The sequence below is a fragment of the Meleagris gallopavo genome, chromosome 5, assembly GCF_905368555.1.
Source record: "Meleagris gallopavo chromosome 5, MGAL_WU_HG_1.1, whole genome shotgun sequence".
NCBI classification, from domain to species: domain Eukaryota; kingdom Metazoa; phylum Chordata; class Aves; order Galliformes; family Phasianidae; genus Meleagris; species Meleagris gallopavo.
Genome location: NC_139408.1, coordinates 43,705,396 through 43,993,753, shown reverse-complemented (window position 1 = coordinate 43,993,753; position 288,358 = coordinate 43,705,396). Strand labels below are relative to the sequence as shown.

Sequence of the window (288,358 nt, the reverse complement as noted above, 5' to 3'; positions counted from 1 at the left end):
CCACTGAAACAAACACTTAGAGGAATAGTTATTGTTGTAGGAAGACATTCCTGTTGGAAAGGCTGGCCCTTCACACGTTAACAAGTACAAATAGGTTGTGCAAAGACCTAAGTGAAGTTTAGAAAGGAATTTAATGTGAGAAGAAATTGTGGGAAATTTATGTGAGATGGTTTCATGGGCTTAAAAGGATTCAGTCCTTCATGCACTGTATGCCCTGGCATGACTTTTTTGCAAATAGAGGGACATGCAGAGTTTGTACTTCTATTGCAGAAAACAAAACAAAACAAAACAACAAAAAAAACAGACTGGAAAAAAAAAAAAAAAGGAATGAAAGTATAGCAAAGATTGCCCGATTGCTTTACAAACAACAAAACCAGCAGAAAGCAGAAACAAAACCCCTTGCAGCCAACTGCTCTTCCCATAAATATTTGACAAAATTTCTGTGCGCTTTCTGTTGCAGTGTGTTTCACACTCTTAGGGGCCGTGAGCTCTTGTCTTAATTTTGCTTCTGAAGATTGAAATAAGAAATAACAACAAATATTTCAGTTGTTCAGTTATTTAGATCCATAATTTCTGCTTCTGCCTAATGTGCTTGGATTTCTTCTCCCTTCTTTTTTTTGTGGAAGAAAGAATTTGAATATTCCAGTATGAACTGGATTTTCTATCCAATAAAGAACAGAAACATCCTTTACTGCCTTTCATGGCTCTTTCCACTTGTGACCCTTTTACATAATTCCTCTGGTTTAATGTTGTGCCACTTCCTTATAGTCATCCTTAGTCATGCCCCCAATTTCCACTTTGTTCTACAATTTTAGGGGGATTTTCTCTAAGTGTATTAGCTATCTCAAGTAGTGAGATACAATGATAGACTTCAGAAAGAAAACGGATATGAAGGAATGGTTGGTCCTTCTTTCCCCTCTCTCTACCAGATCATCACTCCATCACAATGTGAGCTCTTCTTTGTATGTGGAGGATGTGGGAAGGGGCAGAAAGCTTCTCTTAAAATAGCCCTAAAAGCATGGTTATGTTCTGTGGAAGGAACATTTAGTAAGCTTTGCCATTTTCCTGCTCTACAGCAGCTTTGCTACTGCAGCTCTTACACTCACCCCACCTCATGCCACAGGCCCTCAGGTGTGGGCCAGCCGATTTCTGCCCAATTGATGTGGGAGTCTAAAGGCTAGTGTTTATCCAGGTAATGATCTGAACCAGATTTCAGATTTTGTGCAGTGTGGTCCAAGCGCTGCTATGAAGGTCAAGTGACTCAGGTCTGTTTGTGATGTGTGACAGGTGGAGGGACAGCAAGAGATCTACTATGAAGGTGTGCAACCACATTATCCACCCCATTCATGGTAACAAGTGCTTTTGCAGATGAGACAAGTTGTGTGCTCATCTATTGCAAACATGTACAAAGAAGTCCTTTGATGTATAGTCCCATTTGTCACCACTAAAATGTTTAGGTCTAATTGTATCAGATTTCTTATGAGAAAATTGTAGAAATGTTCACTGGAACTGAGTAAAAACACCCAGGCTCCACAGTATTGCTCGGACAGAGCTGACAGGCTTTTGGTGCCAGTGGCCTTGGGCTCATTCCTTGGCTATTGCCAAATGTGAGCTGTTCTATGAGCTCATAGTGTGGGGTGGGAATCATGGCTTTGTCAACAGGATACAAAAAGACTTGGGGAAAAAAAAAGAACCTTTGAATTGTCCAATGAGTAATGAAAGTTGTCTTACTTTGAGAAAAAGTTAAGCTGTCTAAAACTCTGAGATTGTTGTCTTAATTCTTTACCCAGAAACAAGAGAAATGTTTGGAGCTCATCTAGATGTTTCTTTCCAAGAGTTGGGCTTAGATGGGTAGCACTGAAAAAAGGTGGGCATAGGAGAGAGAGATAAGTCTTGCCAGGAAATGTCTGTAGGCTTGTGATACTGAATGTGTTATATAAACTAAGTTCTTAAAACACCACACAGCTGCACTATTTCCATATTGAAGTTGTCTGAATGGAATGCCTGTGTGTTCCCAGCTATAGCTGCTCTCATCTTAACGATTATCTGCACCCCAGATGTTTTTCTTAGAGCAACTTTTCTATTTTTCTCCTCCTACTACCCAAGCTAGCTTAGTAATGCAGGAGCTATTTGTCTCCTCTTTCCTATACCCGGCATCACCTTTCCTTGAGTTTCCCCAGCATTTAAGGTATTTAAGGTAAGCATTAAGGGAGCTTGTAAGGTATTGTGTATTATATTCTTAGTAACAAGGTGGTCTTTAAAGATCACTCTTCTGAACCATCTGATGACTGTCATAATCACAGTGTTTTGGTATCAGTCTTGAGAAAACTTGCAGTTCCATTCCCTGGCCAGTGCAGAGCTGTGTTAACATACTTGGACTAAGGGGAAAAAATGGGGAAAGGGGAATACAGTTTCCCATTTTGTCACTGGTCAGAAGGCACAGCAGTGTCCCAGAGCCTGCATGCTGTGGAGGCTGAAACAAGGGAGGAATTTTCCAAGCTTTCTTCTTCCACAGAGCAGTATAAAACAGCTATTGTGCAAACAACAATCTGGACTTCTGTTTACGTAACAGGCAGCTTTCTCTTCCTGGCTCTGAAACAGCATACTGCAGCACTTCCTCCAGGAGCAGGAAACATCACTGTAATCAGAAGTGTGTATTATATTAGGACAATATCGTATCAATGAGACTTTTTCTGTGTTTTTCACTTTCTGCAATTCTGGCAAGACTTCTAAGCTGAACAGATATGAATTTTACAATCACATTCTTTGTGACATAAACATTTTAGTTCTTCTCCCCCTCCCCCCCCCCAAAAAAAAAAGAAAGAAACAACAACAAACAACAGTGCAACTGTGGAGTACATCTGCTTTTTCTCATCCTGTGGCCCATATTGGCCTACTGGGTAACACAGAACAAAACCGAGCTCAAGAATTATGAATGTATAAAGACAGTTTTGCCTTTTGAAAATTATTGACAGCTTTCAAGTTATTGTAAGTTGGCTTTATCAGCAGGAGCTGGGCACTGACTGGATGCTTCTAGTTGTTAGATTGGATGAGGGACCCACAGACATTTAGGCACTTTTCACTGTGCATTTGTATGTCTGCCATTCTGCTCAGACAAACTCTTACATGTCAAAGTCACCGAATTATCGTACAGAAATTGTATCAAATACTGTCTCAAATACAACTGCACTTGTCCTGGAGCCCTGGATTGGAAAAGGTGAGGGGGAAAGTAAGGTTGTCAAACCTGTTTCGGGTTCTGTGCGTTGTGCTTGCAGGCATGAAGCCAGACCTCCTGTAGGTGGAGAAGCCACACAGCAGTCATGCAGCCATTGAGACAAGCACAGTGCATGGGATGGTGTCAGAGAAGAGAGGATGCTCCCTAAGTAACAGTGCTTTGGGAAATCTGCACGTAACTTATTGCTTTCTGCTGCATGTGTGTGATAATGGTCACATTATCATTGTTATTCTGCAGGGAGGGTTATGGCAGTCTCTTGGAGCAAACATCAAGCTAAACCAGGACGATCTGTGGCTGGCTCACATTTCTGCTGCTGTGCCTGGTAGAGCTGCAGTAACACTTGTGCCATCTGTGGAGGAGGGGGTGTGATTCTGAGGTAGGTGCATCCCTGAGGTGGCTGTATGAGAACGAGGGAAGCAGAGCTCACACTGTGCTGAGCTAAGGCAGATAGTGACAAACAATGAAGTTAGAAGTTTAAGGGAGAGGAACTTAACCTGGCCTTCACATTGTGGTTGAAGCTACCTGAACCTCAAGGAATCCAGGGCTGATATTCTTTTTGTTAGCAAGAAAAAGAGGAAAAAGAAAAGAACAAAGGAGAGTTTTAATGATAAAGTATGTACTTCTGTCCTTAAGTTTGCTGTTATTTCATTGGGACTATGGTACAGTGACTGAGGCTGAACACTGTACATCTTTTCAGGTTTGGTCAGTCCTTTCAGCCTTAAGGAAGTGATTTTCTTTTCAATTTCTATGAGACTGAAGCCCACCATTATTTTAAAAAACAAAACCTAATACACACAATCAAAACCAAAATTACATCACTCACAGATGAATTTATTCTACAGTAACATTCTCAAATGCTGCCAATCACAGTAATTTTATAATACTATGGTCATGTTTCCATAAGGATTGCCTTGGAAAAAATTGGTTGTTCCCACAGAGGACAGATGATGATTACAAAAATGCAGATATGTATTGTAAATGAGAAACAAACAGCAAGGACTTTTCTCTGTTCCTGACTATGCAGTCTGCTTTTCAATCCGTTTCAATTAACTGAAGTTTTGTAAAGAGTATACAAGTTGCTAACCTCACCCAAGTGTACTCTACAGCTGTGTATTTTCTGGCAGTGGTTAAAAGAATGAATCCCACTGGTTTGTATCATCACACCAAACACACATCCCCCTAAACCTGAGGCACAGTCTTGAGCACTCGTGCCAAAGTGACTGAACATATCACGTGAGGTGATAGAAGGATGAAAATGATACTTCCTTTAGTCTGGGGTTTAATCACAGTGGGCAGGCTGAAGGCTGAACACTTATCCTGACCAAACCGAGTGCTAACCTGTTGTCAGCAGCTGGGTTTTAAAAATGCCTTAAACAGTAATGGTATAATGTGGAAAGGATCTGCATGGTTCTGTGTGTAGATCACAAAAGATTCTTCAGGTGAAAATAATTGCGATCGTTTTCAGCGCTGGTGAAATGAAAAGATCAAACATGCAGATAATGATTGGTTTTCAGAGCCGATGGCAAATAAGGAATCAGTAATGGCATATTCTGTAAGGGGCTGACACCATGGATACATTAAGGCAGATTTTTATGGTGTCTTTCCTACAGACAGCTCGCTTTCAGGACCGTGTTTACACTTAACTGTAAAAGCAGCTGCTAAAAATTCCACTTTCATCATCCTGATGGTTGAGCTGCATGTACCATGATATTTTGTACCTAAAGGGAAATTCCAGAAATGGAAATTAAGAAAGCAACGGTTTTGCTCACACTGCATCCTCTAAGGAAGTCTGAGTGAACTGCTGCTCTGCCAGAGGAATTTTTCCATTTTGATCAGATCAGATTACTGCTTTTCTGCCTCATCTGTGAAACAGAGATGACATTTCTTCACCGTTTAGATACTTGTAAAGCTAATGTGACAAATGTTTGTAAATCACTTTGTAATTCTTTGACAGTACACACTCCTAGGGCTTACTGATACAAATAATTATTTCCCAGGCAGGTTTTATCTTCTGTTAAAGAAAATTTAGAAAAGGCATCTCACTGAAAACTGATTGTTTGATAATGATATTCCTCCTCAAGGTTTTCATATGTTTTACCACCAGGTTATTAACATCCTGCAGCAAGGCATCTCTTCAGCCTGAGGTCTTTGTGGATGAAAAGTGATACTTCAAACTGGATGAATTTAAGTTCTACATCTATTCATTTGGGACACTGATTAATGGTGTACACTGAGAGGCAGAAGATGTTGAATTTCACAGAGAATGCAACTGAAAAGTGCATTATTGATCATAATATTCACCAGACGTTATCCCCTGTGGTGTACATATTTGTATTTATCATAGGATTCCCAGCTAACTGCCTGTCACTATACTATGGGTACTTACAGATCAAGGCTAAAAACGAGTTGGGTATCTACCTTTGCAATTTGACCATAGCAGACCTGTTTTACATATTTTCTTTGCCTTTTTGGATCCAGTATGTTTTGCAGCATGACAATTGGACCTATGATGAACTGCTGTGCAAAATCTGTGGCATTCTCTTGTACGAGAATATCTATATCAGTGTGGGCTTCCTCTGCTGCATCTCCATTGACCGCTATCTGGCAGTGGTGCACCCTTTTCGGTTTCATCAGTTTCGGACAATGAAGGCTGCTATGATTGTGAGTGCCATTATTTGGACCAAAGAAATAGTGACATGCTCGTTTGTCTTTGTGCATGGGGAGATCAGTATGGATGCCGAGAGCCATGTGGTGTGTTTCGAGCATTACCCCATCAAAGAATGGGAGCACAGTATCAATTATTACCGCTTCTCTGCTGGCTTCCTTTTCCCTCTCTTTCTGCTGGCCTTCTCTTACTGTGGCATTTTACGAGTTGTCCACAGAAGTCACGGCACTCAAAAGAAAAAGAAACTCCAAATTAAACGTTTGGTTTCGAGCACTGTCTTCATTTTTTTAGTTTGCTTTGGACCATACCACATCCTACTTGTAATTCGCAGTGTGTTTGAGAGCAACTGCTCATTTGCTGGCAAAATATTTAACATTTACCATACTTCTCTCCTGCTGACTACATTTAACTGCATTGCTGACCCAGTACTGTACTGTTTTTCCAGCGAAAGCACTTACCTGAACTTTGTCAAGATGCGAGACTCTTGCTTAAGGCATTTAGGATGTCTGAGGACTGAGACAAAGGAATCCTACCAGCTGAATGCTCCAGAAACTCCCAACAAGCCACAGCATGAGCATCAGCCAAGGTTATTACAAGAATCACAGGGTGATTTTGGAACAAAGGACTCTTCCTCAACTAGGGCAGGCCATCTATAGCATTCATCAAAACGGGCACTCGTGTAAAATCTTCCTTATATAACTGTGTGTATCCACTGGATTTTTCTGTGTATTACAACTGTTTTACATCCCAAAGGTCTTTTAGCAGAGCAGTACAGTGAGGTAGTCTCCGGAGGTGCCTGGACCTTAGGCAAAATCACATCTGCTGTCTGACTGTCCAAACCAGTCAACTGGCATGGCTGAAAAACCACACTCATGATGTGGTTCTGTTGAATCACCTTTTCTTGCTGTTTGCCTCTGTAGCAGCTGGTGAAAAAGATCTCCATAAGCTGTTCAACAGGTTGGAGGCAGAACAAATTAAATGTCACCAAAATTAATTTTAAAAGGAAAAAAATGCACTTCTGCAGATTACTGTAACTCTCTCTCTCTGAAATAACTCCTCCAGCAAGTTTCAAAGTGAGCCAACCTGCTAAAACAGCTGATGATGAAGTAATGTGGAATCTTCAGGGACAACAGGCACAGAAACTCAGAATCAGATGAGAACTTCGATTTGTGCATTGACTGTTGAGTCTCCTCATAAGGCTTCTATTGACTTTCAGAGGTATGGGATCTCTTGGCTCAGATGAGGATAAATAATTCAAGCTGTTGATTTGGAAAAGAACAGGAGGTTCATAGTACACGAGGCACTTTTATCTGTGTTTTTTTTGAGTCACTGTGTTTAAAGGTGAATTTAGTTGCACCTAAATTCTACCAGACCTTGCTAAGATTTTGATTGCATCCTTACAAATTTGTGTGTCTTGTGCAGCACAGACTTTGTGGGCACTTAAAAACCAATATGTTTGTCAATGGAACTCTTAAGTAGATTCTGCTTAAAGTCTGTTTTCACCAGTAGTTACGATAGCTAAGATGTGCTCACTATTGAGTAAATGTAATATCAGAAATGTGATGTACGAGTGATCTCTGTGGCTTTTTGGGTTAGATGGAAACAAGATACAGGAATAACCAGAGATAATGGTAGTTACAGATGGGGTTGTTGTGCTCTGTATTAGTTGTTTCTAGAATCAACTTCTCTATTTTTTATTGTTTTGGTTTTTTTAATATTCATTATTAAAGAATGTGAGTCTTGTTTCTTCTTTGTGAACTCACCGTACTTTCTGGTATCTGCAGCTGTTACACCACGAATATTGCCTTATCCTTTCACTTCTCCTCTGGTTTCAAGCTTTTCTTTGAGCACCTCTCTGTTTATGCAGTCTGGAGTTGACAGTGTATGAGTGTATATATATAGGTATGCATATATTTAATTTCAAAATTATTTTTTGAGAAAGGCCAAGACAGGCCTTCTACGTTGGGTTTCTCAGGTATGTCGCTGTGCATGGTTTTGTTATTGTTTTTTAAAAGGTAATATGTTCTAAGAATTTTCTAGAAACCACATTGGAAGTGCAATATTAAAAATAATTAGGAGATATGTTTAATAAACAATGTTTTTATTATTCTCTCCCTGTATTTGTTCACAGATTGTATTAATGAGACTACAGCTCCTCTCCTCCCTGCTGTTGCAGAAGGGATTCATGTCCCTACTCCCAGGAGGGGATTAGGTTTGCTTAGATTAATATTTGGTTTGTTTAATTCTTTTACATTTCTTTATACTTAGACCACTCTCCATGCTGGATTAATTACCTTATTACATGCACTTTTCTTCTTACTATCAGTGCTGTTTAGCTTTGCTTTCTGTGAATGTTTCCTCTAGTCTCTGCTGTCTGTGCCAGCTGGTTGGAAGCAGGGGCTCCTGGCTGCCGCAGTCCGTGCTTGTGCGTTGCTAAGAGGAGCTCCAACACTCAGACTCCCATGACCTGACATGCTGCAAGCCACACACACGGTTTGTTCTAAGATAAAATATTTCTTCTGCTGTTTGTGCTTTTATGGCTGCCCATGTTGTTTAAACTAGCTGGAATGCAGAGTGTGTCCTATTACATGCAATTATCATCAAACAGATTAAGTCTTGCTTGAGTCAGTACTTTGTGTTGGTCCACTTCTGGTCAACTGCTGTGGTTTAAAATCAGATGGAAACTCGTGCAACGGCCAGGCATTCTGCTGCAGTTGTAGCATCTAACCTGCTGACCAGGCCAAGAGGGCAGGGCTGTTGGTATGGTTTTGTTTTCCCTGGTCATGATGTCAGTACTGATTCTACTTTCTAATTCTTTCTACGTTGTAACAGCTCAGTTTAGGCTGTGGGACTGTAACCACCATAGGAGGAACATAACCCTCAGAGCCTTTCTATTTTATCCTGAACAAGGATGAGAGCAAGGGTTGCTGAAGATAAGCTGCACATACCATTGGATTGAATACGGAGCTTGGGATGGCAGAGAATGGATTTCAAAAACACACACACATCGTCTATTTCTTAGCAAAGTCTGTTAAAGCTTATCTTTTAGAAAGAAAAGATTGAAAGCTCATTAAATCAAGTTTCTTGGACAAAGTTAATGTAATGTGCCATAAAGTAACCACTGGGAGCAAGTCTGAATGCGTATCAGTATTCTGGCATTAAGGTTTCTTTCTTTTGTACATGTTCAACAGCTGTAAGCCTTGAAGGGCTGTGTATCTTTGGGGAGCTCAGAAAATGAATGCTGGTGTTTGTGGTGCAAACTGATTTTGCTCATTCTCAAAGAGTTATGTGCTTGTCTTACGTAAGAGGAGGAACATAAAAGTAGGTAGAGGATGTTGCTACCTGAAGTACTCCTGTCCTTTGGAAATAGCAGTGGCTAAACAGAACCACCATCCTGATCCTGCTGAAGTACAATAGCTCAATACTCTTATTTTGTACCACTATCGTCTTTTTATGACAGGTAAAGCATCGGTGTCTGAGTGTGCAATGTAAGGCACAGCCTGTGCTCTCTGCTGGGGGGGCTGATGTCTGTCAGGTCTTCAGCAGAGGCACTTACCTAGAGTTGAAGTAACGGCACAACTTTAAATGACGTAAGCCAGGCATAAGACACAACTGTTTGTCATGTTCTGCTTCAGTGTTTGTAGGCCTTTGAGATGCAGGTTAGTTGTTCTCCAAACAGTCTTGTTGAGAGCTGTATTTTTATAACTGGAATTGATCTAAATGCTCAATCACACAATTCTGTTTTAAACTGAATGTAAAAGTTCTTTAATTTCGGAATGTATTTTAATTTCTAAGCATGAATATTTTATACTATGTATTTAACTCCTTTATGGTATCCTGCTGTTAAGAGTAAAATATTTCTGTATTACGCAGAAAGGGACAAAATTTACAAATGGTAAACTCGTAACATAAAGGAGGCGATCAGTACAGCCTCCTCCTTACAAAGAAAGTCTGCAAGGCTGCCCTTACTCTCATTAAAGCCCTCTCCTCACCTCATCACATTTCCACCACTGACCCACCAGCATGAGAAGATGGTGCTAGAGGGACTATAGGAAGAAGTGTACAAAAGAGCTGTATTTAACAATTTTTACTGCTGTAACACTTTAACACTTGCAGGTTTTTGTTTTGTTTTGAACACTCCACCGCAGCTGTTCTCCCCACCATAGGGTATTTTTAAATCCAAGTTGCTACAAGACTTACTTCCTGTTGCAGTTATGAGGTTAGTAAAACAGGAACAGCAATGCAATCGTATTTCATTTTAATGAGAAGATTTCTTTGTAAAAGCCAGATCACCACTTAGTATGTAATATCTTTTAATATCCATTATAAAATCACATGAAAGAAAGGTAGACTGAATCATCATGATAGCTCCTTCCCATTTCACAGAAATTTTGTAAAGGCAATAATACAAAGTTGTGCACTGACAAGACACCAGAGATGAAAGAGAGTTAAGAGACACAGACTCATCTTTTTCTGATCCTTTTTTACCTTGCAAGAGCTTGGGACATAAAGAAATGACATAGTATCATCTCCTGATGTAGAAATCAGTAGGAAGCAGTCAGTGCTGCACCTCCCGCAGCAGATTTTCAATCATGGTTGAATGGGTGTTGTAGAAGGGCAGTGCGTCCACCTCCATTTCCAGGCTGGCAGATACTCCACTGCGGACCTCAAGCTGTATAAGTGCTTTCAGAAGCTTTTCTTCCTTAAAAGAGAAATGAGTGAGATACAATTAAAATCCCGTGTCAGGCAAAAACATTGAGGACTTTATTTTAAACCCAGGGAAGACTCCGACCTCACCTGCTGGATTTATTTTGCGGACACCATTTTTCTTTTCTACACTCCTTCAAGGAGCATGATAGTGTCAATTCAGAAACGTGAATCCTTTCCACCTACTCTGAAATTCCTATATTGCACAAATAAGAATGAGAGAAACCTCCACCCGAATTACCTGCTGTAGTTTTCACTGAGCAGCAAGCTGCAGGGGCATCTTCAAACCAAAAGTACTGAGAAGGAAACAGGTATGTCAGGGAAAAAGCTTACAGGCAGAACCTGAGCAGGCTGCGTGATCACTCTCCTTTCCTGCATATTGGGTGGTGCCAATGTGCCTTTTGCATCCTGACCTCCTTTTCTATTGATTTTGAGAATTCTGGGCCCTTAAGAAAGGGCTGGGGAGAAGAAATACCCTGAAGTTGCTCTTTCCTGGAATTCTTTGAAATAGTGTTTAACTTGCTATGTTTAGAACTGTGTCTCTGTTTTGTGTTTGTAACTGTTATTTTCTTGCTTAACCGTAATGTAAGCAGATATGAAGCATGTTCCAAACTGAGCTGTTAAAAGTACACAGAGGAAACAAAATCCTTGATAGTGACCTATGAGTAAGTTAGCATCACAGGATGAAAAGAAGGGATGAAAGCAGCCTTAAAAAAAGCGCTACTTCTATCAGCAGTGCCACTGGGACAATTGCAAGTGGCCTCACATCTTGTAGTTCTGCCCACTCCCAAAACTTCTGAAAAGCCACAACTTCATTAGCAGCAGTAGCGAAGAGATCGACCCCTCCCCTTCTCTCTAGATTATCATTTCTGTGAAATTTCCCAGAATCTTAAAACTGTGAGACTTCCCCATTAGCAAGTTTTGAACTTCCTGTTGAATTTCAGTGAAGAGGATTCAACTGCAATCCCAGAGAACACTGACAAAAAAGCAGGTAATGTGACTGCGGATGCCTTCCTTCCTGGGGGACTATACAGGTTACCTGTGCATACATGTTCAGTTTAGCATGATGCTATAATAAGAAGCCCTTTAAGACAACGGTGCATAAATTGTCTGTTGTTTCAGTAATCTTTGAGAATTTTGGAGACATTAAAAAATAGTTATTCCTGCTACTCTGCTTTTCATCTGACATGAGATGTGCCCATTAAAACCTTATATAGCATCTTGGCATCTCCTGTAAAGATAAACTATTCCTCTAATTTTAAATAAAAAAAAAAAACAATGAAATCCAAACCCACCAAATTCATAGAAGAAGAACTTGATAACTTGTATTTAATTCATGGAAAAGCTCACTTGTGAATGAAAAAACTGATAAAGAACACTAAAACAAATGACACCTCTATATATTGCTCATGATCATGCGGATCACAACTCTGAAAGAAGCACTACAGAGTTCTTGTCTTGCACTAATAAAGAGTTCAATAGCAGAACGGCTGCTTAATATATTGGTTGTGAGTTGCAAGAAAACGCAGAGTTGGCTGAGGATATTCAGCATTAGATTTACTTGTATCCGTAAATTTTAACATCTTTCCCTACATTCATCTCAGAAAAGCCCTAAGAATATAAAAAAATCAAACCAGCATCATGAACTGACTCAGCTGTGACTCAACTCCACAGTTGTGGAAGGTAAGTAAAACTGCATCAGTCGAGATATTTCCAGCTGATAAAGTTCTCAGCAATCAACAAATGCTTCTCTGTATCTCTTAGTAAAATATATGTAAAAAGTAATTTAGAATAATCTTCTTATTCAATTGAGCGGGAATAGAGAGCACTGCAGTCCTGAGTTCTGTTGCAGTGCACTTGTGATGGACATGAAGGACATGATTTAGCAGAGGGTTGTTAGAGTTAGGGTAGTATGGTTAAGTTGCAGTTGGACTTGATGATCTTTAAAGTCTTTTCCAACCTGAACAATTCTATGAGGCTGCAGAGAAATAACACACACTCTGAGGAAGTCATCTTCATTTAGTTGTTACAGTCTCTGTGTTTCATAGAAGAAATGCTATTTTTGAATAAAAATGAAATATTATAAGAAGGCAGCTTGGTGCTTAGGCAAGTACACGAATATTAATGTTGAGGTGGTACAGTGGTGCTTTTTATCCTACTAGGGGAATTATTGCAGCATTAAAAGAAACTATTGGGAAGAAAGCAACTGTAAATGGTCTGATTTTTTTATTTTTATTTGTTTATTTATTTATTTATTTATTTATTTGTACTAGTGGAGTAGGTGAACAAAAATGTGTTCAGGCTCAGGAAGATTTTTCTGCACTGTTTACTATTGCATGATTTATAATTAAAGATACAATCTCCTCTTGTCAGAAAAATTTGTAATTTTCTTTCTTCCCACAAAACTGCTTCCATTAATTTTATCTCAATAGATTTTGTGCTGAACTTTCAACAGCTCATTATTGGATTATTATCAATATTGCCAGCTGCACAGCATTGCAAAATAAAAGCAAGAAGGATTTCCTGTATGCAATATCCCATTTAATTGCAATATCTATTACCAGGAAATTTGATCACAGCAGATTTGGGATATGTTAACTTCAGGGGAAAATGAGGAGATGTAAATGGAAAAAACATACCATGAAAAATACTTAATCTAATGTTAGAGCTGCCTTATGCTTTGTTAAAAGTCAAAGGATAGCAAATACAGCTAAGCTGAAAGTTGGAATCAGTTTCAATTTTATATCCTTTAAATGAACAATCAGAACAGCAACAAACAGAAGTACTACCTTCTCTAAAAAACCTTGTTGGAATTTCAGGCGAAACGTACTGTCATCTTAGTGAAAATACTTCAGTGCTGCAGACAGTATCTATGCTGGATATTGCAGAATGGTGCTCGAAGTTACAATACAGAAATTAATTCATTCATGAGCCTTTTGATGTTCACACTGCCTTGAATTCTTTACTGAATATTCTAACCATGGTGTGGAAGCAAGTTAGCCAGGAATTGTGGAAAGACAAGAAAAGAAAAGGAATGACTGGGCAGGATTTTAGTGGCTGATAGGTGATTCCATCTGCTTACAAATGAGTCCCAGCTCCCTGGCCCTCTGGAATTTACCTTTGTAACTGATGGAAGTGCCGACAGCCAGGCTGTCTTCTTTGGTGACTGTGAAAACCCAACAGCTCTCCTCAGATAGCGATTATGTATTTCACAGGTGCTGAGAATATACAGAGCACAAGCAATGGCATAGCCTCCCCAGTTAGAGACGCCTGCAAATCGAAGGAAACACCATGGAACCAAACTGTAAAAAGTAACAGCACATTAAACAACAGTGATTGTAAACCTACCTAACCCCCAGTAGTCATTAGGCACTTCAACTGAGTCACACAGCAATGCTGTAACAGAACTGGGATGTGAATTAACTATTGACAGTAATTTGGAAAATATATTTTAGAAACATACAATTAGATAAGATGTTAAAATGTTTTCATTAGTATTTCAGACTGAATTTCTGCAAGTTTTCCCCTAGCTTTCTCTCACGTTTGTCTTCCAACAAAACAAAAACTCACTTGGGCCTGGTCTATAAAACAATTCTGTTTAGTTTATGTGAAATCCATGAAGTTTTGAGGAACAGTGTACAGCTTGTTGTCTTTTAACAGTTGGCTTTTAACAATACAGGAACAGATGATTTTTTATGAAGTAAAACCATGCAGATTTTCACTAAAGTCAGATTTCTTAGTGAAATGCTGCACCATTCTAGAGAGTCCCATTTTGTCACAGATAACATCTGATTAAAGAATTCAGCATTTTTATGACATAAAAAGGTCTGGTGGAACTGATAGTTGTCTGTGTCTTGATATGTCTTTTGTTTAAATGTTCTGTGCATTCAAATCTAGTTAATATCCACAACTGTCTGCATGCTGTGATTAAATCACTCCACACAGCCCTGTTTGACAGCTCCTTTGTTGGGGCTGCATTGGAGAATGTTAGATTTGAAACTTGCTGTGAGAAGTTCTTTCTGACACCTCCACCCCAGACATAGAACAATTAGATTTTTAAAAACTGTGGAGGTTGTTTCAGTGATGCATGTAGTGATGCACTGAGGATGCAGTGCATGTTTCAGTGCATCCTCCCAAATGTCTGAACATTCCCCTTACTCACTTTTAGGATCTGGGTGTGACAATTGCTTTCAAGGTAAAAATCACAAGGATTTCCCCAACAGCCATGCACTTTTGACACGTACATTAAACAGTAAGAAGTAGATAAAATTATCACCACAATCCCGTTTCTCCCCTCTGAAATTGCTGTTCCAGTCTCTGCAATGTTGGAAACACAGGTGTTCGAACTCACATTAGAAACCTGTGCTCAAGTACAACACGGACCATTCAGTTCATACACTGTCCTTGTTGAACACGTCTCTTCACAAAGGAATTTATTTAATACCGGTTCAGACATTACGTTAGAAGAGAATTTTAAGCTGTAACGTTCAACTTCAGTTGTACATTAAGATGTGCATAAGTATGGCTGCTGAAACAATTTATCTCCTCGTGTAAGAGCAATACAGCTGATTTGGGCCTGTCACTGATTTGGTCACACCCACAGAGGTTCATCAGTTATACCAAAAATTCATATACGCACAGATATGTTTTAAAAAATTCTCAGATCACTCTTCCCTGTTATTTCGTTTAAGGTGTGATTTCTCAAGGATATTGAGGGCTTGCCCAGTTTTTCCAATTAAATGCACTTTTGACTGAGCATCCTCAATTTTCAGTCATTCCTACATGTGCAGTTGTTGCTTAACTGTTCAGAAGATGGACACAATACAGAGACTGCTTATGATCATACAAAGAAAGGGCTGATACAAATCATTTGTAAAGACAGGCGCTTTCTTTTCAGTTCTCTTCACAACACCAACAACTCTCCCACACTCAACAAATCCCTTACCAGCTACAACAGCAAAGTCAGCTGCAACATCACAAGCTATAACATCTCCATTTTTTATGTGCTTCTTCACAGCATCTTTTACCTTACCCATTCCTAATTCATTTCCTCCATCTCCAACACCTTTAATAAAAAGAGAAAAAGATCAAATGAGTATGAAACCAGCATATAACACTTCATTTACGAAGGAGCCAGAATTCTTCCTGAGAGTTTCTGTGAGTGTTCAAAGCTGCATCCAAGACAATTTATCCCTTTTCACTGAAAGTGCCTATAAGCAGAAGGTCATGAAATAAGGAGCTGAAGGCATCACTTTACCATATGCTAACATGTAAGTGTGTGTACACGGTGCTCGTGCAGGCAAAAGAAATCAGAATTTTCAAGCAATTTTTGGTAAGTTATGAAAAAATAGCAATTTTTCTGAAGTGTGTATTTAAAGAACAGTGCCTCTCTTTTTGTTGGTCAAGCAGAAATACTGCGTATTTGTCTTCCAAAAATCCTGCGTATCAGTGATTTTACGTAATGTCAGAACCCTACATTTGTCACTCGGAGACCTGGAGATGAGGATAACACAAATTATCAGCCTCAAATCTGCCTTTATTTTCTTTCCGGCATAAAAAAAACGAAGAATTAAATTAATTACATAGAAATAAATATTTTACCTGTTCATTTAAATGGAATATCCTCAAATTTATGCTAGTTAATGTCTGTGAAAAAGAATATCCATTTCCAGAACTGTGAAGAGCTCCAAATCTTCACTGCAATGTATGACATTTGAATTTCAAATGTAACTTATGCATAATACGTGTTACAGAAAGTACAGTATTTATAATTTACACTTGAAGTGCTGAAAATCAATAAATTTAGCTACATGAATATCTCACATATCTCTATACTAAACTTCTGTAAGTGAAATTCTAAGTTTTCTCTCAACACCACTGAGGACAACACACTCCTTTCAAGATGATTATATCACACTCATGTTTTCTAAGAGAAAAGGACCTATTACACCAGATGAGACTATGCAGTCTCTGCTCAGGAAAATGTACTGTTAATTGCAATTTAAATGAAGATTGCATCTAGACTGCTGTTTTAACACAGGTATAGCAACCATAAAATGGTTACAATTGTTCAAAATTCAGTAGTCATCTGCTTTCTCTGCTGCCTTTCACCTATAAAATACATAACAAAGTCAATGTCAGAAACTAGACTTAGGGAACCATAGGTAGACCCACTCATGTGTATATAATGCTCACATAATGATAATACACACACCTGGGATCACTTATTTGTCCTTAAAGAATTCTGAATTCAACTCCTCTATCAGCACCTTTCCAGGGGAACTTGTAATTTTTCCTCTAACACTGCCTCTTTAAATTCAACCCAGACAAACTGCCATAGCCCTCATGCAGCTGGCTATTCAGCACCTGCCTCCTGCTTCACCTCGTTTCCACTAAGTACAAGTTGCTGTTTCATGTTTCTTTTGCTTCTGAGACTGTAATGCAGGCACATACGTACCTGTTGTTGTTATTCCTGGAATGGTTTGTGCAGCTAAAAATAGTTCATCTATGGGATCCACAAGATGTTTAATATTAACTTTCCTGGCGTTGTAGTAATTGCCATCAGCAGCTATCCCAGCACGCTCTATTGCTATCAGGTGATCAAATCTGGTTAGAAAGAGGAAGAAAGCAGTCAAAGCTATGATTCTCTCCTAAAAATTTTTCTGTTCGCTGCTTCTCCTGTTGTAGTTAGTTCTAATTTTTGATCATTTGAGATGCGAGGTAAAACTTGGATACTGTTTTGTTATTTTTTTGTGTAGTGTTCTACAGTTTGTTTTCAGAGCTTAATCTAGTTTATCTGCAGATTTAATGCAACTTCCTCAAACTATGTTTGTTGCCAATAAACAGAGACTTTTGTGGACTCTTCCAAATGAATTTTTCTTTGGGCTAGTCATCTGGGCTTGCACTGTTTCATGTTAAAATGTGCAGTGTCTTACAAGATGAAGATGCCTGTATTTATGTTTCAAACTGAACAAAAAAGAGTTCATTTGATGATTATTTAAGTCCATCTTAGTAAAAATGTAGTCTCTGCTTAAAGAATGTTACTTGGAAATTTGGTTTGGGTCTTCACATCTTGGGGCTTTGGATTTGAGGTTTTTTTTTTATATATAATTTTAAGTCTATGTCAGTTTTTGGCTTGTGAAAGTACACAGATGTACTACAGATGTCCAATGCTTTAAGCAGAATTTTAGTAGCTAATTCTGCCTCTTAATATTATAATTAAATTATTTTGTTTCCATTTCTGCAGCTTCAACTGTCAAGAGGTTACTGTTTCTGTTGAATTTCTTAATTATTTATGTGTGGGTATCTACTGTGATAGAGGAGATGTTAAACAGTTTAGTTCTCAACTTTTAAGAAATGCTTACTTCAGGGTTCTGGAGAATTTGTGATCCATTGAAGTAGAAGCTGGTTATAATTAAATTATGCTTGGAAAAAAAATGCTTTTAAAACAGTACATAATAATGGAAGACTGTATCACGCTGAAATTACAGTGCGCACTAACATTGCACCTCACTACAAGAAAGATACTGAGGCCCTGGAGTGTGTTCAGAGAAGCTCAACAGAGCTGCGAGGGGTCTGGAGCTAAGGGAACCAGGATTGTTCAGTTTGGAGAAGAGAGGGCTCAGGGGAAGCCCTACCACTCTGTACAGATCCCTGAAGGGAACTCGTGATGAGGTGGGTGTTGGCATCTTCTCCTATGAAACTAGTGATAGGACTAAAGGGAATTGCCTCAAGTTGGAACAGGAGAGATCCAGGTTGGACATTAAGAACAACAGCTACTCCAAAAGAGTGTTGAGGTGCTGGAACAGGCTGCCTAGGGAGGTGGTGGAGTCACAGGTGTTCAAGAAACATTTAGATGTTGTACTAAGGGATATGATCTAGTGCAGAAATATTGGTAGTAGGTGGACAGTTGAACTAGACGATCTTGGAGGTCTTTTCCTACCTTGGTGAGTCTATGATTCTATTTAGGAGGAAATGGGATATGAATAAACTGAATAAATTGATGAACCAAACACCAGGGTGAAAAATGTTTGTATTAAGAAGAAAAAACTGCAGGTGACAGGATTAAAATGCTGCAAACGGAAAGATCAATTAAAAAATGAACTGCGTATGCCTATTTAAAGGAAATATAAATTGCTTACTGAGTAGTGAAATGTGTATGGAATTACTTCGCAGAATTTCCCAGTGTATTAACATTAATCACACACTTGTATACATCTGAATTTCTGCCCAATGTTGTACACTGAACACTATGTATACAAACAGTTCAAATTGATGTTCAGAAGTTGGTGCATAACTTTGGTGTGGGCTGCCTAAAGGCAATAGGACAATCACTTTCACAGTATTAAAAATGCTTGGGATTTACTAAATCAGATTTGATTCCCCAGTTGTTAGACTTGAACCAAGGCTCTAGAAAGCAGAAATATTCTTTTCCCTGGTCCTTCTCTGACTCTACCTCTCAGCATCCTAATTTTTCCACTTATCTAGAAATTATATATATGCTATAGAAATGCCTATGTATGTTGCTGTGGAATAACAGCTAAAAAGCTTTTATTTTCTTTTTCCAGAAAAAAAGAGCTATTGATACATAAAGTATTGTTTCCTTTTGTTTTCCAGAAATGCATAATCTCAGAATAACATGCAATTCACATGTTCTCCACATGTGCTTCTGTACAAATGCTCTGATTCAAAGTTTGCTCTACTCGCTCCAGTTCTTAAAGGCTTGCAAACATTACACCTTCTTAGATCATGGCTATTATTTTTATTATCACTCCATGCAGTAGAAGTGTGACCCATTCTCAAAAACCGAATGAACGTACCTAGGTCTTCTGGGATTCCCATTCTCACACAGAAATGTTAAAGCTGAATCAGCACTTTCCCTCTGATAACTCAGTAGGGGCACAGGTTCCTTCAGGACTCCTGAAGGAAAACAAAATACAATTCAGATGCTTTTTTCTTTTCTTTTTTTTTTCTTCTAATGTGTGTTTCAATAACTATTTTTTTTTTTTTTTAAAGGAGAATGGAATACTTAGGACTCAACAGGTTTATGTAGTTCCTGATAAGCTTTCTACATCCTTGCTTTCTACATCCTTGCTTTAAATGAAAATAATATACATGTTAGGACTGTTAAATGGGACCTTGGGATAGAAAGCTACTAGAACAAGAAGAGACATCCAGAATTCTTCCCATACAGCTTCCCCCAGGCTCACCATCCAGGTATGTAAGCATTAATTTGCTGCCAGCTATCTTTAACTGAACATCATAGCACTGCTGATCTGAGCTCACAGGATGAATGCTTGCTTGTTCTCTGGAAAAAATAAAATCCTGTAGTAATGATTACAATGAGATTAACTGATGTGAACCTTGGCTCAAATTAGCAAGACGGAACTGGAAAAATGTCTCTTACCTATTTGCACAGCCTCTTTAATAATCTTTTCATTCAGATCCATGGCTCTCCGATCTGTTACTATGGCTACATCTTTCTCCAAGGCCTGCAACATGGCTGCAATAGCAAGGGCTCCTGGGGGCCCGTCGTTCTCTTCTGGCGGCTCGTAACTGAAGTGGGTGGGAAACCCAGTGGTTACCAACACGTGCTGAGCATGGGACAGGGACAGGCAGGCCTTCAGCAGCTCACCAGGGCGGAGTAAATGAAGGATGCCACGATTGCCTAGGAAAGTATTTTTAGAGACTCATTTATTCATTTAAGAGAGCAGTACGCTTCTATACATTGCTCTCTTTTTGAGGTTTCTGTCTGGATGAATCCATGGGCTTTAATTACATAATATGGGGAAAAAGGGAAGGAAAAAAAAAAAAAAAGAAAGAAAGAAAGAAAAAGAAAGAAAGGAAGAAGAAAAAGAAAAACCTCTGGCCAAGGCAGGAATTGGGCTGATTTCCTGATTTCCTCAGAAACCTAAGAAGGTGTAGGATATGAGTAATGAGGGGAGCGAGCTGTGCTTCCAGGTTAAGAATTTCAGTTAACTGGGTTTTGGAAATCACTATACTAGCATTTCTATGTACTAATGCAAATAACTTTTCTTTCTTTTTCTTTTTTTTTTTTCCTTCCCTAAGAATAGTTTATTGAATATGCTTTTCTTTCTTTTTACCCTCTGCTTCCCTCTGGTCTGTGGTTATAGTCATGCCAGACCACATCTAACTACTGAAACTAGATTAATACTTATCTTCCCACGTTTTACAGAAGGTTCAATGCAGACCTCGGATGAGTAAGCTGGTTCTTTATCTCCACTTAACTCTATTCCCTCAGGAAAGAGTTAATTCCCAAATCTATTCAACTTAATGAAATCATTAACCACAGTAGTGAAGGTTCAGAAATGCTGTAAGTTATTGGGAGACTTGATAAACTGAATCCGTACAGAATTATCTAGGTGACTACTAAAAGATCTTGTTGTTACCTGCTATCTAACCCTGACAAATAGGTGCATAGTAGCAGATCTCTCTTCTCTTTTGTCAGGCCTTGAAAAAGCAACACTGCATCTGTGTAAATCTTATATTTGTTCAGTATTTCTTATTCCATTTCCTGGGATTCAGAAACGCAAGTATGCAATGCAGTCCTTTAGATTTTCTTGCATTGCAAAACTATGAATACTATCATGATGTGCTGATATTCATGAGCTGATAATGAGAGGCAAGTCCTCACTATTGTTTTCTAGTCTCCTCATATCTTAATCTTTCTCGTGCTTTTTTCCTACTTTCCTATTGTTGAACCCGGTTTCTTCTGTCATTTTCTCTTAATTCCTCCTATATAATATAGAGCCAGTGCACAGATAAAATGTAAACACTGGACACAGAAGAAAGTTCTCAACAGAACTCAGAAGAAGGAGGGATATATTAGTCTCTCAGAAGTGTGGTGTTTCAAGTGAGATAAAGTACCATAGCAATGCAGGCACTCTTTTAGCAACAAAATGAGCTAGCTCTGAAGTTAGGTCTCATGTTTCTCCAGAGCGTGGCATTGTGCCATGCTGAACTCTAGAGTGGATAAAAGGAAAGGCTTTGTGAGTAAAAATAAACAGACCCAAATATATGCACGCAGCCAAACCCTGAGCTGGAGAGAGCAGTCTGTTAATTGCTTTCCACTGCTGCCTGTAGAGGATTTCAGAAAATTCATGGTGAACTGAAGTCAGAATTTACAGCAGATAGAAGGGTCTAATTGAATAGATATTTTAGGAATGGCTACGCTATTCTGTTTGGGTTTTAATCCTTTATTCTCCTCTCTTCTTTTGTACACACACACAGCCCTATCTTTCAACATTCTCTTGAGATCAAGTTACTTTGGTCCATCACACAAAGAGCTCAGTGACAAATACTCAGCAGAACTTGGTGTAGTTCCACCCATCAGAGAGGGATGCTTGAAAAACACATGCAACTACTAGAATATCCCTGTAAGAAAACGTTAGTCATGAATATATTAAAGAAACATGTTGTTTACTCAACAGTGAATACAAACATAGATGCTACGAGCTTGCTGAGATGCCCTGTACTTTACATATCAATTTCAGATTTATTCAGTAAACATTTCTTATTCCCTGTGGACACTCCTGTCTGCTGTAAACAGAAAAGCTTCTCTGTACTTAGAGAGAATACAGTAATCAAATTTGCATGTTCCTTTACTGATGAAGTTGAGTGGTTTAGGTCAAAGTCTGGTATTAAATATCACCATGAAATTAAAACATCAAGTTATATTAAAAATATATAAATATTTTTAAGATTAAAGTTGTCTTTATGTTCTTATTGCATTCTTTAATTTTGTGGATAGCTGTACAAAATTCATTCATATCTACCTCATGACTGAACTGTTAAAGGAAGAGATTTTGTTTTTACCTGGATCTATTCCAATTAGGCTCTCTAGAGTCCTTATCTTTTTTGCTGCTTCTGCAGATACCATACTATAATGCAAAGGATCCTGTGAAATGCAGTGGACTTGTGGGACTTCTCTTGAGGATCCGAGTGTAACACTGTCATTCTTCAGGTCAGTAATGAACATGCAGCCAGAAGAATTAGTAAAAGCCAATGGAGATCCTAAAACAGATAAAACAAAGAACAACCCCACAAACTTCAATTAAACGCTTTGTTATTGCAATGTATCAAAATATCAGAGAGATCAAATCACAAGAAGCTATTTAGCAACACAGAATCCCTGATGATACTTATAAAACAGGTAATATTTTAAGATACATTGCAGCAATAAAAACACTTTGAGGAAAGAAATGTGTGCATATATATATATATATATATACAGACACACACATATATATATATATATATATACACATATACAAAAATGTTTTCACTTCTGAAAAGCTCATGTGGGTAGTTGAGATCAGTTTTTTCTACACTACCATCTCTGATATCACCCTGAGGCAACTCAGGAACTGACAACTGGTACCCTTCAAGGAAGCCAGTCAGGAATTGGCAAGTCTGAAAACTAGGTTTGACATTCATGAGCTAAGAACAAGTTAACACTGAAGTTTTCACAGTGTGTTGGTGATTTTGTTTCTGTAAAATTAATTAATCTTGGTTCTAGACTGTTGCTCTGTCTCTCTATACCTCTGAATATAATTTTAATAGTGATAAAACAAAATTTTGTTCATTACTACCTGCTGGCAAGTAGTTGTTGACTAAGAAAATGGAAATTGCATCTTTGCACAGCATCCTGTCTCCCTAGGTAGGATAGCTATAAACAGGCAAGGAGTATTGATGGAAGTTGCCTTTGCTAGGGAACTAGAAGAGAGAATTTGAGAAATGCTAAAACCCTGGTGAGCAATAAGCTTGTTCAGATCTGACAGTATGTTACCTCCCTAATCTGAAAATATTTTTTCTATATATTAATTCTGGAAATCTCAATACTTGACCTATATAATGCTTGATTTGCTAAAATGGGCATGTTTTTGGATAAATCACATCAGGCATATTTAAACAAGAAAAATATTACTTTGTTAGGATGGTGGAAAGGGAGAAGATATGTGCTTGCTCTGTGCTGGATCTGTGGGGAATATACAGGCAGCAATTTAAAGGAAAATAGGGAATGTGGTCATTGAGGTTTTATATTCCTCACCAAACCACGTGAATAGACATATTCATGAAGCTAGCAATGACTTAGATTTTGATAGATCAATGACTTGGAGTACTATAATGCAGTAGTTATGGTTTAGTTGAATTTTCTTGCCCTTTGAACTCATGTCTGCTATAAATGACTGGGTAAAGCACAGGATAATAACTTTTTACAGAGGGTAATGTTCTCATTATATGAAGTGTGTCACATAAACTTCACTTTGAGACAAAAACTGAAACTTAAAAATTCTTCACAAAACAGTAACAAAATCTTTTTTCAGGTCAGTCTCTCTCTCTCTCTCTCACACACACACACACACACACACACACACACACACACACACACACAAAGGCTGAAGGATGATTTTAAGAGTTTCCAAAGACAGTACATACTGCAGTTGATGACTGCTTCTATTCCTGTTACACTGCAGGCCCAAAACACAGGGATATCACCAGGGTGAAGGTGAACTGGATCTCCGTAGTCTGGCTTGGAAAGATCTCGTATTCCCAGCAGACCTGTCATTGACCAATATAACCTAATCATAGATTTCAGACAAGCAGTAATATTACAGAAGGTGAGAGGAGGACCCCAAATCCTACCTGGTGATACCGAGCGAATAACGGCAGTGGCAAATCCCACTGACGTGGCATATTTAGTTTGCTCTGAGTGCACCTTCTCAAAACCTGAGCTGCCTTGTTCCTCCATTTTGTAAGTGACATCAGTAAAAATGTGTTCACTTCATTTTTGCAGCAAAACACAGATAAGATGTGCATGCTGACTTCCCAAGATATTGTGCATCTTTTCTCTCAACATAGGAATTGCAATGGTGGCAAGCAGGAATAAATTAGTGCAATGCAAAACGGGCTGTTTTAGAACACGTGTCCTGATTCCTTAGCTTCCTGCATTATTTAGCTAAAGAAATGAGAAATCTTTTACCTCTCTGGGTTGGATTAGTACATCTCACTCTTAGCCAGCTTTCACTAAGTTGTCTTTTCCTTTAACACCTACCTGCAGTATTCTAGGTCATTTATTTACCTTTTTTCTGTTAAAATTAAATACACAGTTGAGATCCTCACCCAATCTCTACTCAAAGCAATGAATTATCACTAGTTTCTCAGATTTAAGCACTGAGACCAAATACATTATTGCAGTGTACTGTTACCAATGGCATCACTTTCCACGCTGTGCAATGTGATCTGGCTGCATATGCAGCTCATGAGCCCACTGACTGACAAATTTCTGTCATTCACACACATCCACCCATACTTCTCCCCGTGGCACCAATCTCTTTTCTACCCTGTCTCTGGAATCCCTAGCAACAAGAAATCATTCAAATATAAATGAAACTGCATACATTTTTGAAACATGCAACTATACTTTTTACCAAAAGCACTCTGGACATATAAATGTCATTATTCAAGAATTCTATCTGTTCCACTCAGTCAAAAACTACCTTTTCTCTTTTTTTTTCTCCTCTAGTTGAGGTTTGTATCCATTAAAATAATTAAAACATAAAAATATTATGGGGCAGGTATTTTAGTCTTAGCACTTCCCATGACTTCCCCTCCACCATTTTTATTCTTATTTCTTTAATTGATAATAAACCCCACATGGAATGAAATATGGAAAGTACTGACCTGGGTTACCAATGTGAATTGGTGCTCCATTATTTTCTTCTTTTAATTCAGATGTTGCTAGCACAGCTGCTTCCAATTTGCTTTCAGGAATTGGTCTCATTGTGACAACTAAGTTGCAGCAAAAAGTAGAAATAGTGTAGCATGGCACAGCTGTCTGGCAGTTAAAAAGAACCAAAAGTGTTAGAAGAAATAAGACAGATAATAATAGTTATTTCAAATCCTTTGGAAAAAAAAAAATATTTTTTAAGATTCAGAGGTGAAATCTACCGTTCTTAAGCTTCTTCATATAGACCACTAAGTGCTCCATACCATGTGTTTTTTGCTTCAGTACATGTAACGTAGACCATGAGCTCAGTATATTCAGAATATTGCCAGAAAACAATTCTGTACATCCCATATGGAAAGTGAAAAACTAACAAAGTATCGTAGTGACAAATCAATTTGGTTTGAATCTATTCTCTCTGCTGGAATTCAGGGAAACTACATTCAATAACACGTGAGGGTCAGGGCTGCTAACTGGCAGTCCTCTACTGCAGAAGCAGCGTGCCAATTCTTTGCGTAAAAAGTCTTTTGTGCCTCTAAGAAAGATCTATGGAATTCAACATCCTTTTTCACTGGGATGCTGAAACACCTTTTCTATTCAGAAATAAAGCAGCCAAGGTTGCTAGGTGTAAATATCTGATATATAAAATTGCATTTGAATATAAGTGAGAGATGTGGACAGCAACAGCTGCATATAAAAATGTTTGTTAATTTTTTATAACAATTACACCTGTCACTGAATAAATGCACTCTGTAGTTCTTCACAGTATTTTTGTGCTATAAGCAATGATATTCTCCTAATTCTAAAATGTTAAAAGCAGATATGTAGCTGTATTCTTTTTTCTTTAAGCTTGGTTAAAGGTCTCACATGAAGCACATTTGCTCCTTCAGTTTGACAGGCAGAACAGTAAAAGACTGCCAAATGATAACATTCATTTACTAGAACAGTGTACTGAAAAAGCTATTCAGTTGTGTTTGAAAGTGTTCTTAATATTAAAGAGTCTACCTACTAGAGTCAGATTTATACTAGGAATTCTGCCAAGATGAAAATCTGCACTATACAGTTTCTTACAGTTTTCATGCTATGGTAGACGTTTTTCAGCAACCCAGAGGCCTGGATTCCTAGCACGTGTGCACTATAAAGGTTCTACAGCCATAGGAAAAATCCAAAATGTGACCACTGTACTTGCAGAACGAACTGTTGCTATGATGGTTCATAATAAATAATATTGCTGCTAACTAGGAATGGTATAGAGAGTGGGACACGTATTAAAGTTGAGCGACAGAACAATACATGGTCATCAGTTGAAACTGAGAAGGAAACTAGGTCTAAATTCAAATGAAATGGCTGCCATTTCATGAAAAGCAATAAAATACCAATTCAGCTTTGCAAGAAGTTGAGAAAAGCACTGATCTGATGCTGGGCATATTTTATCTCATATTTCCATGCACTAGTATCTGACTAAAGCTATTGTGCAGAGTTGAAAAATTTCTGATTCTGAGTGATCAGTGTAGGCACATAAAATAAATATGGACAAATAATGAAAAGGTTATAGCAAAGATTATGCCTGTCTGTGTATCCTTACCTTATACATGCTTACACTACATTTTTGTTCAACATTTCTTACAGGAATGCCAGCAGCTTGAAGTACATTTTCAAAATTAGAGCTGCAGCCTATATAGAAAGCCACCATGTCCTTCAGTTGTTCAGAATAATCCTTTAGACTTTTTAGACATCCAGTAAAATCTCCGTACTCATACTTTCTGTACTGCAGGCAGTCAGTTCTAGTGAAATAAGAAGTTATCACAGCTTTATCATACTTTTTGAAAATATGTATGACAAAAATTATCAAAAATTATTATTAAATTACTTAAGACACTATCAAGCCACAAGATACAGCTTACTTTATCCATTTCATTTCTTTCTGAGAAACAGTGGGGAAAAATAATTTGTATTTGCAACAGGAGACCCTCAGAAATATCATATAGCCACAGTGCCTGTGTTAATATAAACAAAGGAGAGGTAAAACATTACAACTTAAATCTTCTCAGACTGCAGAATTGTAAGAAATTTTATAGAAGTTTCCTTTTGCTTTAGAGAAATGCTTGCAGTACTGATAATTACGATAATACATTTCTCAAGAACAAAACAATCAGGCTGATTTTATCCTGTTATATTCATGTGTAGTTTTCACTTAAAGGTGTAACTCCAAGAAAACAAATTCGTTTAAAATGTATATAAGCACAAGCAGATTATTCCCTGAAACACTGATTTTTCCTAAGCACCATCAGCACTTGCTGCAGAACTTTGAGAAAGAGAGTCAGTCTGTATTTACCTGATATCAGAATCGCTATTCAGAGGACACTTCCATTCCCCTGGTTTACTTCTGTATAGCAGTGGCAGCACTCCACTGTTTGCATGGCAGAACTTCTCGAAGTCATCAGCAAGGGACTTGTGCAAAATCGCGACACTGGCCTGTTTATAGCCTGGAATTGCGGAATTCTTCAGTTTAAAATGTAATGCTGAGCTGCAAATTGTAGCCCCTAAAACAGTAAACTTCTGGTACAGTGTCCATATGCAGCCCATTTCTTACAGCATGGACGTCAGACCTTTTGACTTGCCTCGGTTTAGTGAAGAGAAATTGTCTTGGGCCGCATAGAAAATATGTAATAGAGTTATATATATATATATATATATAAGTAACAAAACCTATTTTTTATTAAAATGTAAAAAACAGCAACAAAAAACAAAACTAGTGGGATATTTGACCTTCCTTTCATGAATCTAATCCTTCAATGTCTTGTTCAGTGAAAGAGATTGTAACTCTCAGTGAGCTCTCAAGGCGCTCCTCAGAGATTCTTGTTGAAGTATTACTCCTGTGCTTCATCCTTAAGATCAGTGGTTCACAAATGTACTTGCTGCCAAAAGGCAATGACATGAATAAGGCATGACTGTAAAGCACGGAGTATTTTTTCTCTGTTAAGGCAGGTCATATTTTGTCTCTTTACTAGACTTTCATCAAATTCTTCTTTGAGTTCAATGTCTGACTGCAACTTTATACAAGTTTGAAAATGTGCAGGTAATGCATTTATTTCAGCTGAAAATGGAACCACAGATATAAAAGAAAAAAAATGATGCTTTTTCTGGAAATCTTGAAATCTGTTATCAAATTCATTTATTGAAACTGAAAGCGAGGGTGCATATTTTTTCTTTTCACAGGCCTGTGTTAATCCAACACATCAAAATGCATGAAATCACTTTCTGTAACTTGAGCTCACCATAATTCAAGTTTCATTTTGAACTCTGTTATGGTTTGAAACAGATAAGTTGATAACTGCACAGATAAGTAGATTTTTCACCTTGAGAAGATTCATGTTTAACTCATTTAAATCTAGCAATAATGATAAATCTGTAAGCCATTTTTCATCTTCAATTTCTGGCACAAATTTTCCTTTTGATTCCATAAATGACTTGATTTCATTTCACAAATCATGAAATCTTTTTGGCATTTTATCCTGACCTTCTTTCAGAAAAGTGAATGATGACCTCATAATCTGTATATGTACATTCAAGGAACTCCTGGAACTGGTGATGATTCAGTCCATTGCACTTCATGATATTTACAGCTTTGATGATTATTTGCATGACATTATCCATTTTTAAAGCTTTCACACATTAATTTTCTTGATGTACAATGCAGTGATAGTTCATCAAACATGATCTGCCAGTGGCAATTGTATCATGTTCTATTAACTTTTGAATTCCCTCTTTTTAAGCAACCATCACTGGGGCACCATCATAGCGATGCCAGATATGTTGGCAAGGGTTAAAGAAAATCACTTTAGTGTAATTTTTCCTACTTCATAAAAATCAAGGGATTTAGCTGTGTCTTTTAATGGCAGCAAAGAAGCCATTTCTTCAGTGACATTATATTCATCATCAATACCTCTAAAGAAAATGGCAGGTTGAGCCATATATGTAGCATCAGTACTTTCATCAGTTGTCAAAGCGCAGCATTCAAAATTAGCAGCTTTACCCTCCAAAGTTCTTTTGATAGATTTTCCTATTTCTTCAGTTTCCCTGGCTGCAGTCTGGAGACACAAACTGATTCAAGAAAAATCTGTTTTTTATCAGGACACATTGTATCTGCCATACTTTCCATAGGTTGCTGAACAAACTCAACATCAGTAAATGTTTTTTTTTTTTAGTTTTAACTTTTTAAAAAAGATTTTTTTGAGATGACAGGCTTGCTTTCAGTTCTGTTATTATGTCTTTATGAAGCATTCCTTGATATGCATTGAACTTGGCAGCATGTTTTTGCAGATAATGTCTTTTCAAATTGTAATATTTGAAAACTGATACTATTTTCTTACAAATTAAATATAGTGCCATACTATTCATCTTGGAAAAAAAAAGCATCTATCTGTCCTATGGGTGTGAACCTGGGACAGAGCTGCTGCCATGATGGCACAGGCTAGGGGGAGGCCGTAGTGCAAGCTGTGCCAAGCCAGCGGTGGGCTGTGGGTTGGACGTGCCTGACTTAGAATTTGTTTGCTATGGAATGTTACCTTGAGCTGCAGTTAAACAGACAGGATTACAGCTCATGAATAATCCGTTGCCTCTCACACTGAATCTTAGGCATTGCTACTACTTCTAATTAAAAAACACACACACATAAATAGAAAAAAAATCAAAATTCACAAGAGGAACAGAACTGCTACACTTTCTTCACTTAGAATCAACTTTGACTTAAATTGCTGACTACTTTCATGCAACTGGTTCTAAAGACATTCATATTTTTTGCAATGTGTATCAGTGTGTCTTGGGAAGCTATTACTGTGTCAGACAGCAGACAGACAAGAGGCTGTGCAGAAGCTCCCATTCCCCAATTTCCTATGGTAGTCTGTCATCCAAGAAGCAGCTGAAATCAATGATCTTCTTTAAAACCTGTAGAAAACAGCCAAATCCTACTTTTGACCAAAGCTAACCAAGAAACCAAAAGATAAAACGCTGTTCCTGGTGGAAAAAATGTAAAAGTAAGGTTTAAATTGAGGCAAGCATGTATTTGCATACTGAATGTGACCACAAACTGCTCCTTTAGGACTATTCAGCACAAAAATTCCTTTTATTACTAACAAAAGTTACTAAATACAGAAATAGCTTCTTGCTAAATACAGAAAATAATTTTTATTAAATAAACATACTAAATATAACCACAGAATAAAAGACTACACTGAGCTACCCTACAGCCTCATTTTCTTCTGCCCATGTGAAATCTACAGGCACTTTCTACTGTGCTGATTATATTCACAGATTCTTAAAATTGTGGCTTTAGTCAGTGAATTGAACTTGGAGAGCACTGTATTAGAAATGCTGTTCACTTCTGTCAGACTAACATCTAAAGTCTCTACTCTAAAGTCAGGAAGCTTTTTTTATTGACTCTTAGATAACTTTATTCTTCCTCCTGATAATTATGCTTACTTTTTTATGATGAAAAGGTATTTTTCACTTCTTATATCAGCTGAAATATATACTTGCATTATGTATTCATCACTATGAATATATTCCTGAACAGTTTTAGTTAAGCTGGACATGCTGATCAATTAAGGCATGAGTTCAACGTGCTGTTGTTCCAGTTCAGAGAAATCTTGAAAGAGTTTTTTGATTTATTTTGTGGATGATAGTGAAGGCAACAAGAAATACTTATTTTAGAAGTATAGTGCAACAAATGAAGCAGAAAATCACTTCCATGACCATACATCTCTATACACTAAGTAAAGCAAGGTCTGTGACGAACACATTATGTGACATAATAAATGCGATGGTAATGTCTGTAAGGAAAGCCAAATTTACCTTTTTTCAGATACTTTCTGCATCCATAAGTTCTCACTGACATAACAGAGAGCTGAAGAATATACTATAGCTTTGAAAACAAAGTCGAAATACTTTACATGTGTAGGATGATACATTTTCTCTAATAAAGCTCTGTGATTTAAGAACACAGTGTCATGTGATTTTAAAAACACCCAAACAAGTTAAGAATGTAAGTCAACTTGACATTTCTTCTCATTTACTTCATTGCTTTTCAGAGTCCTACATTCCTTTGTAAACATCATGAATAGGAAAAGAAAAAATATATGTAAAAACATTGCTATGAATCCAAAACAGAGTCTTTCTCCATGTAGAGCTGTTAAGTCGCCTTACCTTCTGCCATTCCAGAAATGTTACTGTTATGAACTCTGCTGCAATGAATTATTCTTCTTCGCAAATGAGGAAGCAGAGATTTCAAACCTCCAGTCAAAAGCATCTGTTTGGCCTTAACAGAAAGATGTTAGTTACAAATTTAAATACTTTTTAAAAACATTTTAAATTGCTGGAGAATATGATTTAAATTTCCTTCTCATTCCCCAAACGAAGTTTGTTATCACTCAGAAATTTTTAGTTAGAACCCAACAGGCAAACCAAAGTTAAAAGGTTACTTAATTGACATTTTCTGATTAAATGCAAACTGTATCTCTCACTAAATTTGCCAGAGATGTGCACATCATTAACATTCAGGATAAAAAGCCAAGTTTTGCAAGCCTGTAACGTAAGAAACATTTCTTTTTTTGTAGTTAAATTTTTGTTTTCTGGACTATTCACTCTTCCAAAATTTGCTATGTTCTTAGAATTGCCAAAATATAAATGGATTAACTTACCAAGATACAATCTATAATATTACTTTTTTGTTGAAAATGCTTTCAGACGATTAGCAATGCAATCTTGTGGTAAAAAAAAAAACTATGTTCAGAAAATGTCATTTTAATATATTTCACATCTATTATACTTTTCAAATATTCACTATGTAGAAGTAATGCTATGGCTATTCTTCCACTGGGAAAACAAACATGTAGAAGTTTAAGTCACACTTCATTCAATCTGGAGAAGGAATAGAGATAAGTACCCAAATTACAGCCAGTATCTTACTCTTTCGATGTATATTGGAGATTAAAACTGTCTATTTTTACAGTATTGTTAAAGTTAAAATATTTTTCCCTTAACCTAAACTATCCAGAATTAAAAAGTGTTTATCATACCACTGTAAAAAAGAAGTAAAATGCATTTTAGAGTAAAATAATAATTTGGCTCCTTATGTTTTTAACCTCGGCTGCTTTTCATGACCTAATTCAGAGATAATGTGTTTGTTTATCTAATCATATTCTCACTCTGAATAAAGAAACTGAACTATCCTCCAAGCAACTGAATTACCATCCTCCAAGTTTTTCTTTAATTCAGGAGAAGCCATTCTTGGTGTCAGTCACGAGAAGCAACAACGATGATTCCCTTTTTCTCAGGGACATATTTAGAGGAGGGTTGTTACAGTTAGGGTAGTAAGATTACTTTGCAGTTGGACTTAATGGTTTTTAAGGTTTTTTCTGACTTGAGCAATTCTATGATTCTATGATGATTTTGTGACAGAATATGTGTTGTTCTTTTTTTTAAAGGTGCCAGTAAATTAATGTGCAATGAAAAGTTACAACCTTCCAGCAAAAGTTAACTTTGCTGTTAAAGATCTACATTTTGTACTTGTAACTATGATTGCAGAAGGTTTCACTCCATAGTGGGGTTGAATGCATTTGAGCCACTTCATTATGAAAATGTGTATCTCTGCGTAACTCATACCTTAATTAACTTGAAGAAAGAGCAATTATGTATTTTGACTGAAATTAAACTCTTATCATATGTTCTGTCCAAAATATTTCCCAAAGCTTGCAGAATTCTGAGAGGTTAAGTTGGGTTAAGTGAGCTTTGTACCTGGACTTCAAAAATCTTTAATTCTTAATTTTGATATATTTATATAACATTGTCAGCCAAAAGAAATAAGCTTGCACATTTTTCTTGAACTCCAACTTACTGTCTCTAACTCATCCCATCTTCTCTGCTTTTACATATCAATGTATATGCCAATTAACAATAGTCTTCATTGCAAAATTATGAACAACTCCAAATGCATATTTCTAGGATAACAAGAATGTGAATAGAGAAATGTGGCTGAGTTCTGATCCAGGCCTATTAATGCCTGTAATATTTTTACTGCAAAGAGAATTTCTAACACCAATATGGAATTATGCATTCAGACAGACGTATTCAAGAGATCCTTTATTTCTAAGAATCTTTGCAAACCTTTTAAGAACTTAAGAACTACTAGTTTACTTGATTTGAAAGACAGTGTGAAGTTCAGGAAACTAGTTTGGGACAAAAGCTGTCTTCAGCTCAGTATTTTGCCACAAATTCCCTAGTGTGATGTTGGGCAAGTCTGATCCCCAGTGCACAGAATTTATGTCCAGTGGGATTTTATTAGCAAACATTTAGGCACCTAAATTTTTTAGATTCATAAAGGTATAAGTAGATAGCAAGCTATTTGACTATGACTATCAGTAGTGTCAAAATGCTGGCTCTAATATAGAAACTCTTGACCTTGTAGTTTCAATCTGTGTACACTGCCCCTAGCTACATAGCAAGATATGTTGTTGATGAACTAGTTAGGAAGTGAGTAATTTAAACATTACCTTTGTATAAAAGTAAGATGACTCACCTATTTCAGATGAGACAGAAAACACACCTTACAACCATTTGTGATCACTGAAGTCCCTGTGCTGATTTTATAAAACTATGGGGAAAGTCTCCTATAAGATAAAATTTTGACCTGTAACTTCAGATCATTGTATTTGCTCTATAATGTCAGTAATGGATTATGTTTCTGTTAATTTATTTGTCACTGAACTTGAAGAGACAATAAAAACCATCAGATGCTTACAGTAAAACTGTAGCTTTTGCTATCTGACTTCCTCAAGAATGGCTAATTTCTGCATAGTATGTTGCTTCCCCATGCTAGGGGGCATGCTTAAGTTTAGATTCCCCAGCCATCTCCAAGACCACCTGAAAAAGAGCTTGAGGACAAAATGACCATGGCCTGTTTGGGATGACTGTTTGGGTGTCATGATCACTTTTAAATAACCAGGTTTTTTAAAATATGGTTTCACATTAGAAGCACAACTTATTATTTCATGTGTATTTTTAGTGTTATATACTGAAACTAAATGAATGACTGTTAAAATGCTTTGCTGTCTTTAGCCATTAAAATGGCACCCACTATCAATGTGGGGATGCTGCCACATTCTGAGCTGTGCTCCTGTGTCTCGACAAGGAAGTTGGAAAGAGCATTGTATTTAAATGACGTTGATTTTTAAAAATATACATGGATTCAGGAAAATAACTTTTCTTTCCATCACAGTGATGATCAGAAATGTTTGGTAAAAGTTCTAAATAGGTCTTGGATGTGGTTTTACTAAGTTTAATGTAAAATATCATTTTGCAAGGTTTAGTGGGGAAACATTGGTGGTAGGTGAATGGCTGGATGGGATGACCTTGGATGTCTTTTCCAACCTTGGTGATTCTATGATTAAGTATACATCTGTATAGTACCACTCACTTCAGAGGAGTTGGGCGGACAAATACAACCTGATTTATCTTGTCCCCATGGATTTACAGACTGCACCATTATCTAGGCAAAAATGATTTTCAGAAAAGCTAGATTAAAAAAAATATTTTTTAATACAGAAACTGTGATCAATTCTTGCCAAGAGAAACACCAAGCCATTAACCATTTTTGCGTGTAGTTTTTAGGACCGTTGTTGGGTACTGTGACTGTGAGCAATGAGGTGCTCATCTTTGATGACATGATTAGAATGGGTTCTAAGTGGAGTAGAACTGGTTCTAAGAGTCATCTTTATCACTCATTGTAAGGAATGTGCTCTTCTTCCGTTGAATCTCACAATTCGTGGTAAGCAAAAGGCATTTTGAGAGGAGTGTTACTTTATTCTGCTAAAAAACTTGATGTTCTCCAGGGGGATACCCTTCCCTGACAGATTACTATTTTTTAACTTTAATCCTTATCTACTAATAAAGTTAGTTACTGCTTACCAAGGCAAGAGTTAAATATTCTACACCTATACTTGAAAAAATTTACCAGCATCCACATATCTTTGCCAAATTATCTCCAATATACCCAACATGAAGCAAGAAAAATGCAGTTATGGACTGAATTTAATAATGAGGTAGTCCTGTATATCACATGGCCTGTTTGGTGGATGGAGTAATCTCCTTGTACACCCCACTATATGCACATCCTGGGCTTTTTTTTTTCACCTTCCTCTTGTCTACAGTGTGCCTCTTTCTGCCTTTGTCCTCCCTGAGCTCAGTCCTCATCTCACAAATCTAAGCTGGGCTGACTCCTGGAGGTTGCTACCTTGCTCTAACTGACTGCACCTTCTGGCAACTTCAGAACTTCAGTGCTTCCTCTTCTTTCACTAGCTCTTTTCAATTTACATCCATGCTGTTTTTCTTGGCTGCTCCTCAAACTCTCTCTCAGTTTTCATCCTTAAAACTCACTTTTCCTATTCTTGTTCTGAAATAATGTAATCTAACTTTGTAAATTACAAAAAAAAAAAAAAAAACACAATACATACAATAATACTTTTGTACACTTTTAAGATGTAGACTTCACTGAATCTCAGTATCAGCATCTATATATATGTATAACACACACACATATATATATACATATACATATATATGTTTACTCTCTTAATATTACAGATGATGGGCTTGGATTAAGCATAGCTTTATTTCTATTTCCTCCATTGCATCTCACTAATTTTTGTCAGCAGAACAATTAAATATCCTTGCAAGATTATGTACCTTCACATTAAATTCTTGACTGAACTATAGGTTTATAAAGCATTTTTATAATCTGTCAAGTATAATCACTTTTGATATCCTGAAAAAGGAAGCATGTTAAGTGAAGGATTTTATATGACCTTAGAATTTTCAAAATAAGAAAGTGAATCTGTAAATTTTGCAGATATTTAAAGATGAGTATAGATTCAAGATCCACACTGTAAATTACTCAGTTTATTACTCTGGTTAAGTGCCAGAAAGATTCAATTTTGTGATGCATGGGTGTGTCCATACAACTGTGCTGAACTACTCCAGATAAAAATTAATCCTTAACTGTTATTATATTTATATTCATATTCATATACTCTTCAGAAGCATCAGTGCGACTGTTTCGCCTTCACAAATGTCAAGAAAATTTATGAAATAAAAGATACATATAGTATTTCTGTAATTTTCAAAATGAATCACCTGAGAAACAACAGCCTGTGCTGCTGATAGCAGTAACATATGAGTCAATTTGAAGACTGGAAAGTAGTTTTTAACAGTTTCTGATGTTACAGGTCTGCTTTTTCAGTGGTACTGGTATACATAAAAATATGGTTTAACACAGTAATTTTTCCAAGCAAGGAGACTTGTTTGCAAATAGCCAAACTCTCTTATGGAATATAATCTTGCATTTTTCCTGTAGCTTTTATCCTCTTTTCAATTTAAAATTTGATAACAAGACAGGGTGATGACATGTACTGGCTCAGTGACCAAAGAAATGCAGAGATCATTACTTAAAACTGTTGGGTAGGTTTTTTAGACATTGTCATGCAGGTAATGTACCCAAAGCTACTGCTGCAAGAACAGCAACAGCAGGGTCACTTGAAACATGAGCCAGCACACGGGCTGCCTTTGCTAATACATAATGGAAAGTAACCTAAACTAATTATAACCTATGAAAACCCTTTGTGTACTGCGCCTTGCCCTAGTATGAATATGGTTACAGAGGTTTCTTAATGTAAACATGGTTTTAAAAAACTTGTTGCTTAATTACGAAGCTCATCTGAAATTCTGCCAAAAGACTTCTGTGAAAAGCACACAAACTTCTCTGAAAATTTATTTAATCTCATTTTCCAAACAGGTCTCACAGCCATATTTGTAATGTTTTATTTGAAGAACCCGTTAATGATCCTTTTGCTCCTCATCTGCTTTGAATCATTTCAAAGCACAGAAGTGCTCTGTGTGTAATTTCAAAGAGGAAATGCTTTGTGTATTTTCAGACAGTGGTTCATCTAGCAAATTAAGATTTAACTTTACATTTGAAACACAGAGTATTTGGCTTTGAAGTTCGGGAACCTTAAATAAGCATCACAAATAGAATTTTAAATGAGTTTCCGTTAGTATTTTAGCTTTAGGCAGCAGAGATCCTGCAGATTGTGTCAAGATGAGCAACTGGTAAGAGAATCAATGCATCCTTGATGCAATATTGTTTACTTGCTAAAAAAAGACACACAGTGTTTAGTTTCTCCCAGTATATTAAGAACAAGCAACAGAAAGCAATCACCAGATCCAAAGTCAGACAGCACTGTATGTTAGCAAGGCACATCTTGTATAGCACTCATCCCTTGAATTTCTACTATGCTTATATTATTTTACAGTTAGTTTCCACTCAGGAACAAAATAAATTGTTACTGATGTGGAGAAATCTGGGTAGAGACTAGAGAAAAGCCCAGGCTGTGAACTGTTCCCTAGAAACCAGTTCTCCAGAGACTAGAGTTCAGGCCCTACCCCTGCATGGACATAATCTACACAAGATTGGAGTTGTTTAGGCTTTTATATCCTTCTCAGGTGTTTTATACCCTCCTCATGTCTTCATGCACCCTTCCAACTCCTTCGATCATATCTAGTTCCTTCATGCCTCCTGCATCATCCTACATAACCCCGAGACCAACAAGCACTGGAACATTTATCTGCAGCTTTAGCAGGATAAAACATGCACATACGAGAAGGCAAGAACCTTTACCAAGATTTAAAAGCACCACTTTCATGCCTTTGACTTTGCTCACAGGAATACTTACCAGCTGCAGTAAGAAGAGAGAGCAAATGATCTACCAGAGGTTGCTTTCATTTAAGATGACATGAAGTGCTTATTCAACTTCAACAAATGGAAAAACAAACAACAACTGCAACAACAACAAAACAAAAAAAATGAACACATGAGGGTGGAATTTAAATACAGTTGCCTAATTTACACTGAGCTACAGAAGAGATTCAAAATTGCTCCACAATTCTCCAGGCTATGTCCAGTCATGTGTACTTCATCCAGGCCTCGTCTGGTGCTGAGGCAGCCTGAGGACACAGGAGGGCTGTCCTCACTGACCATAAATACCAGCTTTTCACCCCAGCTCCTACCCTAACCAGCAGAATTTTGCATTTTGGAACCGAGGCGATGAGCACTAGCTGGATAAAAATTCCTGAGGTGAGGAAAATTCTTCTTCTAGTCTTACTCACGTGGAATGAAAATGGAAGTCCATAGGGCAAAGTACAGTGACTTGTACTGCTTTATTTGTAAAGCAGCAGTCATAGGTGCTTATCTTGATAAGAAATTATGCCACCGCCTAGGTTACACCCAGTCGTGTCATGCGTGATCACAGCACTGTCAGGGTGCCTGTTCCTTCCTAGGAATTCCAGGTGTAAGTAGGTGAGTGATGTTCTGCTCTCTACACACCCTAGAAATAGTATTATGCTTCCCAAAAAAACAACGCTATGCTCCTGCTGTACGGATCGTTCATGTTACCCCAAGGATTATGCCATTTCACACGTGTCTACTGACAGCTGTGAAGTCACCTCTAGCTTCTCACCAAGCACTCCTCAGGTATGGTGACTAAAGGAATCATTGTAGCCTAGGTATTCACACAAAGAGAGCCTTTTTGAAATGCAAGTGTCTCAGTAGGCTAGACCCGGGGAAACTCTGGTTAATTTTACCTCTACCAAGCTACCAAGCATAAACATTTTTGCCTCTACAAATATTTCTGATGGAGAGATACAGACATTGGTTGTTTGTTCCACTTGATTCCTTAAACTCTTAGACCAAGAAGTATTGCAAAGAACCCAGAAGGACCAAGCATAACTTCACATGTGGAACTCTTGGCTTAAACAGTATCATTTGGATAACCAGGTCAGTCAGTGGCTGGCTGTGCAAGAATACAGCTTCATTGCCGCTTCCAGAAGGAACTGTTGGTGAAGTGCTGTCAGCAGCTGTTCCATGTGATGGCAAATGGTATGCACTTGGAGTGCATACCATTTTATCTTGGAGGATCCACACTGCCCACATATTTAATAGTAGTTTGCATTATCAAGGATGCCTGGACAGCTTTGTTCTGCAGCATCCATTCTGTCTGAAAAGGCTTTGTCATGTTTCAGACAAGTTATGGCTGCATTTCTATGTTTTCATTACTGCATACCTGACATACTATTTCATAACTATGTCCCCACGGTTATCTGAAACCTGCCCTTGATGGTCTGTTTGGTGCAGCCAGAAACCTGCAGACACATTTACATTCTACCTGTGCATAGCCTGACTGACAAACACTGATTGAGTAGGGCAGCTGATGAAAAGTAATAGTGATAAGCAGCAGAATCAACAATTAAGCATATTCTCTAAGGCTGGCAATGACCAATTTATTTGCCATAAAAAAGAAGTGTGCTAGTTTGTTCCCTGTGATGATGCCCAAGTTCTGAAAACACAGATGTTGCATACTCATACATCCTGATAGACGGCCAAGCAGAGCCCATAAATCTTTGAACTTGTGAATAAAAACTTGCAGGATTAATTATAATCCTGAATAACACAATTAAAGTCCCTTGTGATGGGACCCAAATGAAGACCTGTACCTCATCCACAGCTCTTCTTCCCATGCTTACATACGGTATGAAACTATGGCAAGCGAACATGTGAGGACCTCTGCTTTTCTGTATCATGCTGGATAGAAAATCTGGAGGATGTGGCAGTTAAATCAAGCAAATGGGTTTTGCTACACTGGCCTGATTCATCTGTAGGAGCCAGGAATTAGCTAGTTTTATCAGTTAATGGTAACCACATTGATTATAGGAAAAGAGGTTTGTAGCTTGTTGGTACCGCAGAGGAGGCATCAGAAATTTCCCCTGTGCTTCCAGTTGTTCTCTCCATAACTTGGAGCAGTCATTCAAGATTTGCATACAATGTAATTTTCCCACTGGGCAGCTGTGCTTGTCCACCACAATTGTCCTTGATGAATTAGAGAATGACATCCTCTATGGCTGCAGTGGTTAGTACTGTCTAGGAGAAAGATGTTTTGAAGTGAAGCTTTCCCTATGATCTGTGGGTAAGTAGAATAAGATCTGCAGGCTTGTCACCTTCAAACCTTTTATCATCACAAAACTGTGCTTTTAAAAAGCAGCTCAGTGTTAGAGATGATTCATAATGCTGCAGTATCACTTAGCTGACTTGAAAGAGATGTTAATGTCATCATTTTGATGTTCATTACTAAAGAGTAAGAAACTAAGGGCTGAAAATGCCTTATGTATCTATAGCCTCGTTTTACATTTTTAAAAAGACCTGAACTACAGAGTGTTTCTCTTACTATGTTCTGGTTCCAAAATTCAATTTTTTAATGGAGACTTGATTTTGTATTTCGTATAGAAGGAGGATAGAACAAAATTAAAGCTATTACTATTTTTATTTATTTATTTTGAGTAAGGTTATATGCAAAAAACCTTGTATCTGAGTTTACAGCGTAAGCATTCAAACCTACACTACTTCTGTGAATATAAGTAATAGAGATAAGTAGTCCTATTCAGTTCAAGGGCAGACAAAGTTCTTAAGCGTCTGCTGTACTGTATTTCATCTATGTAAGATTTTGAGAACAAGCTATGTACTACACACAAATTTGAGTCAAAAAATGATATGCCACGGGGGAAAAGTTAATTTAAAGACAAGACAGAAGAAGGCATATGCAATATATCACATGGTTTTTATAAATACATGTGTATGGGACAAGATTAAACCCTTGATAAAAATTATAATTATATTGCAGAGCCATACATTATATACATTTATATTTTACATACAAAATGTAGCTTACCAAAAGGTATAAAAGAGTATGAATCCATATATAAAAGTTAACAAGTTTGTGGTGTCCTAATCACATAATAAATATGCTTTTTCTTTTCAATTACTGGAAAGTAAAATCACTAAGCATTCTGAGCAGGTGCAACCTTGGTCTGGAAAATATTACAGAATATTTTCCACTCCTTTTGAAGGAGGAAACTGCTACTATCAGTACTTGGTTTCCAACTCTCAACTGAAAAATGTCTGAATGCATATATATATATATATACACACATATATGTACATAGGTATGCACACTTATATATGTATATGAGTATTTAAACATACGTATGTGTGTATTCATTTCATGGCTGATCACATAAAAACAAACTGCTCTCAGTTAAAGAGAGTTATTTCAAGACTGCTATTTTAATACACTTTAAAATGAATATCTTAACGTTCGAGAAATAGGATGACTTTTCTATAGTTACTAAATATACAAAAGAAAGTGTGCAAAGCAAAGTATATTAAGCAGGTACAGTTTAGGAGATGAGCTACATATATTAAAAAATCTAAGAGTATTAACAAATATGCATCTAAATTCAGTCACCTTGAATTCAGAGCTCACAGATCTCAATTGTCCATCTTATAAATAAACTGTAATATAGACTTATCCCATGAAAGAGTGGTCAGGCACTGGAATGGGCTGCCCAGGGAGGTGGTGGAGTCACTGACCCTGGAGGTGTTCAAGAAATGCTTAGTTGTTGCACTGAGGGACATGGTTTAGTGGGAAATATCTGTAATGGGTAGATGGTTGGACTGGATGATCTTGGAGGTCTTTTCCAATCCTGGTGATTCTATGACTCTATGCTTATATAGATGAACCATTTAGTTCCTAAAAGACATGCACTTCTGACGGAGAATCAATATTTGGCCTTATATGGTAACTATCAGATGAAAAATTTTCAGTGAAAAAATGAATTTTTCCAGTTTACGGTTGTGCTTTAAGGACTTCCATCACATTACATGAATGGGAAATTTGGGGGGACATCTTTTTTACTTAGCACAAAGGAGTGCCAGTCTACAGGTAGAGCTCTTTAGCTAGAGCTCTTCAGCATTACTGCAGTGTGATGCAATCTTATCTGCACTGAACCTTTGTCCTGTGACTATAACCATAAGCTTACATTTTCAATTCTAGATTGAAAATTTTGTTGAAAAGAGTCTTTGACATACAATACCATAAAAAAATAAGATTTAGAATTATTTATTTAGATTTTTAAAGTAAATTTGAATAGATGTGTGGCTTTTTTGTTTATGAATATTGTTTATGAATGCTGTAGGTAACTTGAATGCTGAGATATTTATTGCATGAATATATGAACTTAATAGCTAGATGCAAGACAAAGAATCAAACTGGAAAGACAAGAGGAAAGCTGCTCTCAAGCAAACAGCCAACAATAAGCAACTGATGTTCTGTTAACAGGTGGTAGTAGAATTTTAAGTAAGATGGATTGCCAGACTTTCTTTAAATGTTTTGGGTTTATTGTTATTCGTGAGAGAGCTCTGTTTTAATAACACTGTATGATTTCTCTATCTGTCACTTTAAATAATCTCAACAGGAATGAAGTTTACAAAACCACAGGCCAATGAAATCACCAGGACTGAAACAGATTGTTGTAACCCAAAGCTTCATGTACAGTAAGAGGACAGATGCAATGTGAAGCTTCAACTCAGGCAGGTAGTAGCATTAATAGGAAGAAAACAGTGCTAATGTTCAGAATCATCTGGAACCATGACAATAACATCCTTAGATCTGCAATTGAAGACGAATGTCGCTGCTATGATAGCAGATGCAAGTAGTCTTTGGGGGTGGGAGGAGAATAAGTCCATTTCCCTGGGATTGTGCGGGAGGGGTGAGAATGCAGAGGGGTGAGAATGCAGTGAAAAAGAGGCAGAGGAAAGATTAGGCAACTGTTGCCTTCGAGAGGGAATGATGACTTTTTCATGGGCTCTCTGAAGTCAGAAAGGGTACATAAAAGGCTGCAGAAAGAACCACACTGGTTTGTCCTGAAATACAAGTTTAAATAAGGGATTAACACTCTGTTTGTCAAAAGGGAGGGATTCTGTGAATCCATCAGTGAATCATGATTTTTGCAGAGATATCCTTCATCTACTCCCTCTAATCAAAGGATAACACTCCAGAACTGCAGTGAACACTGTCGGCTCACGTCCAATTCAATTCATGATTCTGTCCTGTTAACACTTGCTATCAGAAAGCATTTTTGTCTATCATATGAAGCAAATGAATATCTTATACTTGTGCACTGTCTTCAATCACATAGTTTTTTAAAGAGAAATACTGTCACAGAGGGGAACAGTTTTGACTAATTAATTATCCAAAAAACTAAGAAAAACTGCATCTCACTACCTACTCAAAATAATGTTTTGATGGGAACATAAGGGCACACTGCATATCCATGTTGCTCAGAGAACAAGTGGTTAAGTCCAAGTTATACTGCACATGGATTACAAAGAGCTACTAGTGTGTGGTTCGCGTCCCCCACCCATAGCAAGTATTTCACTGAACAATATGAGGTGAGGAGACTCGTGCTTCACATTCTGGGTTTGAATATGAAATAGTGGCAGATACAACAGAAAAGACAACATTCCATGCAGGAGATAATAGGTAAAAAATCTTCCCTCTCTCTCCTTTTAAAGATTATTTAGATTTTTTTTTTAAGAGCTATTGAAAAATTCTGATTTATTATTACAGATATTTGTTTTATCAGCTGATTTTTCACCATAATATTTTGTTGCTGCTTTGTATCATTAGAATCATGTCTAAAAGCTATGTATTATTTTTGTAATGAAGTTTAGTTTTATCATAATTGTTTAAAATTAATGATAGTCACTCAAATCTCTCATCAAAATAATTTCCTGGGCCTTTTGAAGAGATTTTTTTTTTTTTAGCTGTAATGCTGCTTATCTAAAATCATATTATATTATATTATATTATACTGTAATATATTACACTATGCTGAGAGTTGCTCTCCAGTCATCTAGTACAATACCTGAAACTAGTAGAGGTTTTTGATATTTTTCTGAAGAGCTCAGTAGTTTTACTACAGGTTCTTTCCCAATTCCTAGAGATATATCACCAGACTCTGAAATACAGTTCTCTTATTTAGCCGTCTCTGCTATCTCAATTAAAAGGTGCATCTTATCTCTTCAAAAGAGTAGTTTCAGAATCAATAACCACGTAACTTTTGTCAAGGTAAAGGAAAAAGTAACTAAGAATCTCTGCAGTGTTGGTCACTTCATTAATCGCTTTTTTGTTCTATGGCAATTTAACAGATGTAATATGCTTAAATATGTAAGTAGAAAAAAAAAGTGGAAATTATATTATTAGTTTTCATTTATGCTTTTCATAAACCACCTTTCCCTCTTCATTAAGCAGTACTTTCTCTCACTATCTCCTTTTTGGTAGGATCTCTTTAAGAACTACAGCTCATACCTTCAATCTTTGCCTGTTATTCTTTTATTTTCCCCCCTCATGTTTTTTGCTTCCTTTTTTGGGGGTGGAGAGAGCAGATGCGTGGCTTCTGCAACTATCAAGATGTACTTGTGGTCTCTGTGCTGAGTTAAAAGTTTTAATTTCCTCATCTGGAGCTTTCAGATCATGTTGATTAGCTTCTCCTTTTTAAAGTCCCCATCTCCAAGATTTACAGTCAGTTTTCAAATTATAAGAATTCACATATGAGTCTTCTGAAAAGGATTTGGGGTTTAATTACACTGCAGTATTACTCAGAGGTTTAATGGTTTTAATGACAAGTTTGAAAATAATTTAAATTATGATTGAGGATTATGACCCAAAAACCAATTTTCTGTATTAACCAGAAATTCTACCCCTATCTAGCTTAAGCATTTATGCAGATCAGAAATTGAAACAACCTTCTACTTCTGTTTTAACAGGTAGTTTTACATTTTTAAATAGTGTTCATTATTTTTTCTTTTCCACGTCAGAAAGCAAATAATGTAACATTTTTAATTATTTCTCTTTTACAAGCATTCTTAACAATTAAAATTTTTAAACTGTTGCTAGGAAAAGTAGATGTGTTGTAATTGAAGAAAAAAAAACAAATGAATTCTCAGTGAAGAAATGAATGCTAACTGAAGAAGGACTTAAGTTTAAACATAGAAATACATTTTGATGCTGAGATATAACCCTAGAATCAGTGACATATCTTCATCACTTATCATTCACTCTTTAAAGAAAGAATCCATTTCCTGACAAAGCTGTACCACTTCCGTTAAAAGAAAGATTGGGCTTGGATGCTTAGCATAACTTCTCCTTTCATGGTATGACATTAAGTGGTTTTACATAAAACTCCTGGCCTGAGCAGTTTCATACAAAAATGCTTTAAGCAGCAAATTTACCTACTCTATCTACTTTTTGACAGTTATCAAGCACAAAAGTTCAATTTAAAACAACAACAACTACAACAACAGAGCATTTTTAAATACAGATAAAACTACAAATTAGTACCTTACTAGAATTTCACCCAAAGTCTGTTTTATTTTATGGCTGTCTTTCATGAGGAGTCCTTCCTTAAGTTCATATTTTGCTTTTCCAAACTTTCCTCTTTTTCCCTTGCTCTGCAAATATTCTCAGTGGGCTGATTGAAGGAAACACTTCATATCCAGCTTTCCAACACTTGTACTTTGAAAATAGCACCTACAGTTGTAACAATTCAGTGACCACAAGAAAGTCCTAGATGCCTTCTTAGAATCATATAAGCTACTGTTTCTGTATGCAGCTCCACTTCAGAAAATAAGTAAGTCACGTACCTTGATACCATAAAGCAGTGACACCCTGGAAGTAGGCAGATATAAGCACTCATTTTCTTCTCTCTTTCTCTCTCATTTCCTCTCAGAAGACTGTATACTGAGCACTTCAATTTCACCTCAGCTCTCAAAGTTGCTTGGCATACAACCTCTTTCAGAACCAAAGAGGAAATGTTGTGACGCTTTTAAAAAACAGTTCAATTATCTCTTTGTGTGATGTGGGTATTTCCCACAACATTTTTTTCCTCTCTCCTTTTGCAATTAGGAATGGCAAGTGAATATACATATTTTTTGAACAGTTGTGTTGTGGGGTAGGGAAGGGACATCTATCTTTAGAATTCTATTACTCTATGTTCCCAAACTCACAGCACATGCTCAGCCCAAACACTGAACTGCTGGTTGATTGATCTGTCAGGTTGCTCTTATTGTACACAAGAATATCAACTTGGCTTGAAAATACTGTGTATTTTCAAAAAAATGCATCTACACTACACTTCTAATTACATTGTAGTCTTTAATTGTCTTTACATCAAATATTTATTTGCCTCTTAACACTGGAGAGATAATGTATTGAACACACAGTTACGCCAAGTAGTATTTTTTGTTCCACACACCTGAATGGTTATTTAAAACGCAAATAACATTTTCAATCAGTTTAATTGCACTCAGAGCAGAATTTCTAAAAGCACAGTTTACATAGCAAGGGTGGTTTTACTTCTTCAGACTATAAAGAAATCCCTGTGGGTCTATAGCCCATCATTGTTTCTGTACTTTCACATGCCTGCTTCAGCTGCAGGCTCAGGCCAATATCCTCCCTCATCTGACTCTGACTCTCTATGCTGGTGATTTTAATGGAACAAAGGCAGAATCTGAGGGTTGACACACAACTGCCCACACTTCTGACTGCTGGCATGGCACAGTTGGGCCCCTGACTAGTACTCCCTGAGTCAACATCCTCATACAAGCTGGGGGCCAGCATGGCTCAGTAACTTTACAATCTGTCTAAATCCAGCAGGCAGTATGGAAAAGGCCACCCTGTTTTGGCAGGTAAATAATTTAGGTGTATACATGCAAACTATGCCATGCTATGTCATGCCACTTGCACTTGGCACTTGGATAACAAATCCTGCTCCGCTTCATTTACTGGTACGAATAGAGTCTGTGTTTCCTGTAAATCCTATCTAACCTTAAAGGTAAAAAAACTGCATCCTTTTACAAATAGCCACAAAATCATGAGATGCTGCTTTGAAGACAAAAGGGATGGTGTTAATTAAACTAGGCTGCTATGCCTGGACCATTTGACTGAAAGTATGTCTACCCTTAAATTGAGCACTGACCAAGTTTTATTATCTTTTACTCCCAAAAGTTCAGTTAAAATGAAATCTTAACATACTCTTCTACTTCTAGAATAGACAAGAGGTTTTGTATTTCAGTGTAACATAGTCCTTCTGTAATAACGTATGCCAAGAGGTGGGTTTGTTTCCAGGCACTCCCTAGGGCAGTTTTGCTCTTTTTGTGAAAATGGGAGAATCCTTTTGCAAAAAATATATTTTAACATTGGAGATACTGTTACATAAAAATCTCCACGTGTTAATTTTGGCTTTGCTATAGCCAAAGTGCAGGCAAATCAGAGAGTGTCTCAGTGACAACAACAACCTTTCAGCTCATGCAATACTCTTTTCCAAGCCCAGATAGAACTGAACATAAATATAGAGCAAGCTCTGTGTTTTGCTATAAGCACAGTCGGCAGCTACCATAATGGATCACTAACCTTGGTTAGATTTGTTAGGGTTATCATCTCACTATTTAAAGTTGCTAAATCATTTAACCTGAAATTTAAAAGGAAAAAAGGGAATATCTCAGCGTGAGGAAAGAAAGCAGATAAAGTCTGTAAAGCTATGAACATCTGAAACTATTTGCAACTACTGAATTCGTTGCCAGCTCTGCTGGTGCTTCGTGCAAAGAACAGAGGAAAGTCAGGTTTCAGTCTCTCTGCCGAGGTTTCCAGGGGCCCTCCGAAGCACAGAGCTGCCGGAGGACACTGTGCCAGTCCCTAAGATGTGACAGCTGGGACAAAGAATAATCAGCAGTTGTTAATCCTCCTTGAGAAGTAGGCATTCCACTACAAGGAGCCACTAGTTACAAAGATGCAAAAATGTAACAATTAACTTTTTCCATTTATTTTGCATCTTCATTATTTTCTCTGCTGCAGGGGAAATGATGATGAAACGTTTGCTACCTCTGCAATAGAGATACGGCAATGTCACTTTTGACATCAAGTGACAGAACTGTGACAGAAGTTAGCAAACTGATGTATTTTTGGTCTGAACACACACACACACAACAAGAAGAAAAAAAAGTCCACCTAAACAAAATTAAATCCAAGACTTGGTGTTTAAAGAATGCTGAAGTAGAAAGATAGTGGAAATCTCTTATCGACTTCAAATAGCTCAACTCAGTGTCCCCTCAGGAAGTGTGTAGCTATGCACAAACACACAAATGTTAGGTATCCGTGCATACAAACACACACCAAGAAATATGTGACACTGGAACGTGAACGAAGGGTCAGCAGAAGACATTTTATTTCACCGATGACCGCTGTACCGGAATTAAGACTTCACGTGTGAATGCTGCTGTTTTAAGTAACACGGCGTTACAAACTTGTACCCTTATCTAAGGCCGAGAAAAGCACTGATACCAAATAAGCGGGCCCAGACCCACGGCCCCGCTCGGTGTACCGGTGCCACTCCCGCCCCCCTCCTTCCCGCCTCTTCCCACCCCCTCAGCGCCGCACGCGTTCCCACGCCGTGAGGCCGCGGCATCCCGCGCCATGCGCGCGCGCACCGTGCGCTGCCGTGCCGGGACGTACCGGCGTGCCGCGCGGGCAGCTGCTCTCCCGCTGCCTCGGCTCAAGGAGGTGGGCAGCGCGACCTGACTCCATCCGTGCCGCGTGGGCTCGCACACGCCTTCTCTGAGGGGAGGCCCGCAGCCTATCGCCCTCCGGGAACCCCCCCTTCGCTGCTCCTCCCTGCCCCTGCCTTCGCTGTCCTGACGTTGCTGCTGGGAGGCCGCCTCCCTTCCCCCCACGCACGGCGGGGCGCCGCTGAGATCCCCCCGCCGCCATTACGAGTTAGGAGGAGCACAACCTGCCCCCCTTTCCCAATACGATGGAATCGGCCCGCAGTACAGAGGGATGGCAGATGATTGGCAGCCCCAGGCACCAATCAGCGCGCTCCTTTTTTTCTCTAGGCGACGCAACGCTCGCCCTCAGGCGGGTTGGGGGGTGTAGGAGAGGCGGGAGGGAATGTTTACAAACAAGATTAGGGAGTAGAGCGATGGCGGGGGGGGGGGGGGGAACGAGGAGGCGGGGCCGGCGATTGGCGCAGCCGTTGGGCCAATCAGAGAAGGCGCCGCTCGGCGGAAGGGCGGGGGGCGGTGCGCAGAACGTTCTCTGCCCAACAGCCGCCAGCGCTCTCGAGCGCTCGCGCCAATGAGCGCTGGGCGGGCAGGGAGGGGGCGCCGAGAGGAGCGGCCACGGCGCTCGCTTAGCCCTCTACCCCGTACGGCTCAGCCTATCCCGGGAGGGCTCGGCTCGGCTCCCTGCCGCTGGGCGGCTGGAGCAGGGGGGAGGGGAGCCGCAAGGACATGGGCCGACTCTGAGGGCCGGGGGAGGGCAGCCTACGTGTGTGCCACCCCGTATTTTACTAACTGTTTGCTGTCGGGTTTATTTATTTATTTTTCTTCGCCCTCCCCCTCTCCCCCCCCCCTTCCCCTCCTCGAGGCGGAGGGAGAACAGTCCCCTCCCTTCCCTCCCTCGCCGTGCGCCTATGGCTCCCGCTCCTCGGAGCGTCCCCGGGAAATAAAATCCGCCCGGGGCCGGGTGCCGCCCCCCGCCTCCACGCACACACCCGCGGGGAGCGGCCGAGGCGGGGGAGCGCCCTCCCGGGAGAACATGGAGGGCCCCTCGGGCTCGGCGCAGGGCAGCGAGCGGCCGCTGCTCACCGTCACGCACGAGCTGAGGAACGGTGAGCGGCGGGGGTATGGCGGCGGGACCGGGCCGGGGGGGAAGGTCGGGGGAGGGGGTGTGTATGGTGGGGGGGGATGGCAGCGGGGTATTTCTGAAGAAGTGTTTGGGCCACACTTCTGCGCCTCGGGCTCTCCTGTCCCGCTTCCCTGCGGGTCCTGCGCGCTTTTGAAGGAGATAAAGGTTCGCAGATAAGGGTCGCGATTTCCCTTTGACTTTTATGGCAATGTCAGCGTGGAGGGGAGGCTGCCCACTGCAGCCCTTAGCGAGGTAGTTTCGGTGACAGCTCGGTGGGAGGCCGGGATGCGGCGAGCGGGACGCGCAGCCCTCGGCCCGGCCCGGCCCCGCGCGGCCCTTCGTGCGGCCCCGAGCTACAGCCCCGCACGTGGCATGGCCGTGGCCGACCCCGCGGGGACCCGGTGCTGCGGGAGATCTCGGGAAATGTATTTTTAATTGCGGCTCTGTGCTCCTCTGAAGTTTCCAGGCAACTTGAACGTTACAGTAAATCCAGGTCTTGCTGTTAATTCGGAAGTGTGTGTAGCACATAGTCGGGATACATATTCTCTGTGTTTATTAACAGTGTTTAACGCAGCTATTAACCCACGACCTTCATTCCTTTCCTTTCCTTTTTTTTTTTTCTTTTTTCTTTTTTTCTGTAAATAAAAGCAAAAACTGGATGCTGTTCACCCTAAAAGTTTGAGCAAAGTATCCCCGCGGCTCAGGTAGCTGGCATCTTGTGCTGCACCGCTTGGGAACGGCAGGTGGTATTGCTGAAGTCCCCTCGGTACTGCTCAGCTTCCCATCCCGGTGTCACACTGGTCCAGGGGCTCTGTAGATGTACCCCAGTGGAGCATAGCTATCACTGCAGCTTAAAAAAAAAAAAAAAAAAAAAAAGCTCTTCCTGCAGAAACCAAAGAAGCTGTGGTTTCCTTCTTTGAAGAACAACAACAAAAAAAGAAATGGTGGAATACATATTTGTCTTATTAGGTATTGCTAGATTTCAGTATGCGGGAGAGAAAGAAGTAGGGGAAAAGGACATGGATTGCGGTTATTTCATGTTGGACTCCAGCTGTATGAGGATTTCTTTTATAGACATTGAGACAGCACATATCCCTGCAAGACAGTCATTTAGAGGTACTTTGAAGAATAAATGCGTTCACTGACACTCGACAAAATGTTGTCTAACAGCATAATACACAGTTGGTTTGATCTTGATTTTTAAGCTTTATGGATTCAGGAAGCACTGGTACTTTTAATTAAGAGAAGACCAGGCTTGTTTGTCTTTTTGTATGCTTTTGAAATGTAGTTTAATGGGAGTCAGTTGCTTTCCCTCTCCATATTAAGTATCTAGAAAACTCTGCTTTTTGAAAAATGCTTTCTAGCAATGGCTCGTCTATTTCAGGAACATTAGGGTGGAGGAGGGAGCTGCTCTGTCATGTACTCCTGGGAGACTCCTACTCCTGAAGATGTCAATAGTGTCATTGCTATGCATGGCATAGCAAGAGATTGTCTCAGAACTTGTATCTGTGCAATGCATGAAGATGTGATAATTTGAGGAGAAAAATTGCCCTCAACTCTTTCGCGTAGAAAGGTATAATTTATACATATAAGGATACTTTGGATGCTTTTCTTAGTTTTTTTTTGCCCTCGATCTGGCTGTGTGGGTGCTTAGCTGCTGCCTGGGGTCAACCCACCACAGTTATAAAACACACAGCATGATTATTTATTTTCACTTCAATTTGGGAAAGAGGGTAAGGGCATTCCTAAAAGCAGGAATTGTAGCTGTAAGAATCTTTGCTGCTTTAAAACACTGAGGTTGTGTACCGTGAATATCCTCTTAACGTGTGATTTGTTTAGATTCTGGATTCCCTTCCTTTTTGTGTTTCCTTTGATGTTTCTAGCTCCGTGACTAATTGAATGATTTAGAGAGTATCAAAAGTAGTTGGCAGATGAAAAAGAGGTCAGTCTCCACCGTGCTTCAAAAGAGTATATATTGGGGTAGAAATTAGTGGCTTCTTTGAGAAGGGAGTGCCTTCTTTTCATGTTGTGGAAGTTATTGCTTGAACCTCTTGATAACAGTAGCTCATTCAAAGTAGACAGAATTGTGTATTCAAATCAGCATACTGCAGGTGAACCTCTAGTTGTGCTTTGCAATTACTTGGGTCATGTAATTACTCAGAAAACATGAAGTTGGTTACAGACTGGCATTGACTGCAGTCAGGTGAGTAAGTGAACGTACTATAGAACTTTGGTGTAAGGTGAAACAAATGTCTTTGAGAATAAAACAGGTGATTGCTTTTTACCTTCAAGCCACTATTGTGGTATATGAAAATGCACAACTAGAGGACATGTAGTGTTATCTCTACACTGTAGAGGTTCTATTTAGTACCAAGCAACACTCTTGTGGCTTGTTAGTCTTATCACGGCTTGACTTCTTTTAAACTTTCAGTTTGAAATTATAATCCTGTCGTCTGGCATTTAGGGTCAATCTTAATTTTAATTCTATATCCTGTGTTCTTAGGGCATTGAAACTCATTCTCCATTGCTTCAGCAAAAAGCAGTTGCAGAAAATAACATCACTTCGTGGATGGGCTCTGTGATAGGGAAGAAACTGTGGCACTCGATTGCCTGTGAGATGCTGTGATCTTTGTTAGATTGCAATGTTTGGGCACTACTCTGTGCATGTGTGTTTAATTCTAATGATGCACAGAACCAGATTTTCCCCCTACTACTAGACAAACTGTATGTGTGCGTGTATACTCAGTGACTGTTACTTTTGGTTGGATGTTTTGTAGGCTTAGCAGTGAACACATTTGAATTAATGCTGATTTATTTTTTTTTCCTTTTGTATTTGGCAACCAAATCTTTTTTTTTTTTTTTTTCTTTTGAAGAGATTGTTACACAAACCAACAGAAAATCACAGCTCAGAAATCTGAGAATAGTTGCCATCTCTTTTCCCTTACATTGGGAAGGAAGTGACCTTGTGGGGAAAGTGGAATCCCCTTCTCTTGACAGGAAGTAGGAAGGGAAAAAAACATACCAAAGATCAACTGATCGCAAGTGGTGACTGTCTTTGACTCTCTCTGCAGCTCTCCAGTGGAAATACTAAGAAAATGAATTTTTCAGGATGATCCGTTTCTTGTACCTTGTGAAGGGAAAGGCTATATTCTTAAAGGCTAACCTTAGAATTGTCAGAATTTTGCATCTCTTCTGGAGACCTAAGAAGCTTTGTATTATTTACAGTGGAGAAAGTATTATAATTGCCTCTTAGCATTTTTTTGTTCCCTGGTAGTGCCAGGAATCTGCACAATGACAAATGTAAAGCCTATTAGAGAACAATTTATGTGGGGAAGGATATGGGCAGAGGAAAGAGCTGTGACATAGAAAGGCAAGAAAGAGATAAACTGCCAACAGATATTTTCTTTTCCTCTTCTTGTTTTCTTCTTTCATAAGTTGATTTTTTTTTTTTTTTTTTGGTGGAACAAAAATAAAGGTTAAAGGATTCTGAACCTCCATTGCATGTGTCTAGCTGGGAGGTTGCCCATCTCACTGTACTGTACTGCCTGGTGTGAGGCAAAAATGAGCAAAGCTGGGATCTTAAGGCAAACTTGTGAGAGATAGGCAATAGACGTGTTTGGTTTGCTTTAAGCCATTGTTCTTTTCCTTTTGGCAAATCTGTTTTGAAGGAGATACTGGATTCATTGTATTGTTGTCACAAACTTTGGACTGAGGAACTTGAATTAGTTTGTACTTGCAAGGGAAGAGGAGAGTGAAGCCTACAAGTAACTTAGCAAAGGGCTGCAGGGTTCTAGAGGCAGAACAATTTGGAATTTTGAATCTAATTTTGAATCTAATAGTTTCACACCAAATTGTAAGTTATGAAAGGCTTAAAACAATTTGAAGGATTTAATATGATAAATTCTTACTCCTCTTGAATGAGAACTTGAAGAAGAATGAATTTACACGTAGCTGTAAGGTAGCTTATTGTTTGTTTGTATTGCATTGCAAGGGGAGATTCCTGTGCCTAAAAAAGGAGATGAAATCATGAGTTAAATAGAGAATTCCGCCTTTACTATGGTGCTACACCTGGCACCTCTGCAACACTATTTCTTAATTATTTTTAGAAGAAAACATTCTTATGGAAGCTTACAGATACTTTTTAAATGATACAAAAGCTGTTTCTTACACAAAGTATGATTATTAATTCTGTATAATGTTTAGATATGAAGAGATATTAATAACTGAATATTTCAAAATTCTACTGTTTTTACTTTAGTCCAACTTTCCTAGAGAACTAAAATATATCTGCACTGGTCTTACTGTGCAGATATAGTGCACAGATACAAGGGAGATACAAGGGCAGTTTTTAATACCTCAATACCACTTAGATCTGTGAATTTTACTCTGTGGAATCTGCGTTTTAGGATCTTATTTAAGAAGCAGTTCAGAAAGCATTTGACAGAGTTGATTAAACTTCAGTGAGAGCCTGTATATCTTCGGGTGTGATTTGCAGCTCTTGATGTAAATATTCCTGTTGGATCACCTTCATTGCTTGGTGTCTTTTGTTTTCTAGTAAACTTTATTTGTATCTTTATGCAGTCCTAATGATGAGGTACAAACTCTAAGATTGCTTTGCTTCTGACACCTTCTGTACGTAGGCAGATGGCCTGCTTCATGGAGGTTTTACACTACAGTCGTTTTTCTTTTGGTTTGGGATCTGTTGGGACTATTGACATTCATAAATATTTTATGCTGATTTGAACATTTGGTCACGAAAGTTTCACCTGAAAGAGGATTGTTCTGAAGATCATTCTTGAGCTTGCCTACCTTTTGTCTGCATAAGCCAGTATGTAAACACCTTTTGCCAAAACTTCAGTTACTCTTTTGTTAACACTTAACCTGTGTTATTACTTTAACACTGTATCAAGAGTTCTCACTTCAGTCATGGGCTGTGCTGAGTGTTTTTGTTTGTTTTGATCAAGTGGTATGCTGATCTCTGTTGATAGAGAAGGCCAAATTTCATTCATACCTTGTTCTTGGTTATCATCTTTGGTTTAAAAAGGCGTGCGCCGTGTTTCATCTTACTCGGATCTGGCTGTTTCAACTCTGGTATTTGTTAATGAATAAAGTTCTTATAATTGTGTTACCTAACTATTTTTTTCTTAGTTGTTATGTGGTGTATACTGTTATTGCACGTTGAGCTTGCTAACCATGAGATGCCTCTGGGCTGAATCTTGGTGACCTCATAGTGATTCATCCTACAGTAATGACAGACCTCATAGCAAAATCACTTCTGTAATAGCTTCTGCTGATGAATGCAAATGGATTTTAACATGGAACATTTTCCAGCTCAGACTACTGTGAGTTTGTGATTAATCTCAGTTATCAATGCGTTTTTTTTTTTGTTTTTTTTGTTTTTTTTTTTTTCAGCTTCTGATATACAGATGACAACTTCGGAGTATTGTTCTACAGCTTCAATCTATGCTAATAATGGCAGTGATTGTTTTCTGTTGCCTTTCCCACAGTATTTCATACTTCTGAATTTCCACATGCTGTATTATACTTAGCTAATACTTCAGAAGATTTTTGTCATCTTTGGCTGTGCAAAGCTTTGGTTTCCAGGCCTACTGGACTACGATCAACAACTTTCAAAACCTGAATATTTTTCAGCTCAGATGGTCTCTTTCTTAAACACCTAATGTTACAGAGGATGAATGGTTGTCACTACAGTTACCTCAGTTGTGATTCTAAAGTTCAGAGTAGCATGGATTGCAGTTTTCCTTCTTCACTGTGAGTCCAAACTGTGGCTGTGTTTTATTTTTGCTTTTTTTAATCACCTCAAGAACTACCTATATTTTTCATAGCTATTCTTTGAGAATTTGATTTTAAGTTTTGTAAGATGGTTCCTTGTACTGATTAGATGGAACTTTTGTTCAGTGGCCTGACAATTATTAGCTGGTGATAGTCTTTCAGATTGAAAGGATTGTGGGATGTTTTTTACTTGCCTTCACAATAGATCTCAGTTGCTGAAACGAGTTACAATCCAAGGTGTAATTTCAAACATGTATATTACAGAAAACTAATACAGCATCCTAGATGTGTTTTCATCAGTGTCTAATGAATAGCAGCTGTGAAGCTTTGGTTATGGGCTGTGTTGTTGGTTGGTTTTCTTTTTTTCTTTTTTTTTGTTTTTTTTTTTTTTTGTTTTCCCCTCCTGCCTCTATAAATAGCTTGCAAGTTTTGCTTAATCTCGAGGAAAAACAATCTGAGTTCACTGAGTAAGGAAGTAGTCATTCTGCTCTACTATCTTGCGCAGTTCTCAGTTTGTGCTGAGCCATCTCAAAGTTCAAATGTAACGCAGGTGACAGAGTCAATTTCTTTGTCATCTGGAGATATTCCATCAAGTAGAAGCGTTTTGTCCCGATTCCCAGAATCAAATAGGCTGCTCTGCTTCTTGGGAGCTGAGAATAGCAATACATGCTGCTTCGTGATTTGGTGTCTCTGCATATGGAGGTTTGTTTTCACAGTGCAAGTCTTTCTAGACATTTGATAATTGAGACCAATACCATTGTTTCCTCTTTGTTTTCATGGATGGCCCTTGCCTGGCCTTTCCTTTTAGTCAGTTTCCTTTTTTCTGGATTGATCTGTTGTATTTTGCCATCACCTCAGCTCTGTGTTCTCCTTGCTGTGTTGGCCCAATGCTAGATACCGTGGATTATGTACTGTAGGAAATGTGTAAATAAGGACTTTTTCTAATTGGGTACCTATACAGTTTGCTTGTTTCCTTGAATGTATTGTGAACTTACTGCGTGTGTGTTTTCTGTTGATGTGTTCGTGTCATTTGTACTGCTGTGCTATGTGTAGCTTCATGTAGTTTGTTGAGAAACAATTGTCCTACTCCAACTTTGATTCCCTTCTTTTGTGCTGTTCTGCTAGTGAAGAAAAAGGGCATGGAGAAATAATTCTGTTTTCAAAGCTGCTTTCCTTGTACTTGCCTCTTAAATTGAGCTGTGTTTGCAGCTACTACGTCTGAATGGCATCATTGCATATGCTGAGATGCTGCGATACTGCGGCTGGAAGGAGTCTCACTGATGACTGTACATCCTGTTGCACCCCTGTCCTTGTATGGGTTCCACAGGTAGTTGTTGGGTCATGTTCTCTTAGTAATGCTAGCGTGGCAATGAGTTGGGGATGGGAGAGGTTTGTTACTGTGCTGTCATTGTTTTGAAGGCCTTCTTGTCATTACCCTTTAAGGACTCTTGGACTCTTTGGAACAGTTATCTTTGAATTACTGAAAGCAGTTCTGGAAAGTTTTCAGCAGTGGACACTTGGGTTCTTTAGGAGTGGCTGGTGAATGTAAGAACTGATCTTTGGGAGTAGTGCTCTTCAAAGTAATTCAAGGAGATGTCATATAGCCACACCATATCTCAGGGTCAAAAAGTGCTGCTTCTTCTACTTTCAGGAAATGGTGATAAAGAGCTGTTCTAGTGGTGTCACTGGAAAGAATGGCACGGGCACTGCAGCTCTTCAGCTTGCATTTCTTGGGTAATGACTTTAGAGGCGGACTGAGGCTGTTGCCAGACATGACAGAGTTGGGAGGAGCGCTCTCTAGGAATTGTTGATCTTTCTCTGTAGCTTTGAAGATGTATTATTAGTGTTTTGATTTATTTTAGATTGAGGATAATATTGCTGCCTTCTTTATGGGGAGTCATTCTCAGAATTTGTATGACACTAGCGCCTCTTGTGCCTCCATGTGTTATGCAGCATCTGTAGCTGCCTGGTCTTGAGGAATGTTGTTTTTTCCTCAGTATAATGCCAGAAGAATGAGAGGGGGCTTCTTATCACAAATAAGCATATTTTTCACCGTATTCTTTTCCACTTCTGTTGTTAAAAATAAGATTACAATAACTTTCAAGACATTTCATCATTTTTCTAAAGCAATTAAATATCCAAAATGGAAGTAAAATGGGATTAAGTGGGTAATGCAAAACCGTGGTCCACAGTGCAAAACAATGGTTCACATTGTAAGAAGTACATAAATGAGCTATCATTCATCTACTTACTGTCTAATCTCATGACAGTGGATAACATTTCACTACGGTTATTTAATATGGAATACAAATTAAAATGAGTTTAAGGTATAGCTCAGATTAATGGACAGAGTTCAGGACTTGATCCCTTTCTAGGACTATAGCCAGCATTACGAATCATCAGCGTGTTATTGGAGATGCAGTGTTTCACTGTGTTCCGTTCTCTGTCTTATGCAGTTCCAAGAACATAGCATTGTTAAACGATGGTTGTGCATTCTAGAAGAGTGTTTAATTGAAAGGCCTTCTGCTGACAGCTCTTCAGGTGTATGAGATGGTAAAAAACCTTCGTAGAATACTGTATAATAGAAGTTTGGAATCAGGATTTTGAAGTGAAAAATCTCTAACTGTTCTGAGTTCACCATTTATTGAGCCAGAGTCTAGAGAAGTTTTATTTGAATTTCTTCGGTGACTTTCAGAGCGAAGTATGTAGATATTCACTCAGTCTGGGTCTACCTCACTCTTGGTAGATGGGTACATTATCTGTACTACTGACTTCAGCCATTACTGTAATGCTGCACTTGCTGCTAATAGTACTGCAAGCTTCTGTTTAATTCATGTGATGCATATTAATTCACTGATTTGTAAATGGTTCTGGCACTAAATCTTGCCTACCAAATGTATTTCTGTATTTTAATAACTACTCTTGTGATCAGTTCAAGAATAATTTCTCTATGATCTGTTTTTTATTACATGTAATATTAGGATAGCTTCTAGGTGTGCACACATCTGCCATCTGCAATTGTCATGTACTTCTACTCATACAAGGGAGAAGACTCTGAAAGTTTTTAGGCTTTATCTCCTGGTAATTTTAAGTGTTCTTTGTGCTTATTCCAAGCTTGATTAATCCCCTATACAAATGGATGTTAGGAATTGAAAATGATATTTCAGATGAGATTTCATCAGTGCTTTGCATGAGAGCACTGTTAGCTTATCCCCAGTGGATGCATTTATGTGTGTTTACAGATTCCTAGGATTGTTGGAATAAGTCATGAGTTTTCTTTTTCATTTATTTAGTGTGGTTTTTTATGCTTGCTCGTTCTTTGCACAGAGATGTCTTTCTGGAGTTTAGTTTTCTATTGCTTTGAGCTGCTGGAATTACTACAGTTCAACAAATAATATGAATTTTGATAGTGAATTCAGAAAGCACGTGGTCTTCATGAAGTTTCTCAGACATATCACATTCTGGTTTGGTTTGAAAGGAGGAAGCTGATTTTTGTCATCTTCTGTTGGTTCTCCTTTTTATTATTATTATTTTTTTTTCCTCTAAAACCAGCCTTTAGTTACTATGAGTCTTTCTTTTAGTAATTGTGACAGCGTATGCAGCTTCTGGTGCTTGATACTGCATCCCTAATTGTGCTAGTAAGACAGTTTATGCAGCTGCTTGTTAAAGTGGATCACGAACTGAACTTGGTTTGGAAAATCAAACTTTTTACTTTTTTGGCTTCCTACTTTTAATCTGTGTAATTTCACTGAGCAGCTTTATTACATGTGCTGCAATCATGTTAATAGAAATGGATGGCTAATATTATGATAAGAATGAGAGATGGAAAAAACTGGAGCTACTTCAAACTTTCTTTCATCAGCTTATTGAAAAAAATAAAAATAGGGCTCTTTGCTTCCCTGCTTAGAAAAACGTTAGACAAAATATACTCATTGTATAGAATACAAACATGGAGTTCTCTTCCCAGACCCCTCTGCCAATGAAAAAACTTGGTTTCAGCTTAAGGTTTTTCCAGATCTGTTGGCCTTGTAGATTCAAGGTCTTTCCCTTTCCATCATAGCAAAATGTCTTTGTATGTTTAATAATTCTGTATTAAATGAATGGTCATTGGAGCTCTATTTACATCGACTTAAATGCCATGTAATCCAAGAACACAGTAATATTTAGGATGTTAGGATTAAGGAAAGATACGATTGCTTTCGAGAAGTATACGGTTGAAGATTACATAGCAAGCAGTTCTAGACTTTTCTCAGTGGTGCATGGTGGTAGGATGAAAGATAATGGGTGCCATCTGAAACATGAGTAATGCCTATTATGTATTAGTGAAAGAATACATTATTGTTGGTGTGGATGAATGCCTGGAACAGTTTGCCCAGGGAACGTTGTGGCTATTAGCCCCTGGAGCTGTTAGTGGCATGAGCACCTGAGCAGAAGTTTGGCCTAGGTGGGTTTCAGTGAGAATTCTATGAAGACGTTTCTGTTCTTTCTTGCTTTTCAAGCTATAGTACAATATGCTGCTGGAATGTCCTTTTAATGCTTCTTATTTCATTCAATTGCTAACTTATTTTTACTGAAGCTTGTAGGAATATGATGTTTTGATGTATTGCATATCTGATGTGATTCTTTTTTTCTTTTCCTTCCTTCAGCAAATTTGACAGGCCATGCAGAGAAAGTTGGCATTGAGAACTTTGAACTTTTGAAAGTCCTTGGAACTGGGGGTAAGATGCATTGTTTTTATAAATTGAATGTTGGAAGCATTACTCTTTATGTATAGTTTTGTTTTCTCACTGAATTTTTGGTAATTGGAACATTCTTTATGAAGATGCATTGATTTCCAGCAAACATAGAGCAAAGTTAGAGGTCAGATATTAAAGCTTGAAGTATCTGCTGATGATATACTTTCAAAAAAGAAATAATGGAGATTTGTAAAGGTATAATACAGTTTGTGAAAAATCTGATCTAAGTTAAGACATGAACTTGATAATTTCATTAAATTTTCAAACTGTGTTTTGATGCATTTCTGAAAAAGCTGCAGCTTCAGTATACTATTCAGTAGCATTTCCCAGTCTAACTGTATGTTTTGACATAGATTCTACTAGTCTTTTTCCTGTTGTAGTCAACCCCAGTAGTGTTTAAGATTGAAAATGTTCACTGTTGTACTGTAGATTTTCATGTGATGTTGAAGATTGATAGGATGCTGTAGGATTACTTTCTGTAGTCAGCAACATGTCGTATGTTGACAGCCCTAAAACTTTGTTTCCCCTTTGTTGAAAGGATGTTCACAGGCATGCATGCAGACTAAAAGTTATGGCTTTTATTATTCCTAGCATATTTACATATTAGTAGCTAGCAGTGAGACCATAATTGCATAAATTACCCCTATAAAAGGAGCAAAGATTTTTGGTGATCACACTTAAGTCATGTGGAGTCTTTATAAATATAAATTATGCTATTAGATCACTGACATTGTATTTTTCTATTTCTGAAGTAATTTTTTTTTTTAATTTAAACTTAAAAAGCTTCACAACTGAACTCTTGCTGTTTAATTTCAGTAATTGGTGATAGGGGGCAAGAAGACTTGAATATTTGTGTATGTGAAGAACATAAAGGGAGCACATCTGTCTATCTTTGTCATAGTCTAGTAGTTAGGTTGCTCCAGGAATATTCTCTTGGGCTTTAAACTGTGTCAAGAACTGACTGAAAGATCCATGCAAACGGCAGAAAGGCAGAAAGCCAAGGACACCCTGGGTACCATGAAGGGATGTTTTGGAGGAAGTATTGTGTCGTATTTAGGAAATCCATATTGCTTTGTTTTAATACGTAATTCCGATAGTAGCTTGAAATACATCCTTAAGAAATTTTAAGACCGTTGGGGTCTTAAGGGAGAGCAAGTTCTCTTTGCTTGTCCAGGAAATGACCATCTGAAATTTCAGTGTTTGCAGTAATATGGAATCCCTGGGAACAGGACTGTAGTGGCCTTGAAGAGGTCCTTTCTTTGTTTGTCCCAACACACAATCAGTCACAAGTTGTTCTTGACAGATTCTGCATCCTAGGTATTCTTGCTGAGGATGTTTCAATTCCTATTGAGAAGCATTCTGGGAATTGCAATAAGAAAATATTGCTCTCATTGCAGGAGGTTGCTGAACGAATGGTGCGTTATTTAACAATAGGGTATACCAGTGCTAGGCATTTCTTCTTTAAATATTGTCAACAAAACTTTGCAGCTCTGAACGTTATCTTAATTTTCAACATAATTTTCAACATAAATTTCAACATAATTGCAGAGTATCTGCTGCATGTGAAGTGTCTGGGGATATGCAGTCAGTCAGTATATATTCACTATTTTACTTAACGTATTTTTTTCCTGTGCAGCATGCATTGCTTTTTTTTTTTTTTTTTTCCCTTGCAGCATCTGTAACAGAGAGATTATTATCAAAGCTGTTATTAATAAGAGTCTAACCAAGTGTTTACATGAAAACTTTGCTACAAGATCTTCACTGTGTGGTATCAGGAGTTGTGAGGGTCCTGTTCAGGCCTGTAATTTCTTGTTCTCATACTTGAATTGAGATTGGAGAAATGACTATGACTGCTCTTCAGTTCTTTGTACCAGAGTATATGTTTGCTTGAGGGAATGATGAAGAGCATGAAGAAAACTATCTATAATCACAACATTTCAGAAGTATTCGGAATGGCAGGCTGTCTTTGGAGACTAGCATTAAATTATACCCTAAAAGCCTCAATTAATATGTGGTCTCTGTTGTCCAAAACTACTTGTCTGCATTTCTGCTGTCATCCTTAGGATTGCTCTCTCTCTCTCAAAAAAAAAAAAAAAAAAAAAGGAGGAAAATGATCAGAGGGTGTTTGCATGCTTTTGTATTGATTACTTTGTTCTGTGTTTTTTATTCCATGAGAATAAAAATGGAGGTGTTCTCTTCAATGTATATTCAAGTTTCATCTGTGTGTTGGCAACCTAATTCTGATGAAGCTAAAATGCCCTTCTGCTAAGATTAACTGCCTGTTGGCTGTGGTGCAAGCTATAGGTGTTTATTAGGTGGCTTTACCTAAATTTTTCATTGGGGAAAAAATGATGAGAAATGATATTTTTCATTGTTTCAGAAATTTGAAGTATTTCAAATGTTTTTCAAGTGGTGTGGGGTGTTTGTGGTGGCAGGGGGACTCTTGGAACCTAAACAGTTGTTCAAGCAGCCCTTGTCTTTCCATTAGTGACTTGTCACTATGAAAATATGGATGGGAGAGCTCTTTTGTGTGTGTTTTTTGTTTCATTTTAGGGGGAAAGGGGAGAAGTTTTGGGAACTGCTCGATTCTTTTACTTGTATGTTCTATGAAGTTGGAGATGTGCATGGTTGTTGATGTCATTTCAGACAAATTGATTCATGGTGACAAAAGGGCTACTATTCTGTGTTTGGGAACAAATCAGAAAAAAGAAAAAGAGGGCATCTCATGGCTTCTATTTACGTGTTGCTCTATTTTTAGGCAAGAGTTATCTTTATTCTGGCAGTTGAAAAGCTTTATCCTCATGTGAGCTTTGAGGTATTGCTGCAATACAGTTAATACTAAATGAGAGCTGAGTTTCTGTTTTTAAAATTCTTTGTGGAGTTAAGCAGAGTGCACTGTTTTCAACGTACTCTGCATTATAGATGCATTATATAGTCAATATATGTTATGTATTGATGCCTCTCAGGCATATTAAGTGTTGTCAGTAGATATTATTTTTAACTAATTACAATATTTTAAAATACAGTTTGGTGTGAGGCAACCGTAGTAAGTAAAGATGATACTGAAAATATGTTAAATTACACTATGCTTAAGCATGTGTGATTATGGTAGCTTATATAGGTTTGGTGTAGTGTGTTTTTTATATGATGGCAGTAATTTATCTTGATTTTTAAGGTTTATTTTTTTATAAGGTTTATTTGTTAAAATCACAATAAATTAAGCTAAGCTATTTTTAAAATAGTGTTTCTTCATGCTATGGCTTAGTATAATTCACACTTTCTCTTTAATTTGCGTTTCTTTCTTTTTGTATTCCTGTATGCCTCCTTTGTTCTACACACAGGATTAGCAGTGTGCTGGTTATAGTTTACTTTTTGGTGTTACAACAAAATCATAATCATTCATCTCTTTTCACCTCAGTCTCACAAGAAAATTCAAGGAAACCTGAGTTAGTAGCCCTTTAATCAAAGTTGGAGCCCTTTATATTGTGTTAAATAGCTATCATTATGATAAAGTTGTAATAGAAATCAGTATCCTTTTACATCAGTAGAACAAAATACACAGAAATATGCCTGTTAATAAAACTATTAATAATATGCTTACTACTCTGGGAGCGAATTACTGTTTACTTGACTTCTTAGTCTTTGTTCTATGTAGCATATCCTTTTGATATTCCAGCTTCTTTTTGTTCTCATTTAAATCCTTTTCTTCAGCTGTTTCTTTACAACCTTGCTGATGTGGAAATTTCGTGTTTCCTGTCCATGGAATTCATGTTTCCAGCTGTTCTTCCTATCTATTTTTTTCCTGTGACAAACTATCCTTTGTATAGAACCTAACAGTCAGGTTAATGTAAACCCTTCAAAAAGCCCTGAAGGGGACAATAGGAGGAGGTGGCTGTAGTGGTTTATGCATTTCTGCTTGGCTTATTTACTTCGTTCTAAAATGTTTCTTAGCAATACTAATAATAAGAAATGCATTTTTCCGAATGATACATTTTGCTACACATAATTATTCCTTCTTTTTCTGCTCAACTGTTTCTGCTTCTGATTTCAATAAGTGCCACTTTCAGTAGGCCATCAGTTGCGCTTAAGGGAGAATGCACTTGGCTGCTGAGCGTGAGCCCTACTAATCTGGTGTGCCAGATGAACTACAGTCCCCCAATGAAGATAAATGAGAATAAAATTGTCATACATAAGAGAAAATTTTTTTTGTGTGTAATCATCAGGAATTAAATGCTTAAATAGAAATTGCTAACATATGAGGATTTAAGTGTATTAATTTTATGTGGCTAGACAGTAAAATTAAAAAATTATCTAATCATTAATACTTATCCAAATTCATTTCAAGAACTCAAGGAAATTAACTATTGTAAAGTGACTAAGCTGGTTAAAAAGATGCAATGAAAATACAAAGGTTTTCATTTATAAGCCATGATTGATATTATAAAATGCTTAAGTAAATGAATAAATAAGCAAAAAATCAAGATACAAAGCCTCTCCAAGAAAACAAAAGAACTAAATTATGAATTCCATCTCAGACTTACATGTGGAGGATATTTAGGATCTGATATATAAATTCAAAGTAAATTGGTAGGAACAATGTTAGATTTTGATAATTGGTTCACAATCTTGTTAGAGGGTAAGGAATATTGTAGTTCCATCTGAGAGGTCCAAGTGTTCAGACGAAGACTGTGAAATTAAGTTAGATCTTTCAAGGAGAATTAAAGAAAATGTAACAAATTCTTCTCCCATAATATGAAGAAGAAGAGAAAGAAAGGAAGGGTTTACTGTGCGCAGAAGAATGAACCCAAATCAGAGTGTCTGTAAATAATTCCAAACTAAAATTATTTTTTTCCTTGGGACAACTGTAAGTTATATTGAATGGAAAGTGGGTTGGCTGACTGGAGATGAGGTTTAGGAATAGGAAATAATTTTTCTGTATCGAAAGAGCAGACTGAAAAGAAGGAACTGTGTTCACTTGAAGAACCTGAAATGTGGACAACTTAATCCCATTCACCCATCAGAGAATTCTGAAAGAATTGGAACGTGAAATTGGAGATGAATAGCAAAGATTCTTACTGGAACTAATGAGTCAGAAGTCATTCAGCCTAATTGGAAAAGAATAATAAATACAATCCCGCGTTTAAGAAGGAAGTATAAAAATGATCCTGGCAGATATCAGTTAATAATCAGACTCCAGGAGCATGCAGTGTCTTCAAAGAAATTTTGGTAACAGTGCAAGATGAGGGATGTTTCTCCACTAGTAGATTATCTGACTAATGAGAGATTTCATTTAAGAACTTTCTGGGAGGGAATGAGGGAATTAAAAATTAAAACTAAAAAACTTAGACATTGCTTGCAATACTTGTTTGCCAGAACAGCTTTTTTTTTTTCTTTTTTTTAAGGCAAGCAAAGTAAAAAGAACAAGTCCAAAGAGAACCTGCCTTAGAAGCAACGTGTTGGTAGAAAGTACTTTTTTAAGATGCAGCTTGCCCTCTTTACCACTTTCTGCCTTTTGTATTTATCATTGTTGGCTTGGCTGCTTAATGGAATAAGGAAATTGTTTTTAATAGTGTTGAGACACACTCTTGTGTGTCTGATATTTAAGGGAAGATAGCAGAGAATGAGTTGTCGTTGGTTATTTAGTGCTGAACAATGAGAATGGAAGATGCTTCTTCAAAATGCTGTTGCTCAATCTTTGAGGTTTTTGCTTGGATCTTTTTTCTTTGTTTTTACCGTTTGGCTTTTTTTTAGCTGCTAGAGCAGAATGCCTTTCTGTCTTTGCTGCATCCTGATTTTTAATGTATGTGGACAAGTTTCTGCACAGTAGGAGCTCTGCCTCAGAATTCTTTAATTATATTAAATTATGCGCTGTCAACAACAAGAAGTTCAGAGGAAATTGGTCATAAGGCACGCGTTCATACAAGAACAGTGAAATGCATTCATATATTAGATATCTTGTTCCTCTGAGCCTTTTACTACTGCTGTATCATGATTATTCTTACACTGACAGTAAAAATGTAATTTAAATGTAATTTACCTTGAATTAGCACTTAAAAATACTACTTCAAACTTTTCCATATATAAATGTCAAGTTTTAATGGGTTTAAAAAAGCACAAAAACAATTGTGTGCTATCAACAGTAGGAATTGCTTTTCTTTTTCTTGTTAGAATTAGCTGGCAAGATGCAATGGCTTTATGTCTTAGGCAAAATTTTTTTAGTTCATTGGCTTTCAATAAGTGAATATTCTAATTGCTTGCTGAATTGTTACATACAGTAGTGTGTATTACTAAGTACTTACTCATGAAAAAGGTATTTGTGAAAAGAAGTCTTAATTCCTGTTTTATAAGGACTGATATCCGTATCAATCTGCAATCACCTTCGTTATTATTTAATAAACCATAAGAATCAATCCTATATAGTTTGTTTGTGCATACTTAATGTAGTATTTTTAGTTTAGTAATTTTAGTTCTTCCACAATTTAATACATTTTAAATTAATTTTGGGATCAAATATTTGGTGACTGCATGTGTGTGATTCTCTGTTGGGGATTGTATTGCTGGCTAAACATTTCTGCCTTAGCTTGGTATACATATTGAGTATTTTTATGAGGATGAACATCAAAATGTGGTCCTTTGAGAGAGAGAAAAAGCTTTTCTGAAATAAGTTTATCAGGTAAGAGCATTCTTGCCATAAGCTCGTGTGCCCTCTTCTTGCTGCCACTCGCATGGCTGCATCACTGCTGGCTTTGTAAGTAGATTTCTCATAGGGTACTGGAGATTGTGGTGTTGACTGTGTCATGAGTCATTTGATTAAAATAGTGCTACTTAAGGTTTATTCTCATGAAAACTATTGAGAACCCTCGTGCTGTCAGTCATTTTCAGATTTCTGAAGAAACAATTTATAGCATGGTAAAGCTCTGTATTGTGAATTCTTTTAAGTTAACACTGGTATAGTTTCTAGAGACTTCTGTGTAGCTCATACATTTACTTGATAATTTTCTTATGCGCTTTATTTGAAACTGTAGAAGCACACTGTTAATACAATACCTGAATGCTGCTGCTTGAGATGCATTAATGTATAACCAAAGGTAAAAGTAGCTAACTGTTAAAATGAAGAGGCTTTCAATGAATTTAGTGTAACCTAACATTCTCCATCATTTCTGATAGACCTGTTGCCTCCTGGGAACCTATGCAAGCTTCTGTGTTATGCTGTAGCCTGTGCTTTTTAAAGAAGAAAGTTAAAGATCAAGCTCCAGCTGTAAATCAGTGAAAATTAGGTCTGTTCCCTTAAGCAGTTGAGAAACAAGCTAAAACCATTCTTCACACTGGATTTAGTATTTTGAGAAAACATTTTTTTTTTTTTTAGCAGTAATTCAGACAGATGTAAATAGTTATTATGGAAGCAGTTGTGGTGGTTTGGGGTTTGGTTTGTTTTTTTTTTTTTTTTTTTAAAAGCAATCCTATCAATTGTAGTACCTGTTTTTCAGATGTTGAAAATAATTCAACATTCAGTATTGGAAAGTAGGTGAATAACATGAAAAGTGATGCATACAACTTTTATTCAGATCATTTGTCCCTGTCCGTCATGAGAGGCTTTATGGCCCATGCCCTTTTTCCTGTGGTGATCTTGTAGGTCTGTGTTTACCTGTTTCTTGATGGCCAGCTTAGATGCTGAGTCCAACTTACTGGCATGCTACAGAAGAACTGCAACAGAAGTTGGGGAGTGCTGTGTAATACTGAAATTCTGGGGAGGGGGTGGGAAGTCCTGCCATCTCATATCTGTCACCTACATCAGATGAGGCTTGAAACTAACCTATTTTTATTTTTATTTTTCTGCCATTCTTAACGTGTAGAGATATAAATAAAGTACTTGGTAACTCAAAACTTTTCCCTATCTAGGAAAAAGCTGGATTTGCACACAGTTGTGATTTGGGAGCTGTATATGCTATGTAGTGTGTTTAAAGATCAGTGTCTCCCATCAGGACAGTGTATTCTACGTAGCGCATTTATAGCTTTGAGATGCTTGAGGGCTCTCATTGGGAATGTGATGTGATGATAATGGCCCCTCAGGGGTTGTGCCAAACACTCTGCTGGCTCAGGGTTCTGTCTCTCGTGACTCTGGATGAACATGGAGAGGCATGCAGTGATGGTTTTTTCATACGCCTGTAGCAGGCTGCAGCTTGGGGCCTGCCTGAGCGGGAGACTCTGTGTGTGTTCTGCAGTACTTTCTGTAAATTCCTTGCCATTGAGGATTTATATAACCTTTTTGAAGTCATCTACACTTTTGACATCTGCAACATAATGTTACGGATTCCAAAGCTTATTTGAATATTTATGTTGTGCATGTCTTAGTTTTGATACCTGATGATTTTTTTAGTTGTTTTACTTGCAGGGACAATGAAAACTATCTCTTTGCTTACCATCTTGCAGGTTTTTGGATTAACTTTTTAGCATCTTCGGTATTCTACTTTTGTCAGGCTGAATAAAAAGACTTTGTGTTCAGTTCCCTTTGTATTTAGAATAATCAGTGTAATTCATCTCTGCAACTTGAGGTTCTGTACTTTTTGTTTCTGGGGGCAGAAGAAAGGAGGACTGAAATAGTGTGCATTACTCAAGATGAGAATGCACGAAGATTTCATACCACAGCAGTAGATATTTCTGGTTTTGTGTTGTGGTGTATCTGTGCCATTTTTTTCCCCCTTTATTACTGTACGTACTATACTGAATGTCTCCCATGCTATTTGCCCTTAGGAGTATCACTAGCCGCTGGGGTCTATAGTAATGGCAGTTTTTATTTTTAACAGTTAGAAAAGTAGGTCCAATTGATGATTATCTTACTTCACATGGATTACTAATTTACTGGTTTGGAATTTTATCTGCCATGTTGTTATTCAGCTACTTATTACTGATTTTAGTTTTTGCCATTTTAGCAGTCAGCTTTGATATCTGTTGTAGTACTTAGCTCTAACTTCCTCACTCTAGTTCACATATGTCTGAATCATGCAGGACAAATTCTTGTGGTGCTCTCTTTTCGTCTTAAAAGCTGAATATTTGCTTTTAACCTTTTGATTTTTTTTTTGTCTGCTAATGTGTTTTTAATTGATGGGAAGCCCCCCTCTTTGAACTGCAATTGCTTAATATTTTTGAGATTCTTTTGTAAGAAAAGATATGTACTTTAGAAACCTAGATAAGTCAGCTATGTTATGCTTCTTTCCTCGTGATTTCTTTAAAGAATTTATTAATAGAAGTAATAATTACATCTTCAAATGTAACCCTCATTCTTTCTCATGTTATTTTGTTCACATATGCACTAAATTGAATTGCTGCTCTTTCTACATCTTTATCTTGTAGAGATGTCAAATTTGTTGGTCTGTAAGAACCTTTTGATTAAAAAATAAGTCCATATTTACTTCTTTTTAATTACTTTGATGTGGAGTGTCTTTTTAACCAATATGTAAATAGAACACTTAGTCATTCCAGACTTCCAAAGCACTGAATCTATCTTTTGATCCTGATGACTTTTTTTTCCTGCTTGTGTTCAGAAAACTTATGTTGAGCATTCCCCTAGCTTGCTCTCTTTTAGGTCCAGAACAGACTTAAATTTCCAATGTTCTAAATACTAACAGGAAGAATTCATTGGCTTTTTGAAAAAGCTTCCAAAAGCTTTTTGGAACTTTGGTGCTGGCATAACAAAGAATAATTGAAATAAGGACCAAATGAGAAATATTGTGTAACATTAATAATCAGCAGTAATATCAAGGTATCTACCAGATTTGTAGTCTAACTGTTTTTCTTCCCACTTTCTTTTTTAAGCATATGGAAAAGTGTTCCTAGTAAGGAAAGTAAGTGGCCACGATGCTGGAAAGTTGTATGCCATGAAAGTACTGAAGAAAGCAACAATAGTTCAAAAAGCCAAAACAACTGAGCACACAAGGACAGAACGACAAGTATTGGAACACATTAGGCAATCACCATTTTTGGTCACGTTGCATTATGCCTTCCAGACAGATACAAAGCTTCATCTCATTTTAGGTAAGTAGTTTTCAGGATTCAACTATTTTATTAATGAAAAATAAAATACGATAATCAAATATATAATCTATCCTTATATCTCCTTAATGTTTTTAGGGTTTTTTCATGTGGACTTAAGTACTGTGTGTTTGGAGGTTGTATGGGAGGGCATAGGAAGTAAAATACTGTTTGCCTTCAACAGTGCCTTTATTTGTGGTTTTCCTGTTTGAACTTCAGTCCTCTACTGTGACTTAAAGGGGGAAAAATAAAAGTATTAGACTTGTTTAGTTGTAAGTTACTGGTGTGGTCACTGCCTAAAACAGAGATGGAAAATTACTAAAAATATCATTTTCTTGCACTTAGATGCAGACAAAATTGGCATCTTCTAGGTTGTTTTTTTTTTTACTATTATAACACTTCATTAGTTGTCTGCAAAATCTCCAATTGCTACTACAAATGAAAATGTTTTCATGAACATTAAAATGATTGTTTATTTTCTCTGTATCATGCCATTGTGTGTATGGCACAGAGGTTATTGGCAAGGTGCAGCAACTGAATGTGACTCTATTTCTGGGGTCCTCCTACTTCAAATATACTGCATGTTTCACTTTTTACAGTTTTTAATTCTAATCTGTTACTTGCTTTTGTACACTGTTATACTTCATTTTGGTAAATTCTTCTTGTAACTTTCTTAAATGTCCATTTACAAGAGATGCTGGATAATGAATGCTGTATAACGATTTTTATTAGATTATTAGAACAATCTTCTGTCCTTGCCACTTTGCTTTCCACATCTATTTGTCTAGCATTTGCAAGCTGGTTGTATGAACCTCTCCCACTAGCTGTCAGTTCTTAGGAAGGTGTTCTATATGCTTACCATAGTTTCGTATATTATAGTGGGATAAAACCATTGCCTGAGGAACTTGAGCTTAAATGAAGTATTCACTAGATTCATGAAAATTCGTGAAAAGTGTAAGAATGGTTTTCACAGGTTCCTTTGATAAGGACACTAAGGCATATATGAAGTACTGTCAGAGGCTGAAGGATGCTAGAGAGGAAGCAAAAACTGGAAATGCACCAATAGCTTTGTGATTCTTCATCACAAAGAGTATCGTCTTCAGTTATTCTGGTATTCATAGATTATTATTTGAAAAACAAATCATAAAGGTAAGAGTTGAGATATGAGAATGTATTAAAGGAAAATTAGAAAGTTGGGATTTCATGCTCATTACAGGCAAATTGGTTGGAGTGTGATAGTTTTGAAGAACATCATGCAGTGGATAGCACTGACTGGGCGTGTGCATTTACTTCCCACCATAACAGAACGTTAAGTTTAAAGCAAAAAATTCAAAGCTGATGTATAATTAAAGGCTTTGTTCCTTGTGTTTTTCTATTCTACAAAGTCTTTATGAATCCATTCTTAAAGTAACGGTTGCTCTAGAAATGTCCTTTTCTTTATTGTGTGTCTCTTTTTTTAGCAGGAAATGGGAAAAGTTGTGTAGTGTGTTGTTCTGGCTGTCTTTTTTTTTTCCTTATCTACTGTTCATAACAGTGAAAACAAACAAACAAAAAAAAACAACCAAGAAACCTATTTTGTGTGGCCTAAAGCTACTTTCAAAGTCATCTGAGCTTCATGATTTCCTTGACAAAATAATATAATGGTTTCTTGAAAATCATACATAAATGTTTATAAACTACTTCTTTGTAGTATTAGAATTCTATGATTCAGTGGCTTATGAATTTTCAGGGAAAACAGTTTCTGTCTCCCTTCTACTCAGCTGGCCTTAGTGAATGAGCAACATTTTAATTTCAGATTTTAGAGGTTTTAGAATTGGACTCTACTGTCATACTTACCACAAGCCTGCGTGCTGCTGGATTGTATAGCAGTAGTAATTTAATCTGAATCAATTGCAGACATACAGTTGCATTTCTAACAGTTTTCCAGAACACAGGATTTGGAGCTGATTCAAGTTTTTAGATCAACTTTAAGCTTGTGTGATCACAGAATGGCTTTGGTTGAAAGGGACCTTAAAGCCCGTGTAGCACCAATCCACTGCTGTGGTCAGGGTTGCCCCCCACCAGATCGGGCTGCCCAGGGCCCCATCCAACCTGGCCTTGAATGCCTCTAGGGATGGGGCATCCATAGCTTCTCGGGGCAGGTTGTTCCAGTGCCTCAGAACCTTCTAAGTGAAAATTGTCCTAATGTCTAATCTAAATCTTCCCTTCCTGTAGTTTAAAATATTTCTCCCTTTCCTATCACTGTCGGGCCATGTCAGAAGTCTCCCTCATGTTTGTAAGTACCAGAAGGCTACAATGAGATCTCGCTAGTCTTCTGTTCTCCAAACTAAACAAACCCAGCTCCCTCAGCTTATTCTTTGCAGGAGAGGTGCTCCAGCCTTCTGCTCATCTTCATGGCCCTCTTCTGGACCTGTTGTAACAGCTCTACATTGATAAATGATGAAAGACTTCAATGTATTCTGCTAGAATTAGTGAGTTTATATCTAAAATGGGTTTGTGTTACAGTGAAGCATTGTTTTTTCCACTCCCTGAGTGGGAAAAACCACCCTACCGTGTCCTGTAGATAATGAAAGTGTGGTTTCCAGATAAGAATGTATGTGGGAATCTCCTTGAATAAGTTTTGCTATTCACATTCCACTTATGAAGGTTGAAATCTGTAATTGCATATAGCTGATTATTTTACCCAATAACTGTTCTTTTGAATTGCCTTTTATAATGTCAGTGTGTCTTGTTGGACTTAAATATTTCATAACACAGGTGTCACTGATATTCTGTTTTTTGTTTCTCTGAAAAACTAAAGCGGATTTTTTGCAAAAGAAATCTTCATAACTAATGGATAGTTGATGTTCACTTTATGGCTTTGCTGCTTATTCAATTTGGCACTATTCTGTCACCCCTCTAAGAAGGAAATTATGTATTGTACAGCACAATGAAATACTGCAGTTCAAATGATACAATAAAAGCATCTGATCCCAGCACATCTTCTTGCAATATTAATTGGTGCTTTAAGTTATTAAATAAGAAAATTAAGTTGTCAGAAAGTGAATTTACATGTTCTTTGCTCTACTTTTTAGACTATATAAATGGAGGAGAACTTTTCACTCATCTTTCACAAAGAGAGAGATTCTCAGAAAATGAGGTGCAAATTTACATTGGGGAAATCGTTTTGGCACTTGAACATCTACACAAGGTAAAGTGAGTTTATTCTTTTAGTGGCTACTGCAAGCTGATTTTGTGCTACAGCTATATTCTTTTTGTGCTGTATAAAGTTAAGATAATTTCTTTAGTCTTAAATGCAAAGACATTTTACAAATGGGGCAAATTAGTTGAATCATTAAAAATACTTTCCAATAGAATGTGTATTCATGTGCACCAGCTGAAGGCTACACATTCTTGCTTATGTGAAAAGAATCGTTATTGACAAATCATGGTTAACTTTTAATTATCAAATGGTTGAATATGTCAGCAAACCTAATTTATAGTAAACATGATCAGTGTTTGGGTTGTGCTGTTGTTCAATTCTCCTTGTTTTGATACAGTGAAACAGCTCTTTGAAAGAGTTCTGAAGCTAAAAGATGTTCTCAGAATTACTTCAGTAGTAGTCGGTAGTCAGTTATTTCTGGATGCGAAGGATATATTATGTGCTTCAATCTTCAAAACCTAGTGCATTAATTTCTGAGAATTGACAAGTGTCTCAAAGGTTTTTCTTCAAAGACACTTTAAAATTCTCCCTTTTGAGTGTAAGCATTGAGGTGTCAGATTAAATAACGGGAATTTCATTTACTTAACCTTTAAATGCATTCAGTGTTTCTTTGATGTGGTTGCAATTATTCGGAAATATTTAAATTCTCTCTGCAGTTGGGAATTATATATCGCGATATAAAACTTGAGAATATTCTCCTGGATTCTGATGGCCACGTGGTGCTGACAGACTTTGGTCTGAGTAAGGAGTTTCTTACTGATGAGGTGAGTATTTGAATTTCCAGTAGGTGAAGGCAGAATCCAGCATGACCACTAAATCACAATGTCTTCTCTACATTGTCGTTAAAGAACATTATCTAGTAGTCTTTGTTTACAGGGTTTTAAGCTTTCAGTTCGTTGATCTTTGGCTTGCCAGGGTTTTTTAGACACTTTTATCTGTTCTAGTTTTCCCTGAAATGTCTTCACCTCCCTTGTGCTGTCCTTTATGTACAAAAAGAGATCCATGGAAGTCAGAAAAGTCACTTAGGTTGTCATTCTTAGATGCCTTTTTAAAATGTTTGTCTGTGCTAGTACTTTGCAGTTATTAGGCAAATGGTATGCTATGACTCTTACTTAGGCTAATGATAATTATTGTATTATTATCTTGTATTTTTCTCACATATGTGTCACTTTTTATAAGCTTAATTGCAAGCTTTTAAGTTAAAAGCTTATCTCTTACTAAATACATGCATAGTACCTAACACAGTGATCACTGTTGACATTAATTATTTGTAGGGTACAGTTTTATCTCCAGATATGCTTTTTAGATTTCAGAGAGTCAAACTTGCATAGGATTTTGCTGTTGAGAGAATTTAAAAATAGATATTTTCTGATTTTCACTTTAGGTATCAGAGATGTTGAAATACAGGACTGCAAATTTGAAAGTCTTTGTTAGATACCACAAAGGGATTTTCTAAAGATAGGTAGCTGGTAGTTTCCTCTAGAATATTTTGATTCCTAATTGAGCCTGGTGGGCTTTGGAGGGCAACATTTTAGGACTTGAAATGTTAGTTTCTGAAGCAGAGCAGTAGTACAAATGCTATCAGTATATTCCCCTTAAATTATAGAGTGAAGCCAAGAGGAGGATCAAGTAGCACAACAAAGTTAGCAGCAGTTTGTCAGACCAGCGTGCTTCCAGCAAGGAAATATGAAGAGATACAGTTTTCAGCAGAGAAGAGTGACAGTAAAGTAGAAGGTGTGGCTGAAGAGAGTAGTGCCTGCTCAGAATTGAGAAAAAGTACTGTGCAATAGATATAGGAGATGGAATACACTGAGTGGTCCTCTAGGCCTTGAATGAGGTGGGAATGTTTCTTATGATAAAACGTATCACAATGTATCAGAACCTTCTTTAGAAGTCTCAGAACAGATGGCTTTAAGAAGTTTTCTTGTTTCTCATCTGTGCTCACCTTTAGGATGTTCTTTATAAACAGTACAAGAAAAAGTGAAGTGGTTGGCATGGGGATTGAAACTAGGTTATCTTTAAGGTCCTTTTCAACCCAGGCCATTCTGTAATTCTATGATGTGAAGACTTGGAGAAGCATCAGGGATACCTGGCAGCTTTTCCTCACACTGAATCTGATTCCTCTTTCTCCATAATTGAAATTAATACAGTCTTGCTGCTTGGTCATTTAATGTTCTCTGACTTAATCCATTCTATTTTCAGCTTGTACTGAAGTGTATTCATTTACCCTTATTTTTTTCTCATTCTGCTCTATGAATTTTCATCTTCCTTGTCGAAAAACTGAAACACTTCTACTGTTAAAAGAAAGGAGAAAAGTAACTGCAGTTTCATTGTTAGCTTTCAAAACCTAACAAGTTGCCTGCACTTGACTACAGTTTTCATGTTTGCTATTGTAATTGAGATACCAAGCTCAAACATGATTAAAATGTCCCATTTACACATAGCAATTGATATTTCATTTTGTGCTCTGTATGTGATCATTCCTTGAATATGGTTCACATTACGTAAGTTACCTGTTAATTTATACTTCTGACTTGATGTACTTATAAGAGATGATTTTTGCCTGTGTAATTGCATAGCTTTATACCTGTTTCCATGCTAATTGGGTAGCGCTCTTACTTAAAAGTCCACACCTGCAGAAGTCAGATGAGACAAGAGTATGCTCTTGCAAATGCATTGCAGTGCTAGTATGATTTCCTTTCTGTTTTTTCTTCACGCTTCTTCCCCTGTCCACCCTGCTTCTTGCAAGTTCTCCAAGTCTACAGAAGCATGCTTACGCAAGTGGAATTCATTCTAGTAACTTCTCCCACTTTGGAGTATCTAGGTTACTAAGAATGTACACAAGTTATCAGCAGTCACATACTAAATTTGGAGTTATCAAAGAGAATTGTACTAACATACATTTATGGATTTCAGATGGTTTTATAATTGGAGGTACTGGCTAGGAAGCATCGTATTTCAGCGTTTGCTTGATCCCTCTTTCCATGTGATTATTGTTATATATTTCCAGTTATCTAGGCCAGTTTAGAATCTAAAAGAAGCTTTATAATAAAAAATGTACTAATTCTTGATTAAAATAACCATAGCAGATTAAACAAAGAGAAAAACAAACAAACAAAAAACAAAACACTTTTCCTAAGCAGTGTTTGAGTGAAAAGAAGTAAATGCATGTGACTTCTAGGAAAACCAGAAGCCTGTTGATTTCTGCCATACAGATACTGACATCTGAATATGAAGAGTACCACACTGCATTGTCAAATGTTCTCTGTTTCTCATTTACTATGAAAGAGTACTTAAACATGTAGGAACTACGAATTCAGTCTCAAAGCAATATTCTTAAACTTTAAACTCTTTATGCTACTGTTTCTCTTTAGAAATAATAATAGAAACATCTAGTATAATGTCATTAACATTGTATAAAACAGTCTGGTTTTGCCTTTGCTTTATCTTAAAAAGTTCATATGCTGGTATTTGCATGCAAGAAGAAACAACTTGGCCTGAATAAAGTAGTTGAATAAAAATTAATTTTCATGCAGGATAGCTCAGTATGACAAGTTATTTAAGTGTGAAATAATTTCTGATATCTAAACAATACTTAATATTTCATGAGCACCAACAACTTGGTTAGTCTAATCACAAAATGGGCTTAGGTAAGAGCTATTGGAGAAATTGGTATGGATAATAACTTTGTATTGTGTACAGTCTTAGCTGCAGTGATGAATTAAGGTTCGGGAAGGGGTGAGGACACTTTAGCCTTCTGCTTCAATACATCTCAGTTTAAGTCCATGTTTAAGTGAGATATAGAATTTATTTGCAGATTGTGTATTATAAATGATTCATCTTGAGGAAAAAATAGATAAGAGTAACAGATCTTGTATCTAAATGTCTTCAACACTGTTTTTTCTTACTGCATAGATGCAATCATGTTGGTGTTATGTATTGCTTTTAAATCTTAAAAAATACTTAAAAGAACTCTTAGATTTCTATTATGACATCCTATTTCTTGTGCAGTATATTAATCTTTAGGATTCCTGACTTAATCATTTTAATATACGTTTGTCTTATTTAACAGTTCTACTTGTATCCTACATTATTTTGATTTGGTTAATATCACTTTAGCCTACTCATTAACTTTGATCTTCATTTTAATACTTATTGTTGAAGTGCTAATTTATTTTTAATATTTTTTCTGACAATTCCAGTCCTCTAACTATCCTAAATATTATAGAATGGTATATATGTAGATGTTTAATCTGAATGTGTTCACTGAATTATTGTGGAAGCAATCTATTGGATCATGCATCGCAATTAGCATTTTTTCTTGTTAATTGAGTCCTGTATGTTTTTTGTCTGAAGTGCAGTGGAATGCGTAAGTCTGCTGTGTTGATACATGTCTTCTGCATTATCTTAGGCTTGTTTTGAGTTTTTTGTGTTTACTTAAAGATGAAAGAAACTGTGTAGTAAATATTGAAGGTTGTCAATCTTCAAACAATGTGTCTGAGAGTACAGAGAACACAAATGCCTTAGTAACCATTCTGCTAGGAATGACTGAATTGTCTGTTTTTTGTCAATTGGATATCTGTGTAGTTATGTTTATAATTCTTAGCGTGAATAGTTTAGATATACAGTTGCTTTCTCATCTGAAAATCTTTTGATCAGAGTTGCATTCGCTGTTTGAGTGAACACTTTGTTCTGGAAGAAAAATTAGTAGGTGGTCTTAAAAGGCTTCATTAAAAGAAAAAGAATGAAAAGGTTGCTAGCTCCCTATGGATTTTGGTAGATGAGGTAGAAAGATTCATATGTGTTGTTAGAGCATTGCAGATGTAGTCAAGAAAGATAGGGAAACTGACTACAACTTGATTTTCTTTTAGTGCTATATGAACTTACTTGAATGACTTAGTAAATAAACTGTATACTTCATTTAAATAGTCTTTGTAATTCTCCAACTGAAGTGATGTCTGATCACTGAAAGAGTGAATACTCTGAACCTTGAGTATTCCCTTGCAAAAATGAGTTAAAATCTGTACTGCTGATGAATTACTGTATCTGCTTGTGTTTTGGTTAAGGAGTTATTCACTGATTCTCAAAAAAGGAAAAGGTATGAAAGAGTGAATGCTGAAGTTAATGTAGGTCATAGATCCTGTCAGGACAGTCAGTCATTACTACCTTGTTTTGGAAAAAGATATGAGACAGTGCTAGGTAAAATTTTTGGTTTTACTTGGTGTACTTCTATTGTGGGGTCGTCTTTTTCTTTTTTTTTTTTTTTCCCAGGTATCATGAAATTGTTTATTGAGAACTGTAGAATTGTAGAATAATATATCAAACATTCTAAAATTATGAACTGCAGGGTAAGACTCACTTCAGAACCAGTCATCAGTGATTGGATGACTTTTGGTCCCTTATCACATAGATATAAATGCTTTTCTAGCGTGAAACAGTAAAGCAGAACACTGGAGTGCAAAATATATTGTCTAAGTTTTTATGCCAAAATCTCAAAGTGCCATTAACAGTTTTTTGCAGTCATAATTTATAATATACTGTTTTATTATTGTAATATGTCACTTAAAAATGGTGTTGGGGGGAGGGAGGACCCTGTGTAGAACTGTCTGCTGTCATCTATCACATATTAGAATAACATGTTGGTAGTCAACTTTGGAAAATATTCTGTTTATGCTTTGCAGGGGGAATAAAGGTGTGTGCATTGGACATTTTCTGTGCTTTTTTATTTACATTCTCTTTTTAAAAAATTTTCAAAGGCTTTACAGAGAGCTAGTAGAGCTCTTTGCAGAATGAATTCTCTTTTATATCTTATAATTGTACCTGTGTTTGAAGCAAGAGGGATTTCTTTTCAGATTTTGTTTTCAATTCTCTTATTCCCTCTTGTGGTACTCTTACTCTCTTATTAAAATATGATGTTTTAGAAAACAAGTTATCCAAAACCAGGAATTTTGAGCAAAACCCAGTACAAAATGTTCATCAGGACTGAAAGTGGTGCATACTTGCATTCCTCCCATTCAGTAAGGTGCTGTTTCTGAATATCTTCTTGCCTGCTGGAATGGGATTCTTGCTTTCTTTTCTCTTGGTTATTTGCTTTACAAATCAGTCATTAGTAACTGGCTTAAAGATTTCTTTGCAGAACTGCAATTGCATTGCAATTTAGAAGCAGATAAAGCTGTGGTCTAAACCTCTGAAAACACTTCCTCAAATCTTCATTCCATATTAGGTGAGAGCTTAGTTGTGCACTAGGAAATGTGGTGGGACCACAGCTTTACATGAGACACATTTCTTACTTGGCCTATGGACCCTGGTAGGTTTAGCTGTTCTTGCTCTGCTTCTTATAAGTGCCTGTTCTGATGGCAGCTGCTGGCAAACAAATCTCATTCTTGCTTGAAACATTCATTAGCCTAGCTCCATGTCTCTTTTGAAAGCAGAACTTTTTAGTTAGTTTAGCTCATTTTAAAATGTTTTTTTTCTGGTTAACTGAGAAACTGGTGAAACCTTAAAATGCAAGAAAGAGTCATTGGCTGTACTGCTGTAGTTTGTACTATTTTAAAAATGATACTGACAAATACACACAAAGATTGTAGAAACATCACAGAAATCCATTACCATTGTTCTTCAAGAGGGTTCACTGCCTGCTTAACATGTTTCCAGTACAACTACCTCTTCTTGCCATTTCTGGTTTGGAATTGGTGTCTCACTGTCTTATCCTCTTCAGTGTGATGTTTCATTGGAAATGTAAGATGCAAGCTTAATATGGGTTTAATTGTCCACCACTAGGTGAGGTGCAGATGCTGAACCCAGTCCTAGCCATGTATCAGTTACAGGTATTTGCCCAAAGACTCCTGGAACTGTTGTTGGTTCAGTTTTAATTAGTGCTGTTAAAGGCTCTAAAATAGAGTACTTAGTATTTTTTGGGACAGAGTTCCTCTTTGAAGTAAATTTTTTTTTCACTAAAGCTTTCATGAAAACATCTGAAAGATGTGTTGCCACCATTCCACCTTCAAAACAGAACGATACAATCTAGTGTATAAATCTTGGTTTAGCTAACTGTACTTACTTTAACTAGCTTGTCTTGTAGTAGATTATGCAAAAGAAAGAGCAAACTTCAAAACATGAAATTGGCACCTAGTGATCATTGAGTAAAAAAAAAACAAAAAAAAAAAACTACTCCATGGGTGTCCTGTTCAGAATTTGTATGAGGCACTTCTTAGTAAGTAGGGGCAGGTAGCATAGCGATAATCCTACCACAAAAGGTAGTAGTTCTTTCAGGAGCTATGAGAAGCAATTCTGGATTTGTCCAATATAAACTTGTGCTCTGACAGTATTCAGTGTGATTCACAGCAGCCTTTCTGCTGACATCAAAAATACCAAGAAAAGCTTGTTCTTTTGTGAAGAATTTGCTGCGTTGCCTTCTATTGTATTATAAAAAACAGATGAAACCTTCCGTGTACCTTGAATTTTGTACCTTTTTGTGCATCAAGGAAACATTTCCTTGCATAGAAAATGTAATATGCTAAGCTCCAGTCTCACTGCAGGAGGGAAAAATGGCCTCTCAATTTCTTCACTAGAGACTGGTGAATTTTCCTAGGAAACTTAAAAGACTGCAAAAATGAAAAACCTTTATCCTATCCATAGAAATTAGTCACCAGGACTAGAACCCTTGACTTGGAAATAATACAATTTGTAACTATCAAGATTACAAGTTTGCATTTCCTAGAATACTTTTTCACTAAATAAAACAAGGTCTTTGTTTTGATTATAAATTAAGCAATTCCAAAAGATTGGTCTGAAACTTTAAATTGTGTCATTGTGTGTATTACGTGCAGACTGCTACCACTTTCCTGTAGGTGAGAGACATTCATGGAAGAGTGTTGGATTTTACTTATCTACCTCTGAGTATTTTACAAAATTTGAAGCTTGCATGAGTAGTTACTCATACAACTTACATTTGTGTGCATGCATTCAGTTGAGGTGCAGTCTGCTAGGTGACTGCTTAAAGAGAATATTGAAGACATGAAGACCTTTAGCTAAACTGTGGTTTTCATCTCCTTGGTTTTTCATCTATATACCTGCTTGGTATGAGAAATCTTGTTGCTCCCGTGATAGAGATTGATTTTCACTTTTAGTAGGAAGACTATTTTAGACTTAAACTTTGTTTAAACTTGCTATGCAATTTCAGAGCACTTCAAACAGCAGTAACAATACATCTTGTCTTGCTGGGTCGTAGCATTTTGAAATCTTTATAATGGTGAAGTCAGACTAAATGAACAAAGTGTTTTAGTTTGCCAGCTAACGAGTTTGGACAAGACAAGGAATTCTATTGGAATGTTACTGAAATCTGTGGAAGAACACATCCAAAACATACACAATAATTCTATTATTTTTCCAGTAAACAAATGTGGCAACTCAACAAGTACTTTTTGTCTGGATTGGAGAATTAAAAACAAACAAACTTGTAAAGAGTCAATCTTGAGAGCAGCCTGCAATACCTTCAGTTAGCTTCTTTCTAGATTACCTGGTTCCCTTCTGTTCTACCTTCCTGCCCTGGGCAACTCAGTGTTATTCAGATACAGATTTTACTCTCAGAACTGGTACATAAAACACTACATTGCACAGCACTTCTTTTCTTTCTCTACAAACAGCTCATTTTGTGAAATTTCATTTAGTCTCTATGCTTTTTCATAAATGTATTCTTTTTATCAGCTGTAAAAATTAGCATGTCCCTTCCTTTCAAGTATTTTTAATAGAGTTGGATTTTTTTCTCCAAATTCCGTATTCTGTTTATATCATGGACAGTCACATGAAATTTATCAGAGACTTGGCTTTAAGTTGTTATCCTGTAGTAGCTAAGCTGTTTTGCCTAATCTTGAGGCTACTGGCATCACTTTCACAATCAAGCTATAACCTATGTTCTGTACTTTAGATACAGATCTACTAGTGAGGGCCAAGTGCACAGAACTCTTTCATCTCTATCCTTGCTTATTTTTTTATTAGCAAGGCATTCCTGATTTTTTTTTTTTAAAGTATACAGTATTAAAGAATATTTGGAGAAGACTCCTTCCTTTTTTTTTTTTTTTAAAAAAAAAACAACAAACACTTGGAAAATTCATTTAAGGTCTCAATTGTCATATCTCATAGGAATGTGATGTGTCTTCAGAATGTGTCACGGCTGATGGTTGGGGTAGAAGTCCATCTTGGTTGTAAGCAAAGCACATGAAATAGCTGGAGAACAGAAAGAATCTGTTTTTCTGGCTTTTTTTGTTGTTGTGTTTTTCTCTCAAAGGTGACCTTTCATGCAGCTGGAGAAGTGGGTCTTTATTGCTGAAAAGAATGGCTTTACTGAATACTTGGCCAATCCACTGGCTAAAATATGTTTGCACAAAGGCTCTTGTGAATAAAGTAAGCTACAGGGCTGTAGGAGCCAAGTGTCTGCTGGAGCAGTGGTGCGTGTTGTAAAGCATATCTGCAACCGAGAATGACTATTTTAAGACACCTGAGTTGTTTCTATGCCCTCATCCACCCTTCAGAAGCACTCAAGCTCTGGAGTATGTTTTGTCGGAAGTGGTGAGTTTGCTTATTCTCTGCAGGGAAATGGAGTTTCTTCCTCCTGCTCTTTTGCCAGATTTAATATGTGCCATTTCTCTTGATTGGAGAGCTTACCGCAGATCTCTGAAGGCCGCAGGCCCTCCTCCTTTTGTAATGAGGAAGGATTGTGCTTGTCTCTTCTGGATCATTATGTAGTTTTAATACCTGCCTAGCATTCCTTCATTTTAAAGCAGGGCCGAATGATGGTACCATAAGGTCAGCAAGACCATGATGTTGCAAGATCTCTGTTCTTCTGGTGACACTCGAGGTTTTTTGCTTTGTCATAGTGACTTTTCCAGGTCAAATGATAACCCATATTCCACCTCCATCTTGACCAATCACCAGCTTCTAATTCTCTATCCTTTTTCATAGCAGCTTTAGCTACTCTGTGGCAAGGTAATATCAATGTTTCCTAGTTGGAAGACAAATTTGCTATTTGTTCTTTTGATCAAGGAAAACGGTAACAGGATGCAGAAATGCATATTCTGGTAGAAAGTGCAGTGCAAGCGTTGCAAAAGTCAAGCAGATATGGTGCTAAAAGTATTTATTTTATTGCTTCTCTAGGACACTCAGATTAGGCAGAACGATTGCAAGGAAATTAGGGGACCGTGCTCTATGCTGCTGAACTTAATAAACAAACAAACAAACAAATTATATAATGGTTTGGATTTGAAGGGGCCTTTGAGATCATGTAGTTCCAGCCCCCTTGCTATGGGCAGAAATGGCTCCCACTAAGTCAGATTGCTCAAAACCCTGTCCAGCTTGGCCTTGATTGCTTCCAGTGAGGGGTGCTTCCAGTGAGACCCTCTGGGCAACCATTTCCAGTGTCTCACCATCCTCACCTTGTTTTGGTTTGGTTTCATTGTGTGTGTGTGTGTGTGTGTGTGTGTGTGTGGTTAATTGAGAAATGATGAATAGTTGATATAAATTTCTTTTTCTTCATTGTCTCCTTTTAACAATCAACAAGTGTTACCAACAAGGGTTCTGACATATGAAAGTTAGTGCATTTAATGACAAATCAGTATTCAGTATGAAGAAAACACTTGGTGGGTCTCTTTTTTTTATTTTTTTCCTTGTCTAACTTTGGCAGTTTTCTATCTAGTTTCTTGCTTAGAACTCTGCTTGTAATAAACATTTGCTTTCCTTTTCTTGGCTCTGTTCAGCCTTGGAACTTTAGCAGTAGACTGCTGTTGCTTGGAAAGAAAGCAAGATTAAAGGATAACAGTACTTACCTACATGGAATAAGAAGTTGGAATTTTTATGAACCTCATTACAGATTTATTCCAGAGTGTTTTTGATTCATAAAGAACTCTTTGTCGCTTACATTATGATTTTTCTTTATATTGGAATTTAACTATAAGAAAAGACTTAAAAGGATACAGATATTTAAGCGTTCAAAATTATTTCAGGAGATTGAATTTTGCAAAGGACAGCAAAAACTGCTTGAGACAAGAATTTAAGAAAGAAATAAATAATTTTCAAATATTGTTCTAGAAATTCAGTATTTCATATTTAAATATAAACTTCATTAAATAATAACTATTTAACAATGCATCTTTTATCATTTTTGATCTTCTAGACAAAAAGCTACGAAGTAAATATAATTGAAAATCCTGCTTATATTTTTTTATTTGATGGGTTGTAATTGTTCTTCAAAAAGTACTGATAATAATTTTGTATGTTTTGAAATGTTTTCAGTGAGCCTTCTTACCATCACAAGGTATATTCCAGTGCTAGATACTGGAGATCATAAGTATTCTGCTGTACCACTGTATGCATTCATATATGCATCTACATCCCCAGTCTTGTCATTGTAGGGGTTCAAAGCCTAGCTTTACTTTGCATGATGGAGACAAAACCATAATTTTGAAGAACAAACTACTGATTTTGAAGCTAACTAAATGATATAGCAATCATCAATTTATTTGAAATATAAACATTACAAATTGTTTTCACTAAGCTCAGCTTGGCTGTATTGTTGTTACTCTTTGGACAAGTAGCATGTGGAGAAACGTCTCGTTTTGTCTTTTTTAGTCTCCTTCCTTTTTCTTCCTTCCCTTCCTCCCTCCTTCCCTCCTCCCACAGTTTAAAGAAGAGCGAACAGAGCTATACATTAATAGCTTCATGTTGGCTGCTGCTGGGATGAGGGGCTTGGAATTCCTAACTTTTTGGTTTGTTTTCGCTTCTGGATGTTTCTTCTACAGGTACTGAGAAAGATATTAGAAGAGGAAATAATGTTTGTGTCAAAAGAAAGTAGTATCGTGAAAAGTTTATTATTTTTATGACTTTGTCTCAGTATATCAAGTTAACAGTTGAACCAAATGAGGCCCAGAACTACTTTCAGATCAGAATTTTACCAAAATGCCCCCCCTATCAGTCACAGTATATGTATTTTAATAACACAGTTTAAAAATATGCTGTTTGACTGTTTGATTTTTTTTTTAAATGCCTCACAATAGCACTGAGCACTATTTCTAATTTTAGAAGCTTGTTCTCATTAGTGCAGTACATTGATAGCACCTGTTTTAAACTCCAAATCTGAGTCTACGAATGTAAAACCTGACTTTTGAAATATTTGCTTTTTTGAACACTCTTCTTTAAAGGACCTGTCAGGATCTCTCCCCAAAATGCTAGAAGCATGAAGGATAAGGGAGGAACAAAGTTGCATGGCCCAAACACATGTGCTTTCGTCATTAGCAAGGTACAGCATGACCTCATGTTGACCTCAAAGGTAAATCACTAACAGGGAACAATTATACATGCCTGTGCAAGCACCTTAGTTTTGAACATAATCAGAACAATAATTTCAGTGTATAGAATAAAATTAAATTCGCAGCTCTTTCTGTCTTTCACTTCTTCTCTCTTGTCTCTCTCCAAGTCTCTTCTTGAGAGAATGTTGTGGGTTTTTGTGTGTGTTGCGAAAGGGAATTATTTTTCTAGAGGTCATAATAAATTCCTAAATATGAGAAACACGAAGGATCTTTTATATAATCTAGTCACATTGTGCAGCTTACAGTGAATTGCTCTTCTTTACCTAAAGGTTTTGTTTGTTGTTAGAGTATTGATGTTGCAGCCTTCAGAATAAATGTCTATGTTGTGTAGCTTTCAAATGGAGGGACCATTTAGACTAAGAGGAATATTTTTAAGATATTGACATCTTGCTTCTTTGTGTGCTTATGTTAGACTACCACACAAACTTACAACTTTTTTTTTTTATAGAAGACTAAATATTCTGTAGTGTTGTGTGATATAGCTCTACATATTGTTGAGCTAGCAGTTCTGAGCTATGTGGAGAAGAAGTGCTGCCAACATCTTGGAAGATTAGCCATATTTGTCCCATATTACTTGTACAATATAATTATTTGATACAAATTTTACTTTCTTTTTATTTTTAATAGAATGAGAGAGCATATTCTTTCTGTGGAACAATAGAATACATGGCTCCAGATATTGTAAGAGGAGGAGATACAGGACATGATAAGGTATGTTCTATCTAAGTTTATTACCACAAAAAAGTTAATTATTTGGGCTGTTGTTCATTTTGAGGTTATTTTTGATATAGAATAAGGTGGTGCCTTACTTAAAAGCATGCATTATTTCAGGTTGTCCTAAGATTAATTATTTATTGCCTTTATTTAAAAACATCGTTATAATTTATTTTTATTCTAAAGTTAGTTTTTAATCTAAGTAAAAGGTGTATTTCTAAAGCTATGAAGGCTCTTTCTTCTATTCATATCTCATTCTAAACATACAATGGGACAAAAAAAAATTAACTCATACTTCCTTTTACTTAAACTGTTTAGTTTAAAGTGGAAAAAATAACTGCTTTGTGACTAATTCGATACATTTTTTAAATTGTACATCAGGTAAGTCTGTTATCTTTCTAGACGTCTCAAGGGAGTTATTAACATGTGATCAGGAAGTGATTTCAGATTATCCAAAAAAATGCAGTTTAACTTGAGGCACAAGTTGTAATATGAATTACAGTGGCAGTAATTAATGGCAAAGCTTAAGATGACCATTATTCACAGATGATATCTGAAACAAGAAGGCCTCCACCAGCCCTACTTCATAGACAGAATTTCTACAGTATTTCTAGATAAATTATTCTGATTAGTTGGTGCACTGAAATTTTTTGAGAATATCTAATATTTGATGTTTTGTTGTGGATGGAATTGATTTGTTTTTCTCTTGGGCGTTCTTGAATATAGTTAATCACAATTCTTATAGTAGACTTTTTAAGCTCTGGAAAATTTTACATCACCCTCTATTTCCTTTTCTTAAATTACTGGGACTCAGTTTGACTTTGCCTTAGAAGGTACTTTCTTCTCTCTCTGTTCATTCTGCATCTTTATCTAAATTTGCATTACAGTGAGCGCAGTACTTCAGCAAAGTGTTGGTAGTTTGAAGTATAGCAGATTGATTGCCTCCCTGATTCTTTTATTAAACATGAAATAAAAAATGACTTGTCTTTTCATTTAGTCTCTGTCTCACACCTACTTTTGTCCCACTGTAGCCTCTGCATCTTTTTCTGCAGTACTGCTTGCTTGATCATTATTGAAAATAAAATTTTTCAGATTTATGACTCTAAGGTCTATTTCCTGTACTCTGTATTTCCCCTTACTTTGATCATGCCTATTTCAGAGTCTCTGCAGTGCATTAGTCACTTTTGGGTTGTGATTTTTTTTTTTTCCTCAAGTGCTTACAAATTCAGTTCTGTTGCTGATTTTAAAAGCCATCTATATTCTGTTATCTTTGATTAGTTCTACTTGATGCTACTTTCATGAGATATAGAGCAGAGCTTATAATATGCTATAGGAAATAGCTCAGCAGTTTGGCAAATTATTGCCAGCTGTTAAATAAGGGTGATTTTTTTCAGTTCTGTATGTGCTGGTAATTGTTTACATCATAAATTCTTAGTTCATCCTTGGTAGTTTTATGTGGCACAGTGTTAGAACATTATTTTGTATTGACTGCTTAATTAAAACCCAGTTTACAAAGAGAAAATGAGATTGCATTGGTATGCTCTGCTTTTGATAAACCAGTGATTTTGCTTGTTATCTCTTCTAGATAGCTATCTTGTTTGTACTAAAAACTTGCTCTGGTATTTTTAAGTTTGATTGGATTCTGCAGATCTTCCTTTTCTTACAAAAGAGGGAAAAAAAAGTTTATGGAAAACAAAAAATTACTTTTAAAATATCTTTTAAAAGTTTCAGAAGCAGCGGTGGATATGAGAGTGCAGAGGTAATTTGAGCATTTTACCTGGAAAAAATTCTTTCCTTTTAGAAAGCCTCTGCTTTCTACCTTGAGTTAACTATCCTTGAAACAATGTAGGCTGCTCCAAATATTGGAAGAGACAAAATCAGATACAGTATAGCTATGAATGTCATTATCCGGATCCAAAAGCATTTTTTAACATACAGCTGCTTTAAAAAAAAACGAGAAGCTCAGTGGTGTCAAAGATACCGATAATGTGATTACATTTGAAGCCAAGAGATCGCCTTACTGTGGAAAAGTAAGGTAAAATTCTATAGCATTTTCAGGTGTCCTGATTAACTGTTAACTGAGACCTGTTGCTCTTTGAAAAGAGTGCTTTTCAAAAGTTCCTAAAAGCTCAGGTTCCACTAATTCTTAGTAAGCCTTTGGTTCCTCTGTTACTTTCACTTCTTTTATTTCACAATTGTAAAAACTAATTCTGGTGAAAAACAGAATGAATCGTTATTAGCTAATGGAAGGACTTAACTTGAGAAATTAGTTGAATGTGAAACTCTCTCCTCAGCTTCAAGTTATGTTAGCATAGAAAACACATCCAGTCATTACTGCTTTCGTTTAAGCCTTATTGTGCCCAGGTTTGTCTTTGGAGAGATAGGTGGGCTGTTCTTTTTGCTAGCTGCTTTGCTTATTGGCTACTTTGCTTTGTTCTTCCTTTTCTTAATGATTTTACTTTGCTGCATCTTAACTTAGTTCTTGTTGTTCTATAGGCTGTCGATTGGTGGAGTGTTGGTGTTCTTATGTATGAATTGCTAACTGGAGCATCACCGTTTACGGTTGATGGAGAGAAGAATTCTCAAGCTGAGATTTCTAGGTAAGATTCAAAACAGCAAGTTCTGCATGTTTCCTCACAAAGTGATGCTTGTGCTGTAATACATATTTAGTGAGAATTTTAATCTAAAATTTAGGAATAAAGAGTTACCAGGTTAATAATTCATGCATTCTGGTTCTGTTTAACAGAAAGGCATCTGAAAGCAGATCGATTAGTTCAGTGGTCTGGTGAGGTTAAAAAACTAAAATTGACTTTTATGAAAGCTTTGTTTAAGCTACAGTGCAACCCACAGTTTTATGGCTGTCTGGCCCTGTTGCATATTTACAGTTAAAAGGGAAATAAAATGAAACATTATATGTGAATAGAATTATCACATTCAACATTTTGATACATAATGAAAAATATTTAGCTAGGGAGATTTTTATCATGTCTTGCTAGACTCCTCCATCGCATTTATAACTTTAAATTATCAGTATGAGCCCTACTCTCACCTTTTTCTCATGGGTAGTATTTATTTTGCTAGTGTAGATCACGAAATAAAGAATGTGACCCTTTCTAGCCATACTTAGATTTCTGAGAAGAAATGAGAATGACACATGGAAATGAAATAACCTATAGCATTATTATATTTTGTGTGTCAAGTTTTCCTGACTGTCAGCTTCCTTATGTTTGGTAATCTGTACTCTTTAAGGTTTGGTTTCAATACTGAAGTATTTAAAAAAGACAAATAGATAAGGTAGCCCCAGATACCTTACTGAGTTTTCTTCTTCATTTCCTACGATTAGCTTAGGAGCAGAAGGAGGTGAGGGCTAAAATTGCACAAATTAATAACTGCCGTTAAGGTCAATTTGGAAGTCCTGACTAACAGAGGTCTTGCTCTTATTTGAATATGACTGCTGTGATTGTGACTCTGCTGAGAAAGTCTGAAGTTGTAATTGGTAAGAGAAGTTACATCAGTCATGCAGATGATTTATTAACTTCTGTTATAAGCTCAGAAAATTTATTGGAATGTTGAGATATGCATTTTGTTTTCGGAGTGTCTATCAGAATAGAAAACTCATAGAACTACCTCCAGAAGTTGTTCTTGGTGGGAAAGAAGAATCCATTAACAAAACAAATTTCCAGGCTTCACTCTCAATCATTATGGAATTAAACTCAAATTAACTCTGGCTTATTTGAATTTAGGAGTTTTGTTGATTTCTCACTTCGGCTATGTCTAAGTGAGACTCTGAAGAAGTTTGTATTTCTTAAATTCTTTTTTAAAGAAAGCCTTGACTAGAAATTTATAGATATAGTTTGTCCACAAAACAAGAAAACTTCTTAGTACTTGTTCTACAGGGTTCTTGGTACCAACTGTCTTGGTAGGTCCTTATGAGTTCTTGAGTATCTTATTTTTCTGATAGTTTATGATTAAAGTCAAAGTTGCAAGGCTGCTGGATCCATAGCTAATAAACTGATCTCTGACCAAACATTAGTTGTGGAAAGTTAACTGCCTTCTTCTGCCCACATATTAATGTTCATATGCGTTTTTTTCTGGTTGATGTATATACTACACATTTGTTTATACTACACAACATCTCTCCGTGGATATCATTTGATCTTTCTAGTTTCATTTCCTCTCTAAAATTATGAAAAACTGAACTGCAGATAATCTCATCAAATATCTGTAGTTCCCAATAGTGATGAAGTGCACTGACACAGAGATAAAAGCTGTTAGAAGTTTCTTTATTGATGGCAGTTTTCTAAGCAGAAATTGTATTCCCTAAGAGTAGACTTAGAGAATACAGTTTCCTCTGCTTCTTTTATTTCTCCTTATAGCCTTTGATTTTTCTGGGTTTAGGGGAAAAAGTCTTCTTCTAAATCAATCCAGATCTTTCTCTTATTTTACCAAGATGGGAAATAATCTTAAATATTCTATACTGAAATTTTATTCTTGTGTGTGGCACAAAAGATATCTGGTCTTAAATATGAGCTTTGACTTCTGTTATTAAATATCTGTTATGAGCAGTTCAGTTGTTCTGTCAGAAATAGTCTGTGTTTTATTTTTTTTTACTTTTCTGATGAGAGATTGTGTTCAGTTCTTTTATCATAGCACTGTGGACTTTTCATGGCAAGTGCAATGTAAGCTCATACCTAATTTCCCTTGTATTAAAGCCTCTATCTGTGAATTTGTTCATGCTTCAGAGAGGATGGCTGAGATTTGTCCATCTCTCATAAGTATATTTTGTCCACAGTTCTGCAAAGAACCTGTTTGTTGTGAAACTGTTTGGAAAAGGTAAATCAGGTGTATACTGGGATGACGTTCTGTGTTCTCTACCTGTAAAAGACTCCAGTAAATACTAGATATTTTCAAGGACAGAGCAGTTACTAAATTGAATTTCTGATTTGCATAGTATTTTCTGTAATTTTGTTCTTGTTTATAAGCAGGTAGAGCTTATAGCTATTTACCTGCAATGCACAGCATTGCTAAACTTCGTAGGGAGCTCTGAGTCCAAGAAATGATAGGAGAAAATGTAATGATGCTTTTCTAACAGATAGTAATGTGTTAGATTTCTTCCATGAGAAGGAAAGCATTTAATGCTAAATTTAGTGTGAATCGCGTCAGTGACGTTGCCTACACATCAGTTCAGCCTTTTAATAAAGCAGACTGTTTCAAGACAGTTATAACTATCATATCAAGGCCTCTGACTTGCTTAACTTTTATTAGAACTAGAGATGTTCTGTTCTGTCATCTATGAGTTGGTACAAAAGAATCTGGTATTAATAGTTCTGAGAGGACAGGACAGTCGGTAGAGTTGTTTTTAAAAGTGAAGATGAAAACTCTTCTTCGGAAGCTTGTCCTCATGCCCTTTAGTAAGTTTCTAGCTTGGGGTTACTTTCTGTTATCCTCTGAGAATGAGGATGGGATATGTATCTTCTTGGTGATGCGTATGATACAGTTATACCAGCATTGATGATAGGCTGTGGTAGCAGTTCTGGCATGAACCTAATGTTCTTTTGGTCAGCTATGCTTTCAGTTGATGATGAAGAGTTGTACAAGGTACTTATGAAGCATGACAATGAAAAGGACAACAAATTTGTCCTATCAGTTTTCCATAACCTGATTATATCTTTTACCTGGTGGAGATATATAAAAAAAAAAAATAAACAAACAAAAAAACACCTTAGGTTCTGAGCTTGGAATCTTTTATTATCATGACTTCCATAATCAGGTTCAGGCATCTTCTTTCAGGCTAATCCCAGAGGAAGGTGAAAGATAACTTTCATCTCATAATGAAAACTGGATGATTTCTGAAGAGGTTGAATCTTTCCTTCTTCTCTGGGCTTAGTGTAAGATTCTTTTTGTTTAAAGATAGAAGCAAGCTACAGCGGTCAATTTAAGTTGACATCAGTTCAAAATGTGAGATTTTTAGTGCTGCTACAACCTTACATTGTTTCAATCTCAGTCTGTGTTCAAAATCTTTCAGTATGTGCTTGCTGGAGTCCTCTGTGTATTTTAAGTTCTCTATGTATTGTACTGCCTGAAGTTACCACAGTGACCGTGCATATAGACAATGTGTGTGCCTGCCTTTTGAGAACTTTTTAAGTTCCTTTTTAAGTATCCTTGGGGTATGCTATTTGCGTTCTCAATTTTCCTTCAGTGTCCTTACCTTTTAATATTACATTTGGAGTAATTGAAGAATTTGCCTTCTTTCTGTAAAACATGGGAACTTCACATAGAAAGCTAGTTGTTGAAGTGTGATTCTGCTTAGGTTTCCAAGATGTTGAACTTCCATTAATTTCATTTGATGACTTCTAGTTCTTAAGTTAAAAGAAATAGTGAGGTCCCTACCTACTTTCTTTTTGCCATTCATCATTTTCAGGGGAGCACTATGCTTGTTAACTTAAAGTCATCTTTTCACGAAGTTGAAAAGTCAAAGCCTCTGTTGTTGTTCTTCACTGGAAACATATTCTGTATCTTTGATTAATTATGTTATTCTTCTCTGAAACTTTTTGAATCATAGTGCTTCCTTTCGAGAGGAGGGCACAGGCACTGTACGCAATGTTAAGTGTGCAAGCAAACCTCTTGTGGTGTGTGTTTTCTCTTTGTTTTCTTCACATTGGATTTGTGTTTTCTGACTTGTTAAGCATGATGTTGATGTTTTTATTAGGGTACAGTGTTAGCTATGTGATTTATTTTGGGCAGTAGCAATAAGCTCATTATGTACGAAGCTAGGATTGTTTTTTCTCTCTTGGATTAAGCTTCTTACTTAAACTGAAAATTTGTTGTCCTTTTTATTGCCACGCTTCATGAGAAGCTTGTACAACTCTTCATCACCTGTCCTTGCCCTTAAGCAACTTATAAAACAAATTACTCATTGCTCAGCTTTTGTCTTCGGTTAGCTATGAGCCTGTTCAACAGCACAGGTCCCAGCACAACACCCCTAAAATAACATCAACTCATAATTCTACCTGTTGTAAGAATTGACCATTTACTCTAACCCTCTGTTTTGTCTTAACTGAATGTTATCTATGCCAGGACTGTTACCTTATCATGTAGCAAATTAATTTCCTTAAACATCTGAGCTTTTTTTTTTTTAAACTAAAAGCCCTTCATAAATCCCAATGGTGATTGGAATCATCAGTCAAATCACTCTGACTTGCTTCTTGTCTCATAAGAACTCCTAAGGGACAGTTCTTCCACAGACTCCTTACAAAAGCTGTGCTGACTTTCTGCTGGTGCTTGTCCATGTGTCAGTGAATTTGACCTAATTTTTTGCTTAATTTACTCCCAAAAGATGTCCTGTTTCCATATTTCCTCAAGTATTCTTAAAAAACAACAACAAAAAAAGTTCAGATTTACCATTCTTCTGTCTTTAGGTACATAGTACTACTATAAGTATGGTAACTCATTGATTTAACACTTAACACATTAAGTAATTATCAGATGTGATTTTGTTTGTTTTGTAGGAGAATATTAAAAAGTGAGCCACCTTACCCACAAGAAATGAGTGCACTGTCAAAGGATATAATTCAGCGCCTTTTGATGAAAGACCCCAAGAAGAGACTTGGTTGTGGTCCAGCTGATGCTGATGAAATCAAACAGCATCCCTTTTTCCAGGTGAAGAAATAAAGAATTTTCCCCACATTGCTCTATGTTAATGCCTTTGAAATCTAAGTCAAAAGAAATTGCATTGTTTTGGTAACAAGTAGCTTGCAAGTGTGTTAATTGCATTGGAGTTAATAAGAATATCTACGTGCTTATACATATGATTTTTGTAAACACTACAGCAAAGGCACAGTAACCTTTTCTAATTTCTTCCAAGTTTGTTTCTAACGGCTCTTTGAAGCAGCCAAAAGCCACATTACACAAACTAGAAGATTTAATGAAAAGCTCTTAAATTATACATTTTGTGTTTTGTTAAAAAAAAAAAAACACAACTTTGCACCAATGCCACAGGAGAATTTGAATATTGGTGGAATTCACCATTAATGATGAACTCCTCTTCTGTGTTCTCCTTTGCCCAATTAAACCTTCAGTCATGTTTAGTAGATTTTAATTCAGTTCAGGTTTTAGTGTATTGACATTTGATATCAAGTAATGATGTAGGAATGTACTTGTGTACAAGAGTTGTACTGTTCCATACATTGCTGCTAAAATTGTGTGTTTTCTTTGAAAAATACATATTTTTCTGGTACTTATGAAGTTAAATATATTTCTAGCTAGTAGAAATTTTGTAGTATTTAAAGTTGATAGTATAAATCAGACATTTCAAATAAATCTATTCAACGTAGTTGTAGCACTCAGTCTGAGCATGTTGGCTTTTTAACTTCTGAATTTCTTCTCATGTCTTCTGTATTTCCTTCCCTTCATGAAAAATCTGACAAATATCTGCATAGCATTAAATTCCTTTATTCAGCATTCATTTAAATTCATTTAAAATTCATTTTTTTTTTTTCATACAGTACTTCCTGATTTTGGTTTCATTTCAGTTCCATTGATTTACAGCAATAGGATCATTTTTTCATAAGTACCGTATCCATACTCCCCACTTCTAGCCATTTATTCAACTAAGCCCTTCGTCTTAGGGTTATGGAAGCTGAGATTTGTAAACAAGTATAGGAATTGTCAATGAAAAGTTCAAGATACCATATACTTGGAGTATGGCTTACAAAAATAAGTTATGTTTCCTGTGAAATAGAGGAAGAAATTCAGAAGTTGTCACACTAGTTGTTTGGCTCATCTCCGCTGTTAAATATATTTATACTCTTTCTATGAGACTTAAACATGCATTTGATCAGGCCTTTTCTTAATAAACTCTGCCAGGAGAGATTTGCCAAAATATACAGATAAATGTTGAAACTTTGCCTCTGACATCTTATGCTAAGATTTGCTTGTGATATAAACAGTATATCCTAGGAATTTAGCCAAATATAATTTGAATGCTTTTTCTTATGGAAAGTAGCAAGTAGAAGTAAAACTGTATGGTTCTGGATATTTCTTTCCTTAATATTGTCTTCTGTTAAATTTTGATTTCATTCAAGCTTATTCTTTTCTTTTTTTTTGTTTAGAATATAAATTGGGATGATTTAGCTGCCAAAAAAGTGCCAGCTCCATTTAAACCAGTAATTAGAGATGAGTTGGATGTCAGTAACTTTGCAGAAGAGTTTACAGAAATGGACCCAACATATTCTCCTGCAGCAACCCCTCAGACTTCAGAAAAAATATTTCAGGTATTTTAAGGACTCGCGTTCATTTAAAAAAAATAAAAATAAAAAAATAATGCCTTGAGCAATTCCAAGTTTATAGCTGGATTTGCTCTTCCCACATTCTCAGTTACTGGGAATTATCTGTGTAATTTCCAATGCCAGTTCGCAGGTCTGTCTGTTCAGTGACTGCAAAATTAGTGGGAGCTAACTGCAGAATTGAAAGTAGGTCTTTCAATTACTTTGAGCGCTCTAATTACTAGACTGCCACATGCGGATCAATAACACAGGTTTCTTTGCCATCCCCTCCATGCTACTAAAGAATGATTTTTACTTAGACTACAGAGTCTGAATGTCAAACAGGCAAACAGCTCAAGTGCAGCCTCAAATTTGGGATGAAAACTGCAGAGCAGTTCACTGTTTTCTCTGCTCCCTATTTTGAGCAACTTAACGCTTAGTGTAAAGGAATACAGGATTGTATTTTGGAAGTTGTGTGATTTGTACTGACTATTGAAAAGCCTTTATGTATGTCCTAGTAATATCTGACTCATCCTGCATGGAAGTCACAGCTGTTCTTGTTATGCCTAAACGGGGCACATCAATAACATGAAGCTTATTTTGTCTTGCCATTTAAGACTGCCTGTTGCTTATATCACAACATAAAAACTGTTTCATTGTTTCATACCTTAACTTTTATGGGTGTTCTGGGAAGCCAGCTAGTTTGAATTATGAACCTTTATCACTACTGCACTAATTTAAGCAGTCTGATTTTTAGCACTGTTTCCCTGAACTTTCGTATTGTTGCTATTTTACCTACAACTTTGGAGAATCACGTAACTACTTTCAGAAGGACATCAGATCATGTTGAACATAGTAACAACACCTCATCAATAGCCAATCAACTGTTTCTGTATCATGTTATGAATATTTTAATATTTTTTAAATTCTGTAGAAACTTCTGATATTTTATACGCAGTATTATAGTTTGTGTGCAACACTTTCAAGATCTGTCCTTTTCTGATGTCTCTAATTTAATAGGGATATTCTTTCGTTGCACCTTCTATTTTGTTTAAACGCAATGCAGCTACAGTAGATCCTGTTCAGTTTTATGTGGGGGATGAGCGACCCGGAACTACAACTATTGCCAGAAGTGCTATGATGAAGGTAATAATAATATCAAGACTAAGTTAATTTGGTTGACTTGGAACAGCATATAACTTTCAAAGCAGCAATCACAAGCTGTGTTATGGATTACAAAATAGTTGTTATGCGTGCATCTTTTCTCTGTAATGGCTCCTCAGATGATCCAAGCATATAATTTGCATGTGGTATTATAAAGAAATTATAAAGAATGAAAAATGAGATTGTCTAGTTTTCTAGAAGACCAAGTATAATAACATTAGATGATGAACACATGCTATTGTGTCTTCAAACTAACACATAGTTTTGTGAATAAATGTATGTACGAGCTTCTTTGATCCTGTTTGTCTGAACCTTTTGTACCTTAAGCTGTTGTTGTAATAGTGATGCTTTATTTAGAGACTGTTTTTTTTAATAACGTAGGATTTACTCTTTGATTGTTAAAATAAAGTTTATGCATTTTATTAAATAGAAATTAAGATTTATATTTTATCAAAAAGAGAGCTCTTTTCATCTACATTTAAAATTGTAAAAAATTCTCACAAAACTTTACTCTTTGTCTTTGACTGTGTATACTAAAAGTATTCTGCAGAACTAAATACAGACAGTTTCCTAACAGGACTCTCCATTTTTTCAACATTATGAACTGGATCTGAAAGAGAAACCATTGGGAGAAGGAAGTTTTTCCATTTGTCGAAAGTGCTTACACAAGAAAACTAGCCAGGAGTATGCAGTAAAAATAATTAGCAAAAGGTATAAATATTCTATAAGACAATAAAAATATTTTCTTTGCTTACTGTCACCCATGGATTAGAATAATGCTCGCTACGTTTTTGAAGGTGGAAAATTAACTTTAAAATAATTTCCTCTTTGGCATACCTCTGCAGTATCTACAGAAACATGTAGTAAATTTATGACCTTTGAAAGATTCTGAGACTTTTTTTGAAACAAAACGTTGTTGTTGTTGGGAGGACACAAGAAGAAGGGCTTTTTCCTGGTTCATGCTTATATTCTATCCCTGATTTTGTTCCAAACCAAAGTAAGGGTAAAAGGTCCTCCAATCTTTAGAACTAAGTAAACTAAATGTAGGTTTATGGTAGCTCCCTTTTTTTTTTTTTTTTTTTTTGACAACTCAAGTGGTTTGCGTAGGACATTGTTTTTGGAAAAGCATGTGTAGTATATGTAGTTTGCTTTGCCTCAGGTCTAATTAATTTGAATATGAATCTGTGTGTAAAATATAATTGGATTGTGGAGTTTTGCTTTACATTTGTTTCCTGGATGTTCTGAAGGCAGCACTTCAGTGGAGACAGCTGATTCACTTTGCTCATGGGTACCATCTGATCTTCTTCCAGAATAGATGCCTCTGGCATTTTCTGCCCAGAGGGAAATAAGGGATTATTTGGGGGTTGACTATAGGTTAATTTTGCTCAGTATTCGTTATTAAATATGTCCCCAGCATGGTGTACAGTGCTGGCAGAAGAGGGAAGGGAAATGTGCAGATATTCCACTCTCAGCATGACAGTGGTCACTGTGGTCTCTTCCTCCAGCACATTTGACTATACCTCTGAATTAAATGTCCACTAGACATAAGTGTTTGATCACATGCTTTTTGAATGGGATAAGCGTAAGAAGGCCAGTTTTAAGGTCGGTATGATTAGTGGTGACATCATCAAAACTATTAATGGAGCTTCTACAGAGAGATTCAAATGACCAGGCAGCAGCGGTGGAATTCAGTTACCTAAACACAGGCATCGATGTAATGCTATTTTAGAATCTATTGATGTCCTGTGAGTCCTCCAATTCACAAATCAGTCTTGTGACTGCTACCTTTATATAGATGTCTTCCAGGCTCTCCTATGCTTTGGCAACTGAATGCTGTTTGAAGTACATATTTTGGAGTGGGATAGTTCACCTTGTAAGCTTCATTAACCAGAATTTTTGTTGTTACATTGACTCTTCATAAGTACAGTAGACACCTAGATTGGATATTTTAATCTGAATTTCTGTCATACATCCACGCTTAGACTTTTTTTCTGTAGTGCGTGCAGAGCTGCTGATCAGTATTTGCATTTCATCTTAAGGAAAAATCCACCTTAAATAACAGAATTATTGTTTTTGGATAACAGTGATCAAATTAGTACTGAGTTTTCACATAGGCCTAGTCTTTTAGGAATGGCATCCTTAAATGATGTTACTCACAGGTTCTTTTGCTCTTTTTCATTCATCTTGGTGGACCAGGCTAAATGAAGGTAAGAAGTGGTCTGTGTACAAACATTTTTCAGGGTTGCAGTATGTGAGCAGACACGGAGCATGTTTGTGTAGATCTTAGAGGTAGCACTAAATCTATTCTCTGAATGACAAAAACTAGCCTTGAAGAAGAAACTGTTAAAATGTAAATAATATTGCTCTTAAAAACACACTAGCTCTTGCTGATAGGAGAAGTGTACTAGGTTTCTAGTAACTTCTTTGCCTCAAAGTCAGACAGCCTTTTACTCCTATCCATCAAAAATACACAACCTGAATCCTACACGTAGGCAAACCTTTTCAAGGTTCTTGGGATGAAAGCTAAAATGAGAAATTCCTCAGTGGTCATGCTTTGTTAGTACAGCTGGATCCATCCAACAATTTAATTTTTTTTCTGTTTGTCTTGAAACCCAGAGAAACAATGGAATCCTGTAAACTTCCCTGAGTTACTATTTCAGAGCTTCCATTTGCTTTTCATAATACTGTCCGTCTACAAAACTGAGATGCAAACCATTAATAGAAGGGAAATACTCAGAAAAGTCCAGGCACATATTTCAAAGGTTTGTTTACATTATTGAGCCCTTTTAGCCTGTTTCCTAGGTCCACCTTCTCCTAGTAGTTCCTAGGAGGAAACAGTTATCTAAGATGACTTTTGAATTTGCTAAGGACCTGAAATCACTTCCAATTTAAACAAGAAAATCAACAGAGGTACAGCTTAGTTCACTTTTTGGTTATATGAAGCCTGCAGAAAGACAGAATTCTTCTGCACAAAATTCTTATTGTGGTTCTGGTCCTAATTAAGGACAACAACAACACAAAACCATTTCTGCAACCAGAAATGCAGAACATGTGGTGAGAGATATTCTACCTGCGTTATCCATAAGGCCATTCCCTAAGTTAGTATAGGACTAGCCTTTCTTACTCAAAAGGAGAGAGTTTTGACAAAAATATTCGTATTTTTTGCCCCAAATATGTCAATATATGTATTTAAAGGAAAACAAAGTGGTGTTCTTCTCAGTCACTATTCACATATGTTTTGGTAATGATCAACTTGTTGAAATTTTTTTGCTATAGATATTTAAGTACTTGAAAGAGAATTGTGAAATCATTTTTTACTTTGGAGCAAGACTCTTCTTATTTTTTCCATTTCATATTTTTACAGTCATCTGTTCAGGGTTTCCTATGTATCACATAGTTCCTATATAGATTGTTACAGGTTTTATTTTTTTTCTAGTGGGAGCTCATTATTTCTACACAGGAGTAGCAGTATTTATCTCCTATAAGAATGGAGAGAGTTGGGGCAATAATTTGAGTCTTCAGGATAAAACTGAGCTAAAAGATATTTGTAGGAGCAGAGATGAAATCGAATTGCCTTGGTCTAAGGGAAAGGTTCGTTTTAGATAGAAACTTTTGTAAAACCTTTTCAGCTTTTGCTGTAGTAATTTACAGTTGCATCAAAAAGTCATTTGATTTGGGTGTGGTATTTCTTAAATGTCCTAACTTGCAGGGTTACATGGATAATTTTGCTCAGGTTCTTTGGAATATGGTTTTAATTATGCTCAAGGGGTTGTAATGTTCAAAAACCTGGATAGCAAACAATTAAAAAAAAAAAAAAAAAAAAAAAAAGGTGTTACACTCTGAATGTGCAGTTTGCTTGGTAAAACTGACACAAAATGTTTTCTCAATTTTTTCAGGATGGAAGCGAACACCCAGAGAGAAATAACAGCTCTGAAACTCTGCGAAGGACACCCCAACGTAGTGAAGTTGCATGAAGTTTATCATGACCAGGTATTTTGAGGCTATAATCAGCATTTGTCAAACACATTACTTTGTGTTTTCCAAGTGTGTCTAGAACTTAAGCTTACTATTATTGCATAGACAACTTTTTTCCTAGGGCTTTTGTCCAATTTTAAAGCAGAAGTTCTGTATTCAAGGGAACTAGCATTTACTTTTTGCAAATTAAAAATGTATTTGAAAGGTATGTGGTAATGTGGTTTTTTTTTTTCTTGCATGTAAGTAACTTTTAATGGAGGTAACCAAATACTTGCTAAATTACTGAAAGTGAAAATAGAGATTCTATTTGAATATTTGAGATCAGTTTAAGTTCTATTTAGTTTCAGATACCTTTGTTGCTATTTTCCTTACTATAATAATATGCTGAGGAGCTTGTTATGTACTAGAGATTGGCCCCTGGTTTGAGCTGGTGGTTTGAGATAGATATTCTGCAGAGGTCCCTTCCAACCCAAACTATTCCATGATTTTAGTATACGGTCTTGTAACCTACTATGGGTTCTCTTAACTCTTCACAAATCCCAGTCTATCCCCATCATGCTGTTTAAACAAGGACCAGCAAAATGTTGAAGTGAAGCACTTCTGAAATGAGCTGAGCATGTGAAAAATGACCAAAAAAAAAAAAAAAAAAAAAAAAAAAAAAAAAACCTTCAGACAGGAGGTTCAGTACGGCTTCACCAAGAGAAAGTCATGCCTGACCAGTCTGGTGGCCTTCTATGTTGGAGTGGCAACATCAGTAGACAAAGAACTCTGCCTTGATGGTAACCCTGTGGAGAAGGACCTGGGGTCCTGGTGGATGAAAAACTGTATATAAGCCAGCACTGCATACTTGCAGTTAAGAAGTCCAATGGTATCCTGAGCTCCATCAGAAGAGGGGTGGCCAGCAGGGATGGGGAGGTGATTGTCCCTCTCTACTCTGCCCTTGTAAAGCCCCATCTGGAGTACTGCATCCAGGTGTGGGGCCCCCGGTACAGGAAAGATGTGGTGCTGTTGGAGAGGGTCCAGAGGAACACCACGAAGATGATCCAAGATCTGGAGCACCTCTCTTATGAAGATAGGCTGAAGGAACTGGGCTTGTTCTGCCTGGAAAAGAACCTCATTGTGGCCTTCCAATATTTAAAGGCAGTTTACAAACATGAGGGAAATCAACTTTTTACACAGGTAGATAGTGATAGGACAATGGGGAATGGTTTTAAACTGAAGGAAGGGAGATTTAGATTAGATGTCAGAGAGAAGTTCTTTACTGAGAGAGTGATGAGGTGCTGGAACAGGTTGCCCAGAGAAGTTGTAGATGCCCAGTCCCAGGAGGTGTTTATAGCCAGGTTGGATGGGAAGCCCTGGGCAATCTGATCTAGTACTTAATCTAGTGGCTGGTAGCCCTGCCTTTTCCAGAGGGTTTGGAATTTGATGGTCCTTGAGGTCCCTTCTAACCCAATCCATTCTATGATATGATTCAGATTGGATATCAAGAAAAGATTTTTCACCAAGAGGGTGGTCAGCACCCCTGCAACAGGCTCCCCAGGGAAGTGGTCATAGCACTGAGCTTGCCAGAATTCAAAGTATCTGGACTGTGGTCTCTGACATATGGTCTGAATCTCGGGTGGTCCAGTGTGGTGGCAGGAGCTGGACTCTCTGATTCCTATCTGTCCTTTTCCACTTGGGAACATAATATTCTGAAGTCCAGAACTGATTGAAATTTTCTGGTCTTGACATTTCTGCAATTTGTCTAAAGAAACTCCAGTTTTTAACTTAATCTAATGTCAGTTTGATTAAATTAGTAATCCAACCTTAGAGTATCACTTAATTATGTTTAGCAAACCACAGAAAGTTTGCTAGAGAAAATATCTTTATTCTTTCCAACTTTCATCTGTTCTCAAGATATAAAGAAAAATTCCAAGAAAGGATGTCTGAGAAGCACTACTAGCAATAGGACTAGTAGAGACACTGTGCTTCTGAGAAGTCTTGCTTCTTTCTGTACACACAGCTATCCTTCTGTTCCTTAATATGTAAATGTTGTGCACTTCTTTTTTCCTGTATATTTCTGTGAAATTGTGGTGTTTTTTTTTTTTTTTTACCTCTTCCCTTGAACATGCTTTTCTTGGCTTTCAAATGTTACATTGTTACTGTATTTCAGGGGAAGGAAGTGCTAGTAGCCATCACAAGCTTACACCCATTGACTTTTGAGATTGCTGATTTCACTTTCTGGTCCTGATAAAGCTTTCAGAGAAGCATACTATTCATTCAGTGGCGAGAAATTTGACGTGCAGCCAATGTGTGCTAATGTGTACATTTCTAATATCCCGTCTTTTTCCTTATGGTTTTAGCTTCACACTTTTCTAGTAATGGAATTACTGAAAGGAGGAGAATTGCTTGAACGTATTCAGAAGAAGCAGCATTTCAGTGAGACAGAAGCCAGTCATATTATGCGCAGACTTGTTTCAGCAGTGAGCCACATGCATGATGTAGGAGTAGTCCATAGAGATCTGAAACCTGAGGTATAGTGACTTCCTTGTACATGTTTCAGTATTAAGTTATTAAATTTTTCTGCTGTTGTTTCTTATTTTTTATGAAATGGTATCTCTTCCACAGGCATTTTTACCTAAGAACAGAAAAATAACTGTTGGGAAGCATTTTGAGTTTTGTTAGAAAGAAATTACACTATAACATGTTTGAAAACATTCTTTACCTATTTGGGGAACAGTTTTTACTAGTAGTAAGTACACTTACTATATGAAGCAGTTCATAAGCAGAGCTAGGCTGCTTGGTTACCTTGTGCATCTTCACCTTTTTTTAATCTTAATTCGCTCGGTGAGGCTTCTTTTGGAAGCAACTGCAACACCCTTGTACCATCTTATTCTCCCAGTTAAGCACGGAGTAAACTAATGGAGATGTGTGATTAAGTTAAGTGGTTAAGTAGTTTCTCAAGATGGAAAAAACAATATTATTTCATATGTACTTTTAAGGAATTATTGTTCTGAGTATTAACAGTATTGCGCAGCAGCATCTTGTCTTCAAGACATTTTTGTTTACTGTAATACAGCTGATCACTGGTTTTGTTCTGCTTCCTGGAGCCAATGTTTGGTCCTTCTAGTGTTTTTTTCTTTTTGCCAGCAATGGGCTTAGATAGCTGTTACATTTGTTTAGCCTAGGAATGGTGTAGTTTCGTGTTAGTTTGTCCAGTAAGGATGTTATATTGTATTGGTGATTACAGTCAGCATATGTCATTAAATTGTTATGCTCTTTGTATCTGAAGTTTAAAATGGTCTATAGTCCTTACAGTTTCATCCTTTTGTAACATACATTCTGGTATTTTACAGATACATCTCTTTTATAGTAGTTAGAATTCTACGTGTGAAGAAGACTTCTAGATGTTAGTATTTAAGTGCTAAACCTATATTTGAAAGCATCTCTACTAAATAACTGGTGAAATAAAGAAGAGCTATTATGAAATTCTAATGTGTCAGTTGCAAATACAACTCTCTGAAAAACTTTTTGCTTACACCATCAAGGAAACAAAATATCTTTTGAAACAAGTCCTTGTTGAAAGAACGAAAAATAGAAATCCATTCTCTTCCTTTTCTCCCAATTTTACTCTCATTGCTAACTTGAATATAAAGGCCATATTCTGTAAAGCAGGGCTTCTTTCAGCCGTGTCATAAGTTAAGCAGTCTTTGGTTCTATATCATCTTCAAGAAGAGAAGCTTGGAAAGTCCAAGTAATGAAGCAAACAATTTACAGAATGCATTTCCTCTACAGAGTTGGACTTAACCAATCCTTCCTGCTTTTTGTTTTGAAAGTTACTATTTTAGGTTCAAGCATGAACTTAGTATGGGATATGCAGGTTTCCCAATATAGATGTGGTTAGTGCACCTTTCTGTAAAAATATATATAGAAAACTCTGTTCTTCTAACAAGTCCAGTCAGATTTGTTTGATGTTCAGCTTTGGCATCTGAACTGTTACTGGTAAATCTACTTTTAAAAATGGAACTGATTATGTGTCACTAAAGATGGGGCTTCTTTTTACTAGTATGGACTGGAAGACTCGTCTGTTTAAGCAGTAGCAATTAGACCGCATATATTGCTTTGCAAAATGGAGAAGTACTGGGTAGGAAAAAAAAAATCAGAAATTACAGAAGAAAGGAATTAATGGAGCATATGTGACCATTTAGAACCACTCAGTAGAGGATTTGAGGATTTTTTTTTTTCCGTGAAGTAATCATTAATCTGTGATTTGTGCTCTAAGGATATTAGGAAAAAATATACCAAGACATAACTAATCACAGATTTGTAGGAATTGGAAGAGGCCTCTGGAGTTCATTGAGTGCAACCCCCTGCCTAAAGCAGGCTCCTTACAGTAGGTTGCAAGCGATGTGGACTGTAGCTTTGGGTTCTTGGTGAAGTACAATTTATTTACCTAATCAATAAAGGAATCTCAACCCAACTTAGAACTATATCTTTCTTTCCGTATGTAACCAATTTCATTTTCAGCTCAGGACAGATTGTTTTAACCAATATCGTTAAAATTGAAACTGCCATGTTGTATGTAGCCTATGTCATCTTTCATCCATGGTGAATGCTCTCAAGTTCTCCTTGTTGATCTTCTTGCAGTCTAGGAATTGTTTTTTTTTCCCTTCTTAATGAGTTTGAAAATAATTATTTCATGTTCAGTCATTAACCTTTTGTATTAGAAAAATACATAGGGCTGTAGGCTTTCCTAGAATTGAAGAGATCAAACAGTGAAGATAACAGCAGATTTTTGCTCTCCTCCGCTCTCTCAAAAGTTCAAGGAGAAGTAGAAATCAGTAATAATAAATCTTTGCCTCAGCTATTTTTCCTAAGCTTGTGTATCCCTTGAGAAATACACACAGAGAAAAGAATAGATTATCTTAAATCTTCTCCTGAACTGACAACAACTTGTCTTTCTTCAAGGCTGAAATGCTATATTCCGTATGTAAAGCTGAAATTCTTGGCAACAGCTAAAATCAAGTTTTATTACTCTTGTTTGATGTTCTGGTCTGTGACTTTCTATGCCTAAACATCAGAAATATCTCTGTTGCTTTTGAGACCCATGCCACTTTCTAGTACTCAGTCTTTTACTTTCAGATTATTATTTTGTGTTATTGTGCTGTCATGGCAATATGGCTTCAGTGTGTTACCACATGAGGACCAAAGTCTATTCAGTTGCAAGACAAGGCATGCAAGAGTAGTTCCACACACCAGAAAGTGATCATTCCCAGTGTGCCAGAAGAAAGTGGAAGCCTAAAGATCTACTTTTTTTCTGTGGAAAAGGCAATTCTTCTTTATGACTTATGTTGTTGCCTTTACATTTTTTTCTTGTCTATGTTTGCCTGATTATTTTTCTTACTAGTCTTTGCTGAATACATTTTCATTAATACTCCCAGATGGCTGGCCAATCCACGCCTAGCATTTTCTTGCATCTCAAAGTATTTGTATTTCTCAATTTTTTCCATTGTCTCCCAATGTCCATTTATATAATTTTTTTCTTCAGTAATAAGTGTAGAAGAATATCTAGCAGAGTCTTCTGAAAAATTTTCTAATTAATGCTAATAATGGTATTGTTTCCTTCTCAGAATTTGTTGTTTACAGATGAAACTGATAATTCAGAAATAAAAATAATTGATTTTGGCTTTGCTCGTTTAAAACCACCTGACAATCAGCCTCTTAAGACTCCATGTTTTACTCTGCATTATGCTGCCCCAGAGCTCTTTAATCACAATGGTTATGATGAATCTTGTGATCTCTGGAGTTTGGGAGTCATTCTGGTAAGTGAATGGGTTTTTAAATTATAACTTTATTATGCATGCTTACTTCTTACTAAAATGCAAAGGATTTAACATTGTTTCAGATTTGTATTGGGTAGATGGTACATTCAAGTGAGAAGATACTGCTGCTCATATAATAGATTCCAAAGACAGATATTTTCTAGGAGTAAAGATATTTTTTTTTTCATAAGCAGTAAATTTAATTCAGTATTTCTGGGAGTTGAAAAATACTTTAATAATATAGTCTGGTTCTTAAAAAGAAATATTCTTGTTAGGAGACTTTACAAGCATCCATAGTCTTCTGAGAGTTTCAGTTCAGAGAAGGAATCAGCCTGTATTCTGAAATATAGAAAAGTGTTTTCTAGAAAAGTAAGCTTGGTCTAAATACCATCATGTTTTTACTGTGGTTTCCTGTAACTTGCAAATACTTTTTCTAATAAGGGCTCCATTGAATGTCTTGTGTGTGTAGCATTTTCTATAGCTTTGAAAATGTGTCAGTCAGTGTTCTATTATATAGTGCTGGTGATGCTGTATATATGACAGTAACTGCCTATGTAGAGTCTTCAATAAATATATGTTGTTTGTTAATATTATTTTGTTCTCGTGACAGTATACGATGTTATCAGGACAGGTACCATTTCAGTCTCAAGACAAAAGTTTAACATGTACTAGTGCATTGGAAATAATGAAAAAAATAAAAAAGGGAGAATTTTCCTTTGAAGGGGAAGCTTGGAAAAATGTTTCTGAAGAGGCCAAAGAGTTAATTCAAGGTAAGTATCCACCAATACTTTGTCTTTTTATTTCCAAAGGTAACATTTATAGCGCTATCTAGTACCTGAATGCTGTGTCTAACCTGACAGAGCAGTATGCAGAGCTTGAGCTACAAGTTTTGGTCACAGTTGGTACATACCAAAGTGGGATTCAGAATTGTACACATACTGGGCAGAGAGCTTTCAAATGTAGTAAGATGTTGATAGAAGGTAAATGCTTGAATTTCCTGGGGTAAGAAATAACTGAAGAGGCTTAGAAAAGGTGAAGTCATTTTGAAGTATGTTTAAAAGCAGAAAAATTGTTATATTTTAGTTTTGTGAAAATGCCAGGTTTGTTGGTGAGACACGTTTTGAAAGTAGAGCTTTTTCAGAAAATAAATGTATAACTGTCTTTTCCCTTGAACGGTGTCTTTTAACAAGTGTGTCAAGACTACTGTATTTCTGAGCTGTTTTGTTTGCATTTGCTATGCTTTGTGTTCCCTTTAGCCATTTTATGCATCTAATTAAGGCATTCTAAGGTGAAGTTCCGGGTTTGTGTAGAAGCAGGCTTAGAAGGAGTCTTTATACCAAAAATGTAGGCATATTCAGATTCAGACCTCAGTGGACTGTGCTGAGAATCTGGATTGCTTTTTTGGATTTCACTCTAGACAGGCTTTAAGTGAGTAAATCCTCTTGTAGTTTAGAGTTCACATGAAAAGAGATGAGTTATCAAACATGTAATGATTTCTTGGTTTTAATGATTCTGCTACAGGGAGTGATGGTACAACATTGTGTGAATTTTATCTAGAATAAGCATTGGCCTATGTGGGATAAATATTATCATGACTTAGTTATAAAAGCAATGCATTGACTCTTAAAAGAGGACAAACAGTTCACAAATGAAGAGAATTTAATATATTTCTATTAGGACTTCTGACAGTGGATCCGAACAAAAGAATTAAGATGTCCAGTCTGAGATACAACGAATGGCTTCAGGATGGCAGCCAGCTGTCATCTAACCCTCTAATGACTCCTGATAACTTGGGTTCTTCAGGCGCTGCAGTGCATACATATGTCAAAGCCACTTTTCATGTAAGTTCTGAAAAATCTTTTGTTATGTAACAAATCTTGTAATTTGCTAACCTAGATTTTTGTATGTTTTCCTCTTAAATGAAAGTATTTGTCCTTGGAATTCAGTGATTCCTTATAACTGTTTTTTTCCCTCTGCACTTAACGTTTGACTAAGTACAGTGAAAATATGAATGATGAGACAAAAATGAATTTCCTGAAGACATTTATATTAATGAGGTTTTTGGGGTTGAGAAACAACTGTTCATGAAATATCTAGAAAAATATTCTGTTTCTAAGAAAAATATTTTGAAAGACCATCTAGCTTTTGTAGAAGGAAGAAGAAAGTTTCTGCTTCAGTCACTAGAATTCTTATCCTTCTAATGGTTACAAAATCAAGATTATATTTTTTGTACGTATGTATTTATATTTTAAGTATAATGGATACTTTTTAAGTAGAACTGCTCATCTACCAATATGTTTGCTAAATTTGAATTTCAGCTGTGTTGTACAAGCAGGGTGTTGATTCTCATTACTCCTTCTGCAGAAAACGAACTGAAATTGAGCATTTTTGTGCTGAAGTACCTGTATACACTTATTATCAAGCAGAAAAAAGAAAAGTTTCTTTGAGAGGTCTCAATAATGCAAAATAATTTGAGCTGAGGGAAAAGTTTTATTTAACCAAGTGTACTTCCTGAAAATATACTCTTAGTGTAGTTTAAGTCTCAAAAAAAAAATAAACAACCTTCTTAAACTTAGAAGAACAGGGAAGGAAAAATGCCAGTTGATGTTATGTATTACTCAAATACTGATAATGAAAAATTCTCTTAAGTATACATGAAGGCTACTAAAATTACTGATGTAACTAAAATAATAATTAGTAATAATCTGTCAAGAAATTACAGTTTATCTTATAATTTACCATTGAGCATTCATTAAAATCTATTAGTTGTAAATGTCTTAAACGTCTTAAAAACATTAGAATTACCTTTTATTTTTAAACAGGCCTTTAACAAGTACAAAAGAGAAGGATTTTGTCTCCAGAATGTTGACAAGGCACCTCTTGCAAAGAGAAGGAAAATGAAAAAAACGAGTACAAGCACAGAGACACGTAGCAGCTCCAGTGAAAGTTCACATTCTTCTTCCTCTCATTCTCATGGTAAAACTACACCTACAAAGACACTGCAGCCAACAAACCCTACAGACAGCAATAACCCAGAAACTATCTTCCAGTTCTCTGACTGAAAAGCAGAGAATATTTTGTCTTGAAGATTTGCGTGGTTATAAACTGGGCACCTTTGTCTTCTCCCACCCCTCCTCCCTGTGGCTTACAGACTACAGAAATATGTCCGCCGCTTTAATAATGTATTTCAGTCATACCTTTTTAGCTTCATATTTCAATACATTTCTTTTTAGCATTAAGTTTCGTATCACTGGATATGGTATAATACTGTATTACAACCAATGTTATATTCACTTGGGATAAATTACTAGTCTGCAGTCAAGCTCCTCATAGTAAGGAGCTATTCTGCCCTTGGTACAGCTTGGAGGAAAGTTGTTTCTCAGTGTCAGAATCTTCCTCCCAGTTTCTTCTCCACTATTAAAAGAAAAGAAAGCTCTGTAAAACATAGAACTCTTGAATCTTCTGCTTATGTCCAGCTATGTGAAGAATCTCATAGCATTTGATTCTTCCTGTACATAAGGAATGATTGGTACAATCCATCAAAAAAGTGAAGTACTCAAAGGCCTCTTAAATTTGGGATCGCATTCTATGCCATTTATTTGAATTTTAAGAACAAAATGAAGTGTTATGCAACTCTTAGGTTGCTTTAAAAAGTTGCTCCATATATCTTGTTTTAAACAATTGAGAATGTCTTAGATTTTTTATTTATTTAATTTTTTAGAACACATCTAGAGTAAAAGATGTCTAAGGTGACGTGTCTAGTACTGTGATACAGTAATTTTTATTTCTACTTTTTGAAGTTAATAACTTTTAAAATGTTATACAGATTCTAAAACAATGATATTACAGAAAGTGAAATTTCATATTGAATGTTTGAAAAATGGTCACGCGTTAAAATATCTATTTCAAGAATTAACTATAATTTATATTTTCTTTTTATATTTACACAAGAACTTTAAAATACTGAGATTTTTTTAAAAATGCAAAAACTCCAGTTTCAGCATTTGTTATTATAGGGTCCATACAAATATATACCAAGTTATTTGAATTTTGCATTGTGCAAATACATCAGTATAATAGTGACTGTAAAATATTAGAATATGTTTTCTTCTTTGCACTTTATAACATCAAAATGAGATGTTTTGTAATAAAGTGCACTCAGATTTCTCTTCCTACAAGGTGCTGAGCACTGTTTTATTGGATTGAGTGACCTGAAATCCACAGTATGTGGTGGTTGTGGTCATTGTGAAGGAGAATTCTGTACTTTGCAGGAGTGAATCCCTGTATATTATCCACTGTTTCCATTCCTTACTTAAAACTGCAAAACTCTTTCTATCCTGCTTTTACATTGTATATAACAAATACTAGACCTGGGCACCTTGTGTGTAGTGTAGATGTTAACAACTTATGCACTGGGAATACTAAAGGGAAATTATATTGAACACTGTGCTTCACAACTTGTTCACTGTGGTGTTCTACAGTGAAGTATTTCCTACTGTGATAGTATAGTATGTACATAACTGTTTGGAATCATAAATGTGACTTACAGAAACATCAGCATAAACTTTTGAATCAGCATATTTTATAAATTTATGGAGAGCTCTTTTATTGCTCGTATTCTCCATGTCTAGAGACAACTCCAGTTTTGCAACTGCTTAGGTGTGTAAGTTTCCACTAAAGTCAGAGCGAGTCATTGTGTAAAGTAAATTAAATGCCTAAATGTCTGTGATGGTAGAATAATTGACATGAGGAATTTGTTAAAAGCTTGTTCTACTATAAAGTAAACTTAATCCAAACCCTATGCAAAAAAAAAAAAGATATAGAAATTGTTTATATCAGTGGTTTTATTTATAGAATTACATCAGATATCAGTATTGACAGATACAATACATCCATGTTTACAGGGATTGTGTGTATCAAAACAAGGCTTTGAAGCCCAACATGTTTGTTCTGTGTTTCTTTAATATTAATAATGGCATTCTGAGGTTTTGGAATTGCTCATGTGAAATAGTTTACTACTTTCTTGATGTGAATGTCAACAGTAATTGCAGCATTAATTTCAGGTTGATGTGAATATTGAGATTTGCACTGTTTATGTAGAGGTAGTATATTTAAAGATCAGTATATGTGCTAATAACACAACCGATTTTAAGTGGCTGATGTTAAAATATTGAAAAATAATTGTCAATGTAATATATTCCGGTTTGCTTTCTGAATGCTCTCTTTGGAAGTGATCTCAATAGTGAAAATGGCTCATTTGTAAAAGAATACTTTCCCTCTCCCCAATAAACTTGCTGTAAATACAAAAACAACAATCCACAATTAATACTTATTGTGTAGACAGTACAAGTAAATTGAGGGAGGGAGAGAAGGTTGTTCTTAAATTTTATACCTTAAGGAGTTCTTGGAATTTATTGTTGTCTTAGTGGAGAGAAAAAAAAAAAAAAAAAAAGCAATTTTGGGTTTGATTTCTTTCAAGAGTAGCAAAAAATCTTTTGGATACCAAATAGTTCTGGAATATTGTGACCCTTGTGAAATAACTTTTTTTAAAGTGAGAAGGATCATGCATTTGTTTCTCTCTTGGGAAATTTAAGCTGATGCCTGACAAACTGATGAAACAAGAAAAAGAAGATTCATACGAGAAACTGTATGCTGCAGATGATGGCTGTGTTGTCTGGTGTTGGCTTTTTTTTTTTCCCCACACAGGTCTTGAGAGATTGTTGTGAATCTAAAATTATTAGATCACTTGCATCAAATACAACTTTTACTCAATAATACTTCTTCTTTGTGCTCTACCAGTAGTTTTTAATAAAAAAAAAAATTAAAAACAGGATGTTTTTTTTGGTCTGGGTAAGTATTCTTAGCTGTTGACTTGCATTTGCTTTGAACCAGTTACCTGGAACAGCTGAAATATTATCACCTCTGGCTTTCTACTGCCTCCGGGTAACAGATCTCTTGTATTGGACACTAACTGCTTGGGTTTATAGATAGGCGTCTTTACATAAACAACTTCTGTTTACACTGATAAAACTGGATTTGCAATCTAGGCAGCTCAAGAGTAGGTTCTTTTGAACTTTTGAACTTTTTGTTCAAATGCAGGAGACTATTTACTCATGGCAGGAAGATGTTCTGTCTCAGCTTAATCTGTTGCCCAGCTCGGCACTCAAAGAATATCATAAGCATGGATCAAATTTTTAATATTCATACCACTATTTCAAATCTGCAATATACAAGCTAATCTTGATTATTACTTAAAATACTTTTTATTGCCATCTTAAAGAGGTGTTAGACTGTAAATTGTTTATACTCAAATTTCATTTACAGTGCTGCTATGAGTCAAACCACCTTAATGTCTAGTAATGATCTTTCTTTACTATTATCACATGTGACACAGTCGGCAATGTTGTGGGCAGATTTCTTTGAAAGATTCTTTGAAAATTTCTTATAAACATCTTTAGTGATATTAGCCTTAAATGTACTAGCTACTATGTTGCTAAAGCTATTTCTTTGTAATATTTCTTGAAATGCAGATATTAATAATGTTAAAGGTTTTAGAGGAATACAAAGAAGGTTCTATTTTTATTGTTCCTCTGACTTAGTGATGTTTCTACCCTTTTTATAAGGAAAAGCAAGTGAAATGTTTGTTTCTTGGTAGGATGATCTGGGCATTTGGCATTTGTATTGTTTACTGCTACAGAAAATATCTTGATTAAAATACTATATTAACAGTTTTGAGAGAGAGCATAAAGGTAGAGTATTGCATCAGAATGATTTGAAACTTGTGAGTTGGCATTGCTGATGTAGGTATTTTCTCTGCCCTTTTCCATGGCTACTTTTTGGAACAAAATAACGGTACCTGCACAGCCATGTTCTCTTGTGCTCATCCAGGAGCAGAATGCTGTCTTGGTTAAGAAAAAAATTAAAAATCAGATGATTCTCATATATTTTATTAGTTCTGATGAAGTGTTGTAGAAGTCTTACGTTTTCAGTATGTGCATGTATTATGTGCATGCATGTGGATTCATGCTCTATTGCAGAAGTCGAGGCCTCAATTGAAAGTAATAGACCTTTTTTAAGAGAACCTTTACTGAGCTCTACTTACTGTGTGAATTCTTGACTTGTACAGATTCAGAGGAGCAGACAAGGGGACTGCTGCAGAAGAGGAAGAAGGTTAAGGGAAGTCAATAATGAGAGGCTTCAGGTGACTTTTTTGTTATTCATTAGGTATAATTCCAGGTATTTTTATAACAAATCTTGCTGTTTTCATTCTTTTTCCCCATATACAATAGTCTTTCACTGCACTGAATTTTGCATTGCAGAACGTTGCATTCCCTTCCTCCAGGAGATAGCATGCTTCTGCTGTAGAAGTGTCTTGATCTTTGTTTACCTGTCAGAAATGCTTCTGAGTCAGCTCCTTTGACCTGCAGGACTCTGGAGTCTGTGAAAAATAATAATGCAGGACTGTTGGCTAGCTCTTTCCCACTCTCTGTCACTCTTATGTATCACTTTTTCCATACGTATTGGGAGCTCAGAGCACCTACATAGGAAAGAAGATCTAGGAATCAGGATTATTCCAGTACTGTGTGCTAGGACAGAAAGTAGTGATGCTCGTAATTACTTAAACCAGCGGGATTAGTCTTGTCTGTTGTGCCTGGATGCAGCAAGAGCAGAGCAGTGTAAGACACCTGGAATTATGTAAATTTGAATAAAAGACACTTTTTTATAGGTCTTCATGTTCTTTTTGGTGGAAAGGAAAATTCCAGATTTCTTGGGAGTCAATGGTAAGTGAAATGAGATGGTACAGACTGGTTTGGCAGCCTCCTGTCACCCTCAGGCTGTTTCTGATCCTTCTGGCCCCCAGCTCTGGTCTCTTTTTGGTTCAGGTGTTATCACCTCTCAGCCAGCCTGCATTCTGTCAACTTCACTGAGACATCTTGGTGAACACTGATAATAAAAGGGATTAATTGTTTTTGAAGTAGCAGTGAAACACTGCAAAACTTAATGCATTACTACAATTTTTGAAAGCTAATATTCTGTTCGAATGTAGAAAGGAGTCCCTACTATTCACACATGTTGGCAACTAATCTGGCTGTATCAAAAAAATAAAAATAAAAAATCCTGTGGAGGTATGCTAACTTCTTTTGAAATGCTAACAATAAAGCCAAGAAAAGCAGAGCTCTTTAATTGCAAAGGAATTGTCCAAAAACCTGTCATGGATGAAACTACAAGTTGATTGCAAGCTTGCTGCATGTTTCTCAATACAAATGTAATTTTACTCTTGTCAACAAATCAAAACTTCATCAAATTTTAAAATTGGGATCTCATTTATGTTTGTTTGATTTTCTTTGTAGTTGTTCTTTTAAAATGCATTATTCTCTTGGTATGATTGTGACAGAAGGCTTATTTTCATAAGGAAGAGGAAAATCTAAGGTTTTGGGATAAGGCCTTGTGAACCACCAAAAGAATTCTACTGGGAAAGGTAATCACTGTTTTTTGCTAGTTTAGTTTTTCATAGATCTACATTACTAATATTTGCTGACCATAACAAAATCTACCTTAGCACATTTTATATCAGTTATGAGTAGAATCTTGTTTGAAGCTTTCAGATCTGCTGAAATATCTTTCATGTATAAACCAGTTTTTGTAATTACGGCCAAGTGAGAAGAAAGGAGAAAAAAAGTTTGCAGTTTGTGATGTAAAGAAGGGACAGTGCTGAAGATTTGCTCCAAGTTATGTTTACAAGTGGCAGGGGAATCAGAGTACCATTGTATGGTCTGAGGGAATGTACTCGTACTTAAGTCTTTATCCTATTTCCTTTTAAAATAAATGTATTGTGAGGAAGAGAAACTAAATTAATGCACAGAAGTAGTGAATACTCAAATCTTTTCTGATGTCTGATGTCTCCTTAGTGATTTCTCCTTCTTTGAATATGTAGCTCAGCTGTACATAATAGTTACTTCTTAAAGCTATACATACTCAAGGAAACAGGATTCCACTGTAAGTTCATTGTACAGTGATTTGTAAATCAGAACTCAAGGTGCTATATCCCTGCTGCTGTAAAGGTCAAGTGTTAATACTATTCTGTATAATACATATTGCCACATCAGGCCACTTGGTTTGATTTAAAGACTGTCAGACTAGAAGGAAAACTTGAGATCTCTTTCAAGGGAACACAAAGTGAGACAGAACAAGCCTTTAATCTTAACTCTCATCTGTACTGCAAATGTGAATAAAAGTTTGGCATTGGCTTTCAACCTTGGCAGTCTAATCATCGAGGTGCTAGGGCAGCAAATATTGTTGCTTCCAAATGTCATAGGATTGCCAAAGTTGGAAAAGACCTGAGATTATCCAGTCCTTATTGCACTTCTCTTTTGCTTATAGAGAAGAAAATCTGCAATATTGTTTTTTATTAGTCTTTTACCAGAATCCCAGTAGAATAGATCCTCTATAATTTCTACCTTTACCTTCTGAAGTTGTAAGTGCAGGAATACATTAGTGAGGAATTCTGACAGGTAGTTATAAAGGAGCAGGCTGTGTTAATTTGCACTAAATTGAACAGGACGTGCTATTTCTTGTTTCAGTGTGGGCAGGAAGGGAGAAGAGGCAAAGAACTGCAAGAAAGGAGCATTGAGCTCATAATTTACAAGACATTCTGATTTCAAAGAATTGTTTTTAAAGAATGTACCGAAGATCCTTCCAAACTTCTTGAGGAAAAAAATACTTACGTTTTTCTTGGAGGGGAATGGTGCCATTTTCTAACTTCTAAGGCATCAGTAGATACACGTTCAGTCTTGATTTCCTTAACTCATTTTATGCCTTTTTTCAACAGATTATAGTGAAGTATGCTTATCTCTAAAATTCTTAGTCATGTCAACAAAATGCAAAATTTTGCAGCAGAATTTTACCAAAAAGGAAGCTGAAGAATTTTAATAATTTATTTTACCCAGCTTTGGGATATTCAGGGAAATGAAATGAGGATATATTTTTTTGAATGTGGAAAAAGTAGAACATTTTGTAAATGTAGTAATGGAAGAAAAACAAGCTGTTTGCTGGAAGACTTCTCCAAAAGTCGTCAGATTTTTGCAGATCAAGATGCCAGTTGAATGTTCTTGTCTCTAGAGCTGCTAAAGCTTAACCAGGCTGATCCAGAGGATGGTAAGCTCAGCCTGTTGTCCAGCCTGTCAGAATTATTGGCTTATGAAAATCTATTGGTGGAGCTTCTCCCTTAAGAGGTACTTCCCTTTATGTGCCAGTCTTACTAACCACGAAGGAATGAACAGCAGCTTTTTAGTGGATCGGGTCCTTTGTCTGTGTTGGGATGATAACTCATAATATACATTCTGATCTTCAGTCACTTCACTTTCTTTTCCAGGTCATGGTGTTCAGACATAGAAAAACAGTTTTTTGTTGCCTTAAATTGTGTGGGTAACCACTGTGGTGGCTTCAAAGTTAGTGCAAAGCAATCTAAAGAAGTACATCATGTCATTATGAACAATTCAGGCCCCATCTGGAGTACTGCGTCCTCGCCTGGGGCCCCCCGTACAGGAAGGACGTGGAGCTCTTGGAGCAGGTCCAGAGGAGGACCACTAAGATGATCAGAGGGTTGGAGCACCTCTGCTATGAGGAAAGGTTGAGGGAACTGGGATTGTTTAGCTTGGAGAAGAGAAGGCTACGGGTAGACCTCATTGTGGCCTTCCAGTACTTGAAGGGAGCATATAAACAGGAGGGGGAACTTTAGTTTCCCTTAGGAGAGGTTCTTTGAACTGTGCACAGCATAAAGCAGCGGTATAGGTATTCTCCTGGATAGCTGGTGGTCTTACATGCCTGTTGTTCCACTGACACTTAAAGTCATGCTGGTAACTTTCTGTGAAAAGGAGTTAAAAATAAAACTGAGCATATGAATTTTATGTACATGGTACTTGGATGAATCCAGCTTTGTAGGCAGTAACCCAAAATGTCTATTGTTAGTTACATTATGCACTACTTCTGTGGCAGGAGGGAGAAGTATCCAAACTACTTTCTAGAGTAGACTGATAGCATTTGTAATAGCTTAGACCAATCCAATCTCCAGCACTGTCAGGAGCTTGACAAAAAAAAAAAAGTGTGAATATGCCTGTGGAGTTATATTATCAGTATACTTAAAAACAAACAACAAAAACCAAAACACACACTCTTTCAGGATACATGTGGGCTAAGTTATGCAGTTTTGAGGTTTTTTACGAGAGCAAAAAATACTCATTACCCTGTTCTTTTCATGAACTTCCTGTTTATGTTAACCCTTTTAATTCAATTTCTTCTAGTCCTAACTTAAGATGCACTGGTCAATGAATATTTTTCTTCAAGCAACTGTTACATTTGCTAAATGGAATGAAGAATTTTAGAAGTCCAAAAAGAAAAACTACAAAAAAATCATTTACCTTATAATGAGTAACAACCTAAAAGGATAGACTCAAATAACACCTTCATACTTGAATAGAAATGTATGCTGGAGTCAGATTTGGCTGGCTGATTTGGCTTTTATATACTTTGAAGTAGGGTTGAGTAGGAAGCAGAAGATATTTGCTTTGTCCTACAGATGTGAAACTTAAGGTGTTTTTTTTTTTTTTAAGAACCTGTATTTTGACCCAACTGGAGTGCTGCAAGGTTGAAAACTGACAGTTGTTCCCTAGAAACTTCATTCATTAATTGTCTTTGTGATCTGAAGATAAAAAATTAAAGCCCACAGAATGCATAGTTCGTATCTTTCACTAATGAACTGTGGTCACACTAGCGCTCTTGCTATTTATGCTTGCTTTTATCAATCTAATGTATTCTGATCCCATGTGCACTGATATGTAGAATGATGTCCAGGGCAATGAAGCAGACTCAAAATTACCCATTCTCCGGCCTCAGACAAATGCTAGACCTTTCAGAGACTTCTTTGATCATGTTAACATCTATTAGAGTATACTAAATAAGCTATGCATCAGTCCTGATCATTCCCTGACAAGATTCAGTGCAACTTGTAGAAAGGAGCTGCTACGTAATGCAGTACACAAAGAGGGAAAATTGTGATATCTGGGGGATCTCAGAAGGTGCAGGCAAAATTTGGCTTTCTGCTAAAATTACAAGTGTTACGCAATAGAAATGTGAAAGGTTGAATAGGCTGAGATAAAAGTTGCTGTGTGTGAAGCCAACTGAATATAGCAAGAACATAGGAAATGCCCTGCTGAGTCAAACTACTGAGACCAGAAATGCACGCAGCACCCAAGCTATGGACGTGCCATGGTTTGCAGAACTGTGGCAGAATGATGTCCACTGCTTTGCTCTCAGTAGCCTTTCTGGCGATGACAGGCATTTTGAAGGCTGCCAGTGCACAATGCACCAGTGATTTTGGGGAACTGCTTATGATCTCTTTTGTGATACCCTGCGTATAAAAGGTTTTCAAATGTAAATTGTCTTCTGTTGAGCAAATAACTTGTATTTCACCGATTCGTGTTACTTTAAAAGCATACAGTCTTGTTTTGGAGACACGAAGTTGAAGAATCCACCACCTCTTTGATATTAAACCAAACAGCTAAATCTCCTGATAGCTTTAAAAACAGATCTATATTTTTACATACATTTCTTTGTCACAAGTCTCCAAATTTGAGTTCTCATTCTCTCTATTAATCTATTTGTAAATGCTATATAATTTACATGAAGTTTTATTTCCAAAACCTAATACCAGTATTTTGGTGGATCTGCCAGTTGTTATAGCCAGAGGTAGACTGACTGGCCAGGTCTCCTAACTGCATGCAGAAATGGCAGCCAGCACTTATGGAGTCCACATGTTGCCAGCTCCTAGTGTTCCTACATATCTGAAGTATAGGTCTCTTGGAATTTGCCCAGCTGATTCTAGGAAGTCTCCTCTTCTCTCTGAAAAGAGCCTTGCCTTTGGAAAATTGTGATGTAAGTAAGTGTGGATGTAGTTATCCAGGCTTTTCCCCTCGGGTCGTGTCAGGCTATGTCCTATTGCTCTTCTGTCTTCCTTTTGTGCGACTCCAGCCTTCTCATGGGGTGTCACAGGCACTCCCCAAGCTAATCAGAGGGATATGATGAGACTGAAGGTGACAATCCTTTGTTTTAGGACTACTGTGTACAAAACTTTAAGACTTCTCTCCAATTATTAACATTATTTTGGGGAAAAAAAAAGCCGAAGCAATTTGCTCCAATTTTATTATTTTCAAACACAGAAAAACAGTATTTGCTGAGAACACACCACATTTTTCCTTCCTGTAACAATGAACATGTGAGGTTGCTGACATTTTGCCATTGATTCATCCCCAGCAGCTGCTAATCCCCGTGAATTCCTCTGATTTATTTAGTTTTCCTTACCCATTTGTTGTAAAACAACACAGAGCATTCTCTGTGAACGTTTTAAACTAAGTTACTGCTTTAGAAGCTCATAAATTATAAGTAGTTTTTTACTCCCTCTGGTGGTCTAACACTGCAGTTTGCAAGTTGTTTAACTGCTAATACAGTAGCAAGGACCAAGTTTGAATGCAGTATGACATTAGATTCTTAAAATTCAACTGCCATTGTATTTAAATAGCAATGTGGAAAATATTGATGCTTATTAATAATATACATTTTTATTACTAGTGAGTAGCAAGGACACATTGCAAAACAAATTACCGGAAATTCAAAGCTTTTCTTCTGTGTAGCAATAGCATATATTTAAAAGGGTTGAACTTAGGAACTGCAGAAAGGCTGTAAGCCAACTGCTGCACTATACTTGCTACATCAGTAATGCTATAGCCAAAAGCACATGATCTTTGTCTTCCCTTGAAGTGGTGCAGAAGTGCCATTTGAAACACCAATTATATGAAGGCAGTCGTTCCTGTAGAGATGGAAATTGATCTTGGAACAAAACCTAAGTATGATTTGAGCCAGTAATGTAATGAAATCAAGCAACTTCACAATACAAAAGAGTTGCTTCTGTTGCTTTCCTAGCTGAAGAGATTTTATTCAGATTCACAAAGAGCTTCATATTTACTGAAATACAGTCTCCTAGTTTCTTAAAATGTAATATGTATCTTGTTTTACTTTAATAAATAGCTTAAAATAGTACGAGGTGTATGTTCTGTGCTGGATAGAACAAAATTAACTGAAAAGCAATGAGATAACCAGAGTTTAACAAGGTTAGCTTTTTTTCTAAAACCACATTTATTTAATTCAATGTACTTTTATTCTGGCCACTTTTTGCATAAATGAGTCAAAAGAATAGGAAAACATTTTTAGGTTTAAAGCTATGTTTAGTCCTTACCTTGCCTTTCCCTGAACTTGAAAGTAGCTAAAGCCTTTTAAATCCTTAGACCTGTCGAGAAGGCTGGAAAGTTTCATATTGGCACAATAAATGTGAGAAAAAGCTAACTTTGTTCCCATTCTGCTTCATGTTAGTCCCTAAGTGTTTGGAATAGCAACTTTCCTGGCAGCGTAATGGTGTAACTCTAATAATACGTTTGTGGAACAAGTAATTAAACTTGGATAAAAATACATTTATTAAGCCTATCAATAGTGAAGTAGTTTTTTCTTTTTTTTTCTTAAAGCCATATTTCTCATGTTTCCTTGTGTGTGTAAATACGTGTTTGTGATGCAAAGGATATTTTATAACAAATGTTATGACAGGTTTAAAATACAGTATGAAACATTTGTGTAAAGAGTGCGATTTTTAAAATACATTGCTTATTAAATTATACTGTCGCCCTTTCATTGCAAGTGCTGACTTCCATTTAGTATAAATGGCTGTGGAAAGGAGATGATCTGGAATCTGACTTCTTATCTTTTGTAGCACAGTTAGTCATTAAGCTTCAGATTCAGCCTGTCAGTGCTGATAACTGCTGCACTGTTTTTCATTAAATACTAAAAATAAAAATCAACTGATTTCATAAAATTGTGAAAAATAAATATATCTGATTGTTAAGGCATGCTTTCCTTTTCAGGTATTAATTATATACAATATATCAAACATATAATTGAAAAATGCATTATGCATCAAATCTGAAAGCGGTGAGCTATGAAATCAAAAGTTATTGTGGAGTGGGAAAAAAACATGTTCTAGATTTCTGGGTTTTCCTGAATCTGTATGAATTTAACTTTCAAACAGCATTAAGGGCTTTGTGGTTTACAAAATTATGTACACTTGCAGATGTAATTATTTTACGTTTAAGAAAATAAACTCTCACGAAAATCCTTGAAATGTTGGAGTGTTTTGTTGCAGCATATTTCACTTTGTATGTGTGACTGCATTCCTTGCTATGAGGTGTAGTGGAAGGCAAGTTGCATGTGGTCATGGATGTAGTCGTACTGTTGGTTTTGAGGATGTTGTTAATTCTTACTTTAGTTACTTTGAAATTGCAGTTTGATGCTCCCAGAAAGGAACCAGGTGTCACTATGAAATGTTTTCTGACAGTTTTCATATGGACTTTACTAAATTTCGTGGAAATGACTGGCTGCAGTAGGCATGGAGAACTGCAGTTAGCATAATGCTATTAGTGAAACTAGGTAGCTGGGAAAAAAAATGGCATTTTACACTTGAGAAAACGGTATCTAAATAGCAGTTGAATAAGTTGTTTTTTTTTTAAATACGAGTAGTATTTGAATTGTACTCCAGTAACTTGCAATAGAATATGTTCATTATCTTAACAAATTAAAATGTTAATCTGGAGTGAAAAATAAGATGTTGGTGAAATAAAGATTTGTGTTGAGGAAAAGCTTCTCTTTTTGACGTTGACTTTTTAATTTCATTTATGCTTTGGAGATAAGAGGATCGGTGCTGAGTCTGGTCTTGTTCAACATCTTCATCAACAACCTGAGATGAAAGGATAGAGTCCACCCTCAGCAAGTTTGTTAATATTACAAAGCTGGGAGGAGAGGCTGATACACCAGAAGGCTGTGCTGCCATTCAACAAGACCTGGACAGACTGAAGAGTTGGGCTGAGAGGAACATGATGAGGTTCAATAAGAGCAAGTGTAGAGTCTTGCACCTGGGGAGGAATAACCACATGCATCAATACAGGTTAGGCAATGACCTGCTGGAGAGGAGCTCTGTTGAGAAGGACCTGGGTGTTCTGGTGGACAACAAGTTGGCAATGAGCCAGTAGTGTGCCCTGGTGGCCAAGAAGGCCAAAGAATCTTGGGATGCAGTAAAAAGAGCGTGGCAAGCAGATAGAGGGAGGTGATCCTCCTCCTTTACTCTGCCTGGTGAAGCTACATTTGCAGTAGTGTGTCCAGTCCTGGGCTCCCCAGTCCAAAAACCAGGGATCTCCTAGAGTAAAGTGGTGGACTGCAAAGATATTTAAGGGCCTGGAGCATCTCCTCTAGGAAAGACTAAATAACCTGGGTCTGTTCAGCTTGGGGAAAAGATGACTGAAGGGTAGGGGGGATTTGATTAATGTTTATAAACATCTGAAGAGAGGTGGGAGGCAAATGGATGAGGCCAGGCTTTTCTCGGTGCTGCATAGCAATAGGACAAGGAGTAATGGCCTCAAACTTGAACGTAGGAAGTTCCATACAAAGGTGTGGAAGAGCTTCTATATGGTAAGGGTGATGGAGCACTGGAGCAGCTTGCCCAGAGAGGTTGTGGAGTCTCCTTCTATGGAGATATTCAAGACCCATCTGGATGCCTACCTGTGTCACCTATTGCGTAGGGAACCTGCTTTAGCAGGGGGGTTGGACTGGATGATCTCTAGAGGCCCTTTCCAACCCTGGCAATTCTGTGATTCTGTTTGCTTGAAAATATCATTTCTGTGATGTATGCTATAAGACCTCAGATATGAAGAAAATTGTTTTAATAAGCAGCACTTTGATTAGCAGCTTCAAACACACTCCTTAGAAGAAAAACTCTGATCAGAAGTGAAAGACTGAAGCTTGAATAATAGGTAACCTTGTGTATTAAATGTTTCTGGTAATAGCAAAGCAACACTTGACGTTACGCACTGATAGCCTTTGACACAAAATGGATTTTAAGTTTCAGCTAGCCTGTTCTCTCAAGGGCCTGCATACCAGTGAGCTGAATTCAGCACAGCTGTCATGAAAGTGTTATGATTTTTTTAATTATTTAAAATGTTTTTTAATTAGAACAAAGGTGAGATTTGGTTCCTCCTCTGCTATTTCAGCAGTGAATAATATTTGCATAAGAAGCCAAAAGGTCAATCTTGAATAAACCCAGTAATCTTCTAAGTTTGCTTGTGATTTCTTTTTCTTTTTTTTTTTTTTGATAGTGTAATTTGCTAGCATTCTGTTTGAATATATTACCTTTAGAAATACAGATAGTGCTTTCTGATCCCTTATTGTAGATTAATATAGCAGTAGAGATTGAAATGTTTTATGTAAGTCATTATTCTCTGTAACTGTTAGATTTTTTTTTACCAGTTCTAACACCCAGCACTTTTGTCTTATGTGGAATGAAAGTGCAGAAAACTTCTTTATTAGGTTTATTTTCAGATTACCTGAGTATCAGAGTGTATATTAAGGTATTCTGTAGACTGAAAGTTACTGTTCCTCCCTACCTAGCTAATGTAATTGCACTGAACACAATCAAGCATTATTTCTCCTATTGCCCTGTATTGGAGGTGATTTGGGGCTGAGTGAGAAGGGGGCAGCATGAGGCTAGGAGGTTGACTGGTATAACCTCATTTATTGCCATGCATTATGATTTGCATAATTTTCAGAAATGAGATCTCTATGCATCTTTTCCAACTAGCCAGCTAACTCACTGTACCTGTGGTCTTTCTATTTCTAGTAACATGTGCAAATGCATCAGTCCATACTGGAAGCTTAATTAATAGGCCATTTTGAGAAATCAACACTTTGTTTTGGTTGGAAAAAGAAATGATAACATAGAGGATCAGACTTTTTTTTTTTTTGTATCACTGTTACACTATTAATTCCACATTCACTATTGCATGTGGTTATGGGTCATCTACAATAGAATCTTAGAGCATCATAGGTATGTGAAAGTTTCACTAATGTTACAGCAGATTTCCTAATTTTTCCAATGCATTTCAAGACATTCTAATCCTTTTGCATAGATGTCTCACTTCATGAACAGTTACCACTGAGATAATAAGTCTGAACTGTTATGTAAATATTTTAATACTATTCCTTCACTGGTAGCTTTTACTGAAATGATGTGATCAGTGCAAACAAAATGTGTTAAAATTGTTATGAATAAATATGAATAATCTTCATAAGAAAATTAGCTATTTGGGAAAATTAAAACGTTGGTTTTTCTCCTCTTATGCCTAAAAGAACCAATAGGTACAGTGTCAGGGATTTCTAGCTGTCATTCATTTGCTGCCTCATTTTTCATTTAATCCTTTTGTTTGACCATTAAAACTCAATTCTCTGATCAGTTTAATGTCCTCCAGATCTTCTGAAGCCTCACTTACAAGAAATGTTCTATCACATCCTTCTCCTTTTGCTTCTGTTGCAGTACTAAATCTTCTTTCTGCTCCTGTAGTACTCCCTTGTATTTCTTAAACACTGTTGTGTTTTGCTATTCTTTGTTTCTGTTTCACTTCTTTAAATTTGAAGTCTATGCTGTTTGAATTTGAACTGAAGCCTGCAAGTACTGTAACAGCAACTTGGGGAAAAGCCAGATAATATCTGAATTCTTTATTATTACATTTTCAATAGCACTAGGAGTTAAAAGTAAATTAGCTGAAACATTGAGAAGGGCATTTGTTGCTACCTGGCATAGAGTTTCGAGAGCTGTGGTCTTTCAGCTGATGATCAAAAGAAAAACAAAAAACAAACAAACAAAAAAAACAGCAAACACCTGTTCCTAGTATTTGTGACACACACATTAATTTGGGAATATTACAGAAATTTTGCTTTGTGGATAGCAGCTCTACCAATGCCCACAAGTGTGTTGTGTTTACATTTAGCTGAAGTATTTATGTAAAGGTGGCTGGTGATGGTACTATTCCCTGAGAATTTGAAGATTATAATTCCTGGGGTTTGGGAAACAGTATTAAGGACAGGGGTTGACCTGTTCTCACAATAGTAATGTGAAGTTTGCTCAACTCTGAATTTCAACATATGATCTTGTTTCTGAAGTCTAAAATGCATTAGATCCAGAGTGATGCAGTGTGTATAGCAGCGCTGCACCCAGCCCGTGCTATGAATGTCTGAGCCAGTAAGCGGTCCTCACAGACTGAGTTGAATGCATATTGGTCTCACTGCCTTTTTTCCGTGGATAAAGAGAATAAACTGTATGAGTCTGCACTTGGATGTGGAGACATCTAAATCATTTAAATTTGTTGTGCCTAGTGCCTTAGATTGTCCTGCATCCTGTGTAACTGGTTCTTAAAGTGCGGTCTCTATCCTTATTTTGGGAAATGTAAATGGCAATTGGCAAGAATAACCTTCAGCGCAGTCTTTGTGGTTTTGCTGCATGTTTCAGTACAAATCAGTTGAGACTGTTCTTCTGAGGTCTGTCTAAGTCTATGGAACTGCTGTGTCCTGTAGGTGAGGTAACATTTGATGCAGATGCATGGTATTTATTCAACTTGGTTTTCGGCTGGTGTTTTGGTTCCACTCAGATGCTGCAATGCATTCCTTCTGTTAGTAAGTAGGGAACAGCATGCACATGGCCCGGGCTTTTGTTATGCACGTGCTGCTGTACCCCCTGCTTTTCGGGCTTGAAGAGGTGAGGAGCCAGCATAGGGAGGCTGGGCTGAGGTCCGCCTCTGTGTAACTGGGTGCGAAGGCGTGGATCAAGCACCTGAGACAGCCAGAGAGTGGAGTGAGCAGTGTCTGCGTGGAAGTGACCAACATACCTTCCAAAGCCCTGAGGTAGACAGATGAGAAATTGCGAGTAGGGGAGGACCATTCAAGACAAAAATTGATGTACGTACCGTGGAACAGCCTAGGAAACGGGAGTGGTGTGTGTTCGTGTACGTTAGTAGGAGGACGGATGAGACCGCCGGGTCTCCTCTTTTTCCCCGCGCGTGCCTGGGCCCCGTTTCCCGAGCTGTCATGGCGCTCGGTCCGCGTCCGCCCGCAGCACGTCCCACCGGCCCCGGCCGCCTCCTGAGGCCGCAGCCCCGCGCGGGGGCTGCGAGGCGGGGCCCGCCCGTCTTCCCGCCGCCGCCGGCAGGGGGCGCCGCCGGCGGGGAGCGCGGCGCCGGCCGCGGCCCTCGAGTTCCGCCGCTCCCGGCGCACAGGCGCCCGGTGCCGCCGCCGTCCTTTCCCCGCCTCCGCCGCCTTCTCCTTCCCGCCCGCTCCCTCCGCCGCGGCCCCTTCCCCCGCCGGGGCCCATCGGTCCGGCCATGGCCACCAAGAAGGCGGGCTCGCGGTTGGAGACGGAGATCGAGCGGTGCCGCTCGGAGTGCCAGTGGGAGCGGATCCCCGAGCTTGTCAAGCAGCTCTCGGCCAAGCTCATCGCTAACGGTGCGGGGCCGGGCGGCGGCGGGCGGGCAGGGCCGGGCGGAGCGGGGCGGCGGGGCGGCAGGCCGCGGCGGAGGGCCCGCGGCGGGGACGCCGGCGCCGGGTTCGGCAGGTGCAGCCGGCGTGGGGCCTGCGGGTACAGGGGAGCGGCGGGGCGGCTGGGGCTCGGGTCCGGCGGCGAGAGCCGACCTCCGCCGTCGGTCGTGCTGGCGGTGTGGCCCTTCGCTTCCCAGCGGCGGGATCCGCGCTCGACGTGCGGGCTGCAGGCGCACATGCTGCCGGTGTGCGTAACGCCCCGCGTGCCCTTCTACCTGTGATTCCTGCGCTGCTGTGCGTGGCTGTAAGTAGCACGTCTTACGGAGGTTTCCGCTCCCGCGCTAAAAAGCGAGCCTCGGCAATGCGGTGCCGCTTCGTTTTGTTTCTCGTTAAAAGCTATGAATGACTTGCTTGGTCCTTTGTTTTGTACGTACATCGCTTTTAAATGCTCGCATAAAGCAGATGAAAAGCTGCTTTTCCCTCTGAGGTGTGGGAATGGATAGCGAACTGAGAGATGTTCTTCTTTTTGACTGCAGTTTCTGAGCTTGTTTCGTTCTGTGCTTGGGAAAAGGTGTGGGGATAATGGCATCAGAGCTCACTCGTCTGAGGGTGTTGGGCCTGAGGGTGTTTTAGGGAGAAGTCAGGTCTGGGGAGACGAAACCTGGGGCGTTTGCAGGGCTGCTAACAGGAGAGAAGGTGGGCTGAGAGCTGGTGGCACCGGGAGCGGCTGCAGGGGCTTCATTCATGTGTGCCGGCAGAGGGAAAGCGGTGTGGTTCGGGTCTGTGGAAATGCAGATTGAAAAGTAAAAGCCTGAATCAAAATAAAAGAGAGGAGAGAGAATTTAAGGCTGATGGATTGCAAGAAGACGGATTTACGTACGTTGGCCTTAGAAACAACTGAGTGATGATCCTGAAACTCCCTGGTATTATACACGCTAGTTAAAAATAGGCATGAAGTGAAAGGTGAAAGGTATTACGTTTAGTTTAAGGACATATGTTGTTCAGCTGTATGGACTACTTACAGATTGGTTCAAGTGAAGATGTGCTTTTTGGCTGTCTGGCTGAGAAGAGCATCTCTGGTTTGAGACACATGAAGGTATCTAAGACAGGTAGGGACAGCTGGGCAGAGGATCTCACTGGCAGTTTTCAGTTTATCTGACCTGAGTGCTTCTTACTCAGCAGAAGCACATCAAAGAAGATGAAATTACTGTACACTTCAGTGAGTATCTTGTTATGGTACCTTCCAGATTCTGTACCAGTTAAAGTATGTAGGATTAGAGCATTTTCTGGTGTATAAAACATGCAAAAGTATCATCTGTGTATTTCCTCTTTCTGGTAGCGTAGAAATGGTTATATCAATATCCAAGGCTTCCAAGTTCTAGCTAAGTGAGAGGAACATCCATGGTAAGTTAAGTGATAACAACACTCCTCTTTTAATGGAGGAAGGCAGAAAGAGCATTTAATGATAAGAATGTAATGAAGTATGTGCCTTTGCTGTTGAGGATATCTAAATCTGCAGGTTTGTGGGCTAGGTCTGGGTGTACCTAATAGGCTGAAGGCCAAGGTTATCAGCTGGAGACACTACGGAGAGGCAGGGCCTCTGTTCCACCTGTGGAGATGCACAAACTGAAAGATGTTTTGATGCACATCCTGAGAACTTCACTTACTCCTTCTGCAGCAATGCTCAGTTTTGCAAATTGGCTGGGGCCTAATAGCAAAAGATGCTTTTGGCTAAATGTAGAGCAGTTTGCTGTAAGAAGCATGTGAACGAGAAAGAAAGCAGCAGAGGGGAAAGAGTTTTCATTCTGTCGTTATATTATTTATTGTGTGAGATTGGCTCTCGCTTTGGGATGTTGGAGCATTTGAATGGGCTGTGAGTATTCCTGGGAACAGTGCTGGCTGCTGTTGGACACAGAGGGGAGGGATCTTTTGGGAAGCCTCCTTATAATCCCTTTGTTCCTGTGCTATTTCAATAGAGTAGTCTGTTACTTCTTTAATTCTCCTGTTTGGAAACTGACCATTTGTGGGTGAGAGAACTGGACAGAAATGTGACGAGACCACATTATTATTTGGACTGTTTCATATGGGCTCAGTGTTTTTCCCATATCAAGCCCTCTTGAAGCCTGCAACCTATTAAGGAAGAAATAACCGTGGCAGCTCCCAGGGTGAAGCTTGTGTGTATGCATTAGGCATTGTTGTGGAGAAGTGTGGTGCAGGATTTTGAGTGGGCTTAATTATTGCCTTGGTGGTTCTGCTATGTGCTACCAATAGCTCTTATCTCCTCTTAAAACTGGGCGTCTGTTTGAAATCAGTGGTTCAAATGTAAATGACAGCTTATGTAGGAATTCAGTTGCACAAAAATGGCACTTACTGGAACTAATTTTTGTACTTGAATTATTTCTGAAAGGCTTTATAAACTTTCAGATAAATAAGGAAGAGAAATGTTAATGGAGTCATCACTGCCTTTGGTATTCTGTAAGTAACAGTCACAGCTTGGATCGTAGAAAGTGCTCTGTGACTAGCATTGGTTTTACACAAGGATAAATAGATGAAAGAAAAGTCTTTAACCTCACTCAGAATTGTTGGGCACGGAGCCAGTTTGTACTACATTTCTCCCCATCAGGTCGGGGACTCAGCAGCAGTAATAACGCTCATGCTGTGTAACACAAATCTGTCTGAGCTCTTGCTTCATCAGCACACTCGGGAAAGGTCAGGCAGAACTGCGAGTTGAGGTGGGTTCTCCCTGGCTGACAGCAGGCACCCACCCAGCATCTCTGCAGCTCCTTTCCTTAGGGGAGCTGGGACAGACCATAGGATAAATGGAAAAAGATGAGGATGTTGCTTACGAATTTCGACTGTGGGCAAAACAGTCTTCATTTGGGGAAAATTAATTTGTTGGTTAAAATAGATTTGTCAGTGAGAAACAAAAACTCAGACTCTGTAAGAAAACTTTTCGTCCCGCCTTTTCCCAGGCTCAGCACAGTTGGTGGGGGCAGTTCCTCTCTGCTCTTCCTTCCCCTGTTTCTCCTTTGCCCTGGTGCAGGCAGAGCCCTTCAGGGAAAGCATCTGCTTCAGCTGGGGCTTCCCACAGGCTGCAGCCCTTCGGGGCACATCTTCCTGCTCCATGTTCTGCCTGGGCTGCAGTGACATCTGCTCTGGCACCTGGAACACCTCCTCCTACTGTGACCTTGGTGTTCCCTCCGCTGATTCTTGCTCTTTCTGTTCCCTTGTCTTTGTTGGTTTATTTGTTTTTATTTGTTGGTTTTTGTTTTTTTTTTTCCTCTCTTCCTGAGTACATTTTCCCAGAGATGCTGCCAGCTCATCCTGCAGCGGGTCCACTGGGCCCAGCTGTGTCTGGCCTCCTCCCAAAGGGCCACCCCTGCAATCCCTGTACTGCCAGCACCTTGCCACCCACACTCCATGTAGAGGGATTTATAAAGCTTGCAGAAGCTGCCATAGAAATCACCGTGCTGCTCTCAAGCTGACGGAGGTGAGGCAGTGGGCTGGCTGTGGGCTGCTTGGTTGTATAAAGGTGCCCGTCTTCGAAGTCCACATCCTGAATGTGACTTACTGAATGGAATGGAAGCAAACCCCAAGTTGCTAGAAATAAAATTGAAAGTAGTTTTCACTAAGGAGGCTTTGTGTGTGTTCCCCAGTAGTTTAACTAAGTGGAAAAGAGAAAAAGGTCTTTCTAGGAAAGTGACCTAAACTTTGTTGAGTTTTGCCTGCCATAGCAAATAAACAGGATGGTAGTGAAGTGCTATGCTGAGAGTTAGCAAAAGCTCCAAGTATGCAATTGCTTGTTCTCAGGTTATTGGAGTAAGTGAAATAGTACATGTTGAACACCTCATATTATTCAGAATGTATTTTAAAATGTGCCCACAATTGGAAGGCATCAGCTATGCAAACCTTTTCTATTTGAGACTGATCTGAATGGGCAACTTATTAATAGAGGCCTTAGTGTATAGGAGAAACATGTACAACTTTGTTGTACAAATTGCTGAATTTGATTCGCATCAAAACCTCAATTGTATGCATGAAGTGCAGTATGCTGTAAGGGACTTTTTTTTAATTGAAAAACTTATTTTTTTAAGAGATCTTTAAACTTGCTGTTCTCAAAATTGAGAACTAAGATTTATGAAATACCAGTGATGATTCTTTTTCAGTAAATTCAGTGCCACATGTTGATCTTACAGGCATCTTGTGCATTTTATTGCAGAATTCATGTTGATGAGGACTTTTTTTTTGTGCGGTGGAGTTCAAATGTTAATTTTGGAAATTGATGGTCACGTTTCAAAGCTGCTTTAAGTCACAAATATGTGATGAAACGGTCGCATCTGAAGGGAAGTGGCTGCGATGGGCGTCTGCATGAAGGCTGCAGCTGCTCAGCGTGTTCTCAGAACATCAGTGCTCAAATATTTGCTTTCCTTCCTTTGAAAACGCAGTGAGGAAACCTTGGGTCGGTTCAGAGGCAAGCTGAATGGATGAAATAAATAATCTGTGAATGAGCAGCAGTGCTTCCGGCCGTGTACTGTTGCTGCAGTCGGAACGTGACCTTGCTCAAGTTCAGTGAGATCTGTATCTAATAAGGCACTGAGGAGGTGAATTTATGAAGTTCAAGTGAGGGAGAGTGATGTAGATCTGCAGAAACCTTTGGTGATGTGAAATGCTGCGTTTCTGTAGAGAGACAGAGCACGCCCCAGGAGTTTGTTGATCTATGTGCTACCGAGAGCACTGTGACATTGCCATGAAAATAGAACATTACCCATAGCTACCAAGCTTGCTGATGGAAATACACCATCCTTTTAACGTGCTGCTTGCTTGCTTGCCATTGAATTTCTTACTATCTTACTCCCCCATTTTCTTTGGTTTCTTTGGTTATCTTTTCTCTACCTTTTGTTTTTGGCAGCTTGCTTCTGTCATTTGTCTGTCTTCCCCTTTAGCCTTGCAGAATAAGGGAGCAGAGAGGAGTTAGGAGCAGAGTGACTGAAAGCAAAGGTCAAGAAGTATTTTTCTTATTTATTCTTTGCTTGTCACTTTCTGTGCTTTTTATTTCTAGATCTAAGTAGGAAAAGTAGAAACATCTTATCAGTTTTCATTTGTTTTGCTCTCTTTAAAATGTAAGACCTCAGATATATGTTTAAAGCTTATCCTCACAATAACCCGGAGTTTTCTAAACCTCTTAGGACTCTTGCCCTACTTAGGTGTTTATCAAATTTGTTTGTGTGTTTTGTACATACAGTTTGAAAGCATTTTATGCATGCAAAGCTTTCTGAAGAGGTCTGCATCTCTCGTGGAGAAGCTTGCAGAGCACGGTGTGACATGCCTTCTGCTTTCCCACACAGTGCACTCCTCTCTCTTTCTTTGTGCTCTTTCTTGTATTCTCTGCTGTATTTACAGAACAAACGTTCTAAGGACACACATTTTTCTGAATGAGGAGTAAATGTGGTGGCGGTACTTAGATGTGTTGCCTTATTTTTGACAGACAGCTTTGTTTCTTCGGATAGCCAGAGGTGTTACAACAGCACGAGTGATGATGTAGACCTGCTGCTTGTATTCCAAATGGCTTATCATCTGGAAGAGAAAGTGCTGGCCTAGGCAGCCCGATTTCACAAGTAGCCAAGCTGGTCTAACACCTTACTGTGCTGCTGGAGGAGTTCTTCCTGCTTTGCACCTTCCCGGTGCAGCTTCTCCTCTTACGTGTTTGTGCCTCTCCCTTGGGTTGGAGAACAGCAGAGGCGGCACTTACTGTGCTGGGCCAGCAGAAAGCTATCTGCCCTGGTCTGGTTTAGCTCCTGGCTGCTGAGCTGAGCCACCTCCTGGGGCCCTGCCGAGGGTAGCAGCAGGGGGAAAAGAATGGCAGCCACAGCCAGCAATGGGCAGAGCAGTGGGAGAGGTTTTCCTCTTGGCCACTGCACTGTCAGTGGTCTTTCCATTGTGTGGAAGTGTAAAATTGGTCTGAACGGAGTCAACTTGATGCTGCTGGGTGTTCAGAGCTACTTGCCCTTTGTGTTGATCTACAAGAAATTACATGTATTATACATGTAACTGTTTGAGAACCATCCCTCACAACTACTAGCCTTGGGTTAGCTACACTGTTTCTTTAAAAGTTATAAGAAAGCTTGACTCCTCCATGTGTTAAAGCTGCCACAGATGCCTTTCAGTTAACCACAAGGGTTAAAGTTTAGCTTAACTTTTCAATAGAAAAATAAGTATATTAGCAGAAACTCTTGGTCATCAACACCACTTTTGTTTGAAATTTATGTGTATGGTGGTAGATAGTGAGTCAGAAGATCCATAACTGTGCCAAATCTGGGCTGTTCCTCCATCCCCCGTATCTGTCTTGTATGTAAGCAGATTTAAAAATTTGATGGTTACATTCTCTGCAGTTTTGTCTACACTGAACACTATTTAATTGGTGATATAATCAGGAGCAACTGGAGACAACAACCAGATAAAAAGCAGTGTAGTAGGATGTCTGTAAATTGGAGGATGTCTGTCTGGTGGCGCAACATTTGTTGGTGGCAAAACCTTTAATCGTTAGTTTCTGCTGTTGACTCTTTGTCTTTTTTTCTGTCAGCACATCTGTGACAGTAAGCTGCTCTGATTAGAGATGTTATCTGTTACTATCTTGCTTCAGGACGTGCTGCAAGAGTTTCTGCAGGTTCCCAGCCTGCTAATGATATATGAATTATAAAATCCATAAAATCTATGATACTGCAGTGGGAAGAAAGCTTTTACTTTAAGTACTCGGTTGTTACTAAGTTTGTCACCCATTATAGTATTCTGAAGATATGGCATGTTAACAGAGATTAAACAAAAATTCTAGTTTTGATGCAGCTGCTCTTCCACAGCTGATGTTTCTGCTGCATAGCATGTAAAAGGTGATGAAGCAAAGGAAGAGTTTTGAACAGTGTGCTTGTATGTCTGCAAAAGAGAGGATCAGGACTTGATTATAGCATATATTTGAGGGTTGTTTTTCTTAATGAGGGTAGGTCTTCATCTGCACTGAAAGAAAAGAGGACATAAGAGAGGACTTTCATGGGACAGTATTTGCAAGATTGTTTAAGTAACTAAAGAGTTGTCTTTTTACCTATAATCTGAAATTGAACTTTGTTCTGTTTTTCTACCTGCCTCAGCTATCTGGGTTAGAGCTTCCACTTGATCAGAGGGAACTCTCTTTACCAGAATGGAGAGAAATATTTTGCATTAATCAAAACTTGAAGGGGTTTGTTTTAGAGCCAGATTGAGGGAGAGGTAAAAACAAGAGACAAAAAACCTTAAAACAACGGACAGAATTTTAAAAAGTTGCTAAAAGATGCTTTTTTCTTAAAAATTGTGATTATTTATCTGAGACAAGCATCTCTGACAAGCACAAGTTATAAACTTCCAAATATTGAATCTTCCCTGGTGGACCATGTGGGGTGGAAGGAGGACAAGATGAGGCTGCTTTCTGTGGCTGTCTGGCACTGGTAGGTGGTAAAAAAAACTGTCGCATCTCCTGTAGTGGGTAGCAGAGACTCATCTGCATGCTTTTGTCTGAGCTTTGGGCATTGGATCATCCCCTGGAAGAAAAGCACCCTGCGTCTGGCCTGGCAACTGTTCCATGACTAACATGGAGAGATGGCCGGGCACTGAAGAAACAAAATCCCTAACTGGTGAGGTTTAGGAGTAAGGAAGTGAGCTTGATGGACGCAAAGCTGGGTAGAGTCAGCATCTGCTCTATCTTTTCATTCTTCTTTTTTATCAGCTACTTTTTTTCCTTGACTTGAGAGAAGTTGAAATATGTTGTTGTCATCTCAGATTTGCTGCCATGTAGCTATTTTGTAGAGTGTGGATAAAGGGACTCTGCCACTGTGACATGGTCTGGTTTTGCCGTCCATTTAAGTACTCCCTAGGGTCTTCTCTTGCTTAGGAGCAACAGGAAAAGTGGCTTCTCCTTTAAGACAAAATATGACAAGAAGCAAGATAAAAAGGAATTTCTATCTGCCACGGCATGTGCTTTTCCTGTTTTCCAAGTCCTCCTTTGATTGCCTTTCTAAGCTAAACTAAACGTAAGTAAGAAAAGGCTATTTTTAAGATCATTTTCCCTTAGTATGATTCCTAGAAGAAAATCTGCATTCAAATACAGACACATACTTTCTTTTCCCAGTTAAATACACAAAGATTATAATCAAGATGGTGAAAGTCCTGCTTGCCATACTTGTTGCTCTCTCATCTTGGATACAACCTATGTTATCTTTTCTTTTTCTCTGGAGTGTGTTTACAGAAGGGCAGTGAAGCTGGTGCTGGGTCTGGAACACAAGTTTTATGAGGAGCGGCTGAGGGAACTGGAATTGTTCAGTCTGCAGAAGATGAGGCTCGGGGGAGGCCTTATCACTCTACAACTCCCTGTAAGGAGATTGTGGCGAGGTGGGGGTTGGCCTCATCTCCCAGGTAACAGTGATAGGAACAGCAACAGCTGCGCAGGGAGGTGGTGGAGTCACTGAACCTGGGGGTGTTTAAGGAAAGAGTAGCTGTTGTACTGAGGAATGTGTTTTAGTTGAGAAATATTGGTGGTAGGTGGACAGTTGGACTAGATGATCTTAGAGGTCTTCTCCAAACTTTATGATCTCTGATTCTGTGAGTCTTGGCTTTGTTTTGCGCTTGACTGAGTGGGCCAAGTTTAAGTATTCCACGCATATCAATAATCTAGATGATGAATTGTGGTTGTCCTGGTTTGATATTTACTGTTCTGATAATCTTAATACTTCAAACAAAGTCTGAGACCCAGAATTCTTTTTTAAATGGCAGAAAAATAATGTAGTTTGAAATTGTTGAAGTTTTTCTAATATGCTCTCGTGTTTGTGGTAGTATTGCTACAGGAAAAAACTTGCTTAATTTGTAAGCATATGTATAAATACTCTGGGATTCCATAATATTTTTCTTCAAGTTTGGGATGCCAAGAGGATAATTGCACAATGCTACAGAACAGCACAGTAGAAGGGTTCCATTCTCTCTGTGCTTTAGAGTCAGAGGAATGAGTTACTGTGTATAATTAAAGATGCTAATGCGTAGAATTAAATTTCTTTGAACAGCTGACGGTGTATATTGTGCTTCTGGTTTCCATGTGTGTAAGGCTGATCAGATGAGATCCCACTGGATTCTGCTTTGGATCAGCTGCAGTTAGACAGTATGACCTCCAGAGGCCCCTTCCCACCTCAATCATCTGATGGTTCTGTGAATCCTTACTACTTAAGTGAAAAAAGTAGCATATTTATATCTACATATTATTTTTACATACATTTTCTTTAATGTAAACCTTCATATAAATGCAACATTTAGCATTCAGTTTAATGTATGTAACTTCTGATTAGAGTTACCTGTATGGGTACTTGAGACTTGCTAACATTCCTTGTCAGGTACAGCCATTACTCTTTATGGACTGCATAGGTCACAAACAAAACAAATGTCTTTAAGTGTATGGCCAACTATATTCAGAAACATGAGTTTTATGCCACTTCTGCTAGGTGAATATGAGATCAGCTCTGGATTCAAGATTTCCAGATCCTCCTCTTTGGAAGAAAGCTTCATTTCAGAGTGGTCTTCTTAATAAACATTCTCTGAGATGTCATGAGATTTTTTTTCAGCTGTTCTTACAGAAACTTTGCTCAGAGAACTTTTGTCCAGTTAAAATTTGGAGCAGTTGACCTCTTTGGGAGCAGTGCCTTTAGAGAGAACAAGAAGAGTTTCCCTTCTCACTGTCCATGCTAGTTTCCCTCTTGGAAGACTTCAAGTACCACAACAGATATTACAAGGCAGGAATGCTGGAATCTCACGCATCAATTTATGGTCCCATTTGGGGTACTGAAAACTGGAAATCTCACACATGTTCTCATTACCCCTCTGGTGCCTTATTCACCTACTTTTTTTTTTTTTTTTTTTTCCTTTTTCCCTTTTTTGGCATTCTGGAGTTAAGAGCTGAGGCAGTGTTCTTCCCCTCTTCTTTCTTGCTCTGTTCTAACAACTCCCCACTTCATCTAGTTGATCTCCACTATTTCGGTGTCTTCATTTTCAACTAATGATAACGGTCATCTTTCAATTTCAGCACATTCAGATAATTACGCTTAAGACGTTTAAGAGTCTGAAATATGCTACCTGAAACACTGGAGATTTTGTTGGGAAGAAGGTGAAATGATGCAATGTGCTTTAGTTTTGTTATCTGCTCACAAGGAAAGATTAATTCCTGCTTGGCTGGTCACCTCAGATTCTGTAGCTAGTTTGCTCTGTTTTCTATTCCTAAATACTTTCTATTCAAATTCATATCCTCAGGCTTTGAGTTTGAGCCTCTTTGCTTAAATCTTTGTGGTAAGAGATTTTATCCTAATTCTGCACGTTTTTCTTGCAGCTGCATAGTTTAGAAGAGGGTGAAACGGTACTAAAAATACTTCTTTTAATCTATGATCATTTGGCATCTAAAAAAGAAAACACTAATTCTTGGTTGTTTCCTGCCCCATACTCTTTCTGGCTTTAGATGTTGAGCTTTGTAAGGTGTAACTATTTTTGTTAGCACAGGATTGTGGATCTTCTTGCTGGGGTTCCACAGCAGTACACTGCAGATGTTGAGGTGTGGAGGAATGTTGTGTGCAAACAGCCTCGATACCAGGAGCTGGGCTACTGATGACTGCTGCCAGAGAGGGGTTGGCAATTGCAAGACGCACTTCCTTGTGCTATTAAAAATACAACTGAAGAAAAATAATTATTGTGTCCTTCTAAATTTTATGTTTTCTGCATGAATATTAGGAACAGTTTAGAAGACACAAAAGTAGTAATTGTGTGGCCTAGATAAAGGTTTTTTTTTTTTTTTTTTTAATCCAAGACTACTGAACTACCACAGGAGAAGTAATACTTTAACAAAGCAGTTATTTACTACTCAGTAGAACAACAGGTAGCAGATTGATTCATTATATTGGAAGCACTTAATCATTCACTATTTTTATCTTGGCGTACTGTGGAATTAAGTAAAATGTTTAAGTCACCTGTTGGAAAAGGATTCTGCAGGCAAGAGAAACAGCTCCTGTTCTGTATTCAGTTTTTGTTCCAACTGTTACTGTTTGAGCTGTGTTCAGTGCAGCCATTCTTAACCTTTTCTCCTAAATGTACTTGTAGAAAGGAATTTAGCGAGAAGTGTTCTTGCCACATAGCCTGCTAACAAGCCCCCCTGTTCTTTAGCAAACACCTTGAGGTTATGGTAGCATTCTTCAGAAGACTGATTGTTTTATATTTTATCATGTAATTCAGTGGAATACTGAAGAATAGACCATAGCAAGTCTTAAACTAACTGCAGTAAGTATTCTTCATCATCCATGATCCAGGATAAATGAAGAACACCCCTTATAATTCTATTTGTTTTGTTTGTTTGTTTGTTTGTTTCCTGTAAATGCTTTGGATCTTGTTATTATGATAAGAATTCTGCTTTAAAAAGTAAATGTTAAAACTCAAATTACAGAGCAGCTGCCATGATATTTTTAGCTACTGCCTTACAAAGATATGTTAGCGTTGTTTTGTCCTCCTGTCTTTATGCCAGCCTTTATTCTTGTTTTTGAGGTGGTCAAGGTTAATGTGTACTGCAGAAAGAGATAACTATGCTCACGCAAGGTTCTTCTCAAGATGCTTTGTATGAGCATATCTAAGCTGAAAGAAAACAGCTGGCCTGTCTAGAAGCAGTCAGACTTTTTGCTTTTCCTTTCTGTGTTAACAAACATGGATTATTTTACCTAAAGCATCCTTCAGTTTGACTTGGATTTCTGAAGTGTTCAGACTTGTTTCTCATTATAACAGACTTATTTTTGGACAGGTTCCCTAGGGCAGTGGGCACAGCCCCAAGCTGCCAGAGTTCAAGCAGAGTCTCGACAATGCTCTCAGACATAGGGTTTGAATTTTGGGTGATGCTGTGTGGAGACGAGGTTGGACTCAGTGATCCTCGTTGGTCCCATCCATTCCAACTCAGGACATTCTATGATTCTATAGTTATAGCAGAGGATTTCATATTAGAGAAGTGGATAGTATCAGTGATTGTGTGGGGGGCAATCTGGGCCATCCTTCCTCACTGTGGAAATGTTCTGCTTTGCAATTGTGATGCATAGGTGATTATTGTTGATGGACTCAGAAAATTTTCAGAAAAATGTATGAATATCCTCCTTTGATTTTATATTGATCTGTAAGTATCTCAGTTTTCTGAAAGTGACAAACCAGTTTCAATATATGAAAACCCTTTAAAAACAGGTTTTCCTTCTGAGACAAACCTATTTATATGAAACAAAGCTACACTTCAAGGTGTGTAATATCTTTTTGCAGTTTAATTGTTAATGATGTGTTTCATAGAAGAATGTAATCTAGATAATTCATTGTGCTGAAAGATAAAGCAAGCTTTTCCTCAAACTTTACTTACATTATTTCAGGATTATTTAAGGAATATTCAAAACTGATTGAAATCACTCTGCTAGGGCTATGGTATGCAATAAATGGTTTGTTTTACAAATGTCCATCTAATTGGAACTTTGAACCTTCATGTGCTTTTAACAATCTCACTTGCACAAAACAGTTGACAGGTCTCAAGCTAATGCTTTGTCAATAGAGCCTTTTTTCAGGCCTACTTTAGTTTAAAAATTTACTGCCAATTTATCGCCCTGAGTCACTGACTTAACAAATGAGTGTCTCAATTAAAACGAAATCCTGCTTTGCAGTATTTTTTATGATTTGCATTCTGTGATGTGTGGTCTTCTCATGTTAGTCATCAGCAACTGTGCACGTGGAACAGTTCTGTGATGAAAGCCAGTCTGACAGTTGCTGCTCCTCTCACAGCACTGTCTCGTGTTCTATAGCAATGGTACAGGGAAAGGGGGTGTTGTACCATATGTGGATGACCTGGAATAACAGTTTCTGTTTTGATGCTTAATCAGATCTATGTATAAGTTGCAGCTGTTGTTTTCTCCTCTCCCATCTTTCCTCTGAAAGAAAGCATGTGTAATTCGTGTTGCTGCAGTGTGACTATTCTCTACCTAGCATATGGGTTATTAGCTTCCTTAACTTGCACCAGTGATGGGAACAAAATATCTGGGTGTTGTAGACTACTTTGATTCCCATGTTCAGGTGTCTGGATGGTTTCTCAGTATACACCAGCATGAATTTAAGGCTTTGATCTTGCTTGTCTCTTGTTAGAGACGGCACTTTTTTAAAAGACATTTTCTGAGAGAAGAAACTGAGGGTAGAGGGGCTAGAGTAGCAAAAGGAGAAGGGATAGAGAGGGGTGCTAAATTAAATTTTCCAGAGGCAACACAGAATCACAGAATGATCTGGGTTGGAAGGAATCTTCAAGATTATCTAGTTCCAACCTGCCTGTCACGGTCAGAGATTAGACCAGATTGTCCAAGGCCTCATCCAGCCAGGCCTTAAACACCTCCAGGAGTGGGGCATCCACAGCTACTTTGGGCAGCCTGTGTCAGCACCTCACCGCCCTCTGAGTGAAGAATTTTTTTTCTTCTGGAGTCTTTTCTTCTCCAGACTCAACACTCCCATTTTCCTCAGCCCATCTTTGTAGGAAAGGTGCTTCAAGCCTCTGATCGTCTTTGTGGCCTTCTCTGAACCCTGACGAGTCCATGTCCTTTGTATGCTGGGAGCCCCACAGCTGCATGCAGTACTGGAGGTTGGATCTCACAGAGGTGGAGTGGAGCAGTACAGTGTCCTGCCTTCCCCTGCTGATCACACCGCCTTTGTTGCTGCCCAGGATACATTTGGCTTTCTGGTCTGCAAGTGCACATTGCCAGCTAATGTTGAGCCTCTCATCAACCAACGTCTCCAAGTCCTTTAGTGCCATAAGAACCCTCATGCCTCAAGGAATGCATTTTCTCATGTAAAAGGTTTCTCAGTAAAAGGTTTATTTTCTTTTCTTTAATGTCTAACTCTTCTTCAGGCTGTCTACTAATCTAATGTAACCTTCCAGAACTAGTTGTTTCACAAGCTTCCGTGACAATTTCACAATTTGTATGAACAAAATATATCTTCCAGCTCTTCTATGGTTTTCCCATGTGGGGTTATCTTATTTTTTTAATTATTATTATTATTTTTAATAACCTGTCCCTCCACAATGACACTGTTGTATTTGACCTAAAGAAATGCATGTTATGGGAGAGTAGGCCAGGACTATTGAGACCTGGTAAAAAGGAATGCATACAGGAGGGAAGTCCAAGTTTCTTCCTTGGCATTTTTGTAATTCTTGTACTTGAAGTGTTGAAGAATGTCAGTGGTTGACTTTATTGTTTTGATAGATATAAATCAGGGAGAAATTATCTACTTAAGTATCAACCTTTTATAGCTTGAACATTTTGACAAGTTTTTTATCCACTTTTTAGCCACTACTTTGCTTTAAAAATGTAATTAAGCACAATTCATCTCAGTTGTTCCTCTCCAAAATAGGATGTTATTGTGCTGACATCTAGTATTATTTTCAAGTCCCACTCTTACTTTTTCTTCCCTTTCTAAAGCGTCGAGAGGCTCATAAACAGAAATTGTGTACTGAGTGAGAACACTCGGGAGTATTCCAAATATTATTAGTAAAATGCCTTTGCTGAAAGGACCTTTCAGTGCCTATTCTTTGCAAGGCAAATAGTTGCATCCTGCTCTGAGGAATGGTTTTGTGGGTTTGGAGTGATCTCTGTGCCCCTTTCACACAGCTGATTAAATTCTTTACACCAAATTCTAACCTGAACTGCATTATTATGTAAAAGCAGCTAACTTTTCTGTGCAAGCAGTTAACATGCTTTGATTTCCAGAGAGGTGAAGCAGCTGGAGAAGGTTCAGTCCTACAGAATGGGATGTGAAATCTATCTGAGCAGGGTAATGCTAGGCATAATACCTGATTTATTTTTAATTTGTTTATAGTAATTGCAGTGGCAGTGCTAATGAAATATGGAATTTGGTATGAGACTGTAACAAAGGGGGTTTGGTATGAGATGTCAGATCTAGATTGGGTGCATTTCATATCTTGTTTAGTTTGCAACTTGAAAATGAAGCTATGCAACCCAAGCTTTTGATATTTATCAGCTGCACTAAGATTTATGTCTGAAGGAAAAGCAAGAACATGCAGAAAACAAACTATAACAAAGTAGAGGCTGAGTGTCTTTAAAGCAAGTAAAGCAATCTTATTTAGGAGTTAGTCAATACTTCTGTATACATAATGAAGGAACTAGAAACCTGTGTGCAGTTGCAGAGCAACGTTCTTACTGGAATTAGAGGCATGATGGGTTAGCACGTGTGATTTCCTGGACTGGTAGAAGCTCAGAGACGTTGCCTGTGTATTAATGAGTTTGTTAGGGAAATGCGATGCTTAGCTGAGGTTGAAACTGGTAAGAGATATAAAGAGCAACAAGGTGGTCTTTGTTTGAATATGGTGACAGTAAAAGGAAAATCGATGTTTTGGTGTTCTGTGGGGTTTGGAAACCAAATGACAAATGACAAAATGGATGCCCATGGTACCCTTATGCTGCTATCTGTACTGATGGGGCTGGTTCCTCAGCAGTGGTAGAGGTTCAGATGCAGCTTGAGGGAAATTAATGTTTCCCTGTTAGTCACTTGTGACACCACGTCTGGAATTCTGCATCTAGCTTTGGGCTTCCCAGAACAAAAAGAATGTTGGTATAGTGGAGTGAGTACACCAATATGACAGGATGGAATGCATGACCTTTGAGAATGACTGAGAGCCGATTTTACTAAATCTTAGAAAGCTAGAAGGGGACCCTTCTGCTGTCATCTCTCCTTCACCCCTTGACTATGAGGGGTAGCTTATTCTTAGAATTGCACAGCAAAATGTAAATTGCTTCAAAAATTCCTGGACATACACTGGTAACACTGAATTTATGGGAACAATCTGTATCCTTCTTTACTCTTATTTCTTACTTATTTCAAACTTAAGGTATAGTTTATCAGAAGAAACTTCAAATCATAGCAGCTTTGATTGCTTTCATATTAAAAATAGCAACTGTGCAAAATGCAGGTAAGAGTAGTGTAGTCCAGAACTATGATCTGAATAAGGTAAAGTTAGTTTGTTATGTGCTCTAGGCTGTATGTATAATACTGTAGTGTACAAGCAGTCTTTATATTTCTCAGAACTTACATTTGACAAATTGACATTTTTTGTTTTGCTTTCTTAAACTGTCCTTAAGTGTATCAGGTGTTTAAAATGAAAACCTTTTCAGTCAGGATTTTGAAGTGGTGAACTTCTTTGTTATGTCACAGAAATTCAGATGCATGTGAAACTTCTATTTGCTCGTTAGTATAGTTAAACGGCTATAAATTTTGCCATAAGATACATGAGAAGGTATAAAGTTGTTCTTAAAAGAAGTATAGATTAAAGCATGACACTTTAAATTACTTGGTGTAGTCTGGTCTAAAGATGAGACGACCACCAAAAGTATCAGGAGAAACTCTTTGTGGTGGGTAGAGGAAGGGAATTGTTACTGCAAACCTGAGTCATGAGTTTGGCAGCTGTGTCCTGAAAACCTGAAAACTAAGCAGGCTGATAATCAGGCTGCATACGTGGCTTGTCTTATCTTCATTTGGAAGCTGAGATCTTTCCGTTCTGAAGTACTGTTTAAACAATTAAAAGTGAGTGGGTATAGTTTAGAACACATAAATGTCCAGATCACCATGGATATAATTCCCAGAACATCAGATTAAAATTGTAAGTGGAAAAATAACAAATCCCTTGACATCTCTGCTATTTGTCAGATCTCTTAAGCTCTCTTGGAGAAATTTAGAAATTTTAGATTTAAAAATCAGCATGGAGTTTTCATGGAATTTTTTTTCTAGATTTTTGTCTTTTTAGTTGATAGACCATTACAGGACAGAACTGATCTTTGTAGCTTACTGCATAATGGCATTGTACATAGGTCACATATAGCAGTCCAACAGACACAGTACTGAGACTTGCTGTACTTAAATACAAGCTAATGTTGATGCATTTATACTTGCTGAAGGAAGGTTTTTTAATGCCGAGTTGTGCTTATCTCGGCCTTTCCATGCCTTCCCACAGCCTCTAAGGATAGTGCTAAAGGGCATGGGGCTGTCAGCAGTTTCCTGATTGCCAGCATTTTACCTTCTCCCTTTTTAAAAATCTATTTTATTTATTTATTTTCAGTGTATATTTGAGTGTACAAACATTGTTTGCAAGACATGATGTGATATTTTCAAGTCCCGAATTTTATTTATTTATTTTCAGTGTATATTTGAGTATACAAACATTGTTTGCAAGACATGATGTGATATTTTCAAGTCCCGAATAGTAAGGTGATGATGTTTATAGCTCTCTTTTCACTAAAAGAACTATTGAATGTGTTTCAGTAAAATAAGTTTGATCATCCTGGATAGGCACAAGGTACAGGATGACAACTTTCTTGAATTTCGGTATTACAAACTATCTCCAGAAGTGGTGGTATGCCTCTTAAGAAACTGGGAGAAAGATGAGAAATAGAATGCCATACTGAAGATGTGAGATGGCTGGAGCCTTAACAAGATCTGAGTGATAGCCATATTCTTACAGCCCAGATGTGAATAATGATCAGAGACATCCTGGGTGACACCTCCTTTATGCTGGTGATGCCTCACCTGGAGTACTGCATCCAGTTGTGGAGTCCTCAGTACAGGAGAGAAATGGACCTGTAGGAGTGCGTCCAGAGGAGGGCCACAAAAATGATCCAAGTGATGGAACACCTCTCCTATAAGGACGGGCTGAAAAAGCTGGGGCTGTTCAGCTTAGAGAAGGATATAAGGTGACCTGATATTGGGCTTTCAATATCTAAAGGAAGCTGTAAAAAGGAAGGAGACAGACTCCTCAGCAAGGTCTGTTGTGATAGGACAAGGAGAAATGGTTTCAAACTAAAAGAGTTTGATTTTAAGAGATTTAGATTAGATTGGAGATTAGATTGAATATAAGAAAAATGGTTTTTACAATAAGGGTAGTGAAGTACTGGCACAGATTGCACAGAGAAGTAGTGGATGCCCTGTCCCTCAAGACATTCAAGGTCAGGCTGGATGTGGCTCTGAGCAATTTGCTCTAGCTATAGGTGTTGCTGTTCATTGCAGAGGAGTTGGACTAAATGACCTGTAAGGGTTCCTTCCAAATCAGATGATTATTGGATTCTATGACACGCAATATACAACTTATGGCAAAAAATAATCCTTTATCTGTGTTCATACTTGAAACCACTACAGGCATTTTATGAAACAGGATTTTTCATTAAAATGAGTATTGGAAATGAATTTTTATAAATTCAGAATGCTGCAGTATCCACAAGGCTTTTGAAATACATGTTGTTTTTAAAATAAGAAGAGTACTGGCTTCAGATTAATGCTCTAGTTCATTATACCTTAGAACATAAGAGACTTAAATCTACAATGGCAGGCATGTGATAGATAAACTGAAAAGTAAAATGATGTACCCACATGATGTGTTAAATCGAAATAGTTGACTCCATGCTTGTTTAGTTTGTATTTAAAATTCAGGTCTGGAAATTTTCAGTGGAGGCAATGGTAACTACACTGAAATATTAGTGAAATAAAATGATTTCTAGTATTTCATGTTGTTATTTTTTAAAATTTATTTCAGATGACATGGCAGAACTTCTTCTTGGAGAGTCCAAACTAGAACAGTTTTTGAAGGAAAATGCTCTTAAGCAGAACAGTAGTCCGCGGGGCCCCCGGCCAAAGCTAACTGAGGTCAGGAAGCATCTAACAGCAGCACTTGATAGAGGAAACCTAAAGGTAAGTTGGTCAGAAGTTGAAATTGGCTGGATTGTGTTGCCAATTATGGAGAAAAACATAGAAAATTCTTGTTTCTTGTTTTATTGTTATTCCTATCATTGGTGCTATGCTATTTTGTGCCTCTGTTTCTTCATGGATCCTCGTTCACACAAGTTCTTTGCCTTCTTTCATTAGAAGAACAGGAAAATTCTCATTGACTTCTTGAAGGCTTACATGAAGAACTTGCAGATTGTTTTGTGGAAGTTTTACCTGGAATACATAACTAAATCATTCTTTGCAGTACATTAAAAAGAAATGTTAGAAATATGAAATATTTCACTAATTTCTTTAATAGTCTTATAAGTACTCAGGAAAGATTTCTTAAGTTATGCTTGTGGAGAAAAGTAAAGTTAATACTTGAGAGGAATAATTATGTCACTTTTTTTTAATATTCTTAACCATTCTGTTCCTTTGATTCATTACTGCTGTAACTACTCTGTCGCTTATCATTTCTATATTCTCAGCCATCTCTTGAGAGATGAGAACCTTGCTTTACAGTCATCTCTAACTTCCTATTTTGTGTTTTCTATGATTCCTGGGAGAGTTATTTTCTTTTCCTTTTTTCTTCCATTCTTCCATGAATCCTTTTCTGATTACCTTCCTTCTACCTCGGCACTCTGTGATTGTGCAAATTATGTTAATGTATAGGCTGTAGAGCACACTTTAAGTTTTGACACTATGTTGTGCTTATGGTGTTGAAATCATTGGAGAGGTTGTAATGATAGGCTGCCTTTAAATAGTTTTGTTAGCTGGCAAAGCTGGAACTTAACAGAGAGGTATTTCTCTTGAACATGTGAGTAAGTATATGACTATGTAAAATGTCTGATAATGCTTTTCAGTAGCTTGATGGAGTATGACTAAAAATGACTTCAACCCCTGCTTCAAGCTTCCCTAATATTACATGGAGTTAGAATTCTGGTGGGATTTTGCTCTCTTGGGAAAAATCTACTTGGGTTTCCATGGTGAATATATGCAGAAAGCAGGCCAAATAACTGTCAGAAATAATTAGATGTGTTTTGATCGGGAATAAAAACTTTCTTATTCCTATTGCTTCTAGCCAGAATTCTTACAAGAGGCTAACCTACTTATGGCCAAATTGAACTATGTGGAAGGTGATTACAAGGAAGCTCTGAACACATATGCCAGAGTTGGAGTTGATGATTTGCAGCTAGCTGCTGTGCCACCGTATAGGTTACGGATGATTGCTGAAGCATACTCTACTAAAGGTAAGATTACTCTTTCCAATACAATAACGTGGAACAAGTATTTAAGAAGTTAATCCATATCTTGTCCAAAGTTAAAGAAATTACTAGCGTATGTGTCATATCATTAACACAGTGATAGAGTGCTGTATTTGCAGATGAGTAAGAGAATGATTTAGCTTCTTTAAACTGATCAGAGTTTGTCTAGGCTGACAAGACTCTCACCTCTATGAAGATTTCCATTTTAACTCTGCTGTCACCCCATCAATTTTTAGATGCGTGTTTTAAAGTCCTTGAATATCTGAATGCCAAAATAACTGTGACAATAAACTAGAACTATTATCACTGTTCCTGAAAATTAAGGGTTAAAAAAGTGATGCAGTTTTGCAATTGTTATGGTCAGATTTGAAGAACCTTGATTCACAATGCTTTTTAGTGAATGTTGGAATTTTTAGGTTACACTAAGCTAATTCAGAAAATTAGTCATAACATGATAAAACATGTTATGACATGATAAAACTTAAAACAATTTTTTGTTCTGCAGTTTAACTTTTAGAACTTTGAGGATTGAATATATTTAAAAATAATTCAGAAAGTGAAGTTTATTTTTTTCTTTTTGAGGAATCCAGGATAGTGAAAATTGTAATGCTGGTCTGATGTCTGAAGGTGGCAGTACCTCTTCAGTTTACAAAATTCTTTGAAGGGCTGTGAGTTCAGTGCTTAGAGGAAAGTGGCAGTTTGTGCACCGTGGGTTCATGAGAATTTCTTGTGTCTGCCTTGGTCTACCATGTTTAATTGGGTTTGATAAGTGTATATACTTTTTGTTACGGTAAATAGAATGTCAGAGTCAACAAATAATTTAGGAAAGGCTTCAGTAGCATTCACTGTTAAATGGTCAAGGTTTGATTCTAACACCCTTGGAAGGCATTGACTGTTTTCACTGAAAGTGGAAAGGAAAGAGTATGGGGATTTTTTACATATGTTGTAAACCTGCCCGTCTGTGAGGGTTTGTATTGGATTTGTCACATTTTTCCTATGAAAATTTCTTTCATTTGATTAACTTCATGTGCATAAATTTGCTTATATTTCCAAAGAATTCAATGCCAATAATTTAACAAAGTTTTTTTCCCAGGCGTCAACTCTTTTGTCTCTGTTTTATTTAACCTCATGAAAAAATAGAACAGTTGAAACAGTTTTGCCGAAAGGATGGGTATTATACAATTTATTTGATGTAAGATTAATTTATTAGAAAATATTAAGAGTTGTTTCTTGCCTTAATTTCTTCTCTACACTGGAATGTTTTTCTTGCTTCACCTTTTAAGGAAAGAAAGAGAGGAAAAAAAGCTGTCTGCTGCCTAGATATGCTTTTTATTTTATTGCTTCTAATTTCAAGTTTTCTACTTAAGCACTGCAATTTGTGATATCAAGCCTGATCTGATCTTGATCAGACTTCATTGGTTTGGTCCTTTCTACTAGGTGCCTGGTTACCAGCTTACCTGGGCAAACCTGGTGACTATTGCTTTTCTGTTGTTCTGTTCATGTCTGGAAGTGCTGCTTTTTTTCTCTGTTTCCAGTTTGAATGGATGATTAATGAAACATAATATCTTTCCAAACAGTTGTAAGCTGGTCATCTCCTGTGTGTTATAGAATAAGATTGAAGTCGCAGAGCAGTCTTAAATTCAGTAATCAACATCTAGACATACTTAGAGAAATTTACAGCTAAACAGTGTACATTAATTAGCAGTAGTATGGTTAATTTTCCTTTTCTTTTCTTTCTCCCCTGAAATTTCATTTTTCTCCTTGTAAGAGTGGACTATAAAAAATTTCAGTCTGAAGAACTTCAGAGGTTCGTGGAGGTTTGTAGTTACTTCACAATGAAATACAAATTATTCTTGTGGGGACTTTGTGCTTCACTGCGATTTGTATTTGTGTTTGCAGGTTCAAGGATAACCTGAATATGCAAAGAGAAAAGTTCTCTAAGGTTTTAGCGTTTATTTCTGTGGCAGTCATAGACTGATCCTTGTTATATCCAAGAAATAGGGAACTGCTCATGTGCACACATCAGCCTGACTGCACAGCTCCGTGCAGCGGCCTGAAGATTGGCAGTAGAAAGGCCTGCTTCAGTTGCCTCACGTCAATCCACCTTTGGGCAAACCCAACACATCTGGATGTGTGGTCAACAGAAGACGTATCCTATTTTATATTGGTCTGTGTATGACTGAAAACTGATGGTAGTTTTTAATTGCCCTAGTAACACTTTTTTTCTTACTTTTAGATAGGACCACCACAAATGCTTACCTTCTTGCTCTGATCTTTTCCCTCTATAACAGAGGTGACAGGTTGAGTGAGGTGCCTGAGCAGAAATGTTGTTTATTCTTCTGCAACTTTGACAAGGTGCTTAACTGAGAATGTAACTCTGTAACCCTAGACAGATTGGTCTCCTGAGCCCTTAGAAATGACTTTCTTTGCACCTGTGCAGTCTTACCCTTGCTCTGTACGTCTGAAGTATGTTTTTCAATTCTTCACAGCAAAGGATGATTCAGCATATGTGTATGAATGAGATGAAGTGCAAAAACAGGCCCAAGGTCAAATTTGAGTTGAGTTTTGTTGGAGCTTTATCTACAGGTTGCTAGAAAGAAGGGGAAGAGGAAGAACAGTAGTGGTGTTTGTGGGGAGAGGAAACAGAATTGGAACATGGCAGGATAAGTGAGGTCTCTAAGAGCTTGCTGAACTGTGGAGTGTATGTATTCATGTGTTGTTTGTGTACACAGATATTTGAGGGGTTACATATGCATAAATGTGCATATATGTATTTCTTCTGTCAGAAAGTAAGATATGGGAAAAAAAAAATCAGAAGAGTTCTTACTGCCACTTCAGTCTCTCCAGAGTAATTGTGTCTGAATGTAGTATCTGTAAAAGTTGTTTGATTATTTTCTTGCTTGTTTTGCAAACCTCATGGGAAAAATGTTCATTAAATTACAATATTTTTCATTGGCAAATTCTGGATCTTTGTCCAGAATATGAAATTTAGTGTCTCTGCATCCCTGCAGTCTTCAACTTGAATTAATTCCGTCATTAAGCTGAATTTAGTTCTTTAGAAGCAGTCTGCTGGCTATGATGCATTCACAAAGGTTTCCTCAAAACTTTTATTACAAAAATGAATTACATATGCATAAATATTCTTAAAAGAATGCCTTTAAGTCTCAGTGGTATATTTAGCTTTAGCAGAAGACATTGTATTTAGTAGGAATATTAGCAAGAGGCGTAATACTGAGAAAGCCAGAAAAGGCGCTCAAATCCAGCAAGGAAGATTAAAATATTGTTATTCTTTTCTTGACAATGTCAAAGTAGTGATACACTATTTCATAGCTTCTAGAGAAACCATCTCATTAGATTTCTCAAATGCAGCAGTGTAAGATTTCAATAAAATGATGAGAAACGTCCTATTGAATGACCTTTGAAATCTTTTCTATTTCCTTAGTGCTGGGTTCTTTCCAACCCTGCAATGTGCAGTTTCATGAACTTGTGAACGAGAGGCCTCAGTGCACAAATAATGTTGCAACGTGCCTGGCTTTCATTCCTGCAAGGGAAAATGTTCAGAAGTGCTAGTGTGATGATGAAGTGCATCTTGACTAGAGGAAAGATGGAACAGGGATCTGATGAGAAGTTATCTGTTTCTGTGTCTGTTAAAACAGCACTGAGTAGACTAGCCAAGTGAGTATGCATGAGGCAAAGCTTCAGAAACCTGATTAGTGTAGGTCAGGATTCAGATCTGCACTCTGTATGTATGTGTATCAGGTGTTGTATTGGAATAGCTGTAGTATCAAAACTGTGGCTTTATTAAGACGTGATTTGCTTAGATTCAATGACTGACTTGAAGTCAGCAGGGAGGCCATTTTTGAATGTTGTATGAAAGATAGGAATGAAAAGATGGAGCTTTCCAAGCTTCTGTTATAAGAGTTTAATTTTGTCTCTTCATTATCGTTTGTTTACTTTCTTCACTAGGTCAATTTAATGGGCAGTAGTACGTTTTGAGACAGATGAAAATCTTAACGTATAAAGAATTAAAGTAAGAGAAATTATGAATCCATAAAGAAGAAACTGAAGATTGTATATGTGTGTCCTTTTTCATCTTGCTTTTTTAGGTTAGGCTTGCGTACCTAACTCCAGCTTTCTTTTTTTTTTAAGAAAAACTCCATGTTTTTCTTAAAAGATGAACCAGAAAAAAATTGGTGTAGCTCTATTATCACACGGAAGCATGTATTTTTAGAATCCATTTCATTAATGACTGAAGCTAATATTCTCCTAGGGATATGGTCTCTGGGATCAGGACAATTAAGTTTGTGCAAGTTTTCAGCAGTGTATGAATGAGGTAACATGCTGGAAAGAACACATAGGCTTTATTCAAATACTGTGTGTGGCAATATCTTCTGTGTTTCTAAGCAATTTTTGTTTGCTTATGGAAGCAGAGATGAGATGCTTGCATAGTGGGATATTGTGTTAATTTGGGGAGTTGCAGCTTGTCAGTGGTACTCAAATAAAAAGAATATATTTAACTGGGAAATTAGCTTATTGAAGTCTTAGGTAACATGATTCTTGCGCTGCTGAGTAAGTCAAGATGGCTGAAAAATGAATTTACAGTACTTGGTTTTGCACATCAGTGAATCTTTCTACAGATGCTCAAAGACAAACATAACAATTTATGAGTCTGACGTTTCTTCCAGTTTTCGACTCTGTAAACTTTTGATTTTAGTTAAGAAATGGTGTTCATATTTACTATATTGTCATAGAATAGTAGAGTACTACAGGTATTCTAGAGTACAGTACAGTACAGGTCAGTACTACAGTACTGCCAAGAGAGCTGTGTTGCATTACAGTTACATTCTTGTTAAGTATGTGAGAGATGTCATACAAGTTAGAATGTGACATTATGGGATTGTAGCCCTATTGCTGCAGGCCATTTTTCGTCTCATATTGCTTGCACAAACTGTGTTTATATTTAGATGATGTTGTTGAGTAAGGTGAGACTGTCTGTACTGCTGCTGACCCATATTCAAATTTAATGTTGCATTTACCAAGTTAAGTGACTGGCTATTAATTAGTCCTACTTAAAGAAACATGGCATTACTCATGAGGTTCGGCAGAAGTGTCAGGTGCCTGTGAATTGCTACTTTGCAGTTAGCAAAAGATGCTGCACTTATCTTTAGTTGTATACAATTGTAATGAGATCTTGTACATTGCTAGCCTATTTCAGCAGACACTGAGAAGCTCTTCCTGGAACAGTGCTAAATGAAAGCTGTTTTAGTTGTTATGCCAGAGATCTCTAGACTCATTAGGCAATGTGTCAGGAACTCAGCTTCTTTAAAGATCTGCAGTCCATCAGCAGGCAGTTTGCAGATCGTGGCTGCTTCAAACTTTTCCAGATAAAGCTTTTCTTTTCCTAGCTTGAACAGAGATTGAAGTGGAAAAACCAAAAGTTTGCCTTGCTTCCCTCAGCCTGAGGAAAAGAAGACCGAGGGGGGAACTGATTAATATTTATAAATATCTAATGGGAGGTGGCAGGAAAATGGGTGAGGTCTGGCTCTTCTCAGTGGTATGTAGTGACAGGACTAAAACTTGAGCATAGGAAGTTCCATCCAAACATGTAGAAGAACTTCTTTATGGCAAGGGTGACTGAGCTCTGGAACAGGTTGCCCAGAGAGATTGTAGAGTCTCTTAGTGTCTAGATATTTAAGACCCATCCAGACACTCACCTGTGCGGCCTATTGTAAGGAGCCTGCTTTAGCAGAAGAGTTGGACTTGATAATCTCTTGAGGTCCTTTCCAACCCATACAATTCTATGATTCTGTGCTTTTAGAGCCAGTGTTGAAACCCAAACACTGAATGTATTAAAACAATTTTAAGAATTCAGTTTTAGTGTGTTGGCTTTTTGTTTGTTTGTTTGTATATACAGAAAATCATAGAATCACCAGGGTTGGAAAAGACCCCCAAGATCATCCAGTCCAGCCATCCACCTATCACTAATACTTTCTTCTACACCATGTTGCTCAGTACAACATCTAAATGTTTCTTGAACACCTCCAGGGACAGTGATTCCACTGCCTCCCTGGGCAGCCCATTCCATTCCTATTCTATTCTTAAGTCTTTCTCCTTTCAATAATACTTAACAAATAGCGGTAGTAAATTGAAAAGGAAAAAAGTTCATACTTTGCTTTTTAAAAAAACATTCTCTATAAACAAGTCACAATCTTTTACTGAAGACTTGTAAAAATAAGTCCTTAAGTGAAATTAGCAGTGTTCATTCTAAGTTTAGAAATGAACTGTGGGAGTTCCTTGATAGCATTAACTAGGGTTTCAGTTTTTTGTCAAAAACTACAAATAAGTGCGTGCTATAATCCATATACTTGATTGTTCTAAAAATATGAGCTAAGTACAGAACTCTTTAAAAGGACTGATGAAAGGCTGGTGGGTGTTTTTTATTGTTGTTTTACAGTATTTGGAATACTTAACAGTACTGCCTTGCTTATCATAGGGAAGAGTAAATTCTGTATACCCTGACTTGTGTTTTATGTGTATAAGGAAAACAGCAAGCAAACCCAGAAGCACCTTTCTACTGTTGCAACTCTTTCCACTTGCAAAAATGTTACTGAAATATAAAATAGTCTTCCACTGTTTTTTTTGTCTGCCCTTTGACTTGTCTGCTGAAGACGGTAGATAAACCAGAGGATTCTTATTTCAGTACTATCATTTATACAAAGTACTAGTTGGCATCATGGAAAACTGTCAGTCAAACAACTCTATAAATATGATAGACTTCCCTCAGGCTTTTTTTCTTTTTCCCCTTTTTGTTTTCTATGGATTCCTTTTTACATTTGAGAATTTTATTTATTATTGTTATTATTATTATTATTATTATTATTATTATTATTATTATTATTATTGTTTTACTCTGGAAAATGAAATGGGGGTGTTAAGTGGTTTTCCTACAGAGGTTAGAACTCTGCTTTGAATTTTTTTTTAATTTTTTAGAAGTGATTTGTAATTGAATGAATTAAACATAGTTACTGTTATTGTCCTCAAAATAAAAACTGTTAGCTAAACAAATCTATTCCTTGGGGACTTCTTAAAAATTGTTAGTTCATTGTTCATTCTTATCAGGGAACCATCATTTTTAGGGAGTGACTGGTGTATGTGTGTGTTTATATTGGTTAGCTCTTGTAATATATTTATTTATTTTAAAAAAAAAAAAGTTGAGACAGTTAACTTGGTATCATAGAGACATGAATATCACTTGGGATAAGGCAATGTACTATTTGCTTTCTGAACCTTACACACACACACAAAAATATAAGTTATTCAGGGTTTAAATATTTAAAGAAAACCTTTGGTAGTTAACATGTAATTGAAATACCATGCATACCCTTTTCTTGTTCAAATACTGTTTGTTGCTGTTTTGCTATTTTGACAAGTGATTTTAGAGTTACTTTGCAAAACATATAAGCTTAACTAGTGTGGACTTGTATTCATTTCACTGCTTCTCACTTTCTTTTCCCTCAGAAGTCATCTTGCTTGATATCAGGATTAGATATGTATGAGATAAGTGTATGAGATAAATGTCTTCCCAAAATAAAACTGACCCAGTTTGTTGAAAGCTTTTACTTGCAAGTGGTTTTGGTTGGAGGGACTTAAACTTAAAAGCCATGAATATAAAAATCAATTTGTGTGATATCAACTGGCACAATATTCTTGAATGCCGAATAAAACAAAAGAGAGGCTAAATAAAGAAGTAGCCATGACCTATACAATAAATACAGTAATATTTCATAGAAGTGGCATGCAACTCTTTACTGAATATCTCAAAAAAAATTATAAATAGTAGAGAAATTCCTGCCCTTTTGTGGGAGAGAAGCAGAGATGATTGCCTGGCAGATGTGGAAACAAGCACAAAGGGGAGAACTGACTTGTCCAAATATATACAAACATTTCAGCAGATGATTTAAGGTGATATTGTGTCTTCATGTGTTTTTTGATACTGTATGTTGCCACTTACTTATTTATTTCCCAGGAGACTAATATAATAATCCCTTATTTTTCATTCACTGTTTATCTTCTCCCATTACTCTTATGAAAAATGGGCAGTATATTACATGGTCATTATTGCTAGATAGAGGGATTTAGACATTAGGAAAAATAATTATTTAAGAATAATTGATCTCTATAATAAATTGCATAGTAAAGTCAAGACATCCCTAGAGCTGGAGGCTTTAAGAACAAGTTAAAAAATTGGGGTCGGTTGATTCCTTGGTCAGGTGGATTATTGTTCTTGAGGTTCTTTCCAGCTGGTTTCCCTAATTATTTTGAAAATAACTCTAATAGAAATGTGAATTGTGTAAGAGACATAATTGGTTACTGAGAGCTGCTGGGCTTTGATTTTAGACAAGCAAACAGTTTTGTTGTTGTTGGTTTTTTTTCTGTCAAAGCACCAAATAATGTTTTTGTTGGGTAAGTCCAGTGAAATCCTGTGAGGAAAAAGGCTTCTGAGCTTGATGAGTGAGGTACTTCTTAGTAAAGTTGGCCTTACTGAGTTATTTTTGGGCATCCATATATATATATTTGGATATTTGTCACAACAGTTTCTCCTACTCATCCTATGGCTTAAACTGCTGCCTGCATAGTATCTTATGCTGCATTTATTTTCAATGTAGGACCTTATAAAGGTGCATATGAAGGAACATTTCATAGGAATTTGTCAGTTCTTTTGTTTATGTGTTCACTCAGGAAAAGTGAAGATTTGTATGAAGTGATTTAAAACTAATATAGAAAAACACTGGACACTTCTTTGGTAGACCATCATAATGTTCTTTCAAATCAAAGTTGTAAAAAATTGTTTCTGTTCTTTTTTTTTTTTTTTTTTTTGAGGAGGCATCAGTATTATTTATTCATCTGTGCCTGTATCATAAGTTCTTAATTTATTTGTGTGTGCTTTTGTTTCTTCCCCTAATTGAAGGGTCTCAGTATTATGTAGTATTGTAGTACTATATGACGTTAGTTTTTAATGCTTTTTTTGAAATTGCTTTATACTCAGGTCTCTGTCTTGAGAAGCTGCCAATTTCTTCTTCAGCTAGCAACCTCCATGTGGACCGTGAACAAGAAATTGTTACGTGCTATGAGAAAGCTGGGGATATTGCTCTTTTATACCTTCAGGAGATAGAAAGGGTAAGCTAATCTCTGTATAGCTGAAGAATTGTGTGGTTACTCATTTTGGTTACTCATCTGCTCATTTTTTCATCTGTTCACTTCATTTTCCATTGTGTCATTGCAGGGTGACCTTTCTAAACGTTCTCTTTCACCAGATTCACCAAATTCTTCCTTTTTAATTTGGGTGACTGATAAGTAAATACTTCATTTATCACTCTTTCAAGCTTTTGATTTCATTGAAACCCTTTACTGAAATTACAAAACTTGTTAATTTTTGTTGTCAGCATTTCTGTCTTTTGTACTTCTAGGTAATTAATACTAACATACAAAACAGAAGCCCTAAGCCAGGGCCTACTACACATGAACAGGAACTTGGCTTTTTCTTGGAAACAGGACTACAGAGGGCACATGTTTTATATTTCAAGAATGGGTAAGATTTGATTCACCATTTCTGTTGCTGTTTTTGTTTAGGATTTGTATTTTATCTTTACAAACATTTTTAACAGTTGTGGATAGTGCAGTCATGAGGCTTCTGTATTAATAAAGTACTAATGTTTTGACTGAAAAGCATGACAGTCCATTTTGTATTCATCTAGTTGTTATTAAATCCTTTAATTAAAATATATGTAACACGAACTTGTATTAACTTAAAGTACCTTAAGCATGAACTATTCTTTTATATTGTTTTTTATTTTACTATTAGAAAGTAAATCTTAGAAAGAGAGTGTTAGAAGGTGACTGATAACATAGTGAAATTCCTGATATTTATAATGTTGATTTGTATAATTTTTGCCAAATCTCTTCAGTTATCACTTATTTTAACATTGTGCTGCAGGATAAATGTGCATGAAGACCAACAGTATGTATTCAAGTATACAATCTCCATTATACCTGCTCTATAGATCCTTTTAGATCCTGCATGGGAGGTCCTTTATGATTTAAATAAGACTTCTATTAAAAGATTAATATTAAATTCAGTCATCATTCAAAAAATGAAAACAGGAATACCACTCTCCATCCTTAAGAGCTTCAGAACTTTGCACAAATGTTTGTTAAGTACATTTCTGGCATTTGTTACTGAAAGCACCTAGATTTTGCAGAGCTTTTTGTTTTGCTAGAAAATTGCTGTTTGATTAAAATGGTGGCATTCTGGGTAGGGAAAGCATTTTGTTCCAAAAATGTTTCTTATTCATTCATGTACATAAACAGAAGGTAAATTATGCAGTGTCTGTAAAGAGTTTGAGATTTTCATGTGCTAATGGTTGACGAATGGACATCCAAATTTTAAAACTATTCTGAGATGTCATGGTGGAAATTGTCACTAAGCTTCTCAAAGTAATGGAATAATGCAGCTATAATGTATGATATGAGAATTACATCTGAGTTCCATTTTCAACATTTAATTGCTATATGAATTGAATGTTCTAAAACTTCACATCTTTCATTTACCAGAGTTACTGTTTTCACATCTGCACAAAAGACAATTAACATACATGTTTTGAAAGAATCACAGTGACAATCATGGTAAAGAATAAGCTAGATTCCACATTTTGAATAATTTTGATGGAAGGCTGCGAATGGAAATAGTCCATTTAATCTGACATCTAGTGCCTATAGCAAAACAAAACAAAATGAAGAAAACAACCCCAAACCAACCAAGCAACCAAAAAAATGCCAACAACAACCCCACAAAAAATTATATAATGGTTCACTATGGAACATCTAGCCTATGGAGGAGTTAGATTTTTCCTAGACTATATCAGCTGGTCTGGCATAAACTTTAAAAATCTGATTTTGTTCTGTGTACACTTCAGTCCTTCATAGTAAAGCTGATGATGTTGTCAACTCCTGCATGAACAGTTTTTTCTTTTTTCCAATCTTTAGTACAGTGGTCACTTGTAGTTTACAAGCTAATTATGCATTATGAATTTAATTTTAAATGTCATCTATCAATTTTTTAGGCCACTGCTAGAAATAGTAGAAAAGAAAACGAGGTGTTAGGGAAGTACAAATTGGTGCCAATCGTTATTTTATATACTTCTACCATCATGTCTTTTAGCTTCCTTTCTTAATTTAGAGCCAATCCTGGTTCTCTCAAGATTGCCTAATGTGGTCAATGTGCCAGGCTTTTAGATATTGCTGCTTTTATGGGTCCCTTCTCTTTTTGTTGTTTGTTTTCACTTGAATTTACCAGAACCGAACAGAGGACTGCTACTTTAAATATTTATGTGTGTATAAATAGGAGCAAATTTATAGCATACTTCTTAATGATTTGTAATAGTTTATTTTTAAATTTAGCGTGTATCCTGATATTTTGTTTATACACATTAGATACAAGATCTTTCCATTCTGCTTTTTAACACACTTCAAATTTTAATTTAATATAAAAATGTAAAGATCATGTGAAATTTTTCAAACAGAGAAACTGTAGATATTTTTAATATAGTTTAGAAACAGAAGCACTTACTTTAAATAAGCTTTTTGCAGTTGAAGCTGTAGATGTTAAAAGGAGGTGAATCCCGTGGAGGAGGCAGGAAGTCACCCAAGTTTAGCTGCTTGTGAGTGAAACAGAAAATGTGCCTGTCTGCTTTTGCAGGCAGACCAACTCTGGTATTCACACTGCAGTGCAGTGGAGTCTTCTTTGTGTGTATTCATGAGGTGATGTTGTGACACTAAGAGTTCCTTCCACTAACCTGTAACTGGACATTTTACTGAGTGAATTCAAATTTTATTTTAATGCCATAATTGTGATTATAGTAATTTGTATGCAAGGGCATATAAATCACCCATATGAAACACATGAATATACACTTATGTGTATATATACACAAATGTTATGGATTTCTTAGCATTTATTTTTAGACTTCAGTTCCATTCCTATAAATACTAAAAAATCTCTTTTAAAATCTGATGATCTGAATTTGTCTAAAGTTCTTTTGTGATAGAGTATTTTATTGTTATTTTGTTGTGTGTCTTTGTTCACTTGGTTATTCACTGCTTTTACTTATGCATCATCCAGTATAAGTGGAAAATCCATTCTTCTTTATATGTCAGGTACAAACTAGAAAAGAGAATAAGGTAACTTTTACATCACCCAGAAGAATATCATTCTAGCAGTAACACGGAGTGTTGATTCATACCTAGAATTGGTCCATTTTGAAAATTCTCTTTGTTCACTAACTGTGCAGAGATTTCCTTTTAAGTCAAGAAAGCAAGTTTTTGTAGAGAATTAAGTGAATATCTTTCAAGTATGCATTAACTTGTATGAAAATGTATAAAATATTCTAAATCTTTGAAGACTAACTGCTGAGTGACAGTGTTTTGAAAATACATGGAATAGCACTTCACTTATATATATATATACATGCAAAATATATAAATAAAATCCTGAAAGCTCACTTTGCAGCTGAGGAACATTTCAGCTTTGCAGTGTATAAGGAGTTAAGAAAGCTATTCTGAAACTAAAAGGAGGGTTTACTTACCTTCAAAAACAAACAAACCAAAACCAAACATAAAACATTTTGAAATATATATAACTTTTAAATGTCTTTCTGGCTGATTATGCAACCACCATTTAATCAGTAGCAGCTACCATCTAGTTAGTTGATCTGCAGTTTGAAATTGGAGGAGTTCAAAGACTTGATTTTATTCCAGGAAAAACAATGAACATTGAAACTTTGACACTAGTACTTTAATGTAGCTCTTTTTCAAGGAAGATGCCTCTGAGAATGGACAGAATTATCCTTCTCTCCTTATATTTGCTTTATATATTTAATTTAATTTAAACAAAACACTTAAAAATTGTAGATAATTATTATTTTTTTTTTAATCAACAGAGTTCAGAAATGTACTACTTGTGTAGGCTTGGAAAAAAATAACAAAAAAACCCCACCTTTTTAATTGGAATCTAACATCGGGTAGCCATCACATTAAAACCAGCCCTAACTGACTTTCAGATCTCTCGTCACTCCTCCTGTATCTTGCTGCCTGTCAAGGATAATGCTGTATCATGGGAACAGTCCAGGATCCAGACTGCAATATGGTCTAATCTCCATTGCTGCTGACTTGCTAAATCAAAGCCTGAAGGAACTGGAACTGGTCTGTGCCCATCGTAGTGCTGGTACTTGTGCTTGACACCCTAACACAGCTGCAGTGAAGTAAGACCTTCCCAGTCCTCTCTGTAAAGATGTTGCTTGGTTGCCAGCCCTCAATAGATGACACAAAAGAAAATAAATTGTTTTTCTTTTTTTCATTCTCTGTGTATAACTGATTTTTATTGGGTTACAAAGTATCTGTCAAGCATAACAAAAACACTCCTCAGAGTTACTCATGTGAAGGACTTGTCTGTGTAGGAGTCCTTTCTTTTGTTTTTCTTTTTCCACTATGCCACTTGCAGGAATGTAGTGAGAGAGAGAAGCCAATCCTTAAGTGCTTTTGGTGTGTGTGTACAAACACATGGTAGTAGTAGGAACTCATTTGCTAAGTATTTGAATAACTTTGCCAAGACTGTATCTGTTTGGGTCATAGTTGTCATAAAGGAAATTGACTCTTGGGAGAGCTGGGTGACTAAATACCTACAGAGATATGAAGGTCTAGTACTAAAAGATAACTCATTTTCATTTTAAATAGTGATGACTATTCTGAAACTACTGGGAGAGATAGCAGGATCTATGCCCGCATTCTCCACCTCCTTTTTTTTGCAGAAAGTTAACAAATTCCATTATTTCATTTGTCAACCCTGTTCCTGAAGTTGTAGGCAGTGCAGAGTTCAGATTGATTTCTGACTATGCAGATTGGCTGTAAACAGAAGGCTGGTATTGTGCTAAGAAAAAACTGAATACTGTGCAGATGTCTGTTTTTGTTTGTTATTAAAACTAATGGCATTTGAAAATTAATCAATTCTTTCAAAGTGTCCATTACTCAGATTATTTTCTTGTCACTGGCCAAACAATTTTAAAAGTATTTTCAATTGTTTAGGTGGTATTGAATTGGCTTTTGTAGGAATCAAAAAGTGTAGCTGCTGCAAAAACCTTGGAAGCAAGGATGTGTTGCAGAAATTCTGTTCAGCTGCTGAAAGACAGGCAAGCTTTACTCATGATTTCAGGTGAATACTGGGAAAATCCCTGTTGGCATCTCCTGATTTACCTTACCTATCCTTTCATTACAAAATATATATCTATTCCATATAATATTTAATCATATATAATGTGTACTACAGCCAGTTTACTGGGGAATGCTTGGAATTTTTGTTGACATGCAGGCATTTTGTGTTTGTACTAAAATATGTTTTCTTGTTTTCTGACAACACAAGTTTGGTAGACACATCAGATTTGACCTTTTCTGCCACCCGAACTCTCCGCCCATTACTGCCTTACTTTTCCCAAATGACTTTCTTCTCAATTTCTTTTTAATGCACTGTAATTTAGATGTGAGAAGGTGAAACAAATGTTTCTTTCTCTGAATGCCTGGTAGTGCATGGTGCCTTGGATTTTTCTTCCATGCATAAGCATAAGGCACATTTGAATGTTTTTGACCATATTTTAATGTCTTTTTTTTTGCCCAGAGGAGCTGTGGCAGGGGTCTGGGCAGCCTGGTCTGGTGGGTGGGGGATGGAACTGAATGGGCTTTTCGGCCCCTTCCAACTGAAGCCATTATACAATTCAATGATTCTACTCCCATCAAATCCCCAGTAACATCTGCAATGTGGGTATTTTAAATTGAATTGATTTGGGAAAAAGTGGTTCCTTAGAGACTGCATTCAGACAGAACTATAATAAGCAACTCGGCAGTGAAATCATCTCCTTTATTTATTTGACTCTGACATTTTTCAAGACTATCAACAGGATGTTTTTAGAGGTCTTATGTTCTGTTCCCTCAAAGAAGCATTCCTGTAAGCCTCGTGCTTAGGAACATTGTGTGAATTCTCAGTAATACTGCATAAACAGAGGAACAGTATGAAGATTAGTGATTACTAATACAGATTCTGCTTGTTTGCTTTGAAGCATTTGCACAGTCTTTTCTTTCCAGTAAGTGTTGTACCTGTTTGTGAATATAACTCATATTTTGTGTGTTGTATATAGAATGAATTTTGAGACTCTGGCTTTATCTTCCTGCCTTTTTCCAAATTAGTATATTCAGTTACATGGCAGCTGTGCTCATGATTACTTTAAAGAGTATAAAAATAAAAGAAAGGTTAGTAAGCATTTTCAAATTTGCTGTTGGGCTGCAATAGAGAATAGGGAATTTTGTCTTCTGTTTTACTTTGTTTTGGTAAAATGGTCCAATAGCAAAAACAAGGGTTGGGAATAGAAAAGTAAAACTCTTAATAACTGTACTGATGAATAAATGGTACATAAACAACTTCAAGAAGTGGAGAACAATGAGTTTTCTTCAGATATTAACATCTCTAGGATGTCTATAATAGGAGCACTAACATCAAAATTAGTCTTTCCTGGGATAATGAGTGAGAAAAATCAAAGGAGAATTGACAACATCAAATGGCTAGAAATGTTATATATTCCATTTAATACATAAAATTTTGAGTAAAGTATATATTTGCTCCCATGCTAGTGTTTACCTTTTCTTTCCTTCTTTCTTTCAACTGCCCTACTTTGTGTTTAAATAACTTTTAGTCTTTGTTTTCCTAGGTTAACCAAGCTGCGCTCTTAGTCAGTTCTCAGTTAATGGGTTTTGTTGCCCTGCATCTTCTTCAGTCCCTTCTCTGTTTTTAGTCTCATTTTTTGCATTTGATCAACAAAAGAGTGTGAGTTGTTAGGTATCTACTGGAAAAGCATTAGCATTGAGTAGAGTTTTGTCTGCTGTGATTTGCTTTGGTTTATAGCCACCCTGTATTATACCTGTGCAACCTGTGTCTGTTTTCTTTATTATTCACAAGTTGTGAGTTCTCAGCTTGGAAAAGAAATTTTTGCTCTTAGTGCTGAAATACTACCTTGGGTGTCCTGCTCCCCTTCCACCTCCATTTTTTTTCTCAACTCTTGATTTTTCAGAAACACGTGGGTTCATGAGGATGTATTTCTTGGTAGCTTAAAAAACCATGCTGTGCTTTACCTGGAGAATGGTTGCGTGGTGTGAGGAGTCCACTCCTTGCCTGACTGGAGAGCAGTAGGAGGTTGTACTGCTGCTGGGGTTCTGCATGAAGCTCCTGTGGCTAAGGGCTCATGAGTTTCTCTTGCCTCTGCATTAGGTTCCTTGTCAGAGAACTGGGCACAGTCAGTGGCAGGTGTGTGGGGCAGTGGATTCCCCTCACAGCTTGGCTCACTTCTTCACAGATGTCACCCCTTGTTTGTGTTAATTGAAAGGACGCCTTTTTATTCCTTACACTCCTTCCTCTTCTGTGTCACCTCTGAGAGGACTGAACCATGCAGAGTACTGAGAGCTGGACTTTGTGTTTTGCTAAGCAATGCCACTGACTAAACATTTGATCTGTTGTTTCATCTTAGCTCTTTGAGTTCTATCACTTCTGAGATACATGGATGTATCTCAGCTGTTTTGTTCCTGTATAAAATCCTGTATTTTATCACAACGTACTTCCTTCATGGTTTCTGCTGCTATTTTCTGACCTTTGTTATCTTTAAGAGAGGTTGTAAAGTGATGACTGTGTTGTTCTGTCTGTTGAAGCTTTGTCATGCTTTATATTAAGCTGAGTAGCATCCTAGATCCCTAGAATTTGGTATTCTAAACAAAAGCATTGTTGTCACTGCACTTTTTTCCTTCTACTTTTGTGGAATTTTTATATTTTCTATTATATATAGATAAAATATAATATATAATTCTAGGTAAAATGATAAAGTTGATGACCATACTGCTTGAATTATGTGTAATAGAAAATGAAATATTTATCAGAGTAAATTCTATTTGCCTCATTCCATCTGTTAATTTATTTCATTAGTAAAGCTTTTTGGCACATTTAACATGTTTTTTCTTGTGAATTCAAGAATGGACCTTTGTGTTTGTGACTTTCTGTGATTCTTTCTTAACCTACCCCCATTTCTTTTTCTCATTATCTCTGCTATGAAAGAGAAACTTGAAAATAGTAAGGGGTAAAGTGTGAGACGTGTAATCCAGTCTGTGTCCATTCCTTTTGTGAATCTGGTTGTTGTGCCTTAACAGTGTGCTTATATACTTACAACAATGAATATCTTGAGAGTCTGAGGAGTATCTGAGGTGCTAGTGTCAGGAGATGTAGTTACGAGCTGTCATCTTACCTGTACCTATGCTTCTGGCATTTTTATTTTATATTATTTTATTTTTCTGATATTTGTTTGGTTCATTTCATTCTCCAAAACAGCAGAAAAGAAACAGCCAAGAAATCACAGCTTTCTTTAGTTTTAGTGGGCTGAGTTGATTCACCAGAAGGTGTGATAACAGCTGGTGGTGCTGTGAGAAAAGAGACAGGGCCAAACAAGTGAAAGTAGGAAGATATGAAGCTGGAAAAAGGGAACAAATGCCAAGAGGAGAATGGGGAGAATGAGACTTCCTCCTTTTGGTAGGGAACCATTAGGTGGACTCAGCTACTAGTGGAACTGCAGTCTAGGCAATAAATGTTTTACTTTCAAATGCATGATGTTACAGTCTTCAGGAGAAAGATAGCTGAATATAAAGTAAAGCTGTTTGGACGTGTTTTGTTACTGTGTGTTCAAAAAGAGTTACTGCTTGACTGGGCAGTTTCAAGTACTTAGACTTATGCAGCAGTAATGGCACGCTGAAGATGTTTCATTTATAAACTAAAACTTCAATCCAGGAGAAAAAAAAAGAACTTAAAAACCAAACAAACAAACCACTAATCTTTGTAGTGTTACATAAAACCATTGCTCTGGTATGGTAAATAACGTGCCCCAGAGTATTAAGGTGTTGTTCTGTTAGTGATAAAGAGTTTATCTGAAACTTCTGTGTACGTGTGTATAGCAAGAATTTTGCCTGCCCCCATTCCTTTGCTCAATGGTGCAGTTGTCCATGTTTAAATCAAATGCATTTATTTTTTATTATTTGAATTCTTGGAAATAGAACAACAACAAACTTTTAATTTTAAAAGTTTACAAACATTACATTTCTTTTTCTGGATATGAGAGGGAGAGAGCATTTGGAAAATGGATATAATTCCAAAAGCAATTTCTTTCATCACTTTTATCAAGCAATTTAGATTTCATTTTATCTTTTGTTGTTGTTTTTCCCCTTATTTGAAGCATGAATACTTATTAAATGAGATATAGTAAGCATCAGTAATGAGGTAATAGGCTGATATAGGAAACTTTGCTTGTTCATTGCCATGACTGTGCAGGTGCTTTTCCCTGTTAGATAGAATAAGCACCTACAATTTAGCCAACAAGTTGCAAAGCAGGGGAGGTTGGGCCTAAGCTCACTAAACAAAAATCTATTCTAATTTCATCTTTAATATGTAAAAGTCAATGAGTTAGACTAAATATTTGTTTTTTAAATACATAAAACATAAGGGAAAAGCACAACAAAGCAGTTCTCACGTTAATAGAGAATATGTCAAAATATACTGCAAATAAAAAGTAGATTGATCTTATCAAACTTTTTTGATTTGAAGCACTTTTGTCCTAGTTGGAGTGCTTTGTGAGAGACCTCACTCCTCTTGTTTTAAAGAGTATTGTTTGTTCTTTTATCCTAACTTTTAGGTATGGACCTCTATTCCTTGAGTAGTTTCTATATTTTTTCCTTCTTATTTTATTTTGTGTGTTTAAAATCAGAAAGATATATTTGTCTAACCTGTGCTTTATGCTGGCCTATATGCTTAGATACAGTTTATCTGATTTTTGTATGAACAATCTGTCTATATTGGCTCTTTGTTTTCTTCCTTTTTTTTTTTCTTTTTTTTTTTGGTGTCATACCTCTACTTTTGGATTTATTGCTCTGTTTAGGAATGAACAACTTTGCATAGATGCAGTTAAAATATTTCCATTACGTTGAACAGAAATGCTATCAGTAGTTCTGAAATATGTATAGAAGTTGTATCCATGTAGACTTGCAATAGAAGATTACTGTCTTTTAGATCTTAATGCCAAGTCTGTAACTGGTGTAGTGCTACTCTGTGAATGTAATAGCAAAGCAGTTATGCAAACAAACTTGGAGTTAACAATGTCTACCTTTGTCAAGCCTGAAATTACAAAGTCTGTCAGCTCAGGCATGTGTTAATGTACCCTAAAATTCCGTGGCTCAAGAATGGAAAGAATCTCCAAGTCTTTTACAGACACTGTGGGTCATTGCTTTTTAAGTTAATCTGCCTAACAGTACGAGTGGAGCTGTTATGTGAAGGCACATCATAGTGAACAGCAGGTAGAAGGTATGTTCTGGCTAGGCAGGAATAGCTGCCACCCTGTTCTCCCAGGTATTACAGACACTTAACAAATACAGGAAATGTACTTTGCTAAAAGTAGTGCAGTGTGGAGATCGGCCATACTGATCATGGTATTTTTTGCTTCATTACTTGTCTCTCAAAGCATTTAACTCAGTTTGCTGGTTTAGATTGTAGTTTTCAAGTGTACTCTTTGTTAGTATACCTTGTATAGAAGATGCTTGACAAATCTGTGTTGTGTTTGTGTTCACTTGTGCAGTGGATCAACGTTAAATGCTTTATGAAGCAAAACCTAATTCTGTATGTTAGGTTTTTTTTCTATACAATCTTGCTGCATTTTCCATGATGCAGTAGAACTTCAGTCACAAGTTTCAGTCCCTCACAGATACATACCAAGTGCTGTAGGCAAATAATAATAGTGTCATGGCACCCTTAAGGACTTCTAACAGTTGCACAATTTTTTCATAGAGGTTTTCCTTTTGTTGTTCTTGTCTCACTTCAAAAGATGTAAATATCATACAAAATTTTAGGAAACAGCATTTTTTTTCCCACAGAGTTCATATTATTGTGATCTGAAGTTCTACTATGCAGTGTATTTAATTTCTTCTAGTAAAATAGTATCTCAAGATGACAAGCTTTTGTTTTGTTTTGTTTGTTGTTGTTACTTTTGCTCTTTTGATAATTTTGCAGTCAACACTTCAGATTTTGGTCAATGTGGATTTTTTGTTTTTTGTTTTTTATAATTTCTGACTCTTGTCACGAGGGCACATTTCTGAATTTACAGTACAGTCCTTGAGAGGAAGCTTCATTCATTTAAAATATGCTCTAGGACTTAGAAGACTTCAATCTGGGATTCCAGTGGTCTGGTTTGGGCTCTCTTGAATACATATACAAAGGTGCTGAATGTGTCCTGTTTCCACTGAGGTCAGAGAGCTTTTCAAGATGAAGTCTGCTAAATTTCTGTACTACCTTAATTTTTCTATGAAGTTGGAATAGTGTTTATTAGCTACTAAGAGACCTGTGTTAAAGTCTAACTAAATTTTTCATTTATGCATTTGTTTACATATTAGGTGTACAACAAAGATTATTTTGTTAGAAAAGTGTTACCTTTTAAATAATTAAGATTAAAATAATTAAAAGAAATACAAAATTAATAAAATTAAGAATTAAAATATTAAGAATTAATAAAATGTTAAGAATACTTCAACATAACTTTACACCTGTTTGTATGGATTTTGTTACTTGGAGGTGTTAGCTCTTTCTAATGACCTTTTTTGTAAGTATTTTTAAAAGGTGAACTTGTGCTAGTGAGACACGTCTGTCTGTGCTGGAGACTGAAGTTTCTGAAATATGCTGATAATCCTTTATTGTATGTAACAGAACAGTGATGACCTCTGTCCCGTAATCTGAAGAGTAAAATAATGGGTCTTTAGCTAAACTGATAAGAGTTTTACAATTCTACAGAATGATCTCTTCAAACATGCTAGTTTCAGGTATTCAGACACTAGAATTAAAGAAAACATCTGAATAAAAATGATGTTTTCTGATTTTTTTTTTTAGTTTGTATCAAATCACAGTTTAAAAGATGTTTTAATAGATTGTGTACAAATTAGACATCAAGGACGAAGGCAATTTAGCTTTATATCACAGTGCCATGGTGCTTTTCTGTATGAAAAACTTGCATGATACATAATATTTCTCTTGAAGTGCGCTTTTGAGCCTAAGTTAAGTGAATATTATACAACTTGCATGTAAAACCGTGTCTTAAGTTAATACACACATAATTTGTAACAACAATAATTTAATGCAAAATACACCTTGGATTGATTCAATTTGTTTTTGTAACTAAACTTCAAATCTTGACGTGACCATCTTATGTTATGTGTTGAACAACTGAATTCTTCAACCTCAGCTCAACAAAAAACCAAACTAGTCTGTCACCAGAATACAAACAAGCTGTAGTAATATCAAAGAAGATATTCCCGAGGTTTTTAAGTATAATAAAAAATAAGATAGCAGAGATGATACAACGGTAAGAAAAAGATAAAATTTTAAGAACATTCAAAATAATCTGTTAATTCTATTGTTTGAGAACAAAGTTCAGATCTGCTAGAACTGTTGGTGTGATTGAGGCCTCCTCTCCTAGGGATGTGTATATGTTTAGGGCAGCAGAAGTGGGAGAAGCATGGGCAAAGTAACTTGAGCTGTAGAAACCACACCAAAAACCAACTGAAATCAAGAACACTGATCTGTCAGTCCTCTCTTCTGACCATGTGGTGGGCCTTGTTTTGTCTTGATTCCTAAGGAGTTAAGACATTAACTTTCGCTGAGTCTTGAGAGATTTATTCTTATTTCCTATTTTCCTACAGTAAGATACTAAAAGGCAGCTAGAATTTAATTCCTCCCCCTCCCCCTCAAAAAACCCTACTTTTTAAAATGCAATTGAAAATTAAAACTATTTTAACAGCCTGAACATTTTTGCTTGTTTGTTTTCCTTTTGGACTGATCACTTCTTACTTTTTCTCTTGAGCTATTTGCTGATCTGAAAATGTTTTTTGCTTGTCTTTTTCAACACTTCGGCAGCAGAGGTTCTCTATAATCAGTGGTGGGGTGCCCAAATATGTATATGTATAATTCACAGAAAGGTGATGTTGATGCACAGGAAAAAAATAAAAAATTGATACTGTAGCTTTTAATGATTTTTATCAAGTAATATATCAAGGTATTGCTATGTCTAAGAATGCTGTTAAATTTTGTTTATATGCAGGAACTTGACAAGAGGAGTTGGTAGATTTAGAGAATTACTAAGAGCTGTTGAAACAAGAACTACACAAAATCTGCGAATGGTAAGTCATTAAACCATGTTCCTATTGCAACTTCGGAATTCTAGTAGGCAGATGAAGCATAAATATGAGTTAGGGACTGTCACGGAGTTAACGAGATCAATCTACACCCGTGACAGGGGGGCGGTAGACCCCTGCCCTCCCCTTCCCAGCCCACAAAATGGGAAGGAAGGGAGGAAAACAAAAAAAACAGCGGCAACAATCTATGGAGGAAAACTTATTTTACTAATTATGATATCGGAATGCAAGATAACACAATATAATACAATCTGATTGAAATTGAGACTAATAAATCAAATAAAACAGGAGAGAGAGAGAGTTCCCGATACCGATTCAAACCTGAAAAGCTTGGAACGGCCAGGAAAGCACCCTCCAGCACCCACTGCCAGGCAGTAAGAGACCGCCCCACCCGGAAGGGTCAGATCCCATGACTTCTGTAACGTATAGGGATAGGTGCCTGGAATTGGAGCATTAACACTTTAACTCCCAGTATACTACATGATGTATTGATGCGGAATACTGAGAGCCAAACCAAAACAAAAAAAAAATATAAAACCATGACATTCCACCCCTTATTCTACATCACTACATCATGCTTAATTTATATACATATATAAGCGAAAAAGATGATTAAAATGCATTACACACACGTCTATATACATATACATAGAATTATCGACTGCACTCCCCCAGCATCAAGTTTCCTTGTGGTACACATTGAACATCCCCGTTTTTTTGCATTACCCACCAAGTGGTCCCAGGTCCCTGGGCAAAAACAGTACCACGGAGTGGGTTGCCCTTTCCAGAAGCTGGAAGAACCCAAACTGCTTTTCCCAACATGTTCTTTACATGTACAACAGGGACTTTATCTCCGTCTACAGTAAGTAGGGAGCTGGATTGGGTAGGACCATCACGATTGATAGATCCTCTGGTATTGACTAACCAGGTGGCTTCTGCCAAATGCTTCTCCCAGTGTTTAAATGTACCGCCTCCCATTGCTTTCAGCATAGTTTTTAACAACCCATTGTATCGTTCAATTTTACCAGAGGCTGGTGCATGGTAGGGAATATGGTAAATCCACTCAATGCCATGATCTTTGGCCCAAGTATTTACAAGAGAATTTTTAAAATGAGTCCCATTATCTGACTCAATTCTTTCTGGGGTACCATGTCGCCACAGGACTTGTTTCTCAAGACCTAATATGGTATTTCGGGCGGTAGCATGGGGTACTGCATAGGTTTCAAGCCACCCAGTTGTTGCCTCCACCATAGTAAGCACATAACATTTACCACTGCGAGATCGTGGCAAGGTGATATAATCAACCTGCCATGCCTCTCCGTATTTATACTTTAGCCATCGCCCTTCCCCCCAGTGTGGTTTCATCCTTTTGGCTTGTTTGATTATGGCACATGTTTCACAATCATGAATAACCTGTGCAATAGCGTCCATAGTTAAGTCCACCCCTCGGTCTCTAGCCCATTTATGTGTCGCATCTCTCCCTTGGTGACCCGAGGTCTCATGGGCCCATCGAGCTAAAAATAATTCACCCTTGTTCTGCCAGTCCAGGTCTATTTGGGCCACCTCAATTTTGGCAGCTTGGTCTACCTGATGGTTATTTTGCTGTTCTTCTGTAGCCCGACTCTTGGGCACATGAGCATCTACATGGCGCACCTTTACAACCATATTCTTTGTTCGGGCGGCAATATCTTTCCACAATTCAGCAGCCCAAATAGGTTTACTCTTTCTTTGCCAGTTATTTTGCTCCCACTGCTGTAACCATCCCCATAGAGCATTTGCCACCATCCATGAGTCAGTGTAAAGATAAAGCATTGGCCACCTCTCCCGTTCAGCAACATCCAAGGCCAGCTGGACAGCCTTTACCTCTGCAAATTGGCTCGATTCTCCTTTTCCTTCAGTGGCCTCTGCAACTTGTCGTGTGGGGCTCCACACAGCGGCTTTCCATCTGCGATGCTTTCCCACAATACGACATGATCCATCTGTGAACAGAGCATATTTCTTTTCATTTTCTGGTAGTTCATTGTATGGTGGGGCCTCTTTTGCACGTGCTACTTCTTCTCCTGGTGATGTTCCAAACTTTTTGCCTTCAGGCCAGTCCATGATCACCTCTAGGATTCCTGGACGGTTGAGATTCCCCATCCGCGCTCGCTGCGTAATCAGCGCAATCCACTTACTCCAAGTGGCATCGGTAGCATGATGGGTGGAGGAACCCTTTCCCTTAAACATCCAGTTCAGCACTGGCAGCCGAGGTGCCAGAAGAAGCTGCGTTTCAGTACCGATTACTTCAGAAGCAGCCCGAACCCCCTCATACGCGGCTAAGATCTCCTTTTCAGTTGGAGTGTAGCCCTCTTCTGACCCCCTGTAAGCTCGACTCCAGAATCCCAGGGGTCGGCCTCGGGTCTCTCCTGAGGCTCTCTGCCACAAACTCCAAGTGGGACCTTTCTCTCCAGCAGCAGTGTAGAGGATGTTCTTTATACCCTGTCCCATTCGTACTGGCCCTAGGGCCACGGCACGGGCTATTTCCTGTTTAATCTGTTCAAAAGCCTGCTGCTGCTCCGGGCCCCATGTAAACTCATTCTTCATTCGCGTCACATGATAAAGGGGACTTACAATGAGGCTGTAGTTTGGAACATGCATTCTCCAAAAACCCACTACGCCCAGGAACGATTGTGTCTCTTTCTTATTAGTGGGTGGAGACATGGCACTGATTTTGTCAATCACATCTGTTGGGATGTGACGACGGCCATCTTGCCACTTTATACCTAGGAACTGAATCTCCTGAGCAGGTCCTTTCACTTTGCTCCGCTTAATAGCAAAACCAGCACACAGAAGAATTTGGATTATTCGCTCTCCTTTCGTGAAGACTTCTTCTGCTGTGTCGCCCCACACAACGATATCATCAATGTACTGCAGGTGCTCAGGAGCACTGCCTTGTTCCAATACAGTTTGGATCAACCCATGGCAAATGGTTGGGCTGTGTTTCCACCCCTGGGGCAAACGGTTCCAAGTATACTGAACGCCCCTCCATGTGAAAGCAAACTGTGGCCTACATTCTTTGGCCAAAGGAATGGAAAAGAAGGCATTAGCAATGTCAATGGTGGCATACCATTTGGCTGCCTTTGACTCTAGTTCATATTGGAGCTCTAACATGTCCGGCACAGCAGCACTCAGTGGGGGTGTGACTTCATTCAGGCCACGGTAGTCCACCGTCAGTCTCCATTCTCCACTGGCTTTACGTACTGGCCATATGGGGCTGTTAAAGGGTGAGTGAGTTTTGCTGATCACTCCCTGATCCTCTAGTTGACGAATCAACTTATGAATGGGGAGCAAGGAATCCCTATTGGTGCGGTACTGCCGTCTGTGCACCGTTTTTGTGGCAATCGGTACCTGTTGCTCTTTTACTTGCAGCAACCCCACAACAGACGGATCTTCTGATAGGCCAGGCAAAACAGACAGCTGCTTAATGTTGTCTGTGTCCACAGCAGCTATCCCAAAGGCCCACCGATACCCCTTAGGATCCTTGAAATGCCCCCTTCTGAGGTAATCGATACCTAGTATACATGGAGCCCCTGGGCCAGTTACAATAGGATGTTTTTGCCAGTCCTTACCAGTGAGGCTTATCTCAGCCTCCAACACAGTCAATTCTTGAGAGCCTCCAGTCACCCCGGAAATATGGATTGATTCTGTCCCTTCATGACTCGAGGGCATCAGAGTGCACTGTGCACCAGTATCCACCAGTGCCTTATATTTCAGTGGTTCTGACGTGCCAGGCCATCGAATCCACACAGTCCAATATACTCGATTATCCCTTTCCCCCCCTGGCTGAAGGCAGGGCCTCTCTATTCATTACCTGTGATAAGTGGAGCAACTGCACTGGTGATTGATCTGCTTTGTAATTCTTTCACCCGTGCTCGTAGTACAGGAGTAGCTTGGTCGTGCCATTTTCTCATGTCTTCTCCATGGTCACGTAGGTAACGCCACAAGGCAATTCGCGATGTATTGTTCCTCACTGGAGCCGGAAAGCGTTTGCTTTTAATAGCTGAGATTTTTGATGGTGCCCATGAGTAGGGAGGTTCATCGTCGTTAGTTAGGATTCGCATTAGTTTGATCAGCTCCTTCAGTAGACTCTTTTGATTATCCTGATCTTCACTGGGCACTTCTGATACTGGCACAGGTTTGTCACGATTAATCAGTTGAGATATTTGCTCCTGCATTTCATTCAGTTGGTTCGTTACTTGTGAGATGGCAGCAATGGAAGCGTGAGTTGGGGGTAGCTGTTGTTCGTAGTTTTGGAGCGTAAGAATCAATTCAAAAACTAAGGGTATTCTCTCTTGTTCCCGGTATCTGTCATTAGCTGACAGTAGTGTACCGGCATATCTGTCTGGTGCTGTTGTTATGAGTCTCTGCCATATCTCAGGCGTCGTCCTCACTCTCTCAGGATCGCGTTCTTGTCGTGGGTGGTTAGGAACAAAGTTAGGGTCGAACAGCATTTCCACCACAGCCATTTCCCTCAAGTACTGGATACCCTTTTCAACTGTATCCCATCTTTTCATCACAGGCTTCAAGCCGTCTTTGAAGCGATACCTTTCTTTCACGGCTATTAGCACTCGTTCCCAAAGGGAGGCAGACTCATCCAAACATCGACCAATTCCTCGATCAATAGCTGGGTCTCTGGCAATGGCTCCTAGTTGGCGAGCTTCATTACCATCTAGAAACAAGCTATTGGCCCCGCGGTCCCAACAACGAACCAACCAGGAAACAATAGTTTCATTCGGGCCCCGTGTGAACTCCTTTCTTGAACCTTGGATTTCAGTCATCTTCAGGGGCCGACGAGTAGTAATAAGGATGTCCTCATCATCAGTCTCTTCTGCATGTCTCTTAGTTTTTCCTTTTGCTTTTCGCGATGGTGGTGGTTCTGAGGAGGGCCCCTCGCCTGGATCTTCCTCCTCCTCCGCCTCCGCTTCTTCTTTTTTCCGTTCTAGACGCGTGGACACTCGTTTCCATTTCTTGCCTTCCACAGGAGCAACTGATATTGTTACTGGTGTCTCTTGTAACTGATCAGATTTGACTTGGAGATTCTCCACTTTGGCCTGAACCTCAGCTCGGAAACTCTCTCTCTCCAGAATAGTATTATATAGGGCGCGGTAAGCACAAGCCAAACCCCAAATAAGTTGTACCTCCTTAGAGTTATGTAAGCCGCGCTGTCCCTGACTCAAATACTGACTTAGTTTCTCAGGATCCCACAGATGTTCAAGTGTGAAATCCCATGACACTGCGGGTCCCCTTGCTTTTAAGATCTTTCCTAAACCTCTCCATATTCCCTGCCAGTCAGCACTCTCTGGTTCTGGAGGAGACTCCTTCCCTTTGTAAAGGAATATAATCACAATCCAGGAAAACAATAGCGCGCCCATGAGTATTAATTCAGAATTCGAAAACCGTCTGACAAACCGATAAGGAAGCCTGGAGACTGGTCTGAACGTTGTGCTGTTTGTAAAATTAGCCATTCCATCTGGGATGTGAATGTCAAAATTCAGACCATACCACATTGCATACAGGTACCATGCAGGTGTCTCCGTCAATGCCCTTAAGTAGTTATATATGAACATAATTCCACAACAAGTAATTATGGCCTTGACAATTTGCCAATAGGTTGAGAGTAACATGACGGTTTGTAAGCCTTTACTCAACACCCCCACAATGAAAAGTGGGTTCATTGCTGGTGTCTATTAAAACAGGGGTTAATGAATTGAAACTGACAAGAAGAAGGAGGAAAAAGGGAAAAAAAAAAAAGAAAAAGGCACTACCCAGACTGAGCAGTGCTCAAAGTTTACAAATATCCCAGAACACTGGCAGCACGCCTAGTCTTTCAAGGTCAAGTTTTCCAGCACAGAAACCTAAACTACTGATAATGCTCCCTAACGAAGCTCTCTAAGAGCAGAGAGAGAGATTCGTTCCAAAAGCTAAGAAATAGAACTATGCCCGCATTCTCCACCAAAATCTGTCACGGAGTTAACGAGATCAATCTACACCCGTGACAGGGGGGCGGTAGACCCCTGCCCTCCCCTTCCCAGCCCACAAAATGGGAAGGAAGGGAGGAAAACAAAAAAAACAGCGGCAACAATCTATGGAGGAAAACTTATTTTACTAATTATGATATCGGAATGCAAGATAACACAATATAATACAATCTGATTGAAATTGAGACTAATAAATCAAATAAAACAGGAGAGAGAGAGAGTTCCCGATACCGATTCAAACCTGAAAAGCTTGGAACGGCCAGGAAAGCACCCTCCAGCACCCACTGCCAGGCAGTAAGAGACCGCCCCACCCGGAAGGGTCAGATCCCATGACTTCTGTAACGTATAGGGATAGGTGCCTGGAATTGGAGCATTAACACTTTAACTCCCAGTATACTACATGATGTATTGATGCGGAATACTGAGAGCCAAACCAAAACAAAAAAAAAATATAAAACCATGACAGGGACAAATAATCAAGCTACAGCATATTGATCAGGATGTGTTATCTGCCACTTTGTAAAGGTATGTTTCTTGGTTGAAGTGATTTATTAAAGTAAAAACAGAATGCTTGACGCCTGGTCTTCCCTACTTCTTTCCTACTTGCGGTTATGGCCAAAACATGATTGATTTCTGACCAACAATGCTTTCAAACTTAGTCATAGTTCTCCAATTTGTGATTTGCTCTACTTTCACCAGGATATTATTTCATATCATGTAACGAGATTGAGGACAACGTGCAGTGTCTTCGTTTGTGTTCTTTTAAGTTGGAAACTTCAAGCTATCATTTCTTTATTTTCATAATAAAGAAATGCTTCTTCAAAAGAAGGAAAAAAAAAGACAAAATCTTGAAATTTAATATGGATAAAGTCATAAAATAAACCTCTACCAAATAAATGATTTATCTTTTTTTTTGGGGGGGGGGAGGGGGGGTATAACAAAGGGCCAAGGCTTGCATCTTTTGCTGTAAGGTAATGACTTTTAAAATGTCTTAGATTAGTATTTTAATACTACATCTTTACAACTTCCGGAATTGTAAAAAGGTAACGTGATTCTTAATTAATTTAATAATGAATGCCTAAAAATCATACTTAAATTATTAAATGGCAGAATTTCAATGAAGAGGGATAATATTACAAATGTTAGGAAATAAATGATATAGGAATTAAGGTGGAAAATGTAGATCATATGCTGCTGCTCATGGCTTGATCATTACACATTTGTTCCTGAGAAATGCTGACAATTCTGATGTAAATGCTTGCCTTTTTTCTATTTTGCTGGTACTAATCTGAGTTGTCATTATTTTCATATATACTTATGTAGCTTGTATGCTACATGACAGTAAACATTAAGGTGGAGATTAAATTGCTAGTTAAAGATTGTAGGATGACTTTTCAAAGCTTTAAATTATTACATAATAATTATGTAGTTATTTTTGTACTTAAATATTTGGTACTGGGAGTAAGTGGTCAAAATAAATTTCTTCATGCTTATCTGCAACCCGCTTTCACTCTTGCTAAACCTTACCAACAGCAACAAACACTAGCACCTTCAGGCCATAGCTGTCAGAAGCCCAGATCAGTTTGGATCTAGATTATAGCTGTGGTGAGCTGCCAGACACCCACCCGGTTGCTCTCTCACTCTGCCTTATCAACAGGATGGGAACAAAAAGATAGAAAAGTTTTTGGGTTCAGATAAAGAACTTTACTGTCGTGGGCAAAGCAGACCTGACTTTGGGAAAATTAATGGAATTTATTGTCAGCTGAAATGGAATTGGATGGAGAGAAACAAAGGCAAAATCTAAAATACCCACCACCACCACCTTTTCCCAGGTTTAGCTTCACTTTTTCCTTCCTAATTCTTCTACCTCTTCTCCCTTAGCTGTGAGCAAGCAAGCACAGCAGGAATGGAAAAGGGGAAGCTGCAGTGTGTCCCTAGCAGTTGTTCTGTACTTCTCCTTCATCCTTGTGTTTTCCCAACACTCCTGTGTGGATCCTTCCCATGTGCTTCAGCAGTTCATTCAGGAAACAATCCCCTACTGCCTGTGGCCTCTCTGCATCATCTGTCCCAAAGGCTGCAGGGAAATACTTGCAGAGATTGGGAGTAGAGCTTTTTGAGTATAAAATATCCAGAAATATACCTGAATGTGCTCCACTGTTAGGAGCAATAGTTGATGGTGTTTATACTTATGCGAACTGTAATAGGCAAAATTGAAGTTTGTTAATGCCATTTTTAGTTTGCACTTAGAGAATATAAATGAGTACTTACGCCTTTCAAACGGCAGAATGCCTGATATTTTGGATGCTTTAAAATAAAAGAAAATACATTCCACTTGACTAATAGGCATTTAAAATAATCTGGTATTTTTGAAGAGACTGCATTCAGCATTTTAAAGGAAACTATTTATCTTCTGCTTTTGCAGACGATAGCAAGACAACTGGCTGAAATTTTGTTACGAGGCATGTGTGAACAGAGTTATTGGAATCCACTGGAAGATCCTCCTCACCAATCGCCATTAGATGATCCACTTCGGAAAGGTTCAAATACGAAAAATTACACACTCAGTAGAAGACCGCGGGTATACACTGGAGAAAAGTATGTCTGAATTCACACCTCTTTCTTCTGTTTCCATAATTGCAATTGTTATCCGCCGCACTGCGTAATTTAGTTTATATTGTTGAAAATGCAGAAGGTATTGGGCAGTGTGAATGTTTTTTAGGCAGAAGTTCGCAGTGTATCACAAGACCTTTTGTTCTCAATCCTCCAAATATCTTTTTATTCCATCCTGAGGTACATGGTAGAGTCACCGTTCTGTATTATCTTTGAGATACACAAGAAATCATAAATATGCATGGCTGTCTTTCTGTCACCTTGAGCTACTCACTTTGTGCTCTTCCACCTCTTCTGCTGTATTTATCACAAGTGGCTTTTCAAAATGGAAAGTTTCTGTCTAAATGTTTGAAAATAGCAAAATTGCAGCTTATGCTTCTGTGTTTTGTTATTTCTTTTTTTTTCCCCAAAAAATCACCTTTAGTAGGAGTGTTAAATATTTCTTAGAATCTGGACTTCCTTAATAGTTAATAACTTGTTATTTGTATCTCCTGTGCTTACGTCAAATCAAGTAATGAAATCTGAAAGATTTGGTAGTCATTGTTTTTCATTGATAGTAAATTTGATCCAATGAAACTTTGTTGCTTTCATATTTTACATAGTGTGCAGTAAAATCTTGTTCGTAAATTAATGGCTGACATGTCCAAAGAACTTGAGGGATCACTTTATTTAATGTAGCCAACAACCACTTCTTGCTTGCTGTGATACATGTTGGAAACACTGTGAGCTGGAAAACTGAGAAAACAGGTTGTAGCAGTGGAAATAATTATCTAGGCAAAGTTATGTTTTATTCTAGTAGGACAGTGAGTGTTTTAATTTTTAATTGAGATGGAGAAAATTGAAATTCCATTTGAACTGAAGAAAACATCCTTTACAAAACTAGAAGAGGTTGTAGAGCCTCCATTGCTAGAGAGGGTCAAAATCCAACTGGACACAGTCCTGAGCGATCTGCCAGCTGACCTTGCTTTGAGCAGAAATTCTGGACTAAACAATCTCCAGAGAGACCTTCCAATTTCAGCCATTCTATGAAATTGGTGTGATTTGGGAATCTCATTTGAGGAGGCTGTTACCTGTTCTATATGAAACTCTTGACTTTCTTTTCTCCAAAAAACTTACTCATATTTTTTTGAGAATATTGTCTGGCTGTAGGTTTATAAGCCAGGAATTGTGGGTTTTTGAATTTCAGATTTGTCTGAGTATATCTTGAATGTTAAGTCATTAAAGGCAGTGTTTTGAATTGTTCTGAGTATTTTGTTTACATGGATTGATAGTGATAGGACAAAGGGGAATGGTTTAAAGCTAAGATGGGAGATTTAGGTTAGATATTAGGAGGAAGTTTTTCATTCAGAGGCTGGTGATGCACTGGAACAGGTTGCCCAAGGAGGTTGTGGATGCCCCATCCCTGCAGGCATTCAAGGCCAGGCTGGATGTGGCTCTGGGCAACCTGATCTAGTGATTGGTGACCCTGCACATGGCAGGGGGGTTGAAACTAGATGATCGTTGTGGTCCTTTTCAACCCAGGCCACTCCATGAAGTTATTGTATAAGGAAGTCTCTTTTATGCTGAGTCAAACATTTTCCCAAATATTCAAACAACTTCTTTGCTTCCCAAGTAAAGAGGAGTCAGTTCCTCTGTTACGGCACGTAGTTAATATTAAACTGTTTTCCCAGATTGTGATCTTTTTATTATTAGCTGCAGATTTATTATTTATTGCAAATCTCCATTTATGAACGCTTCATACAGTAGTAGCCCCATGTAATTGTAGCACCATACCACATTACTGCTTACAAAGTAGAATGGCCTTTTCTCTTCAAAGATTTTTAGCAATTCTGATTCCTCAGACCAGAACTCTTACAGCAGGCTTCTCAGACTCAATCTTTCAAACTTATTTATATTCTTCATTATCAACTTATTCTTCTGTAGAAACACAGCTCCTTTCAAAAGCATGGCTTTGTCTAGTATAATGTTTCTGTTCTTTGGAAATATAAGCAAGGAGTTCCACAATTTCAGCAGAGCGTGTAATTAAGTGCTTTTCTTTGGTCACATCAAAGTGATTAATACCAGATCAGACAATGTGTCTAGATTAGTACCTCATCTTCAACAGTGATGAAAAGCAAGTACCTAAGACAACAAATAGCAAGACATACTTAAAGGAGACTTCCTCCTACATGTTCCCCTGACCTCCAGCTTTTTGAGTCAGAAATGTACTGGTTTGTTTTAAATACAGTGCCTAATACATTATTTAAATACATTCGGTTCTTTTGAGGACAGTGAATGATATTTGAAGAATATAATTTATGATTTTATAGATCTCTGTTACACCCTTCTTCAGTTTTCTCCTCTGAGAGTTTCTTGTTGCTCACCTTTGAATCAGCGATGCAGGTTCGGTTCATATAGCTAGATGCCAACAGCTAGTTAAACCACAGGCTATATTTTTATAGTTGTCAAGTTATACTAAATTTTGGGATACTTGGATGTGTTCTTTAATACTTGACAGCCATGGTTGTTTTGTTCTCTTATTGTATGTGGGTAGTAATAGTGCTAGGAAGATGGTTGAACTAGATGATCTTTGTAGGTCCTTTCCAACCTTGTGATTCTGTGATTCTCTTTGTCAACTTTTCTGAAAAGTAAATGAAGAGCGCTGCAGATAAATGAACCGTAAGCGGTTTTTAAAATGCAATTTATCTATTCTGTTTTATGGATTTTTCTAGTTTTTACAGTCACAATATTTGTGTAAGCTACTCCTAAAAGTAGTATTTTCTGCTTAAATAATAAAAAATTTTTGTTTTGAACAGCATCTTTTGTCCTCAAGAAAATACAGAAGAAGCCTTACTGTTGCTACTTATTAGTGAATCTATGGTAGGTAAAACAATGGATGTGCAAATGTTGCATGTGTTTGTGTGCATTCCCTTTTCTTTTTTAAATGAAAACATTTTTTGTCATGCCTTGCTTTTTGACTTGTGTTTCATTTTCTGATAGGAGAACAGGCAGTTACTTCTGAAATTCAAGCTTCTGTTCCCCTGAAGCAGCAGGATGAGCTCTGCAGATGTTATGAATAGGAGTTTTTTCTCCTGTAGAGTGACTGAACATAGCCTCCAAATTATAGGCAGGTGAATACAAAGCCAGGTCTTTTCTCGTCACTTATCAGTATGAACCACAGTTACACCAGCAGGTATCATTCAGACAGACTCAAAAAGTAAGTTATTCTTGTTGTAAAAACCAAAATCAAAGACTACTAGGTAAGCCTAATAAGCATCACCAAAAAATATTTTCCATTGCTCATTAAAACTCAGATGTCAGTCATATTTGTAAGTTATTTTTATTTATGCAGACATTCAGCCTTTTCTACTGGATTGTATTTCATTTTTTCAAGTCTCCTACTTTCCCCAGCAGGTAATTCCTTTCAGTGGACTACTTGTGCCTTTTATCAGTATTTCATATTTTCCTGTAGCATGATTTTACTAGTTACTGATTCACTGCCATGTACTGACATTCTCATACCAGGTCAGTTCTACTGTGTATTCTCAAATAACAGAAATGAAAAGGTTAGGCTCAAACCCTCGCTGAGTTTCTAGCTGGAGGGGTGGAACCTCTGGAATCTCGGGCATTGTATATGAGTCTGCCCCACTGAACACCGATGGCACTTAGTCTTTAAGTTCCTTAGGTGAGATCTTTTACACTCTGGCAAAATTTCTAGTCTGTTAGTTAAGTAATATCAGAACAGTTTATTGAATGTTGTCCTATTTGAACTCTTCTAAAGTTGCTACGTACACTTTAAAAGTAGTGCAAATTACTATCCTTATTCCTAGTGAGCTGCATTGCAATGTCACTAGAAAACTAGACTGAGCAAATGTTTCCATATACCATGTGTTGCTTTTGCTGCATCTGAAAGGGAACACGTGTGTCTTTAAGGTGCTTGAGCAGCTTATGACAACCTAAAGAATTCTAATGTGAACAGCAGTCATAGTGTGAAGCAGAAGCATGCCCACTATGGCAGCATCTGGCTATTGATTACTGTATTTGTGGAGTACTTCCTTGCATATCAGCACTAAGAAGTCAAAAAGATCCTTTACATAATGCTTTTTTAACTCTTCTTTCAGGTAACTTACAGCTTTTCCTTCGTGAATTAGATCTGTCTAAATTGAATACTTGTCATGGTAGAGCATTACACTCTTTGCAAGCTCTCAGTAATCTTTTCCTTGACAAGTAATTATTGCAAGTTATCTGAGGCACAAGTGTTAACCTTAAAAATATTTATCACTTCAAACTTGTTGTTGTGTGAGTTGCTTCCTGAGAGTTAAGAGCCCTTTGTTCAGTACTGCGTCCTAACTCTATCTACCCGTAGTAGTTATAAAGAGCAATGTGACTGATTTTCAAACTGATATGCGAGTAAGAAATGATTACAAAAGACTGATGATGTATTTAAACATGGTTTTGTATTATCAATATCAATTATCAATATAGTATGATATTTTACTTGTGAATTATTAAAAACACAAGGCTTCAGAAATTCTGTCCATTATGAAATTATTTAAGAAAATACTGAAAAACAGAATGAGTGTCTGATATAAGTAGCATTTTGTGTAAATAAAGACATTCAAATCACTGTGTGTATATAACCCCCAAATCATACTTCTAGTTTCAGGGAAGTAAAACACTCTAACATCATCACTTCTTATTTGCATTAGATCTAGTGCAACATATATCCAGAAAGTTGAGTTCCCTTAATTTCCGAATTCAGAATGGATGCTCTGGTGGGTAAGATTTGAATTGTAATACTTATGAAAGAAATGATGTGGGAAAGATAGTTCTGTGCTTTTTAAGTATTCTAATTCTCTTATAGGTACATTTCAGAGTACAAAATTTTAGCCACATGACTGCTGCTGCAGTGTACTGTCATGAGTAATGAGGAAAGTCAGCTGCAACTCTGCCATCACTTATTGTAAGATGTTCTTGTATTCTAGCTATTACACCTGCAAAGTGTAGATCAGCCTCTTCTTACCTAAGTTTGAATGTGTAGAAAGGTAGAATCTGAAGGACTGGGAACTCCAAGTTACAATGGTAGTACTTGTTGCTGAATGTCAGCTGAGCTATAGTAACAGAGTCACAGGGTTGTTGAGGTTGGAAGGGACCTCCGGAGGGCATTTTATCCAGTCCTATGCTCAGGCATGGCCATCTGTAGGTTTCCCAGTACCACGGCTTTTGAATATCTGCAAGGATGGAGTATCCTCAGTCTCTCTGTGCAACCTATTCCAATGTTTAATCACCATCACAGTAAACAAAGAAAGAGTTTCCTAATGTTTGGAGGGAACCTTCTGTTTCAGTTTGTGCTCACTTCCTCTTGTCCTGTCACTGAGCATCCACTTTCCAACTTAGCATCTCTAAGGCTTTGAATTTGGAGAGATTCCTGTGAGCCCATTTTGCCAGCCTGTCTAGGTCCCTCTAAATAGTAAGTAGCACAGTCCATTAGTAGATCTACCCCCTAATTTTGTAGCAGTAAACTTGCTGTGAGAGTATATTACACTCCATCATCCAGGTTATTAATGAAGATGTTGAACAGGATTGAACCCAGTGTCGCTCCCTGAAGCACACTACTAGTTGCTGGGTAGACTTTGCTTGAGTGAACACCTCCTTCACCTGACTGTGTTTATCTCAGCTCATGCAGGAAAACAAAGTTATTCTACTCATATTTGCTTCAGGCTTAAAGCATGTATAGGGTAAGTGTGGCATACTGCAACTTAATTAATTTTCACTTAATTGTGTCTGAGACTTTAGCAGTTCTGAAACACGGAGCACTTAAAGTTTTAAGTCCGTTTAACTGTTATGGTTATGCAGAAAATGACTGTTCAGATATATAGCAATTAAAACTTACAAGGCATCTGTCCCAAAATACTGCTTTGGCATTGCCACCCGTTTCATCGTAAGTGTTAGTTTAGGGCTTGTTCTGTACTTGCAAGGAAAGGAATTGAATCAGTGATTAAACATGGAGTTAAAAAGAAGTTCTTGAATCTGAGTAAATATTTATGCAGTGTGGAAAGAAAAAGCCGAAGTCTTCTTGATCAAAAGAAAACACAGTGCCTGTTTTGGGTTGGAAGGAAGGGGTAAGGGGAATGAAGTTCAAACCAGTCAGTCTGTGGATTGTTCAGTTGATAAATCTTGAAATGTCTGTGCATTTTATACTCCGAGTATCTCCTTGGAATTTTCTGTCTGTATTTAACTGTACTGATTTAAAATTTTTTTTTGAGTATGACCAGAGCGTAAAATGTTCTCCTAGTATAGCAAAAAAAACCAACCCAATTTATGGGTGCTTGATATGTGTTACTCTTCCTCTCTGAAAAAGGGATGAAGCAAACTCTCAATTTTAATATAATGTATTTAAGTAAACATGTAAGGGAGGCCATACCATGTATAATTAAAAAAAAAAAGAAAAAGACAAGGCAGAGGAGAGAGAGGACTGACTGACTTCAAGCAACCAGATATAATAGCATCAGTAGAAATATTAACAATCAAAAAATCTGGAAATGGAGAAGATGTCAAGATAAGATATTTTCAGAGAGTTGGTGGTATAGTTGGAGAAATACTGAGTAATTGAGCATTAGCTCCTGGGAAACTTGAATTTTATTTTTTGCTCTTTAGCAGGATTTCTTTTTGAATACGGTCAACTCATTTAACCAGCTCTAGTTTAATTTATGCCCTTCTGAAAAGACAAAGCAAGGGCTTAGGCCTGCGATATGCATTTCACAGAAGTCTTGAAAGTACAAAGATTTACTGCAAACAAGAGCTGAGTCTGAACCTGTGCATGGAACGAAGGGCAGTTTTCATTTCTCATTAATAATTTCTGAAGGTGATTGCATGGTTATCCTGGGCAGGTAACCTGGGCAAGTGAGAAGGTAGAGTCATAATGTTATGAAGACAAAAGAAATTAATTGGTTTATTTCACAAAAAGATGAAGTAGAAGATTTGAAGATTCTTCTCGTATGTTTTACTTGCCTACAAAACAATTAATTAAATTTTAGAAGATGAATATACATTATATTTTAAAACATACTGTCTTTGGTTTCTGAGAACTCTCATAATTTATGTAATTAGAATCAAGTAATGAAAAGTAAATATGTGTAGAAATCCAAATCTTTCAGCTAACGTGATTGAGGCTGTCTATAAATCAGTAACAGGTACTGTCTCTCTGTATCACCTTTGCCAGCTGTTGACAGTCAATCTGACTATAATAATAGTTATTTGAGCAAGAATAAGGCTGAATTCAACGTCTGACTTGATTTCTTTTTGTTGTTATGTTTCAGGCTAACCGCGATGCTGTACTAAGCAGAATACCAGAACACAAAAATGATCGTATCATCAGTTTGCAAAGTGCATCTGTAGTATATGATTTACTTACTATAGCCTTGGGAAGAAGAGGCCAATATGAAATGCTCTCAGAGGTTTGTCCATAGCAGTGAATACTGAACTGTGTCTTTTTTTTTTTTTTTTTTTCCTATTAATCATATTAATTGTATTAGAACATTAGGGTTAAACAAATATAGGATTCTGTCGTGTACTACTGTATGGGTAGTTTCTACCCCCAAATATTTACTGACTGAATTTTCACGAGGTCCTCAAGCACAGAAATGTTGAAAGATGTGAGAAATGTTTAATGGTGCAGCAATTAACATGCTTTTTGGTTGGTGAGGCATGGACCTGCTTAAATAGATGCACATTAGATAGCTCAGCTGACAGTGCTGAGGTACTACAAGGAAAATGATGTTTATAGACCTTTGCCTTTTGGTTCTTTCACTTCTCTTGGCCTGGAGGATTTAGTTGCTTCTTATTTTGAATTCTCTTTCAAAGTTTAGGGAATACCAAACTTAATTTTTAAACTGTACTTATTTGAATATATTACTATAAGCCTTATTAATGTATTTGTAATAAGATCTAAATATTACTGGTTGGAGATTTTTTTTCACCTCAAATATTTTCTAATGGATAGGTCACTAATATTAATACCTAGAAAAAGGATTTGTGAGGTTTTCTTTCAAAATAAGACTGATTTGTGCATTTCATAAAATTTGGAGTGTTCCAACTTCCTGATAGTTTGTAAAATGATTTTGGTATTATTAAAGGGGAATGTATTACTTTTTTAGGTCAGTGGGAAAGGGCATTCCCTGCCTCAAATGTCTTGTGTTTGTTAGAATGTGGCAACTTAATACTCTAGGAAATTTTCAGGTATTGTTAAAAGTTTCATATCTGAGAAACAACCTGCCCAGCCACTCTTTGGGCTAAGCAGAGCTCTTGCTACTGAAAACAATGCTTACCCAGCGGCAGAATGCTGTCACTGACCAGCATTAGTTAGTGGTTTCCAAAAGGAGTACTTCAGCATGTGTGGTAAGCAGGCATATTCAGGGATTGACTTACTTAGAAATCATATCTGTTCACTTTAATTAAAGATTATTCTAATAGGATAAAAATAAAACTTTTTTTAATAATGAAAGTTTACTCATGAAAGACTTTTTCTGATGTATGTTGATAGTGAGACTTACTATGATATCAAGTTCTGAATTTGAGTATTCTTCCTCTTGAAAGCATTTTATAGTTGCATGTTGTGCGTTAGTACAATAGAAGGTCTTTTCTGAATCTAAAGGGTATGAAAGTTCATGGAGACTCTGATCCTACAGTAGAACATAATCATGTTATGAAGACCTGGTCCAAGAGGCAATTCTTACTTTTGCATACAGATACTCTGGATACAAACATCTCCAGCAGGACCTTGTCAGGGAATGATTAGAACACCTAATTTGTTCCATGTCTTGTCATCAAAAGAACAAAGAAAGCATAAACTTTAAGAGGTCATTACAGCTCAGTGAGTGGTTGGAGAGTGACTGCCCTTAGATCCTGTGACCCATAGTCTGCAGCTTTTATAAGCATTACGTTAAATGCAAATTCAGAAGTGTTAACGTAACATTGCTAAGTTATGTAACAGAAATGTAATTTTTTTGCCAGCTTTATTCTCTGTGAGTTAGTGATGATTGTTCTAGTAGAGCAGTTGCAGCTCCATCTCAAAAAACATCATTAGTCTATCTAACTGTGGAAATTGACCAGTTCTAGTATTTTGTTATCTTCTGGTTAAGTTGTAGCTGATTACTTATAGAAAAAAATACAATGTAAGAACATTAAATGAGCAAAAATTTGTCATATCTGTGTTATTCTAGTAAGTTATTCTACTATTCTAATGCTGAGTCATGTTCACGGTTGAGGACGTTATTTCTTTATGGAGTTTGTACACAACAGGCTTTCAATTATGGCTTTTTTAACTAGATCAAAAAACTTTCTGCTGTCATAAATCTCTTCTTAAAGACAGGAATCTGGCTGTCATCAGATTGTTTTTTAAGGTTCTTAGGATATGACATGTTGGAGCTTATCAATGTCCTACCAGGAAAGAAATTTTCCAGACCAGAAATTTTCCTAGATACTCATCTTTCTAATCTCTAGCTTCAAGCACATTCTTTTTAGAAGACCATAATGCTGAACAACAGAATTCAATAATGCTTTGAACATTACCTGTCCGTATGGTGATTTGTCAATATCAAGAGCTACATTTCTGCCTTTCAGGAGAGGGATTATGCTAAATGTTCAACTGCTTAAGTTGGTTGCCATTATCTTGAAAGTTATCTTAACTTTCAGTTTTCTGTGGTATTGTGACTTGTTATATATTTCTTATTGACCTCCTTCATTAAGTCATTTCCTTTGAATTTGGGATTTCTTAGCTCAGAAACACTCCTTTTACAAGGTTTTCATGTTGCTGGATAAATCACCTATGTAAATGTAGTATGTGTGCAGTGCTTACAACTCTTGCCCTGTACTAATAGTTTTGTGAAATAATGAAGAAAAGACCATGTAACCTGTAAAATTTTATAGAGGATAGTCAAGTATGTAACCAACCTTTTAGTTTCAAACATTTTCTTCTTAGACAGTACTACTGGACTTCTGTTGAAATAAGGGTCTCAGGCAGTGCTTGCTCGAGCCATCTGGAAAACCCCTTTGTATGTTGGTGTATGATACTCTCCTTTTTCTGGGATTTTCCTAACCATGGCAGATTCTTGCTAACAGGACAGATTCTTCTTAACTCAAAGATATAGAAAATAGTTATGGTATCCTGGAATTCATGAATCCCAATTTATTTTATACTTAAAGGAGTATGTCTATGATATCTTTCTGTAGCTGAGGTTTTTTAAAGAGTTAATCCTTTTGGAGATTCTCTGATGTCCAGAACTGTTGTGGATATTTGTTTCTGTTATCAAGCAAGAATCTTTTGTAGATCCATCTCCTACTGACTTCTTATCTTTGTGAAGTGTGCAGGAGTTTAAAAGGGAGGGACAAAACTGTTAAGGAAATAATAGATCTTGTTTCTCTAAGTGGTCAGACTCAGAATTAGTACTCATATTTTATGGTGCTTTCTAGCCATTTCTTCCGAAGCATTAATAATTCTCGTCTGATATGTTTACATAGTGGCCAGGATCATTGATTTGATTTTTTTTTTTGCTTAAGTTATCATAGATAGTTTACTATTATTATTATTATAATTCAAATTGAGCATTATTTAAATTTTCTAGGTCTTGACCAGCTTATTTCTACATGAGAAATTTTCTTATTTCTACTTCTACAATCTAAATATTAGTTTAAACTGATTCTTTGCTTTCCATTCACTGGAAAGTCCTTCAGTGCTTTAAGATCAGTCAAGAAGCACCATAAGTCAGATAAATGAGAGGCAGAATTTCCTATTTTATGTAGTTCTTCCTTACTTCCTCATTGTCATTGTCATTCTCTTCCTTTTGCTCAAGTTCCCTAAAGAAAAGAAAAGCAGTTGATAGAGAGTTAAATATATTTCTAACGCAAACTCAGAAAAGCAAAGATAGAGACGTTGGATGTTGAGGTGTTGTCTGTGATGAAATACCCTCTTGTTCTTAATATCATCCAGCAGGATTGTTTCTAAATGAAGTCGTGTTAATACTTCCAGAATGGATGTTAAGCACAGTAAAATGCAGTCAGTCCAAGTATTTGTTTTTCTAACTGCCACACTATTTTTGTAGTCAGACAAGTATGTGACTGAATTGCCAAGTGCCGTTAGCAAGGAGCTCCTGTCCAGCATGTCACTATCTGCTCTCACTTTGTCAGAGTCGTGTCTCACTCTGAGAGTGTTTTGGAACAGCAGAGATCTGGAGGCTGGACAGCAAAGAGCAGTACATAGTTCATTAATTAGTACACTGAAACACAGTCCTAGAATTCTCTATGATGGAAGACCTTTGCGTTCTTTGTTCTTATACTTTGTTTTTATTATTTTGTTATTATCAAATTCTACAACTTCAGATACAATCTTCCATCAGTTAAAATGGGCAATTAATTTTCAATGAAGCAAAAAAAAAGAAAATAAAGAGTATTTTAAAAACATAAGGTTGAATTCATTGTTCTTCATTTAGAAGCACTCAGATGAGGACTACAGTTGTACTAATCAGTAGAGATAGAGACAAGTTTAGCAACTGTTGTTTTGTGCCAGCTCCATGTGTGGAGGTGGTGGACTGTGCCTCACCTGGACATCTCTGTCAAATGTCCGAAGTAATAGGAAATGAATCCAAGCAGCTCATTTGATTTCTGTTCTGATCTTTTAACTTCCAATGATGAAAAAAAGATCAATGCTTTGTCTTAATAGATATTTAACTTGATACACATAAATACTAACTATGAACATTTTGCAACACTTGGGATTTGTTTTAGGAAACTTCTGTCCCTGTATTGTCATTTAATAAAAATACTGTTTAGAAATAGTCTTGATGCTGAACACTGTATAGTAGGAAAAATTATAGCTGGCATTAGTTATACATACATACATAAACATATTTTTTGTTTTTTCATCCTCAGAGCTATTTTTTGCTTCAGCTTTTGATGTTACATAGCAATGCACTACTTAACTGTCTGTGCTTCCTGAGTCTGAATGCAAAAGATAATTCATGGTATTGCTATTTAACATACATATTATAACTATTAGAGCAGAAAAGCTGCTTCCTTAATTGGACTTTGCATAATAGAAAGTTCACGCTAAAATAGTTTAATCTAGAGAAATATTCAACCTTTCAACTCTTTGGACCTGATCTGATTAGTTAAAGAGAGTGTAGCAAAATGAAGTTTTTCTTACTGATAGCAGCAGATACGAAACCTTCAAAGTTAACATATAATGCTAATATAATATATTAAATCTAGTATAGTAATAACAAATTTCCTATTGGCATTCACTTATTAAATCAAAAAATCAGCAGAATACTTAGTGTGATAAGTTAAAATTCTTAGAAATAATATTCTTGGGTGAACTTTCCCTCATCTTTTAAGTAGTACCAATAAGTATGTATGGTGCCACTGCTACACAAGTGTTCACAATTTACAGTGAGTGTCCGTGTCCAGTTCTACTTTTCTAAAGTAAAGTTACTTTTCTAAGAAGAAACTAATGTTTCTCTTGCCTCTTGGAGCTTTTCCTCCCAGTGCCTTCATTTAAGAGTAAGCTGACTGAAATCTCTCATTCTTTCTCTCAAACTAAGCAGGATAGTGTGGATAGGTATATTTAAATATAGCATATCAGAAATAAGTTTTTTGTTCAAGTTTGTTTTCTTCCATATGCAATCTGTCAGCTTATTTAAATAATTCAAATTTGTGATTACATGGGGTTTAGGTGTTTATCTATAAGAAATCTTATACTACTATATCTTAATAATCAAAGAATATGCCATTAATGAACAATGTTCTCAAAACTAGTGTTTAGAAAGAGCCATGAAGTTTGCGTTTGAAGAATTCCATCTCTGGTATCAATTTGCATTGTCCTTGATGGCAGCAGGAAAAGTAAGTCTTAATTTTTGGAGATTATATATTTTTTTTTTATGGCTTTTGATAACAATATTTGGCACTTTCATAATTTTTCATCTGCAGTGTTTTTGAAAATAATTTCTTAAATAAACCAACTCGCTGTATTTGTGAATTTATGCCTACTGCTATAGAAAGGATGTAACAATCCTTTCAATATTTTCTAATTCATGAGGACTGAAAGCTGATGGTCAGAGCAGTCTTGACATCAGGCTTAAGCTAAGTTAAACAAACACAGTAGTGTTTTATACCAGAACACATTTTCCAGGAACGTCTTTGTTCAAGTACTGTTTTGATGAACCAAGTTTATGCCGATATAGACGATTGCTGATTCACGATGCTTCTGTTCTTTTTCCTTTGTGAATTTCTGTGTTGGTGTTGTGTGGTTTTGTTTTTTTTTTTTTCTTCTTTCTTACTGTGTCCTAGACAGTGTATCCTTTGCAAGTAAAATGGGATACGTTATTTTAATTCTTAAACCTAGCGGCTTATGTTATCAGATGCAGTCTTCCATTTTCAGTTCCTTTTGATTAATTATTCTTGCCATTCTCTGTTCACTTAAAATTCTCTTTCGAACTGTGAATGGACAGAGGAAAATAAATAAAAGTGGAGCAGTGACAGTCTATTGTAAAGTCCTGTACCATATCTATTCTTAAGTGTTGCATTAACTCCCACAGAGCACTGAAGCACAGCTTGTTCATATGACTGCCTGCATTCTGGCTCTTTCATTTGCCTTGCTGAAATGCTGTGAGCTCACAGGCCTAGCAAACTTTTAAATGTACCTATTGAAATTACATCCTGAGCAAATATGTCTCCTGGAACACTTAATCATATTTCATAAGGGAAAAAAAACTACAGCAGCAATTACAGTCATGTGTTTCACTTGTGTGAGTTGTGGCACATTTTTGCAAAATGTTTGGTATTGACTCCTTGCTTATGGGAAAAATAGAGACAATAATGGAAACAGGAATCTTATATCTGTGAAACATAGTTATGCTTTTAGTAATTTCAATGAAAAATGTTTTTAACAGTCTGCTCGAGCCGTTAAAGTCTTGAAGGAATGTATTCGTTTGAAACCAGATGATGCAACTATTCCTCTCCTTGCTGCAAAGCTCTGTATGGGATCTCTCCACTGGGTAAGCTTTGCCACTGTTTTTGTTTGTTTTTTTTTTTCAGCAAGAGCTGACATTAAAGTGCAACAAAATGTTGGATTAGAGATGTAGCACTTTTGCACAGTGATTACATGCACTACATCATCACTGAAGATACATCGCAGATAAGTATATGCACATGTGCATCCCTGTTCGTATGGCTTGAAAATACTTGACAGCAATGGTTATGAATATCCACATAGCATATCTTGATACTCATCTAAGACACACCTAAAGTGAATTACAAATTGAAATGTTGTTGGCATACAGAGATTAAAAATTTAACCGACTTCTGTTTCTTCTTGAACTTCTTGACTTCTGCAAGAGGAAAATAACTATCTTGAGAAGTGAATGGGACAAACCTCTCTTAATTTTTTAAGATGCTCTACTGTTGATACTATGTTTGGAGATAGCTGGCATTTATGAGTTCTTAGAAGGGGCAGTGTCTTTTTTAAAAGTGTTACCTGTGTTTTAGATAGCCTTGAAATTAGTGTATTTGTATGAAAAACATTCAGGTGATTGAAGATGTGGTATTTCAAGATACACATATAACTTTAAGAACATTATTTCAGAAAGGATGTGAAGGAAAAAGGAAGGTCACAATCAGAAACTGAGAAAATAGCACAGTAGTTGTTATGTGACTTGTTCAGGCTGACAAAAGTACAGTAGTAATTAACATAGATCCTATAGATTGTACTTCTTTTTTTCCTATGGATTGACTCTGTATGTAACTTGCTGTACTTAGCATTTACATTTACTAGCATAGATTCAAACTTTTTTTTTTTTCCTTTCAAGTCTGTTGAATAGCATGATAGCCTGGGTATGCAGTTAAAGCCCTGGTCATTTATGTGTTTATTTATGAGTTTGAATCAATGTTGTATGTGATGCAGGGATCTGCATGGCTATACGTTTTTTTTTGCAGAGTTGTGGAATCATGGCTTTTGTAATTGATTTTCTTTTTAAAAAAATGGTTGACAGAGTAATATCTCTGATTGAATATGAAGTGCAAAAAATTGTACATGGCATATATAGAGCAGAAATGCCATTTCATTTTTTAAAAGGTGAAAACACAGTGTCTGGGCATTATGTTCCCGTATTTCTCTCAACCATAAGAGTGAGTGCTTCAGTGTTCTTAAATCTGCATTCTATATTGTTGATTTAGCAAGAAAACCTAGGTTTAATGAAAAGGAAAATAGTCCTTACAGTGATCACGACTGAGATCGTGACATTCTTGGTAAGCGTAATAAACATGCTGTGCATTCTTCACATCATGTAAGCTTCAGCTACTTTTAGACTTACGTGGATGTTTTATAATATTTTCAGTTGGAAGAAGCAGAAAGATTTGCCAAAACGGTTGTTGATCTTGGAGACAAAACGTCTGAGTTCAAAGCAAAAGGATACTTGGCACTAGGATTGACTTACAGTCTGCAGGCTACTGATGGTAAGATACGAATAAACACGTCTGGAAATTCTCGTGTTGGTTAAAGAAGGAAACCAAGAGAATGCTAAACTTAATATTAAGCTTCTATGTGCAACCACTTTTCTCAGTCCATGTATTATCACTACTTTGGTAAGCACGTGGAATGTAAACCCTTGATCTTGTACATCACTGATTAAATATATCCTTTTCAGCATCTTTGCGAGGGATGCAAGAGGTCTTGCAGAGAAAGGCTCTTCTTGCATTTCAGAGGTGAGTGGGTATTAATCTTTTCATTTCATTCTGCTTATGTAGGGAAAAGCTTTATTTTGTGTTAGAGAGGGATTTGTAAGACTATGGAAAAAGGTTTTCACCTCTGGGAGTTATTCTTCATGAGTACAGAACATATTTCTTTAACATTCATTTCATCATTTTCTGCCAGTAATGTCAAAATTTATTCATAAGGATTTCCTTTTATTTCATTTTAAAGACACTTGTATGATTTTCTAGTATAAAATATTTGCTTAAAGGAGTATTCTGTTCTGATCTAGAAAGGAAAAATGATATGGTACAAAGTTCTAAGTCACGGTTCAATGTGAATGTTTCTAGAAGAGGTAGTTGCTGATCAGATTATACAGCAGGTTTTTGAAATTATGCCTATAGAGGCAAAATGATCAAGGACCTGCTGCTGTGGATGAGAAGTGAAGTGCAAGTAGTAAGCTAGGAAAATAATTATTTTCTATATGGAGATTTAATAGTGATGACATCGCAAATGCACCCATCTTTGAAGTGCTTTACATGGGAGTAATACCGATGGATATGACAATAGTTGATTATAAACAGTTTGAACTCTACAAATGATAAAGAGGCTTCAGCATGTATCATGGTGTTGCTAGTTGCTTGTGTTGATGATTTAGGTAGAGGATTTACTGAAAGTTTGTTACTGCTCTGGACAAATCATGCTCCACTTAGCAGAATCATGACCATTTTCTCTCACACTTCTTTAAATAAACAATTTTTTTTTTCAGGAGATAGGAATTGAAATTCTCCATTATCTCCTACACAGTGTGCAGAACAAACAATTGTACTGGAATACAGTATTTTGATTTGTCAATATTGATTTTGTTTATTTCATTTTTGTAGTGTTAGTTTTTGTTTGTTTTGTTTTGTTTGTTTGTTTGCCTTGAATTGTTCATGTAAAGGACCTATTCCTGAAGAAATACAGGTTTCTGCTGGAAACAGTGCTAGTTTTCAAGGCCATCAGTTCACTAGCCATTTGAGAAGGCTCTTTTTGCTATCTTTATGCACTGGTGAGGGGGTGTTTGTTTCACTGACTTCTTTTGGAAGACTTTCATTGCTTTTCCTGTGGCTGATGTGAATTGAAGTTTTACAGAACTCACTGAATTTATGATAGATAGTAACAGCTTTATTCTGTCACTAGCTGAAGCTTGGTGACTGAACTAGTACTCTTCAGGATGCAATCTCTCCTTTTCAGAGTCACTTAGTCTTGATTGATTTTTGAATTAAAAAAGAAAACAAAACAAAAAGAAATTGCAACAGCCACCACTGGTTCTTTAAGGAAACATTCAATAAAATAAGAAGTAGCCCCCCCTAGAAGACAGGATTGCATAGTTCAGAGGCAGAAGGTTTGTGATTGTAATATATTCTAAAGGATTTTGTTCTCTGCCTATAAAGAAGACTGATTATATATTCTGAAGATGATTATTACACATACTACTTCTACCTGAGCCTACATTATAAGAATGCATTGAAAAATAGTTCCATTTGTACTGCCCAGTGTTTACTACACATCATTTTGGGGTACAGTCATTACTTGTTTTGTCTCTATGTTAAAGTTCCCGGACTCCTACCAAAAAGAAAAACAAAAAACCCATACCTGTGTTCAAACACAAACACCATACAAAATTCCATACAAAATAAGTATGGGAATGGCTGTATTACAGTTGAAAATAGAATCTGTTACAAGACTGTTTTCTGTGGGATTTGTGTCAATATGAACAAGTCAAATCTGATCTACAGTTATGGTAGTATGGTTTGGTTGTGGTTGGACTTGATGATATTGAAGGTCTTTTCCAGTCTGAGCAATTCTACGATTCTATGACTTCAACACTCAAAACAAAAACAAAACAAAATAAAACAAAAAAACTTCAAAAAATGTGGAAAAATATTATTTCTTTCTTTTGATAATTTATGTTACTTGCAGTTACGGTAATTACCAATAATTCAGGAATTAATAAGCACAGAAACACTGTTATTGGAAAGCTCAACAAAACCTTTTTTTGGACAGGAGTTATTTATAAAACAATCATCAGCATAGCTTTCTTCATGTGACCTTCAAACATAGGTACATGATGAACCATCCAACATAAGTTTTTTTTACATTACTACATAGCAAAGTACTCTTCTAATTTAATATTAAAAAAAAAAAAAAAAAAACCAGAGCCAGGAGGTAGCTAGCTTCCTAGGAGGCTTAGTATGCTGAAAATGTCCTTAAACTTTGGGAGTTTAAAGAAATAAATCTCAGATCTACTTTGCTACTCTTGGTCTTCAAATTCTGTGCTTCAGAACCATCCTGATCAGGATTAATGCAAATGCTTGAGTAATTCTCCTGTAGATTACATCATTCTTGTCTTTGAAAGCACATCCACACAATATGTATGTATCTCTTACCTGTATTAATAGGATAAAAGATTTATAGTTTTGTTTCTTTGTTTTTTCAGGGCTCACAGTTTGTCTCCAACAGATCATCTGGCAGCATTTTACTTGGCACTGCAGCTTGCCATATCCAGACAGGTTAGTTCTCTTTTGAAAGTGCAGCTTCTCATTATCACTTGAACTTTAAGACTTATATCTGCTGATTGGATACAGGTGATTTTTTTTTTCTTCAATAAAATCCTGGTTTTCTTAGTGCATATATGCATGTATATATGTGTATGTGTATATATATATATATTTATTTATTTATTTATTTATTTATTTTTTAATAGAAAAAAAAAAAGGAAATATTCTTTCTCAACATCTTTGGTTTTTTGTACTTCTCCGGACTTCTACCACAGTATTTCCAGTCCTAGGATCAGAAATAAGACGTGAAATTCAGTTGGTTTTTTTTTTTTCAGCCTTTATATTGCTGAGCAGAGAGCAAGAAAATTCAAATTTGAAAGCACATCCACACAATGCATCTATTACGTGTAAACTATGCTTACAGATTATCAAGAGAAGGAAATTATTGAATCTAGCTTTTGAGAATCTTAGATAATGCTTACGTCTGCAGCATCTGCTAAGATGCGTGTCTTTTCTGAATGCTTGTAGAAGGTTTGTGAGCAAAATTACAAAACATGTTTAAAATGATATTTGGAAAGTGTTTTAAAGCTATAAGAAAGTTCAGAGCTGAGTCTAATTTGAACAGCTCTTAAATGTAAGGAAGATAAGTGTTCTACCATGTATCACAAGAATTTGGATAATGCAAAATTGCTTTGTATATGACATAAGTCTTTCCTGTGTCAATTTTATTTTGGGTAGTAGTTATGTAAATGGTAGTTGACACAATCTTGGTGACTGCTTTTCATTGCTAATGAGCAGCAGAGACATTAAGCAAAGTCAGAGTGAAATGGATTGCCCCATTAATATCACGTACTGTTCTTCAAGTAGCAAGCTATGACTGTATTTCTGAATTCCGAATTTCTGGTATTGCTTAGTTAGTTTTCCTGGTTTTAACACTTACTTTACTTACTTTTAGTAGAAATACAGGTAACACAGAAGATCATGAAATTCTGTGTGAAGAGAATTTACTGTGGCAGTCTAGCTGTACGTTCTTGTTAGTGTATTACAAATAAAATATTTCAAAATCATATAAAAATACAGCCAATATTTGAAAAAAATAAATTATCTATAGGTTAACATTTTAAAGGACTAAAGTGAAGTGTTTTTTTTTTTTTTTAATTGCAACTTATTTTTCATAGTTAATATATTTTTCGATTTTTACAATTCATTTTTGAGCATTGGGTCTATTTTTAAACTTTTGAGTAATGCTCTGAAGGTGTCAATAGAATTCAACATGATATCTTGGTGAACAGTGTAAAAACATCAGGTGCATAATTAAGTATTAAGCAATATTTCTAATAGATGTGCTTTCTTTTTCTGCTTTTTGTTGATTTTAATCAGATACCAGAAGCTTTGGGTTATGTTCGTCAGGCTCTGCAGCTACAAGGGGATGATGCCAACTCTCTTCATCTCCTTGCACTTTTGCTATCAGCCCAGAAACACTACCATGATGCTTTGAACATCATTGATATGGCCTTGAGTGAATACCCAGAAAATTTTATGTGAGTAAATGTCATGTTTAATTTGTATGCTTTCTCTCTCTTTTTTTTTTTTAATATTCTTATATCATTAATTTTGAGAGAGGGTAGATTTGAAATTGCTCTTTTTTTTTTCTAATTTTTCCCCCAGTATTGTTTCCCCCTGATTGTAATACAATAACAAACATTCTGTTCCTTGATGTTGAATGCCTCCTTTTTGTTGTCTGTGAGAATTATTGCTGCCTTTTTCTTCATAAATTTGACCAGGACCTCAATTGATATCAGTTCTCTTCTGAAATTTTGTGGCTCACCCCCAGTTCTATATAACTGCATTTTATAGCCTTCTGCTGTTTCACATTTTCTTCTTCATCTATTCCTGTATGAATTGACTGTGTTCTTGTTAGGTGCTTTCACACATTTCAGGATTTCAGAACTATATTCTCCTAGACCTGTCTGTACTTTGAGGGTTCTCTGCCAGTAAATCCTGGTTTGAGAGGAAATTGAAGTATCAGCTACCTAGTTTTGTATCCTACCATTGTTAAAAACAAACATGATCAAAGCACTATGGTCTTTCATCTTCTACCTGTTCTTGGTTCATCTTCTGCTACTTAGTGACAAGGTAAATTGCAAAGAGCAAACTGCTATTTCTCTCAGAATAATTAATGATCTAGAAGAAGTATTTCTGAAACTACAGTTCTCTCTGTTTTAGTGAGAAAACAAAGGATCATTCAAAACATACTTGTGGGCTTTAAAAGTATGGTTAATGTCCTCTCTGTACTTGTTTATGTTTATAACTACATTTTATGGCTAAACCTGAGTTGTCTGATCTTTCTAAAGTTCTGATCTTTCTGATAATGTAAGTACGTATGTGAATTATATGCGTTCCTAGCGGTGGTTCTCAATTGTCAATTTTGTATGGTACAAACACAGTGGTAAAATAGTGTACTATCTAAAAACCTACTGAAGCACTAGAGAGGAATATCTTTCTACTAGGCATTTCCGTCAAATATACAACAATTACTGAAGAATTCAATGTGCATTTCTAGGCAGTCTTTTAGCATCTTCTCTTTAGTGCTGTCAGGTTGATTCCAGTTCCTAAGAAGTCAAGGTAATGACTTTGTGATTCTTAGTGTGCTCTCTGCAGTTGTTGGTGACAGCAGCCAGCCCCATCTGGTCAATAAGATAAATTTGGATTGATTTCTTCATGTAACTGGATTATTTTTGTAAGGATTTATCAGCACGACCTCAAGTTTACAATCTGTTCATGCACACAATATCTGGTGCTGTTGATATAGTTGTCAATATATATGTGTGTGTATATCAAACATAAATGCTTAGTTTATTCTTGAGTCTTTTAGACTGCAACTTCTGTATAAGATACAATCTCATAGTACTTCCTAGCAGACTGAGAAGTGATCTTCTTGTGTCTATCTGAGGCTTGCTCATTTTTAGTTAAACTTTTGATTATTTCCTGTTGATACTCATTGGCTTTTGTAAAAATTTCAAATATCATCATATTTTGCCTTTAGTCTTTCAGTTATGTCTGAATCTCTGCAAAGTGCAAGGCTTTTCTTGGTATTCTCTATATTTAGGCAATATCCATTATCACGGTTTTATGCAAAATTATACATTTGTGGATTTACAGTGTAATGAATCACTGTACTTGGAAAACACTGAAGTAGAACACAATGCTTGTGTTTTGTGTTTCTTCTTCTTTTGTTGTTACTCTTATCCGCGTACCTCTGCATGGTACACTTGCATTGTTTCACTGAGTGTTCCTCTGCCCTCCTCACAGCTGCATGTTTTATTTTGATCTTTTTGGTGAAAAGATTCTAAGTTTTCAGAAGCTTATTAATGCTCTGTATTTGTGAAATTCTGCACATTGTAAGGAAGTAATAGAACACACTGTGAGAAATGGATATTTTAAAGCACTTTCCTGTTGTAATCACTTAATAAGTGTGTTATCTGTCAGTTTTTAACCTTTTAGAGCTGCTATTGCCAGAATTGTTTCATGTTCAGCATTTGAAGAATACTGTGGGCATACCATCATATCTTAAATTATTGTTAACTTTCCTGTACTACAGAGCTTGAAAGTTGCTAAACAAGTATAGCTTGATTAGATAATGATCTGGCTCCATTCATCTTTAGGTCAGTATACAGAAAGGAATTTAACAGAGCCAAAGAATTCTGCCTCGTCTTAATACAAAGGAGTGGAAGAAATTAACAAACGTCACACTATGCTGTTAACAGCAAGATATAGATTTATTTTTCAAAAGAGAGTTAAGTGTTCTTTCTTTGTCCATTATATTGTTGGCATAAATATGCAATCTGCACTGAGACCTTAAGGATTAAGGGAACAAACTATTGGGGAAAATGTAATAAACCTGTAAAAGTGAAATAGGTATGTACTAATGCTTTCTAGAAATAGTCAAATACAAGATACCTGCTGAATAACTCTAGCACTGTTCATTCAAGCTTATTGTATACTGTAAGTTTATTGTGAACAAGACTGAGTACCTTGCTCTGATGAGATGGGTAAGAGTAAGGTGCCAGCACCAAAAAAAATCCAAATAATTAATCTCATCAGGTCCTAAGGCATTTGAATTCATCAGAAGTTACAGTTCTGATGAAGTTATGTCTTCCCGTATTTCATTAGACAGCTTGTCCTTGCAGTAGAAATGCAGAGTTCAGTTCTCCTTCATCTGGCAGAATCTACAGCCACAGATGATGCTGAGTGCTAGCCATCAAACTGTACAGTAGACTGGTGAGGTGACCCTCTTGAAAACAAGCAAAAATATGAGAGCAGGCTAGAAGGAGCCACAATATATCCTAAACTACTAAAGTAGTTAACTGTGAGGGTGTAGGTAAGGGAATGTTTTTTGCTGTTTGGATTTGCCTTGAATTTTATTTATTTCAACCTAATGGTTACTTACTTTAACTATATAAGCAGTCCTAGATGTGTGCATTAAATCTGAAGGTGTATTTTGTATGATGCAAGCTAGTGCTTGTTGAGTTGCATTGATACTGGGGCTACTTGTCTTCCCTCCATTTATTTCCCTCAACATCAGCTATGGAGCACTACTTGTGACAACTGCATCTTTGCAGTTAAACCAACAAGACATATAACTCTTAGAGTTCATTGGTAAAGCCCAAGGTAACAGCTATACTTAGTTATTTTAAGGTCTTGTGTTACTGCTAATATACTGAATTAACTGTTTTGAACTCTGTTGAAAGCTGACAGAGAAAAGCCAAAATGCTTTGGACACTCCGTGTTGGTGAGAGGCATTGATTAAATAAACAATGCCTTTTTCTTGGGAAGAGAACATTTTGGAAGTAAATCCAATCCTTCAGTTGCTAAGAGATTTCTGGCTTTTTATAAGTGAGCACTGCTCCATAATTAACTTTTATATCTCATGCACAGGTCTATGTTGAGGAGCCTTATTTGTGACCTCCTTTTCAAGACACTTTCTTGTCTTTTTACCCTTGTTATGAGCCTAAATCTTAGTGCTTTTTTTTTTTTAGTAGTATGAAATCTTGAAATAACACTTCTGTTCTACCTTGTGGTTAGTCAAAAGTAGTTTTTCAATAAAGCGTGACAGAGCTAGGTGACATATTTATGATACTATTTTCTTTGTCTTAGCTTTTTGAGGTTCTCTGTCATTATTTCAAGTGTTGGTGCAGTTAAATTTAAGTACTGTGCCTGAAATTAGTGTAACAAAGCAAAATAAATATTGAATATTAATTGATAATTTTATGCTGAAAATTGAGAACTGCAATGGATAACAGCTGACAAATTTTTGAAGTAGGAGAAGTAGGGAACAACAGATGGGTTATTTGAGGAGTGTAAGCATGATATTTTAATGTTAAGTGCACTCAAAAAGGAAAGACATATGGTAACAGGTTTGAAGACAGCTAAAGACTAAGTTCACAGTTTAAACATTTACATTTATTGAAGTGTGATGGGCTATTTTTTTTCTTCCAAGAGTCTTTCATAGAAGCATCAAGCCAGTGTATTATTCCTCACTAAAAAAGTATTAAATTCTTTCGTTCCTGACCCTCCAGGACTCCAGAGCTACAGTAAATATCTCAGAATTGCAAATCATTGATTAACAAATTTGTTGTTGTCCAAGTAGGCATAACATAAGAGCTGTTGGTACGTGGAGTGTATGATGATACACTCATAGCTGTTTTGTGGGAGAGGGATGTATTTATCAGTTAGAGGGAATAGATAACACTAGTTTATTTTGCCAAGATTGGGAATAGTTGCACTGTTATGTGTGGTGTTGGATGAGCTGGCACTTTTTTTTTTTTTTTCTTGATAAGTAGAGCACTGGGAATTCTTTGAGAAAAGTGCAGTAATATATGAATGGACAAGAAGCAGTCACCTGTTGGCCTTGCCAAAGTCGTGTATCTGGGAAGGCTGTTGTATGCATCCTTGTCAACTTTCGACACAAAGCTTTTTTAAATCCATTTAATTTTGGTCTTTTCTGTCTTGGGCGTGAGTTTGTTCTCAGGACTGATATATCTGTAAGTCTTGAAGTTTCTAGTTCTAAGTCATGAATAGTATAGCGTAGTTTAGTTGGAAAGGACCTTACAAAGATCATCTGATCCAACTGCCTGACCACTTCAGGGATAACCACACATTCAAGCATATTAATGAGGCCATTATTCAAATGCCTTTTGAACACTGACAGGCATGAGGCATTAACCACCTCCCTTTGGAAGCCTGTGCGTGTCTGACCACCCTCACAGTAAGGAAATATTCCAAATATCCAGTCTGAGCTCTTTGCTGTTCCCATCCTGCCATTAATTCCCAGGTGCAGAGCTTCCTACCTTCCTCTCCTTCCCTTTCTCAGGGAGTTGCACGAAGCATCGGTGCTTCTGTTTTTTCTTTCCATAATGTCTTTGTTTGTTTGTTTGTTTTTTGTGTGTGCTTTATATTAACTGTCATTATGTGCTTTTACAGATTGGTCGACTAACCAAGGCGCTGTTGATAGGTAGATACTCTTTTATGTAACAAATTTGTCATTATCCTCAGGGCATTATCCCTGACTGTTATATTTGCTTGGCATGGCTAGGCTGTAGATACCTCTCTGAAACTTGACTGAAGGAGTCCCAGTTTGGGTTATGAACTAGCTGCCGCAGGCTGTTGAGGACAGGAAACCAGAAAGTTTTCAAGTATAACTAATTTGTTCTGGCTTTAGTCAGAAACTATCTTCATTATAGTTTACGGATTTGCATTTTTGTAAGGACAGTGTGTTCCTAAGATGGGATACAGCATGTATACACTCCACCAAACATCACAGGATTGACTACCGCTTCTGTCTGCTGAGAAACAGTGCTACTGCACTGTGAATAAATATATGGGGAAACATATTTCAAAGAGTGCAATGGAGGCCGTACCACAATAAAATGGGAGGCATTACTTTGTAATGCTTTTCATGAGGTGTTTTAAGAACAGTTAAACATTTTTCCCCATCTCTTCTGCAGTCTATTGAAAGCAAACTGAGGAAGCATTCTGTTCTACAATTTCATTGTTAATGATAGGAGAATTGATTTCCGTCTTCAGTGTTTTATTAATCTGTATTGCTTTTATATGTGCTAGTTTTTTGTGGAAACATTGTCCTCTAGATGAACTGTTCTTTCCCTGTATGGTGCTTGTCCCATCTGTATTTGTACATAGAAATTGTACCTCTTTTGTTTTGCTAGACTGACTATATTAAATATTTTTCATGCTCTGCAGTCTCCAGTCAGCTGATAACCCTCACAGCCTTTCTCTGCAGCTGCTCCAATTTGAAATTTTGTGTATGTAACTGTTATAATGAGAATTATTCTAGCATTCCAGATGTGACCTCACAAGGGTATTGTAGATAGGCAGTTTCTTTCTGTTTCTGCTTCAACTACTGCATTCTAAAATTACATCTGCCCTCTTGACTGTAGTCTCACCTTGATGAAAGCTAGCTGTTAGGCAGCTCTGGTTTGGAATAACTTTTGCCCAGACTGTTTTCTCCAGTCTTTCTTTACTGAGTGTGCATGATGATCTGCTTTTTCATTGTTGTTTCAATGTTATTTAATCACAGAATCATAGAATAGCCTGGGTTGAAAAGAACCACAATGATCATCTAGTTTCAACTCCCTGCTGTGTGCGGGGTCACCAATCACCAGACCAGGCTGCCCAGAGCCACATTCAGCCTGGCCTTGAATGCCTCCAGGGATGGGGCATCCACAACTTCCTTGGGCAACCTGTTCCAGTGCATCACCATCCTCTGTGTGAAGAACTTTCTTCTAATATCTAATCTAAACCTCCTCTCTCTCAGTTTAAAACCATTCCCCTCATCCTATCACTATCCACCCTCATAAGCATCCGTTCCCTTTCCTGTTTATACACTCATTTCAAATATGGGAAGGCCACAATGAGGTCTCCCCACAGTCTTTTCTTCTCTAAGCTAAAGAAGCCCAGTTCCCTCAACCTTTCCTCATAGCAGAGTGCTCCAGCCTTCTGATCATCTTAGTGGCCTCCTCTGGACCTGTTCCAAGAGCTCCACGTCCTTCCTGTACTGTCTTATTTTTTCTTTTTGTATAATTCTCTGTGTGTAATTAAATTCTAATGATCTATCTTCTCTTAAAAGAACACCAGCAATATAGCTGCTGTTCTTCAATCATTATACTTACAGATGCGATATTTTCCTAAACATTTTTACTGCCTGAAATCTTCTGTATTATTATTTCTACAATACTGGGAAAGGGACTATTTTTGAATGCATTAGTTTTCTTCTAGTTTAAAGTGTTCCCATTCCCTATATATTTTTGTTTTCATGTCAGAGATGACAAAACTAAGGATTATGGTGGTAGGAGGTTCATTCCTGAATTTTTTTTTTCCATCCTACTTAGGTACAAAAACGCCTTTGAAGACTAATTTTTTTGTTGCTTTTAATATCCCTAGTTTAGCTTTATCTTTTACTGTGTACCAAAGATGTAGTTTTCTGTATTGATTTTTCTCTTCCCCCATCTGTCTCCCGCTGTTCTTCGTAGAATCCCTACAGGTTTCTGGTATCTTACTGGCACAGTTTTACTGATGATCGATTTGTCAAACATTGGGTTTTACCCCTTCAACTTGAGATGCAAGTCCTTAAGTGTTGTAACATTTTCCTGTTAAAGTCCAGACTTTTCTGTATCATAGATATCTTTGCTAACCTTTGCTCTTGCGTTATTTCAGCATATCCTGTCAGTATTCAAAGATCTGGTTATAAACCCATTTGGGACTTCTCACTCTTTGCTTGAAGAAAAATCCAGCAATATATGGGTTAGCTTATGAGTGGCTGTTTTATAATGTCCTCATTAGCTAGTGAGATCAGTCTTAAAGTAATGGAGTCATTTGCTGCTTCACTAACTATTTAGTAAATTGATCAGCCATTAGCTCCAAGAATAATAAAGCCTTTTCACTTAGGAGTTTGATTTGTTCTCAATTTGGATAAAATCTGGATAATTATTCTCCTAAAATTATGCAGTTCCCTTTATTTTTATCCAATGTCAAAGATCTACATCCATGTCAAGCAGTGATGCCGAAATGTCTTCCTAGTCACAGACCTTTAACAAAACCTAGCCGTTTTACCTACTTTTCTTCCCCAAGAGATCTGATCCAAGCAGATTTCTCTTCGTGTCTGCTTATTCCAGTTTCACACATTGCTGACAGATACCATTCCACATTTCATGAATATTGTCTATTCCTCACTACTTGCATTCTTAGCCATGAGTGCTGTTCCACCATGAGATTTGTTCTGCTCTGTGTGCCACTAATTTAAACATTAGCCTCTTACAAACAGACAGAGATAAATGGTTTGATACTCTTATAAAATGTACACATTGATTTTCATCATTCTACCTCTCAATTTTGACAGTGTATTAAAAATGTGTGTGAAAATTACTACGACTATTCCTTTTGAAGCTTTTAACTCCGTAATCGGAGTGTCAGTAAAGCAGGCAGTGTTCCAGGGGAGTTGTTTCCACAGATGCTTTAAGTTGGCCTTACAAGAAAATCCTTTTTCGGATGATGTACCTCATGGTTTCATAAATCTTCCTGATAATACTTATCTCTGAGCTGCTTGCTCATCTAGTTGTTGACTCATTTCTCCAGTAATGTTTATGGAGAACTCAGAGGAATTAAGCTAGAGAGATCTGTTCATCTCACAGTATTGCTCCTGACCTTTGCTTTCTTTCTTTTTCATCTCTTCGTTAGCCATCTATTAAGTAAAGCTTTAGTTGGCATGTTTTCATTTTTCTCTTAACAACTCATTTGACTTTTGTAAAATGTCTTAGTTATTCTTTGATTTATAGTCAAAATATTTCACAGTTACAGGGGAGCTGCTCTCTATGGTTTTATAAATGCAAGCATTACTGTCCAAAAGATTATTTTTGCTTTAGCATGTGAATAATCCCACACTATGGTGGTACTTTTATAAACACACACACACACACGTCTGTTTAGTATATCCTGGCATTAGATGCTATTGTCTAGCCTTTCATGGAATTTTGAGTGTTTTCCCATCATACTTTCAGTTTATTGTTTCTATACTGGAAACGTGCAGCCATTCAGGCCCTTTTTGTTTTCTGAAATTTGTAAGAAACAGGGATTATGTTGCATATGCTCCAGGTGCATGAACAGTATTGAATTCTGATGCACTGCTTCAATTCTTGCATGAATATTTCCCTTCTATCTTTCCTTTGAGTCCTGTAGTGTACTAGTCCAGGTTCTTACATTTTTGTTACACAGACTCCTGCTATTTTGTACACGTGTGTTTAAGTCATTTCTTAATAATCACATCTCCTTCATTCTATCTCCCACTAAATCTTTCTTTTACCTCTTGCAAGCATTCAGTGGTTTGCTGACCTCCTGTTTCCTCTCTCCTATGGCATTTCTAGAAGTCTTAAATGCTTTTGAAGGCTATTAGTATTAGTTAGGTTTATCTGTAGACTGTTTACAATAAGATGTTTATTACAATTGTCTTGTTTCTAGAATGACTTGTAAATTCAGTGCAAGTGAACTTACTATGTTCCATACATTTTGTAAAATGCTTCAAAATCACTGTAAAAAAAAAAAAAAGTAAAACTACATGCACAAAAACCTTTTTAATGCTCTTAATAAAAATACTGTTAAAAACACTTTCTTGTTTTAAAGTACAGAGAAATGGGAAACATTGTATTAAATACATCGCTGTTATTTTTGGACATGGTTTGGCTTTGGGGAGGGGGATGTCACAGATGGAAAAGATGTGACAGTCTGAGGGGCAGGAGATGTTGCTTGTCTTCTTTTTCCTTCTTCCCTGGGTAAAATGGTGGACAGACCTGAACGTTTTTTCTTCCAGTTACGTAGGTACAGTTAAAGTAATATCTACAAAGAAGCACTCTGTCAAATAGAATGTGACTTTAAATGATCTATATAGATCCCCATACACTAAAATGTGATTTATTTATAAGAGGAAAGCATAAGTGATTGCTTTGTAACATCAGATGAGCCTCCATGTAACCTTATTCCATGTGCTTATCTGCAGGCGCTCATTCCCTTAACTAATGCAGTGGCCTGTATTCCCTTTTCTTCTCAGTCCCAGCAACACACACAATGTAGAATTGACTTTTAGATTCATATTCTGCGTATTTTCTGTAAAGGACATTCGGTGCAATGCTGTAGCTTTAGCTACTGTGCGTGCTGAAGCACTCGCTATCATTTCTTGTTCTTGAGAAAACCCTCTGGCAGTTTGCAGTTGCTATTAACAGCCTACAAGTTTGTATTTGGAATAAGAAAGTTCTGAGCTTTCACACATGCCCACCCTTCTCAGTCTTCCCACACAAACCATATGACCAATCAAATAAATTTTTCACTTAGGATGATTGAGGTTGTACTGGAATAAAATGCCGAAGTACACCTGGATTTAAAAATGGAAAGTAGGCTAACAGTTTTATTTGTATCTTCTCCTCCTGCTTTGTGCTCTTTAATCTTGCAACATACTAAAATCTGCTTTTAAATTAGTGTTTTTCTAGTGTATTATCTGTTCCCAGATGTTGTGATGTCTATAAATGTGCATACCAATTGACTGATAGCTTTATTGTCCTGTTGCATTCATATTCTTTAGTTATCTGGGAAGGTGTTTTTCCAAGTTAATCTCTGCGAAAAACTTTCTACTGATACCTTAGTGTGTGGCATGTAAAAGGAATACGCAGTTGTCATCTTATGAGGTTATGCACGCACGTTGTCTGTGTTGCTGCCTTAAGAAGCATCAACTTTGAAATCAGAATTAATTTATAGTGGCTTCCAGCAAGTGCTTGCTCTGCTTAGGAACAATTTGCTGTGTACTTAATGAATTATGTGCTTTCTTCATGTTATCACTTTAAAATATTAAAAATGTTCAGTTCCTGCTGATGGCAGTGTAATATAGCATGGTGCTATAAATTTTTTAATCTTACTGATGCTGATGAACTGCCATGTATCTATCTGATCTAATGGCATCTTTTCAATATAGCCTCTTCTATTTTCTATAAAAGAAGTTGATAGTAAAAAAGTTTATGAATTACAGGCAAGTAGCATGTAAACTGATTTGTTTTCCTTCCTAAGTTCATGTGAGCCAACTTAAGGGAAACAGATTCCTTTCTCATAAAAGTAGAAGATTTTCCTTAATGAAAGCATTTCTTCTCTTCAACATACAAAATACTGTTTTCAGTGATCCAGCTAATTCCTTAAGCAAATATTATCTTATTTACGTTAAAAAAAAAAAAAGCTAAAAAAATTAAATCCTGTAAGCTGTTGTTTCTTGTAAAAGGTACTATTACTTTGATGAATTTATTATTTGACTTTACTGCAATTACTTAGTGAAACAAAGATTTGAATTAACACCATCTTTGAAGTTATGTAATTTCCCCAGTGTGGCCTGCGATTGGATATCTTTAAAGAAGTTTTGCTTGAATCTCTTTTCTTTCTCTTAATTCTTTTTCATTTTTCTCTAGACTACTGTTTACAAAAGTCAAATTGGAATCACTGTGCAGAGGCCCAGATGAAGCACTCCTTACCTGTAAACACATGCTCCAGATTTGGAAATCCTGCTATAATCTCACTAACCCAAGGTAAGGTGCTGTAGAGTTCTAGACTGTGCAATATTAGACAGGGCAGTACTGGGTCAGCAGTTCTCCTTTTTCTTATTCTGGTATTACAAATTAACAAACCCTGAGGAGAACTGGAAGTGCTAAGACACTACCTGATGGATAGGCAGGAACCACCTGGAGTTCTCTGAAGTAATGTGTACCAAAGCTAATATGCTCTGCTTTGATGAGAACAGATTGCAGAAAGGGCAGAACTTCATGACATACGATGTGGTTCTATGTACTGGCATTGTCTTGTTTTTCCTCCTGATCTGAATTATAGAACCTTTTATATCAGCTAGTGGACAGAGTGCTGGAGTAGAAATTTAGTTAAAGCACTTTTGCTAAATAGAATGAAAGAGGGTTAAACATTAATTAAGATTAAAGTAACAAAGGAGATCACAAGGATAAATATAACATGCTTGAGAAGCCATCATAGCTTTTTTTGTTTTTTTTTAAGAGAAGCGTGGCTTATGAACTTATTACAGTTCTTCAAATGCCTTAGCAAGTATAAGTTGTTAAGAGTCCTCTTTGAGTTTCCAAACAACTTTAGTCCTTTGCCCCACACACCTCTGATCACCTGTGAAATAAACAGGAAAACAAGTATAAACAGAATTTCCTGCTATTTGATTGTCTCAAAGGTTGAAAATTTTTGGAGAAGAGATGCTACATAAGAAGAGATTCGTACCCCATTGTATCAGATAGTTGGTATGATGATTTGTTTGATCTTGCAGTTACGTAAACACATGTACCTCTAAGAAGACTAGGAGAGCTGGAACTTTAGGGCTAGTGAAATTTTTTTCCCTCTTATGAGCAGTTTGGAGCAGAAAAAGTTTGGGGACTGTGAGTACTGGAGAAAATAGGGGAAAGAGCATTGGAGGCCCCCACCTGAGTCAGTCCTAGCTCATTTATATAGGCTGATGCTGCACTATGGAGCAGGACTCAGAGTTGATAGAAAGCAAGTACGTCAGAATTTTTTCTTCTAAGCTAATTGATGGTGGTGTTTTTTGTTTGCTTTCTTTCGTTGGGTTTTGGGGAAAGGGATTATTTAGGGGGTGATTTTAAGAATTTTTAGTGAGAAGGTTGTGCTGTAGAGAACAGTTAAAATTTCTCTGCAATCTTAATTTCAGTGATGCTTTAAATGTACTTCACACAACCTCTCATCTTTTTTTTCTCTCCCATTCTCTCCAAAGGTCAGGGCTCTAATCACAGCTTGTAATTACTTTTATGTTGTTGCTATGCTAAGACTTACTATGCCACATTCAGGACATATAAAATAATGCTTCCTTCAGGTGTCAGCAGTGATTATGAAAACTCTACTCTTTGGCTATGCCAGTTTTGGACAGCAGACTACTTTGTGCCTGGTAGTACTGCTCTTTTTGTCTTGATGCTTAAGACTGTCTTGAGGTTCTGACTCCCTGGTGACAGAAATTAAGATCAAATTAGTAATGAAACAGAAAGGACGATAGATAGGGATCGTGATGAATTTCACAATTCATACGCTGAGTTATATGAAGCAGTGCAGATCCCGAACTAAAACCTTTATTTGGATGGTCCATGTGAAATTTAAGGGCTGAATACTCTCTCACGTTTTGCCTAATCTGTCTGCCTAGGGAAAAATGTATCATTCTGGCCTGAAATTGGTAAGTTCTTTTCATTCAGCTACACTACAGACAGTGCAGGAGTGTGGCGTAAAATCAGTATTTTCCTACCTCTCATTTTAATACAAACTTTATTTTGTTGAAAAATACTGTTGGACAATTATTTTCCCACTGGAAATAATTGAAGCCTTTTCTTGTAGTTCTTTAAGATAATTAAAAATAAGTCTCTTAATCTTTACTGTTCTTCTCATTATCATTTCTTCTCCTAATCTAAAACTGAAAATGTTTATTTTCAAATATTTAAATATACTTCAAGCTCATGTGAAACATGTTTTTTTATTCTGATTTAGACTCAAAACTAATTTTTATGTATAATTTTCCCAGTGAGATAAGAACTCACCTTTCTGATAAGCTGATCAATGTCAAGAATTTCTTCTTGCAGTTAATTATATTTTGTGGTTTAAACTTGGGTTCACTGTCCTCAACAATCTTTCACTACTAAAAATACATTTTGAACAGCTAGATACCACACAGTGTACATGCTAAATGCAGCATTTTCTCTTATCTCTGTTCAGCTAATTTATAACAATTTTACTTGTCTTTACTCAGTATATACACGTTTTTCTCCTTAAATAGTTCAATAAGACTTACAAAATCATTTTGTGATATGAGACTTGGAATGTGTTTAAACTGAAGATTACATCAGCCATGTTTCTATTCAGCATGCTCCTTGAACAGTTGAATTATTTTCTAGAACTTAAGAAAACAGTACAAACCACAGTGCCAGTAATGTGCTTTAAAGATATTTATGCTATGCCTCACTTTCTTTGTCTACAATATTTGGCATGTCATTTCTTGTGGACTGAGGAAGAAATTAATACAGAAAACATGCAACTACTGGTGTAACAGCTAAAGCTGATAGTATGTGTCCTAGAAAGTCCCCTTCTGTTTCCTGTGGATTTCTATCATGGCATCATTCTGTAAGGAAATTGGTCTTGCAATAATCTTAGTATAATGCAAAGTTTTATTTATATCATTTTAATAACAGCTATACAAAGAGAGGAAGTTGTCTCATTGGTTTTTGAAGCGTGCAACTATTAAGAGTTGCTGAAAGGTTTATTGCCTTTCTCTCAGATCAAATTTGGAAAGAGATGTTTAAAAACTGAGGGCAACTGTAAAGATGTATTAAATTCCATTCTCGCAGTTTAGACTAAGATCCCTTAGGTTTTACTTTAAGATGGGAATTTTGTAGAGTTTTTTTCTGTTTTGTGGAGTATAAGAATCAGACAAAATTTTGCACTTTGCTAATTTGATCTAACAACCCAGTTGTTTTAAAGTTCATTATTTTTAAGTTTGTGGATTGCTTCTAAAAAAAAAAAAAAAAAGTTTGTTAAAATCTTAGTTGATAGGAAGTAGTGCTAACTTAGAGTCCTAAAAACAGAATTACTCCATTAGCCATTAATTCTCCAGTCTCTGTTCTGCTGAATCTTTTATCACAGTTCTGGACCAATCAGTTTTCCAGCAAATCTATCAGCAAGAAGCCTGAGAGGCAGACAGTGAGTTTCAACTGAAGTGGAAATTGAGTGCATTTTTCCACAAGAGCTAACAGGGAAAACCTGTGGAAAGTGCTTAGGAACCTGATTTATTCTTAATTGTTCAAAATGTTCCAACTCCACAGTTAGGATCAAATTCTGCATTAGATAGCTAACGTACATGTTAAAAAGCAAAAAAAAAGACACAAACACCACACCACTCAAATCTCTAGAGGTAAAAGTGCTGCCTTTTCATTCAAAATGTAGGTATAATGTTTTTATAACATCTTTACCTAAAATTAGATGTCTTGAGTTCAGTGTTTCTCTTTAGTGTGGGAAAAGTGTAGATTTTTAAACTCGCATCTGTAGTCTTGGGCTGCTGAAACAGAAGTACCCTATCTTACAGAATAGATTAAGGCACAATAAAGCCTTTTGTAAAGCTGCTAGTTATAAATCGAGTTAAGTCTGTATTTGCTTCTTGGTTGTACTAATTATGACAACAAAGTCGCTGAAGTAAATATGGATTTAGTTTTGCTCAGCTTAATTCTGTCCTTATGCAGTTGGCATAGTGTACTGCGAGTGGTTAGCGATGCTCGGTACTAAATTTGTTCATAGCAAAAACCTTTATAGCAAGAACCTCTGTGGGAGGAGGGCAGCATGCAACTTGTATCTCAGTATATAATTTTATATTTTAATAGCTCACAATTTTTATACTTCATTACAGTGATTCTGGACGTGGGAGCAGCCTGTTAGACAGAGCTATTGCCGATAGACGACAGCTTAATACAATTACATTACCAGATTTCAGTGATCCTGAAACAGGTAAGAGCTGCATTTGAGCAATAGGATGAATGAAATGGATTTTCCATAACTTTTTTTATTAGTTGTTTGTTTTGTAAAATAATATAGTGTACTGTGAGAATGTTTTCATTGTCATATGAGTTGAAAAAAATGCTTTGGAAACGTTTTTTATTTATGAAGTATTTTTTATAGTATGTTCACTGTAAACTAAAATTTCTATGGTCTGGATCTTGCTGAGCTGGTGGTATATATATATATATATATATATATATATTTTAATAAAATCTAAAAATGTGCTTTATTAGCCTATTTTCCAAAGTCCTTTTCTGCCTATTAAGTATTTATCACTTTTTTTTTTTTTAAGAAAGCATATCACAAAAATTTAAGAAAACAAAATCTCAAGAAAACTCAAGACGTGACTAATGGAATTTGTTAAGATCTCCAGTATTTATATTAAAATAGGATTGCATATGTGGATTATTTCAGACATAGCTTTAAAAAAATATATTTATTATAAATCGTATATACTGCAAAAATTGTACTTCACAATTGCACTACATAAAAGGTATGATTGTTACATAGCAGTAAGTATTAACAGTATATAACTTGTACATTTTATTAATATATTAAATTTTTACAAGGTAAATTCATATGCCTCATAAAGTCATTTAAATAAAAACAGATGAGCCATGCATCCTGTAAAAAAGCACAGAAACAATTACTGTTGTGATACTAGATGCAAAAACCTTTAGAGTACATTATCTGCTTTCAAAAAAAAATTTTTTTCTCCTCTTTCCTGGGTTTTATCTCCAAACTGTAGCATGCCTATTTTTTTATATCCTTCAGATATCAATTTGTGCTTAATCATACTTCAATACAAACAGCTTATGAGGAAGTTTGTCAACTGATGCATAAACTAAGATGCACTGAAGTGTAGTTTATATCTTTGCTTAATATTGGAATTGTGCAGTAGAGAAAAATCCACTTGAGATATTTCATGTCTGAAAGTTGAAGTTGGAACTAATGTTCACCAGAAGAAAGAGTACTGTGTTTGATAGAGGGGCAAGCAGTCTCAATTGTAAAGATCAAGTCACCTGGTTTAAAAGAACTGTAATATCACATGTTCTGAAGCATGGCATAGTTCATCCTCTTTGCTCCTACAAAAGAATTTTTTTGTGTTCTTGTAATTACGATGAAAAGACAACAGCATGAAATCTGGTAGCAATCATTCTGTGTTCTAGTCTAGCTCACTGTTTTGTTTGAAGGAGCTAACTTGACTTTGAATGTTTCATGTGTGTATTTAATGGTTCCAAGCAGACAATTTATTCTCTGCCTTTCAAAAAACGGGGATTGGAGTGATTGTATTTGTTTGTTTGCATATTTTCCACAGGGACACAAAGTTCTTCACCCTTCAGGGTGTCCTATTTTTGTATATGCCACACTTCAGAGCATAAGTAATTGGTGTTTTTTATAAACTTAATATTCCTCAGAGCTTTTAAGCATAGATTAACATTCATCCAAAACAGTGAGCTTTTCAAGAACTTTCCCCAGATTTTTCCCGTGGATCCAGTTTGTCAGTTTTCCATCAGAAAGAGGGGTGGCCAGCAGGGACAGGGAGGTGATCGCCCCCCTCTACTCCGCTCTTGTGAGGCCCCTGGAGTACTGAGTCCAGGTCGGGAGCCCCCAGTACAACAAAGACAGGGAGCTGTTGGAGAGGGTCCAGAGGAGAGCCATGAAGATGATCAGGGGACTGGAGCAGCTCCCCTGTGAGGACAGGCTGAGGGAGCTGGGCTTGTTCAGCCTGGAGAAAAGAAGGCTGTGGGGTGACCTCATTGCAGCCTTTCAGTACCTAAACGGAGCCTACAAAGAGGAGGGGAATCAACTCTTTGAAAGGGTTGATAACTGCAGGACAAGGGGAAATGGTTTTAAGTTGAGGGAGGGGAGATTTAGGTTGGGTGTCAGGGAGAAGTTCTTTACAGAGGGAGTGGTGAAGTGCTGGAACAGGCTGCCCAGAGAGGTTGTGGATGCCCTGTCCCTGGAGGTGTTTGAGGCCAGATTGGATGGGGCTCTGGGCAGCCTGGTCTAGTATTGAATGTGGAGGTTGGTGGCCCTGCATGTGGCAGAGGGGTTGGAGATTCATGATCCTTGAGGTCCCTTCCAACCCTGGCCATTCTGTGATTCTGTGATTCTGCCTTTGTGTCCTGAATCTTAGCTGTGGTGTTAGAGCTTATCACTACTGTCAAAGAGGACAAGATTGGAAATTAAAAATCTGGGGTCTTTTTCTGTTTATTTTTCTTATAAAAGGTAATTATGATGGGTGGAACAGGAAGAGTCTTTTTTTGTTTTTTATTTTTCTTTTTGTTCTGGTTTTGACATTTTAATTTTAGCAGAAGCATCCTTGTTACAGTGCACATACTCAAATTCTGGTAGGGACTGTGGCTTTGTATCTATACAGTAGCATCAATGTAAAAACTTCATGTCAGAGTTTGTAAAAAAAAATTCCTTATCCAGATAAACAGAAAAAAATATTACAGTAATTATGTTACGGTAAGATAAAAATTCAATTTTACCATAGAGTTTGAGTAAGAAAACTCAAGGTAAAGGAAATGTTGTGCGGAAAAAAAAACAACAAACAACAGGTAATAGGTATGATTGATGATCCGCATGTTAGATCTTTATCAGTTGAAAGAGCTCGTTTCCAGTCTTTGGAAATGCAAAACTAAATTGGCATTTACAGTACTGAAGTGGGGTATGCAGAAAAGCTGCTGGGGACAGAAATATTTGCTGCTTTTCGTGCAACCATACATATGCATTTATGTATGTATATACACATGAAAATGTGAAAACCTTCCTTTTCCTTACTTTGATTGCCATCAGTGGAAATGATGATCTCCTTTTCTGTCTAGTCACTGCTTGACTAACCTGAGTATCATGAAATGACCCCTAAAATTCAAATGTGATGTTTTTTATACTTGCAACTTTTTGTTTGTTTGTTTAAAAAAAAAAGAAAAAAAAGCAGTTTAAAATTCAGATAGCAGTAAAAGGTGTAAAACTTTTTTTTTTTTTTTTTTAAGGTATATCAATTTAGCAAAAGTTGAAATTTGAACAAAAAGTTCTTGAGAAAAGTGTTTATATAAAGCTTTTACCCATCTGATAAAATTGCTGATTAATTGAGGAATGGTTAAATGATTCAGGCTTAAATTTTTGTAATCTTTGTACTATAATAACCATGTATTTTTACAAGGCTAGGCTGTTAATTCATTGGCCCAATCAAGAACTGTAGCAAATCTACTCTGAGCTTTCATTCTGTTTGAGCTGATTTGACATGAGCTGCATATACAAGTTCGTACGTTACACAAATAAATAAATATGAGGGAGGGGGATAAAAGACTTAATGAATCACTCACTGAAGTAAAATCTCAGAGAGGAGCAGACATATTTGCTTTTTAAAAGTAGATAAGCATGTACAACTCACTTGAGATTTGACAGTTGACTATTTTGGTTAAAGTAAGTTGCACTCAATCTTTTTAAAATGAAATTATTCAATCTGTTGTGTAGTCGTTACAGTCCACCTAGCTTGCCATAGAAACTAACAGTGGGATTTGTTCTTTATTTCCTCTTAGATATATTTTACATACTCCTGCATTATAGCAGAGGGAAAAATTTTCAAAACTAGCTTAGTACAGTAGGGGAGTACATTATTGAGTGCAGCATTCATTTTTTTGTTGCTTTCAGAAACAGTACAATTTAGTTCATGCAGAAGCCATTTCCATCTTACTGAATGGGAAATAAGTGCTTTGCATTCTTTGACACCCATTAATGAGTCCATTAAACCCTGTTCTTGGATCTATTTCTTTCCCACCCCTTGCCCCACACCCTTATCATTCTCTTTCTTTCACTTTTTAGCCTCTGATACTTCCTCATCTTCTCTCTCAAGAACAGAGTCTCCTCTCCAAGTGTTTGTGTCTTCTCATCTTCCTCATCCTAAATCAGATACCTTTGTCTGGCCCCATGCAGCCTCTCCATGCTGTGACCAAGTTCCTGAGCCCCGTTCACCTTCTCACTGTAAACTGGTTTTCTCTTCCTGATGGATGTGTTTGTGCTGTATTTTTCTGATAATCTTCATAACTGATAAACCGTGTTTAAAATAATCTAAACTTCAACAGAGTGTGAGTAAAATCTGACCTTTCAGATGCACATCATTTAATACAGAACAGATTTTAAGAGTTTGTCTCGAACAGACTCTTTTATTGATCCCCAAAGATGAAAAGTTACAGACCAATTTAATATTCTGTTCTCTTGACTGCTACAGAAAATGGTAGGTGTTTCGTAGAAGAGGCTATTGGTCATTACTGCACTGTATCACAGCTGTAATTATTTTCATTACTGGCATAATTTGCCCAACAAGTCTATTCATTCCAAAGGATTTCCGTGTTAGTTCTTTATGATATCTAGATCCTTGATGTTAAAGCCTTTAAGTAATTGCTTACAAACCTTCCCTGAAACTTCATATGAAGGAAAAAAAATGCATTGAATACCAACATGTATTTTCATAGTGCAGGTTGGATTTGTTGAAACAATTCAGAGGCAGTGGAGGAGTGAAAATCAGCATTTTGCTTTCCCAAATCAAGAGTTCTTCTCTTCATTGAAGTGATACAAGTTTAAACATGCTGTAAAATTAATTCACATGTTTAAATACAAACTGTAGAGTCAAACTGCCAGAGCATTGTTCAGTTGGCAGTGTAAAATTAAATTAGTTTTCCATTTATTTTTAATTTGTTATTATTTCTTCAAAATTGTCCTTCACTCATTGATTTATGCAGAGCACTGTGTTACAATACTGCAGTTACTAATCCAGTCTTATGAAGTTCACTTTTGATACTAGCTTGTAACTTGTATTATGTCAAAGATATTAATTCCCAAAAAAATCTGGGGAATGAATCTTTCACTCATTTAAGTAGCTGACATAAGTTTGGAATTTTGAAAACACTACCTTATAGATAAGCCTATGACTGGAAATTCAGGAGAGCACTTCCTTTAGACTTCAGGAACCATGCCCTAGAAAAGTTTGATTGAGTCTGACTCTTCCTGAAGCAGTTGAATAGCTGATTAATTTCTATCACACTTTTGAGCGCTGTTGAGTTGGACTTGCTCAGGCCTACTCTAGAAATAGTACAGATAGCATTAAATTGCATGTTCTTTGCAGTGCTACAATAAACATTACTCAAGAACAGCGGCAAATGGAATAAATGTAGAAGTTCATACACATATACCATTATGGAGAGCCCAAGTTTTCCATTTTAGATTAAAGCTACCTTGTCCTCAGGGAAGGAGCTTCCAATGTACATGAAAAGTAGTGGAACCATGAAAAAAACAGATATTGGAGTCCTTTGTATAGTGTAAATAATATATGAAAGTCAAAGCTCTCTATCTTTGAATAAGTAAAAGTTTAGAAGTTTGCGTAGATTTTCATACTTTCTACTATAGTTAATAGGACTGAAAGTCTGGTGTTCTCTTAGTTCTTTTTCTCTTTTTCTTCCCTCGTGGTGGAAGAGCAAATAAAACTCTCTGTATTAACTTGACATCCGATTTCTGTTGAACAGGAACGTGATTTTAGAGGTGTAGCAAAGGTTCTATGAAAATATTTATGGTACATAATAATATCTTTTTTTTTTTTTCTTTTTTTTCTTTTTTGTCATTTGGATCCCTGTAAACGTGATTTACAGTTTGAAGATTATTGGAAATCCTCTGGCTTTCTTGGAGTTCGTGGTTTTTGCCTATTTATTGTCTTATTTATCTCCTTTTTAGCTTGGATTTTAATTTGTGGTTTGATCTATTCAAAGGCAATCCATCAGATGCTTACTTTCATGGTTTTTACTCCCTTTTTTCAGTTTGTAAGTAGTATTCACACAGAAGTTCTATTAATTTCCTAAGGACTTAAATCACCTTTTCCTTCACCACAAAACGTACATGTTTTGTCCATCAGTAGTAGAAGTTAATAGTGTGTAAGGCAAGGCTGATGCTCTTTGCTTGTTCAGTCACCCTATGGGCTGTGAACTTACAAGATCTGAATGCACTTGACTAACATTTGCATTTAATAATTAAAGAGGCAGTATTCATTTCTAGAGGACTGCAAATAAAGATATTTTGGGAGAGTCTTGTATAACACAATGGCCAGCTGCCAGTATGTTTTACTACAGGAGATTTTTTGCCACAGCTGTTCCTAAGGAGCATGTTGGTCTAAAAGGACACGTTGCAACTTTTATCATGAGTCATAATAAACTACTACTTTCTCTTGTACAAGCTTTGCTTGTAGAATAAATCTCTTAAGTGTATGCTTTAAAACAGTGAAATGATACAAACAAGCCAAATTAGAGAAAATTGAGAGTCTGGATCAATAAAAATAATTGCTGCTTTAACCCAGATGCGAAACCAACATTCTTTTCTTCTAACCAGTTATATTATAAAGCTGTACATTTGGCCTTGGATAGTAAATTTTGAATTTTTTTCCCTTAAAAAAGATAAGAAGAGATATAAAACAGCATGTTTGACAGTGACAAATCACGAGAGGTGTTTTTCAGAGAGCTGGAAGAATACTCTGTAAATGACATTGTCCATACCTCCCTACCTCCATATGCATATCTCCATGTATAACCATATCAAAACTTCAGCTAGATTAGTAATTTTTTGTTTTGAAAGGTATCTTAGACACATAATTAATTTGATAGGAAAAAAAACAAAAATGTTGACTAAACCTGCCAATTTGTTACATTGAATGAATCATTTCAGTGTTGTTTTCGTCCTGCAGAAGGTGCTGCCTCTTCCTATCATTTTTGCTTTGTTTAGCACAGTTCTCACTATGCCTCATCACTAATGTTCCTACTGGCAGCTTTGCGTGAATATGAAGTTGACAGTCACATGGTTTTTTTCCTCCTCATTCCTGCATGAGCATTGCTGTTGAAGCATTTTTCCTTTATATAAATGCTGAAATATTGATTGAAAACATGATAAATGTAAAACTGTTTTGCAATGTACTTTTGTGATATAAAAAGAAATCCTTTTTTGGTATTCTTGTCACTTGTTATGAATCTGTTTCATGAAAGATGTCATCCATGTTGTTTTCTTTTACTCATTCTCAGATGGCAAATTTGATGCAAATTGATTTAGTGATTCTCCAAGTACTGATGGAGTCTATATCTTAGTTCATATCCTTTAGGCAACATGATTAAGAATTTCTGGGGGAATGACCAAGGAAAGAATGGAAGAAGTCAAGACACGCTTTCTGTTTACATTGTGTGACTTATAGTTGAAATTTGAAAGATCAGTTTCATGCAGACTTTCCTATATTTATCTTGAAAAAAGCCTAAAGAGAAGTGAATTGAGCACTTTGGTGTTCACAGAAATTGAACTGTAGGTATATCTTGGAAAACAAAGGGTTCCATGTGAGACTGCTTTACTTCTTGATTAAATTTTGTTTGTACAATTCTGTTGGCAGGAAGGGTTTATATTATTGAATTGGAACATTCACATAAGCATAGGTAGCACATATTATGCTAGTGTGGTGAGCAGAAATTCTGTGAATTCTGCCTAAATGTTACGGGAAGCTTTTTGGTTTAGAAACATTCTGTCCCATTTTGCAATGTGCAATGTAATTGTTATTCCCCATGTCAGTCAGTAAATAATTTAAATGATGTATGCTAGATTTTGCTAAGACAATCCCTGTTTCACCATTTTCCCATTTAGTGTAAGTAAGCCTTAGGGCTTGAAAGTGAGTAGATGGGATCAATTTTGGTGCTGTAATTACTGATTTCACACCTCATCCTTTTGCATGCCAAAAGAGACACACTTTGCTGCCTGTGTTGTTTTTTTTTTAAAGGGATTTTTTTTCTTTATTCTTAAGTGTCATGCTGTAATAGCAGGTTTAGAAGATGTCTTAGAAGCACCCAAAATTCTTGATCTTCCAAGATATGGTGAAGTTTGAAACAAGGGATTCCTATTGTTCTATTGAGCATTCTAAGGAAGATACAGCTAAGTGAGTTATAGCTATTGTAGTGAAAACATACTTGAAAATATGAACTGAGATAAAAATAATACAGGTAAGGTTGGGAAGGGAGAGAACTTATGACAAAACGACGGGGCAGCCCAGGGAGCTGCCTGCATATTGAAGCCTCAAGCAAAATTTAAGCTTCGCTTTTTACCCTCACAAACCTCTATATATCTTCATCACTTATAATTTAAGCTTTTAGTACACAGGAGATGACTTCAGGTGATCTTTGGTTATGTACAGAATGAAAACTTATTCACTGTCTTTTTAATACACAGAGCTAGAAATAAGTCAGATGATGCCTAATTGTGGCAAAGCTAAAGAAGTATTCATGAGTTTATTGGTTAGAGCTATTAATATGAGTGCAATGTACCTGAAAGATGCCTAAATTGGGCACTGTGAAAAGACTCAGGTTACTTTATTTTTTTTAATAAAATATATTTATTTTAAATATATATTTATTTCAAAGTTTTTACTTTATTTAACAAAAGAAAATAAAGGTGCAAAGTTGTGATAAAAGGTGCAGTGACTGTGCTGACTAGACATACAAGGCTGATCTGGAAGTCAGCTGTCCTTCTTTTGGAGACTGTAGCCATGTGCCTGATGACTTTTAACAGCCACTGCAAGGAAGATTTTTAAAGAAACAAAATAAACCACAAACATTGGTGCTTTTGTGCTGTTTAACATATTTAAGTTTTTGAGGTTTTTAAATAAGACTAAAGCATGGTGGATTTCAGAGGCTGGATTTTCCAAATACCTTTGCGGAATGTTACATCGTTTCTTTGTATTCTGCTTAAAATATGGTTTTCAAACTTAAACTAAAATATATCTCTTATTTAGGATGTTGTTTAGAGATGACTTAAATTTAGCTGGTCATGCTGAAAAATCTGCAATCTGATTTTCTAAAACAGTTTAGTTACTTGGCACATGTTGAATTTTAGATTGTTAAATGTTCACAGTGAATATATAATACATTTTTATATCAGCTGTATTAATTTAGTAAAAGCTGCGAGGTAAATATTTTTAGTGGCTTGATTGAGACTCTTGAAGCCTAATACTGGGACCTTAAATCCCACCCACTTCCATCCCTCTTCCATATGATCAGGGCTGCCCCCCACCAGATAAGGCTGCCCACGGCTCCATCCAACCTGGCTCTGATGCCTCCAAGGGTGGGGTGTCCACAGCTTCTCTGGGCAGCCTGTAACCCCTTTTCCTAACAAGCCGCTTTAATAACACTTTATGAAATAAATCATATAGAAATATATATACGTATTTTTTAATTAAGAGACTTTTTTATTCTGCTATAAAGTCCAGTTAATTACTATAGGAAATATTTGGTATCCACCCATTTTAAATCTGGCGTAGGTGGAGCTACTTTCACAGCACTGCTTCTCATAGAAATTTTATCACACTATAGTTCTTTCTATATAGAAATTGATATGCAACAAGTTATAGTAATATAGTACCATTTATCTTTTATGGTTAAATACATACTGGATATCTAAAATCTAGTAGCACTTGTGGTCTGATTAGCAGCCAGAGTCCATGCCTTAGATTACAGAAAATGTAAGTCTTTTTAAATAATAAATCAAACGCTTGCTTCTCAGAAGGAAGGGATTAGAAGATGATATCCTTTCCATCAGCAAATCACACCTTTGGGGAAAAAAAAAAAAAAAAAAGAAAAAGAAAAACTGCTGAATTGCTGAATAGACTCTTTTGCTATGAGCTGCACTGGAGGTGTAACAGGTGACAGGCTGCAGTGGCATGCATTTACAGACATGGAGGGGAGACTAGAGTTTATTTATGGTACCTTTGGCTGATGCTTCTTTTCAGATATGCTCTACATGCTTCTTGCTTAGACTTCCATTTTGCCTTTCTTTGGAAGCCTTTAAGATAAGATACACAGAAACTTCAGTGAATATTCAGGGATATGGACTGCAGTGCGACTTCTCTCATTTACCAGCAGAGGAAAGCAAACTCCACAGCCAGATGCTCTTTCAGGTCTCTGGCAATTCCTTGTTCAAAACAGCCTAAGAAATACTGATTATGTCCTGTGCTGGTTTTTGTCAGTTCAGGGACACATGATGTGTGCTTTCAGACAAAATTTCCCTTCCAACTAATTTGTGTACTAGGAACTCCTACTTTTCTAATCAGCTGATATCTCGTTGCACATAAGAATGCGTGTTTCATGTGGGAACCTTCTCAGAAAACCTGTGATAACAAGAGTGAAGTTTTTATTTATTGTTTAACTGTTAGTGCTGAGCTTGTGGGAGATGTGCCTTCAACCTGTACAGGATTCAGGACTTTTATTGAGTTACCTGCCTTTGTTGACCATTACAGATATGTGACTGAGCTTAGAAGACTTCTTACCTGATTCAATATTTTACTTCCATTATTTATTAATCAGGGCCTGGTCAATCGGAGATTTTGTAATCATAAAACAACAGGAGGTGCATTGAAGGTTAGATGACAAAGAGTATAGCTTAAAATATCTGTGGTCTTGATTTGAAAAAAAAATACTGTTTTTTATATAAAAACTAAGAATAATGTCAATAACTGGATATACAAAGTACCATTGTCATTAGGTAATTTCTTGTTCTAGGAGATTTTTCATTTCCAGTACTTGGAAAAAGGTAGTATTTGCCAGTGATGTTCTAATCTCACTTGTAAATGCTTTGTATTAAGGGAATTACCCAAAGCAACTTTGGGGATGTTCTTCCTGCAAGCGATTTTTTACCAGCAGGCATTTTAATTCAGTCTTCCTGAAAGCTGAGGTTTACATTCAGAGTTTAATTGTGTATTTGTGCTGGTGTTTGTTGTGATCATCTTGTATATTTTAACTCTTTTTTTTTTAATGCCATTATTAGTCTTAAAATAGTCAACTAATTGCACTCTATGGAAAGACATAGCAATTACTAACATCAAAATGCATGTAGCTAACTGAAGATTACAGTATTACGATACCATCACAAGCCTTTTTTGGATCATAGGTTGTGATAAAAGAGACGATGAGTTTAACAGAGAATATCCAGAGCAGCAACACAAATATGTGACGTGTTGAGTGTGTTTTTAGCACAGAATCCTATGGAACAGTATAAAAGCTTTTGTAACAGGGAAAATTAATCTGCCATTTTGAAAAATTCTCCACAACGACACATGTAAATTGAACATGAAGGGGTTTGGGGAAAAACCTGTTATGAAAAGGCTTATGATTAAATGTTTTATGCAGCATGTTTGACTTTTATTCTTTTTCTGATTTGTAATTTTTAAAAATTACTTGTACAGGTTCGATCCATGCGACTTCAATAGCAGCTTCCAGAGTGGAGCAAGCATTGTCTGAAGTTGCTTCATCTCTGCAAAGCAGTGCCCCTAAACAAGGTCCCCTGCATCCTTGGATGACTCTAGCTCAAATATGGCTTCATGCAGGTACCATGAAAGAAAAATATTTCTTGTTCTTTCCCATCCCATTTATTGCTAACTCTGTACATGACAGAAAAAAAGGGTAGCAGCCTTTTACTATAAAGCAACTTGTCCACTGCAGCTCTGGCAGCTGTTCAGCTTTCTTCTTTCTGGCTTCACTGATGTGAAAGACCCAGTATTTGTCTAAATGTCTGTTGATATCCAGTGGGTTTGCTACTGTTACACTGCTTCCAGGCTCAGGCTACAGGGTAAGTCAGTATCACAAGTGATTGCTGGGTAAAATTTTAATCAGATAATGATGAGGCAGTGTATGTATTTTTACACTGTTACAAATGTTACACTGTTACTGTGCATTTGTTTTGATTGATACTTGCAGCAGAAAGGTGTTACTTCGAAATCAATCAGCAATTGTTCTTTTTACTTAATTCTGCTCTCAGACTTCAGCATTTTTCAGTGACAGAACTATTTTTTCATTATATTCACTGTATACTATATAGACATGATACATTTCCTATCATGTTTACTGTAAATGGTAGCCATGTGTGAAAACACTCCAAGATATATTTCATCTTGTATATGTGTTGCTAAGCTTTCTGTCGGGAAGAGTTGTATATTATTTTCCAAAGTGCTGGAGTTCAAATCATTTGGGAATTACTTCTAATAAGAAATATTCATGTTTACATTCTACATACAGTACTGCATTTCTTGCCATTTTAATTTACATGTTTTGCATTAACAGTTCTTTTATGTGAAGGTCATTACAGAGCAATGGCTCTGTATTATTCATTACTGTTTCAGGGCAAAAAAACACTGCATGCCAACAGGAGATTGGGGAGAACAATGATAGTGATTGATAACTGACCTCATTTGGGGAGGGAATGTTCCTCCAAGGCCACACAGATTAAAAACAGAATGGGGCTCACTAAGGTATGCTGTAGTCCACACAAGTGACTGCTGCTATTTCCTCCAGAAGGGATGCTCTTTGCTAATTTCTTTGTAGTCCACAGGTTGGTCTTCAGCTGTGTTGCACAGTTCACTTTCCTTTCACTTTAAATACTAAAGATCCAGGGGAAGGACATAGCAAAGTGTAAAGAGTGCCATAACTTTTTGTCTATAGAGATTAATGAAAGGAAAAAGCAAACAAGCAAAAATCAAGCAGGATATGAAGGACAGTTGCTGTCAGTCTGCAGAGAAGTTTCTTTCCTGTAGAAACATTCACTCAGAATAATGTTTATTCCTAAAAGCACAATACAAAGCAGATAAAGGTATCTTCATCTGTATATATGGGATATTTTCATAGAAAGCAGCCATAAGTTTACTTAACACCTAACCTGCAACACACATTCTTTAAATAAAAATGAAGACTTACCATTGGGAAATTGCTTGTTTTTTGAAAATCATGCCATGTTTACTGTTTGGCTTCCTGCATAGATATGTTCTACTTCTTAATGGAGAAAAAAATCTTCAATGTGCTTTTTTTTGCTTTTTTTGCTTTTTTTTTTAAATGAGGATGTTGGGTTACAGAGACATGAAAAAGTTATACCTGAAGAGCAGGTATGACAAGTTAAGTTTTAGAGGCATGTACATACCTGAACTATTATGTATAACAGGGAAGGAGAGAAAATATTTTTTTGTATCGATATAAACTGTCATTCCAGTTGTCATGAGTATAAATGAATGTGGCATTTAGTCTGAAGAAGTTGATTTTGCAGACAGTAACTGGCTTTAGATTTCTCATCTTGTGTTTACAAATGAACTCCTTCAGCCTTTCATCTCTGGACAGACAATGTAAAAGCAAAACAAAACTTTTGCAATTAGTGCATTCTTCAGTGTAATGGTATTAGAAACAGATCTGACCCTAAATGACCAATGGCTGTGATGGTTGCTTAAGAAATGCATCAAGACTGAACTCAGCAATGCTGTGGAGCTTGACTGAGAAGTAGATTGTTTTGCCGGTAAAATAGAAGCATAATGCTGGGAGGGTTTGAGCTGGGGGTGCTTGAGGACATTCTCTGAGTGGAGAGTGCAGACGCTGAGAAGTGGAATGTCAGCCTTGGCATCTGGTTTCCCATCAAACTGTTTCTCCTCTCTGAAATTTTCCTATGGAGTCATCTGGCACTGTCAGTTTTCTGCAACTGATTTATTTGAAATTACCATGTTGTTCTTTAACTTTTTTTCTCAGTTTGAAGTAATTTCTATTTTAAATAAACTGCTCCGTATTTTAAGGCATGTCCTTTGTCTTGTATACATCACATGAAATTATCCTGAAATAAACAGCTCCGGAGACAGAAATTTCTCAGATTAACTCTTATGCTTAACAGCTAGCCAGAAGTTCCACATTCTATTCATTCTTTCGTAGTTTTCCAATTTTCCCTAGGATTTAAGATACTGTGTAGGAGAAGGCCACTGTATATTCTGGCAGAATCGTAGCAGTGTAAGATGAAGTACCTTTGTACCGAAGGGAATTATTTAAATAATTACATTTTAGGGAGGCTTTTCAATAATTGTCAAGTTACTGTGCTATATTGCAGAACAGTATCTTTATATGCAGTGTTGTAACCTGCACTGGCTAGTGTGAAAAGCCCAAGTTGCTTCCCTACTTGCATCCTCTCAAGGAACACAAAGTTCCAATTGCAGTCTGTTAAATTAGCCAAACAATGCATATTTTTTACTCTTCAGTTGTTGTGGTAGCAGATAAAAATGATTTAAGTAGGTGATTAATTTCTGCATGTTATTTGCTGATTTTTATAGCTTTTACTCAGCACTTTTTACAGACTGTTCCAGTAGATCTCTGTGCATGCCTGTGGTATGCTTCTGCTTCCTTCTCCTTCACCTTACAACTGAAAGTATGAACCACAGATCTCATAAATGCATTAAGCTTTCAGGGTGGTGTTGAATAAGTTGCTTGGGTTTTGTTTGTTTGTTTGTTTGTTTGTTTCTTAAATCAATCGCAACATTATGTTTTTCCTAACTGTATTTTCATTGGCGACTTGGCAGTGTTTATTTTAAAGTGTTTCAAGTCTGATACTGGAGAAGAAACAATAAAACAAGGAGAGGCCGAGTGGATAGCACTAAAATAATATAGCGTATTCTAGTCCCACTAAAATCTTGTTCATTTTGTAGTAATACTGACATGTAGATTTTGGAAAAGCACTTCAGGAATGAACCACTTGGAGCTTTAAATATATATACATAAATATATATAAAACAAAAACAAATAACAACAATGAAACAATCTCACAGTAGAATTCACATTTTATTCTCAGATTATGGCAGCAACTTCAATTTTGGAGTCTACCAACAGTTAGAATAGTAAAATCCAAGGAAAAATGGATTTCTCCCAGCATTAGCTTTTGATTTCCAAATTTTATACCTTCATTATCTTCCAGATTTGCTATTTTCCAGTTATGTAGTGCCATCTCTGACTAAATCTGGTTCCATTTCTGGATCTGCAGCTCTGTGTGTTAGTTATTCAGAGTAGTTGAGAGATTTTTCCATGAAAAAGAATTTTATTAACTTGCTTTTGAAAATACACTGCATTCATCCATATGTCCACGTGGATATACTATTTATGCTAGGTAGAATGTGCTCTGTGAAATCACTGAGTCATCCAAGCAACAAAAAAAGAGCGCTCTTCTGGTAAAAATGTCTCTTCTTCCATCACCAGGATCAGGTCTCAAAGTGAAAAATAGTAATTATTCCAGCAACTCTACAGACATCAGTGAGAAGCTAGGAAATGAATAGGACTTTTAATCTAATACTGCAAGTCTGTTTCTTGTTAGTCATTGTTATAAATGGGTTATGATTTTAAATATTAACAAAGAGAAATATATATGTATGCTGATATTAGCAAGAGATAAGATATAAACATATCGCATGGAGGTGATACACTGTGCTGTACTGAAGTTGACTAATTACAGGTACTAACTAGCAAATCTGTTTAATGCAGTTATCTCGGAAGGAAGTTCCTTCAAAGGCAGACCAGCCTTTGGCACAACTCAAAATCCACTCCTGTGGTGTGAGATACTGATCTCACAGCCTTTAACCCAAGATGGACACCCTACACTTGGCAGTGAAAGAAGTGTGCCCTGGACAAGGGGAGCTGGCCTCACTGTTCTGATGAATATTTTCATTTAATTCTTAATATCTAAGACTTATTTTGTACAGTGTGATACAATAGAATGCAATCATACAATTTGAGGCTCAGTTTTTTTGGGTCTGTACTGCAATGGAAGAAATGTGTATCTTAACTGAGAAGCAGTCAGATTCAGACAACTGTCAAGCTATCCCTTCTTTCTTCAGGAGTGATTTATGTTAAATTAAATACACCTTTTGTATCTATGAGATTTGAACAAAGTTCTGTCAGAGTGCTGAATAAGCATTTCACAGTTCTGCCACCTTAGCTAGGAAACTCATCAAATTCTCATTCTCATGAGAATATGAATTCTCATTCATAAAGAAACACACTGTATTTCTTTAAAAAGATTTTTGCTCTGATATAGGATACTGAACCAGACTTGACATATAATGATTGGTAATTGGAGCAATTTCTATTTCTTCCTTAATGGCTGATATGGAATTCAAAAAAGCCCATTATTAGTACCATGCTCTTATGTTCTGTAAGGATCTCTGCAGCTTTGTGTTGGGCTTACTGTTCTTTAATTATACCAGAATACTGCAGCATTCATGTTTAAAAATAAAGTAAAAAATCCTAGACTTCATTTAAAAATAACCACAAAGAGTTTTAAAAAGACCACAGAGGGTTTTCTGGTGTTTAAAGCAGCCATTTAAAAAAATTTATGTAATAGCTTCTCATAAACTAAAAAATTTTTTGAGAAACAATATGAAACCATATGTACAGTCGAAGCACTTGTTAACTCATCTGGTCATGGTATGATGATCATACCATATGGCAGGAATCATTCATTGGTCTTCACTCTTTCCTTCCACAGCTGAAGTCTACATAGGAATTGGGAAGCCTGCTGAGGCCACTGCATGCACCCAGGAAGCAGCTAATCTCTTCCCAATGTCACACTATGTGCTTTACATGAGAGGTCAGGTGGCTGAACTTCGTGGAAATATTGATGAAGCCAAACGCTGGTATGAAGAGGCCTTATCTATTAGTCCTACTCATGTGAAAAGTATGCAGCGGCTGGTAAGTCTTGAGTTCATATTGGTAGATTCTTCTGTTGCCACTAGTGATATTGGATTGGGAAACCCTAACAAACTTGGTACGGCTACCACATAGCTTATATGAGTTTCAGATCTAATTAGAATCTATACTCTTATTAACAAAATACGTGGGCCACTCTGAAAGTGATGGCTCCTATTTATTTCTGTGGAAATTACAGCAGATGCAAAGAGCACAGTGGCATGCTTGGTAGAACAAATTCCCAGCTATAAAAAACTACTTTTCAACACAGTCACCACCAATTAGCTATGTATTTTTGCCAGCAATGAGCAAAAGCTTTCATGCCATTGTCATAAAAATCTGCACCAGTGGAGGTGATCTTCTGTCACCACTACTGGAACACACTGCTTCACTATGCTCACATCCACTGTTTATGAGAATGTCCATAAACATTCAACTAGCATAAATGAATATCAGTGGGTATAATTTTTCTGTGTGGAGGAATTCAGTGACACCCCTTTGCTTCCCACGCACTCCCATGTCAGATGCTGTTTTGTCAGACTGCCCCTCTGCTGCCATTGATCACATGGCAATGAAATGTAATGGAATGTTGGTGGGAAAGTTCAGCCTCTACTGCTGTACCACCAACATTCACCTCTGATGTTATGGGCAAACATAACATTATTAATAATGCAATGAAGCATTACTTTTGGAGCAGCCCTCATAGGTTTGAGAACAATCTTTTCTGGCTTTTTATTCTCTTCTCTGTGCGTTGAGCATGAAAAGGATCTGGAGGCTGTGAGTATTTACATCCTAACAGGCTGCAGGAAAGAGAAATTATTTGCATCTACCTAATATTTATAGAATCGTAGATATTGGGAACCATTAAGAAATAAAAGTGTATTGTATCAGAAGAATTAGGCACTGTGGTTCCAGAGGGAAGACCTGTCATTCTAATTAGTCTAAAAGTGGAGTTGTTCACATTGTTGCAATGTTCACCTTCAAGCTATGTGATTTCTTAGATCTTTGAATTGTAGGAATTGATCATGTCCTCAAAAAAAAGCGTATCTTTAATTACAATGGTGCCATCCCCAGTATGACTGTACATGTTTGTTCACACATTTATTCTTACTACATTAGGACAGTTTCTTTCTCTTTCATCCAGCAAAGCAGAATACCTACAATCAGCATCTCTTGCTCAACTTTTTTGTTGTGTTGGGCAAGTTGGTTTGTGCCTAGGCACTTATGAATTATTTACAGAAATTTCTCATGCATCCCCAAGGGGAACATATGAGACAAAAGGTCAAATAGGAAGACAGTGCACATAAAGTTTTTTGTTTCACCTTTTCAGCTATATATGAGCCTACTAACAAATGCTGAGAGGTTAATTTTTCTCAAGAAAGCAAAACCTGAAACAGCCAACCTTAAACCAGTGTAGTTCAGTGAAAATGAAGGCTTACATTTTTATGAGTAGCTTTTGCTCCTCTCTGAATCCACCTTGTAATAAATAGTCTGCAAATACTCAGTGCTCTATTAGCTCTCTGCAAGAGACTTGAGGAACGAAAAGTACTGTTCTTTCAGACTGGAATATCTTCTTATTGTCTTTTCAGTTTGGGACAAATACATGCACTTTGGAAGAAGTCTATTTGCTTAAATAGATTAAATTCTTTTTAAGCATTCTCATAATTTAAAATCTTGCTTTTAAAAGCTTTTTCTGTTTCTCTAGACATTTTCTGTATTAAGATATTATTCTAAATCTATGCTGAGAGATTTATGCTGCTTAGATACAAATATTAGAGATGTATCCTTTTAAAAATACTAGTTTGTGTCATTCAGTGTAGGGAGGATGGGAATCCGCATTGTTCTTATTTGTTGACAATTATGAAAATATTTTGAGGGAGACATTTACACTGTTTACTGTTGTAATGCTTGTGTGCAATGCTACTGTTTCAGTGTACCACTTATCTTAGAGCTTAAGTTTGTTTAACAAGCTGTATTTATTTATTTATTTGTTGTTTGACAAATACCAGTTATAGGTGATAACAGCTTAATTTATAAAATACAGTAAGAAAGAAATGAGATGAATGGATGATGCAGGAAGTTCTCATGTGTACCATACACATCCAGGCCTAAATCTTCAAGTAGCATACTTGAAATAGTTAAAATTTGAATCCAGTTTTTATGATTTCTTTTTCTTTTAATTACAGTTTTAGAATGATTGTCATCTGATACTTGGTTCAATTTAAATTGAAAACTTTTTGATGTTAACATGGTTCTTTGATTTGATATACTCTGTATAGTTGGCCAGAGGAGAAAAATAATTGCTTTTTGGGAATATACACAATTTCTCCTTTTGCAGTCTCCTTTTAATGATACATAACTCTGGTTTAGGATAATGAACTAAACTTGGGGTGATAAATAAAACTTACAAGCTTTACTGTTTTCCAGTGCAACTTTCTCGATTCTAACTCTGTTTAGTACATATTCCTGAACATAGTCTACTGAGAAAGCTTCATCATCAACTGATAGAAGGATGCTTTAATTGATATTATCTCACTCTGGAGTATAGAAGGGTTCCTACAGCACAGTATTCTGATTCTGGCTAGATTAATTCAGACATTGGTCCTTCTGCAGGGTATGAGTTAAATGTTTTGTTGCTTGCTGGTTTCTCCATCCTTCCCAATGTGCCCAAGAATGGAGTGATCTGAGTCACCACCTGAAACCTCAGAACTGATCAAAATTTGTCCCATAAATGAAACCATTTACTAGTTTTTAATGAATATTTATTTAATTATTTATTTTGTCTTATTTGTCTTATGATTCACTTGGCTTTTTAGCTACTGTCTTTTATGTCCACTGATAGTATTTCTGAAATATGCAAGGCATTGATAACCTCTTTTGAAGTTTGACTTAATTCAGGGAATTTTTTCTGGAGCTAGTAATCTATAAGCTAGATAAAACATCTAGAATTGATAAGAACAATAAGATTATCTTATAAAAAAGATCACATTGCTTGTAAAAATGGAAGTGTCAGTGAATTAGAAACAAGTATCTAGGAAAAGAGAAATTCTAACTGGTTTAGAATAAGAAATGGAGGAGTAAGAAGAACAGGAGGAATGAGCAATAGTGTGAAAACTGAAGCTGTTAAGAGTGGGGGAAAGTGTTTCCTTGGTGAACAGTAATAATACAATAGAGGGTTTGGAAAGAGAGGTTAACTCTTGCTAGTATTTGCCTTATTAGTGAAGTACCTAAGATAACATGACGCAGGGTTGTGGGAATGTGATTCTTGTTTAGCTGTGTTATGTGCTCACTTAAACTTACAGGGAAATTGAATTGTTTGGATTGTGTTACATAAGGCATGATGTATTCTAACAGAAACCTGGCTGCAGGGGGCAGTGTGTTTGTGTTCATGCTCCTCTTTCAGTCTCTTCCAAAGTGTGCTGCCAATTCAGTCAGTTGAATAACAGGAACTAGTTCTTTCATAGGGAAATGTTGTTAAAATTCTCTTTAGTTGCTTGTGCATCTAAATTATTCCTCATACAGTTAATGTTTATAACCATATATTCATTAACTGCATTCTGTTACGCAGTTTTCATCTTGTTCTCAGATGCAATTTTTTTTTTTACCATTTGTCATTAATTAAAATTTTCTCAAAGCCTGGGACTATACCAGGTTGCTATTGGACTTAAATCTAACTCTTGCAAGATGTCAAGACTGAAGCAGCAACATTAGTATCACTTAAGTGTACTTATTAGAGTGTGGCAGCGATGCACTTGAAGAAATGCAGCCTCTTTTCCTGTTTTTAAGGGTTGTAGAAGAAGCTATCTGAAACAGCACAAAGTTGTGTTCCAAAGGTTTGAAATACTTCAGTTTGTGTTCTGGGTTTCAAATAACTTTTTATGAAACCCACTGAAATTTAAAGTGTGTTAAATGATGAAACTGAAAAATGATGTTTCACGCTTCAACTGAATGTCACATCTACTTGGTTGTTACCTGCCTGATTTTGGACAGAAAGAATTTCTTTGAGCAACTTTCTCTATTCTCCTATCCTTTATCATCACCTCCAGATTTCTGCCTTACTGCTGCCTTCCTGCTTTTGTCACTGTTTTCCTCCCTTGTGAAAAAGGAATAAACAGACTTTTATCTCCAATAGTCAGAGTGCTGTTGTGGAAAGTAGCCCTTGTTGATGACGTCTGAGAAGTCCTGAAACAGGCCATCACTCAGTAGTGCTTGAAATGGCAATTAATATTTCGACTCATTGTCCAGGAAACAAATCTGTATTCTCTCTCGGGCTGAAAAATTCTTAGGTAAATGCAGCTTTTACATGAAATCATTTTTCTGGCACCTGTATATCATTTTAATCCCAGAATTTGCTTTCAATATTGACTAATTCATCTTAGCACTTGCCAGTTAATCCTATTAGTAGCTTAGCTTCTAAGAGCAGAAAACTGAAACAGAGAGAAATTACTTATACAAAATTACTCATGTAGAAATTAGTTTTCAAAAAAACATCTTAAAGATTATGTTCTTCACTCCACACTGTTAAAGTTCTCTTTTTTTATTTTTAAATTTAATTATATGTATCAGGTCTCTTAAAGATGCCTTATGCTCACTATATGCACTTTACATCTCAATTACAGGTACGTTGTAATTATTGATTTCTATCTATATTGACATCTTGCTTTTTTTTCAACCCCAAAATACTTTGCCTGAAAGAAAGCAAGCAGTAGGTATGTATAACACATGCTTATGAGTCTGTGAAGGATGCTGTGCTGCCTGAAAGAAAGGAAAACTGCCGAAGACGGTAAAGATGTGAACTCAGACCCCATTTGAAGGAATCAGGAGAGTTTAAGAACAGAAAAACTGAACACTACCACCACCAAGTATTTTTTTTTTTCCTTTGAGGAAATACTCTGTTCTACTTTTTATGAAAGGACTTTATTTGGGAAATGCTCACTGAAACATATGATTTTCAATGTAAGGCTATTATACTATAAAAATCGTGGTTAGTTTGCATAGACTTGTCTCAAGCTGGGTCCTGTGGGTAGTTTGGGTTGTAACTGATCATGATAGAGCTAAATGTTAATGCCAAATCTTAGTGTTCATTCGTCTTCTTTTTAACTGTATCTTTATGCATGTAATAGTTGAAGAAGAATGAGACAAGGTTTGCAAATAGGGGAAATGATTTCTCTGTGGCAAAATGATGGGAACATTTGTTTGTGGACATATTCTTTTAATAGTCTTCCAAATACTCAAGGCTTTCTTTTATATTACCACTGGTAAAATCTATGAAACATAAATTTTGATTTTTCCACCCTGAATTACACAGTATATCAGCATTTATGGAAGGAATGTGCAAAGATCACTATCTTTCTTAACACTGTTCATGCGTATCTAATATGTTCATGTATGTATGCATATATTCTGTGCTACAAACCTGCCTTCCTATTATTTTGAATACGTTCTACTGTCTTTACAGTGTGAAAGTCTGGTGCTGCCTGGCCATATGCCATGTTATCCGTTGGTTACCACTTTGTAAGCATTGCGAGCACCCCGTGATTCCATAAAATTGGCCTTTTTTGTGACAGCTAGTTAGTCGATAATGATGCCTTTTTGTTATTGACAGCTTGGTATTTTTACATGCTTGGTTTCATTGTTCTTTAAATACTTGAGCTTTAATGATATGTATTTGGGTTTTTTGTTGGTGTGGGTTTTTTTTTTTTGAAGCATACAGATACTACAGAGCTACAGGAATGGCCAGTTGATTCCAAAATGTTGCCAGTTATGCTCTGAGTTATCAACTGTTCTTGCACAGATTGTTCATGTGATGTAGTTGGGGAATGTCCATATGAAAATATCAATCGCTAAACAGCACAACTGAAAAGCCTCAGTTGGAAACTTCACAAATTAACTTTTGGAGCTTCCGGAATCTATCCTGATCATTTTCTCATAGGAAGTTTCAAGGATAGCCTAACGATCTACATTGATGATTCTGTAGACAAAGATATGTCAAATATTACAGCTTAATATTATAACTTAACATATTTTTACCACAGTTTTTCATGGAAGGTACCTCCCTATTTCACAGTACTAAGTAGAGATGATGAACATACCAGCAAGCTGTTAAAAACATCACAATATAATGAAGAATTTACTTTTCAAGTTTCTCTGTGGCTTCTAGAATAATTCTTACTGATACCTTTCCAAAGTCCTTCCATTTCCTTACCTTGCAAATATCTGATTATTTCAAAATTGTGGTCACTTGGTCTTTGTTGATATCCAGTGTAATCTTTGTTCTTTCTCCCATGCCTTTTGTTGATTTACAGATGATATATAAGAGGATGGAGATGAGATAAAACCAACAGTTTTTAATTTGTGGAGAAGTACCAACAAGTAACACTCATACGATAGAATGAAAATGTCGGTAGTCTCTAGACCCACTAAATATGGCCAGGAGACCTTGTGTCATTGAAGTACTAATAGTTGCTTGTGATATTTAAGTTTTTTATGTTAAACAAAGAAAGAATAAAGTAGAAATAAGTGAAGGTCTGGAAGAATTTGAAAAAGTATGCCACACTCTATTATCCTCTATAGTCTCTTGCATCCCTTCTCATGGGTACTTGATGGTGCCTTTTTGCATAGATCTCAGAACTGCTGTTTTTATTTTTTCTGTGTAATTGCTTTTTGGTATGAGAATTGCTTTGCAAAACACTTTTTAAATTAGGTCGTTTTGCTGAAGTATGAGCTGGGCTAATTATGGTTATTTTGCTTCCCTGGTCATTTATGTGCTTATTGAATAAATTAAAGTATTACTTTACGGCTGGAGCAGAGAACTTGCACAGCAAGAAGCTGCCTGGCACCTGGTACATGTGGCTCACTTGCCTGTAGTCTCTAAGGACTTTTGCTCATAGTCAACAGCTGGCAACTAATGACATAATTTCTTATCATTAATAAATACTTTTAAAGTTTTATTTTGGGAGCAATATAGAGGATATGAAATGGGCTGGAGAGAGCAACTAACCTCAATTTTAAAAAGAGAATGAAAAGAATTTTATTTTCCTTTTCCCAAGAAAGATTTTGTTGCAGAACTCTGCAGGTAAGAATTCATCAACTACAGGAAAATATGCAAGATATGAAATCATTTTCACATGTTGTCTTTTTTTTCTCAGCGTTACTTTGCATACTGGTGAAATGGAATTAAATGCTATCATCAACTGCAATCTGAATGAGAGGTGCAGCACTTTAGTCAAGTGTCTGCGACTCAGCTCTTTAGTCAGGTCTCTCATTATAATGTGTTATTGTGAAACTGCACAGGAGATCGCTATAAATTTTGCTATAAATCTCTTGCAGTTCTCAGCTGCATTTCAATAGACTGATGAAATCACCTTATGCTTTTTGCTTTGCATCTATCTCTGAGAGCCTTGACTTGTTTTGGCATAAGCCATAGTCAAGGTAGACTATTCTAAAGAGAACCTAAATATACCTAGTCTCAATGACGATGAATTGTTATTTCTGACTGGGAGATGTGACTGCTTGTCTGTAAAAATGCTTTATATTATACTCATCAAGCAGAAACTGACCCACCTTAGTATAAAACTAGAGATCGAGAAGCAACTATCCCTCAAGAATTTTTTTTAATGTTTCTTTTTGCCAAGGTTTTCTCAAGCAGCTGCATTCCACAGATAAGTTGTCTACTCTAGTAAAGAGTTTTCTCTGCAAATCCCCAGTCTGGAATAGTTTTTTTTTTGTCTCTTTATCTCTCCTGCCCATCTCATTTTAAATTTCATTTGAAGACCTCTATTCCATTTACTGGAGTTTTATTTCCCTACCAGTCAGTATTGTATTTAGTTCTGTTCATGCTTCCACAGTTTGCCCGGGGAGATGGTGGTGCCCTGTCCCTGGAGATGTTCAAGGGTCAGGCTGGATGGGGCTCTGAGCAACCAGATCAAGCTGGAGGTGCCCCCGTTCATTGCAGGAGAGATGGAGTAGATGACATTTAAGGATGGTTTCCAACTCAAATGATTCTATGATTCCATGATTTAAAGATGAGGTGAACTTTGCACTTGGGGGAGATGTATGAAGAGTGTAATATAATTTCTCCAAGATTAGATTTCTTTAAATATAGATGGATTTTACAGTAGCTATCTGATTTCAGACAGAAATAAAGAATTGGCCTTTAAATTTAGTGCCAGAATTTTTTTGTCAGGAATTTTTTATCACAGATAATCAAACTAATAGATAAAACAATTACTTTTACAGTAGACTCGGAATTATCTGCGGCATGAGCACTTTGATTCATATTTGATCTGGTTTTGAGAGTTCAGTTAAACTTGGCACCATGTTATAGTAAAGGCTATGAATGTAAACAGTTAGCTTTAGCTCCATGGGAAAATTTGAAGCGTGTTTCATCCGACTCTGAAATTGTATTTCTTTCTAAGGTTTGATTAATTTGCTCCATTATTCTTCATAACAGACTATATTTTTGGTATGAGGACTAATAAACAGTATGGAGAAAGGCTCAACTGCTGTTGACCAGAAAGGTGCTATCTCCTTATTTCTCAGTAGGGCAAACTTTGTCCAAACATTCCTTGAACTCCAGCAGCTTGGTACCATGACCACTGCCCTAGCGAGCCTGTACCATGTTCACCATGTCTGGTGAAGAACATATTCGTAACACCCAACCTGACTCTCCCCTGCTTTACTGAAATCAGACGATTAGTTCTACAGCATTTTATTTTATTTTATTTTGTTTTGTTTTGTTTTATTTTTCATCTGCAATTCATCTCAGTAATCAAATAAACTGTTGGGCTACCTCACCAGTGATAAACATATATTGTGTTTTATTCTACTTTTCCTTATCACCCAAGTGCTTTCTTTTCCTTCTTTAACATTTGTTCTAAGGACTTGCATGTTATTTAAGAAAACTTAAGTAATCATTTTTTTTTCTGACATGCAAGTAATAAATCAGCTGTTGAGAGTAAAGATGGCTCTACTATCAACTTGCTAGCCAGTTTTTTTGTTTCTTTTATTTATCTTTTCTGTTCTTTTCGAGGATAGAGATAATTCAGTTCTTAAAATATCTGGATCTCATTGAATTTCTTGTTTGTTTGTTTCTGTGTTGGCTTTAAAAAGAAAATTCCTTTCCTTCCATTTCCAAAGTCTGGATACCTTTTTAATCTGGTTTTCTGCTGAGCACAAGGGATCTTTTTATGCTGTTGCTATGAAGTGATGCAGCATTAACATCTACACTGATATTGCAAGCCATTGTCCTGGTAAACTGGTAACAGTGCTGTTATTAAGCATCTGGGCAAGTTTAGAGAAGTAAAATTGTACCTGACTGCATTGAACAGCTGCAAACAGTTTGGCAACAAAGGCAGTTGGCATGGCAGATCATAAGAAAATTACAGAAATCACTTTTGCTTTTTAAAAATCTAAAGACTAGGTATCTTTAAAAGGTTACAGTATTTGTATTCAAAACAGCTTTGAATGATTAACTTACTAAGTTTCATCTGTATTTTTCTCTGAAGTCTGTAATTTATTTCCTGTCAAGAAATGTGGAAATTGAGGTTCAGAGGCTGCAACTTACCTATTTATAAATATGATATAAGCCTTCTGATTTCTAATTCTGTACATTACATTCATGAGACTCATGTTTAATTCTCGTGCATATTCTTTCCAATGCATTTGAATTCTGAAGAAAATTATTTTCTCCATGGGGATCTCCACTATATCAGTCAATCTTGACAGGGCAGCCTCATCAGTATTTCTGTTGAAGGGAGTCTGAGGGGGTTGTCTTTGGGTTTTTCCTTGCCAAGAGCTTAGCAGAAATTTAGGAGGGTTTTCCTTTAGGATATTTAAATTTATTATTTTGTCATAGGTGGACGTTGTATTAAAATCTAGATGATCGTTTATCAGTGAAAATGATATATATGATGTATCATGTATATATATGTGTATATATACATTTTAATAGTTAATGCCTTTGCCTGCAGTTGAATTGAAAGGGACACATGGCAGCTCGTTGATAGCCATTTCAGCTCACACAGAGTCAAATGAGGCCATTGCCTCATATTCACTGTAGAACTTTTAATGGTCTTAAATAATAAATCAGTCAATTTACATCTCATGTTCCCCAACTATCCTCCTTTCTGGAAGAACTGGTGAACATTTTTTAGATTTGCTCAGTGAATGCAATATTCCCCAAATCATTGCAGCTGAGGTGGCTGATGAAAGCAATGGGTTTGGACAGTAGACTCGGAATTATCTGTGGCATGAGCACTTTGATTTGTGTTTGATCTGGTTTTGAGAGTTCAGTTAAACTTGGCACCATGTTATAGTAAAGGCTATGAATGTAAACTACTTTCATAAATATTTTGTTTCTTATTCTTATTTTCTGGTGGAAAGTTCAAAGTTCAAGACAGAACAACTTCAAACAGTGCTAAACCTGAAGGCTCTTGAGGCCTGAAGGAAAAAGAATTGCTGCTTTCATTATAATGAGTTGCTAGTTTTTCTCAGATACTCTGCTCAGGTTTGATGTGCTCTCCTGTCTTTCAAATCAGATTCCTGCCAGTGTTGGAACAAAGAGCTGAGCTTTGTTTTGACCTCTGGGGAAAGTTGGAAGATAGTATAGCCCCTAATGTGAACTTCTGAACACATATATAACTTTTGCATGTTTTCTTATGAGTGGATGCAAAGAACTAATATTGTAAATATCCTTTGGGAATTTTGTTTCATGTATTTACCATTATATTACCATTATAGTCTTGAGTAAGACTTTTCAGGCCAGCTTTTTCCTATGGAAGTGTAATATCCTATGTTAGTTTGGTAAGACATAGCAAACCGTAACTGCTTCACCCTGTGATTGATGGGTGATAATCTAGAAGGAGAAGTTCTAAAGTTTCTAAAAATATTATAAATACTTATCATTGACCAGATTCCAAGATTGAATCTAGTTTTGTACATGTATTGTTTTAAAATGCAGTTATCAGAAACTAAAAATGCTCTCTACATAACAACATTTTATGACTTTCTTTTTTTTTTTTGCTCATCTCTGACCTAAGTAGTTTTGGGTATTATGTGGGTTAGCTGTCTAACTTGGCATCATAGCATATTTAGACAAAATCATGAATTATGAGTTTTAAAAAAAAATACCACAACAACCAACCAACCAACATGTGCATTCATTATGGCTTCCCTAGAACACACATATGAAAATAATTTCAGAGCTCTAAGTCTATGCAGATAACAGCTGCGTTAAGGGGCACTTTGGAAAACGACTTGCCTTATGGCCTGGGAGATCTGACCTACTTAAAAAAAAAAATTGCTTTTGCCTTGTTTTTCAAATTAAACTTTCTCTGCTGGACAGGGGAGTTTGCTACCTTAGAATAAGGAATTGGAAACAAAGATGAGGTTTTAGAAGTACCTACTCTCACTTAAAAACAAAGCCCTTTATTCTAAATAGGAAGCAAGTATTACTTTAAAACAGATGTTGTCAAGCAGTTACAAATGCTCAAAAAATGAGCAGGCAAACCCCTATCAGCTGCAGACTCATTTCAATTTCCAGTTTTTTCATGCTCTGTGCTACAACTTGTCCTGACAGCTGACGATAGCTTCTCTGGGATTCTGTCTGGATTTTAATTTATGACTGTTTGAAAAAGTTATAGCCACAATGGTACTGGAACAGATGGTATTTTGAGGGTCACAGACCCGAAGACTTACCAGAGGGCTATGAAATGCTGTGACACTGATGCAGTCTGTGATGATGCTTTGTCATGATAATTGAATGCCTTGCCAGAATTTGGTAGGTTACAGTTTCCAGAAATAGCTGTTCTTGATGTAAAGTCTAAAACAGTATGATACACTGTCAGATCTATTAAAGTAATTGATGCATCAAACAAAATTTCCTTTAAAACTGTGATATGACAGTGTGAGCAGATGGTGATCTCTGTTGAAAATAAATGATATAGCTTTAGCCTAGGCATCCAAAGTCATCTCATTTGCTCCAGAATCAAACCTCGTGCTTCCTAAAATTGTAGGAAGATCTATTAGTAGGTGCACTCTTTCTGTTGTGCGTATTAAATTTGATTTAATACAAAATTTACAATAGTTTTTGCCTAAGATAGAATCACTGAATGTTAAACACAATAGCTGATAGGAAGGGTTGTATCTCCCTGCACTCAGTGGTCGCTGTATGTTCCAGCATTCTCACGTGCCCCACTAAAACCACACTGCTGCTGTTGTTCTTATCTTTGAAAGTGGAAGCTGCCACTCTGCATTTCAGCTCTTTTCTCAGTGAACATCAGCTTCCCAGTTTGCTTATTCTGATGGAATCATAGCCTTGTGTGGGATGGCCTTTTCTGTCATTCTTGTGTTCTTCCTGCCAGCTGTGCTCCACTGAACTAGAAAAGTGGCTCAAATGGCCAAAATTCTGACGCTTTTGGAATCAGGAATCAAATCTGATTCAGCAGCGTGTCAGCGGGTACTGGCAAACCAAAGGGAAGAGTTGAAGGAGAAACAGCATTCGGAATTACGCTCATTTTCTCAGCAGATTTCAGCCTTGTGCATTAACTTATGCAGTTTAAAAAATGGATTCAGAGCTGTGAACTAACAGCAGCATATGATATAAAGTGCTTTGTCAATCAGTGCAGTGATGGAAAAACCATTCATAAAAAGTCCAGAACCACATTAAGCTCTTTTTGTCTGAGTCTTTAACGGGAATACGGTACTTATCATGGATGACAAAAGCAAACCTAGTAATACGAAAATGGTGGTAAGTACTTGCTGGTGGAGGAGTATGAAGGATCAGCCGGAGTTCTTGCAGAACTTGTAAGTGAAGTAATGTGAGTAAGATGTCCAACAAGAGTTGATGAAACTTAAGCTACAAAAAGATTGTAGGACAGTCGATGTAATACCTGTACTGGGGAAGAGCAGTTACAAGGGAAAAGTCTTAGTTTGATGAAAAGTGAGACCTGGAGAACCTCCAGACCTTGGATAACAGAAATATGATGTTGCTAACAAATATAAAATGCAGGAGCAAGGCTGGAGCCTCTGCCTATGGGACTGGGGCTGCTGGCCGATCTGAGCTGTTGATGAGTTGGCTAAGCCACTACAAAACGTCATGTTCTCTGCTCTCACCATGAGTTCTGTGAGGCTACAGATTTTTTCTTCCATTAGGGAAGGCAAGTGATGTTTGTGCTCTGCAGGTTACCACATGATCTCAAATACGCAGTAAAAACAACAACAAAAAAATCCCAGTAAAAGTACCTGAGACTGACCAATAGGGCAAGTGTACTATCCGTGTGAGCTGAAGGTGGATTTCAGTGGGGTTTCCTCCTAGGCTAGCACTATCCTTCTTTTTTAAGAAGTGACATGGCTGGATGAAAAAATGGGTCTGTAGCTTCATATCGGACTTGTTCTGATCCACAATGAGAATTTAGGTTACTGAACTGCAGCTGTGGAAAATATCTGAAGCGTTTTCTAAGAGATGTGGCAACAGGATTAAACTGAAAATATTTTGTTAGCAAGTTCTATGTGAACAATGAATAATGATCCACAAAAAGACAGATGTGAGAAAATTGAATCAATTTACATGCATTCCAAAGATGACAGGTAGGTCACATTAAACTGTATTTACCTTGTTTGCCTCCAAACCAGAATTAGAAAAAGCTAAGTTGCTGAAATGTGCTGCTATTTTAAACTTTTTTGTTTTACTGTTTTGTTTTTTTTTTTCTCCTTGAGATTTCTCTCTAAAAATTACCCCAAATTTTTTTCCTAACTTAAGATAATGTCTTGAAGTGTATGCAACATTTTGAAGTTTTATGAAAGGTCAGTATGCAAAGAGGTGTTTTACTTTTTCTCTTAGTGATAAAGGCCTTGTGTTAGCCAGTGATTGCAGTTTGACTCCTATGATCACTGCCTGATGGTGCGCAGATGAGAGGATGTATGGCTTCTGTTGGTACTGAAACAACCAGCCCTTATAGATGGATCTGCTGGTAGCTATTCTGTCAAACTGACAGTTTTGTGGTTTACATCCTACAACTGCTGTCTTTTATTGAACAGTCTGAGGACAAGAAAGTGAATGAATGCCCTCAGATGCTGGAAGCCCCTTTGCAAAATGCCAGTCTCTCTTCATTGCAGTGCACTGGCCTGAGGAGCAGATGGCAGCTCAGCATCTGCTTTGGTGCCGGGTAAATGGCTGTTGCCTGGGGATGTTGTTGGAATTCTCACAGTCTCTCTTCCTAGGCCAAAGTCCGAAACTCTTCCAGTGACACTTGGCTTGGTGAAGAACTCTGCTTTATTAAAATTAACCTTTTGTTCTTGGAGATGGTTGCAATACCAGTCTAGTATGTGCTGCTATGGTCTCATAACACTTCTGAAACAATTGTAGCCATAGACTTAGCTACAACAAATGCACATACATATGCAAAAGTCTCTGGCTAAGGGTAAGAGAAAAAAATGTCAATTATGCATTTAAATCTTTACATTTCTATTTGTATTTTATTTTACTAATAAAAGGATTCGTCATCTTTTATACTGCAGTTCTGACTCAGTAGTTAATGCAGTATTTGTCAGAATATTTGAGAGAATTATGCATGCATCAATGCAAAAATACTGTGGAAAGACTAATTTCACTTCTCATGACCTTTCTATAGCCCCAAAAGTTCAGATTAGTGCTGGTTTCTGTAGTATTAAGTGTATACAGAAATAGCCTTGAAAATAGTTATATTTTAGGTAATGATTTCGAAAGTTACTGATTTGAAGTATTCTAACAATTCTCTTAATTATAAATTTTAACCACTGAACCTCATGTTGGATTTACTACTCTTTGGTTTTTTTCTTTGATACACCAGATCTTTCCCAGACTTTAGATTGTGTTCAGTTTTTCTAATTGCTATTTACACATATGAAGTTCAAAAAAATTGTAAATCAAAGCTATGGCAGCTGTAGGTTCATTGTGATTTTATAGAAAATTTTTCATTAATGAAGAAGAGCAATGTAGCTTCTAAAATATCAGTTTGCTATTTCTTAATGTTTCTTCTTTAATGGTATCAGTGGTTGACCAGTATCAAGAAATACATGTTCTTCTGTCCATTACACATAATTTTGCATGGGTAACAAGTTTTCGAAAGCAGGAATGTCAAATGTAAAATAAAATCTAGTCTTTAGACAGTGGAGTAAGGAAAAATTCACAGTATCCTCAGGTCCTTTAAAATATAAAGCTTTTGCTCAAGTCTTTGAATATGGACTCAGCAAGCTGATTCTCAGGCTCCTCCCTTCCATAATCTTGGTCTGAGCTTTTTTCCCAGTCTGTTTTGCATTTGTATCATTTTTGGAGGATTTGTTTGTTTGCTTTTCCTCTTTTGACAATTAAAAACACTTTTATCAAGCCCTATCTTGAGTAACAGAACTTCACAGTTTCTCACCCTGTGACTCAGAAGTTGGAAAATAATGGTATCAGTAAGAAGTGGCATCTAGGAGATTCTGCAGGTAGCATGATGGTGTGGTAGTAAATCCAGCCTTGCTTTTGAAACCAGGCAATGTCATGATACAACCACAGAGTCTCCTGATAAAATGTTAGGATTGCATTAGCGAATTATAGTGTAACAAGGTCATACACTTGTATCTATAAAATGTCTGAAGAGAAGAAAAGGGATGAGCATATAAATGACATCCAAGAATATACTGAGTGCATGAGCAAGGTGGGGAGGCGCTGATATCACAGCTGGGAGGAAATGTAAAACATTTGGCACCAGAAGGCAAATACTCCGAATTCAGAACAGACCACAGTCTGAAGACTGAGGCTGTGCTTTGTTGATCAGCAGGATGGTACAGCACTGCTTGAGCCATGGCAGTCTGATGGTTGGAAGGAGAACTGTTGTGTTTTCACTGTGTGTAGACAAAGCATATTAAGTAAGAACCTCAGTGTGATATTCAAATGGAGGTAAAGCGTTCTATTACCTCTGAAGCTATGAGCTTTCCACTCTACCAGTTAGGTGTCTTACTTCCACTTACTTTGCACTTGCTGGTGTCAAACTAGTCAAACCATATAGAACTCACCATATAGTGTGGTAGTGATGCTGCATTTTTATAAGCCGATAAGAAGTTCAAATAAATTGTAAATCAAAGCTATGGCAGCCAATTGCATAATTATATTATTTTATGGGGGGAAAAAATGTCCCCTGAGAGCTTCATCTCAGTAGGAGATTGCGATCAGCAACTTAAAGCCAAACAAACTTTCCATTTTGAAACTCTGGTTATCAGCTGTGCACAGTAACGAACTAAAAGGCAAACACGCTCCTGCTAGAAGGGATCAGTCATTTTCGAGGGTTTATAAATACACAGATGCACCAACAATCACACATGTTCATTATTTCATGCTGGCAATGTAGAGTTCAATGAGTAACAAAGCCCAAGTTGTTGTTTCATGATTCTGTTGCCAAGCAGTAGGTTTTCTCCTAGCAACAAGTGTTTTGCAGCAGGGGAAGCAATTGGATCCCTGAGGGGGTATGTTGGGATTGGGGGCAGGGTAAAACATAACAGACTGGGGCTTGGGAGCTTTAGTGGTGACACAAAATACACGGCTAAATTCCTGGGTGTGCTGCTGACTGAATAAGGCAAGTGAGAGAGGCAGGAAGGAACGTGAAAAAAGGCAATATTTCAACATAGGCGATGAGCAAAAATGTTGGCTGCAGGCACAGATTCACATTTGTTCATCAGTTGCTTTGCTCTAGTGAGTGATCAGCTGTAGTGCTATCAGCTGCCTGTCCTCCTAAAACACAGAGCTGCAAAAATATTCTATTTTCTGCATATTCCATTTTAGTTCTTCAAACGAATTTCATTTTTTATCTTATTTCAAAGGGCTTCATATTCTACATTGTGGAAAAGTTTATGTATTTAATTTAGAGAGAATGATCTTTACTTGTGTTGATCAATCCAGTTGTTTTTAAACAATACGGATGCCCTTCAAATCCTTAAATTAAAATGCATCCATATCTGTCATAGCAGACATAGAACTATGCTTATTTCTGATGGAATGGCTCATTTCAAACTGATGTGCAATGCCAGAGTGTTTTTGTACTTGCGGAAAATAGTTACTTACAATGACTAAACATGTAGCTGTTCCTCATACACTCCTTCCAAAGAAGGAATTGATACACAATTTCTTGAGTGAAGTAACACTTCCAGTAGATGGACATGTTACAGTACAAATTCATCAGCTAAAAGGAAAACAGGAGAGTGTAGTGTATAAATAATGTGCTATTTCACTCTACATAATTGTGAAGTACGTGGAATCAAAAAGACACATGGAATAAAAAAGGCAGCGTTTATATTTGTCATCGGATGTACTTAAATGTGTATTTTTAATCACAGAAGATGGGAAATATCACCTACAGAATTTTACTTATTTGTCCACATATCATGAAAATAACTCTTAGTTTTCTCTCACCAACACTCCTGTTTCATTATTATAGCACAACACTGTTAAGTCTCTGGTAAACTCTAGTTTGATAGATTTCTTTGAAAATAGCCACCTTAACACCTGCAAAATAGGCTGAAAAAGCAGTATGTAAGAAGGGGCAGTTTTGTGATGCTAAATTTACAGTGCATATGGACATGCTATGTATGCATTGCATATTAAGCTTTATCTGTTTATAGTCATAACTCTTCATTTTCAAGTTTTTAAATAAGATTGCATGTTTCTATTGTGTCTTTTTATATGAAAATGAATTATCATGCTGGGACTTTAAAAAGAAGTTTATATAAAGAAAAAGAACTGGGAAACTTACTTGGATGTAGTAATTTCTCTAAGTCTTTCATATCATTATCAAAATCATTTCCAACATGAGCATAGCTCTGGATCTGATTATACATTTGCAGCTTTTAGCTTATTGGGCTTCTGTGGGCCATCAGTGAGTTGGACAAATGGTATTTTCACTGTTCTGTCTCTCTCCTTATTAAAAGCAAAATTGATCCTCTACAGTTTTCATATTCTCATAAAGTTTTGTTACTGTTTTTGCAAGAGAAGATTTCAGCTCTGAAATATTTTTAGGTTAAAAGGGGCCAAATTTAGAAGCTCTTTAGAGATCTATTTTGTAATAGATCAACCCAGGAAAAAATACAGTATGAAAATTTTATCTGGTATAACTGAAATTCCCATATTTGAGGTCTCTTGCAGCTCAACAGGCTGCAAATCTTCAGCAGAACTGATGCTTTCTTGCATGTTAAGTGGCTACATTTCTCCCACTTATTAATTTCTTTCTCTGCAGAGTTGTGAGAGTTCAGTGCTGAGAGTTTAGCATCATCTCTCAAGAAGGCAAAATTGCAAATGGACGTATGGTCCAAGACTCCATCTTTTTTTTCTACTTTGAAAAAAAAAATTCAGACTTTTGAGAACATCTCCTACTTAGAGTCTGTGTTTTTCTCAAAGAAAATGAAATTGTTTGTCTCAATCTCCAATGGACAAAGGAAAGCATCTCAAGTGATTCTTCTGCTAATTTTGGGAACTGTTTATTTTCTAGGGCTAGTGGACAAGCAGTGGGATGATTCCATCTCAAGAAAACCTCCTGCTCACTCAAGCATATTTTTAGTCACATAGAAGAAACCACAGTGATCTTTATAGTGTTGGGTTTTTGTTTGTTTGCTTTCATTACTTTTGATAGTTATTTCAAGTGATACATTTGGCATGATAAAGCTCTGGTTTTCTGAGGCATACAATGAGTGATAATTACAGCTATTATTTTTTAAAAGTTAGTTTCATAGAAAGCAAATTACAGACTTCCATTTCCCCTAAAGCACATAAAAAATGACCTTCCTAGACTCATCTAAATAGCTAGTTCTAATGTTTTCAAAATCAGAAATTAGTTATTTAAGTGGTTTTCCATTTCTGTTCTGTGTTTATTTTTCTAGATGCATGATTTCCATTGACTGTTTGGTTAATCATTATGACAGGTTAATTTGCTGAAAAAAAGGTTCCCTGCAGTGAAGACTACACTACATGCTTATTTAAGCTTTATACAATTGATTACTGTATCATGTTGTTCAGATTGAGTGATATTTTGTTAATAATAATGGTACATTTCCTAAGTGATGGTTTTACATGGAGATTGTGTCAAGCTGCATTGGGAAATTAGAATTAATTTCAATGTTTTTTTTTTAAAAATACTTAGATTTAGCTAATAAGAAATAATTTCACTGCATTGAAAATGAAAGGGGGAAAAAGACTATACAGAATATAATTTTGGCATATCAAAATATAATTTTGACTTATTAAAGTGTGTACTAGATTTGGTGATTGGTTTTCTACTGCTACCAGCATAGCTCAAATTTTGAAGCTGTCTTGTTTATGCGGGGTCCAGATGTCTTACTGAATGTTAACAAGGTGGTCAAGATTTAGTCCTATTGAAGTTAGTACTCAATGTTTAATTAATCTGTATGTAATCTTGTGCTACATACATTTGAAAATTCCACTGAGCATCCTTCTGTACCCAAAAGACAATATTTTGTCATTTCAATTTTCTTTCAAAAGTAAGCGGGTTATTTTACCATAGTTTTGCCTTTTAATCTTTGTATTCATTAATTGGATATTTCTCTGCACTTGCTTCTTCAGTGTAACCCAAGAAATTAAGAGAAAGTCCTTCAAACAATGGAAGCATCAAGTCATGACATTATATAAGCATGGCATTATTGTATCGCTTTCCACTAATGACCAGAAGGAATGTGGGTATTCAGTTGATGGAAAACCTGATATTGGATCGGGAATAGTGGGGGCTCGCAGTCATCTTCTGAACCATCAGAGCATGCAAGCCCTTTCCATAGGCTCAGCCTCAAACATGAATTGTTTTACACCCTGCTGCTACAAGCAGAAGGCCGTTGCAAAAACTCCCTGCTCCAATTGCCAGGAATGCTCACACCTTTTTTTGGTAATCTTACTCACAGCCAATTTCTACACATGTATTCCTCTGCCAACATTATTCTCTAACTAAAATAGTTTTTTTCTATTCTGTTCTACTGTATTTATAACAAGTAAATTTATCTCTCAGTTTTTGATTTGCTAGGTTAAACAAACCAAGTCTGCGAGTCTTCTCTTGTAAATTAAGATTTTTACTGATCATCCCAATAGTCATTTTCTGTGCTTGTTCTAGTTTGAATGATGTCTGTTGAACAGGAACAACACAAAGTGCCAGAGGATGTCGTCTTGTCATTATGTACTATCTGCTGGAAACCTCTCCTGATGTCACCTGTGTTTCCCTCTTCCACATTGACATCTTTTCATACTATTATCCTATAGCTGCCTGATCTATGCAAGGCATTCTCCCAAGATACTTGCAGCTGATAGGCTTACACCATGCTGCAGACCTGTTTTGTTGCTGCCCTGTTATTTTCCACGTGCTGTTAACGACTTCTGCTTTATTTCTGTTACTCCAGTTCTCATGATCAGCCTGTTGCTTCTGTATTGTATCCCTCTTAGCTTTATCAACACTCTTGTAATTCTTGTGATGTCATTAATTAGAACGTTAAACAAGATTAGCCCTCAGATGCTACCCAAAATACAGAAGATATAATCCCTGTTCCATAATATATGCAAGATAAGTATAAATGAAGATTATTCATCCAAATACTTTGGATAGAGCATTACGATATTTCTGTATATTCAGACTCAATAGCTGTTTTTAATGACTATGTTTGTGCAGGTGCCTAGGCGATATTGAATAAAAACAAATGACTTATGTTTTGACAACAGTGCTAAGGGCCCTCACTGAGGGTTGGGCTCTATTTGGCTGAGCATTATGAAAACAGATGTTCTTGAGAAATGAGCAAAGAATAGCAGTTCTTTATGTGGGGCAATGTGCAATGAGGTATAAAGACGCTGAGAGAGGGAACAAGCACGTGTGAAATCATTAAACAGAGGGAGGCTTTGCGTCCTTAGATCGAATGAGGAAAGATCTGCAAGATCTTGAAAATAACCTGTGAGAGGGAAGAAAATTGGAACTTCTTTTTCTTCATTTTTGTTAATTCCTGGTGGATTTTTTTTCTGTTTTGATGTGAAGCTTGTGTAGAACCTTGTCTTCCAGTGACTAAAGTATTTCCCTATCATGGACAGCACACAATAATTTTTTTAAGAACTCAGGCCTTGTATGCTCTTGAAATTGGACTGTCCTTGTTATTCCTGTCTCTGAACCCCAGCAATGGCCTGGGTGTGATAAAGGGCCATTGGCCTCTCCTAATGCAGGCAGAATCTGAAATCCATGAATTTTTGAGAACAATGGCAATGAATGACAGAAACAGACATGAAACACTACTTGGTGTGCAATGGCAGCACACCAAACAAAAAATGTTCAAAGATTCCCTTTACTTTGTCTATGCAATTTCTGATGAAAATTTTCTATTTGTTTTTGAATTACAAAATCAACCTCTGTGTGTAGAATTGGCTAACAGAAATATAGGGAAGGATTTATTTTTTTTGCCAAGAACAGCCACCAAAAATTGTCAGAAAACATGCAAAAATTCAGCAAACCAAACACAGAGAAATGCTACAAATAAAATTTGTACTCAGCTGCAAATTGAAGGAACCCACTCAAAGTGGAGGCTTTTATAACAGTATGCTAACAGCAAATGTCATAAATTTATCACTTTCATGTGAAAGAGATGCAATGGGATGCTTTGTCTTAACAGAATGCCAACAGTTGCATTAAAATCCTGCCAAGCACTGTAGCATTTTAAAATGTACAGAGAACAAATAGTGGGCATATCCATGTAACTCTTGAGGAATTTACTCTTTTCGTTCTGTATTTGTGGAGTAGGTGCTTTTCCTACTAATATTTCTTATCGTTTACCAGAGTGATTATATAACACCTTTTCTAATTGATTCAGGTTCCAGAATCACTGTGGGTTCTATCTACTAAAGTGTGTGTGTGATTTTAAAGTACCATGCCAGGTCTGCAGGTGTGAGCCATATGTCACTGAGCTTCCCTTTAGAGCTTGTGCAGTGCTGAGGTGTTTCTCAAGCTCATGTCCAGTCATTAAGTGAGAGATCTAGCATTACACTGCAGATGAATGTTGTCTGTACATTTACATTTATGAGTAATGGCCAGAACTAGTAACTTTGATTTTTTGTTCCAGTTATGAAGCAAAGGAAGTTTACAAGGACTATTGTAATCTGCATTGATTGTTGGGAAATCTTAGAGAAGTTTTTATTTCTCTTTTTTATTTTTTTTGCTGAAGAGTTGAGTTCAGAGGGCAAGTGTATGCTGACAGCTGGTAGGCTGGAGGTCAATGTTCTTGGCTGAGTGATGGTGCAGGGTCACTGCAGGATGCTGCTGCGTGATAGACATGCCTGCTCCTTTTCCCACTGCCAGTAGCGTACTGCTTCATAGGGCAAAGCCAGGCAAAGACCACAGACAAAAATATTCTGTGCCTCAGAATTTTAATGAAGTCATTTGGGAAGGAGATACAAGCTGGACACTGGCTGTGTATGACATCTGACTATCATTCTGAGGGAGTAAGTGAGTCAGAGGATATGATGCCTTCTTTCTCTAGATCACTTGTTTGAGCTCAGCCTACAGCTATAGTGACCAAATGTTGCTATCCTTTTGATGCTCTACATGAAATGAGTCTAATTTTCTCTCCATTTGTTCTGTGGATGCAAAACTTGTCACCTGGATGCTGCTGCGCATAGTAGGAATCCTCCTATCATCACAGTGATAGGATATCCACCATTCTCCATGCCAGAGAACATCTGGCTGTCAGCTTCTAAAAGGCTATGGTCTCTAAGTCATGAGGGAAGGCAACCTGATTGTCCAAGCCAGAGCAGTTCCTTCACAAGTGCTACATGGCTTATATTCTTAGTACAGTATAGCAACCATCAAGCAATGAGTATTTACTTATGTTCTGTTAGCTGGGTAGTCTCCACTGCACTTGTTTTCCAAACAGAATTGACCAGATTTAGCATAGCTTACTTCAGTTCCAGTCAACAGGGTTATAACTGTAAGATTTGGTTGCTTCCTTTGATCTCGAAAAGAACTGCCTTAATTTTCAGCAAGTGGGGAAAATAGTCTGGTAAACTTAGGGAAAAAAAAAATTTGCAAACAACTCACATATTTGATCAGTATGAAATCAGCACTCCCCCTGCCCCCCCAGAAATAATTTTGGAAAATGAACTAGAAATTCAGGTGTTGAAAATCAGTAACAATTTTTAAGGTTGGATAGTTATACTAAACTGAATGCATGCAAACCACACACACACATATACACATGTATGTATATAGGTTTCACATCCTTGCTTCATTTTTTGAAATTTCCCATCTGATACCTACCAGTCACTAGTAATCACTTTCCTGTGGGGAAAAAATACCATCTCTGAAAGTTATCTGATTTTTTTTTTTTAATTGGAAATATTCTTCACCCACTCTGGAAATACTGACTCACTTGGCAACTCAAAAAACCCATGACCAGAAAAGCCCTCTAGTACCTTTATGACAGAATATCTGCTAGGCAAATTAGCCATTGTTGCATTTATTTATTTATTTACCAAAACTATACAGTGTCTCTTATGTGGTTGTTTTGGGGTGCTTGGTCTGTTCTGCTGCTCTGTAAGATGCAGCTGGCAGTCTATGCCTGCTGAAAGCCAGCCTGGTGAGCAGAATTCCAGAAACACATGGGGGACAATTCAGGGTTTGCATAAAATTTCAGTATTTTCTAATTATCCATACTTCAGAGTGATGACTTGAGGGACAGATTTACAGAGAGCAATAAAAGATATGGAGGTCTGAGGAGTGGGGGACTGCAAGAGGGGAAGTTGTAAGGAGTCTGTAAGCTTGCAATCAGGACACCTCTCAGGTAAGAAAGATGTTTGGTCCATATGCATTTTGCAATAGTGTCCAAAAGTAAAAATGCATAAACAACGTCACGATTGTTATAACATTAGAATATTACTCCTTTATTGGGTCACTGAAACTTTTCCTGCACAGTGATAATAATGAATACAATGGATGGAGATTTCTGCTGCTTCATTCAGACTCTATCATAGTGTACTTTCTTGGATAGCATGGTGTTTACTAGGATCCAAGCCCTTAGAGGAAAACACAGAATCTGTACCTAGAAAGTTCCTGAACTAGTTTTCTATCTGCTGGACCTCTATACTATACTGGTACAATATTTGTCCCAGGACACTTCCCATTCTGCAGGTTGAAACAAATGCCATTGCTGTTGCCTGTGGAGCTGAACTCAGTTCTTTCACTGCCATACCTGAGAGCTAATGGTGCCAAGCTCCCATCTCAGGTGTTGCCAGACATGGTCAGGCATATCATGGCTGAGATATGCCTGCAGGATATGAGCACTTGAGGGCACACACCTTAAAAAAACTTACACAATCGAGCTCACCACAAAAGCTCAGGTACTTACTGTTTTTGGTGGATGGGTGGAGATTTTGTTGTTCAGTTTGTTTTTTGCATTCCAGTGTTTCTGGTGCAAAGCCACTTATTGTTGAATAGCCTGCATCAACCTACTCCATGTCTTTAAATGAAAAAGATGCAGATGATATAGTTTATAGCACTCTGAACCCATCCATTACCTACGTTTATTTAATTGCTACAACATATCATTTGAGCTTCAGCATTATCCCACTGTGACCAGTCTCAACTATTTTTCTGCTGTTTTTACAGGCACTGATACTTCACCAGCTTGGGCGCTACAGCTTGGCCGAGAAGATTCTCAGAGATGCTGTGCAGGTGAACTCCACGGCCCACGAGGTCTGGAACGGCCTGGGTGAGGTTCTGCAGGCTCAAGGCAATGATGATGCCGCTACTGAATGCTTCCTGACGGCACTGGAGCTTGAAGCCAGCAGTCCTGTTGTCCCTTTTACAATTATCCCGAGAGTTCTTTGAGAGGATATCTTGACCAGCTTATTTTGGTCTGACTTGGATGCGAAAACCCAGTGTTTCAGGCTGCCTGGTAACTGATTATTTTGAAAAACCTTAGAGCGGCAGGTAACAAACTCATCTTCTGTGGGAAAGTGGCCAAAACAGTGTCATGATACATTCTGTTGTTAAACTGAGAGGACAGAATGGCTAACCAGAGCCAAATCAGTCATATCGCCAATGTTTTTACCCTGGTAGTTTTGAAAGTTCATTATATTGTTCCTGAAAGATGTGCCATACTTTGTTAGTGATACTTGAGTGTTACATAAAATTATAATGGAACCAACTACCAAACGTAGAATAATATATCCAAGTTAAAATTCAGTGGCAGAGCAGACTATTTTTAACAAGGCTGTTATGAAAACTGTTTTCTTCCTGCCTCTCAACCTCTTTTGGCCCAAAGTCAAAATGCGAATTTTCTGTTTCCATCTCTATCTTAGTCCAGGCCAGAGAATCAGTTGAGTTCTTGTTTTTAGTTGTTAATAACTGTGATGTGTGGCTAACTGTTATCTCTATTTAGAGCGAAGGCTGAGTACAAGAATATTTATATTTTACCAATGTATGCCTGTTACAAAAAATATATTAGTTATTTAAGTTTAACTTTTTTATGTGAATTCAGAGTTTATTTATCAATGGAAATATGTAAAAAGAACCTCAAATGGAGTATTTACCGACATTCCTTATTCATGACCCACACTTGGCTAAATGGGAAGATTATGTTAATAATAAAATGATTTTTAAATGGAACATTTTCTGTGCCCTGGTTAAGAACCTAGGGGGGAATAGATATCTTGTGAATGAATGCTATTGATGTGGGTTCTGTGGCTGGCTGACCTTGATGATCAGCGACACCAAAGTTAAATGCCTTGACTAGTGCCTAGAGAGTAGAGGCAGCTGTACTCTTTGCCAATACTATAGTTATTTGAGATTTCAGGTTTCCCTGAGTCTTCACTATTACTCTTTTTTCACTCCTTCCATTCCAGCTCTTGTTGAAGCCAGATTATTCTGCTTCCACATAACACACAGGCTTTTCCATGTATGTTATTAGTTTTTGGGAAGAACATGTTAAATGTTTGTGCACTATTCTCAACATCTCACACTCTTTACTTCCTTTGAAGGAAAAGTTGCTTGGTAACCTTACTGCCATATTGATATAATAGGGCCAAACAATGCAGATAAATGCTTGCTAGAGTTGTCCTGGGATGCACAGATTACAGAGTAATTTTGTTGTGATGAGCAATTAGAGTGTGCAAGCCAAGGCAGCCTAGTGTCCCCTCACTTAAATAGTGCGCTCGTGGAAGCTGGGAGGATTTCCAGAATCCCCATTAAAATGAGTGCTCATTGGTATGTGCTGATATATCACAAGAAACAGTTTCAAAATGCTCACTGCAAGATAGCAGATGATTCCGAAAAATGGCAAGTGTTTTTCTTTGCAACTCACCATAGAGCTTACTCAACTCAGGAGCCTAGAGGATCCCCACTGTGAGAAAGGCTCTGTGCGCTCCAGTGGGAATCTTCCAATGGCAGAATACCTTAATCTGGTGAAGCTCTTCACTTGTATCTCTTTTTCTTTGGCATTTCTTGTGCCTGTTAGACTAAGGGTGCTTTCAAGTTATATCTGCTTAATGCTGAGACCATATGTTCCTTGTAAAATGGAACAAAGCATTATAGGCAATATTTTCAAATCTATTTAAAAATCAGTAGCAATTGTCATCTTGTTTGCTACAGAAATATCAAAGCTTCCCTTTCCCTTCTAAAGTGCCAGTTCTATATGCTTTCTTCATGCTGTCCTTGTCGTTTCTACTCTCTACTCTCTTTTCTAGTCCCATGTCATAATAAGTAAGTGCTCTGGGCTGATGTCTTTAGTATCTTCTATGTGGTTTACCAAACCACACTGCGAAACCTTCATTTGTTTAATTCAGTTCCTCTGGATCCTTTCTGCTATCCAAGTTCAGTTGTATTTGTAATATATAATATTATATGTGTAATACCTTTCACAGATATGCTCCATATCATCTATTCACCTTTTATTATAGTATCAAAGCATTTCTAACAAGGCACTTTGCACATAGATCTGAGAGCAGTGGCCATTCTCAAGAGAACTTTGAAGAAAAGTAGAGTGTAAGAGAATTCTGTAATAGCATAAGTTATTGTTTATTCTTCTCATTTAATTTATAGTTCTGTCCTCTTTTGATAAACTCCCCAGGTGGAAAGGTTAGTACTCTAATAGCGTCATGTCTTCTCTTCACAGAGAATTTGTTGCTGCTGTTGTTTTCCTGTTTCCCTTGCTCTAGAATCAGTTTTGGTGTAAATCCACAGCCTTGTGCCTCCTGGGAACAGCCTTGGTAAAGCTCAGTTATCTATTTTTAAAAGCTGATTATTGCTGTAAGTACTTACATTTGGGTCTTTTCAGGCTAAAGTGGAAGTTCTTGCAGCACATGAATTAAACAGCAGCACTTGTTTAAACATAGTTTTCACCTTAAGACAACGTTGCTACGTGTTATGACTGTGTGACTTCTTCCCCCATTTTATTTTTTCCTTCTATTTAATTAAGAATACCAAGAATCTTTTTATATTCAGTATCCATTTTAGATGATATACAGAAAGATCTCTTCCTCAGGCTGCTCTCATACCTCAGTCCACAAGTGGAGCTCGCAGTGCCGATGTGAGCACCAGGCCTGGGGAACTCTTCCCCTTCTGCCCCCAGGTCAGTGCTCTCTACATCAGGTTTTGCTCTGTGGTCAAAGCTCTATGTGGATGCACAGAGCTTTCTGTAGTCTTCCTCCCTGAGCCTATATTAGAAACAGTAGCTGCTCAGGTGGATTATGAGGCAAACTGGGGACTGATCCAGCTGAAAACTCAGCCAGCCCCTTTCTCTGTTGCCCCTTTGAGTCTTACTGGCTTTCCCACGAAAGCCTGCTAGGGGCTACAGGTAGTTCTCTGATCTGATCTGCTGTATAACGAGTGCTATAAACAGAAAAGAAGACTGCTCTTCCTCCAAAAAACGGCCTGTACTTGCACCAGCTTAACGTTATTAATAAATTGCGTTGTCAGACATGCCAGCTGTGTATAAGTAATGACAAGCTGCACAATCTCGACATCTCCAGTCTTTGAACAGGAATCGGTCCTTCATCCAGAAGACTGGAACAGCAGCATTCAGAGGAGACCTCTTCTGTTCTGCAGTGTCCTCGCACTTCTCTGAGTGAGTAGCATTTGGTGTGTTGAGCACATGCTGCAGTGTTCTACCATTCTCTGTTGCACGTGGTAAAATGTTTGAATCTGCGATACTTAGAAATAATTCAATTAATTGATTAAACTTCATCTCTAATTTTGATATAGATAACCATTTTTACTTCAGGAATTATTTAATTGCGTGATTGAGAGAGAGCTACAGGAATGCGAGGACCAATCCAACCATATCTTTGAAACCTTTTGTCATTATTTATATGCATTTTAAACATCAAAGGCTATTTTAAAAAACACTATAATTTTTCTCTAAAGTCTTTTTTTCCCAAATACTTGGTTCTACTGTGGAAAGGTAGTGTGAGCCTGGGTAGACTAAAGTTGAAGATTTACCTCTAATTCTTTGTTCAGTTATCAATTAAAATTCCATTTTCTCTTGCCATCAGCCTGGCAATCATCCTATCCCTCTAGCACCAAGTTAAAACCCCTGTATGCTAAAATGCTCATTCAGCGGGCGTACTTCTCCAGCATTTCATCTGCTTAAGCTCATCATCTCCAGGCCACATTCTCTGATTGCAATAGAAGATATACTAGAATTTCTTACATTCTGCATGGATCTATGTCATCACAAAGAACTACCTGATATGAATCTCATTCATGGCCAGCAGGGAAGATAATGAATATTCATTTTTTGCATCAATGTCGTTGCTGATTATGTGAATCTTGATGGGAATCCCTCAGACCTGTAGAGCCAGCAAGGGCCGGAAGAGATGTGGCAAAAGGTAAATCTGAAGTGAGTAAGAAAGAAATGCAACCCCCAACTTTTGGGAGAAAGAGAGTGTGAGTGTCAGGATGGGGCAAGGCTCTTGGCCAAACCAAGATTTTCCACGTCAGGGAGCAGATGAACACAGCCATATTGCTGTAGCCATATTGCTACTTATGCCTGAAGTTTTCGAAGTCCAGCAGTTGCCATGATTTTCTGCAAGTGGTCCCTGAGGCACAGTGGGAACACAAAGCAAAGCTCCCCAAGGTAAGAGAGACAAGGCTTTTGGCTTGGTAAATTTTCATTCGCTTTAAAAATGTGTTTGGAAGAACTGAGTGTAAAAATCTATTTTGACATTAAAGGGTTGATGAAGTGTGTCATTTTGCTGCATTTTCCATTGTGTCTTTAAAGGCAGCAGGAATATCTTTAGGAGAGCTTGCCCCTTGCCTGTTTCATCCAGGTATGAAGCCCTGAGCCTGCTCTGGACCATTGGGACACACTCCCTGCTCTCTTGGCTCCCGCTCTGCCTCTAAAATTGTCTCCTCAGGAAAGTGACACTGAGTATGAAGTTACCATTCCAAAGGTGCCTGATCTAGCTGGCCTGAGAAAATAATCAGTAGGTGATAGGTAATGATGACATTTGTTGGCTATTAATACAGTGATGTGGCTTTAAAAATGCATGAAAGCCATGCATTTCAGCTTCTTCCTGGGGCTGAGCCCCCTCTGATGTGAGGGTGAAGCAGCAGGACAGGGCTGAGCCAAGTGAACCAGGGTAGGGTACAGTGGGGAGACTGTGCCCTCCTTGCCACTAAGGGGAGATCTGGGCTTCTTTGCAGGTTTTACCACTCCAAACAGTCCGCAAGTGCTCACATTGTTGAAAGCAGAGTTACAGATGCATTTTATACTCTGAGGCCCTTCCCAGCTTATTGCTCTGAGTTCCTCTAAGTGTTCACTTCAGCTCTTGCAAAGCTGTCTCTACAAACAGGTTTTATTTTTCTGATGGAAAGCTGGAAATAACAAAAAAAAGGAAATTCTAACCCCAATTTTTACTTCCAGTGTAGATCACACACATAAAAAAAAAACAGCCTGAGACACTATCAATGCAAGTTTTTCCCAAGGTTGTTGTTTTCAAAAGAGCACCAACTGCTAGCACAGGACTGGAGGGGGCAACAGAGGCCATAAAACATGGCTACCCTATTTGCTTCCTTTTCAGCTGTCCTGCTCATAAAGCTCTTTACCTGTAGTAGATCAGCAACGTTCTGGCTGACCATTATTTTTTTCTTACAGATCCTTTCCAGACAGCTCTTTTTTTATTTTTTTTATTTTTATTTTTTCTCTTTTATTGTGCAGGCAGGTGTTTGGGGTAACAGCTAAACTCCTGGGTGCTGGAAAACAGGAATAGTGGCTGCAACTGCAGGGCAGGTCCTGTAACCTAAGCAGCAGCAGCTGCACTTACTGGCTGACACAGGACCCATGCACTTTTCAGCCAAAATCACTTCTGCTACACATGTGCTTCAGGAAGAAGTCCTGCTTGCCTGATGATCCCTGCTTCCATGTTACTTCTTCACGCTTGTGGCCAGACTGCAGGAAGAGGCAGCATTCTGACAGGGCATGTGTGCATATGTTCCTGCCTTAGGGCTGCTGCCTCCTGTGAGAAGCTGCATGGTTGAGCCACCTGTGTGAAGCCCAACACACCTGCATGTGAACAATCACCCCATGATGTGCACTGAGTCAGCCAGCACAGCATCTAAAGGATTTAAAATAGAAAGGCAGTAGGCATTAGATGCCTCTGGCTTATGAAAAGCCCTGGAGGAGGCCCACCAACAGATACAAGCAAACCCTTGTTAGGGTTCTCACCTTTCGCTGTCAGAGAACTGCATCTGATTCTTAATCAGTCATTGTGGGTTAAAGACTCCACCTGAAGGATTATCTACTGCAAGGATGAACTTCAGTAACACAAAGACTTAACCAAAACATGGATTGTATGCCAGGTTAGCGTGCAGTTTCATCCTATGCCTAACCCAAAACACTGGCAATTGCTGTTGAGTATGAGATCTTAGCTCCACATCTGTTTTGCTCTGTTTTTGTTACATCTGGTGAGTGTAAGGCTACTTACTGGCTGAGTCAGATCAGCTCACTGTGCTCATTGCCTTCACTTTTCTAAAAATTTTTTTAAATGTGGAGGAGGAAATGTGGAAATAGGGAGGAGGTGGGAGCCCCTTTCAGAAATAGCCTGTAATTAGGTAGGTTGGATTATGCATATTTTGAATTTTCACTATTGCATCCCTTACCACTTTCATTAAAATGAAGGCAAAAGTAGGGTGAACGAGTGCAAGTTAGCTGGTCTTGCAGTTTGCAGCTGTATCTCACCCACATATACCTGCAAGATCCTTTTGCTGTCCTTGCTCCAGAGTACTGTGCTTGCCCTGAGAAACACAGTAGAGAAGAGCATGTTGGGATTTTGTTCCCAACTGAGATGCCTTTGCTGTGAATATTATCCTGAGGTATTATGCTGCTGCTGTCTCCTGCAACATTATAGTTTGAAAAAATAGAGACTGGGTGATAATGGAGATACTCAGGAAAGTTAAAATGTGTTTACAACAACTGTGATGAAGATAATCCATAAGATAAAAATATACATAGGCTGCTCTGAAAGCAATGCCTCCTATTTATTTCCATGGAAAGCAAAACAGATACAAACAGCAGAAGAACATTATTTGATAGAGCAAATTCTCAGCTATAAAACACTATTTTTCAACATAGTCACCACCATTAGCATGTATTTTTACCAGTGATGAACAAGAGCCTACATATTGTGCTTGTAAAAATCTGCACCAGCAGAGATGACCCACTGTTTCATGGCTGCTCTGATGATGTCATTGCTAGAAAAATGTCACCTATGCAGTCCATCTCTCATCATCCCAAACAGATGGAAGTCAGAAGGTGCCAAATCCAGGCTATATTGTGAGTGTGGTAGGACAGTCCAGTCAGGATTGTCAGTGTGCTCCATGGTCTTCAAACTGGAATGAAGCCTGGCATTATCATGTTGCAAGAGAAAACTTCTTCTTTGGCTTGACTCTGGAAGTTTGAACGTCAGCTTAGTCAGCATTGTGATGTAGTGCTCAGAGTAGATGGCTTGTCTGTGTTCCAGGAACTTCAAAAAGGATTACCCCTTTCCTATCTCAAAAGACAGTGCACATCACTTTGAATGCTGAGGGCTGCAGAGTGCACTTTTTCTTCAGTGGGGAATTCACATCAACACTCCATGGATTGCCATTTTGACACCAGCTCATAGAGGTAACACCACAACTTGTTTCTAGCAATGATGTGATCCAGGAAACTGTCACCTTCAGCATCGTGTAGGTTGAGTAGGTCTTGACAAACTTGCATAGTGTTCTTTCTGTTCCAGTGTGAACATTCATGAGACCCACCTGCTGCAAACTTGGCAATATTCCAATATTGCCACTATTGTTTCCCACACCTTTAAGATGATATTCAGTTCTGTACACAATACTCTGGTTGAAATCCACGAATTCACGTGGTGAATAAGATATTCTTCTTTTAGTGGTGTGACAACTGTGCACAGCCATGTGGAACATGGCTTGTCTTTCATGTTGCTGTCACCACTGCTGAAACATCACCCACTGCCTCACTGTGTGCTCACATCCAGTGTTTGGTCTCCATCAATGTTCAGCACCTAATGTCAATAGGTGCCATTTTTTTCCTGCATTTTTTCTCAGCGATACCTTTGCTTCACCTGCACTTTCATTTCAGACACCATTTTGACAGACTGCGCCTCTGCTGCCATTTGTCACATGCCACCAAAACAGAAGGAAATGTTGGTGGTACGGCAGAAGAGGCTGAACCTTCCCACCAATATCTGCTTCTGACACTGTGGACCAACATAATAAAGTGGCATTAATTTTGAAGCAGGCCTTCAGAAGTGGATGTCTGTGATCAGAAATAATATTGACTTTGGTCCCAGTGACTTACAAATGCATCAAGAGAATTCATAAGTAGTTGTCTAACAGGAATGTAAACTCATATCCACCAGCTTTACTACAAATGTTGGAGGAAAGGGGGCAGAGATCACACAAGTCACAACCAAGGACTCAAAACAACTCTTTGGGTCAACATACTTCAGTGTGTATCAGCCTCACCCCACAGTTCTTATCTCAGACCTCGGTTAGTTCTCAGTCTGTAGAGTGTTTGAGTAGGAAGTGATGCTGTTGCACAACTATTTCCCTTCTTGGCCCCAAAATGGGCTTCATTTGTGATTCTTGGCCATTATTAGCGCCAATCACTGTGCTGCATTTCATGGGTTGCAGTTTTTTAATCGTTCTCTTTCTTGCAGGTCTGAAGTAGGCCACTAGTAATATACGGTGCTGGCACATGATGGACTGACTGTACTGACAGTGCTTGTGAGATAGCTACATCAGCATTCAGCCTTCACAGAGATTTCTAATAGGATTTCCACTGAGTTTGATAAACAGCAGCATTTGGGATGTCTTAGAGCATGTAGAGAGCAAGTCACCCATGGATCTTATTCTTGCTTGAAAGAAAAAGGACCTGCGCCAGTTCAGAAAGACGTTTTGCCTACACCAGAGGTATTCTCCAGGCACACCTGATGCTCAGTGATCCTGCACTGTTGTAATGCTTGTAGAATCTAACAGCAAGCTCCTCTTGGTCTGTGAACTCATTTGCCCAAAGAGCCTTGCTCTATCTAGAAAATTCACTTAAGGATACAAATAGAGAAATAGGGCACAGAATGCACTTAAGCAATTAAATGCCTAAAAGGTTCTAGCTAAAGGTGAGAAAATAATCAATTTTCACAAGTATTCAGTGTTATCACCAGACTGTTTCCACAAAATGAGAGGGTACAGTCATAAAGACAGGGAGCTCCTGAAGGCTGGCACATGCTACAGAAAAGCAACTTCCCACCATCTTGGAGGAAGTGCATATTACCCTTTTTTTAATCTGTTCAAAAGAATTTGTAGGTTTTGCTCTCTTTTTGTTTTTATTCTATTCCCAGTATGCATTTACCTATACCCTTGCCATTATGTGATGCTTCAGAGCCCTTTCTGTGTAAAAGATAGCACGGATCAGTGACAAATACTGCCTCCATCCTGCTCCCTGTCCTCGAATTTCCATTTCACTGGCGAGTGGTGAACAATACACACCGACAGCTTTTGTGTCCTGATTCCTAGAAGAAAGCATCCTCCCAAGAGCAGCCTACCAGGCCCCAGAGGCTCAGGCACAGCAGCAGCTGCAACCTACATGGAGTGGGGGTGGTATAAATAGCTTACTGGAATTGAGGCAGGATAATTACATGGTCTGGAGGGATGGCCAGAGCTGCAGAATTCAGGTTCAGCTTGATTCTGTAATAAGCACTGTTTCAGCCAACAGTAGAATAGTATCAGGCAATCCTCAAATTGCACGTTTTTCTCAGTTGATACAATTCAGATTTTCTGAATCTTTTGCAGAAATTTTACAGTGGTATCAATGACTTTGTTTTATCATAGTCAGTCACTGACTCTTACAAAAAAAAAAAAAAAAAAGTATCTATTCCACTCGTCAGGGACCCTGCCCTCTCCAAGCTTCACTAACCAGGTGCTGGTGGGGACTTTGCTCTGTGCGTCATCTGGCCTTCATGAATCCTGTCTTCCTCCTCTTCAAAAGGACAATGCTTTCTCTGTAATTACCCTCCTCCTTACCCTGTTGACTGATTGCCCTCCTCTGTGCCATGGGACCTATGAGTTCAAGTGTTTTTCATCTAAATTAAGCAAGACTCGGACTGTCCTATTTACTGGGCACAGGTTCTAACCTTTGGGCCTTCATAGCCCAGCAGGGCTGACAAGGGGTGTTGCATTGTATTAGTGCTGCTCTGGTGTGCCAAGTTGGGCACGGCCTGAGTACATTGGCTCACCAAGCCCGATGGAGCTGCGGCAAAGCAGGTGCTCATCCACTGCTCCAGAGTGAAAACAGCAGGAAATGCTTGCCTGAGGCCTCACTTGTGCCACCAAAGGGAGGTGCTGGTTAAGCCCAGCCACTCCACTTGGCAGCACCAGGTCCCTGCTTGAGAGCCAGAGGCAGACAAGCTGCTTCAGCATTACAACCTGCTGCTAGCCTGCTGGTGACGATTTGTGACTGTCACTGCTCTGTACAGATCGCTGTCAGATAGATGCATAGCATTCATAATAAAAGCTCATTCTGAATCCAATCCCTAGCAACAAACTCTTACTGTCCTTTTCATGATGCAACAGCTGAAGATTCGGCACCTTTGCCATCAGAGTTGTGTCACACAGTTGAAGCCCTTCAAACCCGTAGACCCAAGGAAGAAGGTAACCATGAATGAATACAACCTCGGACAGGAGCAAACAGGCCATAGAATAGTAGAATATCCTGGGTTGGAAGGGAGCCACAAAGACCACTGAGTCCAACACCAGGCTCCACACAAGACTATCTAAAAACTAGGTCACCAGAGAATGCTGCCCCTCTGCTCCCTGTGAGGAGCTGTAGGCTGTCATGAGGCCTCCCATCAGCCTGCTCTGAGCACTCCAAGGGCCCTCATCCACTCCACTAAGCTGTTTTTAGAGCCATTGACTCCAACATCTCAAGCCCTCAGGACTTGGCAAAAATGAAACTACAATCCAGGAAGCCTGAATAAATAAGAAATTATCACAAACTTCAAGAAGTTCATTAAGCCTTTTCTAAAAGAAAGGCTTAAATTTCATTATCCATGTAGGATACGAGTGTGCCACACCTACTGGGTTGTGAATTCACTGTCTATCTCGCTAGTGAATAGTCTCCCAGAGTAAATATCTGAGAAATCTGTCCTTCTAATGAATGGAGTGAGATTCAAGAAGCCTACGAGGAAGATCCCCACTTGCATAGCAGTGTGCTGAGTTGCATCACCAATAGCACCACAGCATTTCAAGCAGATACAGCTGAGTGGCAGACACTTTCTGTGATGGCTGACATTAAAGAAAGCCCTGAATATGTATGTTGCCCTCTCTGCTGACAGCTGAGTCTCTAATGTAGTGAAATGCATAACATCTGCCAAAGATGCAAGCCCTCCAGAATAAATTAGCATCTGCTTAGGATATGAGCTTGAACCCTTTGACTGGCTGAGACCAGTTAGGAGACCAGCAAGATAACATGGATATCCATTCTGCATTCTCAAGTTCACAGAAACCTGGTAAAAGTTAAAATTCTACTGCAAGCAGGAAGAGGGTAGGGGAGCCTCATGGGCATTGCCAATGTTCAAGTCCTTTGTGGCAGCATGGGATTTCATGCAATTCACAGCAATTCCTAGGTGATCACAGGAAGAAAAAGGCCCCCAGAGGCTAGAGAAAAAAAAAAAAAAAAAGCTAGGAAGTGGAAAAAAAAAAAAAAAAAAGGAAGGACAGGAGAACAGGAGAAGGAAGGAAAGCAAAAAAAAAAAATCTACATAGCAATTGCCTCCACTGGCAAAATATAATTCCTTCTGTGCATCATTGAAAGGCTACGGGTATCAGCAGGCTCTGCTGATGGCACTGCAGAGGGCACAACCCAACTCTCTACACACCATCACTTACTGATGCCACACTCTTCTACATCACTGAAGGATGGGGATAACTGTCAGAGAAACAAACACTGCAGTATTCAAGGTCTGCATCTAGGAGGTGAGCAATTCCCCTTTGACTCCAAAGTGATCAGCAGGAACCCTGAAGTGCAGAAATGATCAGCAAAGACATGTCTGCCTCTTCTTGAGTCCCTCCTCACCTGAAGTTGGAAACCTGATGCTGAAGGAGACCTTGGGATCTTGCACCCCTTTTGTCCATTGTGGGGCAGCACTGCCTTTTCCTTGCTCGAGAGATGCAGTGAGTCCTCTAAGCAACAGGCTCCTCACATCTTCCAAGGAAACAGGCAATTCCCAGAGGTTTGCCCTTCTTCCTTCACAGAATTCATTGTTCAGGCTGTGGCTTGGGTCACAGCCCTGGCTAGTGCAGCTGCCTTCACTGACTCATTGGGACCACTTCCTACCAAGGAGAGGGGGAAACTCACTGAATTTTAATCACATTTTGGCTGCCAATTCCAAGGCCAGGAAAATACTTGTTTACATGATTAGAAACAAGATGTGTTGCATACACATATTCTCTTCAGCAATTAGTGCCTGAGCATAGGCAGACGACAACCTACTGGCTGAATACAGTGCAAATCCCTTGGCTATGACATTCTGGCACTTTACCTCCAGGACCCTGGTGTTGCCACACCTGCTTCTCTGGCACTCAGAGCTAGTGCAAGGGAATTCTGGGCCGATTTCCTGTTTTGACTAGAAAAATATATATATATAATAAACCAGGGAGCTAACAAGCCCTGAGCATTAAAAGCAATTAGAAAAAAGAAGGAGCCTGTGTGCATCAGATGGAGCTGTGGTTTGGTTAGGGACAGCTTCAGCTATCCAAAAGGAGCAGCTGAATGGAAGTCAGTAAGCCGACTGCTTCAGAGGAAATCAAAATTGAGTTCTTCATGTCTGCACAGAACAGAAACCAAGGAGAGCCACAGACGGTAACACAGGCAGACCCTCAGAGACATGAATCCTGCTGTCAAATCCCTGCCAAATCAGCAGTAATCTCTGCAAACAGTAGCCATGGAGTTTATTATGGAAGGGCTCAGAAACACAAGCTACAATGCAGCTACAGTCCAATTTCTGAATTTCACAACCTGTGATCCCCATCATATAACCAGGTGTGTGCTGGATCTCTGTCCTTCACTCCATGCCTCTCTTTAACACTGTGGATCAATGGCTTCAGCTTTTACTCAAGAAATCTTTAGTGTGACTGCCTAAAAACAAACTTCATTTGTGATGTTGTCTCTACAGGTATCTTTCACAGCTCATAAGCTAATGCACAAAATGCAGCATATGTGCTTTTTTAAATTCCGCAATAACTGGCAAAACGCTCTGCTTCCTAAATCTTCCATAATAAGTTGCAAGCATTTCTGGATAACTTGCAGACAAGCTAAAAATAGGAAAAGTCAATCACTGAATTCCATATTTTGCTTTTCTTTTTTTTTTTTTTCTTGGACACGCTGTGTCAAGTAGTTGCATTTCCCTGAGGTCAGGCCCTAGACAATAGTTTTCCAAGAGCATGGAAACAACAAACCCATGAAATAATTCCACATCCAGAAGCATGGAGCTGCTGGCACTCACTGAAAGATCAGCCCTAAAAGTGGCCTGCATTGTCTCTCTCCTCTCCGTCTTCTTTATATTGATATTTCATTTCTAAGTATCTGCCCAAGCTGTCTGTTTTTATCTGCTCCTGCTACTTACACAGCCTCCCCAGTTTTCTCAGGCTGTGCATTCCTCAGTGTCTTGCTCCCACTCACTTCTGAGATTAATGCTGTGTAATATTCCAGAGCTATCACATTCTGTTACTTGGAGCTCATCGTGTTCTTTCTAAAAATCAAATTTAAATTAAAGAAAAATTGAAAAGCCTGTATATCTACATAACTAGATATACACATCTAAGATCAAGTAGCACAAGGGGGTAATAAAGTGCTGGCCACATAAGACAAAATAGTCATTTTGATACAAAAAAAGGGTTCTCTGCTTTATTTAGGTGTAGGCATATGACTTGTATAAGCTAACACACCTCAGCATACAATGAAAGGACTGCCTAATTAGGAGCACCCATGTTTTGATTGCCCTGCAGCTTTCCTGACAAGGTCAACAACACAGCAGAGACTGCACCTGCTCAAAGCCTGAAGGATGTTAGGAGGTGGAGCAAAGAGGCCATCCCACTTCTCAGATATGCCACTGATGAGTGATCAGCTGTAGGTAAATCTTGCCGCAATAAGATGGTGCTATGATTCACCCCTTTGGGCTGGGAGCCAGCTTGCTCAACAGCACAGAAGTCAAATTCTTGCACTGCTCAGGACACAGGCAGGGGGTAGGTAGGAAACTGGGCACATTCTGCTAGTGAATTATTGCTGAGCATCTCAATGTGTCGTCTTCTAGCACCTGAAAGGCTGTGCTGAGAGACGGACACCCTGCTCGTGTCTGTTCCTAGCAGGGCTGGATCTATCCTTGCCATGCCCCACAAGCAGACCAGCAGAGCACAGCAGCTGACTTCACCAAGCATGAATAGAAGTAGGCACTTTCTACCCAAATTTGCACTTCCCCTCAAAACAGATGTTGCTTCTCTGCCTTTCATGGTAAATGCCATGTAAGCACTACAATGGTAGTTAAAAATGTACTTCCATACTACGTCATAGAAGGGTGGGCTAATAAAGATGACTAACCAGTGCTTCAAAGTGAGGGAAATGAGTTCCCTGGCAGAGCAAATTAGGTGGCATGTCATTACTAACTGTTCATACAGCAGCCCAGCGGGTACAGGGCAGTTTGCAGACAGGGCTCCTGATCTGCAGAGTACAATGCACTATTACGTGACTCAGAATGAGGTTTTCCCTTCTAGGAAGGGTAGTTTCTGTGGGCTGGAGCTGATGAAATACCCTTTGTTCCATACCTTTTCTGGTCAATGCTTGGCTGGACAAAGCTCTCTTCTGTGCTTTCCTGGAGAAAGAATAAATACCTTATTCCTGCACCTGTTGAACTCAGCTGCCAGCCAGTTTGTTGAAATAAACTGAGAACTTCTAAACTCTGGCTGGCTCAAGAGTCCAACAAAGAGGTCAAAAAGGAGAGAAGCATTCTGTGCTCTGCAGAATGCTGGGATATTTGCCAAGATCAAGCACAGTTTTTTCTCTAGCCAGTCAAGGAACACAGAATCTTTTCCAGATGCTGTTGTCCAATTCAGAGCAGTTTGGCCAAAAGCAATATTATGGAGGAATCCACTCTGGTCTGAATTTGGATTTTATTTTTAGTCAGACAGTCTGTTCTTCTCTGCAATGAAGAAAATATCATGCAGTCCATGCTCATGCATCCACAGAAATATTACTTTGAGACATACTGCGGTAAGAGCAATTCCCACCACTGATCCTACTTCACTTTGATGCACAGTCACAGTATCCATCATCTGTATGGCATCCAACTCATTCCAGTGTATGGAAACCTTGATGTCCTGGCAATGGAGCTCACTCCCCAGCACCCTTTGCCCCAGTCTGGCTTCTGCAGGTCACTTTTCTGCTACCAGGGTCAGGGGGAGGCAGCATCAAGCAGCAGACCTTCCCCTCTGCTGTCCTTGTCCTACCTGATCTTCTCCTTGGCACCAAGCTTTCTTCAGAAAAACTTCTTCAGTGTTGCAGCAAGCAAGGAACCCACCATCTATTTTTGCAGTCATTTCTACCGCTTGCCTGTGACTAACTAATTTCTTCATGTTGGCAAATTTAAAGAATGAGCTTGCAGAAGCAATAGGAGAAAAACAGAAACACTTAGTTTTCTATCTGAAGTCCCTTGAAATGTGTCACATGATCCCAATTAAGTTTATAATCCCAGGGCTTTTTGATGGCCAAGGCTTTTCCCCCAGTGCAACATCATATCCTAGCACTGATCGCATTCAGCCTTCACTTGCATCCACAGATACCATTCTGCTCCGTTCTCCCCCTTGCCCTCAGTCCAGACCCTGGGTTCATTAATCTCTGAACAAGATTAGGAAAACCAGCTGGCTGCCTCAGGCTGCCCTGGAAGACCAGCACTTTAGGCCAGCTCAACGTCATTCAGAAATACAATGAAGGTCTCCATAGAAACACAGTTTCAAGATAGATCACCTGGACTCACAGAGGTGCAGTGCTCTGGTCACAAACTTATTCTGCTTAGGGAAAATCTGAGCAAAATAGCAGCAGGTGGGATGCTGCTACTCAGAACTACTATAAAGCCCAGTCTGAGACTTTTGTCATGTACACCTTGTCCAGGTACTAGCTTTCTAATTGCTTTCTTCTTATAAATGGGTCTATCATTTGTACAAGCTCTTAGAATGACAAGCTTATCATAACCTCCTTGCACAGGCATCCTACAGATGCAGAGTGGCAATTTCCTATGACTGCTGAGGCTCAGTGACAGATCTGTGTCCATTGCTCTCCGTGACACTACATCTCATTTAATAGATCAGACCAAAGATGAAGGAGAGAGCTTCAGTACAAGAACTGGGCATCACCTGGACTTTTCACCTAAAATCTGGGCTACACCCAACCTTTCAGGGCGCAAAAGACATTGGATATAATTTATCATAATTTTACTTCTGCTTAAAAAAAATGTGTAAAGAATGTGTAGCCTTCTATTTCATTCGTCAATAATATATTAATGGCATGTGCAGCCATTTGCAGACTGTAATAGACTTCCTGCTTTTCTAATGCACTGCAATAGAATTATCTAAAGGTTTAGCTGAGATGATAGATTGAATTCTGTATATAAAAGCTTTCACAGCAAAGTAAGACTGAACCCAGAAAGCCAAGCAGCTGAACAAGTCCATAGTGTCTCAGCTGCAGCTGGATGAGTTGCAGCATTGGGATGGCACTCAGGCACCAGTGCCTGCATGCAGGCAAGCTCCCAGGAGCAGACATGCTGAGCCCAGAGGATGCACTGCTGCCAGATGCACACAGTAGCATCAAGGAGCTGCCAGCGTTTGCCAGAGCCAAGCTGTTCTCTACTGCTGCTATTTGGTTCCAAGTGGCTGAAGCACCAGGAGGCACCACAGGAGGTTACTTTCAACAAGATAAGATTGAAGACAAACTAGTGTTACCTAAGCTCTCTATTAGCATTAGACAAATGGATCTTGCAAACCCAGGAAGCAAGAAGACAGTTTTATTCTCACCTCACATGAGTTTATAGACCTAACAGTATTATAGCATATACAAAGATTGCCATCATTTAAAATTATTTTTAGAATTATATAATACCTATAATCATATGAATCTCATTTCTTATTACTACCTACTTCTAGAAGGCACCAGTTTAACTGAGGACTGCACATAGCTTTGGGAACCCTAGAAGAAGACTAACACCTACAGGGAATTGGATCTGGCATCCAAAATCATTGAGCAAGGCTGTTGACAGATGGCCAAGGTGATGAAGACATAGGTTTCTGAAGATGAGATCTCTCAGACACATAGGTCTGCACTAAATCAGCCAGAAAACCTGCCTCTCCCACCCTTCTGTCTTTCTTTGATGGGTTACTGCAGACACAGCAGTGTTGTTCTCATCACCAGGGCAGACAAACTCTTTCTCCCTGCCCTGGGCCCCCTCCCCAGCCAGGTGCAGGACCCTGGCTGCACAGCTGCCACTCTCTGCACATGCAGTGGGGATCGCTGCTGGAAATTCCCCTCATTCCACCTCTACCTCAGCCCCCGTGACACATGGAGAGTCACATCCTCCATCCCTGCTTGTGAGCCAGCATTACCTGCAAACTTGATGTTCCTACCACAAAGCTTCCTTCCTCAGCAGGCTGGAGGCAGGAAGTACTGCCTTGGGTGCTGCTTACAAAACATGCATGCATTTAAATACGCTCAGATGAGTGTATCCTCAGTTTCCTGCTCAGGAAACTGCCCAAGAATTACCCTACTTCTTACTTGGCTCCTTGCCACATCCCTCTGTGACATCACTTACAGCAACAAGCCTAAACTTTCCCAGCTTGCAAAATGGGATTAAATCATACTTGCTTGGTGTCATGCATGACTTTACTAAACACTAAGCATTCAGCTTACAGCAGATACAACAATAATTAAAGCTAACAAAGTGCATTGTTGAGGCATGGTGATCTAATAGGAAAAGATGTGGTGCTCTGCACCAGCCTTCACGTCGTCAGCCTGAAGGCACTGTATTTCTCAACTTTCCAGGAACCATGACACCACAAGGGATAGGGACAGAGTTGAGAGAAGTCCAGGTTTAGCGATTCCCCTGAAATACAACCTACAGCTTCCCAGGTGAAGCAGCAAATGAGGTTTGGCAGAGAGCATTGTGGAGCCTTGCAGAGGCTCCTGAGAGAGCGGGGAAGTTTTCTGGGTGACGGAAACATAGGAGGGAGACAACTGTCAGATCTTCTGGAAAGACTCAGGAAGGAAGTGGGAGTGCAGCTTCCTACACAGGACAACAAAATTTGACCGCTGTTCAATTTCCCCATGACTCAAATGGTATTTCTTAAAGCAGCCCTTCTTCTGGTGACTAAAAATATTCAATTGCTAAACAAGAGGACAAATGCTATACTAGAGGATGCATCCTTTTCATGAGGATAAGTTGGTACAAGCCCCACAGGGATGAGATAGACAGGACTTCCAGGGTTACACCATCACAGCCGATCTACAGTTCCCATGCAGGGTGTTTTCTAGAATGTAGAGAAGATGACTAAAACCAGGCAACTTCTGTAACTGCTCTATAACTGTATTACTATCTTTATGAATGACATTTCTAAGGGATCTATATACTCAATGGCAAAACTTGTTTAAGCCCTCAGATGAAAAGAGAATGAAAACCTTTAGCAGAGACCACACAACTTCCCTGAATTAATTTCACTTGAACGTGAGCACATCATTTGGAAAAGCATCCCATGAGCCTTCCTTCCCTTTGCTGTCGCTGTACAGCTCTTTCCTGCCAGACTGAAGACACCTACAAGGGCATATTCCTGACACAGGAGCACTGGTACTACTCACTCTCCAAGCCACCAATCATACTCCACTTTAATTATGTACTTTTTTAAATCAAAGTACTGTGTTTTCCCAAAGCAAATGCCTGAATGAAAACTAAGTTTAAACATGTTAGTACTTCATCTTTCCTATCAAAATTTTAATCTCGACAAAGAAAAGGTCTCCAATTGGTTTGACAGTTTTAATTGTCACTTATCAGTTGCCCTTTTTAACTAAAGAATATTATTTGTCTGTTCCGTTATTTTACCTGGACTTGAAGGTCACAAACGGACAGCTCATTTGTTCTTTTTAAGTATTAGTGAAAACCCCATCTTTCTTCCACTTTTTTTTTTTCTTTAAACATTTCCCCAGTGCAGCAAATCAACGCTTTCACTTCCATAGTTCCTGTTCAAAAGCCTTTTGGGCTACTTTTAGACCAAAATAAAATCCCATATTTCTTCCTTTCTGTCTTGCAGCATTGCACAGTCAACAAAGTACAGTTGGAAAGAGTATCATAGTAAGATAGCGAAGGAACAGAGAAGGAATGCTCACCTGTATCAGAAGATTTAGGCTCACAATGAAAAACTCCCCAAAGGAAGGCTCTCCAGAAAAAGACCTTACCCCAGAGTTAGTCAGCCCTTTAAATGGGGTCTAGGAGGGGTGGAGCCAGTTTTCCGGTCACACAGCTGAATTGCCTTCACCTGTGCTCCCATGGCTGACCCAGTCCTTGCCTCAGGTGATCAATCAGTGGTTCAGGCCATGATTCAACAGTTCCCATACAAGCATTTATATCATCATTTAGCTTTCTCTCTCCATCATCCTTGATCCCTTCCCCTTACTAAAAACTGTACTGAGTATTGGTCCGATAACACTGTTAGAATTAGTTTTGTCCTAAACTATGTTTAGTAAAACCTCATCAAAGAAAAGCCTTATTTTCTTTACTAGGCTTATGGCTCAGGCTGATTTGCTCTTTTGAATTTACCTATTTGCCACCATTCTGCTGCAAGAGAATGTATCTATTCGCCACATTTCAGCTGGTAACTGCAGGGGCTCTCTTTGTGCTGGGGCATGTCCCTTCCCCAGGGAGTGCCCATCCAGCACTTCAGAGGGGGAAGGTGGTCAACAGATGCAGGAGATGGCCACATCAGGAAAGGGAGGAGCCCGGGGTCAGAAAACTTCAAGCTAACTCAGCCTCTTCTAGTTAAAAAGAAGCAGACCTGACAAGGAATAGCAAATTAGTAACCAGTCTCTGACACTGTTTGTCTTTCTTCTGATGGATGAGCCATTTTTCCCCCTCTCTTTCAGACTAATACTTGGCTATACTTTCCTTTTAATGAGCTTTTGGAGCAAAGCCCAAAATGGATCAAAGATCTTGGGCTTAAGAGGAAAAGGAGGACATATAAACCAAATGCTTGTGATTTTTCTTTTTTTCTTTACAAACATAAGTTGCACCTTTCATTATTGAGGTTAATGTCAACAAAGAGGCTTTGTGCTTTGTTTCAGGAGCAGCAGGTGACCTGGCTGCTATTTTACCAGTGATGGATGTCAAGCAGCAGGCAGGTGTCAGAGAGACCTCTGGAGAGGGTTAGAGAAAGGGTGACTGCTGCGGATAGGCAGCACTTGCCTTTCTGTGCAAACATAGCCCTGCCTGCACAAACACAGCAGCCCTCGGGGGAAAACTGAGAGAAGATGAATGGGTGCTTTTCTACTTCTTCTGTGACATGAGAACCTTGGTCTCAAGTTGGCAAGAAATTGCAGCTGTCAGGAGATAAAGGAGTAAAGCAGGGCAGGTAGGAGAAATCATGTCAAATCTCCATCCTTCCTTCCCCATGTCCCTGAAGTGTGATAAAGTCCACCACTGACAGCAGACAGCTTTGAAATCAATGGGTGAGAAGCTCTCCCACTGCCCGGAGCTGTTGTACCTCTGACAGCCTAGTACAGAGTACAGACCTAAAAAGAGGAAACAAATAATTCTGCAAGGTTAAAGCCATCAGGACTTGGCTCTACGTTTGACCCATTTTCTTCCTTTTCCAAAAGAAAGCTTTACCAGGTATTTGGAAACTTCTGCTTGCCTACATGCCTACCATAAAAGAGAGCTAAGTGAGAACAACTATGAGGCTGATGAAGCTGGGGAAGTACAGGAGAGAAAAGGTACAGATCATCCAGCAGAAGCAGCAATAGCTGTAAAGAGCCCTCTCCCCCCCCCCCCCCCCCCAAAAAAAAAAAAAAAAACACCTGTAGCCACTGAAGGATGGAGGATGACTGTGCCTGGTGGTTCTTGGCCAGGAGAGAGGTGCAGCCCCCCAGCTCAGCAGATTGCAGGGATGCACAGGACCTCCCTTGATCACAGCTGCTGAGCTGTTGGGACAAATGGTAAAGAGAGACCAGGTGTGCTCTGGAGCAATGAGAACCACAGGCAGCTGCTGGGCAGGTAATGGGGCAATCGCCTGCCTCCAGATGCCACAAGGCCTTTCCCGTGGAGTTCAGACAGAAGAAAGACCATTTCTAGCACAGCAAGAGCCAAGCATTTTTTAATCAGGCTCTAGCATGGTGGGTTTTTTGCTGTCAGTAGCTCTCCTGCTTTCTGAAAGTCCCCCCGATGTGGAGTTCCTGTGATGCTCTGAATGGTGTATTGCGAACTATGGGAGGAAAATACTGCTATTGCAATGCAGATTTTATTTCCACGGGATTTCTCACGAGAGGCAGTTGCCCTTCACTGAGTACATTTTGTGTATTAGTCCCCAAGTGTGAATGAGCAAGAGCAGCTCGTGGTTCCTGGCAGCCCCTCGGTGCACTGCCCTGCTTGTCGTACACTTGCAACACCTCTGTTACACAGAGCTGCTCATGGCATACTCCAGATGGCAACTCAGGACGATGGGATTAGCTGTATGGAGTACACTCCTACAGAAAACAAAGAGGCAGCCAGGCTTATTTGTTGGTGATTTGTGCAAAGCTCTGGAACATGCACGCGTTGTTCTCTGCATTTTCTACCTTTAAAATGTCTCATCCCAGCCAGCAGAAGATAACCGCCATGCTATGTTCAGTTTCAATCCTCCCATTGGTGGGGAAAGAGATGACATAGATTTGTATACATATATACATATTTTTCTCCTCATTTAGTTCTCTCAGGGTAAAATAGAGCCATTTGAGTTGGAAGCATAGATCTAATTCTGATTTACAAATCTTCTCCTTTTACCCTCAAAATATGGTGAGATGAGGGATTAAAGCAAAATGTTAACAACCTCATATCTGCACTCTTCAAATATTAGCTATGCCAAGCATCTAAATGCAGAAGAAACTTAATGAGGTTCCATAAGACGTAGAGTGTGAAACACACCCAGGAGTAACACAGCAGCACTAATGGGCATTCCCCAGAGCTTCTGACTCATGGATGCGTTTGGTATTATTTCTGTAGAGCAAACAGCAAGAGAAGGAAGACAGCCACTAGCAGAGGTGTCTGCAGAAGTCAGTAATGTCAGAAGAGTGGAGAGTGGCTAATGAAGCATCTCATTTCAGAAATGACAAGGGGAGACTCCAGGGAAGTGCAGTAGTGACCTACATAGAGCAAAAGGATATAACACAAAGGCTTGGAGAGGTGAGGCCAGCCTCACCAGGATGAGGCAGAGGAATTCTCAGAGCAGCACAAGAAGATGGTATCTGTATAAAACAGGATGCAATTAAGCAAAGGAAAGCATCCTCTTTACTGTGAGATAAACAGACAAAATGCACTCTTGGATGTGCTAATAGCTGATGTTCTATTTGTCGTATTAAAAAAATACTAATACAAAAATACTAATACAATTTGGAACTATGTTGAGAATTCAGGTCAACCACAATTTAAAAAACACAACTGTTTTTGGCAAACCAAAATGGGGGTAATTTTTCTGTGTAAATTCAAAGAAAAAAAAAAGTGGCAGAATGTTTTGTTTGAGCCTTCAAAACAGTATAGAACATTTCTGAAAGAAGGGCTGCTTCAAATAAAAAAGATATTTAAAAGCATCTCAAAAAAAAAAAAAGAATTGTTATATTTTAAAAGGCTTTTTCAGGATTCCTTTGTACTGAAGAAATTTGGGAAAATTGAGACTGGTTTACAAAATGTGCTCATTTACCTCATTCTACATATTCTAGGAAAAGCTGCAGCCAGCAGCTGTTCCTAGAGTTGACACTGCCTACTGCAGCACCACCTTGTCTCCCTTGAGTGAACTATTGTGAAGAAAATCACAGAGCCCACATGTGAAGGTTTAAGTAACAAAAGAAGTGGAGGAAAATGTTGTGGCAGGAGAAGAGCTCATCCTATGGCAGAGGTAGAAGAAGGAGCCCTGTGCCACATGACCAGTGCCCTGGCTTGCAGAAGGAATGTGAAGCAAGTGAGTTAAGGTGGGAACAAGTACTTCTTTCTTTCTCCTCTTCCGCTATGAAATAGCAACTTCTAAAAAAGGGGTGCTGCAGATGGTAAAGTCTTAAATTACCACGGTGAGCTTTGCTGGAGCCCGTCTGCAGCTGATTCACAGAAGGTCATGTCTGCTGGGCCTGCCCTACTCCTGAGCTTACTCATGTAGTCCGTGTGGCTGACAGGGATGAAAAAGCGGAACTGCTGGAACACATTTGATATGGCTTTAGACAGGCAGCCTGATTTGCAAACTCAAAGCACAAGAGAGACTGAGAGCAATTGCAATGGATTATGAATTAGCTCAGAAACACAGACACGAGGCGTGAGGGAGGAACGTGGCTGCAGCTGAGTGGGTGAGTATCCTGAAACGCTTCCCAAGCCTCTCTGCCCCTGCAAGCGTCTGTTCCATTAATAATTTGTTCTGTCAATTGATATCGTTTTGCAAACCAAAGTAGCTCTGCACACTCAGCAATGAGGTATTTCTACAGCTCTTGGGTATGTACACAGACATATCTTTGCAGTGGGACTGTACACCAAGTTTTATTCTGAATGTGAGCGTAGTGCCACTCTGGGGTATGGCAGCTCCATCAGGAGCACCTGCAGGAGCTCAGTGCCAGCTGCTGCTTCTAATGAGCTCTCTGTGAGCCCTGTGTCTTGCCCAGTTTGCCTCTCACCCCGGCAATGTATTGCCAATCAGCTGACTGGAGGTATCACTTGCTGCTGACAGCCAGCATCCCCTGGATCACAGGTTACCGCATGTGGCTCACTGACAGCAGAGCAGGGTTACAGCAAACCCAGCTGAGCGCTCTGTGGGATCTTCCATGCTCCTAAGAGAGAAGGCAGTATCCAGCCTTCCTCATCTTGCTGCTGGGTTGGATGCTGGTGACTGTCTCACAGCCGCATGCCATTTCCAGCCAGCTAAGGCTTCTTAAGTCATCACCTTCTTGGGTCTGAACTCAGAGGCCCTTGGTGTAAGAAAAGCCTCCCCCTGAAGGGCAGCTTGGCCCTTGCCAAGCTCAGGCTCTGGCCAGTGCTGGGAGCCAGGTCTCAGATGCACCTGCTCCCTTCATGCCAGCAGCTCCTGCTGATCTCTGCAAACTTGGCCTTCCACAAGCACCAGGGGCATTGCATAGGAGTGTGCTTGTGGAAACAGGGGCATAGATAGATATAGACCCTAAAAAGGTGTGAACTACCAGCCTGGTTCAGTCTTGTATTACGTTCTCCTTCTTGCTGTTTCAGGCCCTGTGGCTTGCTGCTTGCTTCTCTTCTTGCAAAGTGGCACAGAACTGATCTTGGGTAGGAGCCTCAGGAAAGATCCATCTACCATTTAACTCTTCTTCCTTCTTGCCTGTCTTCTCACTTGTTGTACTTCTCTCCCAGGCAGTTCACTCCTTTCTAAAAATCCTATTTATTTTGTATGAATGGAACAGCGGAAGGTGGGTGAGTGGGAGAGGTGTTGAATCAGAGTCCCCAGCTAATACAAGAACAATCAAAGCAGGTGTGACTTTAGGAACACAGGGACTGGAAAAATCTGTTTGTAAGACAGCAGGGATAGGGAATACAGGAAAACTCTCTTTTCACTGGTTAGAAATCCCCTGCAGTATAATTACAAAACACACTGATGTAGGAAAAAAACACTGAAATGTAAACTGTGCAGTACAGCTGTGGAACTGTGCAGAAATCATAGCAACACTTTTGTTACGATAGGAAAGCACAAATCACCTGAAGACCTTGTGTTGTTGTTGCTGTCAATTTCTGTCCAAGCAGTCACGATATTGTTGCTTGTAATATCCACAGACTTGTTTAACACAGTGGGTGGTAAGCTGGATAGGTAACTATAGATAGAGTCTGACTATAGTTCTGTCTACCACCCAGCCCTGATAATCTCCTGCAGTTGTCAGGAGAGGATGTTCAGGAAAAAACAAAGCAGGGTGTGGACAGAGCAATCCCTCTGTAGCAACAATCTCCTGCTTCAGTGATGAGCAATTTAGGAACTTTGTGAGCTGCTGCTGCCAGGCTTTGATATCTGATAGGCACTGACAGATTTACCCTTCTTGAATTTGTCTAATCACTTTCTGAACCGATGTGAACTTTTGAACTCCACCATAGCAACAAGTCTCACTGTTTTAATATAGAAAATAGTGTGTGGAGGTATGGTGTGTGTGGGGAAAACTGACTTCATTTTGTTTGCTTTGTATCTGTCAATGGATAATTTTATTAGCTAACTTGTGTTGCAGGGGATAGTGAATAAGCATTTCCCACTCACTTTATGTACATCATCTGTGATATCGAATCTTTCACCCCTGTCAACTCTCTTTTAAAATAAACAAACAAGCAAAAATAGAGGCTGTTTGATTCTCCATGCAGAGAGCTGTTCCTCACATATTATCATCCAAGTTACTCAATGCATCCCTGAGTCCAGCAATTCCACTGAGGAGTGGCAGCATCACAACTGCAAGCAGAGATCTAGATGGCAGCTACATGTGGATCTATGAGATGGTATGTGAGTATTTTGTTCTTGGGTCTTTCTCTAGTAACAGCCATGTGTGTTTTTGGCAGCTGTTGATCTGGATGCAATTTTCACAGGAATATCCACTGTAACCTAAAGATGTCTTTCTTGAGTTGTGCCAGTTAATTTAAATGTTATTGCTGTCCATGTATGGCTAAGAGTAATATTAGAGGATATAGCCATCTTAAACTATCGGTTGTTAACCTCTGTTACCAAGCAAGGCAAATGTTCCTATTGATAAACTTGTGTGAGAAATTGATTCCTAAAGGTGCTGGTTAGAACAATTGGTATGAGATCTCTCTTTGGTATGAGAATAGCATTCTTAAGCAGAACATGGCAAAACTTGGAAGCCAATTCTTTCTTTAATGCTCATTTTTATGGAAATTCTAAATAAATCCAGGATCTTTGTCTTATATCAGATCAGCTCCATGTCACAATGCAGCTTATACTGAAGGCTGAAAGTCATCACTGACAGTTGTGAAACAAGTTACTATCTTTAGTCCATTTCAAAACTCCCATTAGTTTATCTGAAACACGTGCTGAAGTTCTCAAAGAGACAAGAACAGAATCAGCAGGGAGAAGTTGTTTTTCCTGCTACGCCATGATTAAATCTCTGAATGAAGGAATTAATGTAGGTAGGAGAGTGTACCTGTTACATCTGCGGCCATCGTCTCTGTGCATACAGGAAGAATACCATCTATTTGTTATCCTTTTCCACAGCCTTATCATTCATCAAAAAACATGAAGAGTAGAGCTGAGGTCCCTGAATGCCTTACAGATGCTCACAGAACTCAGCAAGCCATCTTTCATCAAAGCCATGGGCTGCTTTAGAGATTAAGTTTTTTCTTTGAAAAATCAAACCATCATCTTCCTAGGTATTAATACTTAGCTCACATTTTCCTCTCAGCTTCTGTCCCAGTAGGTCTAACATAATCTTTGTTGCTTTGCAAATTGCAGATAACTCTTTTACACCTACTCTAGCTCTCAGCTCTGTTATTCCTACTGAAACTCTCCTGGAGAAGGGATGGGGGGGCTTGTTTCCCCTGTAGAAAAATAAAAAAGAGTTTACATGTTAAAAGTGGTGCCTGTTGCATGGTAGTTTAAACAAAAAAACCCCACTGTGGACATTTTCTTCTGTAGTGCAGAGCAGCTTGGAAAGCTGTATAATGCATCTTGACAGCAGTACAAATCACTAAAGGTCAAGGGCTTGGGGATTAACCACATCCTTGTACAATAGATATAGAAAGGGCAGGACCATAAGAGTTCAGCTTTAGAGTGAAAGATTTTGAATAGAGATGATGAAAACGGATTTGTGGAAAGGCAGGACTAGCAGCTTGAAATCTTCCAGTACTCAGGCAGGATAATAAGATCTCAGTGCAGAGGCATGTATTGTGCTCTCTCCCTTTCCTTTTTTAATACAATCAACATCTGGTTATTAGGACCCTACTCTTAGCATATCTGTTGCCTTTCTCCCCAGATTTACTTTAGTTGCAAATGCTCAATTCAGCTACAGATTTCTAGGGATCTTTGCTATTTCAAAAGCCTAGATCAGGTTCCACTGAAGGTTCCACTTTAAAAGCCACTTTTCATCCACAGAGACAGGCAAGCTACTTGACTAATCTCTACCTTGGTCTTTCTATATAAAATTGAAATAAACAATGCTCTATCTCAGAAATACAGGTAGATTTAGTTCTTGCAGAATTTCTTGCAGTTATAGTGCTATAATGTACAAAGTATTATAAAACAAACACTTTGGATTGACAAATAAGGTCTGTTTCCAGCACAGCAGTGAAAATGATTTGGCTCCCCAAATGCAAGGCTGTTGTCTTGGTTTTTGCTCTGCTTCCTCCTCTTGGGATCCTGAGATCTATCATCTGATGGTCAGTGCAGCCAGAGCTCTCTCCAGCTTTCATGTCCCATATCAGTTCTTCTTTGTTTGTATGTAACATGTCCAGCAGAGCACCTTTTGTTGCAATTGTCCATGAAAGGACAATTGAAATACATATTAAAACACGTATTACTGTTTTAGCAGATATCAGGGTGGTTAAAGTCCCTTGCAAGGACAGGTGCCTGTAAATCTGAGGATTCTTTCTGTTTTTTGAGGAATGCATCATCCACTACTTCTTGTATATAAAACTTTGAAATGACTACATGATCAGGTACAATAAAGGAAATAAATTATGTGACTACAGGAAAACATTAGCAACCATAAGTCTACAGAAGATTCCAGTATAGCAGCATCCAGGTTGACCTACTCACTAACCTTCACCCATGAGCTCTTGCCTCACTCTTGACACGTCCCACAGCAGAGCTCCATACATTTTGGCTGTTCTCTCACATAAAGGGCAATGTCCTCTCCTTTCCTTCCCAAAAACCATTGTGCTCCAGTCATGTTAGCCGTACATCTTCACCGCCCTTATGAGGTCATATCCCTGCAACTGCATACAGGCTTCCAACTTTTCTTGCAACTAACAATTTGGAGGCTACTACTCCCAGTGTCCCAAATAGCTGCTGTACATATGCTACACTCTCTGTGTGCTATAAATAAATGTTCCATACTTGCTTGCATAGAAGCCATGGATTTTATAGTAAAAAAAAAAAAAAAAAAAAAAAAAAAAAAAAAAAAAAAAAAAGGAAGTTATTTATGATTTCTCACAGCTGTTTATTTTTTTTAACTACCACACTCGTTTTGCACTTGTAGTTTCCTCTAGTCCCATAATTCACTTATTTGTGCCTGGAAAAATTAGTCACTTCAAAGATAACTGCACTAATTTTTGCTTTGTTGAGACTGTAATATACACCTGGTTAATAACTATTTTCCTCTTTTCTGTTTTATGAATTTGAAGGTTTGTTCAGCTCCTTCCATTCAATATTCAGGCATCAAAAAAGTGTTTATATGTTTTATATCCAGTCATAAAGTAAGTGGAATGAGAGAACTGATTCATGTTACAATCCATAGAAAGAAACTATACATCAAGGATGGCAAATAAATGAATGTGAGCTCACGGGGAATAGTGTGATAAAAGGTCTGAAACACACTTCAATGTAGGATTAGGAACACATTGCAGAAGCTACCTTCAGGTACATTTTTACAAGAATGTTGCAAGACTAATTGCATACAGATCTTATGACCTCATTTTAAGGAGAAATCTTAAGGATAATACTGTAATGATCCAAAGGGGTGGTTCCAGGACCTAGAAAATTATTTTGAGCAAAGAGTTCTATCTATGTATCGAGAAAAAAAACTGAGATTTGATTTGATTCTAGCATAAGCATACATAAAGAAAATAGGCACCAAAGGACTCTTCACATGACAAAACAGCGTACAATCAGTATCAACTACGAGAATCTCTGTCCAACAAATTAAAGTGAAGAACGAAGACAGTGTTTTAAGAAAGGAAGAAAGAGTGAACTACTCTGGGTAGTGCCGGATTATCTAACATCTGATGTTTTCCCAAGAAGATTGAACTTTCAGCAGAGATGTTTTGACCAAATTGATATTATACTTATTTTCTGCAAGAGAAATTATTAGAAATTTAATGCATTTAATGTAAAACATACATCTGCAGTATCAATTTTATGACATAATGATCCCTTTAACATTTTTCACTCCAGAAGAATTTCTAGGCCCGTTTGCAATAAAATCTACCTATTCTGTAAGAATTATATCACGAGTTGAATGAAGTCTTTGAATTTTAAAATCTGATTTAGAAGCACTAAGTCACTCCTCTAAGATGTTAAGCTATGGGACATATCTTCAGATATTTGATTCCCTGAGAGATAGTCAAAGAATTGGTTACATAGTCATATCAAAATTTCAAACTGTAATTTTTCAAAAGACAGGTTGCTTGGTTCTTATACTTCATCTTTGTGATTCTAGTATGTGTCAACTACATTGTCTGAGCTTTCTATGACATGTATGCACAGCAAATACAAAACACTTCAACTCACTCTTTTCTGCATAGAGATAAACTGTACATCAGAAATTGTTCCTTGTATTAGGGATCAACCAAGAGGACTCTGTACCAGAAAAGTCTATTGAAATGATTTTTTCCACTCCCACCAATGGAAGTATTTTTCCCTGAAATCAGTAGCAATGACATTGAGTATCAGTGAAGCGTTGCAAAGACAATAAAGCTTTCAGAGAACACACTTCTTTTAGCTGCACTCACTGGGTAATGAACGTCAGCACTCTTTGCCAAAGGGCAGGGCATTTTTTTGCAGCTCTCATTTCAGTAATTCTGCTATGATACTTCTGCTCATGTTTTTCAAATAAAAGCAAAACAAGTCAAATACTAAAGGCTGTGTGAACTGTGCATCCCATACAACCCTGACTGACTGGAAAGATGTCACTGAATGCCAGTATTTATTAGTGACATGGCTCCATGAAAGAATTATTACGTAGGATTTTTATTCACTAATTATACGCTAAATTACATTAAATTATCACAGTAGTGCTTTATAATTACAATTATTATGACAAACACTGAACAAATGAGTAAAGGAGTGACCTCTTTCATTTGAAAATAGACAACATAAGTCTCTCACCAGTGCCAACTTTCTGAATATGCAGCATTAGTGTCAATTTTCATTTGTGATTTGCAATTGAAAGGACTTCTTCAATTAGCTTTTTAAAAGCCCACTGCAGGGTGAAGGTCTCCCCTGTTTAGCTTAGACAAGAATGGATATAACTTTTCCCATTGGCTATCAGTTATTTCTTCATTCACTTCCTAGGTAGCCTCCCCTTGCCTACATAGTCTATGGCATAGTATTCCACAATCCTCTTTGTGTTTCAAAAACTACAATGCACTTACCCAATGTTACATTATCTATGTCTGAAATTAAAAGCTAGGGCCCTTGTGGATTTTGGTTACATTTGTACCTTGGTTGCCTGGATCTAATTTCTACAAATCCAAGATAGATTTTAACACATATTACCCTACAGTGCAATTCTCACATCTTTGTTTTAATCCATGAGTTTGTCAAAAACAGAATGCTAACTTAGATGGCTGTGAATGTAATCTTTGTATTTCTTTTTCCTCTTCTGTTTCCATATCTAATTCACAGAAAAGTTAAAAGTTGCACTGAAAAGAAATCACAGAGGAGTCAGTCACCATTCCTATGCAGCTTATAACACGCGTTTGTCAGACACACACGCAAAACACATTACGTTTCCATTCTATTCAATGGCTTGGTAATGCAATGAATAATTTACTGGCATATTTATTTCAAGGAACTGTGAAATTCCAACAAATATGTATTGTTCTTACTGCTAAGATAAGATTAGGTCACGCGGTAGTTACTAGCACAAAAGTAAAAAGAATGACTGCATATGACTGAGACACATGAGTATTCAAGTGCTAGTTATTTCAAACACACAAGAGCATACACTGAAATGGCAGCTCTTTTATATTAATTTAGTGTAGGCATAGCAATGCTATTAACTGACCAGTTGCCATTAACTAACAGCACCGCAATTTGAACTGCAGCTATTCAGACTGGTTGAATGAGAAGCTAACCTGGAAGACACTGACTCAGCATAAGTGAAAAAGATAAGCATTAGGTGGCATTTCTTATTAAAGATTTTGAAGAGAAGATCAGTTATAGTCTAGCCAGAGGGAATTATATTCTCAGAAATATTATATATATGGCCATACATGGCAGGACTATTTGAATATCAGATCTCTTTTCTGAGAGTCAAAAACTGGATGCCATGCTATGGCTGCACTGAAATTTTGAAATACATTAGCTCAGTGTTTTCAACAAATACCCAAGAGACTTGTATTCTTTAACCAAATTTTAACACAATAGTAAATTCCAGTTATAGAGGAGGTTTTATCTCAAAATGCTATATGAACCTTGTGCACATAGGAGGTGTGATCTTCTCCAGTTCCCTCTTCCCTGAATATTTTGACTATTCGGATAGCACATACCTCCACGCATCATGGTTTTAGAGCAGGAAATATTGAGACTATGAAATAATCAAAGGAAAGAGGATCCAATAGTGTTTCCTTCAGTCTGATTTGCCCATTGAAGGCTCATTTAGCTACAGACCTGACTAATTTTGCTTATCTCATCAAGATCAGAGCCCTAATCCAATAGCTCCAAACCATTTTGATCTATTATTAATAGAAAGGAGAATCTTCCTTCTTTCCTGACTGCCTCCCCCATACTGTACTAAGGGTTTATTGTGGTCACATTCTTCAAGTTGTAAATATCTGTGATATTTATTTGTTTACAGAAAGGTCAATCTGAAAAGGAACAGCTAGCCAGAACTGAGCAAAGGACTGTAGCTGGGAAACAGCCAGAGTAAGTGATACAGTTCCTAGGAGAATCCAGTGTGGTATGTTTATTATCTACTGTTTATCAGTCTGTCTGAAGTATGTACATGTTATCAACATCACACAGTCCCAGTTGGTATATGTTAAAAATGCAGCCCTATGTCATTAAGGTATGTTGTCTTTTGTAGAACCAAAAGGGAATTAGGTTTACAAATAATAACTAAATCCAACAGCACACTTCACTGGCATACTGTAAGATAGCATATAATACTCCCTAAGTACATGCATACACATTTTTCAGCTTGCTTGTCTTATGGATGGTGCCTCACTGCGCTGAACTTGGCACACATTACTCCTTCCAGGGATGGTCAATATAATTGCCCACTAATGCATTTAAAGAGATGTTATTATTCTTGTAATAAAAGATGTTACTGAAAACATACTTGGTATTTCATTACCATAATCAAGATGAGATGACTCAGTCAAAACCTCCCTAAACTCTAATTGGCTCATCACTTTGCTGAGTGGTTTCATCCATTCTTGTGCTATTATCAACAAGTTTTTATGAAGCAGAGGTCAGAACTACCATGTCACTCACACCATACTGCTGCATTATCGTGATCTAAACTTGAATAGGGTTCATCCTTTATAGTCTCATTGACCTCTCTGTTTATTCATAGGTCATAATCAGATTACTCTGATATGTTGTACTGAATTCCAGTCTTCATCCCGACTGGAATTGTAGTTAACTACTCTGTGAAGTTAAACAGCTGCATAGAGTTTGTTCTCAAGCATTTATAATTTGCACTTTCTGGCTGTTAGAATTTTGTGTTGGTAAACTCCCTCCAAACCTATCTCTACCGTCTACTTCAATTTACTTCACCACTTTTAGGAGCAAGGAATCTTTGGAGCTCCAAAAATTTTTTACAGCAGCTATTTTTCTAGTTCTGTGTTTTACTTACAGATAATCAGTATTAGTCAATGCTGTTTACTATCAGATTTTTTTTTCTAAACGCTTTCTAAACACTTATTTTCAGCATTTATACTTGGGTCACAGGTAAGGACAGCATACACTGCCCTCCTTCACACTGTCAAATAACTGCTTGCTGAGAACAACCCATTACAGACCTTTTAAAGCGTTACACTCCTTGAAACATGGCCAGGAACGCATTTTTGATGCTTAAATCTGAAATGACTCAGAAGATACTCTAGCAACCAAGAAGTAGGTCTGTTAGTACTCAGCTTCAGAGACTGACGAGAAAACAGTTCATTATCACACAGCAGTAGCAACTCTGTTAAATTATGACCCTTACCCATGTATTACTCAACAGGCTGCGTGGTCTCAGAATTTATGTGATGATCAAGCAACAGCCTTCAAAAGAGTAGCCTAGTAGTATTGTGAGGCAGATTTGTTAACAGTGTCAGGGTCTGAGTGTGCTGCAATGCCTGGGGTACTACTCAAGGCTAGAGGTGGCAGGAAAGAAGAAAATGTGAAACTCACAAATATCCTCTGTCCTATTTGGCTGATAAAGGTACCTGTCTCCTTTCTATTGCTTGCTGCCTTTCAGAAGACTTGCATGTTACTGTTTCCCAGCCAGTAGGCTGGACAGCAGGTATTTCAGGATAGCAGAAATTTCAGTTAACTGGAGAAATACATACTTCTATGCCTCAGGTAACTTAAAAGACAATTCTGTCAATAGGGACAGTGTATTTCCAGTGAGTCTGAGACATTTATAAGTAGTAGGGCTGTGTA

General features: G+C 37.5%; 5 protein-coding genes across 18 annotated transcripts in view; 3 read left to right on the top strand and 2 right to left on the bottom strand.

Annotated features, from left to right (window-relative positions):
• The window catches only part of GPR68 (G protein-coupled receptor 68), an 18,211-nt gene extending 10,199 nt beyond the window's left edge, over positions 1-8,012 (top strand). Inside the window, exons 3-4 of one of the 2 annotated variants that reach the window (XM_010711822.4) lie at positions 3,473-3,611; positions 5,340-8,012. In XM_010711822.4, the coding sequence (XP_010710124.2) occupies positions 5,456-6,556 (1,101 nt within the window). In that variant the 5' untranslated portion in view covers positions 3,473-3,611; positions 5,340-5,455 and the 3' untranslated portion in view covers positions 6,557-8,012. The remainder of the gene's footprint in view (positions 1-3,472; positions 3,612-5,339) is intronic. The other variant, XM_085225507.1, reaches the window with a different exon arrangement.
• Positions 8,013-10,141: 2,129 nt separating this feature from the next.
• DGLUCY (D-glutamate cyclase) lies at positions 10,142-48,994 on the bottom strand. Of its 7 annotated transcripts, XM_085225504.1 has the most exons (15): positions 48,861-48,994; positions 38,136-38,240; positions 32,052-32,114; positions 31,558-31,669; positions 27,689-27,839; positions 26,939-27,137; positions 25,311-25,464; positions 24,066-24,188; positions 22,443-22,640; positions 20,014-20,274; positions 19,427-19,526; positions 17,065-17,213; positions 15,553-15,672; positions 13,726-13,877; positions 10,142-10,602 (listed from the first exon to the last, which is right to left on the bottom strand). In XM_085225504.1, exons 4-15 carry the CDS (start codon positions 31,658-31,660, stop codon positions 10,459-10,461), a joined length of 1,854 nt encoding a protein of 617 aa, XP_085081630.1. In that variant the 5' UTR covers positions 31,661-31,669; positions 32,052-32,114; positions 38,136-38,240; positions 48,861-48,994; the 3' UTR covers positions 10,142-10,458. The 7 variants fall into 7 exon arrangements, with proteins under 7 accessions (XP_085081630.1, XP_010710128.2, XP_010710127.2 ...); XM_010711826.4 differs by lacking the exon at positions 32,052-32,114; XM_010711825.4 differs by lacking the exons at positions 32,052-32,114; positions 48,861-48,994 and adding an exon at positions 45,995-46,190.
• Positions 43,709-112,384, top strand: RPS6KA5 (ribosomal protein S6 kinase A5). Of its 3 annotated transcripts, none has more exons than XM_085225496.1 (17): positions 43,709-43,832; positions 60,473-60,544; positions 70,376-70,594; positions 73,666-73,781; positions 74,450-74,557; positions 86,780-86,863; positions 89,363-89,466; positions 94,375-94,525; positions 95,977-96,138; positions 97,150-97,275; positions 97,871-98,004; positions 101,190-101,283; positions 103,611-103,781; positions 106,878-107,069; positions 107,680-107,839; positions 108,747-108,910; positions 109,892-112,384. In XM_085225496.1, exons 1-17 carry the CDS (start codon positions 43,817-43,819, stop codon positions 110,129-110,131), a joined length of 2,313 nt encoding a protein of 770 aa, XP_085081622.1. In that variant the 5' UTR covers positions 43,709-43,816; the 3' UTR covers positions 110,132-112,384. The 3 variants fall into 3 exon arrangements, with proteins under 3 accessions (XP_085081622.1, XP_085081620.1, XP_085081619.1); XM_085225493.1 differs by lacking the exon at positions 43,709-43,832 and adding an exon at positions 49,538-50,016; XM_085225494.1 differs by lacking the exons at positions 43,709-43,832; positions 97,150-97,275 and adding an exon at positions 49,533-50,016.
• Positions 112,385-127,173: 14,789 nt separating this feature from the next.
• On the top strand, positions 127,174-255,673 carry TTC7B (tetratricopeptide repeat domain 7B). Of its 5 annotated transcripts, none has more exons than XM_085225497.1 (22): positions 127,174-127,487; positions 146,161-146,315; positions 147,412-147,580; positions 156,642-156,772; positions 157,063-157,184; positions 169,858-169,936; positions 178,391-178,563; positions 181,374-181,437; positions 185,877-186,014; positions 191,368-191,451; positions 192,501-192,605; positions 193,944-194,061; positions 194,253-194,310; positions 196,779-196,851; positions 198,220-198,380; positions 209,352-209,468; positions 213,341-213,438; positions 217,324-217,482; positions 219,261-219,311; positions 224,747-224,887; positions 229,834-230,036; positions 254,672-255,673. In XM_085225497.1, the coding sequence occupies exons 1-22, from the start codon at positions 127,367-127,369 to the stop codon at positions 254,891-254,893; spliced, it is 2,742 nt and encodes a 913-aa protein (XP_085081623.1). In that variant the 5' UTR covers positions 127,174-127,366; the 3' UTR covers positions 254,894-255,673. The 5 variants fall into 5 exon arrangements, with proteins under 5 accessions (XP_085081623.1, XP_085081625.1, XP_085081626.1 ...); XM_085225498.1 differs by lacking the exon at positions 127,174-127,487 and adding an exon at positions 127,594-127,824; XM_085225499.1 differs by lacking the exon at positions 217,324-217,482 and having other exon boundaries at positions 127,175-127,487.
• LOC146544336 (uncharacterized) lies at positions 173,791-176,382 on the bottom strand. Its single transcript, XM_085225506.1, has one exon. The coding sequence runs from the start codon at positions 175,663-175,665 to the stop codon at positions 173,791-173,793; it is 1,875 nt and encodes a 624-aa protein (XP_085081632.1). The 5' UTR covers positions 175,666-176,382.
• Positions 255,674-288,358: the final 32,685 nt, after the last annotated feature.

Coding starts and splice junctions, on each gene's coding strand:
- DGLUCY (XM_085225504.1), bottom strand. CDS start 31,660: ATGCTTTTGACTGGAGGTTTGAAATCTCTGCTTCCTCATTTGCGAAGA. Junction 19,527..20,013: donor TAAAGAGGCTGTGCAAATAG/GTAAGAGACATT, acceptor GTTTTCCTTCAG/GAGTCCTGAAGGAACCTGTG. Junction 13,878..15,552: donor TGACTTTGCTGTTGTAGCTG/GTAAGGGATTTG, acceptor TTCGATTTGCAG/GCGTCTCTAACTGGGGAGGC.
- RPS6KA5 (XM_085225493.1), top strand. CDS start 49,944: ATGGAGGGCCCCTCGGGCTCGGCGCAGGGCAGCGAGCGGCCGCTGCTC. Junction 97,276..97,870: donor CCAGAAGTGCTATGATGAAG/GTAATAATAATA, acceptor GTTTCCTAACAG/GACTCTCCATTTTTTCAACA. Junction 107,070..107,679: donor GGAGTTTGGGAGTCATTCTG/GTAAGTGAATGG, acceptor TTCTCGTGACAG/TATACGATGTTATCAGGACA.
- TTC7B (XM_085225497.1), top strand. CDS start 127,367: ATGGCCACCAAGAAGGCGGGCTCGCGGTTGGAGACGGAGATCGAGCGG. Junction 147,581..156,641: donor TGAAGCATACTCTACTAAAG/GTAAGATTACTC, acceptor CTTTATACTCAG/GTCTCTGTCTTGAGAAGCTG. Junction 169,937..178,390: donor CTACACAAAATCTGCGAATG/GTAAGTCATTAA, acceptor CTGCTTTTGCAG/ACGATAGCAAGACAACTGGC.
- LOC146544336 (XM_085225506.1), bottom strand. CDS start 175,665: ATGAACCCACTTTTCATTGTGGGGGTGTTGAGTAAAGGCTTACAAACC.